This window comes from Castor canadensis, chromosome 7 (assembly GCF_047511655.1).
Source record: "Castor canadensis chromosome 7, mCasCan1.hap1v2, whole genome shotgun sequence".
In the NCBI taxonomy this organism is placed as follows: domain Eukaryota; kingdom Metazoa; phylum Chordata; class Mammalia; order Rodentia; family Castoridae; genus Castor; species Castor canadensis.
In genome coordinates, this window is record NC_133392.1 from 160,155,226 (window position 1) to 160,403,756 (window position 248,531).

At 50.7% G+C, this 248,531-nt stretch overlaps 1 protein-coding gene and 1 pseudogene across 1 annotated transcript; one reads left to right on the plus strand and one right to left on the minus strand.

Moving 5' to 3' along the window:
* Positions 1-1,407: 1,407 nt before the first annotated feature.
* On the minus strand, positions 1,408-124,265 carry Ajap1 (adherens junctions associated protein 1). The gene is made up of 6 exons (XM_074081521.1): positions 124,137-124,265; positions 70,949-71,757; positions 20,885-20,972; positions 18,500-18,742; positions 16,687-16,818; positions 1,408-9,953 (listed from the first exon to the last, which is right to left on the minus strand). Exons 1-5 carry the CDS (start codon positions 124,163-124,165, stop codon positions 16,746-16,748), a joined length of 1,242 nt encoding a protein of 413 aa, XP_073937622.1. The 5' UTR covers positions 124,166-124,265; the 3' UTR covers positions 1,408-9,953; positions 16,687-16,745.
* Positions 124,266-241,894: 117,629 nt separating this feature from the next.
* On the plus strand, positions 241,895-242,478 carry LOC109700312 (large ribosomal subunit protein uL1 pseudogene; annotated as a pseudogene).
* The last annotated feature ends 6,053 nt before the right edge of the window (positions 242,479-248,531 follow it).

Genomic DNA, 248,531 nt, shown 5'->3' on the forward strand with positions numbered 1-248,531 from the left:
TCCCACCTGGCTAATGAGACAGCTTGTGGCATGTCTGGCCTTGGTGGCCTGTTCATCAGCCACATTAAAAGGTGCTTAGCAATGCAGAATAACCTGGGATAGATGGTAGGGCGACCCAAAACTGGCTGCCCCTGTCAACTGTGCTGTCTGAAACAACCTTTAGCTCCTGCTGACCTTGGGGCAGAAAACCTCACAACTTTCATGAGGGCTTCCCTGTGAGTCCACATGGGGGCAGACCTTGGCCACTTATCAGCAGCAGAGTAAAGTCTGGCACCCTCCAGGGTCTTGGTAGGGCTCTACAGCCTTGGTGCCACCACCCTGTTGGACTGGATAACTCTTTGTTGGGGACTGGCCTGAGCCGTGAAGGTGTTTAGTAGTATCCTTATTTACTTGACAACCAGAAATGCCTCAGAGAGTACCAGAAGTTCCCAGGGATAGAGGGTGAGCAATGAGGAGGTCACCCCTACTGAGAGATGCTATCTGCTTGACCTGAGCCTACCTGGAGTTTTGTCCTATTAAATACATTTCCCTGACTCTGACAGTGCAGGCCTTTTGGAATTTTCTGCCCAGGCCCAGGTGTACATCTGCAATCCCAGGGAAGAGCATCCTCAGGTAGAATCTTTTTGGACATTAGCTGATCTCACACTGTCACAAGAACTCCCACTCCTGGGCCTGTGGACACTAGAGATTCCAAGTGCAATAGGCTGGAGCCTTTCCGTTTAACCCAGACTGCATTATAACCAACCCAGGGTCCAAACACCTAGACTTAGTAGTGCTTTCTTGAAGTGTTTAACTGGGCAAAGCACTGGTTTGGGAATAACAATGAAGGTCCAGGGAAGAAATGGTAGACTGAACATGGCATGAAAACGTGAACACCATATTCTTAGCTATCTCAGATAATCTCATTAAAAAAAATGAGTTAACAAATAACATCCTTTAAAAACTTGTGAGGTTGTGATCTGGACTCAAGGTGATTCTTTTTTCTTATTTTTTTTCCAGATTATGTTTTTTTAATAGAAATATCAGAATCCTAAATATATACAGGAATGTTTATATATGTGTGTGTGTGTGTGTGTGTGTGTGTTGCATATACAATGTTTTCCAAATACATATCTTGAAATACAGAAACAACTTTAAAAAGTCTGGAATAAAAGTTCACTTTTAAGGAATTTACACCCTGCACCCCACCCTATGCCCTACCCAAATATATTGTGTTGGTTCTGTTTATTTAACAGGTATAGATGATGACGATATGAATTTGAGTTAAAAACACAACATTAACCTGTAGTAACCTTTTCAAGAAAAGAACTTACAAATGTCCATGGAAACAGCGTGGAATAGTTATATGAAGAATAGGTAAAAAGAAGGGCTTTCATTTTTCTTTTGAAAAAGAACAAGTGCTCCATGTAAAAGTGTAAATAAACAGTCAACAGTTTATTGTATCAGAAAATAATTTAAGAAAATCAAAATAAACCCAGTTTTGCTATACATGAGTCATGGGGAGAAACATGGCTCTGAAACAGCCAACTTAAAACCTGTAAACACACAGGCCATGTGGCCCCGCTCCTTCTCTGCTCTCCTGTGTTTCAGGTTCATGGTCTGTGAGTCTCTAGTTCCATGGTGGGTGAACTTGGGGAGGTGGGAGGAACCATGGGCCCTGACTTTATTTTTATGTAATGAGTCCTGGTGAGTTCAAATGTTATTCAAACATACTGAGGGTCAAAGTGGAAATGGTCTTCTGTCCCTCAGATCTGTCCTTCTAGGATAGATGCCTCCTGTGAAAAATCCAGTCCATAATTTGGATGTTTACATATTCTGCTTATTCCACCCCAACCTCTAGATGTGCCTAATGCTCAACACCTGACAACCTGAAAGTCAAACATCAAACAGCCAGTTCCTTTCCTACTTAGTCATAGAGAAGCTGTCATGGCCCATGAGAAGTTTAGTCAGTGACCTTCAAGTGGCCAGGGTGTGCAGAGGAGCACCCTGCATCACAGATGCACTGGAACCAGATTCGATGGACACCGTCCACTGTGCCAACTGTGGAGGGACCTCTGCGTCCTGTTTCCCCATGCTCAACATCTAACCAGCATTTTCTTTTTTTGGCTTTTGTTTTTGAGACAGGACCCCACTATATAACTCAGGCTGGCCTGGACCTCACAATCTTCCTGCCTCAGCCTCCCGAGTCCTGGGATTACATCCATGCACAATCACACCTGGCAGTTATTAGCATTTTGTAAATATTTTGCAATAAGTGCATCTCACTTTTTAAAAATGTAAACAACTTAAAAACATTATCAATGCATGGCCTTAGTCATCCTCTGACATCCAGACTACCACTTCTTGAGACTAATATGTCAGGAGACTCCATTTAGTAGCACAGGTATAAGGGACTGGAGGCTGATTGTTAGGCCCATTCATCTCTCAGTGGTCCCTATTTCAATGATGCATTAAGTGAACTTAATAACAAGGTCATGAAAGTTCATGTAAGTTTTTGCAGTTGCTGGGCGGCTTCACATTTTAATACTTTTAACTGGAGAGTAGCCTGCCTTGGGCTCCAACACCTGCCATCTTGTTTATGTCTTCCAGAAGAAGACATAATCCTAATGGGGCTGCCAGAAGAAGAGGAAATTTAAAAACTAAAACACTCTCATCTTTTTTTTTTAAGAATACTATCAACTGATGCCCCTAAACTGTTGACGTTTCCCCAAGTTCTCACTGTTTCTTACCAAACTTCTCAAGTTTCTGCCTCTCCCACTCACCACCCAGATACAGATTCTGTGGACCACGTTCTGTATCTCCACACCAACCTACCTTTGCCAGGAGCTGTAGCACAAATGCAAGTGAGAAACTAAACATGCAACAAAAATATGCCTGTGGATCCTGGCAGTGAAATTCAAGCAGTGGCTAAACTCATGGTCTGTCATGTCTGCTCACTTTTCAAGACTAGTGGCCCCTCCTTGTCTTCCAGGCCCATGGGAGAATCCTTGTGCCTGTGTGCAGAAGTGATTTCAAGAGCACCATAGAGAATCCACCTCCCCAAAACTTGCCGAGCACTCAAGGAAAAGCACTTTGCAGACCTTAGGTTGACATTAGAAACCCATGCACATGTGAGAGAAAGCATACAGAGTGAAGTTCTCAACTAGCACAGAATTGGAGGCAGAGGGAGAGTGGTGGCTGCTGTGTTATGGAAAACCTTACCAAGTAATGCACTAGCTCCCTGCTTGAACTTGTGTCGCTTTCAGCATCCTGAGATGTCAATAAAAAGATTGGAAGTTGGGTTGGCGTGTCACAGAGGCTGAAAACCATCCCTGTTGATGTGGGATGATTAACGAGCAGAGGACGGGATGACTCAATTAGGAATGGGGTGGTGGCCCCATGCAGTTTCCTGTGTAATGATTTGAGCCAATTATACTAGGACTCCTCCATAGTGCCACCTACCCTTAATGGGACGTAATGTTCCCAAAAAGCAGAACTTAAGACATCACAGTTCTCACTTCTCCCATAGTCAAAGCTATCCCCAATTCTCTGAAAGCAGTAACTTGCCCAATTCAAAAAGGCCAGTGTTGACTGCTATTGGCCAACCTAGAAACTATAAGCATCATCACAAAAGAATGTTATTGACATGTGACGAGAGCTAACCAGGTGATCAACTGGGTTATGCCCCCTGAAAGAATGAAGCTCCCAGAGAGTTGTTATTCAGGGTTGTTAATATTTGAGTGTTGAATTCCACATAGAACTCTTTAGGAGATTGCATTTTAAGAGTAAGACTCCCTGAGACAAAGCTCATTAACTTATGAAGGAAAATTTCCTACAAGCCTGAGCTGTCTGTTCCCAGGCCTGACTCCATCACTCAGCAGATGTTGGACTGTGGGATTCAAGATCCTGACAGGAGCTACTTCAGCCCCACAGGGATGTCTCAACACTCCTCCTTTCTCCCACTAACATCAATGATTTGAACTCTCCCCACCCAAGCATTCCAGATGGACAAGGCTGGCCCCAATCACACCATCACTTTTAAGCCAAGGCTGTCCCATATATGACTTAGATTCATGGGTTCACTCAAAACGACTCTCTTGATTCTATGCACAGTAACCCCTCAAACGTTTAGGAAGGAATCCATCAAGAGGAAGTGGCCACGGAGCTTCTAGAAGGATTTATTTTACACTTTCAGTGCCAACGCAGAATGAGTCAAATCCTACTTGACCATTCTCTTTGTTTGCCATTCCAATTGGGTGTGGCGGTGTGTTGTTTAAAGAAGGTGTGGAGGGTGTGGACCTATGGCTGGCAGAAGACTCCCCTCCCCTCTCTCCTGCCTCGAGGAGCCCAGGACCAGAATCTTCCCCCTGGCTCATTCTGCATCCAGTCCATGGGGTAGCACAAACTTCTCAGTCAGCTGCAGCTTGATGTTTAGCCCCTGGCAACCCAAGTTGGACAGGATGGAAGGTGATATGCTGGTACCCCTGTGCGAGGCTGGCTGTTCTAGTGAGGCCGCCTCATGTTTCCAGAGAAGGGGTAATAAATAAGGTTACTCGTCTAACAACATGGAATAGTTACCGTTGGACGGTGGCATGAGAGTTGCGGTGCATAGAATTATGCTTCCAGGGTGGTGGCTGCCTGGCCACAGGGTGACTGATAGGACCACTGCAGAGTGGCTTCAGCATGCTTGCTAGCTGAGATATTTTAGAATGATTTGAGGGCAGAAGCAGACCACTCTTGTTCGTTTGATGGTTGGGGTGATTGAAAAGATAAAAACTCCCTGCTTAAGCCTCTCTCTGCCCACTCACTCCTCACATGGAACACAAGGCCCAAACCCAGAAATAACATAAAACTGAGCACGACTGTGCTTCATACTCCGAAAGGAAGGGCTGATAGCATATCCCACAATGGCAAACAATCCCTGGACCTCTCCCTGGAACCCCTGAAGACAATGCTGAGTGTAACTGACCCACAGACTTCAGCTCAGAGTGAAGAAGGAGCCTCCCGCATCTCACAGACAGAACATCAATGTGAGCTAAGTGGAAAGAGTAATCAAAGACTCCCAGATGACAAGACTTTGGCTCATTTATGTGGGCTGTGCTATTTACACTGGGTAACAAACAAACAATCAAAAAACAGTATGACAGAGCAAATTGACAAACTACTCCAAAGTAACTATTCCAAAATGACATGAATCATGGCATGTTTTGGAAGAACCACTACTGAAAAGCAGATGTTGTGTAAGAAGGATGGGCAGAGTGTGCTCTGGTCTGGGGGAGAATTTTGAAAAGGCAGCACCTTCTGGGACCAGGAGGGATGGTACCCAGGGACCCTATCTCTTCTGCGCTTAACCCTCTGTCCTTTAATCCTCTTGTCCTCCTTGAACCTGGTTGGCAGGAAGAGAGGGAGGAGGGCCAGGCTAGAGCTAGGAGATGGGGGCAAGCTAACCATCAGTCAGGGTGATCTTGGCCCTGGCAAGTCCTACTGTCCCTGGAATGATGGAGGGCACCTGGTGAGAGCTAGGTAGAGTTGTTGTAATGACTGGGGCACCGTATCCCCAGCATTGCACTGCATTGCTAGTCAAGAGGTGAGATAACGCTCTCTTGCTCTGTCCAAGCCCAGACCGTCCTTCAGTAAGCAAGTGATGACTTGCTAGGAGATGAAGGATGTCAGGAGGAAGGGGCACAGACAACACCCACCTCCTACCCCTCTGCTCCAGTGTTTCTACCACTTCTCTCTCTCTCTCTGGACATTATTTTTTTGTGTTGCTTTGCTAGTTATCTGTCTTCTCTCACAGTAGAATGCAAAACCCACAGGAGCAGAGCTACCACCCTCTTGCCTACAAATGCACAACCACCATTTGGATGTCCAACAAGACCTTGTTGAAAAAGAAGACAAATGAGTCATCAGCCAATCATGGTTAGACAGGGAGAGTCCCTTCTCTTCCATCTGCATATGTGAGTGGCATTTTCTGAAGGACTCACAAGCTAAAACAAGAATAGCTGAAGAAATCAGGAACTTTAGTGTCTTTTCCCATCATGATTTGAGGGACTTGTCTATGGAAGACAGCCCAGTGGAGCATTAAGGATGATGTATGCTAAGATTCCCCCAGTGAAAAGGGCTGATGATCAACAAAGAGACAAAAGGTATGACCTGGTACCATTTTGGAATGAACAACTGGGAAGACAAAGCCTGACTGGGGAAGGGTTGTAGGTCCTAGCCTCAGCCCTGGGTCCCTGGAATCCAAAGGACTAGTGTCAGTCCAGCTTCCCAAGCTTCAGAAGATCCTGGACCATCTGGGAGAAGAAGCAAAAGGATGGAGTCTTTCTCTATGGTCAAAAGAGTCAAAACAGAGATGCTGAAGATAATATGTTCATTTGATTCAGCCGATGGAGCAGACATCCAAACACAAAGTACCTGAAGGTGCAAACCTATTAGTAAGGCTCTGCCTGGTGCCCAGAAGTGGTTGTGAAAGTCGTGTGTTTTCAGAAGAAAGAAGAACTTGAGATGGCAAGATCACGAGAGTAATGAGTGGCTTCCTGGTGGCCAAATTTAGAGTTGGTGAAGTAAGTATAAAATGCTCCAGGAAGCTCTAAGGGAAACCCCTTAGGAGTTGAACACCATGAACACTGCCCAAGCTCAAGAGAGGGAAGGTTCAGAAACACCATGGAGGGGTCCGGGGGCCTCACCATTCTGTTCAAGGAGGTCACTAAGTGGGAACACTTATAGCCCCCACCTTCTGAGGACTGGCTGTGTATCCACACTATGTGTGAGAAGGCTACCACAGAACAGGAAAGTGGGTAGAACATGCCTGGCTCTGTCTTGGACGTGGCTAGAATCTGAGTCCAGTAGGACTGGGTCAGGAAACTTCCTTGGCTGTGCGGAACTCGTGCCTTTCACAATCAAAACGTGGACCAAGACCAGCTGCAATCCCTGTTCTAACCACGCAAAAGTGACATCAAGCATGTGAGGGTAAGAAGTGACTGAGCTAGAAGTGAACTTGAATGTACACCAAGATAGCTCCCAAAAGCCAAACTCAATTGCTTCAAAACCATAAGGACTCACAGATGAGCAATGGACATGGCCAGGCTGCCTTGGGAACCTGTGACTCTGGGAAAAACAAAGGGTACAGTAGAAGTAGACAGAAATTTGGGGACCTCACCACATCACCCTCCTTTGAGTACTTTTCAGAAAGAAAAAGAAGCCAAAGCAGGTACAAAGGACAGGTGAGCTGGGGGGATCTGCTACTGGACTGCAGATATTCCAGAGGTCAAGGTGAGAAAGGGGGTACACTCAGGACTCAGAACCCTGCCCCAGGCTGCTGAAGGGTTGTTTCCTCCCAACTCACCAGACACAAGGAACACTGGGAGTTGCATACCCAGCTGCAGGGGCTGTGTTTGCAGGGCTGCACTTCTTTGCGTCTGTCATCTCCTCTTCCTTAGGTACATTTCCAGTTGGGAGTGGGGGAGGCAAGATAACCATGTAAGAATGAGAAAAAATATCTGTCTATTCGACCCCACCATCATCAGGAAACAGCAGCCTTGATTGGTTTCAGTGGATGCCGGGGCATTTGCTTCTCTGGGACTTGTGCTGTGTGGACCCCAGCCCTGTATGGAGTGTTTGGCAAGGGGCTGCCAGGGGTTGATAAGGGGCTTCATCACTTTGACCTTCCCTCCAAAGCTCAGTGTCTCAGGGATTCGCAAAGAGTTCAGGACACCCAGAGGGCAGCCCATGGTCTGGAGACATGGCTGAGATGCAGCCAGAAATGACACAGCAGATCCCTGCTTGAGAGGGCCTCCTGCCATCACCTCCTTTCCAGATAAGCTTGCTCTGGAGCTCAGCATGTCCAAGGCCACTGCCTGCAGGACACTGACAGCCCTCAGCTTGCACTCACACTGAGCTGTGCCCCTCTGGAATCAGAGAAGCCCCAACCCCCACCTACAGCAAGAGGAGTTTGAGAATAATGGGATAGATGAGGCTGGAGGACACACAGAGAGAATGGTCCAGTCCCAGGAACCTGAAGAGGGTCAAATAACAAAAGAACAACTTTCTAATGTCCAAGCAATGCCATGAACACAGATCTCAACACAGTGACATTGCAAAAGCGACCCTATGTCACGTATTTCAGGAGGTACAAAAGCAAACTTTTCAAGCACATTTCAAGGTGTTTTAGAGGGAGACTGAGTCCCAGGGAAGAATCAGAACTTCAGCAGCCCAGTCGCTAAGTGGGATAAGCTGTGTGTCTTATAAGCAATGCTGGACTTTTCCTCCCACATCCTACTGTGATATTGAAGTCACATCCGGGCCATGGTAGGAAACACCTTCTTTGCAAGCTAATCACCCACCCTTGATCTGAGCTTCTGCCTCTAGTAAGGAAGAGTGCTGGGGCCGGGGTGGGGTGAGGGGGTGGTGAGATGGACCCCCAGATCCCTTACAGCATTCCCTACTGGCAGCAAGTCTGGATGAAGCTTGTGAGGAGCTTGCCCACTTTAGACATGGCAGCATCTCTAGCACAGTGGGCATGGTGTGTTTCTCTGTAACAGAGCTCCAGGCTGGGGCCCCTGCTCTCCCGGGAAGATTCACATTGGGCCCATTGACAGTGGGCCCTTGGGAACCAACAGAGCTGCATATTCCTACAGTTTCCACCCTCATTCACAGCCACCCTTGGCCCAAGAAAAAGCACAACATCTGCCCACCGGTACGAGGGAGGACAGGCAGCCATGTTAGAGCACAGTTGAGCCAGAGCCACGTGGTCAGGCTGTGGACAGACAGAAGGATGCTGCTCGTGTCCAAACAAATGGGAGCCCTTGTGCGTTTCTGAGTGCTGCCTTGACATACGCACACACGGTATATGGATATATTCCTTTAATTTTTGGAACTGGAAAATCTCTTTAATTCAGTCTATGCTTGTATAACACAGATGTTTGAGAATCTACCACCCACCCAACCTGGTGCTCAGGCCTGCTGGTCAGCATCCAGCTGCCTAAATGTGCACATGGCTGGTAGGTGGGGCCTCTCCAAACACTTAAATGCAGGTAACATTTATGCGTGTGTGTATACATATATATATATATGCATATATATATATAGAAAACCATGGCATTCTTAATTCTGGCCCAAGGTAACAAATCACACACGTAGTACCACTTAGCAAACGAAGGATGTCATTTAAGGGCCTCATCATCTGGGTCGAGGCTGTCCCCCAGGATGAACCGTGATGAAATACCAAGTCACCAGGAAGAGTAATGAAAATGCTCACCTGGGGAACTGAATTTCCAATATATGCGGATATATGCATGTGTGTTTGTGTGTGCAGGTGTGTGCAGCCTGTGTGTGGTGTGTGTGTGAGGCAAGTTGCCGAAGTAAAAAACACCAGTTTATTCTGTTCATACTAAGCATGTTAAATAAATCAGATTTTGTAACCTATAACACAATTCTTTTTTTTTTAAAAAGGAACATTGAAGATCTTCAAAAATTGCTACAGTACAAAAAAAGTGTGTGTGTGTGTTGGTATTTATATTACGTATATTAACCAGAAATAGTGACTATCGGAAGAGATTCCCACCCCTGTGTTCCGTGAGATTTCTACGCGTGGTTCGCTCAGCTCCGGGTCACTACATGGGCACATAATGGTATATTGGCACAGAGTCGTGGTACAGATCCCAGGCGTCAGGTACTTCCTCCTGTCCTTTAGTTTCTTTGTTTGTTTGTTTGGTCTCCTTCGTTTTTCTGTCACCAGTCTCTTTCTTGCATTTCTTCTGTCTGTTCTCCAAGGAAAACTCTGGGAGAAGGCGGTCACCCATAGGCATGAGTATTTTTTACAAAAATATATTTGGCCTAGAGTGCCCTGCTGAGCTCCCCAACGACAAACAGAAGTGGCAGGTGCGGGGACCCTCCCCCTCAGATAGTTTAAGTTTTAGGTTTTGTATTTTTTGTTTGTTTTTGTTTTGTTTTTACAGGTTCACCAACGAATCCTGTGTGGAAAGAAAACAGAGAAGAGATTAAATGGCAGGGGCCCGAGGCATGAGGAGGCCATGGAGGCCACCACCACACACAAAACCCAGTCGCTCTCCTTCTTGGCCAGCTGTCACCAGAATGGCCTCAGGGAGCCAGACAGCCACAGTGCTTCTGAGTGGGGTCAGGGTCAGGGTCAGGGTCAGGAGAACTGGAGTTCCACCACAGCACAGCCACAGGCAGTACCACAGGTGCATGTCAGTATGGGAGTGGAGTGCTGTTTGTACATCTGCGTTGTCACTTGGAAGTCCCATCAGCACTACCACAACTACAGCTACAGGCAAGTCAGACCCTCAAACAGAGAGGGAAGTGCCACCACACCCTAGTCTATGATGGTACAAGCCAGCAAAGGGGGGGCCAACGACCCCCAGATGGAGTTGGAGGAAGCCCCTGCTGGAGTGCTGGCGTTTGCACAGCGATTGACCAGGCTTGTTTCATCACAGGCATCTTGGGAAACACAGATTCCTGGGCCAGCTCTGGAGACCTGTGAGCAGGTCTTCTGGGTGACACATGAACATGGGTTTTAAGTAACTCCTGGGTAGGTATAATGACAAGTCAGGGGGCTGCTCCCCAGCTCTCCTCTTAGACTCAGATGTGGCATTCTTTCCCCCATCCCAGTGACTCTGGGGGTCTGAGGAATGAAGCTCCCAGGTGAGGAGCACCTGCAGGCTGCAGGTGTGGTGAGGGAGGCTGGCAAGTTCTCAAATAGCAGCTCTCACTCAGCCCGGGTTCCTTGTCTGTTACCAGAGTCTTGGCTTGTCAGTTTTGTCAACCCCAGGGGGTGGACAGGGGGTGACTTCCTTCCCTGGGACCCCAGCCTGGATAACACAGAGACCAGTTCATCCCTTCACCTTGTCTGCTACCTTCAGAGGTCTCCTGTCTGGGCAGGTGCCTAAATTGAAACATCCACCTGGCCTCTGTGGGAAAGCCTGCCCGCTGTGGGCACCCTGTCACCACCTTGCAGAAAAAATGGGACTTCCTGTCAAGTCAGGGCTGGGCCACTCTTGTCAGTCTTACTAGGTGTCTCTTCCAAGTTTCCAGGATGGAGGCATTTAAAAAACGAAGTTATTTAACACAGAGAAAAATATCCTTCTAGCATGCCTGGCTTCATTCAGGTGTTTTGAAAGTTAAAAAATGTAGGGACAAATGCCATATAATTTCACTCAGATGAGGGACCTGGAGCCATTGGAGTCACAGAGACAGAAAGTGGGTGGAGACAGGGCGGGGGAGGGGACTTTAGTGCTTAACATGTAGAGTACTGACGTGGGGGGTGGGGAGGGTGGTTCATCCTGGACAGGGACTGTGGTGATGGTGACACAGCAGTGTCACTGACCTGCACACTTAAAAATGGTGAAGATGGCTGGGCGCTGGTGCTCTCACCGATAATCCCAGCTATGCAGGAAGCAGAGATCAGGCAGATCAAGGTTAGAAACCAGCCCAGGGCAAATAGTTGGAGAGACCCTATCTTGATAAATCCATCACTAAAAAAGGACTGGTGAAGTGGCTCAAGGTATAGGCCCTGAATTCAAGCCCCAGTAGCACCAAAAAAATGATCAGGATGGTTAAACTTTTATGTATGTATATTTTTTACAATTAACAAATTTTTAAATCATTAAAAAAAAAATGAGGTCATTAAAGGCTGGGCATGGTGACCCAGTACTTGTTCCTGATGGCCAAGACAGGCTGCTGTCCTTGTTCTTATTTATTTTTTTATTTTATCATTTATTTACTTTGGATGGGGACTCACTGTGTAACCCAAGCTGGTCTCAAACTTGCAACCCTCCTGCCTCAGCCTCCCGAGTTGCTGGGATTACAGGCATGCACTGCAACACCTAGATTCTAGTTATGAACTATTACTAGAGCCCAGCTTCCACTCAGATGTGACCAGAGCGATATCCAGGTTTGGACCTGACGTCACAGGACTGCCCCACCTTCCTAAGAAAGGTGTCTTGTGGAATTGCTACCTGGGGCTGCCTCCCTGTCACTGACCCTGACTTTACAGAGACAAATCAAGGCCAGAGGAGCGGCTTGACCCCTTCCCTGCCAGCCTTCTGCTGCAGGCTTCCTGGGGGCTTTTACTAGGAACTGTCCCACTGAAAATCCTCTGTCCTTCTTAAACTGGCTCATCGGACACTTCCAGACTCAGTTACTGGTGGCTGCCTCCTCTCCACCTCATCCTTCCCTCTCTTTTTCCCTTTCTGTGTCCATGTGGCATACTGATCTCAAATTGCAAACCTCAGGTCCTCTGGGTTTCTTCAGAAGAGGTCCCTACCTCCCTGGGGAGCCTCCTCCCTATCGAACATACCTTTCATTTATGTCTGCCCAGCTATACTCTGTCCAGTCACTTCTCAGGTGTAAGACACTGCAGTGATTTCTTTAACCTTTGTGTGTATGCTGGGTCCTCAGGTAGCAAGACACTCTGAGCACAGGGTCTCCTGCCAGGGGTGCCTTTGGCTCACTCAGGCCCCAGCTCTGTAGCTGCCTGAGTGTGAACCACTATAGAAGGAGGCTGGGAGGCCAGGTGTGGCCCTGAGAGGGCCTTTGTCCTGGGTCCTGGAGACGGATCCTCCCCAGTCTGACACCTCCCTCAGGTGCTGCCTGCAGGTGGATGCTGACAGGAAGAGCCACATCTAGGGAGACCTGGGCTCCTCGGAGGAGATATCTCCAGCCATGTCAGGGAGAGAGTGCCTTCTAAGTCTACAGACATCTCTGCCTAGCATCTCAGGATGACTGAGAGAGAGAGAGAGAGAGAGAGAGAGAGAGAGAGGAGATGGCTCCAACCCTGTGTGTACCATGGCCATTTTCCCAGCCAGAAGGGAGCCGAGGCTACTCTGGCACTTCCAGATGTGCCCTAAGTTCCTGCCCAAGTCCCTGCTGCTCCCACTTGGGCTCACAGGACAGTGCTTGAACCTTTTGTTCCAAGGGTTCCATGCAAGAGCCTCAGCATGACACCAAGCCAAGGGAAAGACCTCCTCTGGTCAGGTGGAAAAAACACAGAAGGAAGCAAGCAGCTAAGGTAGGGAAGCTGCTTATGCTGCAAAGCCATCTTTGGGTGGGATCTGGGATAAATTCTGCCCTCTACTGCCTGGAAGGAGATTTGGGCTGCAGGCTTCTTGGGCTCACTGGGCTTAATGGTAAGGGTCTGCTTTTGTAAACCAAAAAGAACAAACACACAGCAGGGACTGGTCAGCCTCCCCACGACCTGAAAGGGCGACTTTGCCCCAAAGTCTACTTGGTGCTGAATGTGGCTTTTAAAGAAGTGTTCCTTTGAATTACAAAAGCTGATATGCTATTAATGTATTTTTTAAGAGCGAAGTGGGAAAGCTCAGGTGCATCTCTTATTACTCTGTGAGTTATGGCTTCAATGTGTTTTTGAAAATAATAACTCTGTGATTTTGTGATTTCATTCTCACTTTTGAGGATCTGTTCAGAATGAGGTGGCAAATGAGGATAGTTGAACTAACTCTAATGAGATTTTCTTAAGTTTACTTGTTCTATGAGAGATGGCAGGAAGAGTCAATGACAGGTGTCCCCTTCCTTGAAGCAGAGAAGCCTGCTGCATTCTATCTATGCCCAGAGCATCTGGCCCTACTGGGATATGATCTGAGTAAGAATTGGCTGCAGTCTATGGAGGTGGCAGAGCCCTGGGAAGCAGGTGTATGTCTGCCACGAGCCCCAGGCGTCACAGACAACCTGTCTGCAGGGAAGCAGACTGGGCCACAGTTGGGTCCCACATATGCATTACAGGTAGTGTGAGAAGAGGAGGAACTGAGTGATAACAAATGGCTACCTCATCATTAAAGATGCATTTGGAGCGTCTTAACGGCTGTGAGAGACAGAAATATCTCCACTGGCTCTTAAACCTTAATTAAATGTTGTAGTATTAATTGCTGTTTATTTAAGGGACAATAAGTAGCCTAGTAAATCCGAGAGATCTCTCTGACTACTCTGTTCAATGATCACGTCTAGGATTCATTACAAGAATCAGGGGATTCATGGAATCTGAAGGCTTTCACCCTAGTAAGTGATAAACAGCTTGTCCGGCACACAGCTATGGAATCTTTAAGCATTTATCAAGAACTAGCGAGGCTGCTTGTGTAGCCCTCCTGGTCCACGGCCACAGAAAGTCACCAGGAATGAACCACAGCTTTGTGTTAATAGATAAGTAAGCTGAGCTCAGTCTTCTAAGAGCTCTTGGCTCAGTTGCCCAGTGGCCCCTTCTGAGGTCCACAAGGAGGGGTCTAGCTGCCTGGAAGTAGAGACATCCCCTCGTGTAAGTGGGGATGGTCCTGAAATAGTTCCTGGGACAGTGTTGGGAAATGAGGTCCCATCTGGGGCACCCATATCTCACACCCTGTTTGTGGGGCCTTCAGTGCAGCTGGACAGGGAGAGCTAGGCTGATGAGACAGGGAGGATTCTGGAACAGAGAAACAAATAAAGCATTTTCCTCAATTTTGTATTTTTGTTAATCAGTGCTGTGGCTTCTTGATCCTGTGTGTACGAGGGCTCCCGGGCTCAGGATTGTGGACTCTCGGGAGCTGGCCCTGTGCCCTGCAGAGTTGGCTGCTTGTCCCCGAGGGCTGGTTTAGTTGCAGATGTTGCTCTCCCTCCCTTGTGCGATGGGCTGGGCAAAGCAGTGACAGAGACACACGCCACACAGGAGGGCCAGGACCCTGAAAGGCTTCACAGAGCAGGACCTGCTGAGAGTGTGCAGCCTGCAACTCGGAGCCAGGCAGCCTGGGGGTGAAATTGCCCCCATCACTGAGCCAAGTTGCTTACCTTCCCCTGGCCTCAGTTTCCCCCTTGTAAATGGAATCGATGTGGGGGGGGTTGCAGAATGAGCTCCTCTATGTAAAGAGTGGTTCAATGAAATGTGGTCACTTGAATGGCCACGTTGGGGATCTGTCCCCCGTGTTGGAGGCAACCGGGAGCCGAAAGGACGCCGTCTCCGTCTGCGGGCCCGGCTCTGGGAGGCAGTGGAGACTGTGATGTATAGGCCCAGCACCTCTGGGTCTCTGGATCGTGCTTTAACTCACTTTTCTTTTGGCAGTACTGGAGTTTGAACTCAAGGCCTTGCACTTGCCAGGAAGCTGCTTTACTACTTCTGCTCTTTTTGCTTTAGATTATATTTAAGATAGGATCCCATACTTTTGCCCAGGACCCTGCTTTGGACCATGATTCCCCTATGTCCGCCTCCCAGCTAGCAGGGATTACAAGCCTGCACCCAGCCTTTAACACACTCTTAAGGTCATAACCACCCTGCCCTGGGACCTACAGAGTTTTGCCAGGCTGCCGGGAAATCCACGGCTGCTGAACAAGCGCCCTGTGACTAGCGCAGCTGGAATGCTGACGGGCCATCCACGGCCTTAAAGAGGTGAGTCACCCTGGGCCAACCAAGGCCCTGCTCTGAGGATGCACCATGCTCACACCCCGCCATGTCACACGGCTGGGACAGGTGCCACTTCCCCGCTGGCCACACGGGCCCTGCAAAGGCCCTCGCAGGGCGGCTCATTTCCAGTCTAATCTAATTACATTTCCTTGCCTGTTGGCGGAACACGCTGGCTTCAGGACAGGCGGTGAGGGCTGGAGATTTGATTTGGAGCAAACGTGCGATTCATTAGTGCTGGGATTAAGAACTGACCGGTTCGTTCCTGTGCTGACTGCACACAACTCCCAGGCTGGCCAAGTGCTACGGGCTGAGTCCTGGAGACCTTCCCAGTCCTTCACCCCCTTTGCCCACGCATTTGCACCATCCCCCACGCAGAAGGTGAACAAGGAGGAAAAGAAAATACTTTCAAATATGGATGTTCTGTCCAAGAAACAAGGTTCCCTCATCATAGAAGGGATCAGAGTCCTCATTTAGGAGGAGCCGAGGACAGGCCTACTCTAGGAGTGAAATCTGAACAAAATGGGAGATCCTGCCCAGGCCTGGCATCACACAGGACATCACAAAACAACAAAAGCCCCTGGGCCACACCCACAGCCTGTGCACAGGGAGTGTGTGGACCGTGCAGCCCAGGGTGAGGTGTTGTCTGCTCTGCAGCTCGGTGTCCAGAGATTCGGCACAGAAGAAGCAATTTTATGTTAGCATCCACGCTAATATCACTTTTGAAAGCAAACCAAATGTTCCCAACCAGCAGAGCATGGAAAATTCATCCTGTTTTGGTGCCGGTCCCCGGCTTCAAATTAGTAGATGTCTCAACTCTTCACTTTCTTTCTTTATCTTGTTTGTTCTTATCTCTTATTTTTATATTTCAAAACTGTATTTTAATTCCCCTCCTTGCCCTCCCCCTGGCCACTGTGTGATGGGGGAGCCATCCCTGCCCATTTGGCTGCCACCCTGATCCCTTCCTGCTGAGGGAACAGAAGACGGGAACTGGAGCTGCTTCCAGAGATGATTCTTTACAGAATGGGCCCCCCACTTGTGGTGGTCACCTTGGGATGGCACAGAGTTGACAAACACAGACCTGATGCTCCACTGGGAGTGGACAAAGCCTACTACTCCTCCACTGGGATGGAGTTCCTAACAAACACACAGCAGAGGCCCATGGTCCAGCCCTCTGTATCTGTAAAGTGGTGCCCCTGGAAACCAGCCCCTTGGAGAATAGCCCCCAATTACCCTAAAGTAGAGGCAGGAGAGGGTGGATGTGAGGAAAAGGAGGAAACACTCAGTGTCCAAAGAGAGGTACCTACCATGAAACAGACACATGGCGTCTGCCCTGCCCCCAGGAGGTAAAAAAGCCTTCGGCCAGTCAGCAGGAAATCTCGAACCATTTCTCAGACACAAAGGCCACAGGGATAAGGTGCCGATCAGCAGAGGAGGATCTGCAGAAGGCAGAGAAATGGGCTGATTTGGGCCGGGTGGCACCCAGCAACCGTCCTGGTCAGTCTTTGATGGGAGACTGACATCCTCAGACAGAGCCCAGGATGACCCACTGGCATTGGCAGGAGGGACACCCCATACCCTGTGGCCTCACTGGATAACACTCAACGTCTACCCTGGGAGGCTGTAGGGTATGGGCCTGGGAACTCAGGTGCAGGAGAACTTAGGTCCCCACACTTGTGCTGTCTTCTGAAGTAGGTTTTAGAATTTGCAGTAGAAGTCCAGAGCCTGGACCCCTGATGGCAGAAGTTTGATGTGTGAACATGACAGAATGGACAGGACATGGATCCCTCATATTTCGTCAACTTGTCCCAAGGCCAGTGAGAGCCAACAAAGCATTATCTTGGGCCACACCTCAGGAACCGGTGCACCATGGCCAGCACGTGGTTGGGCCTACTTGCACTTGGACAGGGCCCTCCACACCATACGGGCACTGGCGGGGAGAAAACTAGAAATAAGGCCAGCCTTCAGTCCCTGCCTAAAGCACAGGCTCAAACCAACACCACACTTCCAGCAACGGTCTGAAGCCCTTTTGCCAGTCCTTTGTGAACTGTCTCCGGGAGGCTGGGCAGTCCCCAGTTAGCCCCAAATGTCTGAGGACAAAGACCAAAGGCTTAGGACATGGGCTTCTGTGCTTGGTGTGCTCTCCTGGAAGAAAGGGAGCATCTAGGATAGAATGCTGGAGAATCCCAGAGGGGAAGCAGGAAGCAGGAGATGCAGTAAGAAGGTACTTAAGGGACATCCACTCAGTGTAGCCAGCAGGACAATGACTCATTGACTACGGTACCAAGTGGACCTGGGAGCCCTGGGTTTCTGAGTCCCTGCCTTCCAGCAAATGAAACAGAAAAAGCAGCTCATCTTTTCTAAAAGTGACCCCAAGTTGGGGCTCCTTGGGCTTGGTCCTAGGGGACCCTTTCAGGAGCCCGTGGGCAGTGACCTCAGGGTCTTTCAAGGCAGGCAGCCTCCTAAACCTGCTAATGTCTTGCTAAGATTTTCAAGTTGTTGGGACTTTTTTTTTAATTTACAAAATGATACATGAGTGCATACTTACTTTAAAAAATAGCTTATTGATATTTTAATTTATTTCTGGACAAAGCTTCAGGAGCTGACTCAAGGGTTTTTCTTAAATATTCCCAGGGATGGCCATAGAAAAATGTCTCCCTTGAGAGATCACACATGAATAATAAAAGACAGCATTTAATAAGAGGCTGCTGGTCTTGGATTCTACTTGGGATTTGATATTTTTCTGCATTTGCTATTGACGTTTTATTGATGGGGTCTCAAAGACACTGACTCTGTGAAGGACCAATGGTGATTTGTTTCTATTTAATGAGGCCAGTAGCTACACAGGTGGGCTTTGAACCCAGGAGGTGAGGTGGTAACATGGCTGGAGAATACAAATCTCTGTCCCCTGCCACACTGCATTCCCTGGGGGCAGCAACACACCTGCTGATGTCTACCTTGTCTTTCTTGTCAAATGAGCTGTCTGTACATTCCAGGATACTCAAGGCCATTTAAAGGGTGACCACACAGACCAACATGCAGCTGGGTCACATGCAGCTGGGTCTGGCCCACAGGGAGCTCCGCAGTTTGATCAGGGTCTGGCTCATGCCCAGAGCTTACCGGTTTCCATTGAATGTGGATTTGTACTCCCCCGTCGGGTGCAGTGTCTCATCGGTGTAGACGGGCACAGACGCCCGGACGCACTCGTGTGAGCACTGGAGGGTCTCATTGTAGGCGGTGAAGATGTCCATACTGCTGGGCACCCGTGCCGGGGTGAAGTCAGTCAGGTTCTGGCAGCTCTCCTCCTGCTGGTTGATCTTCCGCTGGTGGCTGTTTCTCCGAGTGTTCCCGCTTTGGGCACAGCTAGGAGAGAGAGAGGTTGGGTGGGGGGCAGGCAGGTGCCAGAACCCACAAACAACTCCCGCACTTAAACCATAGAAGCTTGGCTTGCAGACATAGTTCTATATCACTTAATATTAGATGGAAAATTCCTAGCCTCTTCAAAAAGATCAACCACAATCCAGCAATCAGCTCTTTTAAAAAAATATATATGAAATTTGAATTTTAAATGTGGCCATCATTGCAGGGAGAGTTAGGAGGTAAGTGGTTGACCTGTAGGGACTTGTTTGGCTAAAGAATGCCAGCCAGATGGTGGGACTGACTTGGTTTCCCACTGATTCCTCGACACTATAAAAACAGCAAAGGTGCTTTCTGTGAGAGGGGCCCCGGTAGGGGGGAGCAGATTGGGTGGTTGGCTCCTTCACTGTAAAGTGAACTATGGAACCACTTCTGGGGAGGGTTGATAAGTAGGGGTGCTCTGTCCTCAACCCTGCTGGACCACATTCACAGGTAGATGAGCTGGCTCGTCCTCCATCCCTGGCAGGAGAGATGATGAGGCAGCACCCTGTGGGTACCATTATTTTCCCTTATACTCTGTATCTCAGGGGCTTCCAGAGGGCACTGAGGATGGCCACGGAGATCCTCCCATTGTGCGAAGGAGACCCCAGTGACCACCTGATGCCATGTCGGTGACAAGTTCAGAAGGAGGAAGAGTGGGTGGCTGGGGGGAACTTCCCTTTGGCTTGGGGAGCCAAGGATGCCCCCCAAGGATGCCATTTCACCTGCAGGAGGCAGAGCTGCACCAGGGCAGAGATGCTGTCTCCTGTGAGTCTCATTTCCTCCCTGCCTCTGTTTTCCCAAGAGCAGAATGGGTTCTTGCAGTGAAAGCCCCACTCTCCCGTGAAGGTGAGATGAACACAGGAGCTGTGGGCCCTGCTTGCCTGAAGACCCTCTGCAGAGGCGCCTAGGGTCATGGGCCTCAGTCCCCCACCCTACTGCTCCTACAGAAGGGCCCTTGGAAGGCTTGCTACAACCCCAGTGTGCTGGAAAACCAGAAAAAGGCGTGTCCACTATCACAGAAGTGGCCTCAGAGGCCTCTGCACCCTCCAGGGCCACCAGGGGCGGGCTGTGGAAACTGTCCTTCCATACCTGCACATGGCCCAGGGTCTTGAACTCCTTCCCCCACCAGCTTATGCCTGAGGAGCTCTGCAGTGAGCTGCAATGGTACTTGTCCCTGTCCCCAAGGAACAACCAGGGACCCAGTTGGCTGGCTGTCAGAAGGTAACCTGTGGGCTTAGCCAGTGGAAGGGGCTAAACATTGGTTGTACCACACCACCCTCCTGCTGTTGGGTCTCACCAGTGGGTGACTGCTTTCTCTCTCATTTCCCTGTCGCTAGATGCTCAGCCTCAGCCCTTCCTAGGCCTGTCTGGTTTCACGTCACTCTCTACAGCAGCACAGGAACTGTGGAGCACCTGCTCCATGGGGGAGTTTGGCGCTTTGATGTTCTAAGGAGATTTGGGCGCCACAGGAGTGGCTGCAGGCAGGTAGAGACCTCCGAAGTGTTGTGGGCAACAGGCCCCCCACTCCCTGGCTTTCTCAGGGGTGTACCAGGTGTGCACCCAGCAAGGCCAGCCTCAAAATAGGCCAGGAGGAAGGCAAGCCGCCCGCAGCAAAGCACTGACCTAGTTTGGGGACACAGAGTGACTGTGAGAGTAAGGAAGGAGACAGGCAAAGCTGGCCTCTAGACCCGGGAGTAGGGTGGGTGAGGGTCCTGCCTGGCTACTGCAGGGAGGGCACTGTCCCTGACTTTCCAGGGAAGGGACAGGGGAAAATAAAATGAGGATTGTGCTCTGGGTGGGCAACATTGAAAGATACACTGGATCCGGAGACAGAATTGGATCAGAGCAGCCCGGGAGACTGTGTCACCAAGGTGGGGCCAACCACTTCCTGCAGAGGAGCCATGGTGAGAGCCAAACCTGAGAAGCAGACTCAGCGTCTCAGCCACAGTGCCTAGTGCTAGGTCTGCATGGGTCTTCTACCCTAATGGGGAAAAAAAAAAAAAATCCACAACCCACAGAGATGTGACTTAGGCCTGAGTTTGCAAAGTTGGGGGTTTTCTGTGCAAACCTCCCTGGGGACCCAAGACCCCCATTTCCAAGCCTTACCAATTTTTTAAGACAAGAGTTGTGATGAGCGCAGCGATGACCATAATGAGGGAGACGGTGATGGTGATAATCTGATGCACAGCCAAACCTGGAGAGGAGGAGACAGAGGTCAGAGGCCAGGTGCCCCAGAGCCTGGGCGCGCAGGTCTCCCTTCCCCCACCAGCTGGCAGATGCTCTGGATGCCAAAGCCGCTCTCACCTAGGTCCAGGAAGGAAGGTTCCAGCTCCGGCCTCTCTTCATCCCATCCTCTCTTAGTCCCCAAACTGTGATCTGGCCCATGGGCAGCAGTGCTGAGCCCGTCACCTGCTGCCTTTACCTGGCTTACGGCTGAGGTATATCTGAGGCCTGTCACCCCCGTCTCCCTCTCCTCACACCCAGGGCAGGTTCTGCTCCTTGATTCTGGAACCATGAGCATGGGAAGAGGGGCAGCTGGTCTGAGAGTGGGGGCAGGGCTCAGCCTGACGCAGAAGGAACCGGAATGGCCCAGGGGAAGGTGGGTCTACTGCCTGGCAGACACTGGGGCACTCTGATCACTGGATGGCACCTTCCTCTCTCCAAAGTCCTCTTTGGGTTCATGGCCTGGTGAATTTTCAGGAACAAAAGGCTTCAGCCCAGGTAGAGGCTTTGCACCTGGCCTCACTGCTCTGTCCCTCTCCCTGAAGGGGGACGGAAGTAGGAGGGCCAGTGCAGTTGGCAAGACAGGGACAGCAGGGCAAGCCTTGTCAGCAGCAGGGCAGCCAGAGCTTGACCATGCCTCCCATCTGCTGACCATGCAGGAAGGTGACCGAGGGCTGGGATTCTCTCGCCTCCTCTCCCAGTGCCCCCAACCATGGACACGAGGTGGGGAGAGAGAAAGGTAGGCCACCAACAGCTACTGCCTGTGGTCCCCACCCCAGGCTGCATTCCTTCCTGACCACATCTGTCACATCCTTCCAGGGACGTGGAGACTAGGGGCATCCCTGACTGACTAGACTGGCAGCCATAGCCAGTTAGAAGGTCCTAGCTCAGTTCTGCTGTTGGCAAGAACCACACCTGAGGAGCAGAGGACCAAGGTCTGTGGGGATTTGTGATGCCTGCAGGTGAAAGTACCTGCCTTCAAGTGCTGAGCTTCTGTGTTCTTGAGACATGGGGGCACCTGTCATGTCCTCCATCCAGTGCCCCAATCTGAACCCCATGCTGCAGGGACCCACACGGGGACCACTGGGGTGAGAGCAGCACACATGTGTGATCCCTGCAGCAGACTGCAGAGTGTTTCTGGCGGTCTCCAAGAGACAGAGTCTCACAAACAGATGTTACCACTCTGCTGAATATGGTCCTCATGGGGGGAATTGTTAATAAATGATTCAAAGTTGGCACAACCAGAAAATAAGCCTTGTTTCCCCACACCCACCTCTTTTGGGGCTACTGCCATTTGTCATGAGGGATTCCCATCTCAACTGTGGGATGAGCGTCACTAGTAACAGTAGAGCTAATGCAAGAGTGTCATGGCTGCCCTTCATTCATTTTTTTATCCATTTGTTGTGCACCTTCTGTGTGCCACATGTGCCAGTGGTTACCAACTTAGACATGGCATCCACTTTCAGAGGATAGCTACTCTGGTGCCGGGCTTTCAAGTTCCAGCTCACTGTTAGCTCTAGCTAATGGCCTCTCAAACACCTGTGCCCAATTCGTGGCACCTGCTGTAAGCCACTAGCTGAGTTCCCCTTCTCCTAAAGTCTACCAAATCAGCTTGCCAATGGGGTTGAAGCTAAGTCACACTGCAGAGACAGGCTCTAATCCCAATTGTCCCTGTTCATCCACCAGGTTCACTGAAACCCAAGGAAAACCTCGGTGGGCAGATGAAGGGCTGAAAAGGGTGTATGTGCAGTTTGATGGACAACCATGGAGGGGTCATTGCCTGCTCAGTGTCATTTCACCTTCTACCCACACACCCACTCAGGCCCAGTGAAGAGACACGCACACTGTTCTGAAGAGTTTGTGCTTATCCTGTGCCTGTTCTTCCTGGGACAAGGTGAGGCTGCTGCTGGTGACAGTGATGATGACAACAATATGGAAGAAATGATCGTAGTGCTGATGAGGCTGGCAATATGCTAATGGGGTGATTATGATGAAGATGATGGTGGTAAGGGGTGGGGTGGTGATAGTGACTGTGCTGGTGCTGATGTTGATTATGGTGTGATATGACAGTGATGATGTGCCAAGAGTTTTCTGGTAGGTAACCTCCCAGAAACAGAGTCTTACAAACAGGTGTTACGTCTCTGCTGAGTATGCACAGGCATATGCTAGTCATGATGGGAATGATTTATGGTGGTGGTTGCGGTGATGGTGGTGATGGTGATGGGGAAGATGATTACAACTGTCATCACCATCACCTCATCGTTACCAACATCCTATCACCACTACCATCATCATGACTACCATTATTAAGGTCATGGTGAGGGTGATGAGAAGAAGACAGCGGTGATGGCAATCACAATGACAGTGATGATCACAGACGTGCTCAACAAGTGTTAGTAATGGTCAAGTGTTATTATCCTATTTATTCTTGGCAACAACTCTCAAAGGTAGAAACCATCATTGCCAATGAAAGGGAAAGCTGTCTGGGAGGATTGGTATAAATTCCTCAGATCACTAAGGATCTGCTGTCACTATTCACAATAGCCAAGTTATGGAAAGAGCCAAGATGCCCCACTACTGACGAATGGATCAAGAAAATGTGGTATCTATACACAATGGAATGTTATGCAGCCATGAAAAAGAACGAAATGTTATCATTCTCAGGTAAATGGATGGAACTGGAGAACATCATTCTGAGTGACGTTAGCCTGGCCCAAAAGACCAAAAATTGTATGTTCTCCCTCATATGCAGACATTAGATCAAGGGCAAACGCAACAAGGGGATTGGACTTTGATCACATGATGAAGCGAGAGCATACAAGGGAGGGGTGAGGATAGGTAAGACACCCAAAAAACCAGATAGCAATCATTGCTCTCAATGCAGAGAAACTAATGCACATACTTTAAAGCGACAGAGGCCAATAGGAGAAGGGAACCAGGAACTAGAGAAAATGTTAGTTCAAGAAGAATTAATTTAGAAGGTAACACACATGTACAGGAAAGCAATGCAAGTCAACTCCCTGTATAGCTATCCTTATCTCAACTAGCAAAAACCCTTGGTCCTTCCTATTATTGCTCATACTCTCTCTTCAACAAAATTAGAGATAAGGGCAAAATAGTTTCTGCCTGGTAGTGAGAGGGTAGCGGGGGAGAGAGAGGGGGCATGGGGGTAAGGGAGGAGGTGGGAGGAAGGGGGCAGAAATAACCCAAACATTGTATGCACATATGAATAATTAAAAAAAAAGGATCTGCTGGCTCCAAAGCCCACACTAAGAGCAGTTGTACCACAGAATTCTGAGCTCAGACTTGGTTAATGTTAAGTGTTGACTTGACCTGGTGTCTTCCTTCCTCCTTCCTTCCATGTCAGAAGGTGGCTCCTCTCCCCTCCATAGGCCCAAGAGAGATTCCATGCCCATTCCAGGGGCCTCCCAGCCAGTCATTTCATGGAATATCCTATTCTAATTCTCATGTCAAAAACTAGATCTTTGGTTTTTGACCAAAATGTGCCCCTTCTAGGTCAAGGCTGGAGAACTTGAAACCTAGAGATGAGTGACATAAAAGAGTAAAGAAGGCATGGGTGAGCCAGCAGTTAAGAGCAGACCTGGCTCCACCTGAGAGGCTAGGCCCTCTAGAGTCACTGAGAATCCCCTTACAGGAACTGAGTTTAAATGTTTGCAGGGACAAAGGAGACTCAGGGCTCAATCAGATTCTGATCTTCATCTTGGTTCTAAGGAGCTCTTCTGTTGGATTGAATATTGTAGATGCCAGAATTCTCAGAAGAGAAGAAATCCATGACCAGCTGTATCTTCAATATTTAAACTCTCCCTGCAGACAAGGATGGGGAAACATTGATTCTACTCTTCTGATGAATCAAAGGAACTGAGACCCAGAGAGGAAAACCATCAACTCAAGGGCTCATTCTCAGTGTTGGCTCTAAGAGCAGAATCACAGCCCCTTGCCTGAGGTCCATGTGAGTATCTTCAAAAAAACCCCCAAATCTCCATCATCTTTATACCTATCCCATCCCATGCACATACAGTGCCCAACACACAATCTTGGCACAGAAGTTGAATTCCACATTACTAAACATAACTGAGAAGTCAAAAAATAATAAGCCAGGGGAGCAGGAACAAAGGTGATGGTGAATTTCCAATGTCTGATCACTCTGGAGGCCCTTCTCCTACTTTCTTTATGATTTTTCTCCATTGGATTCCCTAGTTACAGTGCAGACAAGCAATGTGTGGTTAATAACCAACTAAGAGAACCTGGATGCCATACAACAATAATACAACTGCCATACTTTCTTGAGAGAGTTCCTCATGCTGGGCACCTTGGTAAGTTTTGACACATAAGATGAACTCACTCCTACCTCATCCTGCATTTTTATACATGTCTGACTGACCAGAAGCCTGATGCTTAAGTAAGTAAAATGACTTTCTCCTTGTCACTTGGCAGAGACAGGATAAAAGGCAATTTTCTGCTCTACCATCCCCAAGAAAACCAAACATCTAAATACAAATCTAACACGTCTGTAGCCACATTCTAGCTCTAAACTGGTTAGAGACAAATGTCTTTCTACCCCTCTTATACTTTGTTTGCAAAGAAAAGATCTTTGTGCTTCAAAGACTGGAACATGGGGTTCCTGCAAGAAGTCACACTATGAGAAGAACCTACAGATCCTACAGTCATGACAGGTGAGCAAAGATTGGGCCTTTTGGCCTGTGTTCAAATAATATTGGAAGGAAGCAGTATGGAATATGGAAAACCCACAAGGATGCCTCATTGTTTTTCCTCTTCAGAAGGCTGCTGTGAAGAAAGCAGAACAATATGTGAGAAGTTGCATAATGTTTAAAGCATCTCTCCTGTTATTTGGTCCTCTCCAAGTGCCAGGAGTTGGTTCCTCATCTACATAATTCCTTAAGTCTTGGTGCTGATCTAAACAATGTACGATGAAAGGCTACTCTGAATTGTCACAATGACTACCCCCCTGTACAATGAACATATTCTAATAAAAAAAAAAGTTCCTTAAGTCTTCACGTGGATTCCAGGTAAGCAAATATTATCTCACAGGATGAGATAATAAGTATTCTAGGCTTTTCAGAAAGTATGGGATCTGAATTAGTCACCTTTGCATTTCTACAACAAAATACCCAAGGCTGCCAACTTTATTAAAAGCTCTCAGTTTGGGAGCTCAAGGGCATGTACCTGCATCCGCTCAGCTCTGCTGAGGGCTGCTGGCATGACATGTGGGTAGCAATGGTGGCTAGAGAGTGGACAAGAAAAAGTAAGTGATTACAACTTGAGCAAGAGCAGAGACAGAGCTGTGGTCCCACAACTCTGTCTGAGGACACACCCCCAGTGAGCTAAGCACCTTCCGTTAGGCCTCACCTCTTGAAGGTTCCGTAGCACTTCCTAATACCATGATCTGGGGGCAGAGTCTACGATTTCTATGGACACTTTGGGTGCACTCAAACCACACCCAAACCATAGCAGCCTCTGTCATGACTATTCAGCTCTGCAATTGTAGGGCAAAAGCAGACACTATGCAAATAAAGTATGACTGTGTTTCAATAAAACTATTTACAAAAGCAGACAGCAGTCATATTTAGTTCATGGGCCACAGGTTGCAGATTCCTGAGTGCTCCACACAGAATGGGGTAGTCAACTGTGGCTTTCCTTGTAAATTCAAGAGGACATGTCTGTTCCAAATGACATAATCTCAGGTTAAGGCTGAGACTTAAACTGCAATCTAATGGCTTAAAAGACTAGAACCTTCCTATCTGCTGGGCCTTTCACTGGCTATTGCTAAGAAGATTTCAATGATAGCCACATCCTCTCGCTTACAGTTGGACCACAACACCCAGCAGTCCTGGGTTCAACTAAGTGAAGCAGCCTGAGAGCTGCTTACTTTGCATCAAGGTTCCCTGGAGAGCTCAGTTAGACAAGACTCTTTATTTCTGGAAGTTAAAACTCAAGGAAAATTGATCAATGGAATCCTCTCAATGGCACTCAACTATTTCAGCCAAGTGTCTCAATTTTCTCCATCCTTACTGAAAAGCAACAGCATCTTGAGAAAGACAAGAATGCTCGGATCATACAGTCATTGTATGAAGAGGGACCTCATCCCATTGGTCTCTGGAGAGGACTTCCCCTGACCGTGCAAAGAGGACTACCCTCAGGAGGACTCTCAATACTCACTTCTTCAGTACTGCTCCCTCTGGCTAAGTCTCTGGACTTAATGCAAGCAGAAACATCTGTCCTGTAAGCCCCACTGACCCTCGAGGCAATCCTTGAGCAGGCTCCATGCCAGCTGTCAACTGGACTATGATGGAGTTGACAATTATGTCACCTAAAGGGAGCATCCACTCCACAACTCAAAGAAAGGAGAAAACCTACAAACCTTCTTTTCTCCACTCCAAGGTCAATACCGAATCCCATCTTCAAACTCTTTGCAATTCAGACATGGTCCTGGAGCCCAGAAGCATGCCGTGTGGAGATTCTTGCTTCCTTTCCCTGACAGGTGTTATTGTTCCTGCTAATTTAGGGGCTCTTTCTGCTCCTGGTAATTGCCACTGTATACTAATATGCTAGGAATCAGCTGCCATCCAGATAATGAAAAATTATACCCAGAATAATGGATGGGGACAGATGGATTACCAGGCTCTGCATCAATCAATAGGGCTTTTATGGTTATATTTGTGGTGGTTTGTAATAAGATCAGGCCCCGAAGATTGATGTGGAAGTGGGTAATCCATCTCTGGGTTTGAACGAGGTCTTATTAAAAGAAGCCGAATCAAACACGGGCCATTGTCCATGGCAAAAACAAACCCATCACGGGCTTTCTTTTCTGGCATGTGAGGGGATTGTGCAACACATTTGGCCGTCAGGCTTGGATGAAGACAGGAGCAATGGCCTTGGAATGTGCCAAGGCAAATGGATGACATTTCTGTGCTTAGAGCTCATTTGACAGGGCAGGGGCCTCGCTTGCCTGCTTTATGGGAACAAAGACCCTCTGGCCACTAGGTGTAAGCAAGAATGTCTCACAGGGGTGAGTTTCATAGGTGAGAGGTGACATTGGTAACCTGAAAGCACCAATTCTGGAGTATTCACAGAAAAATGAGGCCACTGGCTTTTATGGCTAGGACACAAAGAAGTGTGCTATTTTCTGAGTGATCCTGCAGAGTCTTCCGAGGAGTGAGTGTGTTAGTCACTCCAAAGAACGTTAACAAATAGGATATAAGAGGTATACTGATGGGGGAGATTTACAAAAGGGCTTGGCTCATATGGTTGTGGGGCCAAGCTGAAGAACCAGGGCAGCCAGTGCTGCAGGTCAGTCCTAGTCCAGAGAGCTGATGGTGAAAGTACCAGTCTAAGGCCAAAGATCGGAGAATCAGAGAGGGGTGAACAACTGGTGTCATGACCAGAGTTCAAAGGTTCAAGAACCAAGAGTTCCCACATTGCAGGGTAGGAGGAGGTGGAGAGAGGTTGCCCTTCCTCTATCTTTCTGTTCCACCTGAGTTCTCAGCTGACTGGAGGATGTCCACCCACACTGGGGAGAATGGTGCTTTGCTCCAATTACTGAGTTGAATGCTGATGCCTTCCAGAAATACTGTTTTCCTAGCTATCTGGGCATCCTTTCACCTGGCCAACCTGACACACAAAATTAACATCACTGTGAGTGACAGCCTGGCTCAGAAAGGGCTTCAAGCTGAGACTGCAAAGATATTGTCTCTTGTTAGGAGCCCCTCTGGCTTAGGACAGGGTCAGCTTAGACTCAGGAGAAAGAGCCCCTCAGTGAGGAAATGTTGTGGGTCTTGGCTACCTCACAACAGCCCAGTGAAAGGGGATCCACAGAGAACCACCCCGAAGGACCACAGAGCCAAGTGGAGCAGTGACTATCAATTGGGGACATCTATCTGGCAATGTTTGGAGACTATTCTGATGGTCACAACTGGGACAGAGAGGGTGTTTCTACAGGCTTCTAGAGGGCAAAAGCCAAAAATGTTGATGAACACACTACCACACTGTAATAAGGGAAGGTCTGACCTCAAGTGACTGCAGTGCTGAAATAAAGAAGCCTTGGTTGGAGGGTCATAAAATCCCTTGATTACATCCTCTGTGGCCTCAAAGGGAGCTGTTCTGTGGTCCCCTCTCCTTTATGCTTCTCCCTCTAGCTCTTCCTTCTGAATAACAAGGCAGGACTGGAGAGGAGGCAAGAGAGTGATTTCCAACAGCTTTGTGGAGTCCATCCACATAGTGAAGTAACCCTAACTTTATGTCAGAGCACTGTCCTAACAGAATGGGTTTGTGCACAGCTCGCTACAACACCACAAAAGTTTTGCAAAACCACTTGCAAAAGACAGGGAAGCTAAGGGAATTTTCTCAAGGTGGCACAGTACAATTCAGACGTCCCCAAGACTTCCCTCAGGTTCAATAACTCACTAGAGGGACTTACAGAACCCTGAAAGGCTGTGGTACTCATAATTATAGTGATTCCAGAAGAAGAACAAGGGTCAGAGTCAGCAACAGGAAGAGGTACATGGGGCTGAGTTCAGGAGAGAGCAGGTGTGATCTTCCAGATGTCCCCTCCCAGTGGAGCAATGAAGGTGGCACTAACATCTCCCAACAACCATGTGTGACAACATGCGTGGGGTATTTCCAGGGAAGGACACTCTCCTGAGCCCCAGTGTGCATAACAAAACATGTCATCGGCCACCTGCATGACAGATCTTAGTCTTCAGCCCCTCCAGAGTTTAAACTAATACTATGTGGCTAAGCCAAATAAAAGACGACTATAACAGGTGGGCTTAGAGGTTGCCTCTCAGGAGCTGGAAACAAGGGCTTTCTTCGGGCAGGGCTAACCCTTACTGTACACCCAGCTGTCTTCTGCACAGCACCTTGGAGATTTATGGTCCTCTTTCCATATGGGGATGGGCACTGGTTAAAGCACCATGTCCTAGAGAGACTTGGGGATCACCATAGGCATTACAGTGACCTATAGTGCCTCTCCCACTGTAGCCATTGGCTCCTACAGAGACCTGGAGTTGGGATTATGGTCTCTGACACTAGGCTTGGCTAAACCTGCCACCTTTCCCTTCTTAGCACCATCATCCTAGCCAAATTTCAGCTTGTTCTGCTGCTCAGCCTGAGGGGCGAGCACTGTCTTTTCATGTCTGGGTTGCACTGGGAAGGCTGGGCTATTGCAGATAGGACAGCCTGGGGAACCCACTGACTGAGGTGAGGTTTGGTCACTGAGCCAGAAGGCCTTTGGAGGGAACCTTGGGAAATTAGTTATAATCTAGGAGGCCCAGAGACCTCATCCTGCTTTGAAAGTCATGATGCATCTGAGAGCTAATGCCACTAACACCACACACCTCTCCAACTACATTCTTCCCTGGCTCCCAAGTCAGCAGACGCTGGGAATCTGGGCGTCAAGCTCCTGCACAAGTGACTTAGTCTTGTTGTGGTAGGTTGAATAGAGTCAATTCCATTACCCATGCCACATACAACCTTCAGAATGCAACTTATTTGGAAATAGAGTCTTAGCAGACTTAATCACTGAGGTATCTCAAGATAAAATCATCCTGGATTTAGAGTGGGCCCCAAGTCCAATGGCTACTGACCGCATAAAAGACAAGATGAGAGGACACAGTGAGATGCAGAGATAAAAGGCTGTTAAAAGATGGAGGAAAAAGTCTGGAGCGGTGTGGCCACAAGCTAAGGAATTCTGCGAGCTACCAGCTGTGGGAAGAGGCTCCAACAGAGCCTCCAAAGGGACCTCTATCCTGCACAGTTGGGTGTAAGACTGAAGACTTCACAACTAGGAAGGGACAAGTCCCTGGTGTTTTCAGTCACTCAGTTAATGGTCACTTGTCATGGCAGTCCCAGGGAAGTCTTGCCTAGGTTTCCTTCCTTTTTGCTTTTTTTAGTTGTAGTGCTGGGTGGGGGTACATTGTGGCATTTACAAAAGTTCTTACAATATCAAATATATCATACTTGAATTCACCTCCTCCACCATTGGCTTCCTTTCTTGCAAACAGACCATTGGGGGTTTTATGTACAGATGGCATATGACTTTTCAGTCACACACCCAATGCACAGGAAGCCCTCAGTGAGCGCTGTCTTCCCCAGCAGGGCTCTGAAGCTGCTCCTAGTAGTCACAGGTCTGTGACCTCCACACACACAGATCCTCTGGGGAGGGGACAGAATGAAGGCTGACTGTTGCCCAACTCACCAGCCCCTCCCTGGCAATGTGGGAGCCATACTTCCAGGCTTAAATGGAAATCAGGAAACCATGGCACCCAGATCAAATTGGCCTACCGTCTGACTTTGTAAATAGAGTTTTATTGGGACAGGGCCATGCATGCTCATTTCCCTGGTGGATTCTGTGTGACAGAGGCACAGCTGAGTGGTTCCCACAGAGACTGTATGGCCCATAGCCTAAAATATTTACAGTATGCCCTCTAAGAAAACATTCATGACCCCTGTGCTAGAAGATCTCAGAATCGCACAGTGGCCCTGTGCATGGGATCAGAGGAGAAACAGTCAGCATGCCCAATGCCAGTGGTCACATGGTGGATGAGACACGAGAAAACGCTGGCTGAGTGGCCTCCTGAATTCAGTCCACGGTTGTGGAAATGGGTTACGCATGGGAGCCAGGCCCATCCATCTGCTCCCTCTGACTCCCACAGACCATGACCCAGCACACAGGAAGGACCAGGACACTGGGTGGGTGCTGAAGAGATGTGCTTCCCTGACTTGGTCCCTGGCTCCCCAAGACCTGGGGAATCAGGTCGGCTTCCCTGAGCAGAGAGCCCAGTCCTGGGGAAGACTCAGTGGCATCGCAGAAAGGCTTAAAGTCTGAACTTTCAAGCGCTTTCAAATCACAAGTGCACACAGGCTCCGTGCACTGCTCAGATCACTGAAGACAGAGGCGGCCAACTCGCGACTTTGAGCTCAGTGGCAGATATGGAAATGACCCACTTCCCTCCCTTAACTCCAGCAGCATGGGAGTATTCCCACAAAGGAAGCCACTTTGAAGGCTGGTGCAGGAAAGCCAGCCTCGATCTGTGCTAAGGAGAGGTCGGGGCCTGGAAGGGAGCATGGGGCAAGTCAGGAAGGGGGCGGGGGTGCATCAGACAGAAGCACCCCAGGCATGGGCCAGGCAGGAGGGATCTGGGAGCCACGTGCCAGTAAGGAAGTCAGCTCTGTTTACTCATCAGGAGCATCGGCACCCAGCAGGGCCAGCACCCCATCCCAGCGGCACAGACCCCATCCCAGGAGCACAGACATCCCATCCCAGCAGCAGTTGCATCTGGTCCATAAAGATGGAGTGGTTGAAAACTTGAAGTAAGACCAAGGCTCTCCCTGCCTCCAGAGCTGGCCATCCCTCCTCTGGGTTGACTCAAGGACTCACTACAGACCCCACGCTGGGCATGAGAAGTGGAAGGAGGGACCCAGATTGTTGGGACCCAGGTTGGGAGCCTGCAGATTCACAGGAGGGCTCAAATGACAGGGGCTTCAGATAGTGGTGCTGCAGTCCTTGTTCTGGTTATGATTTGACCCAGAGGTTCAGAAACCCAGGCTGGATACTCTTGGCTCAGTGGGCTGCCCAGAGCAAATATTCTGCATACTGGGCCGAGGTAACTGCTCAGGCATCAGAAACGCTCAGAGCACATCGTTTCCCACTTCCCGTCTGGTACCATTATGGTGTGACTATGAAGTGTCCCCTAAAAGGCTCATGTATTGAAGACTTGGTCCCCAGCTGACCGATCCAATCATGGAGAGGTGATTGGATCATAAGGGCTCTGACTGGTCAGTGGATTAATTCATTGCTGGATCATAATTTCATGGCGTTATCTGCAGATGGCAGGAGGGAGCAGGTCATTGAGGGCATGCCTGTGAAGTGTCTTTCTCCTGACCCTTCCTGTCAGTCCTTCCGTTTAGTGGCCATCAGGAAGTGAGAGGCTCTGCTCTGTTATGTGCTCCTGCTACTGTGATGCCTGTGCTTCAAGTCAGGTCCATAGCAGGGATCCAGCCAACCATATCTGAAACCTCTGAAACTGTGAGCCAAGGTAAACCTTTCCTCCTTGAACGTATTTCTCTCAAGTATGAGTCACAGTGATGGAAATCTGATTGACTCCAGTACCCAGACCCACAGGCCTGGGCCTGCAAGAAAAATGGTACTCCATCTCTCAGACACCTGTGCAAATGGCACAGATGGGGACTCGGACTGTGGAACATTTGCCTCCCTGTGGCTTAAATCACTGTTGCCATCTTGATTTTGGTGGTGTTATGATGTTGATCCTGCTCTGGGATGGACATAGGCAGCCCTGTCCTGGCTCCATCTGAGCACCACCACAAGGAGGAAGGGGCAGGGATTCTCGATTCTCAGATGCTAACCAAAGATAGGAGTCTTTGCAATTCCTGTGAGGAAAGCCCTTGTCTTCTGGTGGTCAGAGATAAAAGCAGTTATGGGACAGCAACTGCCCTTGTTTGATTGTGTTCTTTGAAGTTCACATTGGCCTTGGGAGTTGGGCCTTTGGGAGACAATAGGGGCAGATGAAGTAATGAGGTTGGGTCCCCATGACTGGTTTTATACAAAGAGAAAGCGGCCTCAAGTGACACACACAGGTTCTGTGTGATAAGCCTGCTAGGTTATGATGCAGCAGGAAGTGCCTCACCAGGTGCTGGCACTGTGAACTTCGATGTTCAGCTTCCAGGACTATGAGCCAACTCAGCCTCCATCCTTTATAAATTACTCAATCTTGAGCATTTGTTATAGTGACAGAAAATGGATTAAGATGGCAACCAATATAACCATGAGCTTGACCACCTTTGGGACTGGTTCAACTTGCAGTCCATGCTGAGCCTGTTAGACTGCTCACCTCAGGAATGCTCTGTAGTTTGCAGATAATATGCACGAAGCTCCCAGCACAGCATCCAGCCCAGAGCAGGCAAGCCATTTGCTAGTCCAGGGTCTTGGGTAGAAGAAAGAGCAGCAGTGCAGGAACTTGACCCTGACAGCATGACTTCAGATGGACACTGCCCCCAGTCTCTCCAGCCACACGTCACTCAGGAGAATGGTTCTTCTGCACCCAGGCTATCCTGGGGAGCCACAATGTCATCGAGCAGCCATGTGACAATGATATGTACAATGAACTCTTGGGAGGCAGGGTGAGGACATATCTCTGAGCTGTGCCCCCAGGAATTCAAGTGCTACCCACAGATTCTTCTCCCTCACCCTTGAACAGGGTCTAACAGTCCTCCAAGGAAATCAGATTTAAGAGTGACACCCTGGTCTCCAGAAGGTCCTGCCAGATGGAAAGGCAGGGACCATCTATCATTTAAAATCTCATTCGATTACTGTTTACCAAGAACCTACTATGTGCAGGACACGGCTAGACCCTGAGGCTATGGGAGGGGAGCAGGGGCAGGCTCTCCTCCAAGATGCTGTTAACATCTTCTGATGCCCTGAGAATGTATCAGGGCCAGCTACCTGGGGGATGAGGGGCTTGTGGAACTTACAGCCCCATCAGCCCAGGTCAGCTGACAGATGTAGCCCAGACACGTGAGCAAAGCTCAGCAACCACTCATAGGTCAGATGCCGGAAGTTTGATGGTGTTTGTTCGGTGGCACTGTAGAGCCTTGGCCTACTGGTGCACTGGGGATGAGGGAAAGATAGCACTGCAGATAAAGGGAAGGACCTGCATGGAGAAAGACCTGAGGTGGGACAGCCCGGAGGCAGTCAGAGAACCACTACTCCAAAGTGGTGGCTACCAGGGGCTGAGAAGACTGGCCACCTGCTGGGGCCACATCTGCCCCTCCAGCCTCACTCTGGCTCCATCACTTCTTCAACAAGAACTCATGGGGAGGGGAATGCAGGGACTGTGTCACATGCAAGAAAAGACAGGGACAAGGAGGGTGAGTTTGGCTTTGTTGATGAGAGAAGGGCACAGGGAGGGCTGTGGACAGCCTGGAGACTCCACACTGGAGGGATCATGGAGGCTCAGCCCTCAACTTCCCCAACACCCTTCTAGTTCCCCCAAATCCCAAAGCCAGGAGCTCTATGCATAGCTTATTCATCTTGTGAATGAGTGCTGTTCCATCTGGGGGATTCAGATGACAGTTCTGAAGGCAAACCCGCTTCAGAGTCTGTGCAATCTTGCACATCCCAGGCCATCTGACCCCTGTGCTCTTCTCCTGTGGTACTCATGTCTGAACCACAAAGTCAATCCCCAAGAACTTGGCAGGGCTCAGGAGAGGAGCAAGACTCCCTCTCTTGGCATCTGCCCAGTGGCCTTACATTCTTCCATACCAGGGGCTAGAGAGCAGGAACTCGGCTCAGTAAGCCATTCCACCATTGGCAACACATTCCTTGTTGCCAACCTCTAACCTGGAGGAGTACCTGCTTTGGAGTTGGGTCAGAAAAGGCTGACTATGATACGTGCAGGCCACCAAAATGCTGGGGTACCTCCCGAGCACTGGCCCCAGGCTCTGAGTGGTGGCCCTGCTGCATGGACAGTCATTCACAACTTCAGCCTCTTTGCTTTGAGCTAGGATCCCTATGACATACTAATTTGTGTTTCCAAGGAGTCCTTTCAAGGCCCAAGATTGAGACCTGGTCTGAGAAAACAAGAAGAAATTAAAAAAAAAAAAGTTCAGATTCACTCTGAGAAATCAGAAGCTGGGATTTCCCTGGGAATTTGAAATACAGAAACAGCTTTGTCCTCCATCTCAAATTACAGCTACTTGAATCCCAGGAGGTATCTATGGGCTAGGGAGACATATGAAAGGTTGAAACCTTTGAGGAAGATGGGCAATGGAGAAAGATGGAAGCCCAGAGTTCTAGTCTGGCCACTCAGATGCAGAAAAGTAGTCCCTCGCTATAGGATGGAGGGATGGGCAGAGGGCCTTAGAGAAGGAGCCAGCAACCTTTCCTGCAAAGGGCCAGTTTGAAGGATTGTGTTGTCTCTGTTGCAACCACCCCACTCTGTCTTTGTGGCTCAGGAGTAGCCATGGATAAATGCGAATGGGCATGGCTAAACATCAATGTTTTGTGGCTTATGGACACTGAAGTTCAAACTTCAAATAATTTTCATGTATCATAAAATATTACAAATATTGCAAAAATATTTTTATTTTTCTCAACCATTTAAATATATTAAAGCCATTCTTAGCTCTTAGGATGTACAAATGCAGGAAACTGGCAGAATTTGGCCTATGGGCTTTCATTTGCCAAACTCTGATTTAGAGCCTTGAATATTCTCTGAAGTTTTTCAGACACAGTTTCCAGCAAGATTACCAGGCACACCACAGGACAGAATCAAATGAATGAAAACCAAGGAGAAAAAAATAAATAACTAAAGAAATAATCTCATAGCGTAACTACACTTTGGAGCTATCAGACACCAATTTAAAAATAACAGTGATTAATGTGTTGAAGAAATCAGATTACAAGATAGAGAATTTTAAGAGAGGACCAGGACACATACAAATGCTAATACTATAAGTAATGTATATGAATAATTTGCATATATATATGAATAATACATGGGAATATTTTAGGAAATGCCTTAACCCCCTGTGTTATTGCTTCCTTTTTTTTTGGGTACTGGTTCTCCCTCCTCTCCTTGTATGGGGCCTATATCAGCAGCTCTCAAATTGCTGTCATGAGCCTTAAGGTTGTGACTTCCAGGGATGAGAAAGGACCCAGGAGGAGCCCCATGATTTCCACCTTCTCCATACAGTGTGGTTTCTCTTTAATCTATTTTCCATATGGATGATGCAGTATTTAGACATAGGAACTTGGGAACACACTGGATTGAAGAGCACACAAGGCCCTTCCAGCAGCAACAATAAAGAATTTGAAAAAGTAGAGGGTCTGGCTAGCATCATTAGAGGCAAGGCTGGGACTAATGAGGAGAGGGCCATAGAAGGGGACCTGTTGGATGGTTCAGATCAACAGCAATATGGACAGAGAGCCCCAGGCAGGGTTGGCAGAAGTCTAAAAAGAGCATGAGGAGATGTGAGCAGAACACAGTATTTTTGGGGAGCTCTACAGAGCCTTCCTTTCCTCAGAAGACCAAACTTTGCCTTCTGCCTTGAATACCACCATTTGGCTACTGGTGTTGCAGATGTCTTTTGGGAGGCAAACTTTCCCTGGAAGAATAAATTACTCAGGTGGTAGCATCATTGGGGGGAGGGGAGATTGCAGGCTTGGGAGATCAGAAGCATTTGTTGGTGGCAGTAAGGACTCAGAGAAGCAAGAAGTTCCTGGGTCCTGACACTAGTGTTAGCATCTAAAAGTGAGGAAAGGATGGAGGCCAACCCCTGTGAAACCTCCTGCCAGACACTGGGCTTGAACCTTCCTCCTTAGCTAGTGCAAATGCCACAATATATAATGCTATTTGCTTAGCACCTACTGTGTGCCAGGTGGACCAGTCAGTTCACCTTACAGTCCTCATTACTCTAGTAAGATGGCACCATGGAGCTTATGGAGGTTGCATGGACATTGTTCTGGGTCATCCAATCAGTTCACAACTCTACAGCTACCATCTCTACACCACCTATCCCTTCACCTCATGCACTACCTTGTCACTGCATTGCTGCCCTGGGCCACCTCCAAGCTCCTCCATCACCAGGGCAACCCTCTCACTCTATCTTAGTGAAAGCCATGGCATCTTCCCCCTCTTCTTCTTCCTCTCTCTCCTCCTCCCTTTCTCTTCTTCTGCCCCTCCTCCCTCATCTCCTCTTCTCCTCCTTCTCCTGTCCCTCTTCCTCTTTCTCATCATACTTGCTCTTCTCTTCCTCCTCCTCCTTGTTCTTCTCCCATGTTTCACTCCTTTCATGACACGCTGTGACTTTATGGCTTCTCTTTCTCATGTGTCTATGATAGAGATTTCCCCAACATCTGCCCTCCATTTCAGGGGCTGTGCTGGACTGAGCTGGCAATGTCATCTTAGATGGTGACAGAGAGTGGCCTGGATGAAAGGCACCTGCCAGGCAGGCCCACAGGAAGTCCCTGGCAGTAGAAGTCCCAGGGTGAGAAAGGTCGCTGGCCTTGGAGCCAGCTAGATGGTTTCAGTCATGGCCTCAATGCTGCCAGCTAGAGGACCAGCCCAAGGAGCCATCTGACCCTGAGTCAGATCTACACTGAAGGTTCTGCGGAAGTCGGTCTCTTCCCACTCACCAGGTCATGGGTGAGTGGGTCTTGTCTCTACTTCCTGGAAGCTCCATCAGGCATGTCCCCATTCTCTGGGACAATGAAGAGTGCTGTTAGAGAGAATGGCCACATGCTCCTCCCAAAGTCAAGGGTCAGATCCCTTCTCTAGTCCTGACAGACCATATTGGGGCCACCCGATCTTCCCAAGGTGGCAGAAGGATCCTCTCAGGGTGACAGAGGTGAGGGGTTTCCTGGGAGAGTTTTGAGGCTTGCTGTGCCCATCCCCCACCACAGCACACACCCACCTCCAGCTCTGCTTGTCCTGGCCATGACACAAGGGCATTAACCTTGCACATCATTCACCCCAGGCTAAAAAACTATATTCAAAACAGTCGTGAAGATGAGGAGATGCTAGGGCCCTGTGGCCACTTTTTATCTTATTCCTTGTTTATCACAAAGATCTCTAGGGCAGTGGGGTGACCAGGCTTCTTCTTCCATGGAATTATGTTCATATTTCCACTGCCTCCCCCCAGACGCACACCTGTGAGCACACTCTGAGAGACATGCACACACACATATGTAAACACACATGCATGCACACACAAACTCATGGACACAGACACACATGCACATAGTCACACATGGTGACACACAGGTACACACACACTCACACATACACAGGGACAACACATGCCCTTCCAGGACAAGCCTTAACACCAAGCCACTGGCACACAGGGCCACTGCAGCACAGGCACCTGGGTCACCTCAGCATCTGAGACGAAGTAGGGTGTCACATTCCCTGGTCCCCTCCTCAGCCCAGCTCGTGGCCTTGCATGCAGCATGCCCTCTGTGTGTGTGGCAGGTCCGTCTGCATTGCAGGTGTGCAGAGGGGAAGAGCAGATGGAGCACACACAACCTGCACTCAGAGGTTATAAGGTCTCGTCTTTACTCTTAACAGAGAACCGTGCTATGGCGGGTCACAGGTTATCTCAATTTTGCAGATGAGGAGGCTGAGGTTCCAGGGCTGCGGTAGTTTCAAAGGGGATGTGACCTGTGTGGAGGCTCCACACACAGGAGGCCCGTTGCCTGGGTGCTGTGCTGAGGGGGTGCTCATGAGTCCCAGGGGACCTGGGGTGACTCTTACCAGCTGTTTAAACTCCTGAAGGTGCTTTACAGTCCAGAGGTAAATAAAACATTAATGTTATTGAAACAAAGGTCCATTCAGAATTGGAATGCTGAGCAGGGCATGGATGCATTGCAGTTTGAACTGTATTAGTGGTGAAATCACGGCCACCATAGAAGACAGGGTAGAGTCCTGACGTGCTGCATTTGTGCTGATGTAACAAAGAACATTTGGCTGCGTGGCTTACGAACTCTAGAAAGTTAATGTCCACAGTTCTGGAGGCTGAAAGTCCAAGGTCAAGGTGCTGGCAGATTCAGCACCTGTTGAGGGCTTGCTCTCTCTCTGCTTCCAAGATGGTAGCTCACTGCTGGGTCCTCATATGTTGGAAGAGCAGCAGGAGAAGACAGGCTCCCCTACCCTCTTTTGCAAGAGCACTGATCTGTGGAGGAAGACCACCAAGCAGCGAACACTAGCCACAGTGGAGAAAGCCTATGCAGAGCCTCCTCTGTGCAGGTGCAGGGTGAAGTGACACACCAAGAATCCCAGGTGTAACCTCATATAATGACAAATAGATCCTGCAGGTCAGCCGGCTGTCAGGTATCTGAGATTTCACGTGTGACACACTACACACAGCAGGTGCAGCCACTGCGGACCAAGGCTGCAGAAAGGTCTTCTCAGTGAGCATTCACTGTGGGGCAGTGACCAACACAGATACTCAGGCCAGGTGACAAGGAGGAAAAAGTGGTCTAGGATTTCTGTTTATGGATGAAATCTGGTTCTGGGAAGGTAAGAGCGCACTGTGGGTTGGGTCTGGGGTACCACTTAAAGTCAGCAATTGTGGTCTTGGACTCAGCCCAGTCATGAGCTCTCTGCTCTGCCAGCATGCAGATGTGCAGGTGGCAGGAGGCCCCACTCACACACGGCGTGGCTTTATCAGTCAAGTAGAATAGAGGCAAAGAAGGCTGAGGAGGGGACAGTGTGTGGAGAGATGTGACTGGGTGCCATGACTGTGGGCAGGCACAGAAGACATGGTGGGGCCGTCTTGTGGGGAAACAGAAGTGTCAGAATCACAGAGTAAGGGTCAGGATGTGGATGAAGAGAGGCAGCACAGGGAAGGAGGGGGCAGGGAAAGTGGAGGATGAGGGATGCAGTGACATGGGGAACAGGGGGTGGGAGAAACCTTGATGGGGACAATGTGGTCCAGCAGCTGCCAGGCTGAGGGGCTGATGGGCCATGATGGAATGTGGAGGGTATCAGAGGTGGAGGTAGGAGCAAGAGAGAGAACCAGGAACCAAACTGCCAATGGCAGTGCTCAGAAAGTGGTAGGGGACAGTCAGGTACCCTCACCTTGGAGGAGGGGCTTTAAAAGGAAAGGGAAGCTCTGAGCACCCAATAGGATGAGATGCATGCCCCACCGATGCAGGTGAGAACAAAAGAAGCAAGAGCATGCAAGAGAGAGAGAGAGAGAGAGAGAGAGAGAGAGAGAGAAAATACTCCAGTGCCTTGGGGGACTTCAGGGGAAGGCAGTAGTGCCAGGCCGGGCAAGGGGGAGGAAGGTGCCCTTGGATGCATGAAGGCATGAGCTCAGGAAGACCCAGAGGAGGAGTCAGGTGAATCTGGGATGTGCACAGAGCCACCAAGGAGCAGCTTGAGGCTGCGTGAAATAGGAAAGCCTCAGAGACCCTGCGACTCTGCAGTAACAGCCTGCTACCTTAGAATGTCTTCTTCCCTTCTTCTCCCAATCCCCGTAGACCCCCCAAAACTTCCCATCTGTCCCCTTTTGGCCCAGGCTGACAAGAAAGGGTAAGAGAAGAGCCACTAATGGCTGACCCAATGTGAACAGTCTTGTCCTGACCAACTATGGAGTAAATCTCTCCCTTTTAGACAAACCCGGCTCCTTTGCCCTTGACTCCATATCCAGACCCACTGTCCCCACGGTGTGGTGGCCCAGGGACATGATGCCTTCTCCACATGGTGGGCAAGGGTCGCCCATAGAATGGTACACTTCCCATCTGGAACACCAAGGGTCACCAATTGCCTGCGAGCTGAAATCCTGCTTGTGGCAGATATCCCTGCTCAGGTGAGAGCATGTCCGTAAGTCAGTCTGTAAACCCAGAGGGTCAGGCAACACATGGATCCTGGTGATTGCTCCACACACCCAGCATCATCCACACTGCTGCCCATGGAACTGGAAAAGAATGTAATTCAACAGAAATTGCTTGCACTAAGTAAGACAGATGCTCGTTTTGAGCTATAGAGCCTCTGGTCAGTCAAGGGGTGGATGTGGAGTGAACAGTGGTGGGACAGTGTGGCCCTCATAGAGATCCTGATCACCCACTGCCACTGTGGGGTCCTGGCTGTGTGCCTTTCCCTACACTGGGCCTCTTACTCACATTCCTGCCTGTTCTTATGGTAATATGACAGGGTAGGTACAATGACTTGAATGGTGTCCCCTCCCTCAAAAAAATATATCCATATCCTAAATCCCAGGATAGTGGATGGGACCTGCTTTGGAGGCACAGTGTTTGCAGACAAGATTACTTAGGATCGGTCATTTGGGTTTGGGGTGGGCCCTGAATCGATGAAGGCACCCTTCTAAAAGAAAGTGGGCATGGCAGCCCCAGGAGCCTTAAATTATCCCCTTAACACTGAGCTGTCGTTGTCCTCGAGCTTCTGCCTCATTAATCTCTCCTGCTGAACTCGGTTTGCTCAACCTAACATCGTCTCACCAGGACACTAAGACATGGCACTGGCCACAACCCCAATCTGGTCGAAACCAAAATAAGCAGCACGCACAGTCTAGGAAAGAGCACTTTTCTTCCCAATCCATGATCCAAAACATCCAGCCCACCCTGACCAGAACGCTAAAATCTCCACCTGCAGAAGTAGGGACACACATGCTCTAGAAAATGTGTGAACATGGGATATGCTCTGCTTCAAGGGGTCCCACTCTTCTGTGTTGCCCAAGACCCCAGATAAGACAACAACCCTTTGTTCCCATGGAATTTGGGAATAAGGTCTGAGGTGTACCTCAGTAGAGCTCCTTTCTGTTGGTCTTGAACTCCTGCTGGGAGTTTCTGCTGGCACATGTCTGTCTGTGGCAAGGACCCCAAGGCAGTTGGGCACACAGAGACACAAGGGAGAAGGCCAGGTGAAGAGGAGAAAGGGATTAGAGTGGTGCAGCAGCAAACCATTGGACACCTGGAGTCACCAGAAGCTGGAAAGGGCAGGAAGGACCCTTCCCAGAGCCTCTGCCAACTCCTCCGATTTAGACTACTAGCCTCCAGAACTTGAAGAGAACAAGCCATTTATTTGTCCCCACCCCCCTGCCTGTGGTACCTTGTTATTACAGCGGCTGTGCAGTCTGCTTCACCAGAGTGAAGTGAATTTGAGAAGCAGAGGTGCTTGTCCAGATAAGAGGAAGAACCTGGTCCCCAAACAAAGCTGTCCCCTTGTGTCCTCAAGTCCCCAACACCAAAGCAGCCAATTTGCCCTGGTAAGGGAGGGACACGGATGAGAACACTGGGATCAGAGAGTGTTTTGCCCAGGACCTGGCAGCCTGCTGTGGTCGGACTCTAACTGCCATCCCACTTGACTTACTGCTCTGGCCTCAAAGCCAAAAGTTAGCTGCACCCCTTTAGGAGGAAGACTTTCATTACTGATCCTCAGCGCTCCCCTGGGCACCCTGGAAACGCCAAGCCATGAATAATTCATCCCTGAGCATCAGTCAGCGTGAGAGACGTGCTGCTGGATGACAGACGAGGGTGCTGCAGGCCTGGGAGAAGAAGAACTTGTGACCGGCTTAGTCACCCTGACCCCATTGTGCCTGCCATCCCAAGCTTTATGCTATCTACATCAAAGCCCCAAAGAGCTGGACCTGCTGTGGAGGCTGGAGGGCAGACAGCAGCACCTCCAAAGGTGCACGGAGTTGCTGAGACTCACAACAGGGGAAAGACCCAAGCCCTGGACACTGTGTCCTCCGTGGCAGAAAGGAGCTGGGGCAGAGGGGGTCACACTTGGCATCCCCGGGCTGTGGCTGTTGATCCTCAGTGCAAGCTGAGGTAGTGGCCCTGAAACAATTAATTTAGAAAATTGTCATCATGCATTCTTTGACAAACTCCAGGCCTTTAGGGTGTCTCCAAAGACTGTTTGTTGCTGTTGCTAAGCGCTATTTAACACAAGAACGTGTGATAATTTTCAGTATTTCTGTTCCAGCTGCAAAGACAACAGCAAAGCCTCCGTGGGCACACTCACTCTTTCCAGGAAGACACTGTCTACAGACCCTTTCTGGGCAGCAGTGTGAGTACTGGCCCTACTGAGAATGGGGTGCTGGAGGTGGGATCTGGACCCCTAGGTCCCTCAAACACTGCCTAGCTTGGTATCCAGGCCTGAAGCATATAACCCAACTGGGCTGTGTTCCTCTGTGTACTGGTCACACCTGCTAGTGGCACCATCCACGGGCAAGTCTTCAGGCTCGACCTGATCCTAGTAACCATGATTGTGTAAGTGTACACATCTGTGTGCACACCTGTGTGCATTCTGGTGCATGCCCGTATTTCATGCACGCACGTGGACATGTGCACTTATGCCTATGTGAACATGTATGCTGTGTACATGCAGCTGGGCATGAGGCTGTGCATCCATGTGCACAAGTATACACACATATGCCTGCCTCTGTGTCCAAGTCCTGCCTTCTCTTTCTCCCTCTCTCTGCGAAACCTGCCGGGCCTGTGACTTCCTCCGTGGGCCTCTCACAGTGGTCCACAGCAACATGCTCTGCTGATTGATTCATTGACCTTGGACAAATCACTTACATTGTCAGCCTACTCATCTGCCAGAGGAACAAACCCTTGAGAGTCCTTTCACAATCACACAACACAAACGGGAGGGCCGTGTGTGTGGCTCGGCTCAGGCCCAGTAAGCAAGGCTGCACTGGCTGAATGAGGAACTTCAGGTGTCAACACTCGGGAGCCATGGCTCCCTCTGAGGCACAACCCACACACAAGTGGCTGCAGCCGCTTGGTCTGGCCTCCTGCCCTTGATGCAGTGACTCAGTCCATCCAAGGCCAGCTTGGCCTCATACTCCATGTTCTTGGAGGCCGCGGTGGCATTGACGGGAAACCAGTGTGCCTCTGTGCCAGTGTCCTCTCTCCCGCTGTGGCCCCTTTAACCACTCCTCCACCCCCAGGGCCTGTCCCAGCTCTCCCCAAATAAAACACCTAATCACTTCCCTTCCCTTCCTGCCCTGCCGTGTCAGCTGAGGAGTGCTGGCTATGACCGTCCAGGGCATGCAGCCCCGCCTTCTTCTAATTATATCATCAAGAACAAATCAACAAGCCAGCATCACTGAAGTCAGGAGGCCAATCATCATCTAATCGACTTCTAGTAGGTAAGTCAGGAGATGCTTCCATCCAGACCCCCCGTGGACAGGGTGGGGCCAACCTGACCTTCCTTTGCAGTCCTGTCCCAGCTGCACAGAGCACTTGTGGTTCAGGTTAAAATGCAAAAAGCACACTGCTGATGGGTGGTGAGGGGGAAGATTAGAATGTTACCCTGGTCTGTCTGCTGGCACGCTCTGGGCAAAGGCTCAGCTACCACCTGTGAGCTACAAATGCACGTGTGCATGCATGTGCACATAAGAACACATGTACCAGTGTGGATGAGTGTGCAAAGAGGATGGGAATGCATGCGCACATAAATGCAGACATACATACATGTGGACCTGTGCTGATGAGTGTGCAGAGTCTGTGAATGCATGCATGCATGAATATGCCCATGCAGACGTTTGTACCTGTGTGGATGAGTGTGCGAAGAAGCTGTGAACACATGTGTGCCTGAATGTACACATGCAGACATGTGAACCTGTGTTGATGAGTGTGCAGAGGCTTCAAATGCATGTGTGCATGTTATGCACATATAGATGTGTGGATCTGTGCTGATGACTGTGCAGAGGCTGAAAATGTGTGCATGCATGAATACACACATATGGACATGTGTGCAAGCATGGATGAGTGGGCAGAGAGACTGTGAATGCGGAATGCACACATATGGATGTTTGGACCCATGTGAACAGTGTGCAGACTGCAGGCACAAGCCACACCCTCAGTTTCTGTGAAGTTTTCAGGGCTTCTCTGCCCACGCTGAGCCCTTCTCCCTTCAACTCTTTTTAGCCTCACGAGCTGTCTCCCAGCCCTTTTGCTCCCTTGTGTATCCCAGGCCTGCCCACCCCACCACTCACAGTTCTTATCTCTGCAGTATCCTGGGTATAGAGCCTTGCTTTTGCAGCCGCTGCTATTTGTCCTTCCTTGGGACCTGACAAATCCCTATAACCTGATGAAAGAACTAAAAGGACCCCTGGTTCCCCAGCAGAGAACATGGCACCGTTTCAGAAAAGCCTTTACAGGCAGTAGCTGGTGGGGTGTGGTCCTGGATCTCCTATCACACTCTGCAGCAGCTTCAGAACCCATACAGGGATGGTCGGGTGAGGATGTTTTCCAGAACATGCTAGCACAACTGCATCTTCCCCTTTAGGCAAATGGACACTGGACTCTGAGGCAGGGGGGCCATCATTGCTATCACGGCCATGCCATTCTTCCTACCTGGATGCACGGGGGAAAAAGAAAACGTCAGTTATGTTGGTAATGCTAACAGTCTCTGAGGACCAGGGCTTTGGGGGAAAAGCCAAAGCAAAGCATTGCCCTAAAAGAGCTCTTTCGGGGAGAGAGCAGGGTGGACTCCCTCATGAGGCCTCATGCTGCTCCCCAAAGGCAGTTGCACTTCCTCCTCCTGAGGACAGGTGCGCAGGGCAGAGAGTGACTTGAGAGAGGGAGAGAAGAGGCAACAGGCTTTTCTACTGAGTTACTAGACTTATTTTGTCTTCCACTTTGAAATAAGTTCAAATCCAGAGGAAAGGGGCAAAGAAACCCCTGGGTGTCTCCCCAGGGTCCCCACTGCAGCTTCTGCAGGGGCCCCAAGCCCACTTTCTGTGCCAGAAGGATTGGAGCCTGGGTCACACATAGCATTTACCTGGTCCCCTTCAACTCAGGACAACTTCCCCAACCTCTTTAGGCTTTCACACCCTTGACAATTGTGACAATTACAGAGCCGTCATTCCTCCCTGCCCCTGGCACGCTGAGGGAACTCAGGACCTTCGGCTTGCTAAGCAGGCACTCTGGAAGAACACCACCAGTTCTTTCTGAGTTGGTTATTTTTGAGGTAAGGGCTTTATGTCCAGGAAGGCCTGGTGGATGAGTCTTCTATTTGTACTTCTCATGGCTGGGATGACAAGCATGTGCCATTTGTTGAGATGGGACCTTGTGAACTATTTTTTTTGTGATGGGGACAGGACTGGCTTCAAGCTGTATTCCTCCCAATCTCTGCCCCCCCATGTAGCTAGAATTACAGGCATGAGCCACCATGCCCAGCCCAGCCCAGTCAACTCAACTTTGATTTGTCCAATTTCCTTAGGAGTAGACCTTGTTACAAATTGGGGGAAGGAAACCATGAAGCCATGCTGGGTGACCCCCATCTGGTGGGGCTAACTGAAAGGCTGGCGACTCTACATCTGTTACTGGACCCCCTCCAGTATTGACTCTGGGCTTTCTACTTTATGCAAAAGTTTGGACCAAGGCTTCTTGTTTTCTACCAGAAGCTCTCTCCAGTGGGACCAGTGGGAACCCCTTCCTGCTGGCCCTGGGCTCTTCTTGATGTGACTCCATCATTCCCTGAGTGCTGTTTTACTTTCCAGAGCAACAAGGTATTCCAGACTTAACTTGGCTTCCCCTGCTTGCCCCAGTCCTAAAATCACTCATATATCCAAAGAACCTGGGTTCCTTTTATGGAAAACGCTGGAAACCAAGGCTAGAGTACAAAGCATGCTGCTGGAGCCTCTCAACTGGACAGACAGCCAGGAGACGTAACACGAAGGCAGGTGAAGCCGTGAGTCGGCTCCAGCTCCTTTGCATTGGGTTGAAAAGTGTGCACTCAATTCATGTCCCCAGGAACCTCAGAATGAGACTTTCTTTGGAATAAATATGTAAAGGATTAGCCCCAAGTCCATCGGCTGGTGTCTTTATAAGAAGAGGAGGTCATACAGAGACACACAGGGAGGAGACATGTGGGCACAGAGGTGGAGACTGATTGGCACAGCCACGAGCCAAGGAATGCCCAGGGACTGGAGGAGACAATAACGACATTCCCCAGAGCCTCTGCAGAGAGCACAAAAGTGATTTGCACTTTTGGCCCCAAGAGCTGCAAAGACACACATTTATGCTGTTTAAAATCACCCAGTCTACTGCCTATCTTTGCATTTGACGGTGCCAGGTCCCTCATGTAAGTAGAATCCAACAGTGTGTGTCCTTTTGTATCTGGCCTATTTCACTAAGCACAATGACCTCTCAGTTCATCCATGTTGCATTGGAATCCCTTCCCTTTTCAAGGCAAAGTAATGCTCCCCTGCGTGGATGGTCCTGTTCTGTTTCCCCACTCCACTACTGGTGGACGTTTGGGCTGTTGCCACCTTTCGGCTGCTATGAGCACAGTTTCAGCACCTCTGGGAGCTGCTCCTTCCACTTCTTTGGAGCACAGACCCTGAAGGTCCCTACACCTGCCCAGGTGAGAGGACACTGGAGTGGGGTGGACCCCAAGGGGCACTGTACTGGAAGCCCACTTGGGAGACCATGGCTGAGAGCCTGAGTTGGGTGGCAGGACCCCCTCAGGATCTGATGTCAGAGACAGGGAAGAGACCTTGGACTCCACCAGGGAAGCAGAAAGTAACACCCAAATCAGCGTCAGACGTGAAGGACATGGGCCACACGGCAAGGAAAGGAAGTCACAAGTGCCGAGAAAATGGGGGTAAAACCAGAGCCTGCTGCTCCTCCCGCTCTTCAGACAGCTTTCTTTCTTAAAAAATCTGCTCCAAGGGTCATCCCTGAGCAGTGAAAGAACACAAAAAATACCAACAACTCCTGCGAAATACCAGCCAAGATGACTAAGGGGAGAAGATGAAATGCAAATTCATCTCTGTCTCTTGGGAACTGATTTAAGAATCTGTTCAAAATCAAATTAACTTTTTGACTTGTTTCCCCAGAAAGCTCCGGAGGCAGCAAGGAGTCCTGCGGTTAACACTCTCAACAGGAAACACGGCCGAGTCGGGGCACCGCCTCAGAACTCACTTCCAACACAGGCTTTGGGGCTGGTCTCTGGGCTATGGTGCACACAGTTGGCATCCGTCTATGCTGGACGGTCAGCTCTCTATGACCAGAGACCCCGAGACCTGAGGACGTGCAGGGTCTCTCGGCTGGACCAGCTCCTTGGCTAGTTTATTCCAGGAGCCTCATCCTGGTACCAGTGGCAAACTCGGTCTCCTGGAGAGAGGAGTGGGCCTGCCTCCATCTGGATCCTTACCTGAATATGCCAAACCCAGGTGTCTACATTCAGACCCCCTCTCCAATATCACTGACCTGTTGCTGGACCCTAGGCTTTCCAGCCACCCCGTCTTCCTCTGCTTCCCCCAGGCCCTCCCTTGTGTTGATTCAAGTCAGGACTCAGCCCACCTCCATGTCCTCTACCTGGGTCCCAGACACTTGTGTTTTTCCGGGACTGGGATCCCTCCAGGTCCCTGCTTCCCTCAGGGAGCTTTGGAAACAGCTTGGTTTTGCTGCCGCCAGCCAAAACCCTACAAGGTGTCTCCTTGTCTCCAAATGCCCCAAAGTGCTGCCTGTGGCCTGCCAGACTGTTGTGGCCTAGCTTCACAGCTGCCTTCCCTCTGCCCCAGCCTGCCTCTCCTGTAGCCCAGAGAGCCCTTCCTGCAGCTCGTCTCCTGTTCCCCTTCCTCGGGACTCCCACACATGCTAACACCTGGACAAAAATGTCACCCCCTTAGGAAGTCCCGGTGTGGACTTGGCTTGCTCACAAGGTTGACAATTACACATTTGAGTGAATTTCCACGTAGTCACTCTTGTTGGCATTTGGGGCCATGGGGAGGGGAAAGGCCAGCAGGGAGGGAGTGAAGGGGAGCCACATGGGGCCGTGGGCAAAGGTAACTGAAGCCTTTAACCCATGTGGGGAGCTTGGATTTGGTGGGGAAAGGCAATGGGGAGCTACTGATAATTCATGAGCAGGGGAGAGGCAGCATCAGAGCTGGCCTTTAGGAAAATCCATGCTGCAGCTGTGTGAAAACTATTTTTGTGAACTTACTCAGTGGACACCTTCCTAGCAAGCTGGGCACCAGCACTTTCCAAATCTTACTTCTTCCTGTCTTCCCAACCCCAGGAGGCAACACTTTAGTACCTCCATCGCACAGGTGGGGAAAGTGAGGCAGAGGTACCTTGCCACCACAACAGGTGAGTGACAGGGCTGGGTTCTATCTTAAGAACAGCTCGCCAGCCCTCTTCTTCACAGTCCTGCCCCTCCTCTGTGTGACGTGGTGGCCACAGCTGAAGACAGACCACTGGCCACCAGGAAGTCGACCTCAGAGTTGAGCCTGACCTGAGGGCTGGGGCTGCAGACTCACAGGACACCCAGCTCTGCTTCCGGGAGGAGGGGCCCAGAGAGGGCACCACATGGGAGGGTCCCGCTGAGTCCTGGGTGCAAGCTGTGAAGCGTAATGTAGGCCAGGATCAGGACTTTAGGGCAGACAGCAGGAGGGACTTCCACAGCACACACCAGCAGAGGCACAGCAGGCAGCAGGGAGATCACCCGTGTGCACCACCCTGTGTGAGCCTGAACATCCAGGGATCGCTACACTACTGAGCTGTAGCCTTGGGCAGAGCTAACCCTGGGCTCTTCAGCCTCAGGTTTGAGGGTGTGTTACTTGGGGCTTCTAGAGAAACGGACCCAACAGGTACACAGACAGGGATGCAGGTGCCCCCACCCCATGCACACAGCCAAGTTTAGCAGCACAGCGCTCTGTGGGCCTGGCTGTCTACCCCCATCCTGTGCGGCATCCTGAGAAAGGAGTTCACCCCATAACACCCGGAGACCCAAACCCAGCATTCGAAGTGTGATTTCTACAGAGTGTGCCTTGCTCTTCTGCACTGTGGAGTCAAGGAACTGTAAGTTGGGCCACAGTGAGTTGGGGCTGTGTTTGTAGAAATAGGAGAAGGAGTGGAGGCCACGGCCACCTGAGCTCTGTCATGCAGCTGACATGGCAGATGATGACCTGATCTGTGGGGAGGAAGAGCAGGCTAGGTGGTAGAAGGAAAGCAGAGTCCATGACCACAGGAAGGGGGCATACCACTCTCTGCAGCCATCTTAGAAGCAGAGGATGTTCCTGGCCTTTAAAACTGCCCGGACAGGGGTGAGAATACGGGTCCCACCACTCAATCCATCCTTCACAAACTCCCCAAAGACAGCTCACACATTGCATTTGACATCAACCACCCACAGGTGGTCACTCCACCAAGTCCATGTGCTCTGAGGTCCTACAGCCACAGGGCCTCCCTTCATTTGTGGACAGACTGCTTCATCTCACTTCCTGACTTGCGAAATGATTTTTTAAAAAATAGTATACCTCAAAGGGCTGTTAAGAGGCTGGAATAAAACAGGGCTAGACTAATGCCACAAGCACAAGAGTGTGCCTGGAGCCCAGGTTTCAATTCTGACTCTACCCTGCCAGGCTGTGTGACCACAGGCCAGTCACTGGACCTCTGTGCAGCTTTCCTACCATCACTGTGACTCAGGACCAGAGGAGTGTCACCTCCCAGATCTGTGTGTTACAGATTTCATTTAAGGCAAGCCCTTAGAGTTGGGCTCACAGGAAGGATGCAGCACATCTGCACTAATGGCTAATGTCAAGGCAGGAGTTACAAATAAAATCAGTCTGTCCTCCCCCGGGCTTGGCTGAGGGTCGCTCTCATTCAAGCAAGTGCGGTGTCTTTCTTTCCCCACTCAGAGCAAGTGCGGCGGTCGGTATTTGGGTTTTAATTGTCACAATTGAGGGAGTCTTTTGTAAATGTACTCGCTTCTCTTGGGCTGAGCCAAGTCAATACTCGGACGTGATCACTTATGAAAGCTGCTAATTGGAGCTCCGACAAGGGCTCGCTCGCGCTGCACACACCTCACGTGACCTGCTCTGCCCCCATCTCCTTTGATCCACATCTCATAAGGGCATCTTGCCCTAGAATCATGAGCACAGAAATCAGAGCAAGACTCTTCCTCGTTCTATTTCTGGTCTGACACAGACAACGGCGTATGGGTGGATTGCAACGACACTTTTCTCTGGTCTCTCGGAAATAGCACAAGTCACAGTGGCCTTCTCCTGCCCCTGCCACACAAGGGACAGGAGGAATGCTCATGCTGGCCCTGCCTCTCAGGACTTGGGGGGCTGGGGAGCAGCAGCCATTCTCCACACTCCATTTTTCCGGGACGGCAATAAAGAGCTTCTCGGAATGGGGTCCTGCTGGCCCCAATCCACGGCCACAGTACTGATCCACAGCCCTAACCACTGGGCACTTAGGGCCCAGCTCCCTAAGTGGGCACTGGGCTCTGGACAAGCAGGGTATGTTGATCAGTTGAAGAAATGAACAATTTAAGGAACAAGTTAGCTATGGGATTCTTGGGTAGCTTTGCCCTATGGTAGGACCTGCTTCTGTTGAGCCAGGCCTGGGATTTGGAAACAAAGATCGTCAGGGTGGTCAGGCCTTGGGCAAGCATGGGCCCATATCTCCCTCAAAGCGTCAGGAGCTACTGGAGGTCTGAAAGGAGCATTGGATTTCTAAAAATACAGAACGAAAAAGAAAGTGAAAACCCTGGGCAACACCAGCCAGGCTCTGCCCTCCCCTACTGACTCCAACTCAGTCACAGGGGTCGGGAGAAGATGGGTGAGGGCTGCCCATACAGGGGCCAAGGCAGGAAATCCCACAAAGATTTTTGAGGCGAAAACAAGTGTTTTAACAGCTTCTTAATTTTTCTCAATGCAAACAGATTTTGCAATACCCCTCTGGGTACAGTCCAGAAGTTCCATCTCGCTTTGTCTGCAGGGCATTTGGACTGGAAGAGGCCACAGCAGGAAGTTCAGGCTGTGATACCTGTTTGGAGAAGCAGGAGCCTCTGGGAACACTGGGCAAGTGGCAATGGCTCCAGCTCACCAAGAGTTCTGCCTCTGCTACACTGTGAGCTAGTGGGGTCTGGGGAGGAGGGTTGTTCCCCCTTCACAGATGCACCCCCGAGGCTCAGGCTCTGACTCACACCAGATCCTCCAGGAGGACAAGGGACCCCAGTACTGTCAGTCACTACTGACGCATTGGGGCTCCAATGTGTCACACTGTTGACTGGAACCTCCCAGCAGTCAGAGGCTGGCTGCTAACAGAGCACAATTCTGGGGTTATCCTCGAGAAGCCCAAGCTGAGGGGACATTTTCTGAGCCCCGGAACTCAGGGGACAGCTGATGGACAATGTGGGGTGAGGGCAGGCCTGGGCAGGAATGTAGGGAAGGTAAACTCAGGTGTAACCTCTCCAGCATCCACAGGCCCTGGAGGAGCCACCATGCCCAGGTTGTCCATGGGATCCCTGAGCAATGAATGCTCCTGGGAAGACGATGACATTAGAGTCTCCAAAACCTTCAGGGCCTGCTCAGCTCACACTTGAGATTCCTGCCACCAGCCCTCCTCAGTCTCTTCTGGGAACAGGAGGGGAGAAGCCACCATCCCTGACCTTTGTGCTGTAGTGTTCTCTGAGCAGAGGGCCTGGTCAAAGGACTTTCCCCGGACTTTCTGGGACCCAAAAAGTTGCACCCACCCCAGAGCACATACTGCTACAGGAGAAAGAAGAGGTCCAGCAGATGCAGGAAGCAGGGACACTCACCCCCAACTCTATCCTTAAGATGCCAGGAACAGGAAGCAGCATGGAGAGAGAGATGCTTATGGTCCTAGTCCTGCTGTAGGAATGTGAGTGGAGAGCCCAGGCTGCACAAGGCTGCTCAGAGCAGGGATGGGGTGGAAGGGCAGTGGCCATTCTTCCAGGGGCCCTGTGGCTTTGATTTATCTCCAGAAATTGGGGTTAGGGCAAAAGTGGCCCTGCAGTGTGCACTGGAGAATCATCTCAGGCAAGCTGGGGACCTGGCTCTGCTCAGGGCAGGAGCTGGGGCTGTTCAGGGCAGCAGCCAGCACTACCAGCCCTTCTAGAACCCTATGTGCAATGAGCACCTGGTTCAGAATGAGCCAGTCTCACCTGGGCTCCATATGTTACCACAGCCCTGAAGGCACATGCTTTCCCTCTTCTCAAGCCATCCCAGCTACTGAAGAGCCAGGATTCTCCCCCTGCAGGCTGATGATGCCCAAGGCCTCTTTTTCTGCTTACTTGTCAGGTGTGACATCCCATAACTTTCTCAACTTGTGGGGATACAGCACAAATGAATGCAAAGAACGGGGCTGAAGATCTGCCCCAAGCAGATGTCTTGAAGGGGTCTACATAAATGTTAGCTCCGTATTTACATTAAAAAGCAAAACAGAAAGATGGGAAATGTTCCCATAGCAAAAGTGATTTGAGATCTCCCGTTAAGTTTGGGTGCTGAGTCTATGAGTGGCTCAACCCAAGGAAATACTGAAAGGAGCAATGACTTTGGACTTAGGGAGAAAGAAATGCTGAAGGCAAAGTTTGATCCATCCAAGCCAGGATGGGAAGGCAGAATATGGGATGGAGGCTGAGCTGAGTGTTTCTCTGAGTGTCTGTTCATTCTGTGCCCCTCACCTGGCAGGTGTTCTAGTTACACAGCGAAGGACAAGAAGATGAAGTTGTCCCAGTCCACCAGGCTCAGGGCCAAGGACAGAATGGCTGGTGTTCCTCTCTTGGGGAATGTGCAGGCTCTGATCTCAAAGGCAGGCTCAGTGGACATGGCCTTTGCCAGGTGCAGGGGTGGCCTACCTGTGGTTCTCTTGTCTGGTCAACAGGCAGCATGGCATGCCTTCCGAGAGGCAATCAGCAGTACCAAGTGCATCAGAAGAAGCAGTGGCTCTGACTTCGCTTTGCTTGGGAATTTGTAGGAATGAGAGATCAAGATGAAGTGCCCCTCTGCTGCTCGCCTCATCTCAGTGCTGGCTGGGTAAGCAGTGTGTAAATCTGGGCTTCTGGACCAACAATACCAAGCCTCTCTGCCCACAGCTCCCTCTCCATGTCTGGTGAGTTATTTCCCCCCCCAGAAGGCAAAGTTCAAAATAAAATCAAATTTTATGAGACACCTCTGCCAAAAACACAGCAAGCCCAGTTGCTCCTTGTCCCTTCTTCTAAGGGACTACTTCCAGTCAAGACAAACTTCTGTTCTCATAGGTGATAACAGTGTAGGTGCATAGACTGCGCTGATCCCCCTCCGGCAAAACCCTCTTCCCTCTGTGACTTCTTACCAAGCACCCTGTTTCTTTAAACATCCCCCCCTGCTCAGGTCACAGGGTCATGGCTTTGAGAAGCTCATTGTGTTGCTTAGCAACAGGGTGCAGCTGGAAGCTGAACTTGGTCCCGCAAAGATGCTGAAGTCCTAACCTCAGTGCCTATGAGTGAGAGGTTACCTGGAAGAAGAGTCTCTGTAGGCATCATTAAATTGTGGACCTTGACATGAGATCACCTGGGTTATAGGACGGTCCTTAAATTCATGGCAAGTGCTACAGGGAAGAACTGCACCCACTTCAAGTTCATGTGCTTGGGTCCTACCCAGGACTTGTGAAGGTGGGCTTATTTGGATGAGGTCCTGAAGCTCAAATGAGGTCCATAGGGTGTCCCTAATGACTGGAGCCCCTCACCTGGGGCCTCAGGAAGCTAGAGACAGAGTGGATAAGAGTCTCCCTCTGCCTCAGAAGAAGCCATCCCTGCCTGCATCTTGATCTCAGAATGGAAGTCACCAGACTGTGATGGAATAAGTTCTGCTGTCTAAGACACCAGTCAGTGCTGGGGCACCCACAGCAGAGACCTTCTCCTCTCTGTCTTGCATTTGGCCTCCATGAGGTTCCTCCTCCCAATGTGCTTCGATGACTGACTGGAAGCTAGATGGACCCTGCACAGCTCCAGCAGGCCATCTTGCCAGGAGAGGCTGGACATCATAGCTTAACACGAGGATGGGAGCACAAGAGAGTGGGGAGGGCAGCCTTTCATCGTCTCTGCACCCACCAGTGCAGAGCAGGCAGTGTTGCCTCAGGATGCAGACCCTGTCCAGTGAGTCTTTTCCTCTGATCTGCACCTCACAGAGCCGGAGGACTCATCTGTGTCCTGGTCTGAGAAGCTGAGCCCGGTAATTCATGCAGCAAAGATGGTCCCCAGGGTATGACAAGTGGAGATGACTGAGTTTATCAATTGAGGATCTGTCTCCCGGTGTCGCTGTGAAATTCTCTTTCATGATTTGTCCCAGGACCTATCAGATCAATGAGCCCCGAGCTAGGCAAGGCTGGAGGGGACACAGGTGCACTGGGTAGCATCCTTGAGGTACAAGGAGAGTCCATAACTCCTATAACTAAGGCAATACTGGATGGCGTCCCTCATCTGGCCATATTTCATCCATTAGGAGCAGGCCCCGGTCCTGCCCATTGCTTAGGGCAGGACCCCACTGCGGTTGTGAACAGTGGCAGGTGGGCATGGGGGAGCACCTTCTAGTCTGCCCAGCACCCACTCCTGGGTCAGGTGCAGAGGACAGCACTGGAGGGCAACATAGCCTTTGTGCTGCTCAGGGTGAGGATGGGCTGTAAACACAGACATTTAGGTCGATGACAGCAGCGACCACGCACTGCAGAGGTCAGGGCAGGGTGACCAGAGGGCATCTGTACTGAGACTGGGCCATAAATATCACTTACAGGAGACTCAAGTTTCATCACCATCATCGAAAAGTGGGGGATGGAGACAAGGGCGAAGAGCTAGGAGCACTGAGATAGCGAGGGGATTTGGAGTCATCCGTTCCTGTGGCCCCTCTGGAGCCCAGAGACCACACTGTCCTGAGGTTTCAGGGACTCTTCCCTGGCCTTTCCTGTTGCAGCCAAAGGAGGTGCAGCTGCAGGGGTCGCTGAGTGCTCCACTTCTAGTATCTATCCACCAGAGCCTAGGAAAGGCCACCTGGCATGCTCAAAGTCCCAGCGCTGAGCCTGTGACTCACCCAGGAGCAGATGTAACCCACAAGGCACAGCATCCAGAGCAGCTGCCACAGGTAGTACTCTGCAGTGGGGGCAGGGCTCAACCGTCCTGCAGGAATTTGACATCTAGAAGCCACAAGGAAGAAGACAGAGACAGGCCAGCTGCATGGCTTTGATTTGGGCCATGCCTTTCCTTTTGGAAGCCCTTCCTTGTCTGTCTGTCTGTTCCTTTTCACAAAGCAGCATCAGTGCCAGAGATGGTAAGGGAGACTGAGCCTGGTTCAGTGCTCTGCCTGGGCACCTGCTGGGCAGTGCAGGCTCCTGTGGTTTGAGGCTGGTGTTTCTCACAGCCAGAGACCCTCATTTTGGAGACAGGGTTTCTGAATGCAACTTCCCATGCTGCTGTCTGAATCAGGATTTCAGGAGAGTGGAAACCAGACATGTGCCTTTTAAGGCACACCCCAGTGTCTCTCACCTCACCACAGTTGGTATGCTTGAGGCTGTAAACCCACCTCTGGCACAAGGACAGAGCTGAACATGTCCTCCTGCCCAGTCCTGCCCAAAATCTCCTCCTGGTTCCCAAACTTGGTGTCCTAGCCGCCCTGCAGAACTCTGGGAAGTGGTCCTGCCAACCCTACCTGGCTAAGAGTCAACTCTCCCCCTATGTGCCAGCAAGATGCTCCAGCCCCAGGAATGACATGAAGGAATATCAGAAGATATGACCCAACACGGCATTTTCACATAGCCCCACAGCATAACTCCGTATAAGCAAGACGTTCCTCACAATTCCCGCTGGCCCCTACAGCCGCCTTCTACTTCCACGTGTGGGGGAGAATGGAGCTCCATTTCCCTCATCCCCAAAGGCTCCAGGTCTCAGGAACCCTCTGCTTCACGTGTTGGGAAGCCACTCTCCCGAGTGTCCCAGGACCCTTTGCATGAGGAGGTGCTGAGGACTGAATGGTGCCTCCCTCCCCCCACATTGCTGTGAGGAAGCGCTAACCTGTAATGTGACCATACTTGGAGACCAAGCCTTTTAAGAGGTCATGGGTACAACTCTACTGCAATAGGACTGGAGTCCTCAGACGAGGGTGTGGGTAGGGTGTGCACAGAACCAGACAGAAGGTGGTGGAAAGTAGCAAGCCTAGGAGAAGACCTCAGCAACCCTGCATCCAACTTGACCTTGGACTTCAGCCCCCAGGACCAGGACAGACTAAATTTCTGTTGCTTAAGCCAACTGTCTGGGGCACTTGGTAAGAGAAGCAGTAGCAGAGGATGTAGCAGGCCTGGGTCCAGTGGGCTAAGTGAGCTCTGCAATCTGAGGAAGCAGTGGTGGTCTGGGCTGGGTCCCTCACCACCATGACTGAGGCCTCTAAGTCCAGTTTCTCCCTGGGATGTGGTGGCTGCAACAGACAGGAAGGGCTACTCTCTCCCTTACTAGGTCATCCTTTCCCTTCCTCAGCCCTCCTGGCCCCTTCCTGGGCTATCAGTACTACGCATGTCCCCCAAGACAGACGTGTCGATGGATTGGGCAATGCTGCGGATGACGCCTGACTGTGCCCTGGACCAGAAGCTCCATGAGACAGGCGAGTTCTCTGTTAAGCTCCAAACTATGATCTAAGAGCAACTTCTCTGGTGTGTGAACTCGGGCCTGGGTCTGGTTAGAACGGTCTCCGCTAACACTCTCAACGCTGTGATGCTGACACAAGCTTTTCCTCTTCATAGAGGAAGCTGTCAATGATCACACACACTGTAGCCCTTCTCTTTGCCAGCCCGCCTTCAGGGCCCCAGGCATCCAGCCATCTCCACCAGCCTTATGCCCACTTTCACTCTACCACCCTTCCTGAAGTGAGTACAGGCATCTGCATCAAGTCTAGCACCAACACCTTTCTACCTGGGATGTACTTCAGCCTGTGAGGCTGCTCCAGGGGACAGTGAGCAGAGCCAAAGAGCATTTTTGACTTTGCAGGTCCAGTTCTGCACTGAAGCCTGAAAACTATGAGAGGGACCATGTAAATAAATGGATGTGGCTATGTGTCAAAACTTTATTTACTAAAACAAGTGGAGGGTCTCATTTGACCCAGGGGCCATAATTTGCTAATGATTGTCAAACTGAGTCTCAGGAAGCCCTGATGCCCCATGGGGACTGGCTGACTCATAGAGAGTAAAGTCAACCCAAAGCCTGCCTCTGACCCCAGAGATGAGAAATGCGCTTCCCAAAAGGGATGCTTAGGAAGAGTCTATAGCCTCAGAAATCTGTGGTCAAGTGAGTTTGAGAAACATTCAACTTTTTGTCCTCAAGTTGGTGCACACAAACCACGGCATACCAGTGATTTTCAGTGACTGCTCCAAGAGTCCAGTATTAGGAAAATCTGTTCACTTTTATCTATCTGGTCATCCCCAAACATGTCTATTCTGGCACTGGAAGGTGTCTCTAGGGCCTGTTCATTGAGGGTTCTGCCCCAATATACCCAGGTCTGGTGACCTGGACTGAATCTAGGGTCAGCCAGTAACCTCAGAAAGTGCAGGTTTATTGAACTTCATGCTGGCTCAGATGGGATGTGAGTCCTCAACACAGAGCCTGGTCATTAAATGTGTCTTTCTTGAGTCTCTTTCATACACATCTGGCCTTGGGCTAGGTAGGGCAAGGGGACCTTGAACAGATAGGACCCAGACTATCCAGTGAGCTTAACAGGGCCAGTGTATCCTGACAGGCAAGAAAGGGGCAGTGGACTCCCCAGGAGACCTGAGAACCCCTTCCAACATCACCCCACTTGGGAGCAGCCTGAAGTCACACTCATGGCTGTCTATTGCTTCTTCCAGGAGAATCCATGTTGGCCCAGCTTTGCCCAGGCAGTGAGTGGTCCCCACCACCTCCCACTGGGCAGGACAGCCTGTCACCCAGGCCTCCCAGGGCCCATACACTGCTAACTTCTTCCAGCCTGGGTCTGAACCCCTAGCCACAGCCCACAGTCTGCACCCTGAGTCCTGGGACCAATGAGCCCTATCTAAGCTGCTGGCCCCAGCCTTCTCTGCTCGCCTGAGCCTGAGGGGTGACCAGTGGCATCACTACTCACTCTGGACACAGTGAGAACAGTCCAGAGCAAGGCAGTGGATGCTGGGTGGGCTAGCCCTGGGCTGATGTAAAAGGCAGCTGTGCCTTGCATCCCAAGAAGGTCAGGGGCCTTGTGGAAGACCAATGTTTATCCTCAGTCTGCACATGGCCACTTTCATAAGCATAGACATCATTACCTGTTCTTCCCTTTTTATCTCCTCCTTCTCTGTCAACTCAGGTCTAAAGATTGCATGGGATTCCAGCCCTGTGCAATTCCAGCTCCTGACAGGAGCCAGGGCTGAGGGGGTGCAAATCTAGGGGTAGAGGTTTGTGACTGCCTCTAAGCACTGGAAAACACCAAGCCCTCAGTCATACTGGGCATGAGGTAGGCCACACATCTGAGCAAGCGTGTGTGATGCCTGAAGATGTAGACCGAACACTGTATCCCAGAGGTGTGGGTGCAGAGGGGAAGGGTGGGGGTGAGGGAGGCACCAAGCACTCAGCCAAGGGACATCAGAGGACTCAGGGCAAATCACCGATGAGAGAACTGATGGCCAAGGGTGTGGTCAGGAGGATGAGGGACTTGAATCCTCAGGAGGTCTTGGGAATGAAAGACTGCCCAGCTCACTCCCTCCCCCAGCCTTGATTCAGCCCCACCCCACAGTAGCTCAGGGCAGAAGCAGGGGAGGTTCCAGAGAGTGAGCCCTGCCCCCTGGAGTAGCAGCCCCTGAGGCCAAGCCTGGATGGTTTTTCTTCTATTCTAGGCCAGGAGGCACTGAAGGCTCCACTGCCTGCTGGGCTGGCAAAGCAAGAGGGATGGTTTCTTGCCTCGTGTCTTATTCAGTGTGGCTCTAGAACAATGCCTCCCAAGTCTTTTGATCTCTCCTGATGCATCAGGCTCCATAGCCAGAAGGTCCCATGCGGCTGAGACCAGCCCACTGCATGGACACCAACTCTGACGGGTGTTCGGAGGCTTATATCTTCCCTGTTGGTACTAAGCCCTGGGTCTGGGGTCTGTAAGTGCTGAAAGTCCATCCATATCCAGCAGAATGTGCTTCCCAAGAAAGCATGGACCTCAGAATGATGTGAGAGAGACAGTCAACTTCACATCTCAGTAGGGCCCGAGTGGGACCCAGGGCAGGGCCAGTCCTGGATATGGGTCAGAGGAAGCTATTAAGGGGTGAATGGCCTAGTGAATGCCCGAGGCACTGGTGAAGGCTCTGACAGAAGAGAAAGCCCCTTTAGTGGGGCAGAAGTGGACACTTGCACAGTGTGGGGTGCACCTGACTCCAGGTACATTAGGTGACAATGGCTAGCATCTCCCCAATAACTGGTTTTGGTCAGAGCAAGTGCGTGTGGGGGGATGCAGAATCCAGGAAGAGGGGTGTAGGGTATGCCAGCATGCATTATAGGGATTCCCGTGACTCATGCCACAACCAGGCAGGGGCCACAGGTCAAGTGAGGGTGACACCAAGGCCAGGGGACAGAATCTTGCCTGTCTAGGGAAGCTTAGTCACCTGTCAATAGCTCCAGACTGAAAGCACCCCAACCTTGCTCCTGAGCTCACCCTCCACAGCTCCCCAATGCCACACAGCTGCAGCCCCAGCTTCTCTCTGATCCTCCTGCCTACAGCCTCCTTCCCACAGGAGGCTCCCCTTGCCTGCCCACCACTAAAGCTCAGGCCTCCATCCTCCCCAGCCATGCCTAGCTCACATGCCAAAGTCCAACTATGGACCTTCCTTGGTCACATTGTTCAATCTGCCTCTGCAGGTATCCAGGGCTGTCTAACGTGACCTCTGCAAGTGCCTGTGACTGTCTACCCCACCCAGAGTCCAACACTCAGCATGGGGTGGGGGCTCTGCCCACGCTTCCTCTGTGAAATGGAATTACTCCTCCATAAGAAACGTCTCTGGAAAGGGAGGAGAACTTTTCCTCGCAATGCAACACAGGATTTCCCAAACCAGCCTTTTCCTGAATATCTCTTGATCTCTCACCAACAAGCCCAGCTTGTCATGTCCAACTTGCCCAGTGTCAGCCTCTAATAGCGGAATCAGGGCCAATCTTACCTGGGCCAGCACTTGGCTTCTGTGACATCCCAGCTGCCCCCGTACTTCCAATCTCCTCTCTATGGTTCAGCACAAGAGTCTTCAGACTTGTTAGCCCCCAACTATGTCCACCTGCCTTCTGTTCCTGCCCACCCACCACAGCGGGCCCTCTTCCCAAGGTCTCCAATCACTTGCATATGACAAAAGGGACCTTCACCTCGGGTCTCGTCTTAAGAAGCCCAGCACAGGACCAGCCCCTCCTCTGTAGGACTCCATCTGGTCACCCTCCTGGTTCCCTCCTCCCCATCCGTGCCTCCTCACTGTTTCCCCTCAGCCCCTGTCCTTCTCTCAGTCTGTCCACACACTATTCAGGTGGTCTGGACCGTGACTATGACCTTCAAGCCATGCATATACCTGATAGCTCTTGAGTTCTAATCCAAGCTCACCAGTCCCCCTTCATAAATTGGTTGTCTCAGGTATTTGTGACAGTAACATGAAGCTGACTCACACAGACATCCAACATGGGGGCTTCCATTTAACTTGGGAAAGTCACTGTTGACCGTTCCTCCCAACCCACGGCCCTCCAGGCCTTCCTCAGCTTGCTAAGGGCACCACATTCACTTGACATGAACTGCTCAGATCAGAGACGTAGGAGACTGTCCTCTGTCCGTCACCTCCCACATCCAATTCCTCCACATGGCCTTCAAAAGAGCATCTGTGGTTCACATGTCCCCACATCTACCCACGTCCAGGATATCAGACCCTCCTGCCGGGATTCTGGCTACCGCCTGCATCCGGCCCCCTCGTGGCCTGTCTTCCTCCTATGACCATCCTGGAGAACAGCCAGCTACTTCCAAAGCCACTCTGAGATCATCCTGTGATGCCCATCATGCTCGGAATAAATTCCCAAGCCATAAGGGCAGCCTCTGAGCATCTGTAGGGTCTTCCTCCCACCCCTCCTGGCCTTCTATGCACCACATTTGTCCCCAACTTCCCTTTACCTCTCCTGTCCCACTGTTCTCTTCTCAGCCCCTTTGCCTCAACACTCCTTCCCTCACCCTTTTGCTGCCTCTTCCCCTGCCCCTATGTCTGGTCTCCATGGCTAGCTCCTAGGGAGAGCCCCCTGTCACACTTTCCCCTCCCGTGTGCCTTTAGCACCACTCGTCAGAAGCTGGAGTATTCTTACTTCTGTCTGCTGCACTGGGAAGAGCATGTGTTGTCCTCCACTGAGACCATAGTGTGCAGGACATAACAGGTGTTCAGTGAACCTTTCAAATGAGGGAAACTGTGAATGGATGATGACAGGTCCACAGGCGACAAGGCCAATGGGGAGCATGGAGCTCAGCCTAGTCTGCAGTGGGCACTAAAGCAAGCTCCACCTTCTCCAGGCCCAGGGTTACCTGTGTCCCTGGGAAGCTCTGGCCTGGGCCAATGCCCTTCTCAGGCCCATCTCCCTCTCCAGAAAAGCCCAGATTTGGGGCAGGATGAAGAATGGGGGCAGCTTCTGTAGGAGAAGCCCTGGCACTCATGATCAACTCTGGGGGATGAGAACTCCTCAGCCAGAGCTGATGGGAGCCCCTCCAATAGTAGGGCTGAGCACCAAAACCCCTGCCCAGAAGGATATGTCCATGTCCTAATCTCCAAACCTACAGATGTGACCTCACTCAAAGGATCTCTGCAGACATGATTCTGTTAAGGATCTCGAGATAAGAGCATTGCAGATTATCCAGAGAGGCCTAAACCCAAAAAGGTGCTTATTAGTCAGGCACAGAGATGAGGGAAGATGATTGTGTGAAAATGGAGGCAGAGATCAGAGTGACACAGTCATGCGCCAGCAACTGCCTGGGGCCAGCAAGAGCCAGGAAGGATCCTCCCCTGAGCCTTTAGAGGGAGCGCAGCCCTGCTGCACCTGGATCTCAGACTTCAACATCCAGAACTGTAAGAGAATAATTTGTGCTATGTCAAGTCAGGTCATTGGTGCTCTGTTAGTGTGGCCCCAGGACGCTCACACTGATGCAGGACGTGAATCAGGCATAGACTGAGGTGTGTCCTAGGTGAAAGGAAGCCTCTGGAATGCAGGACTGGGTCAGGTCTTCCCAGGAGGCTGGGCATGCCACATGACTGACATTCAGTGAGCAGGCTGGGGATGCCATGAGCCCTGCTGTCGTGGGACACAGGTGCAAACCACAGAACATCAACTCATGCAGGATGGCTTTCCAGGGTAAGTTAAACTGCTGCAGAAGACAGAAAGGCAGAATGGTCCCAGGCGGGCAACTGTCCACCCTGAGTGCCCTTGGGGAGGGTCATGAAGAAGGCAGATCCCACCTCCAGGACCAGGAATCCCCTGCCAGCAACCCAGGGAGGTGTGGCAGAGGCCTGAACGCTCTCTATAGCGTCAGCGTTCACACAGGTTGATGCAATCCTGTCTCAGACACCCAAGAGAGAGAGAAGTTATTCCCAATTGTGCAGGCAAAGAGGCTGTCGTTCATGGTCCTGCTAGGGACACACTCCAACAACCCATGGCAGCCAGAGCCCAAGCTCCGTCTCAGCCTGGCAGGTGCTCCCCGCTCAGGTACTGGCTTCATCGGCTTCATTGCCTCCACATCCTGCCCATCAGGCACCTCCATGGCGGACTCCCAGTCTGTTTCCATGGCAAATGTGTCTTCCCCACTGCTGGAAGAAACTTCTGGAAAGGAAACTTTCCTTCTCTGTTATTACAGCAGCCTGCAAGGTGGAGGTTTGTGAGTATTTGCTGACCCACATCAGAACAAAGACCCCACGTCTCGTCTTCCCATCTGACCATATGGTGCCTCTGTCTGTCACGTGTGCAGCTGCTGCAGTTTTGACTGAGTCTCTGGAACAAGCAGCTGCAAATGGCTGTGGGACCCTTGAATGGGTGAGCGAGCAAGCGAGCAAGCCAGCAACACCGGAAATTTGGCCGCTGCACAGGTGACGTCAATGCAGCTTCTGCTGGAGCATTCTGTTTACTCAAGAACCTTTTAAGCTGGACGTCCATGAGAAAGGATTCTCCTGGGCAGGGCTCACCAGGAGAAAGGTGATTGGTCATCACAGTCCATAGCTACCTGCCCCAAAACTGCCCCATGGATGGCTGAGTATGGATATGGGAAGGAGGGCGAAGCAAACATCTCCAGCATTCATTCTCAGTCTCTTAGGCCTTGTCCTGGCTCCCATCCCAGGACAGCTCACTGCTGAAGGAGCGGCCTCCAGGGTCACCCTTTCCAGGGTCTGCTCCAGTGGTGAGGAGACTGAGTCCTGGGCTGGCACCTGGCCCAGCTTCTTAAACAATTCAGGCTCACAGAGGCTCCACCCACTTTATCTACTCCCCCGCCTATCCCTCTGCAGCTCCTCCAGGGCTTCTCTGCCCATGCCCACCTTCTCTATCCTCAGGGACCCCACTCCGGCCCCTTTAACTTGCAGGGGTCCCCTACTCCTCCTCCAAGCCAGCACTGCCAGAGAATAAGATGACTGATGAAGTTGTGGCTTTGTGACATTTCCTCTATTGTCCTTACCTGTCATTTCCTTCTTGGGCAGGGAGGTGTGCTTATCTTTCTCACTTTCACAAACGGAAGCTTAAACCCTTTGGGAAGAGGGCAGGAGGACCACACTGCCCAGTTCCTCACCCTCCCCCATCCAAGGTTTGGCAGCTTAATATGGACTTAGGACAGAGTTGATGGCTCATTGCATAATTGATCAAGAAACCAGAAATTCTAAAACTGGTCCTCTTACACAGCTGAATGAAAATTCTAAAAATGATGCTGTAATGTTTAATCTCAGCGCTCAGGATTGTCCCCTATGTGTGGACAAAACCATGCATTCAGTGCTCTGTATATCAACTCCTCTGCTATCAATCTGGTGTTTAGTGACTTACGTGATGTAAGGAGACACATGTCCCACTTGCCCTTAGAGGACACTGGTTTCCATGCAGAAGGGGTGTTGGGGTGGCCCCTGGCTGTTGCACACTCCCCAACAGGACAACAGGCAGAGGGAAGGAAGAGGCTCAGGAGAGTTAAACTCAGCAGCATCCAGATAGACAGTGCTGAGGTAGGTACCTTGGCTCGGCAAGAATCAAAGAGCCTCCCCCATCCCTGATGAGCTCTTAGAAGGAGAATGAGGCCCTGGGGGAACAAAGAAGCTTAAGAGGCGCTAAATGCAGTAAGTTGGAGCAGAAGCCTGCAAACAGGAAATGAAAGGAAGCCTGCATGGCTACAGTCCCCTCCAGAAGAATACAGGGCGAGATTTAATGAGTCGTCACTCATTCATCCAGTTAGTGTGAACACAACTTTGCTCAGCAAAAGCAGAGGCAGAGCTTGCTCTCAGAGGCTGCACGGGTCCAGGGAGTTGTCAGCTGACACTCGCTCTCACCTGTGACTCTGAACAGCATGCCTCAGGTCACCATCCACAACCAAGCTCACAGGATGTGCCAGGCTGCATGGATTTAGAAAGTTCCAATTAAGACTCTGAAGACCAGCCTTGTGGTCTACAGCGTTTAGGATGCTTCGCCAAGCTCCCACCACTGGTTTGTTCTTTGATGCTCTTATCCCAATTAAGCCACTCAAAACTTTTGAAGTTCATAAGTCATTTGCCTCAAATATCTTTAAATTAAGAACAGATTCACTTCCCTTGTAGCAAACACCCAGTGACTTAATTAAAAGAGACTCTGCATTTAAACTGTCATGGCGGCTTTCAACAGAAGGGGAAAGAGTCTGCTTCTCCCGAATACATCTGCTTCTAACGTCCTTTCACTCTGATTCTGGTATTTAGAAAATATTCCACTGTCACCAGACCTGCTCCCAGGGCTGACTGGCTGCATTGTGCTGCTCAGGTCAGCTGGCCATCAGGCTGCAGAGAAAACACTGCCAGCCTGTCCCTGGTGCTTACAGAGGGACACACCTAAAGGACATTGATGGCCTCCTGGTGACAAGGACAAAGCAACTTGGAACTCATCCTTGGAAATGCATGAGTGAATTGCAATACAAAAATTACAAGGCAGGACTCTAGCACTATCTGAACCATAGCATCCTTGAGCTGCTGGATGTCACAAGTACATGACTGACCCAACAGAGAGAAACCTTCACTGATGATGGAGACCTACAGTACTAGCTGTCCCACCTGAGGGTTGCACTTCCTGAGAGACTCAGAGGTGGACAGCTGGGAAGGTGCCTGATCCCCTAGCAGGCCTGGGAGTCACAGGGCCAGGTGCCACCATGCAGGATCTAGGGACTCAGTGAACACTAACTGTATGCCAATCACCTACATACCAAGTATTTCACAGTGGACACCTTCAGTAGCCAAAATCAGTTGGCTGGAATTCACAAGCTCACTCTGTGGATTTCAAGATCAAAGCCCAGGAATCCATTTTCAGCTTTCCTTCAGACTATGTCATTCCAGATTCAGAGCATGACCAGCAAGAGGGCTGTCACAGGACGGAGCTACACTGTGGGAGCCTACCTCACTCAACCTCAGGCGATTCTGACCCACCTGACATCCATCCTCTGCCAGCACTCACGTGAACTGGAGTGATGTGCCTCTGCGACTCTGCACCAGGAGATTTTCCAGCCCAAGCAGTTCCCAGTTAGAGCCATCTACACCTCTGCTCAGAGCACCAAGGTCAGGGGCAAGGCCTTGGGTCCTTATTAAATGAGTCCCCCAAAATAAGAGCAGCAAAGTAGTATAATGATAGCAGTCAACTTCATCATCGTCTCCATAGCTGACTCATCCCCCATCATCATCGCCATCACCATCACCATTTTACCACCATCCCATCACCATAACCATCATCATTGCCATCACTATAACCATCATCACCATCATCACTGCCACCACCATTGTCACCATCATCACCACAACCACCACAACCACCACCATCACCATCATCACCATCATCACCACCATCACCAACATCACCACCATCACCACCGTCACCATCATCACCACCACTACCATTGTCACCAAGGTCACCATCATCACCACCACCATCACCACCATCACCACCATCGTCACCATCATCACCATCACCACAACTACCATCATCACCATTGTCACCATTGTCACCATCGTCACCATCACCACCATCACCACCATCACCACCACCATCACCATCATCACCATCGTCACCATCGTCACCACCATCACCACCATCACCACTACCACCACTACCATCATCATCACCATCATCACCATCGTCACCATCACCACCATCACCACTACCACCACCACCATCATCATCACCATCGTCACCACCATCACCACCATCACCACTACCACCACCACCATCATCATCACCGTCACCATCACCACCATCAGCACCATCACCATCACTCTCATCATCCTTACATCGCATACCGAACACCAAGCACATGACAGACACTGTCTTTAAGGTTTTCGACAACGTTAGGAAGTGGTCAGCACTCTTGTCCCTGTGGAGACACAGAGAAGACAAGGTGGTTGATTAAGTTCACACAGCTAATACAAGGGGAAGCCAGAAAGTTGAAGGTAGGACATGAGAGTCTTAACAATCACACTAAAATTCAGGAAGTGTTAACAACTATTTTACCTGCAGAGCGATTCCTGATAAAAGGGGTTCTCTGATGATCCCAGCAGCTACTCCATGTAGCCTTAGGTCCTGAGGTATTTCAGAATGCCCCAAATCATCACAATCCACCTTTTCTGGGCCTGTTCTTCAAACTGACAGGAGAGTGTAATGAGCCCCTTCTAAACAGCTCTCTACAGAAGCAAAATTAAAGCTCACCAATTCCAATTCCCAAAACTAATTCCAAAGATCCCTCTTCAGACAATGGAACTGACTTAACAAAAGCTTGCAGCACCTCCTAAAATGCTTATTCCAGCTTTCAAGGTACCCTCAGCAGTGAGTGGGCAAAGCTGGATGTGTCTGAGATGATAATGGCCTGTTCTGCCATTGACTCCAGCAACTCTGTCCTCATAGCCACTCTTGCTGGGTATAAAAACAACTCATGTGCAAGAGGAATTCTTGGGGGTCTGGTACCATGTTTTATGCTCAGCGTCAACCCACCAAATCCTCACAGCAACCATCAAGGAGAAAGATTTTCAAGCTCAAGTTTAGGGTGAAGAAAAAGGACATCAAGGAGAGAGAAGAGACCCTGCCCATGGGCACAGCCACATGAAGCAGAGCCCAGATTCACAACTGGACCCAGAACCTCCAGCATGGCTTCTATGCATGGCTTCCCAGACCAAGCTCTGAGTTTTCCAAGGCCACTCTTGCTGCCTCAGAGCCTGTCTAAGATGTGGAAGCAGTGGATCCCTCCACAAGATGCCAGAAGCCCACGTCTACATCCGGTGGAAGATGAGGGATCCCAGAGGTCAGGCCTCCTCCCTGAAAACCCTTCATCCGGGAATCTTACACAGATAAGGAGCTTACTCATTCTGCTCTCAGTAGCCCAAAAATCAGCTCACCATCTATATCACTAGCCAGTTCTTCCCAGAGTCAAACTTGAACTTCTCCTGCATGGGCCTATGCACTAAGGTAGTGCTACCTGGGCTGTGATGAGCCTGGTTAGGTGACTCTTCCAGCATACCCTCTCTTCCCTTCACCTGGACCTGGAAGTTGAATACCACTGTTCAGTTCCCAATGAGCCCCCAATGGGGTCACTGCAGACGGCTTTCTCTTTCTCCATATGGCAGCATCATTTTCCAGAATTAACACTTCTCTACTTTAGAAGCAAACACATATTTTTCCTCCTTTTTAGATTTGTTTTGCTAAACAAATTAATCTCGCACCAGATTATATTATGAAGACCTATAAATCTTTTCTGAGATAAGCATCTGTCATATTGGATTAGCAACCTCCAATGTACTGTGAATTAATTTTGCTAAGCCTTATGATGCTGCCCTGGGAGTTTAACTTTAGTAATAACAAACGTAATTTGGAATAAATGGGAACTTGTTTTCTCATCCATGTCTATATAGTAAGTGACATATTCAACGGAAGTGACAGTAAGTGAGAGTGGCTCCATCATCCATTATGATGATAGCTTGAGAGTTTATTGGGGTAAAAACGAATATGTTTTAAACTGCTTGCAGGCGTCTCACACCAAGATGTCGGACCATGACCCCCGAGTGTCTGTGGATCTCAGAAGGAGGCTGCATGCGAGGAAGCCTGAGCAGCCCCAGCCCCTCTCCGTGGGAGCTACCCAGCTCAGACCTCATCCCTAGCTGGCCTCTGGCCTTAGCACGGCAGAAAGATTCTGCTTTCACAAATAATCTGCTCTCTGGGAGTGAGGTGCTCAGAACAAAAATGGCAGATTCTCTTGTCCAGGCAAAAGAAGGAAGGACGTCATGGACTGAAGACAAACACTGTCCACCCACGAAAACCTGCCTAAGTACTGACTGTGCTTATCTGTTCAAGGTCAGAAGGCAATACAGCCAGGACAAAGTCTCCTGCAGACACTGGGTTCTCAACCACTGAACTAAGTGTCCTGCACTTGAGCTCTTAGGACCAGCTTGCCTTCCCTTGGTTCTGAAGAGGCCTGTGGTGGCCAGTAGTGCCCAGACTCCTGAGGGAGTAGATAAGCACACCATGGGGAGGTCGCTGGGAGTCTCTAGTCCTGTTGTGCAGTGCCCTGGAATTTGCATCCTATTTTACAAAAGTTAGCAAATGCTGCTGTTTGTCCAGCATGTGCTGCCCAGGTCCACCTGTGAACTTCTGAGTCACTATGAGCCACAGCTTGTCAAGAGAGGTAAAGCAAGCTGAGTGGGTGGGAAGAAGAGTGGCTCTAGATTATCCCTGGGCTGCTGGTTCAGGGCCAGCTCTGGCCTGGAAGACTGCCAAGGCTACTCCTGGTAAAGCCAGTGGAAGATAAAGTAGGGGAGGAAGAAGACACAGAAGGACATTATCTCAAATGCTAGAATGGCAACGCAGAGAACCAAAGCCCTGTGTTGTAGACACCATTCCCCCAGGCCGCTCTCAGGGAAGAGCTCTGTACTCGAGCCCTGTCTGCAAAGTTTAATTGCACTGAAAGATTCTCCTCTTTCCTGGCCTTGACCTTTCCTGCTATTTAAGGTCATTCCTAATCCTGGACCAAGTTCCATCTAGCAGTTATCCCACCCCATCAGACCCGTGCCCTTGAAGGTTTCTGGAGACCATACAGACCCTTAATGCCAGCGGGAGATGTGCCTGTACGTCTCTCCGGGGCTGACCTTAGAGATGAAATTCAATGATTCCAGGAGATAGGCTCTGTGCGCAGAGGGGTTACCAGAGGACATGGGGTCACAGCGTCCACTTCCAAGTGGGCACCATAGGGGGCAGGGCTCCTCCACCTGTCCACCTTCCTTCCAGAGTTTGCACGCTCACAACATGTGCCATCCCCACCTCTCCTCAAGGTCCTACACTCAACCATTAGCCTCCTGCCTTGTTTCAGTCCCGGCCTGGAGAAGCAACCCAGAGCACCTCAGCATCCCTCCAGAGCTAACTGCACCCCACTCTGCTCCCAACCAGCCAAAACCACAGCAGAGGCGCCTACCTGAGCTCTCCCCCAGAATTCTTGGGGGCTTCGTGTCTTTCCCATTGCTGCGGGGACTGGTGGAAGGCTCTGTTGTGCTAACCCCAACAGGGATCTTTTTCCAGGGTTCCAGGGGCTCTGTGACCCCCTTAGTTTGTAGTGTCATGGCCGTGGCTGTTGTGGCCGTGGTGGTGGTGGTGGTGGTGGTGGCCACAGTTGTCTTCCGTGTTTGTAAGGTGGAGACAGTAGTGGGGCCGTACATGCCCGGAAAGGTGTTGGGCTCTGCCGCTTCCTCATCCCCGGTGGGCCCCCAGGCAATGAACTCTGTCTCTGTCGTGGGCCTGCCACCTCTGAAGTCGAAGCCATTGAACAAGGTGTCCTGCACGTGCCTCCTGCCCCGCCGCAGGCTCTGCTGCTCAGCTGCCCCACCAGCTGCCACAGAGGATGAGGATGATGGGGAGTCCAGGGAAGGGCTCGATCTGGCAGCAGCAGGGGGCTTGGCAAGCCCCGCTTTGGGCACAAGGGCAGCCATCTGGTCCCTGGTTCTGTGGACCCGCCGAGCACGGGGCGTCTGCATCTGCATCTGCCCGTGAGTGCGCTCAGCACGGGCAGCCCGTGGACTCCACACTGGCGTGGGTAGTCGTGCTGGCTGCCCACTTCGCAGGTTCCACAGCCGAGGGGGCCGCTGGGGTGGTCTTGGCAGGAGCCGGAACTCGGGGCCAGGGCCCAGCGACTCACAGGATGGGAAGTCCACAGCGAGCTGTAGCATGGCTATGAGTATCCAAGCATGACTTCCAAGGGAACGGCCCGGCCAGCGGATGGTCATGGAACTGCACGGGAGAGAGAGAAGAGAGGTCAGTGGGCAGCTGGACACATCTGTCCCCACTAGGACAGGAAACTCTTTGCTGGAGGAAGTGCTCATCCTAACCTCAAAAGGGAAACCAAACCCCTTCCCTCCGAGGGTAGCTCAAATACTAAGTACCCCCCAGCATCCTCAAGTACAGGGACCATTGCACATCAGGGAGAGCTGCTTCAGCTCCTCTGCCTGAGGGCTCACAAAACACCCACCACCCAGTGACCAAAGACCCCTTTCATGGGAGGGACAACCAAGCCTCAGAAATGCCCCAGTGTCAGCCCTGGCAAGATTCCCTTGAAGACCTGTCCATAATGAAACTGAGGCACCAAGTGGTCATAAGGTGACAATATGAGGACCAGCCAGCCGCCAGGCCTGACTCTAGAGTCAGGTGTGCTTTCTCTACATCATGCAAATGCTTTCTCTCCAGTCCGGATGGACAGTGGGCTTTCTTGAGGGACTGAGCCTTCAAATTCCCTGGGCCATTTAACCTAGCCCACACCACATGAGGCACAGAGCCCAGCAGGCCTTCCCTGAGTATCCGGGCCTGCCGTGCACCTCACAAACACTGGCTTCCCCCTCCCGGCCTCTGAAGTGAGTATGCACCTTTCAGAGCAGGCTGCTGGGGTTCCACCTGGACTCGGGAAGGCCTCTGAGTGCTGGCCTCCTCTGGCTATGGCTGGGGAATGAGATCGGCTGGAATTTTATAGATGCTGAAGCGTTTGTTTTGTTGACATTCCACTCCCTGTTTACCTTCTGCAAGGTGCCCTTTGCAGCTCTCCCCCCACCACCGCTGCTCCAGGAGGACTGAAGAGAGGCAAAACCTGCACAGCCAGGCAGAGGCCTCCCCAAGGGCTACACTGGGGAAAACTGGAGCCGGAAATGGTGGCAACCTGGAGGGCCTGCCAATCAGGCCCCCCACCCAGAGTCCATTAACAGTTTTGTCACTGGGCCTGAGTTTTCTTTAGACTGCTGGACCCTGGAGTGTCACGTGAAAATCCAGAGCACAGCACAGACCCACGTGGCAGGGTTTGAAGGATACAGCCCACGCTCCCTCTTCCACCGGCACGGGTAATTGAGGACTGATTATAGGTGCCACTCAAAGTCAGCTCTTGTCACCAACCCTCCGTCTGAAAGTTAAAACGAATCCAAAACTTCCACGGCTGCTGCGGTGGGGGTGGGCAGGGTGTCAGTGAGCTAAACTGCCAGCCGGAGCAGCTGTGCCAGTCAGGCACGTGTCGGTTCATTCTGCTTCATAAGCTGTTACACGTCTTTAAGAAGGACCAAATCCAGGCATGTGTGCACAGGCGTGCATGCAACGTGCACCAGTGTAAGTGTGAGGGGTGTGAGCATGACCGTGTAGAGTGTCTCGGGTGTGTCGAGCGGAACGATGTGAGTGTGTGAGTCTGAGTGAGTCAACACAGGAGTGTGTGTGTCAGTGCGCGTGAGACAGTCACCACTTGTGGGTGTGACATATATCTGTGAGTGTGTGTCCCCAGGTGTGAGGCACCGTATGCAAGCAGACGCCCACGTGTCTGTGTGTTGTTGTGCGTGTGCACGCGTGCCTCAGTGCACGTGCTCACTAGTGTGTGTACATCTCCCTGGGTCAGTGAGCATGTGCACATACATCTCTGCATGTTACTGGGAGTGCCGAAGTGTAGCTGTATGTGCCCCTGAGTGTGCCAGTGTGTGCACCTGTCACTGTGTGTGTCCAAGTGTGCACGGGCTCCTCCTCAGCCACGCTGACACCGCATGCCTGGGCTGAATCTCATCCACACTGGAGACCATCAGGAGGGCGAGAGAAAGGAACTGAGTTAACAAGTGCTAATTACCATCAAAGACTAGTCCCCAAATAATACGGCCTGGCCCGGGCTTAATCAGAATGAAAGTGCTTCGCTGCAGAAATTAGGAACGGCACATTATGCTAATGCCTCCTGTTCTGGCCTTTGTGCAACTTCCCCGCACAAGCAGCCAAGCTCTGCACAGGGGCCAGACCATCGCCACTGCACACAGAAATCTAGGTCAGCGTGAAACTCCCCTGCACACATTGAGCGGCTTCTCTGCGGCCACAGGTGACCCAGGGAGCAGGGGAATGGCTGAGAACCCTGGGTTCACACCCTGCCTGTACATCTTGATGGAAATCTGGCCCAAGGGAATAAGGTGCTCTGGGAAGGTGAGAGGCCTCACCAGGCCTTCTAGGACCCACCAGGCCTCATCTCCCTATGCACCATCAGACCTATCAGGCCCTTATAGCACCTTCCCAGGTCCCCCAAGGCCTCACCAGGTCCCACCTGGCTCCTCTAGGCCTCCCAGGCTCCTCTACATCTCACCAGAAGCACAAGGTCCCCTTAGGCCTACCAGGCCTCCCCAGGCCCCATCAGGCCCCAATCACCAGGCAGAGGATGCACAATGGAAGCAAGTGTGGCTGCATCAGCGCTTGGAGAAACACTGCCCCAGGAAATTAAAACCACAGCACCTAAGCCTGGGCCTGCCTCCCCACATAACTTCACACACAGGATATTTCTGATTTTTCACCAATCATGGGCTGTAATTGGTTACCATAGAAACCCTCTCATTTCCAAGACACCCAGCTGTTATGCAGAAAACCCAGCCATTGCAGCGTGGCAGGCGAGGCGCTCTGCTTCTCCTCAGTCCAGTTCCTTCTTTTCTAAAGCAATGTGTTTGCTCAGAAGGAAATAGAGGGTGGTAGGTGACTGGGGACAGAGGTGCTGCCCTACCTGAAACCAGGAAGTACAGGAGGTACAGGACACCTGCTCTCTCTCACAGGTTGTGGTCAAGATTGACTGCAGCCTGTGGGGGACACCACAATGGCTAGAGCCCCTGGACTCTGCTCTGCTTGCATGCCTGGCCAGCCTCGGATAATCTCCGGACCTCGGTGATGTCCTGACTTGAGGCTACATCTCAGTCAAGGAGAATTTGGCTGCATCTTCAAGCACTCTGGCACACTTTCCTCATCCCTTGGACTGGCTCTAAAGCCAGGGTGCTTCCTTTTGACCTTGCTGAGCACACAGCTGAGAGTCTCTAGATCCATTCGGACTTCATGATGGAGCAGTTCTGTGGGGGAAGGGGAGGACTTCATGCCAGGGGGCACCTCAGTGCTGTCAGTCATCTATCAAAATGGCAGGGACTCCACTCATCTGCAGGAGGGAGGCCCCATGGCCCAGCGCCCACCATCAGGGTCAACATGCAACCTGCTCACCCAGAAGGCCAGGCAGAGGTGGCGTCAGCTCCCCCAAACTCTGGGACACCCACAGACCCCTTAAGAACATACCACCTACTGTACACCCACAAGGAGAGCTATGGGAAAAAAGACAGACCATGTGCTGGTGAAGATGCTGTAGAGGGGAAGCCTTGCATGTGATTGGTGGGAATGTGAACCAGCCCGGGTGCTGTTGAAGACAGTTTGGAAATTCCTTAGAAACTCAGATAGTGACCACTGACCTTGGAATCCCACTCTCAGATATGCCATCTGTCCACACAAAACCCACATCCATGTGTCTGTCCACTGCAGCCCAAAATTCAAGCCAGACAAATATGGCACTCACGTGAGCAGATTGGCACAGGTGACCCACCTACAATAGAGAAATACTTGCCCATAATAACAGCAAGAAGGACCCAATCATGCTCCCAACATGGGTGAAACTTGAATGTGCAACTCCAAGTGAGAAAAGCCAGGACAGGGCTATGCACCTGCGAGTCCATTTGTATAGAAGGTTCAGAACAGGGAGTCCGTAGAGACAGAGGAGGCTGCCAGAGGCAGGGGTGAGGGGGGAATGGGAGTGAGTGCTTACTGAGTATGGGAGGTTTTTTGGGGAGAGGAGGGCTGACAGAATGTTTTGGAATGGATTGTGGTGGTGCCTGCACACACTAGAAATACACCAAAACCACTGAACTGTACTTTTCAAAAAGATGAATTTAACGGCAGATAGATTATAGCTCAACAAAAATAAAAGGGAGCATGACAGAAAAGGGTGCGTGTGTAAGGGTGCTGTGGACCGGCCGACACTGGGGAGCTCTATGTCAGCAGGCAGGAAGAGAGCCAAAGCTGACCCTCTGAGCTGTGGGTGCATTTCAGGAAAGTACAATTGAGACACTCGGGTTCCTTCACACTGTCCTCAGTGGGACTCCCTAGGGACACCATTCCCTCCTTGTTTGAGTGCAGTGACCCATGTCCACCCTACATCAGAACAGACCCAGGATTCTACAGCTTGACAGTCTCCAAGGACATTTTCCAAAGGAAGAACAAAGTCACCGAGCCACCTGCACCCAGGTGCCTCCGAATGCGAAGTGTTGCTCCATCTCCCTTTATTTTCTCATCTGCAGCTTCTTGCTTCTCTTCCTTTTAAATTTTTATTGAAATTGCTTTTCCCCAAGAATGGTTTAATAAGATTCAGTGGATTGAGATTCAATTCACTCTCGTCTGTATATTTTCTTCACAGGAGAAAACCACTGCCAATTAAGGGAGACAAAGACATCTCTTCACCTAAAGTCGCACTTTTTCCAGACTGGGAGTTTGTGACATACACTTCTGGAAGCTGCTGGTCCCTCACTTGCTGGTGGGAATGAGGCAGAGGGAACTTGGGATTGTGTCCCAGGTCCATCCTGGAATCTTCAGGGAGGTACAGGACAGCAGAGCTGCCTGACAAATGACTAGTCCGCCCCAGTCCTGCTGCAGAACCCTGCCTCAGGGTCTGTCCACACCTGTCCAGTCACTCCTGGCTCTGAAACCCACTGAGGACAACACTGTTTGCTAGAGAAGTCAGCCCGAGTCTGAGCTGTTGCTTGTGCTCTGTGAGCCCATTTTTCCCATCACAGATATGAGGTAGCTGGAGTGCATGGGGTCTGAGGTTCCCTCCTAAGAAGACCCATTCTTCTGTGATCAACCACCCCCTGGGCACAGCTAAAATGACTCCAGACACATTTGCCCCAGGACACAGTTGCCCAGTTGGCATTCCAAGAGTCTGTCTTCTTTGGTAAAGTCCCCACACCTAACGAAGATGTCCCTTTACCTGAGGCTCACCTGAGCAGTCCTGCTGGGTTTGTACCTCAGCCCCAAGGCGCTGCACCCAGTCACTTCCTGGTTGCCCCCCCACCTCTGTGAGCTTGCTAAATAAACTTCACCTTAGAAAACTTTTAGATTTACACAGAAATTGCAAGAGTACAGAGAGTTCCAGGGGCTCTCCTCCCAGATTCCCCTGATGTGACATCTCACATCACTGGGGTACACTTGTCACAATCCAGGAACTGGCGCCAGTGCAGTTGGCTGTCAACCAAACTCCACCCTTCACTTGGAGCTCACTAACTTCTGCCTAGGATCCCAGCTAGGACACCACATCCCATTCCACCGAGACCTCAGTCTCCTCAGGGTCCTCTCAGTTGTGATGGTTTCTCAGACTTTTCTGGATTTTGATGACCTTGATGGTTTTGTACACCATTTGTCAGATATTCCATAGCTGCCACTAGATGACATTTGTCTGCAGTTTTTCTCATCATTAGACTGGGGTTACAGATTTTGAAGGAAGAACAGAGGGGTCGGTTCCTTCTTGTCACATCCCATTCAGGAACTGACTCTGCACAGGGTTTCTGGCTGCTGAAGCCATCTTCTTCAACTGGCAGAGGTCTGTCTTGTCTTCCAGGTGTCATACCTGCAGTTTCCTCCTCTTCCCGTGCTTCCTTGTTGGAAGCAGGTCACTAGCACTAGGCACTCTCTCAGGGTGACCCACTTTTGTTAATTCTTCATGACTCCCCCATCTGACAGAGTGGACAGCAGGGAGCACAGGCAGCCTAAGAAGGTGACTGTCTCAGTGGTGCATGGGGATGAGGCAGGATTTTTTCTGCTGCTTAAAAATACAATATACATACAAATAAAAGGCAAAACCATACTGAACAATGAAAAGACAATGAAAGACAGGAAGGCAAAACAGGTCATGTTAAGGGGAGAGTACTAGTGAAAGGGGAAGAACACATGAAAAGGGTAAAGGAGGGTGAATGATCAATTTTTAATTATATTATAGTTGCACTGGGGGTACATTGTGACAGTTACAAAAGTGCTTACAATGTATCATAGTTAATTCACCCCTCCATTGTTCTCCTTTCTCCCTGCTCCTGCATTTTCTATGCATGTATTCATGGGAACATTGAAACCTGTCGAAGCCATTAAGAAGGGGATGAGGAAGAGGAGAATAAAGAAGAGGATGAACCACAGTGGGGTACACTGTACACATATATGGAAGTATCACAGCTAACCCCCCATATAACTATTATATACTAACAAAAAGGTTTTTTTAAAAACCTCCCTCTAATGTTCCAGGTCCTGCTCCTTTGGAGGACATCCAGGATGTTAGCAAGGAGAAGCTGAGTTCTCCAGTCCCGAGAAGGGCCCACGGCACCTGCACTCCTCCCTGGGCTGTGGAACCCTGCCACCTGGATTTCTCTTAGGGAGCAGGAGGAGGCCTGGGAGGGAGGATGTGCTCTTGGCACGTGCAGATGCACCGACCCTTGAACTCTGCCGTGGATTCTGCTCTTTGCATAGACAAGAGTCCGAGGGGTGTGTCTTGGGGTCCAGTGGAACAGGTAGCAAGGACAGCCTTTTGTGACTAAGGGAACAGTGGCAGCCAGGCTCCACCCTGACCTTGGGGCAGAGTGAAACTTCAGGTGGGTAAGGCCTGACTTGCTGTGGCTTGGATCTTAAATGTCACCAAAGGCATGGTCCTCAGCGTGGTACTATTGGGAGGTGGTGGACACTGTAACAAGTTGGACCCAGTGGGAGATCTTGGAGGTCACTGTGAGGGGGTGTCCTTGAAGGGGACTGGGGGACTCCAGTCTCTTCCTCTCTCTCTCTTTCTCTTTAGCTTCCTGACCACCGAGTGAGCGGTTGTGCTCCACCATGATGTCCTGCCACAAGTCCAAAGCAACAGGGCCCATGGATCATGGACTGAAATCCCTCAAACAATGAGCCAAACTAAACCTTTTTTCTCTGTAAGTTGATTAGGCTGGGTATTTGTTTCAAAGACAGGAAGCTGGCTGGCACTCTCCTGACCTCCTCCTGATAAAATGTGCATCCCACCAGGAAGAGAAATTTGATGTTTGGTGGGAAGGGTGATGGCTGTGGGCTGTGTCTGGTGCGGAAGGAGGAAATGGCTCCATTATCCCTAACTTCCCGTCAGAGCAATGCTGCTCCGAGATTCCAGGAGCTTCTGCCCTTCAGAGCGAGGGCTGCTGTCTTGCAAAGCCAGTTACTCTTTTCATACAGGAAGCTTGGCTCCCAGGACAGAGCAAGACCACCTTGGTCCCCTGGGCTAACCACCCAGGAAGGCACAGGTGGCACAGCTGGGTCTCAGGCGAAGACTTCCTTCCCCTGCAAAGGGGCGCAGCTCTCCCAGCACACTCAGGAAGGGAACGCCCCCTCACCTCTTCTCGGAAGCAGTGACTGGTTCCATCTTCCTAATGAAGGAGCAGTAAGCTGTGAATCACAACAGTGGCATCCCATCCTGATGTCATTATAATGTCCTGTTACAGTCACACCTCACGCTGCCTCCTGATTCAATATGATTTAAAATACCCCCCCCCCTTTCAGGAAGGAAGCTCCAGGTTCCTTCAAAGGTTCTCATCTTAGCAGCCCTCTATGTCAGGCACACACCCATGCAATACCTGGCAGATGAAGAAGCAGCAGCACTGGGCAGAGTGACAAGAGGCTCTGCAAATCCCCTCCCAGAATGGGAGTCAGCCCTGGAGCCCTGCCCCATGGTTGCTCCCCAAACAAGGCCCAGGAAGTGCCTCCCAGCTCCGGGAGACAGCTCAGAGCCCAAGCAGTCAAGAGGGTCGCATGGAGCAGCCAGCCCCTCTCCTCTGCCAAGGAGCCTCCTCCCAGTCAGGACAGCAGAGCCCAGCTACCTCTGAAGTCAAAGGATGCCCCAGCTAGAAGGGACAGCAGCAGGAGTCTGATCCAGCCTTCTCCAAAAATGTGATCCCTACCTTGGTACTTGGGACCCTAAGAGGAGTTACACACCTCAGTCAGGGTCAAGCTGTCATGCAGCCACGGGCAGGAAGAGTCTTTTGTGCAATATTATATAACCTGTGCACCATAGCTTGTGGTCACAAATTAGTAAGCACAGATCTTTTCCCAACCCTTATATCCAGACAACACTGCCATAAGACCCCCAAATGAAACACCTACTGTGGATAGCTTGGCACTGGCTTCAGATGTAGACCCAGAGTCTAGGACCTGGGATCCTAAGATGTGTGGATCCTAAGATCCTAAGATCCCAAATTCTTATACCTGTGGGACCAGGGACCTATTGAGAAACTAGGGCAAAAATGAAAACTTCCAAGTCTGTGGCCTCAGAGACTCTGCTCCCTGGACAATCTGTATGGTGGTGTCGCACCAGGACAGGTGCCTGGGGTGGGAACTGGACCTTGGTAGGTCACACTCCACCTGTACAGCATTGCATGACACAACAGGTCTAGCGAATTGCTCCATACCCTTCTGCAGAAAGTCCTAATGCATGGCATCCTGTGGTTATGCTGATCATTTAGGTACATCACTGGTTGTCACCTGGGAATGATTCTGTCCCCCTGAGGACGTTTAGCAGTGTCTGGAGACACATTTGGTTGTCATCATTCAGGGGTACCACTGGCATATTTTGCTAGAAGCCACTGAAGCTGGAAAACTTCCTAGAAACCACACTGTCCCTGTTTTGAAGATTTATCCCACTCCAATGTCCAAGCCAAGGCCAGGGAGCCCTGATTCATGGACATCCCTTGTCCTCTCATACCTGGTCAGACAGGAGGGACCATCTCGACCCCAAGAAGAGAGAGGCTCCAGAAGGCACACAGTGTAGGGGCTTTAAGTCTTGGCACTGCAGCCTGCTAGCTGAATAAGAAACCTGCATAACTGCTCTGTGTCTCAGTTTCCCCACCTGTAAAACCAAGTGATTACAGGCACCCTCACTAGGGGCAGCAAGGTGAATACTCTAAACCTGACTCTATACGTGCTCGCGGGACACCATTACTCCTCCATCCCCTTCTCAGTGCCAAGCAAGCTAAGGGCCCCCTGCTCCCCAGGGGCTCCAGAGCAGGGAGTCTGCATGACGATGGGGCACAGAGGATGCAGCTCCACAGCCATTGCAGGTGCTTGAAGAAGACTGAAGCATAGCAATGTGCTTGCTTTCTGGTTGCCAGGGCAACGTGCCCGCAAGCATTCTGGAGGAGTGAGGTGGTGACAGGCTGTGGGTGGGCAATGTTCTCAGTCCCGGGAGCGGAGAGAGTCTGGCTTCTGTGTCTGAGGCTGAGCCCTGGCTCCCTGGGCTCCTGCAGCAGTCCCACAGTGGGACAGACAGAAGACAGCTTCAGGTTCCTTGACACAGCTGCTGTTCCCCCCATGCGCCACATGACTGTGATCTCTTCAGGAAGTGCCCAGGATATGAGCCGCAGCTGCCCTTGCTTGTCTGCTGACCACCTTGCCACATGCTTTAGACCACACCTGTGCCTCCCCTGCAAGTGGAAGAGATCAGTCCCCCTGCGTGATCTGGCCCATGCCAGGGTCAAACCCTGTCTGTCCCTTGTCCATCTCCCTGTAAGCACAGGACAGAGCTGGCTCTGATCAGTATTGGACCAGAGCCTGTGCTGTGCAACATCGCCCCCTGGAAACCAGCTCGGAGGCAGGAAGGTCAGAAGGCCTAGAGGGCAATGTTGATGCTGCAGATCCCAGCAGAGGTTATCAGCTTTGCTTTAGATAAGACTCGCCCAGGGTTGGGGAAGGAGAAGGGAGCTCATGAGATGCAAAGATTCAGGTCCCACAAAGAGCCTAGTCGTCATCTTCAGGGGTGCAGCCCAGCATCCATGTGTCCTGGGCACATGCGGGGGCAAGGGCTGAAGAGTGTCCACAGGGGTGGAGGGAGGGGGGCTCAGGCAAGGCCCTGTGATGAAGGGCAACTGCCCTCAGCAGAAGAGGTAGCAAAACAGGGGTGCTGGGAGAGACAAGGGCAAAACACAGAGCTGTCCTGGGTGTCGTGTGATGACATCACTTGCTTGCAGAGCTCGGGGTCCCTCAGCCAGGGCTGTCTGGCCAGGGAAGGTTCTAGGCCATTACGCAAAGACCACGCACAAGTGCAGATTTAACTAGGGAAAAACAAACCACAGAGGAATGAGCGTGGAGAGAAAAGACAGAAGGATCTGAAAATAACCCTGCACACGGACTGAGCAGTAGCTGTGTGCCAGGCACGGAGCTACACACCTTGCGGGATTCGTTCATGGTGTTCTCTCAGTAACCCGAGAAGAAGAGCTGCTGTTACTCTCAGCTTGCAGGAAAAAAAAAGAAAAAGACAAACACAAAAATAGTAGCTGGGCCTCTCATCAGGGATGTCTCTTAAAAATACAACTGAAAGAAGGTGGCACTCAGGGAGGCAGCTGTGAAGAGGACTGGTCCTCAGAAGGATGCAGGGTCTCTCTGAGGCCAGGGACCTGGACTGCTCTGTGACCTCTTGCATGGGGAAGATGCATTCCTCCTGGCCTGGCTTCCACGTCTTGCAGACGCAGCTGCTGGGGACAGCACTGTAGCTCATTATTGGCGGTCTTGTCCCCAAAAAGGGAACCAACTGAGAGGAACAAATGTCAGGTTTCTGCTGAGACTTCCAACGCGCCCATTGCAGTCCCTGGATCTTCACAGGAATTTTCTATTTTGGTTTTGTGGCAATTGTTATGCTGGTATTTACGAAACTCCACAGAGTGCCAGGCACTTGTTAAGCCAACCGAGGAGGAGGGGAGGAGCCGCGGAGGAGGAGCTGCCTTTTGGATAAACGCATGGCCAGCCGTGGGCTTCCAGAATTTGCAGAGACAAGAAAAGAACAGCACTGATGGGATAGGGAGGGCCTGGCAGGGGCCAAAAAGGCAAGATGATCCAGGACAATGCTTGGAGTCAGGTGACTTTGAGCAGACAGCCCATGCTGCAGGAAGTTCCCCAACCAAATGGCTGGGGTGAGTCCCTGGGCCTCTGCTGGCACTGGCCAGTGTGACCATGGCCAGATGCTGGCAGAGCTCCTGCAGAGGGCCTGGCTACACGTGTTCAGAATGGAAAGGAGGATCTGGACCCCAGCCACAGAAGACTATGGTCCCCAGAGCAGCTGGGAGTCCAGTGCTGGAATGGCAGACAGCCAAGGCAGCACTGCAAAGGGGCACTGGGGGCAGCCACAGCCAAGCACCCTGCAGCTCTCTCCTCTGCTCTCCAGGGCCAAACCCCTCTGTGACATCCACCGTGGTGGTCCTGGAACCACCCCTGAGGAGAAGCTGGGTGAAGGGCTTCCTCTCTGGGGTAATGGCTAAAGCGTAGTAGGATGGTGCACAGCAGAAGGCAAACTGGGAGGAAGACAGATACAAAGGTCAAGAGCACAGAGCTCCAGCCAGGAGAGGGAGAAGGAGCTGACATCGCACAGGGACGTGGAAAGGCTCAGAACCTTCAGGGAGGTGCCTGTGATTGACCTTCACGCACAGGAACTACTCATCAGGCTGGAGGTAAAGGGAGGCAGATAACCTTAAAGCTCCTAGAAGGACTGAGAGGTGACGGGGAAGATGGACAATTTTGAAGGTCCTTCTGTGTCTGTGATCCCTGGATTTCAGGGAGTGGGGAAGGGAAGGCAGGCCAAGCCTTGCATGCCAAATGTAGGCAGAGCCCATCTAAGGTGATCTGAGGTCCCCCAGACATCATCAAGCTGCTTTCCCCACACCTGGTAGAAACAAGTGACTGTCCTCAGTCCTTCACACCTGGGTGGGAATGAGGCCTTTGAGAAGACTGAGGCTCTGACACAAGATCCTCATCTGGCAGCCTCCACAGAGCTCAAAGCTCCTGAGAATAAATACAGCCCAGGGGAGGCTCTCAGGGGACTGCAAAGGCAACATGTCTCCAGCCTCAGGTTCCTTGGTGGTCCAGCAAACATCTGAACATCCACAGTAGGGAACAAGAACGCAGACTTGGAGGCAAGCAGTCATGACCGAGCCCTTCTATGTGATTTGTCTCATATGGGTTATAGCTCCGTCTTGTCCCAATTTCAAAAATGGAAAGAAACAGGTATGTGCTGCCTTCTGGAAGACACCATGCTGATCCCACTCCCCTGACAGCTGACACCCCACGCTGTTGTAGAGAATGGGAAACTGCATAGAATGCAGGTCCCAGTGGGCTTTGGCTCTTATTTGCGGCCACTGAAATGGTGTCCTGGAAATGTCAGGGCACTCGGGTCCACTCATGTCAACTCCAACAGTCTTGGGACAGGCGGATCCAGTCTATGTCTATTGGCAATGGTCCCCAGGCCAGGATGAGGCCAGCTCACATCTGGTGGCAAATGGACCCATGAAGAGTCATCCCAGACAGACATCTGCTCTACCAACTCCAGCTCTGGTTTCTCAGCCACTGTGTGAACCCTAAAGATGGCGGGAACCTCACAAGCTCCAAAGAACACCAAGGAACAGCAGATGGTGACTCGGTTACAAAATCATCCTGTGTGATGTCCTTGTCACTTCCTGGAGATTTCTGCCCCCCAACTCCAGAGCCCAGGACTTATCTAACCCCCGTGTTGCAGTCCTGTGTGAAGCTCACATGTACTCTGACACCCACACCCACACATGTGAGCACAGAACACAAGTATCACACACATGTAAACTAGCAGACACACACACACACAGACACGTGTACCTGGGACAAAGGCACACAAGTATGTGCACACGCAAACTAGTAGAGTCACACACATATACACATGATACACGCACAGAGAACACACAGAAATGTACTACTCGTGTGCAGGAAACATATGCAAACACAGACATACCCACATGCACACAGAGATATATGTGATGCACACAGAATGCACTTGTGCACACACAAGATACATGTGCACACAGAGAACACGTACATGAGCACACAAGAACACACATGTGTGTACACACAGAACACACACATGTGCATACAGAGAACACACGTGTGCACACACACACATGTAGTCACACTTTGCCACTTCGGCTAGCATGCCCTCTTCTGCCCTGATATGAAATCTTCTCTCCCAGCCACCACCATCCAGCATGCCATCTCCTAAGGTCTTCGAGTGGTGTCCAGAGTACAGCAGCAAACACAGCTTGGCATAAAGCTGGCATGACACTACCCGCTGGCATGGGGACAAGACGCTGGAGGTTGGGCAACTTCTCCCTAGGGGAACACAGGGGAGCCCGGCCAATGGGCGGCTCAGAAGTAGGAGCCAGGACCAGAATTTCCAAGGCTCCCTAGTGAGATGGTCTGAGGCTCTTGGGACAGAGGTGTCAGGACTCTTGCTGGGTGTCTGGAACACTTAGCGGCATGTCCAGGAAGTCCCCAGTTTCTGGGCTGAGACATAAAGAAGAAGAAATACTTTCTCATGGGAAACTGTCATTTCTGGCTAACCGGGGGCCAGTGTGGACAGGCCCAGGCGGACCCCATCCACAGCACCAAAACCGCTGAGCTTCCAATGCAGGCTGGTCCTGTGCGGAAGCCCCTCCCTGACATCTCTTGATGCTACCACAGTGGGATGGGTTCAGATTCTGAGCTCCCCTCTCCAGAGAGGGCTTAACACCACCACCTCAAGCATTCTCCTCTAGAACAAGTGCGTGTGACCTCACGTCTTACCTCTCTACCTTACAGGTGAGCTCCACCCTCCAGAGAGAATTCCAGCAGGCAGGAATGGATTGCGCAGATGGGTACATGGGGCTAAAAGGTGACAAAGGGCTATGTGCAGGGGACCCCTAGGGCAGAACCAGGATCTATTCCAGCCCACCTTCACCTGTCACCCATACCACCTACCACCAAGTCATCCTCCCAAGGAGGCAGGATGGCCTCTGGGTGCCAAAGTCCATGGCCTTTCATTAACACAGTAATCAGAAACTCTGAGACTCTGTCATATGACAAAGCCCATAGCTCCAAAGCTGGCCTTAGGCAGGAAGGAGGGACTGCGGTCACCTCCTGAAGACCCTGGCCAGGCTGACTATCCTGAGAGGAAGAGGAAGGCAGGGTGGTCATCCATGGACACTCTCTGTACCTTCTAGGACACAAGGCTGGGTGCTGAAGCCAGATCCGTCATGACAACGTCTCCCTGGTAAGAAGACAATATCCCAACAGTGGAGCCCAAAGAGGGTGTCAATTTTGGTGTGGGACACAGGACAAGTTCTTCTGTAAAGAGGTCGTTTATCCAAACTCCAGGCTGTGCTGTGCCTTGGCGCTGTCCCAGTCCACTGTGATCGACCTCTGACTCACTCTGTGAAGACCGCCTCATCTCTAAACCCAGCGGACAGGCCTCACCCTCACCGCATGCGATCTCGGCATTAAGAGTCACCACCCAGCGCCTTCTCCTAGGTGAGTTCGTCCCTCCAGGCTAGGCTCCCACCTTCTTGAGGCTCTGTGGTGGCTGATTGCATCTCCCTACATGAACGGACTGAATCCTAACCCAGAGGACCTCAGAATGTACCTACGTTTGAAGACAGGACCTTTTAAAGTGCGGTCAAGTGGCTCCAATCCAATCCAACAGGCATCCTTATAGGAAGGGAGGTCAAGACACAAGAAAGGGCCTGTGAATTCACGGGGCAGGGTGGGGGCAGGGGGAAGATGCCACCTATAAGCCAAGGGGAAGATCTCAGGAGGAACCAGACCTGCCACACCTCACTCAGACTTCCAACCCCCAAGACTGTGAGAAAATACATCAATGTATAAGGCACCAGTGTGTGGTGCTGTGCTAGCTACCCCAGTGTGCACAGGTGCTGTGCTAGCTACCCCAGTGTGCAGATAGAGGCTCCTCCCTTCCCCTCAGCCCCCATTTGTAGGCTCAGACCCTGCCTTTGGCACTAGGCTCATCCCTACACTTGCATGGGTCACTTACAAACACGACTCACTTCATGGGTTCGACCCAGCCTGGCCAGCTCAGGCCTAATAATCCTAAGGACCATGCCACAGCAGAAACTCAACATGGACCCATAAAACCCTTGCCCACGCCAACATGGCACAACCCTGGGTGCCCAAAAGGCACCACTGTTCCCCCAGGAAGGGCAACTAAAAGCAGCAGTCATGTTATCCCACACTTTCCTTTGCCCCAAGCACACACACTCAGCAGGCCCTGACCACCTTCCCTCTTACACAGGTTTCTTGGTCTCCATCCTGCCAGCATTTAGGGAAGATCATTCTTCCTGTGGGCACTACAGAGTGTTTAGCACTGTCCCTGCCTACCCTACCACAGATGCCAACAGCACTCCTCCCCCAGACTATGACAACCAGTCACTAGCTTGGTCCCCTGGGAAGCCAAGCTGGTCCTCCACTGAGAACCTCAGGACCGACCATCCACTGCTCTCCCTTCCATCTTGTCCAATCCAGGCCACTTCCTGGGCTTTCTCCCACTCCATCCTAGCTCCCCCACATCCACTGTCCACTTAGCCACCAAAGTGAAGTTGACATCTAAGATGACATGACCTGCCTACTGCTCAGTGTTCTTCCATGCTCACCGCTCCCTCAGCCCCATCACCTGCTTAGACCTCCCTTGCTCCTCCAGTCCATGCCCCCATGCTGTGTCCTTCAGGCACCTGCTCCTGTCAGCCACATGCCACAGATGTGCACATGGCCCCTGCAGTGATGCTGGGAGCCACTCTGCAACACACATCCTTCTTGTCCTTTGTCCTCCCCAAGGTCCTCTCCCCAGCCTTCCAAGCCCACCTGGAGGAGGATGAAGCCACCTGCTTATCTGCTGGGTATTTTTAAAGTGTAGCCCAGGGTGGTCTCGAACTCATGATCCTCCTCCCTCATCCTCTTTGCACCACTGACGACCAGCATGTGCCACCAAGACCTCTGCAGTAGAGTGTGGCAAGGTGGGGGCCTGATTCTTATTTATGGCTAATGTTAATTGGGTTTTCCTGCAGGGTGAGCCAAAGCAGCCACTTCTCAGCCTCTTGGAACAAGGGCAGAAGTTTCTGGAGGTGGACAGTGGGTGAGGTGGCCCAGCCCTCACTTCTATGCTCTCCAGGGGATGGGCAAGCTCATCTTTCTCAGAACATAGCAAACATATTCCTCAATGGCCAGGTGTGTGCTTAGGACCCACACTTGCCAGGAGCTGAGGGAGATTTCGGGTCACAACTTGGGGCATCTATGAAACCCCGACCCAGGTCTGGCAGCCTGGCAGAGGGACAGGTACACCTTTGCTTATTCAAAGGAAAGCAGGAGAACAAGTCTCCAGAACTGCTCTCTGCCAGGCACCCATCCTTTCCCAGCAGGTGTGCATCAAGGGCAGGATGGCGGCCTCTGCCTTCTCCACCTTTCCAAGGACCACAGAGTACAACCGTCTTTCACCTGTGCCAGGGCTTCTCAGCTTGGAAAGTGTGTGCGGGTTTGTGCCCCTGAGAGTGAAGTAAGCCCTGCAGCTCACATTTCAAGACTGAGGAAACAGGGGTTCAAATCCAGTGGCCAGTGCACCCCAGCTAAGGAGCTGAAGCCAAGCCCAGGTCTTCCAGGTCCCTGACCCCATCCTGCCTCTTGTCTCCTCTCTCCCTGTCATCACGTCCAGCGTCCAGCCTGTAGTGGAGGGGAAGGGTGCAGTGCCCCCAGGGCCATGGCACATTCTTCCCTGTGCAGACTCCTGCTCGCAGGGGTGCTTTGTGGTGCAGCCCTTTGCCCACTCATGGGTGGGCTGTGCAAGAGGCTCCACACTCCTTGGCATTAAATCAGAAAACAAGCAACAGTTGTTGCTTGAACAAATTGCTTGTTCAGTTGTTAATCAGGAAACCCTTTAGCAAGGGAAAAACAATTTAACCACCTTAATCAGTTGAATTCATAGTGGTCACATCATTCTGATTTATTGGTAATTGTCCTGAAGCCTCTTTTGGGGCAGGGATGTCGTTGAGTTTCTCTTTTCACTTTGTTGGAGACTGTTCTGGATGCCCTGTTCTTTCCACATGATCTCAAGGATGCTCTGTGGAGAATGAAGAGAGCCCCAGTCCAGACCCGATTCCTGCTCTCTGGAGGAAGGATCGGGCAGGGAAACACCTCAGATCCCCACTCCTGGCCAGAGCCCTTCTTCCCCTAGCGGGTACTAAGTGGACACCCACTCTGCCTGACGGGTGGGAACACGGATGACTCTGCCTGTTTCCTCACCTATAGTGGGGGAGAATGCCCTGCAGGGCCTCCCCATGAATTTTGTGACTTGAGATGATTTAAGTCTGTGGATAAATCCCATGGCCACAGAAACAGCAAGAAAAGTAGCAAACCAGGCCTTGCTCCCCAGAATTCTATTTTTTGTTTGTTTTTAAAGTAGGAAGCTACACCTTGAATGCTTTCCCTCTACATGCCTTGCAGGATGCTCACACTTCTAGGTGGTATTTCACCCGAAGATGTCAATCCCTTCCTCTCTCTTTCCCTCCCTCCCTCCTTCTCTCATTTCATTCCTCCTTCCTCCTCCTTCCTCTCCTTCTTCATTCCCTACCAGTCTTCCAGTTAGGTGACATGAATTAGTCAAGGCTGTTCCCTGTGGGGGGGGTCCTTACTCCAGACCCTAGGCTTAAGAGACACAAACCTGCCCCCAGGGTGAGATGGGCAAGACGATGATGCAAAGTACCCAGGAGACCCCAGGAAGATCAGGTGTCACTGCATGGTGAGGGGTGACGTTTACCTGACTATGGAAGTGGGAGCCAGCCTCAGCCAGGTGGCAACCCTGGTCCCACAAACACAGGAGCTCACCGTAAGCCCTGCCCCCACTCCCCTTGCCACACCAACACCTTCCTCACCATCCACCTCTTGTCTGTCTCCCCCAGTCGAAGAACACAAGGCACTCCCACGGCACCCTGCCTCCCTGGTCTCACCCAGCACAGGTGGCCCACCCTGTCCATGTCCACGTGTGCACCATCCCTTCCTCTGAAAACTTCCTATTGCCCTGAACAGATCAGGCCCAAGAAATGTCCTGCTCAGTGGCCACTCAGAGCCACAGCCCAATCCTCAGGTGCTCGATGTATTGGTGAGTTTGCTGTTGGTCCTCCTCCATGGCTGGGGGTCTTGGTTCACCTTTGTGGCCTCAGTACCCACACACGGAGGCCTGGGGGCGAATGAGGTCTGACAGATGGATGGATGAACAAATGAGTGGATTAGTGAATGCCTATGCTCTTCCTACTGAGATGTGCCCCAACTCTTGTGCACAGATGACCCAGCACAGAGGTCTCCGAATGACACTGTGTGGTCTCCATGATTCAGCTCAGTCTCCATTCCAGTTGTGCTCCCAAAAAACTAAATGTCCTCTGCAGTCCCTCAAAGTTCTTAGCTGGTTCTCTGCCTCTTCTGGTAGCTTTTGGTCCTCCCTCTCCCTATGGGAAGCTCCAGGGTTTCCTGTCCCAGCCAGGAGGCTGCCCCCCAGGCAGTCTCTCTCTTCTCCCCAATTCTGAGAGAGAATCACAGTGGAGTCAGTAACAGACTGACGAAGGGTGGGCAGGTGTTTCGACACTGTTTCACGCTTGGCTTAAGGGAAATGTGTCTCCAAACATCAGCTGAGACAACAGTTACAGGAGATTGCAAAAATGATCCTTGGCTTCCCAAAATAAACCCTGTCAGGATTCTGCTAAGCAAGGCACCCTCGGCGGGTTTCAAGGAGTTTTCGGGTCCTCAAACCTACATTTTAATCACGATGTTGTTTTTAAACATTTAATCATCTTCCATGTTTGTGGGATGGGTCCTGTGAGAAGCAGAAGAAAGGGACAGAGGAACAAGGGTCATTAAGGAGGATGAGGGACTGAAGGGAGGGGACCAGCTCCTGTCCTCATCTGATTTGTTAGGACAGAGCCATGCAGGGCTGGCTGTACTCAGGACTGATGGTACAGCTCCGGTCAGCTCAGAACAGCACTAGCCAAACTCAGGGATGTTGTCTGTCCTGAGCCCTCTGTGGTGGTGATGTCCCTTTGTGTGGAGGGTGACATCCAAAAGCAGGGCTGATCCAGGCTGGTGTGTTAGAGAACCAAGGTCTTCACCAAGAGACCAGAGTGCAAGTGACATCTGCAGTGGAAAAGGACAAACGGACAACAGGCTCACCTGCCCTGAAGTCCCCAGCATTCTGACCACAGCAAAAGAACAGGGAACAATCTAAGGACGGCACCATTTCACATCAAAGCACTGAGATCAGTTGCCAGCAGAGGGGGAACGAATTCCTAACAAACATCCTGCTGAGAAAGGTAGGGAAGGGGCTCGATAGGCCTTTCTGCTGGAAGATGGATAGGGGTTCACTGCTTCACTTGCTTACAGAAGCTGAATCACATTTGTGTGCACATGTGTATGCACACTTGTGTGTGTGTGGTACACCCTTGGTTGACAGGGTTATTCTGGAAGCAGAAGGAAATAAACGGTCTCAACTGTACTTTCAGGCAAGAAAGAGAATTTGAACTAGGTTCCTAAGCCCAGTCTAACTGGGGAGGAGGAAGATGCAAATCTTGGGTAGGAACCTGGACCTTGCAGCATAACAGCCCTGGAGTGGTATCCAGCTTGCCCACTAGCTGCCCTGCTACACCACCAGCCACTGGGACAGCTGCACACAGCTCTGTGACACTCTGTGTCATCATCATAGAGCACAAAGGACAGGAGCTGCCCATGGTGAGGGGAGGGTGGTTAGAGAGTAGATTGCCACTGTTTGAACTCTATGTGACAACACCATTGTAGCAGACTGAACAGTGGCTGCCAAAGAAAGATAAGTGTAATTCCTGGTCCTATGAATGGGAAAGAGGGTCTTTTCCTATGTAATTAGATTAAGGATCTTGAGATGAGGAAGTTATCCCACATTATCCAGGTGACCTTAAATTTCATAGCAAGTGTCCTCAGAAGAAAAAGAAAGGGAGGCTTGGGATACACAGGAGGTCATGTGGAGACAGAGGCAGAGATGGGAGTGATGCAGCCATTGCCCAGAGCTACCAGAAGCTGCAGGAGGAAGGAAGGACTCTCCCCTGAGCCTGCAGAGGGAATGGGGCCTGTTGATGTCTTACTTTGGACTTCTGACCTGTGGAATTGGGACAGAATATATTTCTACAGTCATAAGCACTTGATTTACGGCAGCTTGTGATGACAGCCCTAGCTAGCACTCTCCCTCAGTGTAATGACTCCATAAGGAGGTGCCAAGCGGAGGATCCCCTTTGGGCCTCATTGAAGGAGGAAGAGAGAGGTCGGTTCCCCTAGCTGGTCCAGCACCCATCAGCCATCAGCTTCCGGTGCCTGGCGTGTGCCGCGTCCCCGGGGGGCCCTGGAGAATGGAAGTGCAGACACCAAGATGCAGTTCAGGTGGGCCCAGAGAAAATAAGGGACGACCCCTGGAGGAAAGGCATACACACACATTGGTGTGTCCCAATGGCTGCCTGGGACCCTCACTCATTAGACACATCCTGCCATCCCAATCCTGCAAAGGGCAGTGACAGCCAATGCAACAGACCCCAGCTCTGCATCACAGGTTTACCAGATGGTCAGTCCAGGCCACCTGTGCCTGAGATGGCCTGGACACCCAGGCAGCACTGTGGACCATACCCCCACAGTTCCTCAGGGACCTGGCTGCCCCTGTCTGGGCAGGGGCAGCAGCCGGGATGGGGTCCTGGTCTCTGGTCCTGGACTCCTTACAACAGCAGCTTTAAAAAGTCTTGATGCAGCATGGGGTGATTGTCAGCCTTGCTAGTTAGGACCGTGGCTGTCACCAGGCTCCAACAAATTACAAAGTATAAATTGTTAGCAGCTTGCAGACCATTTACAAATAAACCATCGCAATGAGGCATTAAAAGACCCCCTAAATAAGCATCCCCAGGAAGGAAGTGACACGGAGCTTGTTTATATCCTTTCTGCTTGACACTTGTTCCGTCAAAAGAAGGCTGTGCTGGTCCCCGTGGAGAGACTGCACGGGCAGCATTTGAAATGCAAAGATCCGCTGATTTCTTCTACGAATTACACAAATGGAGCTGCTCTTCCATTTTATGACTGAATTAGGTAATGTATTGATGGTGCAGAAAGAACCAAGGTTGCGTCCTTGTTTTCCATGATTTATGGACTTGGAGAATTTCATAGCTGCTGGTACTAGACACGATCGTGCTAATGGCGTAGAACCACTGGTGCCCGGAAAGGGTGGCTATCATGCAGGTGCTGGATGCTGGGCAGGTCAAATTGCCCAGCCCTCAACTCTCAGCCCTGCTAGACAAAAAGCTGGCAGCCTAGGTTGGCTTTGTTTCATCTTTGTTCCACCTGCCATGGTGACATATGAGGACAAAGGCAGGAGACAATTGCTGGGAAGCAGATCTGCAACTCCATCCACCCAGGCCACCATTGCAGTCTGAGAGCACAGGGCTTCTGGCTCTTCCCTCATGCCTCTTGCAGGCCTTTTCACAGCTCTGGTGGAGAAGCCTAGGTGCAGCCCGAAGGCTGGAGCCTAGTGAGTCTAACAGACACTCTGATCTTGTCTTGGGCTGTCCAGTCTCTATATCTGCTCCACACTGATCAGCCCCCCTGTGACAGGCACCTCCAAGCCTTAGCGTTCCCCTCCATGAAGCAAAGAGAGGCCCAGTTTCCAGGACGGTTACAGCAACAGCTGCTTGAAGGCAGGCAAAGAGTGGCAGCTCTTTAAAAGCCTTCTCTTCCCAGGATTCTTCCAGGAAGGGTGATGACCAGGGAAGGTCTCAGAAGGAGAGAGAGAGAGGAGCTCCAGGAATCAGGACAGCGGGTGTGTGCGCCCAGTGTTCCTCCTGGCCCCAGACAGCGAGGATCTCCAGGCTGTCTCCCAGACAGCAGATGCTTCAGGCCCCGGGAGCAGGAGCCTCGGCCTGCCCCTGCCTACCTGCCCTGAACTCTTAACCCTGCAGATGTGCAGTGGGAGGAGACTGGCTTCCAGGAGAACCATCCACTCCTTAACAGCTGGCCCCCAAATGGCTGGGAACACATCTCAGATCTGCACATGCAGACAGCAGCAATGTCCTCAACGTAGGGCTTTGAAGGCAGGTAGTAACTCACTCTATCTATATCCCCAAGGCCAGCCCAGCTCACCCAGGGCCCTGCTCCTCCTCACCCATCCCTCCTTCCTCTCCTGTCTTCATTGCACCCTCACCCTCAGTGAGTGCCTCCAGCCCTGAGCAGCAAGCTATCACCACCTTCTCACACTCCTGTCTGAGTACCATTGGGTGTCTGAGTGGTGACCACAAATGTGCAAAATGAGTCCTGAGCCAAGATAGTCTATAGAAATTTGCCAAGCTGTGTGTCTAGAAGACTTGCAGCAGTGTCCCAGGGGAAACAGGCTGAGGTGCCCAGAGTGGGCAGCACCTTACTCTGAATTGCACCCCAACAGCCTGGCCTGCATTGCTTTGCTCCCGAGTGTGAGGCCACACCTGCCCTTCCTACACCTGATGTCTCTGTTGACCCTCAGTCATGAAGTCCTGACTCAGTGGTCAAGAGTGGAATCCTCAGCCCAGCGTCTCCAGCATCACCTGGGACCTGGTAAGAAAGGCGATTTGTTGTCCAGGGAAGTCAGAGTTCTAGGGGCCGAGTAAGAACATTTACCCATCTTAGCTGAGCACTGAGGGCAAGCAGTGTGCGAAGCACTTAGGTGCTAATCAGTTCCACCTTGCTGCACCCCTGAAAGATGGGTGCTAGCACTGACGCCAACCAACAGATGAGGGGGTGAGGCCCAGAGAAGGTGAGAGATGCATCCAGTATCGCACAGCAGGTAAGAATCCAAATTGAACCCTGGCCATTTGCTGCCTATCACTAAGGGAACTGGGTCTCTGGCAACTGGTATGAGGTATACATACCCCTGACTATGCGGGGCAGAGGGAACACTGGGGACCCGGGTCAACACAGGGAGTTGGGCAACGATGCACCTTACTCCTTAGGCCATCCTAATCACACCAATGTTGGAAACCCCATGGGGGCTCAGCCTGGCTCTGGTTCTGGGGTGGGCAGGTACAGGAGCTCATGTGAAGTTGCTGCTTGCGAACTGCACGAAGCCAGGCCGACTTGGCAGGTGCCATGGAGGTCAGATGAGGCCAGGAAAAGCCAGCACCAGTGGGATCAAAGTTGGGGTCAGAGAATAGGTGGAGGTGGGGCCTGGGTGGGGTTGGGAGGAAGGTGGAAGCTAGCAGAGGGCGGAGCTCAACTTGGAGTGGACACAGAGATTCTGAGGGTTGAGAGCAGGGACAGACAACAAAGTAGTAACCAGGACAACAGAGACACTGAAGTGCTCTATGGTATAGTGACCTTACCACCTCTGTTTCATGGGGTCCTGACGTGTATGCAGCTTGCAGTTGGAAAGCTGGGCGTGGGGCTGTCCACAGCTTCTCAGCATCATGGATGACAGCAGCACTGATGGCCTCTGAGTAATACTCTCCAAGTTGATCCGGACCCTGGTACTTCCTGGCTGGGTGCCCTTATCAAGTTCTTTACTCTCTCTTGTCTGTAAATGCTGATCGTCACAGAGTTGCTGTGAGGATTGACTAGAACTCAGAGAAGCTCCTGGAACAAGCAGTCCTGAGAGACACTGTCTCTGTGGCTGTGGTCACCTCCCTTGTTTTGTAGGAGTGGAAACTGAGGCATAAAATATGAGTAAATTACTACCCCTTGTTCTGCTCTGGGGTTTGTCTAACTCCTGGTGTTCAGGGTCCTGCACATGCCCTGCCTATCCTTTCAGGGCAAATGGGAACAAGTTGTGCAAACCACCACACACTATTTCTAGAGAGGCCATACACTGCGTTCCAGCCGTAAGTACAGAGTTTGGCCACAGTAAGACCTATTCCTCCCCAGGTGCAGCTTCTGTCTGAGCATGGTGTCTGCCCAGCTGGACTTGTCTATGTGAGGTGAGCAGAAATGCCAGGAATGCAGACAGGACCCAGCCCCCTGCAGACCAGATTCCCAGACCCAACTGAGGCAAGAAAACCAACCCACTGTGGCAGTTCCCAGTTCCATGGCTGTCTCCTGGATCTTCCCAGATGCCCGTCCTCTGGGTGGGTGTGTCCAGCACCCAACCTCTTTCCCCTGGCCTGGGGCTGGCAGCAGGAGCGCTGACAGTGTGGCCCCATTGGCTCTGGTCCCCGCCGCAGTCTGTGGCAATTTTGCACACTGTCCGTGCTGCTACAAACACGCGCTCCCAAGGGGCTTCACCAAACACTGCAGGCATTTAGTGGGCTGTGGGTTAACAGTGGGGCATTTTATCAAACTGTCTGAAATAACACTTGATGTTTGTCCAGTCTAGACAAAGGGATTTTGTATGAGTTTGGCTGTTTAATCTAAAAACTGCACCTGTCTCTTTGATTTATTTAACTCTTCCCCCAGGATTTTAAACCAATAACGGGTGCTGGAGAACACTCCATTTCAAACAGAACTCGCTCAGAAGTTTATCTTTGCTGTATTTCCAAATCCGCCCAAATTCTAATGCCAAAGGGCTATTATTTAGCTCATATATCGCACAGGTTATAAGACACTAAAGTGTAATCCTGCAGAGAAATGGGCCATTTCTCCTCCCTTCAGCCACAAGTCCATATAAAAACACTGCCAAAAAGATGCTTGTGATGGAATCAAGGATCCTAAGTAGCAACGCTACATTGAACTTCACCATTTTTACTGGAATGGAAAGAAATTTTATGTCTGTATAAAAACCCCAATGCACCTGAAGATATAGCCATTAATCCTCCTTACTGGGAAGCCATCTTGGCCCAGTCTCAGCACCAGGCTCCCAGGTGGCTTTGCGAGAGGCAGAAATGGACGTCAGTGGCCTGGATGGTGGCCTGAGTTGGGAGCAACAGCTCCATAACAGGCACTGGGCAGCCCCAGTGGGATGGAGCCCCAGGGACTCACCACCCACTTCCTCCCCAGACTTTGCCTCCCAAGAAGGGACCTTGGGTTGAACAGTACTCCCAAAACCCATGTCTATCTGGAACCTCAGACTGTGGCATTACTTGGAAATAGTGTCTTCCGAAATGTACTTAAGTAAAGACAAGTTCACGTTGGATTATGGGGACCTTAAATCCAATGACGGAGCAGAGGTTAACAGGGCAGGATTGCCGGTGCCTAGACATTCACTCCAACCTTACCCTGCGTGTTCTGTGAGGTGTCCCTGGGTAAAATGAGCATTGCGACTAACAGAGGAGTAAAGCAAAGCCCTCCCCAGTGTGTTTTGTGTGTGTGTGTGGTGGTGGTGGTGGGGTCTCACCCAATCAGATGAAGACCTGAGCAGAAAAGGGCATTTTTATTATCTGATCACTGAGATGGGATGCTGGGCTTTTCTGCCTTCAGACAGGAGCTGCACCACAGCTCTGCTCCATCTCCAGCTTGCTGATGGAGCGTCTTGGGAATTCTGACCCTCCATTGTTATGTCAGTACCAATCCTTCCCTTATTATAAGTCTCTCTCTCTCTCTAGATTCCCCCCCCATTCTCTTTCTATACACACACACACACACACACACACACTCATAACTTGATCAACTGTTATAAGTTGAAAGCAGTGAAGCCAAACCAGCCTTGGATATGTCTGCCTCCCCCACGGAGCATCCCTGCTCAGCAACACAGCTCACTATGGTGCCGGCCGCTCCCCCTCATGATTTCCAGAGGGAGTTCATTACACAGTGTGTCACTAGCCCAAAAAAAGATCCAGCTCCAAAACTCAAACTACAGCTTCTACTGCATGCCATACACGCACCCACACCACACACGCTCACGGCACACATAAGCTGTGGTTCCGTTTCTCTCGAGAGCCCTGGCTAATACAATGTGTGTGTCTATAAAAGGAGGAGTGGACACACACAGAGGAAGGAGGTCACGTGAAGACAGAGGCAGAGGTTGAGGGATGCAGTCACAGCTGAGAAACCCTAGGACAGCCAGGGTCCCTGGGATCAGGTAGAGGCAGGAAGGACTGACCCTTCAGAAGGTGCATAGCCCCTGCCTTCCACTGGTGTTTGAACTCGGCCTCCAGAGCTGTGAAGGAATGAACCTGCTGTTCTAAGCCACCCCATGTGCAGTGCTGTGTCACAGCAGCCCCGGGAACGTAGCTCAGCCTGAGGACACTGGTGCCACTGACCATCTGGGGCCTCTAAGAAAAGTGGGGGGTAAAAGGCTCGCTCATCCATCAGATCTTTAATGAGTCTTGTTTATGGGGAGTCTCAGCTCATCACCCTCAGTGCAGGTGAACACTGGAAGGCACGAATAGAAAGGCAAAGTTCACAGAGGGTCAGATATGGTGCGCATTTTGCAGAGATGACTGCCATCAGAATTAGAATTAAGAGGTGGGTGGCACTGCTGGTGGTTCTCTGGAGACCAGGAGGCTAAGAGACATCCAACTGTGTGGTTCAAATCTTCCTTAACCTCTCTGTGAGTCAATTTCCTGAGCTGCAAAACAAGGGGCAAGGCCAGCCTACTGGGTATCTATGGGCATTACCAGGAGCTTCAAGTTGGGCGCACCAACCTGGGCCCTGCAGGGTCAGCCAACATTAAAGATCTTGACCTCCCAAGAGAGGAACTGATAGCAGTGGTGAGCACACATGCATGTGCCTATGGCCATAGCCTCCTGGAGTTAACACCCTACTTAGTCCACTCCATGACAGTGGGAAGGACCCACGTCTCACCTGTCACCAACAGATTGCCACTTCTGTGATCACATGACCTAAGCTGCAAAGTCCGTCTTCTTGGGCCGCTCTTCCCCACTGGCATGGCAGTAGCAGATGCTATTGTGAGCTCCCATTTGGAGACCACAAGGTGCAAAGCTGAGAGTCAGTACAAAACAGAGGCCCCCAGTCAGGCAGCCTCCAAGGACCTGCCTACTGCCACCACTATGAGAGCTTGGCCACCTTTCCAGCCCCAGATGGCAGACCACAGCCCCAGCTGGCTCCTGGACTGTAGCCTTGCACTATGCACAGCTCAGGCTCACCCAGACTCCTGACCAGAAAAATGTGTGAGATGTTAAATGTGTGATTTTTCAAGTAAGCAGCAATTGTTGAGGCCACAGTGCACAATGCTGACTAGATGTAGTGAAGTTCATGATACAACTGTCCAGGTGCTCATGTCTACCAGATGTTCTAAAGACGTACTAACACTCTTTCCCGACTGCATCAAGGAATCCAGTGAAGTCAGGTCACAGGGAAGACTCGTAAAGGAGCTAGCAAGTCCACATGGCTCCTCCATCTGGAGAAAGGGGCACTGCTTCATTCTTGCTGAGGGGGGCTGTCTCTGCTGTGTGAGGGTCATGTGTCAATCTGCCTTATCAGGGCTACAAGCCCACACACTACCTAATCAAGTCACCAAAAAAATGTGTGTGTCTCATGCAAACCATGGACCCTTCCTCCACCCGATATTACATTTTTTATGCAAATTAATGACTGGCATCCCAGCTGAAAGCAATGGTTGGCTTCAGGACCACAGGGCAATGCAAAGGAATGTGCACTCTCTTCACTTACAGGACATACTCAGTAACAGCTCCTAGTGTCTGAAATCTCTGCATGCGTGCTTTCTCCTGTTTACTGCAGAAGTTGTCTTTCTTGGAGTATTGGCAGTAGCCTTTCACCCCATGGAATGTGCAAGTAACTTGGGGATTTCTTCTACTCACATGGCTTTGCACTCCCTGTATAGCAAGCTTTGGTTTCAGACATTGGGTTTTTTGTCTCTCCTTCCCTCTGTAATCTGTCCTCCCCTTGGCTTAACCAGAGAGGAGTAGAATTCCCTAAGGGAAGGGAGTGGAAAGCTGCCGGCCAGTTCCTGTGCAGGCAGGCGCTCTTCCATCTGAAGAATTCATTTACTACAAATAAAAGCCATTAATGTTAGCCACGTGTTCGCAGGGTGCAGCACACACAGGGCGGCCTCTCTATTAGTGGAAGCAGGGGTGTGAGGTCAGAATCTTCCACCTTCAGGAGCCCTGCAAAGCTGCAACTTGCAAGAAATGACAGCTCACCCTGACTGCCTGCTAGGTGTCCCCTCAGCAATAGTCCTGCCCAGGTCCCTTAACCCAGCCTTCAGGCAGGCTTCCTCCAGGAAGGAGCCTCCTCTCACTGTGGGCAGCTCATTTCCTCACTGGGCACCTCTTGCAACATTACTGTTTGCTCTGAACAGATTACAGTTTCTGTGTGTCCCTTACCTGTGCCTCCCTTTCTTTCCTGTGGTCTCACATGCTACCAGACAGCCCTCCTGCCCTGTGAAGTCAGCGCTCACGGCCTTGACTTCCCCCCTTCCCAACTCTCCCAAGCCATGTCTTCTCCTGATGAGCACACAGTTCCTGCATTCAGTCTCTCTGTCACCTATCCTCACCCACGGGGCCAACATACCCTGTCTGGACACCACAAAACAAGCCAGCCTGAGACCATGGAGGGGTCCTGACCAAGACCCCATTCTCCTGGAGCACTTGTCCTACTGGAAAGAGTCAGGGGCAAGCAAGTCATCTGTGGTGGTATAGGTGGTCCCAAGTACCCTATAGACAAAGAGGGAGAGACAGAGAACCAGGCAGGCTGTGTGCACAGACGGCTAGAGACACCATTGCAGTGGAGACCTGCAGAGGTGAGAACGGATAAGCCAAGAAAGGCACTGGGCCCTGTGCACTCCAGGGAGCTGTTCCTACTTCCAGAACATTCACTCTGAGTCTCTTTTAGGGAACAGGAAAGACTATGGTAGGCATGGGGCAGTGTCTCCATAGTCCTCTCTGACAACCCTTGGGTGTGGGTCAACAGTGCAACATGGCTACTCCCTGCGCTGGATGGAGCCACCTGTACTGGGGGACCAAGAGAATCAGGGAGGCAGGAGGGGCAGTGTCTGAAGGTCAGGGTGAAAGAGATGGAGGATTCAAGAATCTGAGGTTGAGTTAGTGCTGCCTTAGGAGAACTGTGCTTGCCACGGTCCCTACAACATGCAAAGTCAGCCGTAAGACAGCTCCGGGCAGGTCCCTGAAGCACAAGTCCTAACTTCTCCTCCTGGGAAAGTGACACAGCACACCAGTGGCTTTTTGTTCATGGCTTGTGTTTAGTTATTGTAGCTTCTGGAGTCAGCACTGTTGCATTTATTGTTGGCAAGTTCAGTAACACACTGCCTCTTTGGTTCCATCTCGCTGCTTCTCCCTTGGTCATCCCGAAGCCTTGGGAAGACAGATAAGCTGGGCACCTGACAGCCCTCTGCCCCCACTCCCACTCCTCACCACATCCTGGTGTTCTTGCCCACATTTCCAAGAAGAAGCTTTCTGCTCCTCTATCCTGGTGCAATCTGAAAGCTGACTTCGCAGAGCATCTCTGAGAAGAGAAGGTGCCACGTCGACGTCTGCTCCCAGGAGGCACAGGGCCAGGTCAGAGCCTCCCCAAGCCAGCTGGGCCGGAAACTTGACATGCAGTGACGCACCGAACGCATTTCAGCAGCCAGTGGCCGCTTCTGGATTTCTTTGCCAAAAGTTGGATTCTACTGATTTGTCGTAAATAAACTCAATTTTCACTCCCTTCACACAAATCATCTTTTTTTGGAACTGGCTTTAAAAAAAAAAAAAAAAACAGAACGAGCAAGTGCATAAGAGATGAGGAAATCGAAGGAGTGTGACTAACACAGCGGCACCAAAAACGAAATTAGGAGGCGTCACCGGGGCCCACGGTCTCTGCAGCAGCAAGAATGAACTGGGCAAACGAGTTGCTCCTGGGTGTTCAGGAGCCACGGAAGATGGAGAAGGGCGTGTGTGCAAAGTGAGCAGCGACTGACCTATGGGGTGGCTGTCTGTGCACAAGGACATGCCACCATGGTGGGGAGGGGAGTCAGCAGGGCTTTCTCTTGGATACAAGTGCCTGAGCCCCTGGGAAGTGGACTCCCTCAGCCCTCCCTCTGCAGCAGGCTGGCAATGTCCTGCCGATGGACAGGGCAGATGACCGGCCACTTCTCTCCTGCTCTTCTGCCCACTCGGCTCCTGTATGGCAGTTTAGCTGGTGGAGTAGTTCCATTATCAGCCGTGGGGCTACCCGAGGCACCTGTCTCAGGTGTAAGCACACACACTTTGTGGTGAAGGATTTAACTCTGCCCAGGAAAAACCTGGCCTTTGCGCTCAGCTCCCAGGAGGCATGTAGGTCCCAAGAGTGTACTGTCTAATGAGAATGGCTGCAGTTACCCTGGAGGCCTTGGTCACTGCACAGTCCAGCAATGTGTTTTAGGATGAGGGCTTTGGGCCACACAGTCTCCACTCACCCTACCAGGGGCAGTCAACCACATGTGTGACTGAATCCAGTAATCACTCTGCACACAGAAGCCCAAGAACTTCTCAGGCTTGTGTGCCCCTGTGTGTGGCCATCCACTGTTGTGGGAGAGCTGTGTCCTAAGTGCACGGTGGACACCTGGATGTGCTGGACCTCATGGCCTCTGTCTCATGCAGCTCTTTTGGCTGGCTTTGATCAGTGTCCTCTCCTGGAATAAACTGTGACCAGGGGTAGGACAACGTTCAGTGAGTTCTACAAGTCCTAGAGGTGAGGTACCGAGCCTGAGGGGGTTATCAGGACCCCGAATGGCTGCAATGTATCAGAAGTGGGAGTGGCCCTGGACACGGCCTCCTCCAGCTTGCCATGTGCTCATTCCCATCTGAGACCCAGGGTGGAGAGGAGTGAGGGGCATGGCTGCTCTGGTTATCTCCCTCCCTCCAGTCCCAATGACTGGCCCTGCCCCTAGGCAAAAAAACCCATGCCCTCCAGCCTGTGGGAAGATGCTGGAGCCTGAGCCCGGGACGAGCCCTCCATGGCCACAGGGCAACATGAGTCATGCTGGATGTGTGCAGAGTCTGTGTTTGAAAACACTGCATGTCAAAAAGGAAGAGCAGAAGCAGGCAGCGAGGCAGGAATAGATGTGTGCAGATGAAACGCGCCTTTCGTTTGCAAGGAACTTTCTGCCAGAAATCTCAAAGCACAGGTGGGGAGGAGAGGAGGGTTAAGCCTGTGCACTCCATCCCACCTTGTCACCCTGTCCCTGGTGCAATGGGAGAACCCAAGCTATGACAGCTTCTCACTGAACCATAGTCTGGGAGGGGGCCTGAAAGCCTGAGGCCCAGACCCGCCCCAAGATTTTAAGCATCAGAAAACACAGTGGGGGTCTGGCTCCACCTCAGACTTATGGTACCTAGGATGGGAGAGAATCTGCGTGAGACCCACAATTCTCCTACATCACTCGGGATGCACGGGCAATCCTGGCAGGCAGCAGGCACCTACAGATGCGGCCACACTCCCTGGAGACAGCTTTGGAGATGTGTGCATCCGCCCAGCAAATGCCTCTTCTCTGGACGCCTCCAAAGCTCACGTAGCAGGCAGCTCCTGAGATCCCGAGGCTGAGGTTTCCGGTCTAGCATGAAGCAAAATATAGGGTCTGGAGCAGAAATAGAAACTATCCCACCATCGTGGTGGCAGAGCTATACCAGAGCAAAATCATCCATCACCAGCACGTCCCACGCTGAGGCACCTGACCACATTGGGCTCACCATTGCCATGGTGACCTTCCAGGCTCTGGCCACATGGCTGTTTCACTTTCCTCAGCAATGCCTGGAGCTCCTTGTTGCAGCGACTTGGGGTCCAGTGACACCATGGATGTCTGGAGGCAATAAAGTCCAGCTGTGGAGGCCTGAGTGACCCCAACCAAGTCCTCCATCCACCTTGCACTACCACAATGGTTCCCTGATGACCCACAGAGTTTGTACTTCAGGGAGCTGTTGGCTGCCTGGTCTAGACACACAGAGGACTCATAAGCAGCCTGGCAAGTCTCAAGTTCATCTGTGTCCAGCCTACAGGGGACCTGGGGGTGGCACAGGGTCTGCAGGACACTGCCAGGGGGAGGAACACACTTCGACTGGTTAGATCACCACAATAAATGCTCTCTTCTCCTTTTGCAGGGATTTGGTTTTGCTCAACCTCTGGGTTTACAAAAGCACAGAAAATAATGGGCTAACCTGTTTTAAGTTAGAGCAGAGGAAAGGGTTTCTGTGTCTTCACACCAACATGTTTTGATGAATAAGGATGTGACAGGGGCTTGGGATTGGGAGGGGCATTCAGGAAGAGTTGCATGATCTGGGTGGAACTATTGACCCCACTTCCTGGTGGGGAGACCTGGGGAAAAACGGAGCCATCCACACCTGCGATCCCACACCTGCTAGAAAGGCCACAGTCCTGATGGCTGAGCTGGCATGGGGACTGAGGAAGAGGATGTGTAGCATCTCACAGCAATTGGCTGCCACTATTGTTTGCATGGAGATTGTCACCACAATATTGATATTACGATCACTCCTACACTTTGGACCCCAGTTTCTTCTGTAAGATGAGCAATACCACAGAGCCGGAGCTCCACTCGTCGTGAAGAACGAGGTGAAGAACGAACGCGTAAACCCGATGCAAATTCCAGCCGACCAGCACCAGCTCCTGAGAGCGCTGTCTCTGTGGAGAAATAGGGATGGGGCACTGGCTCCAGTGCTTTGCAGCCAGGACATCCTACAAAATTTAAATCCCAGAACCAACAACTGGCTTCAGAGAGCAAAACATTCTAGAACATTGTGGAAAATTCCAGGACATCCCGAAAACCTGCTCTAGTTTTTCTGGGTTTGCTCTTGCTTTCCGGTTTTGTTCCTAAACAAACTGTACAGCTGGGAGCTGAGACCCCCTGCCCTTCCTCACCCCTGCTTTGCAGGCTGACAACTGGGCCTCTTCCTGGGTTTTTGTAGATATGGACAACTGGGCTATTTGCAAGGAGCCCACAGCAGACTGGGTCATGCACTTCAGAGCCTGCAACAATGCTGCTCTAAATACAAAATGTGACAGGCTCCAGGACCAGGTTGTCACTAAGGAAGCACCACATTCATGAGATGAGGCTGGGTCACGGGTTCCTTGTCACTGTGGGTCCCGGCTGGCATCATGTTAAAAGGATAAACGTCAGCTTAGGTGTTTTTCAATAGACCACATGGCTCAGCTCTGAGGTCCGGGATGAGGGAAAAGTAAAAGTCACCAAGAATAAGATTCATCCCAGGGGCAATTGCACTAATCCACTCCCCAAATGGCTCACAATCCCTGCTTAGCACACAGCTTAGAGGAGGTGCTGCTTCCTCCTCACTGACCTCCTCCCAAGGCCAGACTAGGCGTGATGATGGACAGAGGCAGCTGCCTTACACCCAGCACACCCAGCACAAGTACCCAGGTGGTCAGGGCTGTCTGCTCTGTGATGGGGTGGCACAGAGGGCCTGGATTGGCTCCAACTGTCACCAAGCAACAGTATGCAGGAAGCAGCCCTCATCCTCTCAGCCCAGGGCAGGGTGAGTAATATCCTCGCCCTCCAGGTGGGAAAGCCAAGGCTCAGGGAGACCCTAGGAGTGGCCCAAGATCCCACAAGCACCAAGCAGCACAGGAAAGGCCACCTCCAAGACGTGTTGGTGCCCAGGTATGCACCCTGAAAGAACTGCAAACGAAGAGTGGAACAGATGCCTACGTATATCAATTGGAGGAAGAACAACTCACAACAGTGAAAGGCAGAAACCATGTCTAGTAAAAGGATGGACAGGCAAAACGTGGCATGGCCATATACTAGCATAATAGTATTCAGCCGGAAAAAGGAACGAGTCACTGGTTCATGCTACAGTGTGTTGAGTCTCAAAAGCCCCTGGTCAAGTGACAAAAGTCTGTCCCAAAAGGTCACCTACTATTAGATTCTATGCGTATGAAATGTCCAGAATGGTCAACCTACAGAGATGGAGAATGTAAGTGGTCACCAGGGAAATGGCAAGTGGCTGCTGCTGGGTATGGTGTTCCCTTTGGGGTGATAAAAAAGTATGTGGAGCTAGAGAGTGGTGATTGTTAGGAGTGCATTTAACGTCACTGAATGTACACTCTAAAATGGTTGATTTTATGGCAGGTGAATTTCATCTCAATTTTTAAAAAATCAAGCACCAAGTCCAAGTACCTCCAGTTGACTGAGTGTGAGTCCCTCCTGTTGGCTGAGTCTGTCTCCCTCCTATAAGCTGAGTCTGAGTCCCTCCTGTTGGCTGAGTCTAAATTCCTCCATTGACTGAGTCTGAGTCCATTCTGCAAAAGTCAACCGTGCCCTGTGCCCACTGCTATAAATCCTACCTGCTTGCAACTCAGTTCTGGAATTCCAACACAAGAAAAAGTCAGAATGAGGGAACAGCTGAGGGGATTATGGAAGATGTGGGCATGAAGCCCACCGTTCCATCACTTCAAAGACTTCACGGACTCAGCCTCCCACTAAAATAAGTGAGGGTGACAATGGCCACAGACTCCACTCCATGGACATCAGCCCAGATGCACAGCCCGCAGGACTGGAGGTGAATGAGCCCTCGTTCTCCCTGATTCCTGCTCCTAGGACTGAGGCTGGACAGTGGTTGGTGGCACCCTAGTGGGGGGCAGCTATTGTTAGGGTCCTCAGGCACCACTGCTGACTTTGCAGGACCTTAGAGCATTTGCTTAGCGTCCCCTGCCTCAGTTTACCCATCTGTGAAGCAAGGCTAATGGTATTTCCTGACCTTGAAGCACTGCTGAGAGGTTCTGTTAATTAAACTAACTGCCTGGTGGCTAGAGATGAGAGCAGAGGCATATGGACCGGCAACGTTCAAGTTCACCTGACGCCTCCAGCCTCACCCAGACGAGACATGCACGCACTGCACACAGCTGTCCACACACCCAGACACTTACAGCACTCACACAACTACACACTCACACCAGACACATACCTGTCTGCACATCTATACATGCACCCACAGCTATACACACTACACCGGACACACACACCCATGCACACACAGACACACGGCACGCATAAACCTACAAACACATCAGACACATCTAGACACACACACACACCTACACACACTCACATACCAGACATACCACACACACCTACACAGTCATACGAGACACACACCTACATACACACCTCTGCAGGCACACACGGATGCCCATGGCTTGCACACACCCAGGCACGAGTCACACACACAATACCCACACCCCTACACACACTCATACCAGACACACACTGAGACACACTCATGCACACACACAGACATACACAATATGCACAAACCTAGACACCAGACACACCCTCACACACATCTCTGCATCCCACAGAGATACCCACTGCGACACACCCAGGAACACACCTGCACACTTACATACACACCAAACACACTCAGACACACTGCCACACACTCATACCCTACAGCACGCACCTACACACACACAGATGCACACACACCCAGCACAACCACACACACCGCCACAAACATACAGGCACACACAACTACACAGACACCTACACACACACACACACACACACACACACATACTCACCACTCCTCACACACTCATACACACTGTTTAACAGGAGGACATCTAGCTTTCCTACTGTACAGTGTTGGCTCCACAAAGGACAAAGGAAGATGCCACTCTTAAGGACATTAGGGGAGGAACCCGATTCACCCAAATGTCTTCCTTTCCCGCTAGAAGCTTCTGTGCTGACTCAGCATGTTGGCTTACCACCCTGCACCTTGGGGACTTGTCCTCAGCATCAGCTGCACAGCTAGGGAGTGACCAACTGAGCAGAGGTGAGCCAGGAGGGGCAGGGGACAGGTGGAGCTGCAGCAGGGGTCCAGGTAAGGGAGAGGCCACTGAGCTGCTTCCCACGTTGTGCGACTGCTGTCTTCCTGGGAGAAAGTCTGAGTGAGACAACCAAGGATTGCAACACAGGCTGCAGGGTGTGCCAGGCCTTGGCCAGACTGTCCTCTTTACCAGGGCCTCCTCCGGACCTCCACCTAAGCCCTGCCCCTCAGGGCCACCTGGTCTACCCAGTGCTCACGAGCACTGGTTTTGGATGGTCTCCCACATGGCAGTACTGATCCCTAGAATCCAAGACTCTCCCCGACGTCTCCCCATGTCTGCCTGATCCAATCCCTGGTCCTTGCCCAGCCCTCCCTGGGTCTGCTTTTCCTTTCCATCTGAACTCCCAAGTGGAGAACAGTGCTTTCCCTGGGCCCTCGAAGGCACAGAAGCTTGAACCCTAGGTCTGCTGCCCCTTCGGGCTCCTCCCTGCAGCTGCCCAGTGCATCAGTGCTGGGGTTGGTCCAGGTGCGCCTGTTCCACCTCCACCCACCTGTGCTCTTCCTGAAGTCAGCTGACGAAACCCTGGGTCAGTGACAGCAGCTGCCCTGCCCCTCTGCCTGATGTCCCTTCCTTCTCCTTCTGGGCCACCTGGCTCTGGTACTCAGGTTCAGTGTTGCTTCCTCCAGGAGGACACACACACACACACACACACACACACACACACCCTCCAGCAGCTTCATTCTCTCAGCTCCAAGTCTCATCTGCAGCCCTGTGCTGTGGCCCTGGGACTTTCGGGAATACCAGGAAAGGGAAGGTTCCCTCTGTGCCCAGCACTGCACCCAACACATGGTGAGCACCCACTCATATCTGCAAGGTGACAAAATCAGGGTAGCAGGCCCACAGACAGTCCCAGGACAAACAGCTTCCATCCTGCCTGGCAGCCTTCCTGGTTCTCCTCTAGGGCCAGCAGACACTCGGGGGCTCTCCCTGGTGGCTGGTGCTACAAACCACAGTCCTGCCCTCCCCAGGGACACTAGGGAGAGACTGAGGAGCACGGAGGCATTGGGCTTCTGTGACGAGAACCAGCTTAGGCTGGACAGTGCAGACAGACTCCAGTCTGCCTCGAGAGAGCTCATGGCGACCCTCCAGGCTGGTGCAGGCAGCACATGAGCCCAGTGCCAGGGCTCTGTACGGAGCCCACAGAAGGGTCTGGAAGCCTGCTGTGCACCACCACAGCAAAGGGGGATCTAATGGGGCCATTTCATCAGCATTTTCTGGTATTTTGAAATGCAGCGTCGTAAAAATAAACATGCTTACTCTTGTCTCGTGTAATTGGCTCCCTAAAGAATGTGCACTCTGAAAGCCACCACAATCCTTGCATCCCTCGGCAGGAAGCAGGGCTTTCTCAGCTTCTGGGCACAGCCTTGAACCTTCTCCTTCCAAAGCAGGGTGTAGGGGCAGTGAGAGCGCTGGCCCCGAAGCGAGGGAGGGGTCTTCCTGTTCTGTTGACTCACTCCTCCCTACACGGGAGCATGTGGTCCCCCGCAGGTCCTGAGACCAAGGCTTGGGTCTGGAAGGCTGCTCCATGGTTTGGGGAGGTCTGTGGCTAAGACACAAAGAATAAGGACCCAGCTAGGAACTGACTCTGAAGAGAAACTGTTCAGAGACATTGTGGTCGCACGCCTAGGAAGTCTATCTGTCATCTACGGGCGATTTCTTTATTCTCTGACCCAAGACGGCTCTTGGGACGAAGTGGACCTCCAAGCGCATAGCTGACCTTAACAATCCTCATGGCGCAGTTGGTGTGGGGGGTGGTTATGGGATGCTGTGGTCTGGGGTGAGCTGAGTCATCCCGGTGCTGCAAGGGAAGCAAATAGGAGCCAAGCATGGAGACCTGGGGGTCAGGCCCAAGAACAGAAGCTGGACTGGATCTGCCCTGGCTCCCTGCCAAGCTGCCCAGACCCACACGCCCAGCCTCAGCTGGCTGTGGTGAAGAGCTGGTGTGATCTCCCTCTCTCCTGGCTGCCCACAAGAGCTGGCCAGCTGGCCCCAGGCCAGGTCTGACTTGGGGCTTTGGGTCCCAATCTTGTGGATTGGCTTGTGTTGTCACAAGAGTGTGCCACTGTCACCGGCATCTCTGTCCTACATGCCTTAGGACAACTCAGGTGTCCTTTCCACCTCTTTGTCCTGGACACCAGGAGTGCGTCACATGGAGGGAGCCAGGCAGTGAGGAAACTGACCTGGACGCTGGGCTCGAAGCCCACTCTTGGCTGCCTGCCCCAGTTTGGTGGACATTGTACTCCTTAAATGCATTCAGATCCACTGGGATGTCTTATAGCATAAGGACAGAATGTCACAGCTTGGGGGACGGACGCTGAGCCCACTGCCAAGGATTAAGTCCTGCTCTACTCTCTACTTGCTGTGTGACTTGGGGAAAGTCACTGGACCTCTCTGTGCTTCCCCTGGCAGGTGAGTGGAGCACCTCATGAAAGCAATGTGGTAAACTAAGTCAGGGACTTAGAATGCACTTGGCACATGGTCACCAGAGCACCCCTATACACACCTCCGTGCCGAGGCTCAGCCCTTCGCTGTCCTGGAGAGGGAAAGGCCAACTCTGGTCACCACGCCCCCATCGTCTATCCAGCCTGGATGTGACAGTTTACACACTTTTCCTTCTCTCAGAATCCTGTTCCACACAGTGCTAGAGGAGGTGGCTGCCCAGCAAAGCACATGAGTCACGGCTGGAGAGCTCCTGGCCTTCCCTTCCCCCGGACCTGGGGAGCCCGTTTGACCCAGCTGACAAGGCGACACCTGGCAGTAAACATCCTGTAGGGCCAGTCTGGGATCTGACCTGTGTTCCCACACTTGGGACCAGCCCTGGAAGGACTATGTTCTGAGCCAGGAAGTGATGGCTCATGCCTGTAATTCCAGCTACTCAGGAGGTGGAAACCGGAGGGATTGCAGCTTGAGGTGAGCCGAGGCAAAAACTTTGCAAGACATCACTCAACAAACAAGCCAGGAGTTATAGTCACATAGCTGTCATTCCAGCTATATGGGAGGCATAGGAAGGAGGATCACTGTGTAGTCCAGCTAGGAAAATGAAAGCCCCTATCCAAAAAATAACTAAAGCAAAAAAGGCTGGGGGAGTAGCACAAGCGGTACAGCATCTGGCTTGCAAGTGTGAGGTCCTAAATTCAAACCCAGGACTGCCAAAAAAGAGAAGTTCCCAGATCCCACCAGGACTGCCCTGTCTCTGGTCATGGCCAGTGTGGAAGAGCAGTGAACTTCCTGGAGCTGAGGCAATGCCGAAGCAGCAGAGGCCGGGGCTTCCCAGGCTCATGGAGAGCTCTGTCCTGTGCTTGGGACCCTGAGGCCTCTCTCTGCTGAGGTGATGCCCTACAGCCCTGCACTGAGATGCTCCATGCCAGGCGGCCCAAGAGGCCTTGCAGGAAAGCACAGGGTCTGAGACACTCCCTGGACACCGCAGTCCATGCCGCCCCTGTGCACCTTGGGTGCACACCTTGGGTCCCTGCAGACACCCCCTGCCACCTCCCCTGCAGCTCCAGGCACCAACTGGCAAGGCGCCCTTCCTTCCTCGGTGTCTCTCAACCGAGGAAGAATGGAAAATTTTGCCTTTGTCTCTTTGTCACCCAAACACTGTATGGTGGTGGGCCATGCATGACATCCAATAAATGCTAATGAATGACAACCAAACAAATAAACACAGTCTCTGGGTGATGAGTCTGCTCCTCAGAGCACAGGGAAGGAGCCGACCCCGACTAGAGGCAGAGGGAGGGAGAGCTGGCCCCTGCATCTCCATCAACCTCATCCAGCACAAGGAGCTTGCCAGGATGCCAAGGCCTCCCCATCTGTCTGTCTGTCCATGGTTATGAAGGGCAATGAGAGGCCAGGAAAGACAACAGCATGCACGGGCATGCGAGCAGGTGTTTTGATAACACTGTCTGATTAGCCCCAAGTGGAAACAACCCCAAAATCCATCAATAGGACAAACACTGTGGCCCCTTCAGAAACAGAGCACTCCCCAGAGACAAAAAATAGACTTCTAGCCCCTGAGGCTTTGCAGAGCAAAGGAGGGAAGACCACATATAGCAGGGTCCAGTCTGTGGGACTTGCTGGCACAGGTAAGTCCAGGAGACGAAGCCAGGTCAGAGGCTGCAGAAGCCAGCTGGATGGATGGAGATAACCTGAGCAGCAAGGGTTGGGGACTGGAGGTGCTCTGTATTGGGTGCAGCGACAGGTGCACCAAAGAGTAAACTTAGGAATTTGTTGAATTGTTTACTTAAGACGGCTAAATTTGGCCAGGCATAGTGGCTCACACCTGTAATCTCAGCTAAACCAGAGGCATAGGCAGGAGGATCACCATCTGAGCAAAAATAACAGACCCTACCTAAAAAATACCACAGCAAAAAAGGGCTTGGAGTGTGGCTCAAGTGGCAGAGCACATACCCAGCAAGTGCAAGGCCCTGGGTTCAAACCCTGTATGAGGGGAAAAAACAAAGAAAAAAAAGAGACAGCCAAATTTCACGATACTCTAACTGTACTTCAAAACACATAGAGAGAGAGAGAGAGAGAGAGAGAGATTTGCAGGGAGGAGGGCCGGCTATCCTGCCAGGGCTGCGTGGGCTGAGCTCTGTGCTCCCTGCGACCGTTCGCTCACTCCCACAGCTGGACTTCTTGAGTGTCTCAAGAGGAGCCTCCCTGGGTTTGGTGGCATGTCTACCTTAATAAGTCGACTGAACAGCAGTATCTGTGTCACAGGAGTGTTGCCACGCCTTCAAAAAATTTCATTAATTCATTGCTACAAAAGCATCTCTCATGTTGACCAGAAACCTTTCTCTAGAATCCAGCACCAGCTGAATCCACAGTGAAATCTGTGAGGCTCCGAGACGTCCCCACAGCAGCTGGGACCTCTTCTTCTATTTTTTTAAAATTTTGTTTAATTTTTCCCAACGGGGCAATGCATAACTCAAAAACCACAGGGGACACTGGGAAAAGAGTGGAGTTCTCAAAACTTAGGTTCAAAGCCAGCTTTCCCACTAGCTGGCTGGGTGACCTTGGGCAAATTATTTAACCTCTTAGTGACAGTTTCTTGAATGTAGGGTAGAATGAGGGTGGCAATTCCTGCCTTGCGTGAGGGTCATGAGGCCAAGTTGAGCTGATGTAGACTAAGCGGACAGGTCAGTGTGGTTGAAGCATGTGGCACAAAGCCAAGGCTACAGAGGGCCTGGAAGCAGTGTTAGTTTCAGTTCTTCCTGTCTGGATTTGGGAACAGATAGGATAGTTGCTGCCAGGTGTATCAGATGAGATCACAGAAGCTCACAGCCGACTCCCAGACTGAGCTTCCATGCGTCACCCAACTTCATTCAGCAAGAGCTGGCGGGGTGCCCCTCACACCCACACCCACACACACCCCAGTTCTTTTATCATCAGGACCAAAATGCAGGCCAGGAGCACAGCCACACCTAGCCTGAGCCTCAGCACACCTGCAGCTCCATCTCACTGAACCAGAAACGAGACACTGACTGTTTTTGTGTTTGACTTCAAATCCCCTGAGCCTGGTCTCCAAGTGCCCTGGAGCCAGCATAGAAAGTGGGGCTGACCCCAAAAAGGCTGCTCCATTTTCAGAGCTGACCTGGTTTACGTAAGGATCTGGACAGCTCTTCTGATCCGTAATTATGCACCAGGCCATTTATTACTGTCACTGACTGAGCATATCAAAATCAGCAGGACACAGGCTCGCACCCTGTGTCCTGCACACTGATCACCACGTTGGGGACAGACGCACATTGCCTGATGTTACTGCTAATATCCTGAAGCAAGTTTTGTAACAGAAGAAGCATCTTCCTCCTTCCCGACCGCCATCCAGCGTCGGTCTGTGTTCCCAAAGACGTTAAACACGTGTGCACACCAAACACAAGCAGTAGGTGCTAATCTTCCACAGATGGAGAGAGAGTTCCAGTTTGTTTGCCTCAATTAAGCGCCTTGTTTTAACTGTAGATGCGCAGGCATTGTCAGACGTAACACAGTGACATCCCGCGTGTCCCTCACCCAGCTTCCCCTCATGAGCACATCTTGCAAAACTGCAGTAAAGAATGAAGTCAGGGTAGTAACAGACATCTCCGTCGCCAGGATCTCCTTCCATTGTCTAAAATGTTCGCCTTCTTCCTCCCTTGCCCCTTCCTACTCCCCGTCCATCTCCTCTTTAGCAAGCCCATTCCCCATTCCTGTCGTTTTGTCATTTCATGCTAGGGAATCATCACACAGTATGTGACATTTGGGGAAGAGTGGCTTTTCCCCTACTTGGCATCACTCCCTTGGGAGTGTCAGTGAGTCTTGCATTTTCTGCCTGAGCACCTTTGGACGGTATGGGGAGGCCATTTGTTCAACCACTCACCACCGGAAAGACATCTGGGTGCTTCCAGCCTGCAGCTATTGCACACAAAGCTGCTGCACACAACGGTGTATACGTGTCTGTGGAACAGACGTTCGTTTCCCTCACGTACAGAACAAGAAGTGAACCACTCAGTTGGATGGCAGGGTAGGTAGGGAGCATTTTGTCTTCCCCTGGGCCAGGTGCCAGTGTCTGGTCTGTTTGTATCCCAGCCAGCATCAGGCGTTGTCAGGATTTCTTGCTTTAGCCATCCTGATGGGTGGGTCCTGAGGTCCACCTGGTTTCAACTCCATTTCTGTAATGCTGATGGTGCTGGATATCCTCTTGGGAGCTTGTGTCTGTCATCCACCTGTCCCTCTGTGAATGCTCCTCCACGCCTTCTGCCAATTCTAATGGGGTTGCTTGAGGCTCAAGAGACTTTTATGTATTCTAGATATCAATCCTTTGTCTAATGTGTGCTTGGAAAATATCGTCTCCCACTCTGTGGCCTGTCTTCTCAACCTAAGACAGTCTTACAGGACAAATGTGGAAGTTCTGGTGAGGCCGTCCATCCATTTCCCCCTGGACGAATCATGTTTTTGACATCAGGTCTAAAAAACTTTATGTGAAGATTTTCTCCTATTCTTATCTAAAAGTACGTAGCTTTCCATTTTACATGTCTGATACATTTTGAGTTAATTTTTGAGTAACTTGTAAGACTTAAGTTAGGTGTGTTACCTTTCTCTTTTTGGCTGTGGATGTCCGCTGGCTCCAGCCCCGTTTGTTGAAAAGGCTGTCTTCCGTAGACTGAATTAGCCCTTTTGTTAAAACTCAGCTGGGTGTGTCTGTGGGGTCAGCTCTGGATCCCCTTTCTGCTGCACTCATCCACGTGTCTGTCCCCTCACAGGTCATACAGTCTTGCTTGCTGTTGATGTATAGCACACCTAATGACAATTAGCGTAGGTCCTTTGCCTTTACCTATTAATTCTAGTATGACGGTGTGCTATTTGTGTACGATACTTGCCGGCATTTTGGTGAGCGATTAACTCTTTCAATTCAGGACAACTGACTTTTCCTTGTGCTGAGTTTTCTAGTCCTTGAACATGGTTTCCATCTGCTGGAATCTGCTTTGAATTCTTCTATCAACACTGTGTGGTTGTGAGCACGTAAACTGTCAGCATGGGGTTTTATTTTATTAGATTTACACCTAAATATTTCATGTGTGAGCTTTTGCTATAGTTTAGGTCTTGAATTTCCCTCAAAGGCCACCTGCTGAAGGCTTAGTTGCCAGGCTGTGGCACTGTTGAGAGGTGGGACCTAGTAAAAGGAAGTGAGGTCATTGGGGGGCATGCCCTTGAAGGGGCTCTTGGGATCCCAGGCCCTTCCTGTCAGTGTCTTTGCTTCCTGGCTGCCATAAGGTGAACAGACTCCTCTGCCACACACTCCTGTCACCACTGGCCCAAAGCCACAGAGTAAAGAGAGCATAAATGGAAATCTCTGAAACCACGAGCCAAAATAAACCTTTCCTCCTTTTCAGTTGATTATCTCAGGAATTTGTGACAGATGGAAAACTAACACAGTGCTGATTTTCAATTTCAGTGTCCATGTGTTGATTGTTAGTAGACAGAAATACAATGGATTTTGTATATTTACCTTATATCCTGTGGCCTTGCTGAATTCACTTAAAGTTCCAGGATTTCTTTTATTAGTTACGTGGTGTTTTTACAGAGGCAATTGTATCATTGCAAAAAAGGGCAACTGTTTTTCCGTTTTGTTTTGTTTTTTCTTTCTGTTTGCCTTTCCTTTCCTTTCCTTCCTGTATCTCAGTGGCCAGAACTTCTGCCATTGTGCGGATGAGGAGTGATGCAAGTGGACGCCCTTCACCTGCTCCTGGTCGCAGAGGACATGCATCCAGGTTCTCACTGTCACAGTGATGTGGGTTGCAGGTTCATATAGGCCTCCTGTCCAGGTCTACTCCTGTTCTATGCAGAGCTGTCCTGAGCAAGTGCTGAGTGAGCCTTCTGCCTCCATTGATACAGCTCTGAGTGATTTGTTTTCTTTAGCTTTTTCACAGGCTAGCTGCACTGGGTGGGTTTCAAATATTAAACCATCCTTACATTCACACAACAAATCTCCCTTGGCCATGGTGGATTCTTCTTTTCACATGCTGCTGAGTCCTATTTACTAATATTTTGTAAAGAATATTTTGTCTATTTTCAGGAATAATACTGGTCTGTTGTGTGAGTGCTTTGTTTAACTTTGATATCAAAGCAATACCAGATTCATAAAATGATTTGAAAACATTAATTTTCAATAGTGCTTTCCTGATACCAGCCTTTCTCCACTGGCATTTTCTCTTCCTCTAGCCTAAACCTTTCTCAAGACCAGGAATTCTAAGAAACAGCACGAATATGTCCTACAGAATCCTTGTGTAGGGCTCGTAGATCAATCTGAACCCATTTTTTCCCGTGAGACCCTGCTCCCAGGGTCATAGTGTCTGGCTGCCTTTCTTGCCTTCTTTTGCTAGAATCAGAGGCCGAGCTGAGAAGCCATATGTATTTAGATGAGGCTACAGCATTGGGGTTGGCCAGACAAAGCCACTTGATCTGCTATTCTGTCACTCTAGAGTTCCACCAGTTTGAATTTAAGAGTCTGAAACTGAATTTAAGGGAATCTGTGCCCTGCTTAACTAAGTCAAGTGCATTAAAAGTAATTTAAGCCAGATCACTTTGGGAACTATCTCAGAACACAGACTTTGCTGTTTAATTTAGATAGTGCTCCAAACTGTGCAATTGTTCCACAGCACAGTTCTCTAATACTTGAGGGAGGGTGGCCACAAATGACCACTGGGGACACAGCCAAGTCATCACATTCAGAAACACAGAGGCATTTCTTATTCTCCTGCTTCATTTCACATATCCAGTTCCATGCCTGGAAGCTGGGCCTGGGGTGAGCCTTGCACATCTTGGGGCTCCACTGTGCAAGAGCCCTGTCTCCAAGTCACCACCCATCTGAGCCACCCTACTGCCTGGTGCCAGAGAGCAGCCCCCATCAGTCTGCTTGGAGTGGGACCCAGAGCCCTCAGCTGCACCAGGCTCTACCCATTCTCACTCTCAGTCCTGAGGGACAGAGCAAGTTCCCTTTCTGGAGGGTGGAGAGGGTTAAAATTGGTTCTTTACCCAGTGATGGAGCTCCTATAATAAATGCTCTGAGCTGGGCTCCAGTGTTCACACCTTTAATCCTAGCTCCTTGGGAAGCTGAGATCAGGAGGGTGGTAGTTATGGTCACGCCCAGGAAAATACTTCATGAGATCCCCATCTCAACCAATGGCTGGACGTGGTGGGGTACACCTGTCACCCCAAACTATGCGGAAGACTGAGATCAGGAGGATTGTTGTTCCAGGCCAGCCTGGATGAAAAAATGTTTGTGAGACCCCATCTCAATGGATAAAGGCTGGGGATGGTGACACACAGCTGTCATCACAGTGACTTTGAGAAATGTAAATAGGAGAATCATGGTTCAAGCCGGCCCAGACAAAAAGTGAGGCCCCATCTTCAAAATAACCAGAGTAAAAACATTTAGAAGTGTGGCCCAAGTGGTAGAGCACCTGCCTACCAAGCACAAAGCCCTGAGTTCAAATCCCAGTAATTCCTCCTAAAATAAATAAATACCCCAATACACAAGGCCCCCAAACTCCTTTACACATACCTCACAACCCAAACATCATACACCACACCCCATATTTCCCACACACAATGTGCAACTACACAACACACACAAATGCACACAACCACACACACAAATTTGTGGTACAACTTTCTCAAGAGTTTTCACTCAGATATGCTTGGCCATTCCCCATCACTCCTCCTCCATGGGGCCCATGTAGCAGGAGCCTCTGAGCATCTGTGGTAGTTGCTGGGTGCAGGGCACAGGACCAGGTGGGTCCACTCAGCCTGTGGCTCGAGAAGGAGGGGGCAGCCCAGATATCCTGCAGGAGCTGCACTGTCCTGGCTGGTGCTGGCCTGGTCACTTGGTCTGGACATTATAGACAATTCCTACAGGAGGCCAGCTCTCCCACTGGCCTCTGTGCTGTCTTTTCGCTTGCTGGTCTGATCTCTAATCAACCGACCTTACCACCTTGACCTCAGGAGACCTGTGGCCACTGTGACAAGCCAGCAGACACCTCAGTCCCCAAAGCACTATGATCAATACAGAATAAACCAGTATGAGAGGCGCCCGGTGGATGTGAAGGCCCAGCAGCCCAGCTGTCTCTTTCTCTGAGAGTGGACCCTAAAGATAGCAGCGGTGTCTCCATAACCACGCTACTCTGGGTTGCCTTGGCCTAGCCACAGCTGGAGCTCAGCAGATGTCCCTGGAGGCTGAGGGGATGCAGCCCAGGCTGGCCTCCATGGAACCTATGTGGAAACAGCAGTGGGCTAGAGACAGGCTTGGAGGTGGGGTGACAGGCTCTGATGACATTTTTGTAGGAATTAATCCCACACCTGGCTTAGTGCAGAGTCCAAGGAAGGTCCGTGTCACTGCTACCATTTTATGTTGATTCATGTTGGGATGACAATATTTTGAATAGATTGGGTTAAATTATACATTATTAAAATTGCTTCTATCTCTGTTGTAAAGTGGTTACTGCAAATGTGGCCATGTTCCACGTGTACTGGGCAAAGTGCTAAGAATGGCAAAGGTTTATTCTTGTTCTCCTCCATTGTTGGTCTGTAAAGTCTGAGGGCAGAAACCTACTCCTTTGTGGGTCAGACCATGATCTGGCTTTACTGGCGCCCAAGGATTGAATGGGAGAGTGGAGGAGTGAGTGGCCACAGAGACTGGCATCTTCCCCATGTGGCAAAAGACAACAGCAGCGGTGTGATCCAAACTCACAACCCTTCTGTGGGGTGTCTCGGGTGCACGTTTACCCATTAGTCCACATCATTAGAATGACCTCTCAGCCTCGCCCCTGCCCAGGGACGCCCATCTGACCAGAAGCTTCTCTCCCCTGGTGGACTACCTTCTGTCCCTGGTGGCAATATCCCCACTGTACCCCACTGCTACCCTGTGTTCCCTTCCGTCTGCACCTGCTCTTTCTCCCAGACCATTAAAATCTGGTACTAAACTGCCAACGACCAAAAGGGCATGGTGGTACTATTTTTGCTGAGCATGGCTGTGTTCCAATGATGACAAAAGGCTCAAGCCAAAGGAGTGAATTTCTAATGGTGGAAGTGTGAGCTCCAGTAAGCCAGGTTGAAGAAGTAGTATCTGTCTAGGGCAGGAGAGCTCCTAAGCCTAAGGCTGGAAATTCTTTCCTGGATTTCAAAGCTGAGTTGGGGGGGAACAGGCACAAATGTTGGAGGGGCACTGTGCCATGCTGACACACTCACTCAGGCACAGACATTTCCTGAACATCTACTGTGTGCCAGGCCATCTTCTTAAGAAGAGAGGAGGAGTGAGACAATCCTTGTTCATCCTTGGGGACTCTCAGCCCACAGACCCTGGGTTCCTCCCCTATGTAAAACAGAAGCCCATACACAGGGATGACTGAGTATACCCGACAGACACCCAGCATTTCCATGGCTGTGCTGCCCCCTTCCAGCAGCACCCAAGGACACACACAGGCAGGGCTAAGGAGCAGTGGGGTAGGCCAGGGACAGCAGGAGCAAAGCACCAGGGGCCATGGCCTCAAGCAACTGCCCAAGAGGCCAGCGTACTAGGAAGGTCGGGTGGTGGAGGGGTGCGATCCACCAGCCTTCCTTGTCCAGACCCTGAAGCCAAGTGTGACCTCCAGAGGAGGTCCCAGTGCACACACAGTGGGTATAATCCGGGCAAGTGGGGAAGGCATAGGTGACAGATGAATGATTTGAGGTTCAGGGCAGTTAAACTGTGTCCCCAAAATTTTGGGGATGTAGCGGATGGCTAAAGAATGGGACAGTGCCTTAGATGCAAATGCACACAATAGTCTGACTCTCTCTTCCCCCTTCCCTGTGGGCCCCAGGGCCAGTGGCAGGAATTTCTGTTCCTTGCAGGCATGTGATTTCCAACCACTGGGCTCTCTGGTCACTCTAGAAAATCTCATCACTTCTTCAGATTCCTCGGACAAAGGTAGGAGGCATTCTGGCCTCCCCGGCCACAGGGCACACTTGGCAACGAGAGAGGCAAGGGAGCCAGCCCAGCTCTCCAGCCTCTCCCCTGCACCTGCTTGGCCCAATTAACTCAGGCCATCCGCTTGCAATTAGGCAGCCATGAACAGCCCCAGCAGGAGACAGGCCTCCCCTCTGTCCTCAGAGGCTTTGGGGTCTAGCACTGGAGGAGCCCCCTACGTTACAGATGGCGTCTACTGGGGTAGAGAGCGCTGCCCTGGTGAGAGACCAGAGCACCCAGTCCTCCCCTGGCAGACGACCTCTATGGGGACAGAATCAGGAGACCCAGGTACACCCCCATCGTCCCCCAAGCTCTGACATGGGCACACACTGGCCTGCCTTGCTACTCAAGGCAGATTAACTGAGTTAATCTGAGTTATGTAACCACCGCTCCCCACTCTCGAACACATGAGTCACCAGTCCCTTGGAATTCCTGGAAGGGGTCTCAGGGAAGGAGCAGTGCCCCGTCTGTCTGCTCTGGTCCCAGAAGCCCCCACTCCACCTCCCCCTCCAGTCTGACTAGCATGAGGCAGGAGAAACACTCTCAAACCAGACTTCAAACACAGAAATCTAGATCAAGGATATATTTGGCTTTCCAAGCTAATCTTTACATCAATTTGGTCTCTACTGACTTGTAACCCTTTGAAGAAAACCTGGCAGCTCCGAGTTTGAAGCAGATGACTCCCACGTAACCCTCAGAGAGGAGCCCCGGCTTTGGAGGCTCTGTGTTGCGGGTCGGGGCTCTGTGCACACCCTCTTCTTCAGGACCCTGGAAGCAGCTTCCATCCACACATCCACGTGTCTTGTGGTTTTCCTATGAAACACTCAGGGAAAAGCAGAACCCAGGAAGCACACAGAGCCACAGCTGCTAAGCACCTTGCCTGTGTCGGGATGGGAGGGGCTGATGAAGCTGGGGTGGGGCACAAGTCTCCCCCTGAGTAACCCCTGCTTCAAGGGTGCAGGTGCACAAGACGGGGAAACAAGCTGTCCCTTCTTCAGGGACCAGGAGACAGACACCTCAGGGAGGCGTGAGCTGTCTCAGTCTGTATACTGCGTGCCCTGCTTCCCTCTCCAAGGCACAGAAGAGAAGGAAGCAGGAGACCAAAGTGTACAGAGGAGTCAAGCCGGGGACCACCACCTACTCCTCCACTGGGCCCGGATGTCCAAGGCAGGGAGCTGAGCAGGAGGGAGGGGCCGTGCCAGTGTGCTGAACGCTTTGAGCTGCCTCCTGAATTTGCAGTTTATAGGAGCATTATCACCAAGCATGGGTATCACCGCCTCTGACACGAGATGAATTCCAGTTGCAGTCAATGTAGCAGCAGCTGGAAATCAGAGTGAGCCAGGATTCACCAGGAGCCCAGTGTGTGTGGACAGAGTGTTTGCCTTCATCCACTACAACGTGACTGTGCAGCCCCAGCTGCTGGGGGACTACAGAGGTGATGGTGACAGCCAACCTTGGATCCTTGCCGCGAGACCCAGACACGATACAGCACACACAGCAAGGGCTGAAGAAACTGTGAATTAAGCCATTACACATACCCAGGGTCTCTCAAAATAGGAGGGGCGCTGGAACCTCGGGTGGGAGAAAAGGAGTGAACGTGAGGAAAGGGGCCTGGGAAGGAGCCTGTGGCCACTTGCTAGGGATGGTGGTCTGGAGCACAGCCAGCAAAAACCTTGGGTGAGTGCTCAGAGCCCCTGATGAGGTCTGCAGCCTCCGAGGCAACTGGCTACCAGGCAGCTGAACTCAGAACTCCTGGCTGCCTGCTGAGTAAGCACACCTTCCAAGCTGCCCCTGACTCTGGCTCCTCCGCAAGCCCCGTCTCCTTCAAGGACTCCCTTTCTCTGTGCTGATGGGCGAAGCTTTAGAGCTTTGCTACAACTACCGCCACCCCCTCCCCAAAAAAAGAAAAAGACATACAGCAGATCGATAAGACTCCATCTGTTTCTCCCTCCTAAAAAGCCAAGGCACCGTGTACAGCTCAGTTCCAACAAAGAAGAAAATAACCAAGCCCAGGCTTCGTGTGGGAGCCAAGAAGCCCCCTCCTCCCCTCGGCTTGCATGGTGCCTCTCCCCCTGGAAGAGCCAGCACTAACTACTCTGTCACCTTGGCTGGAGGCTCAGTGTCTACCTGTACTAACCAGGCTCCAAGCTTGGCAGCCAGATGCCCAGTGCTCACCTGGGGAGCCATGGAGGGCCTTGCAAGCTAAGGGCTTCTTGAAAGAAAAGGGGTATCTCTGTGTACCCAGAGATAGGCAAAACCACCCAGCCCTCTGGATTCAGGCCTCGTACCCTGGCCAGGAGACAGAACTAACAGACAGGACAGAGCATGCCCATCGGGATCCCTAAAAATGACAGCTGTCTTTAGAGGCACATTTTCAGAAAATCTCTTATGCTAACAGAGAGAGAGAGAGAGAAAGAAAGAAGAAGAAAAAAAAAAAACAAAGGTCAAACTTCAAAATCACCAACAAAATCCTATGCTCTCACATGGGGATGCTTTAAGAGGGACGATGTTGAATTCTGAGCTGTAGAGAGGTTTCTTTCCTTGATATTTGCTCTTTTCTCCCCTTATCAAATGTACTAATCTTTCAATCTAGCAACTTAGCAATAAAAAGAAATGTCTGTTCAAATCAGTTGCCACCAGCAAACAAATGCTAGACAGCAGCTCAAGAAGCATCTAGGAGCTGAAGGTGGCTGCTGGACAGGGTGGGGACCCATTTGGTCATTCATAAGACCCGGGGGTCTGGCTGCACTGTGGGACAATCCAGAGCACAAGAGGGGACAGCAGGCAGACAGGGCACCTGGATCAGGGTCATTCCGGGAAAGCTGTCCTTGCTCCCTTTTGCCTGCACCCCAGAATTGCCCAGCCTAAACCTTATCTTGCCGGAGCACACTGATCATCAATTCTGGCCCAGCCAATATCCAACACAGAACAGGATGGTTTCGTGATTAACCTCTTAAAGCCCACAGCAGCAAACAAGCCCCACCACCAGGAGAAGGAATGCCAATAATAACATTTGACAACATTTGACAATTTCCACTCAGCGTATTAAACAGAATTCACCCCTAAGTGATAAACCTCATAAATTAAGGGTAGCTAGAAAACACTTGGCATGCCAGTAATTTTTCAAAATCAGCACGCGCTCTTGGTCCTCCCTCCCTTCCCCCCACTGCCCCCAGCTTTAAGCCCGGATGGGGGCGGCTGAGTCCTCCTCTAGCAACTACAGACCCCTAATGTCCCCAACGCGGGAGCGCAGTGCATCCCAGTGGACAAAGTTGAGAACCACAAGCAAGCTATCTCCGCCTCCACCTACCTCCTCCCCGCCTGGGTTCCAACCCCGACCCAAACGCACCAGCTCCGGGAGGAGGGACGGGGGAAGGGAGCCGGTGGAAGGCGAAGGCTAGGAAGCAGCCTGCTCAGCAGAAGGGGCAACTGTGTCCTGGTGGACCCTAGGTCACCCAAGGCAGGAGCTGGAGAAGCCAGACTGTCCCAGTGGGTGGGCAAAGTTTGCAGAAGGGTCTTTATGGATACCACCACTACCATGGGAGCTGGGCTCCAGTTCCAGCTGGCCCTGGAGTTCAGGACGTAGACAAGTCCCGGGGCGCGCCCACGCGTGTGTGCGAGTGGCGCTAGGGGGGTTGCAGCCGGCGCTCCCCCAGAGCCCAAGCTCTCCAGCCCCAGCTTCCTGCCTGGTGTGTTCACAGTCGGGCCGGGAGGTCACCAGAAAGCAGCTGGGTCGGCAGCTTGCAACCAAGAGGCTCCTATTTATTTAGTCCTGGAGCCCCAAGGAAGTGAAAGAAGGGCGGCTGAGCGGCGTGGCTTTGTGGTTCTGGTTTCCTCCAACTCCACCTGCACAGCTCGCTCCTGGAGCCGGGGGCTCGGTCCTCCCCCGGCAGCCCTGGCCCCCGCGCCCGCCGCGCCCAACGGCCCGCGACTCACCCTGGGCTCTCGGGAGGAGGCGCGCCGGGGCCGCCGGCCAGGACACTGCGCTGCTGGCGCCGCCGGGAGCTGCGGGTGCGCCCGGCCAGCCCCTCTGCCCAGGTTGCTGGGGCGAGCGCCCTGCCGCGACCCCAGACGCACGGAGCTCAGGAGAACAGCCGCTAACGCGGGGCCGCGGGGCTCCGATGCACCCCGCTGGCAGCTTTCGGGAAGCAAGGAGGGGGTCCCTTTATTTGCAACATTGGGGAAAGCGCCGCTTCAGCCCAGCCCAGCACCCACGCACCCGCACACTCCGCGTCGCCACCGGGTCGCTCACCTGAGTCCTAAAAGCTGTTGAATCCACATGGTCACGTTTCGGGGAGCGGAGCCTCAGATCTTGCTCGCCCCGGCCATCTGCGCGGCGCCCGCGCCCGCTCGCTTCCGTCCCGTGGCGCCGGTCTCCGGCTCTCGGTCCGCCGCCGCCCGCCGCCCGCCGGCCGCGGGGCGCACAGCGAGTCAGAGCGCGGCCGCGCGGGGCTCCATGCCGGCCGGCGCGCCGCCGCCGTTGGGGCGCATGGCTCAAGCGGGCCGGCCCTCGGGGGCGCACATCCCCTGGCCCGGGTGCGGGGCTCGAGGCCCCCTCCACGGGCGACACAGAGAAGGCGGCGACAGGCGGGTCGCGCTCCGGAACTATCGCTGCGCGACAAGGGTCTAGGACACGCGCCTTCGCCCTCCGGGGCGGCGGGCAGGGAGGCCGGCGCCGCCGCCGCGCACCGTGCGAGTCTCCCGGCGTGGGGCTCTTGCCTCCTACCGGAACCTCGCGCCGAGGATCGGCGTTGCCTGGGAATTTGGACGACTGCCCCTCGGGCGGACGCGGGTCTCCTCCACGCACTCCCGGATCAAGGGGCTCTGGTCCGGGCTCCGGCGCCGATGGGCGCTGCTCAAGTTGCCGGGAGCTCCGTCTGATCGCTCGTTGTGCAGACGGCCGCGGCTCGAAGGATGGCAGGAGGCGGGCAAAGGAGGCGCGCGGGGCGAGGGCGCCGTGGAGCGCGGGGCGTGGGGACGCGCGGCGGCGGCGCCGCGCGGAGGAGGCGCGCGGGGATCCCGGGGCCCCGCCGCCCGCGCCCACCGCGCCCTCCGCAGAGCCTCCCGCGCCGCTCCGCCGCCTCCCTCCGCGCGTCTGCCTCTCCGCGCGCTCGCCCCCGCCTCTCCGAGCGGGTCCCAACTCCGCCCGCCTGGCCCAGCTCACGTCACCCGCCTTCCCCGCCCCTCGAACGGGAGCCTGAGTCCCTGGCCGGGCCGGCTCCCACCCACCTCCCGCCTCGCAGTGGCCCGACACGCCGCAGGGTGCTGTGCCTGGCTTGGGCGACACAGTAGGTGAGGCCCTGTTCCGCCCCCTTCCTTATCCCTGGCCTCGTCCCGGTCGGTCTCCACCTTAGAAAAGGCTCTAGAGAGGCCTCAGGCTCGGGATTGGACCGCCGGGCGCCGCCGGATGGTGTTGCCACGGTAACCGGATGGCATGCGAAGCAGTTAGAGGTTCCGACCCGGGTACAAGTGCGCCCAGTGGACCCGGAGGGCTGATCTGGGGTTAGGGCGTTCCCGTGGGAGGATTCGCGGGGTGCAGGGAACCGGAGCTGCACAAAGTTTCCTCCCGCGGGAGCCACCGGGCGCGTGTTGCGCAGGGAGGCTGGAGAGGGTCCTCCTCCAGGAATTCCTTCTCCAGAAGCTTGGGGCCCAGCCTTGGGCCTTGGTGGATGAAATTGCTACGTTCCTGATAGGAACAGTGTCTCTGTTGCAGCGTTTCTGCCCCATTAGCTAGCAGTCCCTTTCTGAATGTCCTGTAGCCCTCCTAGCTCAGTGGCAGGTGCTGCTGGGCCAGGCCCTGGCTAGAGGGCCACTAGAGAGTTCCAGAGAACCTTAGTCTACCAAACTCCACCGGGTATCCTTTCCCTCCCCATCCCACGGTTTCTTCTGTCGCTACCTCCTTAGCTGTATTTGCAAAAGCAGGAATAAAGGAAAGGAAAGGCACTGAGAGAAGTGACCTGCGACATCAGAGCCACCGAGTCCCTGAGTAACTGTTAGGACAAAGCCCTGCTTCCAAGTCTATGTGCTGCTCAGGGGGCACAGAATCAAGCAGCCCTGAGCACTTAGCCTTCCTGCTTGGAGGCAGAGACCAGGGCCAAGAGGTAGAGAGAGGCCAGCTGGAACCTTCCAAGCACAGTGCTTTGTGCAGGGGCTGCCCCCAGGAGAAATCCTCACCCCCCACCACTGAGCAGGTGAGGACTTCCTGGGTGGAGCGGGCAGAACCAGTGGGAGTGCAGCTTGGAACTTGCCCTCTCCTGGGCAGGCCTTTCACCCTTGGGCCTCCAGCCCAATACAAGAGGAGGGGACCATTGCTAGGCCAAGATCCCAAGGGAAGTGGCAGGAGGCAGAGAAGCACGATAGCAAGAACCTAGGCATGAGTACACCAGGTGCCACTGTTTACTAACTTTGGGTCCTAGGCACATATGACCTCTCCAACCCTCGGTATCCTCATCTATAAAATGGATTTCCTGTTTTCTTTGATGTGGTTTTGTGAGGATTCAATGAGCTGGCCTCACACACAGTGTGACTATTATGAGCTGAGCACCAGTCCGTGGGCCAGAGAGACAGCAGAGTGAGTCAGCACCCTGCCTGCCTGGTCATTCCTGGGGTCATCTTCCCTAGGGCCCTGATTCTGAAGGACGTGAGGGAGCAGATCCTATGAAGCAGCCAGGAAGACGGGGAGGTCCTGGAAGAACAAACCAGACCCAGGGTCCCCAGCAGAAAGGGAGATGCCCTCACTGCTGCCACCTAGCGGAGTGAGGTGGGGGTGCTGCACCAGGAAGGTTCTTTCTGCAGACGGGAGTCCTGAGGGAGATGGCTGAACAGCTTGTGGGCCAGGTGGGCTGGCGACCAGTCCTGACCTGGTCTCCTCTAAGGACCCCCTCAGCAGCCTTGGCTTTGGCAAAAACTACTGGCTTCTCTCAGAATGTGTTAAGTGCAGTGACTAAAATGCCCAAGATTTATTGAAAAGCAACATCAAAAGATTGATGAAACAGAGCTGGGCTGTAGCCCAGTGGTAGAGCATGCGAGAGGCCCCGGGTTCTATTCTCAGCACCCGAAAAAAAGCTAGTTAATGAAATAAATTTGTGATATAGCAATGTATGTCCTTTTTATTGACGCATTAAATACGCTACTGGCAAATCCCAAAGTACAACACTTTTGATGAGATATGCAAATACAATTTTTTGAGATACCTACAGCCACCCCATGGTGGTGTCACAGGAAAATGCCAGTGGTGCCTGTGTTTAGCAGACACAGGACCACTGTGGACTACTACCTGTACTCACCGCACAGGACATGCTTGTAACTGAGTGTAACTGAGGAGCTTGTAACTGGTGTAACTGGTGTAACTGGTGTAACTGAGGAGCAATAGAAAGGTCTCATTGTTCCCCATCCAAGTTTATAAACCCCGTGAATTGCATCCATGTGCCCCAGTGAGGCCAGAGCCCAGCCGAGAGACCACAGTGACACACACGGGGCCACTGTGGCCTCTTCTATCTTTGGGGACAGTGGATGCTATCTATCCCCACCTGGACTAGAAATAACCATTAGGACCTGGGGTATGGTAGCTGAATTTTCCCAGGGATGGCTTCTATTCAAATTCTCCAAAGAAAGCACTGCTGTTATTTAGTTTGTTTTTATCCTTCTACCAAAACATTGCCTTTGTTTACATATTGTATTTTACAAGGTGACCAGTGGTGTCCTGGACTTGGTGGCTCTCACACATCTGGCTGCTTCATTTTTCTCCCTGTGGTAATTGAAAGGGTGGTCTCATTCCTCCAAATATACACACACAAGTGCACATGTGTGCATACAGACATGCATGCACACACACGTGCAACATGAGGCACACGTGCACATACATGCATGCATGCAAACGTGCAACATGAGGCACACATGTGCACACACACACCTACCAGCTCTGGCGTGCACAGACAGCTCGGGGTACCCCCTGTGCATAGTACGGCTCTTGGTGTGGGTTCTGGCCAATCCTCCGCTGACTGGGATACATCCCTGCCTGGACCCACCATGGGACCAGCCAGACTGCTCTCCTCACCTCTTGCTTCCCTATTTTCTCAACAAAGAAGCTGGCCAACTCTGCAGGAGGTCCTCCTTGAAGCTCTCCGAGGCCATTTACCTAATGGCCTTCACAGACTCGGACTATTTTTAAAACCCATCCAAAGCCAAATTGAGCTGCCATTGTTCATTTTTCTCCCGAGGAGGTAAATGTGTCTTAAGCATGACATTTGATTAAGTAGCTAAGTTTGGGGTTTTAAATGGAAGGAAAATGCTGATTAAAAACATTACAAAGCTCTCACGTTTGTGTCTGTCCCACCTGCCCTGCCATGCCAGCTCCCCCCCACCCAAAGTCACCTTGTCTTCTCTAGGAGGTTAAGTGCTGGGGGCATCACAGCTGTCCCCAGGTAAGGCTGCTCATGGCCAGGTGCAGGCAGGGGCCAGGCTACCTGGTCAGAAGTGAAAGTGGAGGAGCTGAGACCTCCACTGGCAAAAGGACTCTCCCAGGACACACAGGCCATAGCCAGAGGCTGACCAGGTCTCTACTGCCCTACAATACACTGTGCACAGAGAGGAAAGGTGGTCCCTTGCCTGCTCCCAGCAGGTGATGGGCTCAGGGAACTCTCCTGTGCTGAAAAGCAGGCTGCCTCAGAGTGCAGTCTAGCCCTCATTCCAAAGCTTTCAGGATTTTGTGTTGATAGACTTGCCTCTTCTATTTAGGTGGGAAGGGATGAAGAGAAGGGATTAATTTGCATTGTAAAATAAGGTGACATGATTTGAAAGCAGTTCCCTGCCACTGCCTGGTTAGGCAGGAAGTTATGCGGGGGGTGGGGGGGGGTGCTCCTTTGGATGGGCAGATGCAGGCTGGGAAACCAAGTCAGGGGCAAAGGAAGCCCCCAAGGGGAAGGGACCACAGTGCCCAGTAATTCTTCCACTTCCACTTCCTAGTAACTATGACAAGGACCCAGATCTGAGGCTGCCTCCCTGCAGGTCTACCCCCTCAAACAAAGGTCTGGGATTTAAGATGTCTGTGTTAAAGCAGTGTCAAGAGTTGTCTCCACTGGGGGATGGCCGGAGGATGAGGACAGACAAAAGAGGAGCCAAGAGGAGTTGGGACACAGTGGCTATCTCAGGAAGACACCAGAGGAAAATCCCTCATTCCTCATCTCTTGGAATGGGGAACCAGAGAGATGCTGCAATTCACATAGCTCTCAGGATGAGGTTGTAAGCAGTTATTTGGATATTAAGGGCTGGGTGTCTGGGGCAGGAAGGACTCAGACACTTGGCTTCACTTAGGAAGAGCATACGAGAGTTGCCTGTGGCCCTGAATTTCACCCTTGACGTTTCTGCCAGGGGACCGTGTGCTCTTGGGGTTGATGGAGCCTGGGGTTGGAAGGCTGTGGGGTGATACTCACTGGGGGTGTGCAAGGGCATAGAGCAGGGATGTGTGAGCAGCTCACAAGGGTCTAGAGACCCCAGGCCCTAGGCAAAAGAGGCAGCTGGACACCTGCTGAGTCTACACTATCAATATCTCTCCTGAATCGATTCATAAACCACACCAGTCATTTCAGACTGGATTATGCTGTATCAATAAGCAGCCCCCAGGGCTTGCTGGCTTAACTCAGCAGGCCAATTTCTTGTGCATGATCACAACCATCAATAGCCTGCATCAGCCCTGCTCCTTGTTCTCTTCATTCTGAGACCCAACCTGGAGTTGCTGTTCTTACCTGGGACATCCCCAGCCACACAGCAAAGAATGAGGCATCATGGCAGAACCACACCACGGCCTCTGCATAGCTGTTCCTGAAAAGGGACCTCACTCAATTTTGCTCACATTTCGTTGGCCAAAGCAAGTTATGGCCACATTGATGCTGGCGTGGTGAGGATGTAACCTTACAGGGGACAGGCAATGCATTGGACAGCTGTTCAGTCTTCCACACGCGTCAATGTCAGGGGTCCAAAATAATGGGGGTCTCGTTTTCTCTGAGCTCCTAAACTTGACAGTCAGATTTGTGAGAAGGAAGGCAGTATGCTTTCTGGTAACCACCATGAGTTCACATTCCTTCCTCTACCTCCCAACCTGAGCACAGATCCTTGAATCTCAAAGCAGAGCAAATTCTGAATCAGACCTCAGCACTTGCTCAAGGTGTGAGTGCCTGCTGGAGTACTGGGTGTGTAGGGGCAGATGCTAGTCTGGGGGTATGAGGGGCTCACCCTGACTGCAATCAGGTCAGACAAGGCATCTTTGATCATCGAGCTTCCGCTCAGAGGACAGAGCTGTGAGCAGTCAATGACAATCGTCACCATCAACAGCACCATCACCATCAATGTCATCATTGTCACCACCACCATCATCACCAGCACTATCAACACAGTCCTATCACCATCACCATCATCACGTCACCAGCATCCTCTCTCCATCGTTTTTAAAGGCTTCGGAGCTCAGGATAAGTGGAAAGCCATTCTTAATACACCAAAGTCCAGCTGAGCCTTCGGTGGTCCTCTTCCTGGTGTCCCTGTCTTTGCATACAGTGCCATCAGAGCTTGTCACTGCCAGTCTAGGAAGTAATTGAGTGGAAAAGCCACTTCCTCTAATGAGGCCTTGTTGGAATTGCTGACCTCGGATTGGAGACTTCCTGGGCACGCTGCTGAGGGAGACTTCTCACTATGAGCAGCCCAATGCACAACGGATCCTCTGCCTGTTTGCCCAGTGTGGCCTGAAATTCACCCAGCGTGTAAGCTCAGCCCTCGTGGGATGCTTCCTAACTCCATGAGCTCACTTAACCACCACTGTGCCCAGAAGCTTTGTGCTGCAGTAGTAGCTGGGCCTATTGTTTAAATATTTATCCCCCAGCTGGGCACCGGAGCAGAAGCTGGCCACTGGAGCAGAAGCTGGCCACAGCCACAGAGTCAAGTGGCCACTTGCTTATTCCTGGATTGAGAAGTGGTTCTGGCGGTCTGGGAGAGAAACTGAAGCAGTCAGGGGTAGTATTGGGGAGCACAGGGCTGGGGTGTGAGGGTGCAGGGCGGTACCCCACCTCTAGCATGGCTGAATGCCCAAGGGCAGACACACAGGACAGCAGTGTTAAGAGACTTTCAAGGGTCTCTGCAGGGAAGAGATGAAAGCCCTCTGAAGTGCGACCCATAGAGGGCTCTGTGGGGACCCCTCTACCCACTCCACTCCCTCCTCTGAGTGGGTTACAAAAGAAGGCCTGGTGGGCAGCACTTGTGCTTGCACGACCAAGACAGGGATTCCACACTGTGCTAACTGCTGTGGGGACCGCTGTTTCCTTACACTCTGCTCAGCTGCTCCCCGCAGAACCATTGGATTCTAAGTGTCACCATTGCCATCACAGTCCTGTGACGTGCTCACAGCTGTTACTTTCTGGGTGGTGACTGAGTAAGAAGGTGGGCATGCATCTTCTCCCTGTCTTTCTGGGTGGTGACTGAGTAAGAAGAAGCATGCATCTTCTCCCTGTCTAACAAAACTGGGGGCAGGGGGAGAGATGCAATAAATGTTAGTCTATTACATTTTCAAACCTCTCTTATACCTGGGATGCCAGTAGCTCAATTCTGGCCAATGAGATGTTTAGCAGAAGTAACTCGATGGGATTTCTGGCAAAGTTCTTAGGGAAGGTGGCTCACCCTTTAGCGCACAGCTTCCACCTTTTCTTCCTGATCTTAGTCCTGACTGGAATGCAAATCGATGCAGGAGACAGAGCAATTATATTGTCACCATGAAGACCTCAGCGTGTAAGCTATACGCTAAAACGCCAGAGCCAAAGGACAGCAACAGGCTGGGCTCCTGAAGCATTGTGGACATCCTATGAACCCCAAATTACCTACCTCTAGAATTCTTGTTGGCCAGAAAACTAGACATTTCATCAGTTCATGCTTCAGTTTCTCCTGGGCAAATTGTGATCTGAACTTGACAGGGAAGGTGAGTGCTTACTTGAAGCATTTAAAATCTGAACACAGACCTTGGGTTCCTCAAAGTTCTAAATTTTCCCTGCTCACAATGAAAGTTATAATCAAAGAGGAGGTCAGAGGGAAATGTGGACTCAAAAGGCCGCGCGGGGTGATCCTCCAGGCTCTGCCTTAAGTTTTCACACCACAGCTCCACACAGCTCCACCTTGCACTCGTGGCATCGGGATGGGGGTGAGGAAGCCAAAGGATCCCTCACCCATCTGTCCCCATGTTTATGTACATTTCTCTGCATGAGGCGGTAAATGCTGGGCCCTTGGGGACTGTGACATGGGCTCCACCTGCAGAGGCTCTGGAGAGGCCAGGGAGACCGAGCAGGTGCTCAAAGCTGACCCGGCTGGGGCCATATCTTCCCGAATGAGCTCATGGAATCTCTCTTTATTCCAAGCTGTATAAAGCACACCAGGCAAAAGGCACTGTCCTTGCTGTGTCCTGTCGGGCATGGAATCTCCCGTCGCCGTGCTGGTTGAGTATGTGAAGGGGAGAGGCAAATCTCCAGGATGGACTGATGTTGAACGACAATCGAACCATACCAGACCACCATGGTTCTGGAATCCCTTCAAACCCAAATCTGCAGATCCTGGAGCCCCTTCCTTGAAATGCTGTGGTGTTCACAGATAACATAGGCACAGCCCCTCCTGGACTTCAAACCATTTATTTCGGCGGTACTGGGGTTTGAACTCAGGTCCTTGCGCATGTCAGGCAGGTGCTCTGCCACGTGAACCACTCTCCCAGCAACCGTATGTACTTTGCTTCATCTCTGTAACACTCGCAAAACCTAACACAATGCAAATAGTCATCATACCCTGTCATTTAGGGAGTAGTGACAAAAGTCTGTGCATTTTCACTGCAGACACAAGTTTTTCAAACACTTCCATCCACAGCTGGTTGACTCTGAAGGTGTGGAACCCTCAGACACTGAAGGCCAAGTGTAAGTGAGCCATGTGAACCTTCCATCCTGTTGGACCCTTAGTAATCACCAGTGTTGGTAAGAGCCCCTGTGGCTGAAGCGGAGGCACGAAGAATGGTACTCACACTCGGTCCTTGTCCCAATCAGCCTGTAGTTCTCCATGGACTCCACACAGTACCCAGCTGCGTAAAGTTCAAACACACAATTGTCCCTCAAAACCTCAACTAAGGGTCAACGCTGACTGATGTCCATGGTGTCAGCCCAGCACCTTCCTTCTATGTTCTCCCCTCCCTGCCCACTGGAGTGAATGCTGCTATGGATTTTTGGGGAGTCAGCATCTGGGTCGCAAAAGAAAAGGAATAAGACAAAAGCATGGGAACCCCTGAGCGACATCCACGCGTGCTTACAGCGCAGGAACTCATTCAGCTAAGATGGATCGTGTGCAGAGTGGCTGCTGAGTGCTGTGGGATGTCGGAGGCCTACGCCTCCAAGAAACTTGCTGGAAAATACAATCCACACCTGGGTTAGCTCTGCACGAGTGCAGCAATCAGCAGCTTAGAGTTAGTCACTCTTCCATCCGTCTGATCATTTAGACAAGACTTACCCTGTGATGGCTCAATCTGAGAAATGAGGTCTCTCCTCTCAATGTGTTTCCTGTTTCGTTCTGATGACTTCCAGAGAACGTAGCCAAACAGACACACCTGGGATCTGAGGCCAATGAACTTGGATTTTCTCCATGCCAGATTCCCCCTGACCAAACTCCAAGCCGCAAAGGTGCAGGGAATATGATTGTGCTGTGAGTGGACCTCTCTGCTGGCTGCCTCACTGGAGATGGGGGATGAGCAGGTGGTCTCAGCTGCCTAGTGATGAAGGTGATCACCAACCAGGGAGTAAAGTCCCAGAGGGAAGCTCTCAGCAAGCTGATGTTTGTGCTGGAGTGATCACCCTCAGGGTCCTCTCTTGCTCTTGGAGTGTCCCAGTATGGACAGAAATTCCACAGTGACTGCTCTGGTCCAGATCTGACTTCCTGGGTCCCTGGAGGGCTCATGTATTGGAAGGCCAGTTACAGCGAGGTGATATAAATGGTGGTGGGGACTTAGAGGCAGAGCCTAGTGAGAGGTCACTAGGGATGCTGACCTTGGGAGGGATTAACTGGTACTGTGGGCCCTGGTTGGCTCTGAGAGTAAGTTATAAACAGTGAGCCAGGCTGAGTGAAGTAGCTTGTGCTTATAATCCCAGTTATTTGGGAAGGCAGAGGTAGAGGCCAACCTGGGTAAAAAAAGTTAGCAAGGCCCTGTCTCAAAGAACAAACCCAGTATTACAGTGCACTACTGTAGTCCCAGCTATGTGGGAGGCACAGGAAGGAGAATCAAGATCTGAGGCCAGCCTGAGCAAAAAGCAGAAGACCCTGTCTGAAAAATAACTAAAGCAAAAAGGGCTGGGGCATGGCTGAATGGTAGAGCACTTGCCTAGCAAGCTTGAGGCCCTGAGTTTACTCCCTAGTGTAAGAAAGAGAGGGAAGGAAGGAAGGAGGAATGGAGGGAGGGAGGAGGAAGGGAGGGAGGGGGAAGGGAAGGAGGAAGGAAGGAAGGAAGGAAGGAAGGAAGGAAGGAAGGAAGGAAGGAAGGAAGGAAGGAAGGAAGGAAGGAAGGAAGGAGGAAGGAAGGCAAGGAAGGAAGAAGGAAGGAAAGAAGAAAGGGAGAGAGGCCAGCCCCTCCTGGCTCTGGCTCCCTGTTCTACCATGTGATTCCCCCCACACATGTCCCTGTCATCCACCATGAAGTGATGAAGCCAAGGGGGTACATTAGTTGCTAGAGCCATTGTCACAAAATCCCACAGCGTGGGTCACTCAGACAACAGAAATCCATTTTCACAGGTGTGGGCAAGGCTGCTTCCTCCCAAGGTCTCTCTCCTTGGCCCACTCTCTTACTATCCCCATGTGATCTTTCCTTGGTGTCCCTTCCTCGGTGTCTCTTCCTCTGCTTATAAGGACACCAGCCCTATGATACTAGGACCCCAAACCCATGAATTTATTCAACATTATTTCCAAATACAGTCCACGGAAGGTCAGAGCTTGGACAAATGAGTTTTAGGAAGGCACAATATCTTCCAGAGACATCAGCATTAAGGAGAGTCCACCTGAGAGTGAAAACCAGCAGGGGTCTTCAGAGCGAGGCATGAGGGTCCACGGAGAAACGAGCACACACGCTCATGGCAGTGCTGGTCACATCATCGAAAGGTAGACCACATCTGGTCCCCACCTCTCTGCTGCTGGGGTCGCAGTAGCCCAGGGGTCTGGAGCACAGTCTGTGAGCCCAGCTGCTTGGGCACAGACTTGGGCCAATGATGTCCCCTCTCTCTTCCTGACCCAAGTTGGAATGACGGTGGCACTGGCCTTAGGGAGTTGTGAGAACATGGGGGGCTCTCTGGAGTCTCCCATGAATTCTAAGGGCCAGGGGAAGTACAGGGATGTAGGAGACCTGTCAGCATCCCTTAGGCCCACGTATCTGTCTCTGTCACAGAAAGCGGGGCTAGCCAGACCAGGAGCTGTGAGGATGGAGGCAGCAGAGTCCCTGTGGTGGACAGACACATGCCCGCAGCAGGGAGGGCCTGGAGAGAAGCTGAAGTGGAGAGAGAGAGAGAGAAAGGCTGAGTCTGCAAAGAACCAAGCCCAGGCCTGGGTTAAAGCGGGTGGACATCACTGGCAAGTGCCAGGCCACTGAGGTGCTGCTCACTTAGCCACTCATTCGTTCACTCATTCATCCATCCATTCCCTGAGTGATGTGCCAAGTGCCCACCACAAGCTAGAGGGAGAAGCAGCCACACAGTACAATGAGAGAAGCTTTGGAATATACCACTAAACACAAGGGAGTAGCCACCCTGGCCTCAGCCTTCCCTGGCAACCCCTTCCCTGAGCTCAGATGACAGCACTGGGGACACCCAGGCAGCCTGCAACTGCTACAATCCAGTCTCTGTCCCGAACGACAGGACTGAAGGAGGAGAGGGAGGGCAGGCCGTGTTGGAACGGCCAAGCAGCCTGCCCCTGGGTCTGCCAGGTGGGCTTCCCACAGCCTACTCTCTGGGAAGATGAAGGCCCATCTGTGTGGCTCTGGGTGTGTGTCTCCTTGGGAAGAAGCTGTACCAGGTGCCTCTGTCCTTGCACAATTTCTGTCCCATGCGCAGAACAGGAGGTAGCCGGTATGGATTTCACTACCTCCCATGCTTTGACTTCATGGGGACTTCTTTCATGGGACCAGTGAAAGTTAAAACCAGCAGCAGATAGGAACAGTTTGCAGAAGCAATTGTAATCCACGTGGGGCATGTTGACTCTGACTGGTCATCCAGAGCCCTGTGCAGCTGCTGGAAGGGAGACCCTGAGAGACTTCGGGCTCTGCCACTGCTGTGAGCCTGGCTGCTACTTGGGGATGCTGTGACTCACAGGACCCTGATTAACCAGGCCCACGAACAGTCAGTTTATACACACTGACTTCTGCTGAAGGGTGAAGACAGTCAGAAGACCTCGGAGTCTGCAGTTGTACATTTTCTGTTGCTGGGTACTTATAAAAAAAAAAAGAGTTCTCCTTAGCTCACAGCTCAGACAGATGGCCTCATGGTGGGAGTACCTGCGAGAGGAGAGACCCCATTCAAAACAGGAAACCAGAGATGGGAAGGAGGCAGACTCACTACCTCCTACCAGGCCCCACCTCCTGAAGGTCTCACCACCTCTCATTATGGCCAATTGGGTACCAAGCTTACCTGAACCCTGGGATGAGGGTCAAACCACATCCAAACCATAGCAGGGCCCAGGGCAGTGAGGCAGCGTGGGAAGAAGAAGGTGTCCAGTAATTGGAGCTGGAAAAATTGAGATCCAAAAAGAAAACGCAGTCAGATCCTGCCTCATGCAGTATGAGAAATCATCTCAGGCTGAACAGAACAGAGACGTCAAAACCAAAAGCAGGCTGTGCAGTGCTGAAAACCTCCACTCCTTTCCGGGGGTGCAGCAGGATTTCCTAAACAAAACACACGCAGCACTTATAGGTGCCAAGACTGATGTATTAATGATCAAAAATCCCTTCTAGAATGTGAAGACAATCTACAAACTGAGAGAAGACATTCCCAACATATATAATTAAAAGCAGCACTGGTGTCAGTTATATACACAGATAGCTGCACACACACCACTAATGCAGGGATAAACTTCCCAGTCGAAATCTGGACAGATTATAGATGCAGACATTTCACAGAAGAGAAAATCCACGTGGCCGATAAATATTTGAAGAAAAGCCCAACTCCAACCCCATTACTAATTAGGTTGAGTGAAAACAAAACAAAGCCAAACAAAAAGTGGAGTATTGACAGACTGCAGACAGCATGATCTCCCTTATAAAAACAAAGCAACAGGGGGAGAAAGGGTGAATAACGAAGTCTTAGCTCTTTTTGAAGAAGGAGAGATGAGCACAGGTCCTGAGGACGTGGAGATGAGATAAGTTGTCCTTTCGTTCCTCTTGTTGAGTTGGAGGGTGGGTTCTCGCGCATGCCTCAAATCATCAAAAGCAAAGAGAGCAGCACAAAAGCAGTAGTAACAGAAGAAGCCCGTGTGTGGATGCTCCATCTAGAGTCCAGACGTCGGTTAATCAAATTTTCTGTGCCTGCCATGTGCAAAGGAAACCCAGAACAAGTGGCAAGGTATTGGGGCATCCTGGGTCCTCATGTCCCCTGATCCCCACACATTAGCAGAGCTGATGTCAAAGCCCCAGCTTCAGGCCATGTCCTGGTCCTCTTCTCTGCCCTGAGGTAGTAGATGGGGACCAGGAGACAGGTGCTTTTTTTTTTTTTTTTTTTAGTGGTACTGGGGTTTGAATTCAGTACCTCACGCTTGCTAGGCAGGTGCTCTACCACTTGAGCCACTCCACCAGACATGTTTTGTGTTGGGTATTTTCTCGATAGGGTCTTGCAAACTGTTTGCCCAGGCTGGCTTTGAACCACTATCCTCCTGATATCTGCCTCCTGAGTAGCTAGGATTTCAGGTGTGAGCAACCTGTGCCCAGCTGAGACAGGGAACAGGTACTTTTTGAAGGGTTTTCCCCAAGTTCAGGAATCAACAACTTGCCACCTCCGGTGTTAACCAGGAAACCCTCCAAGGCAGACCCTCCAGCAGCCTCTGGTCACCTGCTGGGCCAGGGGTACGCTTGCCTGCTCAGAGTGCAAGGTGGGGTCTATTGGCTGTTTTGCCCCAACTGGGTCAAGAAAGGCATCGAGCCCCTTCCCCAGACAGCCTGACAGAGCCTGTACCGGAGGGCAGGACTTTCTTGAGGGGCCTGTCTGTTTCCTTGTATCTCACCTCAGACCCGGAGCATGTGGGGAACCACAAAGACGATTTGCTTTACAGCCCTGGACTTTCCCCATGCTGGCCCTGTACAGGGCAGGAGGGGAACCCTGGCGAACATGGGTCTGAAAGACATTGGGGAAGCCAGGGCTAGTTTGGAAGGTGATTCCCACCAGCAGCTGCTGGGGAGCATGCCAGTTCTGGTTCCGCAGGCCCAGTTTCCACCACCTTTGTTTTTCTGCAACAATGCAAGGACATTCCATTGACGTGAGCATCTTGTGTATCCTCCCCAGCCCAGAGCCTGAGCTCCCAGCAAGAAGGAGCAATGACCTTCACTGGGAAGAGGGAGAGCAGCTGCCCTGCAAAGGACACAGCCAGCCAGTGATTGGCCTGATTGCAGGCAGGGCAGAGATCTGTCCCCTCCCTTCCTCCACTACAACCCTGTAGTCCATGAGTCTGCAGACACCACAGTCAGAGGCTCTTACTGACCTGCTCCAAGGGAAGGAAGTCTCTAGATTTGTGACAGAACAGAGGTTACTTCCTCCCAAGGCCCACAGTGCAGAGTGGACACCTGCCCAGCCTCCGATACTCTGTTAGGTCTGTCCTGATGTCCTGGGGGTCAAGTGCATCACTCACACCAGAGGATCTGTGCCAGATCTTCCTCCAAGTTGCCAGGGGCGTAGAGAGAGAGAGGTTGAGGAGGAGCCCTGCTTTACGTAGGTAAAAATCCCTACAGGACATCAGTTCCACTACAGAAACGGCAGGGCTGGGGTCACAGAGCACTAATTAACCCTCCCCCAACTTCAAAATAAAACCAGCATGCATTACAATAGCCACAGCCATGGCTGTCATCAATGTCATTAGGGCCACCATTGTGCACCAGCTCTTTCATCTTGGGCCTTCAAAGCAGAAAGCTCAGAGAGATAAGGACTTGGGCCACTCACTTGAACCAGAGCAGCCTATGAAAGCGGAGCTCTCAAACCCAGGATGGAGAAGACAGATTTTGGCCCAGCAGGATTAATGACACAAGAACAGCCTTAACAGGGCTGTGTCTGTTAAGCGGGGTCTACTGAGGTCAGAGCCCCAAACACGGCAGGGAGCAGGACCTGGGCTGTTCACACTTCTGAGAGTCATGCTTCAGCCAGCTCTGCCCTTCTCACGTCCATCCTCTGCTCAGGCCTGTGGGATCCCTTGAAAGTCACAGCAAATCCCATCCAGCTGAGGCCCAGGCTCAGCCAGGTGGCTCGGGTATAAACCCTGCCTTGCACCCATAGTGCCAGCTGTGTGTCTGGGGCAAGTTACTAACCTTTTCTGAGCTTTGATTTCCCTTTCCATCAAATGGGATTAACTATCACTTCTAGCTCTTGGGGTTCTATTATATCACCGGCCAATCCTGGGAACCGTGTCTGTCACACAGTTCAGTTTTGACAAGTTGTGGTGATCATGCCAAGGACAGCTGATGTCACTCTCTGAGGCTCTGATGTGACACGATCCTGGCATAGCATCCTTGGCTCTCTAAGGCTGGGTCTTCCTCTCCCCTCTTCACTGGCTTCTTGACACTCACCCCACGCCACCACCCTCCACTGCACACACAGCTCTGCCATTGCCCTGCACGCTTGCCATGGGTCTTCCTGCCACCTGGCTCTGCCCCCATTCACCCCGACTTGCAGGAGTGTTTCTCTCCTTGCTCTCCTTTACCTTGTCCAACTTGTCTGGGTCCTTCAGGACTCACACCAGTGTCACCTGCTCTGGGAAATCCCCACCCTCCTTGCTTGGATGAGATGTGTCCCTGCCATTGCCATGACCAACGGCAGAGTCTCCTTGGTCCCCTCATTCTCGCAGCTCCTCATCCCCCATCTCTCACACGTTCCCTGTGACCCCTTCCTCTTCCTCTTCTGTTTCTCCCTCTGGATCATCACTACCTCCGGGGCCATCTGGTGACCAGGATTTGCTGATGCTCAGATGCCACCAGCCAGAGGCCAGAGAGGAGTGCTCTGGATTCCAGATGCAGGTGGCGATGGGGACGAGAGTGCTAGCCAAGCTCTTAGGAAGCTCCTTGCTTTTCATTGGGTGTCTTAGGGCCTGGGAGAAAGGACCAGTGAGAAGATGATAGACAGACAGCTGCAGTTATTCCAGTGAGGCCGAGCCCTGTGTCTTCTGGCAGGTGAGGCGCCTTGTCACCTGGTGCACTCAACGTCATAAAGCCCTCTGGCTGCTGAATAGGAAACCCCGAAGAGTGTACAGCGCCTTTCAGGGCTGGTGAAGATGGCAAGGGGCAAGTTCATGCCTGAAACATTTCTACGCCAGTGGTTTCAGAACCCCAGACCTCTGGCGCTGCCTTGGATGGACCGCTGAGAAGCTGGTTGGCCTGGGGGAGATGACAGGTAAGGGCCATGTGCTGGTGTCGATGCAAAGATCAAAGAGCAGCATGGTGTCCTCATTCTTCTCATCACCAGTCTGTTAGCTGACACAGTAATTAACCTATTTAATAAAAATTATTGGGCCTCAGCCCTGCCGGTGCTCTCCCAATTCTATGACAACACAAACTCAGTAAGAGAGAAGCAAGTTCATCGCAAAGCTATAAAGATTCACGGTTTAGGGGTTGATGTGTTCGCTAGGAACCCATTAATTCTGCCTGCTGTCTTCAGGTTAAGTGAATGTTAGGCTGAGGCACCAAAGGCACAGAGAAGTGGAGACACTCGCCTGGGGTCGCACAGCATCTGAGTGTGCTGCACTCTGGTCCTGCATATTCACATCCAAGTCTTTTCCCCAGTGAACAGATCCAAGTCTCTCATCAGGCTAGGAGGATGGTCGGCACGAAACCAAGCACTGGGTCCTTGACTCTCCTGGTAGTCAGTCTGTGCAAGTCACCAGATACCCTGGGAAAATGCTGTCTGGCTCCAGCAAGTGCTCCAGCCCCAACACGCTGTTTGGTGTCTGTGAACAAGAGGACATGGCCTGTGTTCTGGGGCAGGGCTTCGAGGTCAGTCCTGCAAAGTCAGATAAACTCCAGATTGTCATTACCTGCCCAAGGAAGAGTGAGTTATCTGGGGCTCTGGAGACTTTGAAAACCAAATTAAAACACAGCACAGTGGCTCCAGATGTCCCAGGGCTCTGTCTCTCTGAGCACAACATGGCCACCTCCCAGGCAGGGGGCACTGAGATTGCAGGGACAAGGATCCCAGGAGGAAAATGGGCCACGGGCTCAGCTACACAGAAGGGAGTGTGCAACAGGTGTCTGTCTTGACCTGGGACCTTGTCCACCTGTGTCCACCATCATCTTGGCTAGGGTCACAGGGGTGGAAGGGAGGCAACGAGCAGTGAGGCAGTTCCCCCTCCAGGCTTGGTGGGGCTGCTGGGACTGGAAAGGTGTTTCCCCGATCTCTGACATTGACTGAGTGCTAGAGAACCTTAGGTACCGCTCTGCCTCTCCTACTGTGCAGCCCCGACTTGGGTCTGGGTACCCCCTAAAGCCTGAGCCCCTTCAAGGGCTCCCAGGTGCCCGTGGTTTTTGTGTTGTTGTTTTTGGGGGGTGGGGGGGGGGAATTCCACATGCCTGGTGGAATAGCAGGGGAAAGGTGAAGAGAAGTCACAGCTCTGCAGAGACAAAGCTGGGAGAAGCCGCTTCCATGGCTGTTGGGGCCCCTCCAGCCCCCCAGCAGGATTTCCACGTGGCATAGGTTCTTTGCTTAACCGAGCTCCAGTCACACTCCTGGGCATTCTTTCCAGTGAGGCCTCTCCATTTACTTCCTCAAAGAATTGTATTTTAGTAAGAACCTTGATGAGACAGGTCACCCGAGTCCCAGCCTTTGTCCCCTCCATTTGCCCCAGCAAGGTCTGGTGGGCACAAACTCTGCAGGCAAGCGGGTGTAGCCAGCACCCTTCACCCCAAGGTTTCCTCCCAGTCATTGAATGATCTGACCTCACCCTGCTCCCGGATGCCTTCATTCTCCTGTCACCTGCCATTTTGATGGCCATCCATGCTGCTGCTTTTCTCCCACATACAGGACCACTTTGCTCACCTTGCTTGAAGGAGGGCCACACGTCCAGCTCTGGGAGGTGATGTGTGGCCCCTGCAGGGCTACTGGGCATAAGTTTCTCAGCCTCCCATTGTCCTGATAAGGGTCTGCGTTCCACCTCCTACTGTTGCCAGCTCCTTCCCAGGTTCCAGGTACTTCAGTGTCTGAGCCCTGCTCATCAGACACCGGCCAACACCCTGCCAGCTCCCACTACTGAATGAATTTCTTGCATCTAGACTGAACCACTCCCATGTGCCAGACTCCTACCTGGAACTCAGGGCACATTGGTGAACCAGCCCTGCCTTCTGGAGCCATTTGAGCCAGACTGGGGAGGGGCAGGTAAACACCTGGCGAGGGAAAGTGACACACAGACACAGCACAAGCACAGTGTTATGTGGACAAGGTGCAGATTGTCTTCCTCTGCAGTGGGATGAAGAAATTTTCACCAAAGATGTCCACATTCTAATCCCAGAACATGCCAGCAAGTGAACTCACTCGGCCATGGGGAGAGGTTGGTTGCAGGTGGGAGTAAGTGAAGGACCTTGAGATGGTAGATTGTCATGGATTCAGAGAAAGAGATGTGATGATGGAGAAGAGACAAGGGGCTGGAAGATGCTGCACTTCTGGTTTTCAGTGGCAGAAGGGGCCATGAGCCAAGGAATGCTAGCGGCCTCTAGGAGCTGGAAAAGGCCCGGAAATAGTCTCTCTGGAGCCTTCTGGAGGAACCTTCCCTGTCCACACCCTGGTGCTAGAACTTCTGGCCTCTAGAATAAGCCTCTATAATAAACTCGTGTCATTTTAGGTCTCTAAGCTTGTGGAATTTTCTTACAGCAGCCATGGCAAATTTATACTTACCCCGCAAAGAGTCTATGAATAAAATAAATCAGGGTGTGAGTTCCAAGACAATAAGGAAGAAGGTGAGCATGGCCACTCTTAAAGCCTCCCTAGAGAGATGGCCTCAGGCAGGAGACAGGATGGTGAGGAGGGGCCAGCACTGTGGAGGACGGAGGACACAGCTCCCCCTGAGGAAACAGGAAGAGCTGGAGTGGTAGATGACAACACAGCCTGAGGTCACAGCTAAGGTGACCATCTTCACCCTTACTCAGATTCAGACATGTTGTCCCTCCCATCATCCAGCACCTGACAATCCCCTGACCTCCCTTCCCCCCCACCTGACCTCTCCTTGTGTCAGGGTCCTCCCAGCAGGGAGAGAGAGCCCTAGGCATCTTCTCTAGCCTTGGGGATGGGATGGTTTGGGTATACTTGTGTCAGAGGATATACTCGTGTCTCCAGCCTGTGGGGCTACTGGAAGGTGGTGGAACCTTAACTAGGCGGGGCGAGCATTTCGAGGGGACTGTAGAACTTTCTCTCTTCTGTTTCCCTGTGGCAAGGTTTTTTGCTCTTCCACATGCTTGCGTGATGTGCAGCCTCAACACAAGCCCAAGGCAGCAGGCCCAGCCAACTGTACCCTGAAACCGCCAAAGCCGTGAGCCAAAATAACCCTTTTCTTGTTGTAAGCCACATATCATGGTTCTTCTTATAATGACAGAAAGCTGGCCTACACGGGGTCCAGTGGAGTCCCCTGTGTGAAGAAGACCTGGGCCTTGCCCAAAGACAGGCTGACCCTTGCCCTCAGCTTCCGGGAGGGCATCTCTGTTGCCCTGAGAGAGGGTCTTTTTTGGGGTGAGGCTGTTGCACTGTATCTTAGGGTGGGCTGGGCATGCCAGAAAGGCCAAGACCCTAAGGGGTGGGGGCTTGGGCCCGCTCATGACTGAGGTCAGCCTGGCAGTCTATCCATGGACCCGAGTGGAACTGTCATCAAGCTCAGAGTGCTGAGCTTGCCTGGCTGGCAGTGCTCTATGTGCACGGTCACACCTGGAAGGTGCCCTGACCCTCAGGGAAGTGACGATGGAAACTTAGTGTGGAGCCTCCTGTCTGCCACACACGTCCCTCCCTTTTGCTGACTCTGCTCTGTGTCCCTTCCCTACAATTAACAGCACCTGTGAGTATCAGGGTTCACTGGGCTCTGGGGTCTTTCTAGTGAATTATCAAACCTGACAGAGTTTAGGGACCCCACAGTTGGTGGCAGAAGTGAGGGTAATGTTGCGTGAAAACTGGGGTTCCCTAACCTTTGCAGTGTAACTAGCTCTGGGAGCCATCCCCAAGTGCATAAAAGTGCACTACCCACCCCCATGCATACAAGAGAGATGTCCCCTGGGTCATGGTCCCAGCATTCACTCCAGGCCCAACGCCAGCGTGTGGACCCCTCAGCTATCAGTCCCAAGGAGGCCCAGAGCTGGCACTGGCTGAACCACTGTTCCTGGCACTCTGCTGCTGCTCACCATGGCTCCTGGTTTTGAGGGTTTTTTTTTTCTTGAAGAAACATAAATTCAGAGATCAGCCCCAGTGGCTGACCACTTTGGAAATGCAAAATGGTGTTGTTTCCAGCAGTGTGTGCAGTACCGAGCATTAAAAGTGCAAATTTGTCCAGCTCCTTGGGAAGCTCCACCTTGGACTTAGCAGCCTTGTGATCTTGGCTTTGTCAGAAAGTTCTCTGGCTTTCAGTTTGCACAGTTCCAAACCACAGAGAAGTGATCAGGGGATGCTACCTGCCCTTTGGGCCTGGTGTTTGCATGGCACTCTTCCCTGAGGAACCACACCTCCCCCTCTGGGGGTCAGTTAGCTGCTCCATGGTATGCTTGCAACTACAGGACAGTCCTTCAGTGGCCATGGACCCACCCAGCTTCCCCTTTCTCATGTGCTGCACTTGCTCATGGAACATCCAGGGAAGCACATTTTTCAGGATGAAGAAATAGACACAGGATGTCCGTCCTTCAGTGCTTCTGCCCAGCATGTCCCCTGCCTGGAAGCGGAGGACACAGGGTGGCTGCTGTTCCTGCCACCCAACCCCAGCCACACTTGGTGGACATGCCATCACCCATTCCAAACCTGAAAGATACCAAGACCACCAGATTCCAGAGATGGGACAGTGGACTTACAGGCTGAACATATGTGAAATTCAATGAAGAAGTGGAGCTGAACTGTCCAGCACAGAGATAGGGAGCAGCCTGTGTGCTCTTGCTACAAATGACCCTTTATGTTGGGGTGAATATGCAACAAGTGATTTTATTGTTTACTAATGATTTTTAAATTTTGTAATGAACCTTTTGGTAGCAATGAACTATAATACTGGAAGTAGGAGTCACATTTGGTGGAAAACCAGGCGGTGAGTGACCATTGGTCATTAGGACTGACAAGGCTGTGGTTGGGATATGGTTTAAGTGGACACTTGGTCCCCAGGGTAGTATATTGGGAGGGGGTGGAATTGTAAGGGGGACCCTAATAGGAGGTCCCTAGGTCACTGGGGATGTGTTCTCAGATGGGGCTCTCAGGTCACCCCCTGAGTTCTCAGGAGAGTTATTAGAGAAGGAGCAAACCTGGAGCCAGCTTTCTCTGCTCCAGGTTGAAGGCTTGCTCCTTCCTCTCATGCTATTTGTACTTTGAACCTCCATAACTGTGAGCTAAATAACCCTTTTTCTTCAAGCAGCCAGTTTCAGGGATTTTGTTACAGTAACAAAACACAGACTAATACCCTGACATGGTCATCTCAGTCCCCACAGGCTGCAGTGCAGACCTCAAGAAAGCCCGAGGACCTCCATTGACTTACCAAAGCTGCTGCATCAATGTCCACCTGAAGGCATTGCCAAAGATGGAAGTTTGGTCCCAGTGGTGGCAGAAAGCCTGAGCAGGCGTTTTTGTTCAGACTCGATGCAGTTCTTCTAAACTCAGCCTGCCATTGCTGACTGCTGTCCTTGCACAAGGATGAAGAGTACAGCAGTCTTCCTATGCCAGCTCCAGCAGTAGGACACAGCAAATTGGTCCAGGAAAGCAGTTCCCAAGGACAACATGGACCCTTCACATGGGAAGATCTTCAGTGGCACTCATGTAAAAATACAGCTTGTAGAGTTTCATTCTGTCCACAGCGAAGCCACCGAGCCTCCTGTGAAGGCTGAGGCACAGTCACAGGCTCCACATCAAAGACAGAACTGATTCACTGTGACAGTGATATGTGTACATGTTTGAAAAACCTTCCACGGCGAAGTGTGTCACATTAGATAAAGAAACTCAGGGACAAATGTGAAGTAGGAAAGTTGTATAGCCCAGGCCATTCACAATGGCGTCCACATTGGGACAATCTGGCAGTCAAATAATATAAGTGGTAGCTGTCACCGTGTACAAGTATTTGTGCATATGACGTATTGCAATGAAATCACCACACGCAGCGACCAGGCTGATGTCGAATCTCTAGAAAGCCTTCAATATGGCGCACACACTCTTTCTCAGCTGGCTGTGAATAAGATCCTAGAAACACTGAAGAGTCCTACAATGGCACTGAACCCTCTTGTAAACAAATTGTCTCAATTTTGGTGGCATCAAATAATTCAATGAATTCAGTGAATAGAGCAACAACAAAAACCTTCAGCTTTTAAAGCTTCTAGAAAATTGTAATTATTGGAGACAAAGCTTGCAAACAGTCAGACACTAAATCCATCCTCACACAATCCAGGCGGGGTGTGGAGCAAGCTACACAATGAGAGCCTCAGCAGCGCAAAAGATTTCATTTCAAAATTACATAATTGTGCTTCAGAACAACTCAACATGCAGGAAATGTCTTCTAATGAAGACATTTTTAATTAAACAGATTTATATACTGTACCAGAATGAGGTAAGATTAAAAGGTCCACAAGTCTGCTGGATCTAAACTCTGGGAAGCATTCAAGAGAAACACATGGAGAAAAGGCTTCAAAACAGACAACTGAGTTAAGGCCCTATCTCCTCGTAAAGGCCTTTAAATGCCTGAGCACCCTTGAAAAGGTGTCTGAGCAGAGGCAAGAAGCCGGTGTCTGCAAATGCGTTTGGGTGAAATAGCTGCGCCTTTCAACATGCACAGAATAGCAGCGTGTAGTATTTACTTTGAGTTTACGGGGAACCTCTGCACCTGCAGAGAAAATTGTCTCAATTAAAAATGTCATGGTCTGGCAGACACGAGTCACTCCACGGTGTCAACAATTCCAAGTTTACTTTTTGATTTAAATTTTTTAACAATTTCAAATTTATCAACCCCCAAAAGAGTGCAACTTTCAAGAATGGTGCAGCAATTTTATAAAACATATTTAAAACACTAAGACTTTATTGGGGAGAGAGAAGAACTTCAGAAAAATTCCAGTTCACCGATGTATTGAAACCAAAATCAGTCAAAAACTAAAATTAAATAATCATATATTTGCATATTTTAAATATTTAATTCAAATATATAAGCTATTAGACATTTGTATTTTGTATGCATTAATATATTAAAATGTATCCTCTGTACATTTGTTTATCTTCAGTGCCCGTCCTTATTTGGATGAGATCTGATGCTTAGCTTGCATGACCTCACTTTGTCTGGAGCAAAGACTTTCAACGTCAGGGTTTCCAGAGTGGTTTATTTCCTCCTAGGGCAGACAGCAGCCAAGGTGCAATTGAGAACACAGTGGAGCGCAAAGATCTTAGGTGCACAATTCAGTAAGCTTTGACACATGGGCTCCCAGGTGACCGACACCAGTCAGGATAAGAAGCGTGTCCGTCACTCAGGAGAGTGCACAGCTCCTTTGCCATTGGCCCTGCTGCATAGCTGGCCACGCTTCGGCTCCTTATCACTGGCTTCTCCTTCCTGATGAGACCTTGCTTGAGCAGCTTGCTTCTCTGCGGGACCCAGGGGTGAGAAAGCAGTGCTGTACTGGATTGCTTTTATGCTGTCTTACTCACTGCAAGGAACTCCAGTGCCCAGGGGCCAGACCATTGGATAGGGTCCCTGGAGACCTGGACAGTGCAGCAGAAAGTCCATGACATCAGAGGAAGGCCTGCAGACAGGATGGCTACTGAGGGGACCCCCCACATGCACAACCTCCCTGGCCTGCCCTTCAGTACTTCCTCACTCAGATTTGCTGTCCTTGGGGATCCTCCACCCCGACTTCCTTCTGTGAGTGTCTTCCCCTGTTGGGATCATCTCCTGGTGGCTTCTGGCCCTGAAGATTCTGGGAGACTCGCTCTGCCTCTAATATGTGACTTCTAACATGGGCACTCTGCCAGATCTTCTGGGATGAGGAAGCAGTCAGCTGGAGTCCCAGACATTTGAGGGTCTCCTCCAAAGACAGGGAGTCCGGGTTCTCAGAGCTCTGAGGGTCCCACCTCCGTCTGGATGTCTCCATCCTGGCTCAGGGAGGACCAGCAGCCCCTGTGTGAGCCTGAAGGCTCAGTCCCTCCTGCATGGAAGCTGAGGTCCCCATGAGGACAACGGCCTTTGAGGTTCAGTGTGACTGAAGCTGAGAGACAACTTCAAGATCATTACACATGAGTTGTGAAGTGAGTGCAAGGAAAGAAATGAGCATCCAAGGAAAACACTCCCAACTCAGCTGATGGAGGTCAGTCTGAGTGTCCAAGGGGGGGTGCCAAGCATGATGAAGACCCCAGCTGGGCAAACCTCTTCTCTGGGTAAGTGGTCAGTCAGGAGTATTGGAAGCTACCTGGTGCTGGGCCTGGTGGGGACAGCAGGGTGGAAAGTGCAGTTTCTTCACTCGGGAGGACCTGTGTGAGCCTGTCTTGTCATGGACCAGCTGTGAGCCACTAAGTGCTCAGAGTTCCCAAATATCAGGTGAGCCCTGGATTGGTGAGAGATGCTAAAAATTGGTTAGGGGCCTGACACCAGCTTAGACATACCGTTGACACTCAGTAAACAACAGTGTTGCTGGAAAGGTAGGGAACAAATGCAGGAGAACAAGCTTCCTCTGGTGTGCGACACCAACCCACGGAGGGTCTGAGATGACTGTACACTCTGCCCAGGTACCCTCTCCACCCTACCTGGGAAGGCAAAAGTGAGGCCTCTGCACCTCTCAGCTAGAGACTGGCCTTGCCCCCTAGTGCTGCCTGCCTCGTCTGTTGTAGGAAAGGTGGGTTCCCACATGCTACCAGGTCTCACTAATGACTGGACTTCAAAACCACCTGAGTCCAGTCCCCCAGGCCCCACTCAGCAGGCCTGGCTGTGAGGGGTTACTTGTGAGAAGTTTCCAGGAGACTCTAACGGAGGGGTTTGGGTGACCAGGCTGAGGGACCCATGTCCTGACAGGTCTGGATACATCCAGGTCTCCCAGTTATCATGTAGCAGAAAGGGAACTGGGGCTCACAGTCCCTGGCCAAAGAACAGGAGGCTTTCTGAGCCCCTCTCTGCTGGACCAACCCCTTGGGGACCATGATGCTCCTTCTTCTCCTTCTCCCCATGAGAGATGAGGAGATGAGCAAGCCTCCCTGAAATCAGCCTCACGTCTGTGCTCCCTAGGTAAATGCTGTGGGACTATTTTTACCTGCAAGTGCTTGTTGAACGTGTCTGATAATGTATTTATAACGGCCTGAGTAACTCAGCTAGTAGCAAGGGCCCTGAGTGACAAGGAAAATTGTTAGAAATTGTTCCCCGTAAAAATAATGAGCCCCGTTGAAATGAGCCAATCAAAACAGCCTGATAATGGCTTCCTGCACAGCCAGGTGTGGTGGAGGTGGTGGAGGTGGGGGTGGGAGGTAGGGTTCGCTCTGGGGGAATGGGGTGCCTGGCCCTCTCTCTTGGCTTGTTTCTGTGGGTGACCAGAGACTTACGGATTGCTCTACTTCTTGAGGCACACAGTTCAGTCTCAGCCCTTCTGCCACAGTTCTGTCTCCTTGTCACCACCCAGGGGGATACTGAAGCTGACAGAGTGGTTCAGTGGACAGTTCAGAAGCTCCCACCATTGACTGCAGAATAACCCAAGGCCACGTCTATAAGAGCTCCCTCAGCCCCTGAGACATGAGGCCAGACCACCGGTGGATCCCGCTCCCACACCCCAGAGTACTCAGTCTCCCTGTCTGGCCCTCATCCACCACTCAGGATGCTCCTCACCCCATCCGTCTGCCAGGAGCATCCCCAAACTTCCAGGCTGTCCCCATTGCCTCTTTCTCCAAACATATCTCAGGCAGTGTCTCCTTTGGGCAGGGACCCTGGCTGCCAGGCCCACTTCTGAACCTCCACAGAGCTAAGCCAGCAGAAGCCAGAGGCATTGTGAGGTCTGAATGTCTGTTTCCTCTGCTGAAGTGGGGACACTTGGAGGCCCAGGGCCCACGTCTTCGCTTCCCAGTACCTGACCTGTGCGAGGTTGACATGTGACGTGTGATGCTGGAGGATGTGCTCCTTGTGGGCGGGATACATTGTTGCAGATTGGATGGTAGAGTGGCTAAAGTTTGTCTCCTTTAGCTCATCCCTTCTCTTGCTTACTGTGAATCAACTTGCTCCATTGTGATACAGAACCTAAAAATGTCAACTCAAAGGAGGAAAGATTTATCATGGCTCTCAGGTTCTGAGGTTTCAGCCCTAGTCACTTGGCTCTGTTGTCTCTGGGATGTGGTGAGGAGCTGTGGTAAAGCACAGCTGCTCACCTCATGTTGGTCAGGAAGGGAAGACAGAGAGTGAAGGGGACAGGAGCAACATATGCCCCTGAAGGACACACTCCCAGTGACCTACTTCCTCCCACTAGTTCCTACCTCCTAGAGTTTCCACCACCTCTTCAAAGGTCCATCAGCTGGGCCACGCCTTGGGACACGTGAACTTTTGGGGGCACTCCAGATCCAAACCATACCTGCCTGGCTTTAGTGCTCATCAGTTCTTGTCTGCCCTCCTGCACTGCTTTCTCTCTGGTCCTCCATGGCTCCCCAGTGCCAGGCTCCTCCGCAGCAGGCAGAGCCTCCTTGCTATGCATCACACTTCTTTTTATGTGGAGCCATCACTCATGTTGTCCTTTTGTCCCAAATGCCTGCCCTCCAGGTCTGGACCTTGTGTGGTCATCCTTGGACAGAGCTCTGGAGCCGTCTCCACCACGGCTCCCTTTCTCCCCTCTCACCTGAGCTCCTTGGTGGCTCCAAGTCAGGCAGATGCCCTGCAAGGGCTCAGGCACCTGCTGATAATGGTCCTTGGTGGCATGTGTTCTTGGAAAGTGTGTTATGGTCTTTGTGCCCGTGAACTGCTCCCCGGCTCTGTCCTGTGGGGTTGCCTGCCCACAGGTTGCATGGTTCACAGGGAAAAGCTGGGAACCAGGTGTTGTCAGCCACCTGCACATCACACCTTAGGAGTCATTCATCCTGCGGGCCAGGGCTGAGCAAGCACAGGATGCACAAATAACAACCAACAAAGTAGAAATCAAATTGATGATTACATGATTGCAGGATCCACCTGCCCTTGTGCACACCTGGCTCACCTAGCTCAGGACAGCTCTGAAGGCTGGTAACTGTCATTCTCCTTCACAGATGAGTCCTGTGATGATTGCGGTGTTGAACTAAGATAGGACCAGGTCACATTGCTCCAGGCCCCACCCCTGCCACTGCTGTACCTGGGAGAAGCACCAGAGCAGGGGGTGAAGACTGATAGGGTCCAGAGACCAAGTGGCTCATGAAGCCTGGGAGGACTTTGTGTTTCAGAGCCTGCTAATAGGATTCCAGGTCTGGGGCTTTTCTTTGGGGTCCAGATAACTTGGTGTCTCCATCAGGGTTCCTTTAGAGTAAAGCAAGCCTGGGGCAAGAGAAGGAAAATCTCCTTATCCCAGGGGACAGGAGCTACCAGACTCAATCTAAGGATGGAGCCTCTGCATAAAAAGGTCTTCTGAGGCTGCAGATCTGCTCAGAAGACGATCTGACTGCTCAGTGCCAAGGGCCATGCCTGAGTCTGAGTCCTGGCCAACTGTGGACTCAAGCACTCTTTCTGTTTAAGCGAATCCTGAGCTCAACCGGATAAAAACCATTTCTCTGCCAGTGCCAAATGGTGATGGCGAGCATGACGGAGTCAGTGTCAGCTCTCAGCTCAAACTGAGATGTGGATGAGGCAAATTGGATCATTATCCATTTTTATTGGTGACTTATTTTTACAGCAATTTAACAATTATATGGTAAAGTGCAAAGCATAAACCCAATTTACTGCAAAACTGTTAATTTATAGCCTTTGCTTGGGCACCTGACAACGTGTGTGTTTCCATTTAGCCTTTTCCCCCTCCAGTGCCGGGATTTAACATTGTCTTCCTGTTCCTCTGGGGAGGACTGAGCCACAGAAAGGTGGGAAGGAGAGGCACTCACTCCTGCATCCTGTGGACCATGCCCAGGCTGTGTGGGTGCCACACTGTCCCAGCTATCAGCCTGAGGTCCTGGGGTCAGGGGGGAGTGACAGCGGGGAGAAGCTGGAGGCCAGCATCAGCTCCCATGACTGCAGGGTCCCCTGAATCTGATATCACATCTCGGGGATGTGTGGACACCTGAATCCTTAGAAACTGGATCAGGAGCCCTCCTATGTGCAGAGGCAATCAGAAGCTGATTGTCCCTATGTGCCTCACACCCACCTGGCAGCCCAGGAGAGCCAAGACGCCCAGCTGTGATGAGGGAAGATTTCGACCTTGGTTGTCAAGGCAGCTGTCATGGTGGCCGATCCCACAGACAGATTAGAACAAAGGAGAGACAGAGAGGAGGCGCAGGCCAGGCGGGAAAAGAAGGAGGCAGGAGAGGCTCCAAGAAGTAACATGATACCAGTGTACAGTGCATGGCGGAACCTCAGATCCTGGCACTGGAGCCCCTGAACCCTGTGTCTATCTCACTATTGTCCCTAGCAAGTCCATGCTCCAGTTACCCTGGGACCTCTCTGATGTCTCATGCACTCCATCCTCACTGAGAGCAATTGTGGCTGACCCCACGGAGCTGGAGACTCACTGACATGGGGGCCACCTGTCCTGGTTCTGTCAGAGAGGTCACCCCCTTCCCGCCAACATTCTCATTCCTTCTCCTTGAAGGCTGGTGAAATGACAGTTCATTGCCTCATGTTTTACTTACTTGAAAAAGAAGGAAAGCACTGTGAATTGTGGAGGGGAGCAGAGCAGAGGTGGTAACAAGTAAGCCACCTGTAATCTTGACGGGCAAAGCCAGGACTGTGAGTAGCCTTCGTGGCCAGCATTGAATAGGGGCTAGGGCAGTAACTGGAGTCTGAGTTTATTATTTAAGCAGGCAGAGCTCCTCAAAATTGCCACTTAAATTATTCAGAGAGTTTAAGCACTGTTTGATTTGGGGTCTTGTCAGGCTGGAGTGATTTAGCTGAGGTTGGGCCCACTCTTTGTCCTGGTGGCCAGGAGAGGTACATCAACCACTGCTATCATTGTGGTTTCTAACTGTCTGGATTTGACACTGTCCACCTCTGTCCTTTAGAGACCCACATCTCCTTTGGGGACTCTAATCCCATCCCCTCTCAGGGTCTCCTGGCTTTAGCCATCAGCAATTCTTATGGCCCTGACTACAGGGATCTGTCCACAGGTGGGTGTGTGACCTGGGCTCCTGGGTGACCTTCTGCCATCTTCTGAGGTGGGTGGGGCAGATCAGACCAGGTCTGTCCTACATGATGGGCCAGGGAAGGGCCAATCCCGACAGCAGGTGGACTAAAGCAATTTAGCAACGATGAAGGAGAAACAACCTCAGACTGAGACTCACGCACAGTGGGAAGGGACCCAGCTTGGAGGGTTCATGCATTAAGTCACATCCCCAAACCCATGTCATCTGGAACCCAAGTTGTAACTGGTTAAGATGAGGTCTGTCCGGGGAGAGCAAGCCTGAATCCAATCTGACAGTGACCTTATGAGAAGAGGAGAGGACACAGAGACACACAAAGGAGACAGCTATGCAGAGACAGAGGAGAGATCAAAATGACTGAATTATAAGCCAAGATACCCAAGATGCCAAGAGCTGTGAGAAGCTGGAGGGAGACAGAAAGTGTTCTCCCTTAGTGTCCTCAGAGGGAGCATGGACCCCCAAACCTTGATCTCAGACTTTTGGCCTCCAGACTGTGCAACAGTGGAATGTTTGTTGTTTTAGGCCACCCGGCCTGACTTGCTTGGTCACAGCACAGGAGGAGCTCATCTGGGTTGTTGAAAATTGGGTTTCTCCCTCCATGGACCAGGGGTGAGACAGGTTTCTGAATGCCTGGCCTTGCGTCAGCCAGTTCAAAGTGGGGTCTTGACGACTGGTGACCAGCAGAGTCCTACCTAATAGTCTTCAAAATAAGTGAGGACATGTCTGACTGGGCAGGAACAGGGATGGGGTGTTTGTGCAGAGAAATACGTGCTTCAGCCACTCGGTGGGCACAGCCCAGGTTCCTTCCCAGACTCCTTGTAGCCCAAATGTCAAATGAGGTCCTACCTCTTTGAAGTCTCACCACACTGCAGAAACAGAGAAAAACTCAAAAGCCATATAACAAAGTACAGTTTTCTACAGAAAAGTCACTGTAGGAATTCACGGATGGCTTGACCATTACTGGCTGGTCAGATCACCAGAGGATGTATTTAGAGGGTAACATTTTATTCCATTTTGTTTCATTTGATTCTGTTATTTATTGGTGGTACTAGAGTTTGAACTCAGGACCTCACACTTGCTAGGGAAGGGCTCTACCAGTTGAGACCTTCCCCTGGCCCTTTTTGCTTTAGTCTTCTTTTGATAGGGTCTTGGTTTTTGCTCATGACTTCCTGAGTAGCTAAAGGGTAAGGTTCAAGTAAGATTTTCAATGCTTCATCACACAAATTGGGGAGAATACACTATTTCTAAGAAACATTTTAATGTACTAACAGCCCTTCAATTTAAATTTCTAACATTTATAAAAGCTGAGATTCTACTGACGGAGAAGGCAGTACTTAGCTCCTACCACTTAGCACAGCACCCTCCTCCAAGGGTAGGCTGTGATGATTCTTGGTTTCACGCAGGAAGAGAGGAGAGAACGCTATTTTTGAGTGCTGATGTGCCGGATTTGGCTCTGTGTTTTCTGATTCAGTTTCACAACAACCCAGTAAGGAACATATGATCTGCTGTTTCAGCTCTGCACTAGACTTTAAGTAACATTCCCCAAATCACATGACTGGGTACTGCTTTAGCACAAAACTCAGGTTTTGTGTTTTTCCTACAGACCACCCTTCCTCTCTGCAGGCTTTTAGAGGAAAAGCCATGTGGTCCCAGCCTGGCTGAGGCCGCGGGAGAAGCTAGGGCAGAAGTGAAAATGAACTTGAGGTGGTGCCTGCAACCCCAGCTCGCCCTCCATGCATCCTGCTCTCCCTGAGTGTTGGAAGTTTTCTGAGAAAGCCATGCCCTGAAGAGCTGTGCTCACACAGCTCAACCGGGTTTTGTTCATGCAAGAAAAATGAGGCATACTTCACTTTGTCCCTCCCTTGGAGGAGCAAACTCTGGGACATAGGTGAGTAGAATGGGTTGGGGTGTAAGGGTCTGGTTCCCCTTGCTCCTAGTGGGCACACAGGCTTCTGTTTTTAATGTCTGTAATTTGGGCTTTTGTGCTGTGTACAGCAGAGCTGGACCTACAGGAGACCAGGAAGAGGGAAGAAGGAGGCATCTGGGTGCTGAAAAATGGACACCTGAGCCACACAATGGCGACTCCTGACAGGGGAGGCTAGAGGGCAGCCAGGGAGCTGGCAGAGGGTGGCACATGGTAGAACAAGGCTGTCCTTGGAAACAGAATCTTTAAAGAGGCGACTGAGGTAGATTGAGTTCATTGGGTGGGTTCCAATCCAATAACTGCTGTCCTTATAAGAAGGGAAGATTAGGGCGCCAACACAGAGAGGCATACCATGTGAACACACAGGGAGAAGTCCCCATCTACAAGTCAAGGAGAGGCCTCAGGAGGATCAGCTCTGCCTACCTTGATCTAGGATTTCCAGCCTTTAGGACTGTGAGACACCCTGTCTAGGGTGTCACCACCCAGAAGAAAGAATACACAGGCACGGGAAGCATGAGCTGCTGAAGGGATGAGCAGAAACTTTCCCCAAGAGCCAGTTTGTTGACATGGTTCTGCTAAGGAGGGGGCAGAGCCTTCCATCAGGGAAGGAAGGTAAAGACACCCACCATGGAGCCCAAATCCCCGAGGCTGGGGCCAGTGTGTGAGGGGAGAGACAGAAGCAGGGGGTCTGAATTTTATCCCAAGACTCAGGAAATCCTTGCAAGGTTGTGAGCAGGAAAGAGATGGACCTGGTTTACATGAAAACAAATGAACCCATGATCACTTCCCTGGCTGCTTCTGAAGAGGACAATCTGAGCCTGAGGACAGTGGGGACTGGTCAGGGCTACTGCAAGAACAGGTATTGGCCAGGTGAGTGGAGAGTCAGGTGCAAGAAGTCCTGAGCCCTGAGATAACCAAAAGAGAGGAGCAATTGGGTGCTAGTTTAAATGAGGAGGAGGGGAAGGAAGAATCCCAAGTGACTCTGGGGTCAGATTCACTGAGCTATGACAAGCTGTCAAGGGCAAACCTGGGGTCAGGCAGGAAAAGGGTCTTCTGCATTTTCAAGTCAAGCAAGCAGGTGAGACTAGAGCCTTGGGGAAGAGGTCGGCATCATGAATCACTAGCCTGTGGGGTGTGAAAGCTAGGGGCCAGAAAGAAAACACAGGCTGGAGAAAGAGGCAGAAGGTCAGAGTGGAGACTGGGGATGCTCCAACCTCTGCAGCCTGTGCCAAGCAGAAGGCAGCAAAGAAACTGGGAAGCAGTGGGGAGTGAAGTAGGAAGCATGGGAGGGTAGAAGCCACAGGGGAGGGAGGAGCTCCAAGAAGCATAGGGAAATCCTCCAAACAAATGGGGCTCAGTGAAGCCAATGTGTCCCTCAGATTCTGCCACATGGACTGAATCCTTGGTGACTTGGGGAAGGTTAGTGTTTCAAGATGAGGGTGAACTTGACCATGAGCCAGACAGGTTGCCTCTGCTGAGAATCAGAAACAATTCCTGGAATCCATTTAACCCAGGGCTTGGCACAGCATCCGCCATGCTGGCCCCTTCCTAAGAGCGAGGTGTTATTAGGTCACACTTGAATTCTGCCAGCCTCCAGGTCTGCTCTAAGTACCAGAATGTGCGACTTCCTCCAAGTGCATGCGTGCCCACTTGTAAATTCTCTGGGTAACAATAATTAACACCTCATTTTCTCCTTCCCAGTGGCCTGGTCAGCCTCTGGGCACTAGCCTCTTTAAGGACTCGTAACCAGAGGGGTCCATACCAGTCATGGAGATTCATTATGGCATGAGGATACCTCTCACATGTCAGGCTGGCTGCACTTGTCCCGCCTGCTCTTAGCTGCTCTTCTGCAGCCTTGAGACTATGCCTGTCTGGAAACAGGAGACAGAACCCAAAGTTCTCACAAGATCTTCCTGAGTGTCATTAGATAAAGGTTTAGCGGTAGACCAGCTGGCTCAAGGCTCTTCTGCCCCCTCCATCAATACAATTATTAAATATCATCTATATTCTGTTTCTATAACTGCACACATATTAAATCTGAGATTCAAATGATGTCCATGTGTAGTAATTAACTTCAAAGTCAAAGGTGCCTCATGTTCTGTGATACCTCTGATACCTTTCCCAACACATACCCAGGGAACTTGGATGAGATATTTACTTCTCTGTTTATAGCAGAAGGTTAAACTCTTGAAAGCATGAAGGCAGAAAAGCCCCCGGGAGGCAGTACTAATGTAGTTCTGAAGAGGAGCTTGGGATGTGACAAGCTGTCCCCTCTCTACAGACACCTGTAGTCCCCAGGTCTTGCGGATGGATCTGACTCCAGTGAGACTGGGAACCTCTCCCCAGACCAGAGCCCTCATTGCACCCAGACCTGAAGTCTGCATGTTTGACTTCTGATCCCAGAGATGGGTTTCTGTGATCCTTCTCAGAGGGCATGAGCACCCTGCTGTCCCCTGCAGTCCCTAGATCAGAGAGACACCTGAAGACTGAGAGTTGCTGTGGCCCAGCACAATGCCCCATGGCCTTTTCCTGCCCAGCATTGTGGTGTACACTGAGGCAGGGGGCTGCAAGGGGGTCCCTGTTGGCGTGCCGTCTGACACAAGTTAGACCTCTGTGCAAGTGCTGCTGACTCTGCCTTGCAATGCTGCTCCAGGGTGAAGGGTGACAGCATTTCCTGCTGTACTCCTGGAGCTCTGACTGGAAGCTCTTAGGCAAGAGGCCCCTGACAAAACACCCTTGCATGACTTAAATTATTAAAACTAAACTTTGCTAAGTAACCTGATCTGCCCTGCTCAGCACTCAGCTGCTTGCCAGTACACAGGTGCCCTGAAAAGCCAAGGGTTTTTCTCCAAGGGTCTCCATGGGCTAGTGTTTCCTTTCCCAAGGATGAGTGCCTGTTTATCCCCCAAAGGCTTCAAGAAGGGCAGCCCAGCCAGACTTCATTCTCCCACACACCCTCCCTACCCCAAAGCCTTTGGCAATGCACAGAACTCCCTCTTGCTGTCTGTGCCTGTGTCTCTGTTGGTCACAGTCCTGCCACGAGCCACCCAGAGCACTGTCATTCCCAGGTTTTAGGGCTAATGATACCACCAGGTTCTGTCCCTTTACCTTCAAACAGAAGTTGACTAAAGTCAGTGGGAAACCTAGGACACTGCAAGTATGAAAGAAACTAAGCAGAGACAATGCCACAGAGGGCTGAGGTGACCACCTATGGGGGAGAGAGGGACCACAGCCTTGTGTCCACTCGATCATAGAGCTGCACAGCCTTTACAGAGACCTGGAACTGCCAGATGTGATGGAGGGTTGAAGCGCCTCTCATGAATACTCCTGCCACCCCCTTTCCTGCAACTGGCCATATCCAAGAGCTGACACCAGTTCTCTGGCTTCCAGGGTGTTGCGTGTGTCAACAGCAACATCCCATGGTGTCTCTCCATCATGACAAGGTGAACAGATGGAACAGGAAACAGATGAGGCTCCCTCAGTGCTAGGGAACTGGGTGAATCAGTGTGCAGCAGGGTGTGATTTTTTGTGTACATTTGTTTAAAGACAAAAAGGCAAAGCAGGGAGGAGTGAGCAGACCTTACAGGGCAGCTGAGGTCACAGAAGACTGCGGCTCCAGGTGTGATTTGTTTCCTTTAGGGGTTGGGGTGGAAGGAAGGCAGCAGGGCACCTTCCACTACCAGGAGTGGAAAACCTGCCCAGGCTCCAGTCGGAGCCCTGTGGGAACCTGACCTCTCTGTGCATTCATCCCTTTCCCTTGTTTCAAGTGTGGCTTGGGAATCCATGATTGTCATGTTAGTGTGAAAAAATAATTTGGGGCACCTGCAAGAGAGTGGGGTATTCTTTGTTTCTCCCATCCAGTCCTTTCTGATGAGCCCAGCTAAGGACCAAATGTTGCCTTGGTCTCTTCCAGCTCACGACTCCACCTGCTGTCCCTGCGGCCAGCTCCACACTGCCCTGCAGCCAGGCCACAAACCTCCCTTCCAGGACACACCCTACCCCCTTTGAAAGGCCTGCCCATCTGCTGAGGTGTGACTGCAGCTGTCTTTAGTCCATGGAACCCCAACCCCATGAGACCCTCCTCTGTCTCTCCATTGCTCTCATAACATCCCATGATAGAGACAGGGAAGGAAATGTCCGTAGGTGACTGAAGGTTCCAGCCATCCCTGGGGTCTCATTCAGGCTGGGATTTGAACTGTGGAGAAGGAGGCAGGCATGGGTGGAAAAGGGAGACAGTCAGCTGGGAAGGGAGCTCAGTGGCTGCCCAGCACTCTGGGAAGGGGGGGGTACTTTTACCTTCTGGCATGTCACTTACAGGGAAATGTGTAATTTGCTAGGGAACAGGTAGGCAAATTCCCACTCAACACTATTTAAGTATTGGGTATTTGGATGTCTGCTATTGAAATGCTATGTATCTAAATATAATACCTTGTATTTCAATATTAGGTATTTGAATACCTACTGTTTAATTTGTAAGTTTAAATTAAATACCTAGCATTTAATTAGTGTGTTTAAATATGATGTATACACCACATTTAAATAGTAGGTGTCAAATGCATAGTGCTGGATAAATAAGCAAATGCCTTATAATTTACCAAGCGTGATCTAAAGTTGACTTCTTTGGAAAAACGACTCTGCAAGAAGCAGGTTGCTGCGTTGCATGAAAGGTGCACACAGGGAGACCTGTGCCTCACAAGTATCCACCCCCTGGCTGTGTGCTGCAGTGGACGTGTCCTCACTCTCCTACTGGTCAGTGAAGCTTCTGAAGACAGTGGATTTGGTGATCCATGTCCCTGAGCTGACCCAGAGCTGCAACAGTAAAGTCTTTCCTGACTTGTGGAACCCCTGCCCCCCAAAAGTTCCTTCCAATAGAGCACCCCTGGTCAGCCAAGTCTGGCTCTACAGACATTTTGATGATATGAAGACCTTGTTCCCTATATAGTGAGGCTCCCAGTCTGTTTCATGGCTCTTTCTCAAGAGGTGTGAGTTGTACCAGGTTTGGCCCATTTCTCATATGTGCCATTCGATGCCCTCCTGACTTGTAAGGAAAAGGATACTGGGATTGGTCACCCTGGGTTTATGCATTTACAGGGTCACAAACTCATCTACACAAGAACACGCACACGCACACACACGCACACACATGCACACGCACACACGCGCACACACGCACACACGTGCTCACAGACATTGGTAAGCCACGGCTGAGCAGCTGTCTGGGATCTGATGCAGAGAGGCTTAGCCCTCCACTGCCCTAGGAAGACTCACCATCTTCCCCTCCTGCTGGCCAGTCTGTAGCACAGCTGGCCTATTCAGGGTAGAATCATACCCAGGCATTGACATTGGGCTCTGATCAGCCCCTAGAGAAAAGGGATCCTCAGAGCCCCCACTGCCTCCTGTCTTGGGACAACTCCACATTCAATCCAGGACCAGCCAGGGGCACCACCCAGGGGACCGCTTGTTCACCCCTGGACCAAGGGCTGATTCTGGCAGCTAGGACCCTGAGACGTGCAAGGACCAATGACAAATCCTTAGAGCAGATTGAACCCCGGGATGCTCCCTCAGCTCCTTATTCTTTGAGAGTCATTTCTGTGCAGCGCCAGTGACAGCATTCGGTGCTGCAGGCCCACTAAGACCCACTCCCCCTGTGCCTGGGGACAAGAGCTGCTTTCTGCAAATCCCTGGTAGTCAGGAGTCGAGCGTTTTCTTCCTCATATAAATTTGGGCTGATTCGAGGTTTCTCTGTGATGGTGTCTCACTTTAGCCATATCTTCTGAGATTGGATGGGATGGCTGGTCTGGCATGGCTCAGTCTATAAAGGGTGATGATGCCATAAACAGTTGTGGGTGACATGCTGGCAACACTGATCCCATTTGACAAGAGGAGAGGAAGTCTTCCAGGCAATGGGGACCCTAAGCTTAGCAGCAGCAGCTGCAGGTCCTGATTTCAGCAAAGTCTGAGAAAACAAAGGCCATGCACCCTAAAGATTTGGGGACTAGCATGTCCAACCAGAGCATTTTCCTCTGGAACCTGCCTGGCCAGCTGTGCCTGGCTCCTCTCTGCAGTCACCATGGCTGACACTCGCCAGCTCTGGCCCCCCCAGGGAACCAGCACAATTGCTGGTGCTGTATCCCAGCCCTGTTCCCTCTGTACCACAAACTGGGATTCTGTTTAGTAGCCTCCAGAATTTCTCAGCAAGCTGGTAGCTCTTTTTGCAAACACAAGCAGGTTTGTGAGAGTAAGCACCATTGCAGAAGGGAACTGTGAGGCGCAGAAAAGATCTGGCTGGAAGATGTGGCAGGGCCTCTTCTGAAATTCAGACTCCAGGGTGTCCATAAACCTTGGCCATGTAGGATGCAGTAACTTCTGCGGAGAGCACGCAGTGTAACCCCACAGATACTTGCAGGGCCCATCACGGACATGTCCTAAGTTGGAGTTTGGTGGGGCAATGAGCAGCACACAGTGACTCACTCATGTCCTTTTGGGCTGCCCTTCCTGTGAACCAAGATTCAGGGTTACATTGGATGATGTGGAACATGGTTCTTGAAATTTGATTTGAAAATGTCAGCTGCTGTTTTCCAAATTTCAAAGTGTGTGGTGGCCTTAGATGCACCAGCTTGTTGAGTTTCTCTTTTATTTTTATTATTTTCTTAAGATGAAATGTCTTGCCACTCAATGATACTGTATCCTTGGGGGTCCCCAGGCCACCCACAGAGTCTGATCCAAGGGACAGCATGGAACCTAGGCCACACTATTTCTGGGTCTGTACAGGACATTGCTCCCTGCAAGGAGGTGGCCTCGCAGGCTGGGTGATTGGTACCCACTCATGAGTTCTGAGCTGTGGAGGGGACAGGAAGTCCTCTCTCCCCCAGAGATGCCAGGGCAGGGTCTTTTCTAGGGATGGAAAATAGCCATGCCCCTCTCCTCCCCGTCCAAGCCTGGGCATGCGACAGAGCCCAGGCACAGTTTCTGCTGAGGGAACAGGCGTGTGGATGGCCCAGAGGGACAAATGGCCTCAGAGTCCAACAGTGCCAGCATCCACTAGAGAGCTCAGCTTTCAGACAGGCTTCCTGGCTCCAGCAGGAGGGCCAGGTCACCTAGCCAGCAAAGCTCTTCTGAGCCAGGATCCTGGAAAAGGAGCTGCCTCGGTTCCCTGAGCCTGTTTCCACAAGGACAGGACCACCACAGGTGCTCTCCTCTCCCTCTTGTGCTTCAAAGCCTTCATCCTAGGGCTCCTTTTAAGCCATTTTGTTCTTTGTCCTTTGCTTCAGATACCCGAGATGGCCCACACCCCATCCTGAGCTGTCTGGAGCTCTCTGCCTGAGTTTCCTGGGTGGTGGGGGCAGAGAAAGATCATGGGGTAATTCACATGTAGCTGGTTCTTAGAAGTAGGTGTCCTTCCACTTCCTGGAGGTACTGGGCTCCCGAGAAGAGAGGGAACTCCTGGTGCTGAAGGGTTGCCTATGGCCTCAAACATAGTGAGCCTCTCTGGCCTGTAGTGACTCTTCTAGGACAACCGAGTGGGCAGAGGAGTGGCTGGGCTTTGCGCAATTCCCGGTGGAGTTTCTTGGGGGCAGTAGCACAGGTCGGCTTCTGAGCAGGAGACCTGCCCTACCTGTACGTGGAGCTAGGTTCTGACACTGGGAACCTGCAAGAAGCATGGAGGCTGCAGAAACCTGTGCCTTCCGTGAGCAGATGTCAATTAAGTCACAGTGTGCACAGGCTCTGCTCTGGGAAAAAGGACCAGGAAACCCACCCTTAGGAAGCTCACCTTCCAGCGGGGAAGGCAGGCCAGAGACTAGAGCTAAAACCCAAGTCAATACAGAGTGTGCTGGATGGAAATACCAAGTGCTAACTGGGAAGAGAAATGATGGGCAAGAGATGTAAAGAATGTGGATAGTGGGGTACTGCCGTGGGATGTGGCCCTTTTATTTAGGGGCATAAGGAGGCTCGGGGAAGCCACTGAGGGTGTGGGTCTTTGGGTGAAAGTGCTCAAGGCAAGGAAATAGCCAGTGCAGAGTTCCTGAAGTCAGATTTCTCCATCCTGGAGGCTGGAGAAAAGGGAAGGGAAAACGACTTTTGATAATGCAGAGCTGGGGTTGAAGAGATGCCCACAGCAGGGTGAGACTGCAGACAGAAGACACAAGTTTTCATTACGACCAGCTTCTCTGGCCCATTAGCAGAAGGGAGGGGCAGGGCAGCTCTCTGGGAACAGCCTCCGGTCAGCCAGGATGGCCAGTGCTCAGGACCGAACAGCCAGAGGAGGAGCCAGAGGTATGACTGTACCACTGATGAGTCAGATGGTGTAAACACAAACCCGAGTCTAAGAAAGTCATCCAAGAGTTCAGAGCACTGCCATGACCACCCCTGTGCCCATGGCTTCCTTGGCTAAGGGGATTTACCAAGAGCTGTTTGGTTCCATTTCCATGGTGGCCAAGCCACCAACCTTGGCCAGCCAAGACAGATCAAATGTCCAAGTGCCAAAAGTCCAAGGTCATTTATGCTGAGCTGGGATGGTGGTCAGGCCCAGCTATGCAGACCCCTGGGCTGCATGGGTCACCTGGGTTCCTCAAGACCCCCTCCTCCTGCAATGCAGGAGAGGTGGCATGGGGACCAGCATTTGTCACAGATGTGTCACCATTCTGTCACAAATGAAACCTCAAATTTTTTTGCTGGGGTGGTGCAGCCCAAGCTCCTGACTTAGTGGGAAATGCATTTGTCCTTATCCCTAAAACACTTTGGGCTCTCTTGGCTCCATTAACACACAAGATCAGGTCTGGGGTCTGACTAGTGCTAATCCTCTGGGCTCAGCTAAGTGCCACGGTGGGTGTGTGGAGGGGACCCAGCCGCAACCCCACCATTGGGAAGCTCCATAAGACTGAATTGAAATTGCCTGAAGTCACACCATTTCCCCTCAGCCTGTCGGTTGCCAGTGAGGATAAAGTGGGGGAACGGACAGGGTAGACTGTTGCCCAGCATCAAACTGTGCCATCAGGCACTGCCTTCTCATATAGTACCATGCCGGTGGGCATGACTGAAGCCATTAGCAAGGGTTTGGGGTCTGAGTTGGTGACACACACACCTGTTCATGCTTCACAGCGTCGACTGTGTGGACAATTCTCACTTCATGCACACACCCAAAATTGGCCTAAAAACAGAGTGGTTGCGAGTCAAGATTGCCCTGGAAAACTGAAACACACATAGCCAAATCTATGTGGTTTGGTGTCATTACAAAGTGGCAGACATTCAGGATTCCTGACATAAGAAGCAGAGAAGCAGTGGGCATGAACCAGAATCCCTCTCAATGTGTAGGACAAAGCCAAGGGTCCACAGATGGTCCTGCCCCAATGGTGCTTGCAATCTTCATGGGGAGATGGGAAGGACCTTCCTGCCACTGAGGTTGCAACTCTCTCTCTTGGAGTAAACCTGCATTCCTGGGACTCTGTTCTCACGACCTCCCTGTCTTCACTGAGTATATGCAGGGGATTCTGCTAGGGTAAATGGAGATCCAGTTGTCTCCCCTGTGTTAGTGATGGGTTGATGAATAATTGAGTGAATAACCTAGGTGCCTGTACCTTCCAGGGTTGCTCTATCTGCCAAGGCTGACTCCTGCTCTGTTCTCTTCCTCTCTGGACACAAGGTCAGACCCGTCACATTGAGGTGGGCCTCCATCTTTACTCCAGTGCTGAAATGTCTCCATGTGCCACTCAGAGTTTTTGCCTTCTGCCTCCAAGTCCTTTTTGTGCCTCCATCTCTTGGTCCTTTCATCTCCTTAGTCAAAGGCAGCAGCCTATGCCCTCTGATCCTCACCAGTGAGTCTCTCCATCCTCTCCTGCTCCTCACTCATCCTAATTTCACCCAGTGCAGTCTCCCCAGCCCCTCCAGCCAGCAGGGTCACTGCCCCTGCTCTCCCCAACACCCGCTCCTTTCCCTTTAACTACCAAGGACTGTACAGCATAGTCCTACTGTCTTTACAAAACTGAGCTCTCCTTGACAATGGGACGTTATTTTATCCTCTCATGGCCTGGGTCCTATTATTGGGGCTGCCCCACAAGGCAGTGGGCACAGAGGTAGTACTGAGGTATACCTCCAGGGGCAGGAGACCAGGCTCTTTGTGTAGACCCAAATTTGGATCTGGGTACACTGTTCCTTCAGCAGTCTCCTGCCTCTTGAAGCCTGTGGGGCAGAACCTTTGTGCATGAGCACTTCAGACTCCAACATGGAGGTGGCAGACCCTCTCCATGGCTGTTTCCGGCCCTCCTAGCCAACCCCGGTCACCTGTAATCCCAAAACTCACGAGGTGGAGGTAGGAAGATCTCAAGTTCAAGGCCAGCCTGGGCTACAGAGGGAGACAATGTCTTCCAAAAAACTGTGACAGAGCTCCCTCTTCTCCCTAGAAGGAGTAGCTGTTTCTCCAGCTTCCAAGTCTTCAAAGTTAGTAAATTCTGTTTCCAATCCTCTTCCATCCCCCAATATTCACTCTGCTGTCTGAAGATGTGTTGGAAAGGACGAGGGAGGGTGAACAGGGTCCAGCTGAGGCACTAGTTTCAGCCCAGACTGGAGGATTGGGAAAAGTGAAATATTTATGTTCTCTATTTCCAGCTTGTTTTCCTTCAAAACAAGAGGTCAGCGCCCTCCTAAGTGAGCAGATTGTTGACTTTTATGTCAGAAAACACCCAAAATATCTCCCATTAAGGTCCCTGCTCCCTTCCTTTTGTTCTGTCTGGGCGAACAAAGCTGCCTGTGCAGAAATTAAATTAGATTATCTGAAGGGTACCAGCAGCTGTCGATTCAGAATAAATGAAAGCCATGAGCAGAAAAGACCTCCAGAAAACATCTGGCCCAGTCTCCATGCAAGCTGAAAGGTGCCCGGGCTAGACCAGACAAGACAGATGGCCTGCAACTTCTTACTGAAGGTGCCTGGTGGCAAGACAACCTCTCTCCCCAGGCCACACATCACCGGCTGGCATTTGCCTGCGTCTGCTCACAGGAAGTTACAGGGGCGCTGCTTAGAGCTCTGGCTTGGTTACTGGAAATGGCTTGTGAGCCACACCTGAGTATTAGCACAGGGGCCCAGGAGTGAATCCGGAACAGGCTGGCACCACTCGGAGGCATCTGCTCCTAGGACTTCTGGTGTGGTGTGGATTAGGCTATGTCCACTTAGCTGGGTTGCAGCGATGGTATGGTGTCACACATCCTTCTGAGGGTTTCTGTGAGGTGTTCGGCTACCAATATTTAAGGGTGAACTTCAGTAAGCCCTAAATAGAACAAAGGCTCATGTTGTCCCCTGAGAAAGAGGGGGCCCTGAAAGCAGAGAGACTTGGACTTGAACAGCAGTGTTAATTCTTCCTGGTCACAGGCAGATGGCTTTGGGATATGGACACAGCTCCTCCCGGGCCTCCACCGTGTCACTCCCCATCTGAGCTCAGACTTACCAAACCTCCACAGAAGCATGAGGCAATTCTTTCAAACATTTTCCTGTATATGTACACATCTTATTGGTTCTGTTTATCTGAAAAATCCCAGCCAAAACAGACCAAATTAAGTACAAGATGAGAGATGGCTCAACAAATACCCAAACTAGAGCATTTTATTACATCCCAGAAACAACACCTGGCTATGAAAGATGACTTATTTTTGTATTTTTCTGCTCTTCCATGCCTACCTCATAATCCACTCAATCCTACCCTCAAGACAGCCTGTCCCTGTCCTCACAAGGCCACCCCAGCATGAGCTCTGCCACCTGTGTCAGAACAGCTTTTGAGCCAGTCCTTTCAGATGTTACACCACATCTTTCTCCACATGGCAGCCAGAGGATTCTTTCCTTCTTAAAATGTAAATCTAACCATGCCTGAGCCAGGACAGCCCATCAGTGTCACATGAGGATGGAGACATGCTCCCTTGGGTGCTGTGGAGGTCAGTTTTGCTCTGCCACTCTGAAACCACCATCTGACCATGTGAAGACCGTGTATGCCACTTGTCACTCCCTGGCTTTGCCTCTGGGACTGAGAAACCCACCTTCTGCTCAAAGTGTGTCTCCATTCTCTTTGCTTGCTAGGTTCTCAGTACTCACATCTAGATTTTTCCTGAGCTTACTCTGCTTCTTCCCACCTTAGATATTGGGCCACTCTGCAATCCATCAGCCTCCTCTTTCCAGCCCTCTCCTAGAAGCCCCTTTAGGAGCCTAAGCATCATTTCCTCAGAGGGGAGGAAGGGATGAGGTGAGACCACAAGCTCAGCGAGTCTGACAACACCACATGTTTTTTCTTCATTGACCATGAGGCATTTTCAATCCCATGGTTCTTTGTGTTATTTATGTGTTATATCTTCCCTCACTAGAGAGCCCATGGTTAATTACTGCTCTGTCCTCAGGCCCAGCAGGAAGGCTGCCATGTGACCACTGCTCAATTAAGAAAGCTTCGCATGAAAGAAAGACCATCCTACCTGTGACTCTCTTATAGCCTTGTTGCCATCATACTCAAATAAGTCAGAGTCTTCCCACCAATTTTGATTTTCATCTTTTAAAAATTATAACTTGAAAATTAATTTTCACCATTAGGGAAGGAAGGGCAAGTGTCAATTACGGCAGGGAGCACACATCATGTGTGGGTCTTTTGGCTTTATCTCAATGGAAGCTCTTCCCACACCTGGGGAATTCTTCATCTTTATGAGTCTTGAGCAGAAACAGAGTGACTTCCCACTAGAAAAAAATGACAACACCAGAATTCATGTCACCCAGGCTCCACCAATCTGGTGTCCCCTACCCCCAACTTAGAATGAAAGCTAGTTATGTATCAAAAGGAGGCAGAGGTGGTTGCAGTAAACCTGAGTTCTGGGGCCAGTTCTGGTAACACTATTGGGGACATCCAGTCCCAGTTGCTCTTATGCAAACCACAGAACCCAGCACTGAGTAGTGTATCCTCCCTGGGGCTGGAGTGGAGGCGTGGAGGAATTTACAGCAGCCGCACCTCCCTCTGGTAGAGTGATTCCCACCTTGCTTGAAGTTGATCTGATGCCCTCATCCGAGGACCACCATGAGAGAAATCCAATCATACCTGTACCTCCCCTTTCTCCACTCTTTTTCCTAGAATTAGAAAAAAGAACATCCACCAGAAATCAATTGTAAACTAAAACACCATCACAAGATTTTCTTCATGTGTATCAGAAGAAATATGTCACAACTCTAATCTTGACAATAAAACTAGAGTCCCAAAAAAGACATAATGCACCAAGCCAATTATATATCAGGTTGCCAGTACGCAAATACCTGATACAGTTATCCCTCAGTATCCTTGGAGACCCCAGAGGATACCAAAATCTCAGGGCACTCGAGTCCCTTGTATAGGATGGCATGGAATTTTTGTAGAACTGACACGCACCCTCCCTGTCACATCCATCATCTCTGGATCACTCATAATACTAGGTACAGTGTAGACGCTGTCAACAGGTACTGCTGCATTGCTTAGAAAATAATGACCAGGGAAGGAATCTGGACCTGTTCAGTGGAGATTTGACTATTTCAGCTATTTCGCTCTATGATTGGTTAGAACACAACATGGAATAGGCTGTGTGTTTTCCAGTATGTATGCATGGGCCAGAGATTTTGATTGCCATGTGCCAGGTCAAATATTCAAGAACCATTCTGATTGTTTGCTGAGTTGGTTGAACTTCACCAGAGGCTCCACTCATGATGCTGGGGTGCAACTGCCCCTGATTACTATGGAGAAACTGGGACTAGGGAGTCTGACCACAGACCCAACCCCTCAACCACACAGAGCCCTTGCTTCACCAAGGTGTCTGGGAATGCTTTGCTGAGGGAAGGGCTGAGTGTTAGCATGCAGGCAGTGGCAGCTATGTCTGGGCCAGAGATGCAGAAGATACTACAGTTGAATTGGAGCCCCTGGTTTAAACAGGAATTCCAGAACCTTGGGAAGCAGAGGACATCACCACCCTGTACAATCTAGGCAAGGTAGACAAAGTCACATCCTAAGCACCAAAAATGCCATCCACACAAATCACTGGGGCAGGTGGTCGATGTGGGAAACCGGGAGTAATCAAGGCATCCAGCACTCAGACTATTACATTTGTGCAGAATGATGAGTGGAGCCCGAGCTGAGCCATAGAGATGCATCCCCATAGCCACTCACCACATCCCAGACCCCAACGTTCACAGACAGGTCTCAAGTGAAGAGTTGGCCACACACCTCTCAAGTGGTACAAGAAGAACCTTTTAGCAAGTCAACAATACATTGGTACACAGAAATGCTCAGCCCTTCAGGCATGGCGGGAAGTGGACTAAGATCAGAGTAATTCTAGGTTCATGTTAGAGGAAGATAATGGGATCAGGTGACATGTGGCGCTTTATTCTATCTCCCTTTCTGGTGTGCCCAGGGGAGTCCTGATCCAAGCTAGTTTCTGAGTGCATTTTGATTAGGAAGAAATGCATGAAATACGTCCATAAGAGGCAAATTCCCATGTTGTCCTGCTGGCCTGTGAAGTGACAGTCATAGGAAGAGCCAAGTGGAAGCAAAGCAGCATTCATGAGGACAGTCTGTGCTGCTCAAGCCACTGAAACAAAGGACTGTGGTGCTGACTCAAGGAGTGCATGTTGGCCATCAAGGGGAAATGACCATAAATAGTTAAAGGGTGGAGGAGTGAGTAGTCCAGGTTCCCTAGATGCATCCTAGTAGCAATAAGCTCGGCAGTAGTAGTTATAGAAACGAGTTCTGTTGCTACAGGAAACCCCACCAAGGTCTCAGACGCCTTCAGAATGCAGGATTGAATTATGGTATCAAGTTAAAAAACCAGGCCCACCGAAGGTTGGCTGAATTCAGGCAGAAGGAACCAGAGTAGAAGAGAAGACCCATCCTCCTCTGCCTGCTCTTCTTGAAGTCATCAATGGCTTCCACGTTGCTAAAAATAATGGTGGCTTCATACCTGTAATCTTCACTACTCAGATAGAGGCAGATATTGGGAGGATCATGGTTCAAGGTCAGACCAAGCAAAAAGTTGGCAAGACCTCCATGTCAATTGCTAAAGCAAATATATTGGTTCATGCCTGTCGTTCCAGCTTTGCCGTAGGTAGGAGGATTGTGATCTAGGTTGGCCCTGAGCAAAAATGTGAGGATGGGGGTGTTATTCAAGTGGTAGAGCACCTGCCTGGCACATGAGACCTTAGTTCAAACCCCAGTACCACCAAAAAAACAAAACAAAATGCCAAGAAAACAACGGTTGTTTCTGTACGTCAGCCATATTTGAGCTTCAGTCAAATTTGACTCCTTTGACACCACCTCCTTCTTGAAAGACACCTACACTCACCTTGGTTTTCTTCTGTCCCAGTGGAAATTCTATCACAGGCTCACCCTTTGGCCGACAGATGTTGGAGGGGCCCAGGAATTAGCTGTACCCTCTCCTTATTTGATGCCACCTCTTGAAAGCTTGGTTCCTCCTTCACAGTGAATTTCTCCTCTAGGCTTCCACCAAAACACATGCTCTGGTTTCTCTCCTGGTCCAGGCTTGCTCCTTCTCATTCTCTCATGGCTGTCTCTAACTCTATAGGTTCTTAAAGTTGGGGACCCAAGGAGGGTTTCAGATAAACTGCATGCCAGCGCCTCCATGCTTACATGTCCAGGCCAGACTTTCGAGCGTAGATTCCTGTAGTCAAGTATCTGCTTAACATCTGCACACCCAAAAACTCAGCTGGGATTGTTCAGCCAAGCTCAGATCCGTCTACCCAGCACTTCATGCCACTTCTGCATGAGTGTCCCCAAATGTCCCTCTTTATCTCTCCCAGAGGATGGTATGCCCAGGATCCAGCTTTCTCAGAGTCACCCTTGACTTCTGTCCATCTCTCTTGAGCCATTCTGCTGGCATTCCCTTCAGTAAATATCCAACTTTACACACCTTGTTTTAGATGACCTCTTTTGTACAGGACAACTTTTAATGGAAAAAATTTTATAGAAAATGTTTTTGGTTTAGAAAATTCAGGAAAAAGTGTCTCTAAGAAAACCTTGTTTGATAAGCCAGGTGTGGTGGTGCATGACTGTACCCAGGAGGCTGAGGCAGGAGAATCGAGAGCTTGAGGCCAGCCTGGGCTACATAGCAAGACCCTGCCTCAAAAAAAAATAAATAAATAAAGAAACACCCTATTTGAAGTTGTTTGAGAACAATCAAGGTAGCAGGGGAATATGGAGCGACTGTCCTAGAAAAAAGTCCAGCTCGAGAATTTGACCTGACTTTTCTACTGGAAGAATTTGCTGATTTGAGAAAAGGCAGCTGTGCGGTCAGAGCTGAGCAGACCGTTTTGCAAGCTCTTTGGGTGCAGTGGGGGAGAGGGGCTCCAGGCTGCCAGGGAGAACGTACAACAAACAAGATGTTGGATGGCCACCCTGGACCCAAAAGGGGCTGTGCCCGAGGAAAAGGGCGGCCTGGAAATGGACTACCCAGACCCCCAAAAGGGGGAAAGGAGGAGAGGCAACAGCAAAACCACAAACCCATGAACTTCAACTTCAAGCAGCATGGTCAGAGGCTGGTTTAGGTCGTCTGCCCTCACCTCAGCCCAGAGGAGAGGCCAAGTGGGGACTTCCTTTCCTGTGATGACTGTGACTGCTTCATTAGCAGAAGTCTAGAGACCAAAAAACCAAATGAAAGTAGGGCTGAGGCAGCTGAGAATCCACCCCTAGCTTCTGGTAATTTTATAGTGTTGGAAGATAAAATTCAAGTTCAGGACCCTCTGACCATGGGAGGCACTGCTAAACAAAGCTGGCTTTCAATGTTTCATTGCATTTTTTTAAATGGAAGAATGACGTGAAAACCAAGAGAAAAACAGACAATAATAGAAAGAAGCCCACAGTGATTCACAGACTTTGAGATTTCAGACCCAGACTTTAAAATAACTATGATTAATATGTTCAGGAAATTTAAGAACAAGATATGGAATATTGGCAGAGAACTGGAAACCATAAAAATAAATCAAAAAGAAATTCTAGAACTTGAAAGTAAACATCCACAAATTAAGCACTTAAAAAGACAGACAAAGGCATTGAAAAATGAGCGAAAGGTTTAAGCAGCCACTTCACAAACAAGGGCGTCCAAATTGGCCCATTAAGCATGAAAAGATACTCAACCTCATTAATCATCAAGGGAACGAAAATTAAAATCATGAAAGGATGCCACTACAAACTGACCGGAATAGGTAAAATTAAAACATCTCAGTCGCAAGCAGGGAGATGCAGACACCGTCTTACCTCCTAGCAGAAGTGTCCACAGCACAGTGACTTTAGAATAGTGCTTGAGAACTGCTACTGACATTGGACAGGTGCACACCTGCCACCCAGACATTTCCCTCCTGCCTGTATTCAAAACATAATTGCAGGTGTAGAATGCGCTTCATGGTAACCAAAACAGGAATGGGTGCACCATCCATCAGCTGCAGAAAGCCCAAATGCAGCACAGTGTGTTTAGACAATGTCCTGTACAGCAACAGAATCCAGTGAGGTCTTGCTACGGTCAACAACTAGCTGGACCCTTCTCAGTGCTGAGCACGGGAAGCTGTGCAGGGAAGAATACACCGTACAAGAGTCTGTTGTGTAAATGCGAATCCAGGCACGCCTCCTCTGTGGCTTCAGGACTCAGGAAATGTCAACCTTGGAAAGAGGATGGTGGGTTTAGGCTGAGGGGCTGGAGTCCCAGGGGAGGGTAGTTGACGTGTTGTTTTGTGTAATTCATTAGGCTATGACCTTGTGGCTTACGTGTGAATAGAATTAAATAGAAAGTGTTTCATTCTAAACAGCAGTACATGCATCAAGAATACACCCATTTCTCACACTTCCTCTGTGTCACTCCGTCCCAACTCCCTGTCGCCTCCCACCTGACTTCTGCAGTAGCCGCCTGATAGTCACCACTTCCACCTTGCCCTCCTGCTGTGTCATCCACAGAAGGAAGGATTATAAAACCCTACAGAGCTGAGTCCTTGCTGACCCCTGACCCTGTTCTCTGCAATGCTGCCCTTCAGACTTTCTGTCCCTTGAAGGCATCACATGCATCCTTGCCATAAGGCTTTTGCACCAGCTGTCCCCACTGCCTGGAACATTCTTGTCTTGGTTGTGCCTTGGTGGTACCTCTGTCACTAAGACCTCAGCTTAGTCTTGGAGGCCTGTCTGGACATCCCAGTTGAAGTAGCCACCTCTTCTCTCTCAGCCATGTCATTCTCTGCCAGTGTGCAGTGCTTCCTTCTCCCCTACTCCCCTCTCCCTCCTCTTTTTCCCTCCTTCCTTTCTCCCTCCATCTTGGCTCAGCGGGCGAACCTGCAGGAAAGCGGACCTTGTCTGCTTTATTATGCATTATTCTGGGCACCTCAAACAGTGTTTTGCATAGATATGAACATAATAATTATCTGAAAATGAATAAAACAAGTTTGGAAAATGCCCAACACTTATCTCTCTTGGAGAGCCCTAATTTACATTAGCATATTAATGATGCTGAGCAGAGCACAGTGAGAAAAGAAAACTGCGGGACCTAGGTCTGTGCTTTCCAGCGTTGGTTGAACCCAAGACACTGCTTTCTCATTGCACCTATGCCCCCAGGGTCTGGCAATCGTGGTGGAGAGTTTCCTGGTGGCAGGCACGGGCCGAGTGACACACCCACATTAGGTCCTTCTCTGTGACAATCTGCCAGGCCAGGCATCGTCCTCCCAATTTTGAATATGAAGAAGCTGAGATGCAGCAGGTTGAGGCTGTAGGACGTCATGCGGCCGGGAATGGCCCGTTTCTGCCTCACTCCAAACTCACGCTCCTGACCGCTCCGTTGGGAAAGCCCAGGGAAAAGCCCGATGCCATGCTGAGCGCCTTCCCATGTCCTCTCTGCCTGCCCGGGGAGGAGGCCATGCACCCCGTGGACACAGGCTGGTGGCCCAGCCTCCTGCCTCCTTCTGTAAGTCTGAGTCCTGGTGACGTCCTCCAAGCCACAGCTGTGGGACGCAGTTCCAACCACAATCTCTTAACCACAAAAGTTGCATCCTGTGAAACTTTTGGCCAAGAAGACACACAAAAAAATGGCAAACTATAACAAACTCTAGACTACGGGAGGGGACAAATTATGAAGCCAATAAACGTGCCATGGGCATCCGCTTCAAGCCATTAATTGGCAGTCATTCTAGAACCTTCTCTATCACTCGGGCTTTAATCCTCACCTCACACCAGGTTCTGTCATCTCGTGCTCCATCCAGTGTTTGTCCAGAGCAGAGGGAGGGCTCTGAGACCCCTCCTGTTGGTTCTTAGGAATCATTTTCCTCCCATGACACAAACGAGACATCTCAGCGGTCACAGGACTCCAGTCACAGTAGGGGCTGTGCCTCCCTCCCCACAGGCTGTTCCTCTATAAAACAGCCATGCTGAATCAGTTTCCCTCTGGTCCTACTGTCTTGTAGGACCCCTTGAATCTGCGATGATGGACAGAAATGTTCCAGTGCTACAGGGCCATGGTGGAAGGAAGGCACAGGAACTCTAAGGCAGAGGTTCAGGCCACCCAGTCTCCATCCAGGAGGTCCCAGCCAGGGCTTCCCGACCTCAGGATCAGGGATATTTGAGGCCAGACAACTCTTTGCTGTGGGGGACTGTCCTGGATAGGGAGGACTGTGTATCAGTGGCAAATCTTTGGCATCCTTGCCATCCCTCCCCCACAAGACACCATGCCCCCTGCCACTTAGGAGGAGCAGAAACAGCTCCAGATTCCGCCAACTGTCTTCAGGGGCCAGAGTTGCTCCTACCGAGAACCATGGGTGGATGTCAGTGCAAAGTCTGAAACAGCATGGTTATAAGTGAGATGGATTAGTCGAGTAGCCCACATGAAATGCCTGGGAGCTTATTTTAACTAAAAAATATTCATTTCTTCAACCAGCAAATAACTTTGAGTAGTAACACGGGCTGTAACTTCTCAGCCTGGGAAGGTCCTGCCTTCCAGTCTGGCGGGAAAACCGATGGACCAAGTGGCGATTGGTGAATTGATTCTGATGGGTCCTGCAGTCCTGGGAAGCAGGCTGCCCCCTGGAGTTGGTGCCAGCCCCATGGTCTGCATTAGGAGTCTATTGAGCCAAACCTCCCATTCCCTGCAGCCCTTTCCTCTCCGAATTGTGGCTTTCAGATTTGTGGTGCATGTGTAGTGAGTCTACTGGTTTTCTGGCGGAGCCACTCGTGGCAGTGGTGGTGGGGGGTTCATCTAGCACCCACTGTGGCTCTCCTGAGGGTCCTTGTCTGGGGGACTCATGGAGGGAAATGAGGACAGAGTTTAAAATTTAGATGGTTGAGGGAGCTGGCATTTCAAGCCAACCTCAGCATCTCTGTTGGCTCTGTGGTTTATTAACAAGGCAGATGTCTCACCTTTTAAAAATAATTTCAAAAGAAATTCAATAGCATGTATATGGTTAAGAGAATGGAGGTCATTGTATTTTACCAAGCAAACTTGTTCTGGGGAGAAAATGTTTATTTAGTTGTGCATGTTAAAAATAAAAGAGAGAGGGGAGAGGAGAGAAACAAACCCAATGCACTGAAAAGCAGTTTCAAATACCAGCTCCAAACGGACCTGGGTTGTCTAACAAAAGGAGGTCCTTGCTCACCCTGCATCTGTAGCATTTGGGTTTAGCACCTGAGCCTGGATGAGTGGGTGGCTGACGCCTCTCTGTGACATGTCGCTATCCTGGCTGACTTGCATTCAGAAGAGGGCCCTCCTCCTGGTCCCCACAAGGAATGTCCTCTAGCACTAACCAGGTCAGTTCTAAAAGCATGAAATTGAGGCACAGGCAAAACTCAGTGCTGCTGGTCAAACCGTGGGAAGCGTCAGAGTGTCCAAAGGCAAGTGCATTTGTGCACATGTTTCCTTTTCACACCTTGCCATGTCTCCTGAGATGTTCTTGGCGTGCCCTTCACTGAAGGGAATTGGATCCAAGTTTAGAGGATTAGGAAAGGTGGAAGCAGACTGCATTCTGGAGCTCTTGCATGCCTGCCGTTTTTAGGGGGTCCCTCCTGTGATCTCAGCCCCAGCTAGCATGGAGGCCAAGCTCCCGGGACAAAACAAGTTTGTACCACGATCTCATGGAACATAGGGAAAGGGGACAAAGAAGGGCCCTCATTCCTGTGACTTTTCCCCTGCAGTTATCAGGCAGAGGCGGGTGAAGCATATCAAAGTCTCCAAGGGACAATATGGGGCAAGGAGGAATGAGCTAATATAGTCCTCCTAAGTTCTGCCAGGTCTACCCAGAGGTCCATCTTCTCCACCTGCCCAACAAGCACCTGTTACTGAATGATTCTCAGTAGCCACAGTGACATGTTCTGGAAGCCAGAGAGGTGGGAGCAAGGCTGAGGCTAATGCCAGATTCTTGGCTCTAAATTGTCCATTGGGTGCCTGCCAGTCCACCTGCAGCTGACAGGGCCACTCGTCTCTCCCCAGTGCCATGGCTTCCTTCTTTTCCACTTATTCTCTCAAGGAGCGCTCTTTTCCAACCTTAACTGGATGCCTAGAGTATAGGACAATTGCTTTCCTGTGCCCACAGTATCTTCAGAGTAGCACACAACGAGAAGCACTCATGTTGGTGGCCTGTGACTTGCCGGGCCCTGTGTAAGCATCCTACACCTTCTAAACGAAGTTTGTACTGATCAACATGTCCCAACCATGCCAGAGTGACCTGTTGATGGAGCAAAGCCAAGTTTACTACCCAGCACAGAAGGGAGAGTGCCATGGTCACAGAATTCCAGAGGAGGCAAAAGGCGTGCTTATAGGGTTTGGAACTGGGTTGAGTAGTTTAAGGTGAGTTTTCTAGTGCATCTTTGCAATATAATGGTTTAGATAGCCACACCAGGCAGAAGAATTAGGCCAAACTGATTAAGTAAACAGATGTGGGATATACAGATGGGCTTGCTGAGTAGAGTTTGAGGATTTGGCTGAAGAGAATAATTCAGTGGTAATTCATTTACTGCCCAGTCTTCCCAAGCAAGAATTTCTTCAGACAAATAGTAAAGTTACATCAGGGTAACAGCATCCATTTTAGTACTAACTGTTAAGTCAGGGAGCTGCTGATATTTCAGTCTTCAGTCATGTCAGGAATCTCCCATGGTCAGGGTTACTATTATCCCCATTTCATTGCTGAAGAAACCAAGACACAGAGAGGTTAAGAAACCTGCCCAAAGACACGCAGCTGGGAAGCAGCAGAGCCGGGACTGAACCTGAGATGTGTGACTCCAGACTTCATGCTCTGAATCCTATACCACACTGACATCTGCAAAAACAAGTCCAAAAAGTGTACAAGAAGAACAGAAGCCAAAGAAATATGTGCAGAAAGTCCACTGAAGCCACAATTTAATTAGAAATGACAGGAATATCCTCTGGTGAGTCAGGTGATGGGGGGACCTGTCCTTTTACACTGTGTAAGGCTCTCTCTGTCCCAAAGATCACACAAGACAAAGGGCACTAATTATCTCGGAGCACTTGTTTAAGGTAAGTGAGTGGAGCCTTTTTATACCAAGGCAAAAAGGCTGCAGACTAAAACTTTTGAGGCACTCAGATAAATAAATGATACCTTTATTTCACAACCACGATTGGCACAGTAGAAAACAATCTTGTGTCCTGAGATGGTCCCTATCTGGCCCAAGCAAAACCTTCCTGACCACTCTGTCCTGGGAGAGCCAGTTGCTGGCTTCCTGGCCTTCTGCAGCATCAGAGCCAAGTCTTGCTTAGAGGGATCTGTGGGGAACAAATACCAGGTAGGATTGTTTCCTGTGCTCCAAGTCCCCTGGGTCAGGCTGCAAGAATGGAGGGAATGCAGACATAGGTAGCTGGAAAGAGCCTGGTGGAGGTGAGACACTGAGTTCCTGAGGGTGTGTGGGTGGTGAGGAGCCGGGTGTTGCAATCAGGAGAGGAAACCAGGGTCCGTGGACAGCGGTTGACTTTTGGACTGGATCCAAGAAGCAATAGGGAGCCACTGACAATTCTTGAGCAAAGGAGGTGCCTGGCAAGGCAGGCTGAGACTCAGAGCATCAAAAGAGCCATGAAGGAAATGAGGTTTAAAGCTGCCGACGGATCTGATTTATACGACATACAAAACTGTGTTTCACTGAGAGGCAGGAGATCCTTAGTAAGTGATTAGGGAGATAAAATTTTAACTCAGACCCACCGGGGTGGCAGCAAAGCATTGTGCCTGCTCTGTGCTCACCTCCAGATGAGAGCAAGTTCATCGCCACCTCCCTGGGAGGAGGAATCGCTGAGCCAGGAGCGTTGTCATCAAACGTTACCTCATGCTGGCCTGGGCCAGGGAGGCTCCCTTTCCACAGATAAAATCAATAGTGCTCTGTATTCCAAAGCCTTTAAACATGAGAGAAGCAATCTGTCTTCGTTTATGGCTGCGGGAGATGGAAGGGAAGCTGTCTTGTTAAATAACCTGGAGGTGAGGCAGGAAAGGTCGTTTTCCTAAGGTGTGTCACCTTCCTGCCCCGAGTCAGCAGCCACAGACATCTGCAGCCAGGTCAGAGAGGATCCACCACAGGCTCAGTCCCTGAGTCCCCTCCCAGGGCCACGGAAGTGACAGAGCAGACAGGATGGGGTGGGTGGCCTAGGTGTTGTGACATGCTGGATTGCAGGCCTCACACACTGAAGTCCTAACCACCAGGATCCCAGAATGTGACTATACTGTGTTTGGAGATATGGCTGTCCTATAGTAATTAAGGTAAAATGAGGTTTTTAGGATGGGCACTACTCCAATACAACTGCTGTCCTTGTAAGAAGAGATGAGGACACAGACACACACAGGGGGACGGCCACAGTGGACACAGGGCAAAGACAGTGTCTAGAAGACTAGGAGGTGGAACCAGCCCTGCGGCACCTCCATCTCAGACCCCCCAGTCTCCAGGAGGGATGTATGTCTGTGGTTTGAGCCTCTCCAAAAGGAATACATCATGGCAGCCCGAGCACACAGAAGTGGACAGTTTACACCAGAATCCACACTTCGGGTCCACACTTGGTTATGAATTAGCCAGCATGGCGAGAACTGTCAAAGTTAATAGAAACTAGTTTGAGTGAATCAAAGTCCTTTATAAAGACTGATGGTGGCTTTCGAAAAATGTTTGAAAGCCATCTGCCCTCCCCACCGGTTCCCCTGGGCACTGGGGATGTGACCCTGGTGCCAGCCTCCTGCACCTGGCTTATTCATGGGGAGAATGAGTGCCGGCAAGAGCAGGGGAGGGGAGAGCTGGGGTGTGTGGCTGTCCTCTGCTCTGCTGTGCTTTTTCTTATAAATCAGTTGCTCCCTCACTTTGGAGCTGATGGTCGAGGCATTAGTGGAAAATCAAGTGCTTATGTTTAGGTAAATGACCTCTCCGACCGGAAAAGTGGGAGAGTGCGTGGTGAGTGTTCGGTCACTACGCTTCTACGGCCAGAAACCCATAAGTTAACCACGGCACTCCCCTCTCCCTCCCCCTTCTTGCTCCTAAAATCACCTTGTTTCCTGCCACTCATCCATCCATCTTTGCTGTGAGCTCTGTTGCGGTGTGCTCGCCCTCTCCGATGGCTGTGGTGGCAGGAAAAGGATATTTATTGTGGGTGGAGGAAGCTGAGGAAGTAGGAGACACTGCGCTGGCCAGGTAGAGAAAGAGTTAATGGTCTGGCTGCTTGGAAGGGGTCTCTTCACCCTGGAGGCACAAGCTGCAAGACCAGAAGCTTCCCAGTAGGTCAGAGAGAGAGCAGCTGCCCCTGTAACCCCAATTGCAGGGGACACTGTGGCTGGGCAGGGCTCAGGTAGAGGCCGTGCTGCCCCCACTTTCCTCTTGTAAGCCAGGTTTTTACATCTGTGTCTGCCACGGGCCTTGCAGGCACCAAATGTGGTGTGTTCTCTGTGGTAGGGGTTTCTGCAATGTTTTTGTTTTATGAATGTGGGTGTTAAAGTCTCCAGAGAAGAAAAGTTCATTCTGCGAAACCTAGAGGAGACAGGGAGGCAGGCCATACCATCTTGGCAGGGCTGTGTCCACAACCACCAGCTGCTGCCCTTGGGAGCCACAGAGCCAGGAGGCAACAGCTCCTCAGCTGTCGTAATCGGGGGCCTCATTGGGATTTGGTCTGTGGGTAACTCACATTCTCTCTTTCTAGGGTCCTCATCACTGTTCCCCACCAAGGTCTTAGCCCAGTGGCACTTTTGGGCATGAATATGGCTTCTGGAGTCCTGAGAGCTTAGCCTCCCATGGCTGGCACTAAAGTAGACATGGGGGAGCCCTGTATCAAACGCTAAGTTAGAAACTCCGGAGCGAGGACGAGAACTGGCTGGTGTCGTTCACAAGTTTCCTGTGCGTGTCTAGCACAGCCAGGGGTAGGATGAGCTCACTTAACCTCAAGCCTGAGGGTCAGGTCCCAGTGTGGAGGAAGGGCAGGTGCTTCTGATGCAGTACCTGCTTCAGTGGTGAGGAAGGATGGGGCAGAAGGAGGACTGGGTGGTCCCTGGCCTGGAGTCTGGGCCTCAGCAGGAAACTTAACCTAATTCCCCTCAATGAGGGCCTCCAACCAGTCTTTCCTAATGTGGATTAGGGCCACAGAGGGCCTCCGAAGTTCTTTGCCACTCCTCCCATGGGGAGGTGGAGTCCTGGCCCCTCCACTCCAATCTGGGTAAGTTTTGTGGCTGTCTGTCCAGGAAGCCATGACAGAAGCCTCCAGACACCAGCAGCTTACATTTGCTTTGCTTTCCAGTGCTTGGTCTCTGGAAAGACCTTTGCCGAGTAAGAATTAGCCACTCTGAGGCAGCCATGCCTGAAAAAGCCCAAACTGGATCCAAGGAAAAGCCCCAGGGGAACTGGCTCCCCAGCTAGTCCGGCCTCCTGGCCAACCCAGAGTGGGTGTCCAAGGCATAGGTGAAGATGCCTGGTTTCCCTCTGGCCCAGCCAAGCCTTGGGACAATGACAGATGAAGCACAATTCAAATACCCTCCCCTGAGCCCAGTCAGTCAAGAGAGAGTATTAAGTTGTGTTTTGAGGTGGCCTGCTTCACAAAAAAAGACAGAGAAAACGTTCATTTGTCCTGGCCAGAGTAGTGGAGAAAGAGAGGCTCCAAAGTTAAACTTCCCTGAGGCTCCGGATGATTCAAAGGTTGAGATTGGAGCTAGAATTTGCCTGACTTCAAACCGTAATCCCATCCCCTACAGTAGTCAGGTTAGCCAGAATTTACTGCTCAATCTACATTGGACAGCTCCCTCCCCTGGGGCCATTGCCAAGGTCTAATGCCCACCAGGCCACCAAATGCCTCTGCCCCTCTCTATGCACCTGTACACCCAGAACCTGCCCCTCTTCCTCTCCCCTCCCCAGAGACAGCACCACCCATTGCAGAGCTCAAACCACCCACAGAGCATCTCTGAGGGTTCTCCATCAGGCGGAACTGGTTTAGATCAAGCTGCCACCATGGCACTGCTTCTGCAACTGCCTGTGTGAGCGCCTGCTCTCAGCAATGCCATTACCCCTAACGGGCACTCCACAGCGCCGACTGCAGCCTGCCCAGCTGCTGCAAGGGCCTTTATGGCTTCACTGCAAAGATAAAAAAACACCCAGAAAATACCTGAAACCGATAAAGCTTTACTAAGAAGCAAGCTGGAGTTCTGTATCAGCTGATTCATCTCTGAAGGTCATTTTCCCAAGAAGAGCAAGCAGTGAGGTTGGGTGACCGTGGAATTCAGCTCCTTCCTTCTGACCTAGGGTTGACAGGGGATACTGACCACAGTCGGGGCTTTGGGCATCCCCATAGATGCACATGGTTTTGCCTGCAGAGCCCAATCAGGGCCTTCACTAATGCCCTGACTCCATTCTCTGCTGTCGGGGTCACAGATCCCTGGCACAGGAAATGGCTATGGGTAGGAAATGGCAAGAGAAGGACAAAACCAGCCCTCCGTGATGGCATCAGCACCACACACAGGTCAGAATGGCGATGGTGGGCCATGATGTTTTGGAGACTCAGTAGGTCAAACACACCGTAGACCTAGGCCACCTCTCTGGTCCTCATGATGACAATGGTGGTGACCATGACCATGACAAAAGCAATCTGCAGAAGCCATGTTGGCTTACTTAAATTGCCCGCACTAGCCTAACATGGCCTTAGAAGGTTGGTAGTAGGGCCTAACCAGAGCAAGTGACTTCTGGAAAGCCTCCCTGCCAGCAGCAGGAACACTGGTCCTGGGATGGCAGCACCAGCCTTCTTGTCCCATGTGGAAGCCCCCAAGTCTCTACTGAGTGGTTCACTGAAGTTCACCTTTCAGGGTGTGCAAGAATTAAGAGGGACCCAGGTGAGACTCTGGCTTGGTAAAAAGTGACCACCTTTTCTGAGGCTCGGATGCATGGTTTTGGCTTTCTCTAGGCTGATAAGACTTGTATTCACATTTGAGGTGTCGTTATGTATCATGGAACAACCACCCAGCAACAGCATCCAGCCCTTCCCGGTCCGGGTATTGCTGATGACACAATTCCTAAATTTCATTTCACCCATTTTCATTAAGTAACTTCTGTGTGGGCCAGACCACCATGCCATCTGTGGATATGAGAATTCAGGGCATCCAATGTCATCCAACGGTTACAATTTTTAAAAGAATTCCCACAGACGTGGCATGGTACATTATTTACATATAGTTAAATACACTTGTGTGATTGTAGAAAAATGATTCCTAACTACATGTAAATTTATTTTATTATTATGTGCATATATCAGAAGATTAAGTAGTCAAATAACCAAATGCAGCGACAATAACTTGCTAGGTTTTTTTCACATAATTTTGCTTATGATATGTTGATTAAACTCAAGTTCATTATTCAGACAATATTGACCTATTTCGCTCCATTTAATATCACCCAGACAGCACTTCCATATATCTTCATAACCATCAAAACTGTCCTGTCTTTGATGTAGGGGCCTCTTGTGTGACGGCAGCTCTCCGGCCAGCAGCTGGTGTAGCAGGGAGTTGGAAAGCCAACGTGCCCGGCTGGAAAGTTAGGTCTCTGTTCTGGCCAGGGCCTGCCACTGTACAGGGTCTTTGAGGAAGTCAGCAGGAGGAAGCGGTTTTATTCTGGGCTTATTAGTCAGGAAAAGTATGAGAGGTTGGAGACCCTCCTCGCCATTCTTCATTGTATCATATTATTTCAGTGACTAAACAGATGCCAACAGAGGTGGCCATCTGCCAACTTGGACCAGAAGCCCAACACTCCAGCCAAACAGTGTCCTTGAACTTGGTGAGATGTCATTTGCCTCTTGGCCCTACACAAGCCGTTGCCTCCCCACAAACCATCCACCCTCTGTCTCAGTCTATGCAGTGCACTCATCCTCTGTGGGTTTGTCACTCCATCACAGCACACCTGCCACAAAATTGCTATTGCTTGTTCAGGTTTCCCAACAAGATCTTGAACTTGGGGACCTCACCTGTTCCTAGGTCTAGCCCTGGGTCTGGCCCTCTGGAGATGCCCACTAAATACTGTTGAATGGAATGGATTCAGGTAATGAAATCCTGGAATTGATGTCGGGACAGAGTCTTCAGCTAATTGCAATATCTGTACCTTTAACCAGAGAACATCTCAAACCAAGGCCAGTCTATTTGGTACTGTAAGTTTTCACAAAAATTAATGAGATTGTGGGCATGTTGTTTGCCATGAAGGCAAAACATATTTCAGATGGACCAGGAGTTATTCCTATGACCATGAAGAGGTCACACACTTTTATGAGGCTTCCTTGTCTTGCCCAAACAAACAGCTCTGAACACATCACCAAGTGATTTATTCGTTCATTTGTTCATTCATTCAATACGCATGCATGAAGGATCAGTGGTGTGCTAAGAGGCTAAGAGGTTCATGCCAGATGTTGGAGAACGAAGATTAGGACACAGGTCGAGGAAGCCCAGACTGATAGGGAGACATGGGACCTAGCAGGTAACCTGGATGCAGATCAGTGTGCTAGGATGGGGTTGACCAGGCGGCAGGCACTTCAGGAACAACACCCAATCCTCCTTCCACGTGGCATGCAACAGTGGGGTGGCAGGAAAATGCCCTTGCAGACTGGGAACCTCTCTGTCACCCCTTGTGTTTACAGGTCATGCTTTAAATAGCAGTGAGTGGGACCCTGGTATTGATGCTTGATTCCTGGGGTCCTGACTACCCCCAGGAAAATAAGAGGGTCGTACAAGCCAAACTCCTAGGTTCCTTCCAGCTCTGACCTGCTGCACCAGGATGCTTTGAAGTGGCAATGCCCAGGAGGTCTAGCCCGCCATAGCCAGGCTATACTGGTTATCTTGAGCTCAAAATCTCATAGCCAATATAGCTGCACCATTCCTCAAAGCACCCAGGAGTAGAGGAGTGGCTGCTTACTTAAGGGGTCATCACATGGCCTTGGGACTTTTCCAAGGTCAAACCATGATCCCTCCCAACTTTGTAACCATGGCAGCCTTGGCTACAAAGGTACCGGTCTTCCCCAGAGCCTCCCCGGTTGATGCCTTGATTCTCTCTGGCCCAAGAGAGCACAGAAATATTGAGTCCTGACTTTTTGCTTTCCAGATGAAAGGAAGAAAGAGCAAAGAGTAAATGTCCCAAGAGAGTGTTCTCATTCCATGCTGGGATTTTCCAGTGTGCACTGTATCTTCATAAGAGCTCACCAACAAAAGCTGGATGTGTGGTGAGACTTTCCTGTGTGCCTGTGAAGTTCAGAAGTAGAGCAAGGTACCCACTGCACTTCCCGAAACCCTGGATCCCAAGTTCGCTTTGGTTGTACAATTGCTAAACCAGTCCCTGAGGATGCTGAATACAGATGAAAGCCCCAGGGGCCACTGGCTTCATCTACTTGACAGAGGGTCTACACCAGCAGTTTTCCACGGCTTTGGTGTGTGGACCACTTTCTGTTGTTTAAAAATGCAGAGAACATTGTTATTTATCCTCATTTGTTCTCTTGCATCATTTATATTTTATAAAAAGTTATTAGTAAGGTTGAAATGAAAGGACATACGCTCCACCCCCAGTATCTATGTAATGGACTTTTAAATCAGTCCCAAGTTATGCAAAAATAGAGCACTTTAAAACCCCTGCATAATCTGCACAGCATCAATTAGACTCAGTGATAAGAGATTAAGAGCACATTGAGAGCCAGGAGAGGTAGCTCACCCCTGTAATCCCAGCTACTCAGGAGGTAGAGATCAGGAGATTCCAGGCCAGCCCAAGCAAAAATTGACAACCCCATCCTAATCATTAGCTGGGTATAGTGGTGCACATCTGTCATCCCAGCTATGCAGGAAGCACAAATAAGAGGATTGAGGTCTAGGCTGGCCCAGGCAAAACACAAGATGGTATTTGAAAAATAACTAAAGCAAAAAGGGATGGTGGTATAGCTCGGGTGGAAAAGCACATGCCTAGCAAGCTCGAGGCCCTGAGTTCAAACCCCAGTATGGCCAGAGAGAGAGAGAGAGAGAGAATTGAATTTTAGGATTTTTATAACCATTTGAGGTGTAAAAATTAATGTCAGTCAATTGCTCCAGCTGGCACTATAAGAAAATTGAAAGTTTCATTCATTGAAGTGTGGGGTCACTCTGTTCACGTAAAGCCCCATGCATGGCTCTCCGAGGGCATAGCTGAGCAGGAAATCTTCCTGGGTCTGGCTCAGCAGCCCCCTGGAGCATGACTAACCTAGTAAATTCTAGAAGCCGTGGCCTCAAAACTCAAGTCCAGGCTCTGCCACCCAGAGCTGGCTACTCATGCTTTACAGGCCTCCTTTCTAGGACATGTCATTGCCTGCCTTCCCCCAGGTCTGGGGACCTCTGCCTTGGTTTATGTTGCAGACAGTTCTGAACTCACTTCTGACTCACTTCTGACTCAGTGGTGGAGGTATTTGAATTTCTCAAGCAAGGCCACCTGCCCCCTAGATTGCAGTTCTGCCCAGCTCTTTCCTCCCTGGCCTGAGCATCTCCCCAGGGCCACTCCATCAGTGCTCAGAAGTTGTGTTCACTCACGCAGGCTCCTACGATGTCAGCAGGGTCCCCGAAGCACGGGACAGGGAAGAACACGCTCATTAGTGACTGTAACCAGAACCTTTGCCAGGGCTTACATAATTAGGATCCACTTAATGAAATGGAACCAATTAACCTTCCAGCTTATGATCAAGAAATCATTTTGCCATGTGGGGAGACTGTTTTAGGAGGAGACTAACATTCCTTGGATTCTGGGAACAGGGAAGGTTACCCTCTCAGTGTGTGAGTGTGTTTCTTCTTGAGTACCCTGCACCTTTCCTCTTCAGTCTAGGGAGGCCTGACAACCCCAGTCCTTCAAAAGCACCCATAATTACGTGCTGTTGGGATGGGGCCCTTCCCCAGGTTCACCTTGCAGGAGTGGAGCTGTCGGACGTGCCCATGTATGAGGGAAGCTGGGTGTGTCCTCTTGGACACTGTGGACCACAGATTCCTGAGGACCTGAGAGCAGGGACAACTCCCACCACGGACCACGATGCGGTGTTTGTGGCTGTAGGACCTTCATGTCCCCAAATCACCTACCTAAGGACTCCTTCCCAAGAGGCTTGCGCTTACCTGGTCAGTTGCAGCCACAGTAAGGTACATTTGTACTGTGTTAGGGCTCTTTTAGATCCCACATGATTCCTACTGGCCTTAAACCTAGTGGTCTCCAGGACCATCCCTGAGAGTGGAATCTTATGGTGTTATGATTCGGGCCTCAAACCACAGCCATTACACCCTTCCAATCCTATTTGTACAGTTGCTCACAGCAGCAAGAGGCAATGTGGCCTTTGGGCAATTGTCCCAGAAATGCCACCTCCCTGCCATTCCCTCCTCAGAACAGCCAACACCTGGTCAGGTCCTCTCCTGTAAGGTGTCTCCAGATTCTGGCCTCAGTCAAGGTAAGGGCTTGGGTCCAAGTGGACCTTGTCGGGCTCATCGGAGAACCTTCCCTAGGGTGGCATTTGTTTCCCACAGTATCATCAACAGTATATTGACATTGAAAGATGCTGACCTGGAGGTTGAAGTCTGCTTCCAGGGATGAAAATGTGCCTTTCCCTCTCAAGAGATTGCTCCTGGCCATGGCTCCATGCTGAGAACCAACATGGAGGAGGACAGTTGGGAGTCCAGCCCACATGGAGCAGAGCTGACACCATGGGGACTTAGGTGTCCACAGAGCTCCTCTCAGCCTGGGATGGTGTCTGCCACTTCGATCTCCCACTTTGTCTCCTTTCTATCCTAGATTGCATTTCCTATGAAAAACGCAAACCCCCACAGGAAATGTTCATGCTCTTTATCCAGTGCTTACGTTGTAATGTGAATAGTTCAAGATCAGAGAGAGGCCCAAGACGACACTGGGTTTCTTGTGGGAGGAAGAAAGAGGCACAGGTAAGAAAGAGGGGAGGACATGAAGGCTAGAGTGTAGACACATAAATCTGCACTTGCAAGTTCTGCCTGGGGATTTTGGCAGAAAAATCTTTTTAGAGAGTTTGCAGTTGTTAGATACACAGAATTTTAATTGTTTGGTGTCTAACCTCCAAGCTTGGACTCAAAGGTCCCCACGCTAAATGCCACAGAAGAGGCTGCCCGACTTAGTTCAGGATCCTGTTTGGATTTTTTCTGAGCCCTAAACAATAATTGAATCCCCAGACACTTAGTGGAATCTGACCACACACAGTGAAATTATTTCTTAGTCATAAACTGAAAAGTTAATTGGCTTCATTTCTTTAAATAGATTCAATTATTTAGGCAACAATGAATCTTCCAGAGGTACTTACAAGTCAGGGGTGCCTAGAGGAGATGGAGGTTGAAAACTTGCTACCCAGCGGCCTTTGCAAACTGCCTCCCAGGGGCTTGCCGATTGGGAAGGGATTTATTTGTGCTTATAAAATATAAAAACTGCCCTCAGCGGCATGATTAGATTGGATGCAACCAGCTTATTAAAAATTAACGCAGCCAAGAAATGGAGCTGTGTCTTTGGTGAAGCCCAGTGTTATGAAGAACAGTGGGGGTTCTGAGCGAGGGATTCCTAGGAGCCCACCATGCCCTGAGTCTCTCAGAGAGGAAGCAAACCACAGACCTGGGCTGTCCTTTCCTCGACGTGCTACGGCATTCTTCTCCCTCAGCAAGGCTCTGTCTGGGGCTCGACGTGCAAAGGTTAATTCCCAGCATAAGACTTTGTCCTACACAATAGACATCGGAGGGCACAGTTCAAACGCCTCTCCCTACTCCCCCACAGCTTTGGCCGCCACTCTGGATGTTAATCAATCCCAGATTAGTGTCTGTAATTAGCAGAAGCTCTCACCTAACCTCTAGCCCCTCTTCCTGGTGCCTTAGTAGGGGTCATTTCACAGTGCTGACCCCTCAGCAGGCTGTGTTATGCCTCACGCTGTCCTCGTGTCCTCTGAAAGAACATGTGTGGGAGCAGAGCTGAGTCATTAACCTAAATCTGGAATTTTGCTAAAGCAAAGAAATTTGAAACTGTAAGGTGAGGTGGGTTAATTAGGAGCCAATATTCATCTTTTCTTAAAACAAATGAAGACAAGAGATGAGATCAAGTTGCTGACAGTGGCTGTGTGGGGAAAGGCGGTCCAGTTCTCAGGTTGGCTTTCTCTCTAATGAACCAGGAGAAGAAAGATAGGAGCCCCACCTCTGGGATCTACAGAGACTCACTCAGGGTAAGAGAGATGGTGGATACTTTGGGGGCAGGGTGTACTGTGCTGCCCTGGAGCTGTCCACAGGGCCCGGTGCTGAAAGCACTTAGGTGAAATGACACCAGGTGCTATTGAAATACCAAGCACACTGCGCTCGTTCTTTCTCCAGGGTCCAGAGGGGGCCACACTGATGAGTAGATAGTTTGGGACCATGCACTGCCTGTCTTTCTGAGAAAAGGACAAAAGGTCCACTTTGATTTCTTACCCTGAATCCTGTGGATCATTGTTTGGACACCAGCTCCAGCCACTAATGTACAGGATATGGGCACATGGAAAAGGCACCAAGATGTGCCTTATGGGATGACACATTTACCAATTTTTAAATGAACTAAGATAGCAGGAAAACCATGAATACTTTCCATGGGAGGATCCTGGTCCAGCCAAGTGGACACACATTGGCAGAGCTGTATGCAGGAGCTCCACCTTCCTCCAGCTGTACCCCCTCTCATTCAGCATCCCTTCCCAAACAACAGGACATTACTGGCACTTTACCATTTATGGAACACCTCTATAAACTCCTTGACTTTTCAAAAAATTATTTGAAGCTAAAAGCGCAAAAGCTAGTGCAAATATGGAGTTAATTAAACCTATCTCTGCCTAAGTCTTTTCAGAATTAACTTATGAGATGTTTGCCAGTTAAATTATTAACATGTAACTCTGAAGATAATGAGTCACTTCAACGTTATTTAATTACTGGCAGAATTACAGTATTTACACTGGAATCTCTCTCGCAGTTCTGTTCTGCGAGTTGTTGAAGGGTTTTCACGGCTAGCTCCTTCTGACGTGTCATGTGTGTGACTATTTCCACCTGAAATGATGAAATTTGTTTAACAGATGGGGTGATTGGCTTTTGACTGGCTGGGCATCTTTGGAACCCAGTTTTTCTTGATGGAAATATCACTAACATCCCTGTGTGCTACAAACCTGAGAAAGACAGGAATTGAGACTCAAAACACAGCCCAGCTCCCCCTCCCATGAAGAACAACTTTGGGTGGGATTCAACAACCCCAGCGTCCAAGTCTATCTGAATCCAGTAAGGGCTCCATTAGGAGCCTGGGCCTTTGCAGAAGACAGCTCTGCCATCCCCTGCTGAATGACCATCCAACAGTCTTTGTGGTATTCTTACTCACTCATGCATCACTGATGTGGACTGAGATAGCTGGTTGGTGTATTGAGACAGCCGTCCATCTTGTGGATCAATGCTGAGCAGTGAATTCTTCTCCAACCTTGTACCAAATAAGTTTTACTTTCTGCAGGAAATCCAGCCAGGGGTGGAGCCATGAGCCTGGATCACAGCCCTTCAGTTGTGATCTAGCGAAGAGATTGCTTACATCAAAGACGGCAGCCCAGTCCACTGGCCCCTTTGACAATGCCACTTCTCCAACCACTTGTCAAAAGCTGACTTTTATCAAGTGATAGAGTAAGACAGAAAACCAATCTCGGCAGTAGTGACAACACCCAGGACAGTCAGCAAGGCTCTAAGGTGCACTTTGGCAGGGAGCTGGGATGCCCTCTTCCTGAGTGGGACAGCTGTGGGAGAGGCAAACACCACAGGTTCAAAGGTGTCTTAATGTGGCGAGTCCCGCTGGAGAATATAATAAAGAAGTCAAAGCTAGGAGATGCATGCTTAGAACTTCAGGAGTCAGAGGAAGCCATCCTCATCTGCCATATGTTATGGTGGTACAGAGAGAGCTCTTGGGGCTCAGAGGGAAAGAACCTGTGCAGGTAGAGACACAGGCGAAGGAAGCCTGCGAGCTGGAGAGAAAGCTCTATCAGGAGTTCAGTGTCAGGGTCCATCAGTAGCAAATCGAGTACAGACCCCTCCAGATACAGTCACTCACAGACCACAGGGCTAGGGCAGCTGGGTGTGCTCACCCCTAGGTGTTTCTGGATGTGGCCACTGGGTAAGTGAGGCTGAGAATGCAGTCCTCTTGATTCTGACCTCTCAGGGTCCTCTCAGAAGACTCCAGCAGTCCTGCTCCTCTCAGGTAGCCAGTGTGCCACTGGACAGGGACTGTTCCCCTCAAAGCAAGTGTTTAGCCTGACAGCAGAGCAGCGTGTTGGAAGAGAAGCCCTCAGGGTCATGCAGCCGATTCCTGGTTGCCATGGCAGTGAGGTGGCTTTGTGACTCCTCTGGGACCCTGCGAGCAAACATAGGAGTGAACAATACCAGAGCTGCAGAATGCTCAAAGGAACTCAAAAAAGTGTGACAAGTTCCTTTCTACTTTCAAATTTCTTCTCTGTCTTGGCTACCCCAACCACTGGGTCTCACAGAGACCCCTGGCCCTCCAGAAGCTCCTCCTCCATAGCAGAGGCTTGAGTCTGGAGAACATCCCAGCCATGGACCCCACTCAGTCTCTGCCTTGGGCACCCATCACCTTTGTGTCCATTTCCAACAGGTTCCAGGGATGCTCCAAGCTCTCCAAGACAAAGCTGCTGTGAAACAGGAAGACTGTAAACTTAACAAAGGAAAAAGACATCCTCAGCCCCATGGCCCCAAGAGACAGGCAGCAGGGTTCTCACATCTAACTCACAACGCTGAGATTAAAACAGCTGATTTTTCCCAGGAAGGTCTATGGTTCTTCACACTCAGAAACAAGGGAGCTAATTTCATGCTTCAGGGACTCTGTAGGACTCCTTCTGTTGGATGGACATGGCGACGCTGCAGGGGCTGGGCAACAGAACATGCAAACTTGGAGTCTTCAGAGACCCACAGTGTGGACAGAAGTAGATGCTGGCATCAGAGGGACAGAAGAGAAGAAAAGCCATGACTGAAACAAATCCAGAGATGCACGGGGAAGGGGGATGAATGGCTTTAATACCACGCCCCCCCATTTTTAATAAAAATGTTGCTGTTGCAATATTAGTCTGTTAATTCTCACCCTCATCTGGGTCCCCTTTGTCTTCACTCGCTAGTGCCTGTAATTTTCAATTTAATTAGTGCGGTTCTGTTCTGTGGCAACAGGTCCTGGTTTATCTTCCCAGCTAATTGTTTACTGAGCCTTCGGTAATATCTCATTAACTTTATAGGCTATCGTTTCCACATCATCTACGGAATTAATTTTCTGCAAATCTAGAGATGTTGGTGCTTGTGAACATTTTCCTTCAGAAACAAAACCAAACCAAAAAGATTAAAAAAAAAAAAAACACCTGGCAAAGTTGGAGGTGCAGTTGTCATTTTCTGCTGCGGTGTCCCTCAAGGAAAGAACATCAGAAAATGATCTTTCCTTTAATTTAAAAAAAATCCACCTAAGCAATGCATCATTTTTATAACAGCCATTATCCATAAGGCATTTATGGACGTACAGATAAAAGACGGGGCATGCGTGCAAAATGTTTGAAGGCAACACAACACAGGCTGGCTATTATTTGCTTTAATATAATGAAATGTCACCCGGATGACTTATATGGCATCCATCAGATTCTCATAAGGCTTAATAACTGCTCCCCTGTCCCAAGAGAACAGGACATTTGGAAGACAGCAGAGCAAGTTCGGGTATAACCCGCCATCTCCCCATCTAAGAGTCTGCACCCAATCCTGCTCCTCCCCACCCCCAGTCCACCTCTGAACAAAGGTATAAAATGCCTTTCACACACTTTCCTCCCCCACTCAGAACTGGCCTCTCCATGCCCCACATGGTCCCTATATTTAAGACAAAACATGACACATTATCTCCTCCCCATTCTTCTGTGGCCCTCTGGTCCCACAGATTGCCCCTTTCCTAAGTGGCAGACAGCAAGAAGTCACCTCCATTCTTTGTTCCAAGTAGAAGAGTTTGTTAATGGACGTCCCTACAGATGGAGGGCCCATGGTCACAGCAGCCGGGACTTCCTCTGCCACCGGCCTGCCCTGGCCTCTGGTGTTAATGACACAGTGACTGATGATCTATGTCTCCAGGGCCAGCTGTTCAGCCCCATCTGTTTGTGGGGATGTGTGGATCTCCTCTGAAGCTAGGAATGTGCTTTTGGATAGCCCTGTTGTCATTCTTACAAAACCAGGAGCTGCTGCTCATTATCACATGCTGGTGTCTGCCCTGCTGGAAGTCCAGGAACTTCCAGAGGAAATCAGTGAGCACTGCTCAGCAACCCACACTCACTGCTTTCTCCTTCTACACTCCTCTCCCCAGACCCTGCGTACCCCAACATCAAATGCCCCCTCCTTTGTTTTGTACTCAGCTTCGTCTCAGACTCCATCAGCAGCATAAGGAAAGGCATGGACAGGAAGTACTTCCAGTTCTCGCACACATCCAAGTTGCTTAGTCTGAGAGATTTGTGGGATCAGCAGTTAACGCAGCACCTCTTCTCTAATGGGAAGTCCAAAAAGGTCAGGGATCAGCAGAAGTCCCCAAGATGCTTTGGAGACAATGATAAGACAAGACACTCGTGGTGTAGCATCTGGTGATCCATGGTGCCAAGAAAATAGTTTACAAATTGTGTTCTGGTCCCTCATTTTTAATCTCTTTGGAAATAGCAAAGGCAATTCAATTCTACAGATATTTTCAAGCATTGACTATGGTCCAGATAAAAAGCTACATACTGAGTGCTTTTAGATAAACGTAGCAGAAACCCAACTTAAAATAGTTTAAGGTACCAGTCGGATCCTCAGGCTCCTGTGGCCAAGAAACCCAAGGATGGAGCCTGCCTCAGAGATCCTCTCAGTGGAGCCAGGTGCCCAGGTGTTCTTCTAGATTGCTCTCAGCATATCTGTGAGGTCTACCTGTCTTAAAAATTGTAACTCCAGTTCATTTACACTTATAGACATGGTCTCCTGGTTGTGGCTGGGTATTGTAACTATCTCTCTAATTTTTTTCTACTGCAAGCAACACCACTAGGAAGTATTTTATATGTTTCTTTTCAGCAAATAAGGGAGTTCCTTGAGCCTGCATAGCTAGGAGTAGAGTTTGCTGGGTGTAGGACGGGCAACTCCAACTTTACTGGGTATCAGCCCATTGTTCCTGGGGACAAAGAGCTGTATCCTAGCCAGCAGTGTGTGAGGGCTCCTCATGTTTTATATCATGTTGAGGATCTGTTTGCATCTTCTTTTTCTGAATTGCCCATTTATGTATTTTGCTCATTTTCTTCTTTCGTTGATGTGTCACACAGGTACCTGCTATACACTGGATGTGGTTTGAGTGTACTGCCAAAGGTTCAAGTGTTGGAAGCTTGGTCCCCCCATGTGGAGGGTTGGGAGGTGGGATTGTTAAGAGGTGGGGCCTCGTGAGAGGTCACAAGAATGGCCCCTCTCTGCTTTTGGCTTCTTGCCTGGTGATGTGAGCTCTGGCTCTCACTTAGACTCTTGTCACTGTGGTGTCATCCACCCTGAGGTCAACACCAGAGCCGTGCTGGTGCTGGCACTGTGCCTTTGAACTTGCATAACTGTAAGCTAAATAAAGCTACCCAAGTTCAGGTGCTTTTCATTATAGTGACAGAAAACAGACTGACACAGCACCCTAAGCACTACTTCTCCGTCTTTTCCTAGTCTGTGGTGTCACATACCAGAAAACCCATCCTTTTAAAAAGATGCACAGTTCGGTGGCACTTAGCCTATCTACAGGGCTGTATAACCATCACCACTGTGAAATTCCAGAACATTTTCATCACTCCCATTAGAAGCCAATCTGTTCCCCTCCCCTCCAGTCCCTAGAAACCCCCAATCCGCCCTCTGTCTCGGGGGATTTGTGACTCTGAACAGTTCATATGAATGGAAACGTGCATAATGTGATCTTTCCTCACTTGCTTCTTTCACCAAAATCATGTTTAAAAGACCCATCTTTGCCATAGTGTACACCAACACTTTGTTCCTTTTTGTGGCCAGGTAATATTCCATTGTATGGCTATAGGCTGTTTTGCTTGTCCATGTCTGAGTTTATGAATATTCCGGACGTCCCCTTTTAGCTACTAGGAACAACGCTGCCATGTGCATTCAGACACATTTTTGTGTAAACAGAATGTCCTCAGGTCTCTTGGGTGTATTCCTAGGAATTCATTTGGCGAGAGTATTAGTTTCTTACAGCTGCTGTAACAAACTGCCACAAATTTTGTGGCACAAGCAGTAAAAACATATCACCCAACAACTCTGGAGATCAGAAGTCCAAAATCAGCCTCCCTCGACTACAGCGAAGTTATCCACAGGGCTGTGTCGCTCCGGGAGGCTGTGGGGAAATCCGGTCCCCCTTTTGCACTGCTAGAGGCACCTGCATTCCTTGGTGTGTGGCTGCTTCCTCCACCACCAAGGCCAGCAGTGTGGCAAGACTCTTCTTTCCTCCCTGTCCCCGACTTCCCTTCTCACTTCCTCCTCTTCCCTTCTCACTTCCTCCTCATGTCCCCCTCTTGTAGGGACCTTTGTAATGCTACAGGGCCAGGAAATTGAGAACAAATTCTCCATCTCAAGATCTTTAAATTAACCGAATATAATCACATCGGCCAAGTCACCTTTGCCGTGCGAGGTACCACACTCGTGTTTTGGCTCAAGGGTTTAGAATGTGGGCATCTTGTGCAGGGTGACATTATTCAGCTTGTAATGCAGGGTCGTATGATCACTCTGTCTAAACTTTTGAGGAACTTACAGGCAATTTTACCACCTTACATTCTTGCCAACAAGTTATGAAGGTTACATACCAGACTTATCGACATCTGGTATATCTGCCTGTTTAATTTGATTATGGCCGTCCTGGCGGTATCTCAGCGTGGTCTTGATTTTCAGTCCCCTAAAGACTAAGGGCGTTTGAGCATCATTTCACGTGTTTACTGGCCCTTTGTGTATCTTCTTTGAAGAAAAGGTGATTTAATTGTTTTATCCCTTTTACATTGGGTCATTCGTCTTTTTATTGTTGAGCTGTAAGATTTCGTTATACATACTGGTTCCTAGAACCTTATCGTATCTACAGTTTACATCTTATTTCATAATCTGTAAGGTATATGTTTACATTATTATGTCCTTTGAAGCACAAAAGTTTTTAATTTTGATAAACTCCAATTCATTTCTTTTTAGTTTAGGAAGCCATTGCCTCGTCCAAGGCTTGCACATGTATTTTCCTCCTAGCTTTATCGTTTTGGTTCTTGCTTTAGCTCTCTGAGCCACTTGGGGGATACTTTTGGCAGATGGTGCAAGGTAGGCATCCACCTTTACCCTTTTGTATGTGGACAAGCAGTGGTACCTGCATTATTTGTTAAAAAGATTATGCCCCCAGTTGAATCTCTTGGCACTTCTGTTGAAATCAGCTATCATAACTGTACAGAATTAGCTGTGTCCTCAGCACTATTCTGTTGATCTGTCTGTCCTGATGCCAGCTCCTCATGGTCTTATCACTGGAGCTTTACAGTAAGTTTTGAAACTTCTCTATATTGCTTTGCTATTCTGGGTTTCTTGCATTTCCATATGGTTTTTTTTTGCAGCACTGGGGCTTGAACTCAGGGCCTTCACCTTGAGGCACTCCACCAGCCCAAATTTTTGTGATGGGTTTTTTCAACATAGGGTCTTGTGAACTATTTGCCTAGGCAGGCTTCGAAACTTGATCCTCCTGATCTCTGCCTCCTGTGTAGCTAGGATGACTGGTGTGGGACACCGGCGCCCGGCTACCATATGCATTTTTTTTTCATTTTTCTTTTATTATTCATATGTGCATACAAGGCTTGGTTCATTTCTCCCCCCTGCCCCCACCCCCTCCCTTACCACCCACTCCACCCCCTCCCGCTCCCCCCTCTCAATACCCAGCAGAAACTATTTTGCCCTTATCTCTAATTTTGTTGTAGAGAGAGTATAAGCAATAATAGGAAGGAACAAGGGGTTTTGCTGGTTGAGATAAGGATAGCTATGCATTTTAATATTACCTAGTCTATCTGTGGGGAGGGGAAGCCACCTAGCATTTTGACCTGCAGGTCAATTTAGGGAGTTTTCCATCTTAGTAAGTCTTCCAGTCCATGGACATGGGATATCTTTCTATTTATTTAGGTCTTTATTTTCTTTTGGTCAAGTTTCTAGTTTTCAATGTGCAAGATTTACACTTCTCTTGTTAAAATTATTCCTGTCATTTTTCTTTTCCCATGCTGTTTATTATAAATGGAATTGTTTTATTAGTGTCATTCCTGGAGTATTCATTGATAATGTGTATAAATATAATGACTTTGTGTATTACTTTATATCCTGCAACATTACCGAACTCATATATTAACTCTAATTTTTTTTGGTGAATTCCATGGACTAGTCTTTGTGCAAGGTCACGACATCTGTGAACAGATAGTTTACTTCTTTTCCAAAATAGATGCCTTGTTTTTCTTTCCCAACCTATTGCTATCTTTGCATGTCCTAATGATAGGTTCTCATAATGGATTCTAGCTAAATTTACCGATAATTTCCTGCATGCATGGCTTTGCCTGCTCAATCTCCTTTTCAGAAATACATCCCTATCCTGAAGCTTTCGAAATAACGCCATAATCTTCTGAAGTTAAATTCTTCTGCTTTTCTCTCGTATGCTTTCCTACCACTAGAACTCAATGTGGCTTGAGATAATGAGATAGGGACCTAATTTATTTCCCGTATGGGTGATCAGTTGTTCCAGCTCCATTTATTGGTGAGTTTTGTCATCTTGCCACTGGTCTACAATAATGTCTTTCTCACATTCTAATTTCCCTCCCGGGCACGGACCCATTTCTGAGCACTGTGCACTGCTCTATTGCCTCTTCCTAACCCCACAGCTCACCTACCATCACTTTGTAATGAGCTCCGTATCCGATGGGGCAGCCTCCCCACATACCCTTCCTTTAACCACCTTGTCCTTTCCCACCTCAGTTACAGGCCGCTCATCTGCTTTCTGTTTAGGAAAGACTGGAATTTCAATCGGAGTTGTGTGACATTACAGATTCATTTGAAGATAATTCTGATTTTAAAAAATATGACACGTGTTCCCTACTGTGTTTTAAAATAAACCTCCATTAAACCCCTATGTATCTTTCATTAGCTATATTCCTGTTTTTTCAATCTTTTTTTAAGATTTCCATTTACGAAAGCAACAAAGGTATAAATTTCATTTTATTTTCATTGTGAATATGTGAAATTGAAATTTTTGTTCTCTGGTGTTCTTATATCTGTTTGTTTTTCCAAGAAATATGTGCTGAGCTCTCCCCGTATGCCAGGCAGCGTTCCAGAGATGGGGATGACACAGCTATCCCAAACAGACTCGGTCCTGGCCCTCCAGGAGCTGGCGTTCTTCTGGTGAGAGTGGACAGCAAATAATGAATAGAAAATGTGTGAATAAATGTGGTGCATACTATGGAGAAGAGAAAAGGCATGGGAAGTGAGACGTGTGCTCCAAAGAATGTCACAGCTCTGAAGATGGTGCCCTATCTGAGCTGTGAGAGGGGAGGGAGCATTTCCCCAGGTTCATGGAGGAAAGCTGCAGGTTCAGAGACCTGGGCCCCAGTGCATGTTATGCTCAAGGACCTCCCCAGGTGGCTAGTGTGGCTAGAAGAGTGTGGAAAGAGAGAGGCCTGAGCTACTCAGGACCTGACCACACAGGACCTCCCTGGGTTCTTTGCAGGGTTGGCCTGGTCTTGGGTTTGCCGTCAGTTCAAGCATCCCTCCCTCATGGGGCCTTCTAGGACCATGGCCATCTTGGTTACTGTGCTCCCTGGCTTTATCTTGGCCCTGCCTTGTGTGCTGTGTCTGTCCTGCCCACTAGACATGAGTTCCAAGAAACAGATGCTGGCCAGCCTCTGGGACTCTATCATCAGCCAGACCAGTGAGTGAATTTGCCCAGCACAAAGCTCTCTCTTCTCATCCCCTCAAACTCACCACACCATGGTGCTCACATGCCACCACGGGCGGGGCACCTTCCTGTCCTCCTGATCTATTCCCTGTCCTCTTCTCTTGGCTCTAGGCTTTTAGGTACAGAACCCACACCCACATGGGAGCCAAGGGACAACATAAGTGAGAGGTCCTACATGCTTGCCTCAGAAGCTGACAGTTCAGAAGTGTAGAACAAGCTTCCGGCTTCACATGGGATTTGAATGACTCTAACTTTAATCAGTTAGATAAAACAGTAAATGATGTATTTTAAGTCCCTAAAATCCTTTTACCACAGGAGACTTCAGGCACATACAAAACCAGAAGGAAGAGTGTGCTGAGTTCCATATTCTTATCCTCCAGCCACTGTGGCTCCTGCTTCCGCCACTTCACCCTGAAGCAATTCAGCCATCAAAGATCTCTCCTGGAAACATTTTGGCTTGAATCACCAAAAAAGAGGACTCATGTATACCTACAAAGAGCCACAATGTCATTATAAAATCCATAACATCATTAGGATTCCATAATAACATCAAATATCTAGTTATTGTTCAATTTATCAAATTGACTCCCTTTTTCTTATTTTATTTTATTATTTATTTATTTTGGAGGTATTGGGCTTTGAACTTAGGGTCTTGCACTTGTCAGGCAGGTGCTCTACCACTTGAGTCACACCCCAACCCTACTTTTTTCTTTTTTAAAAGCTTTGTTTGGACCAGAATTCCAGAAAGAAACATATATTTCAATTGGTTGATGTGTTTTCTAGTTATTGGTTGCAATCTTTTCTCTCTCTCTCTCTCTCTCTCTCTCTCTCTCTCTCTCTCTCCCTCTCTCTGTCTCTGTCTCTCTCTCTGAGTTGTTCTGTAGAGTTTCCTACACTTTGGATTGATGGTGCTAACATGTTATTCTGGCCTCAGTGTAACTTGTCAAATGTTAATTAAATCTAGGAAGTCGATCCGTTCAGGTTTGACTCTGTTGGTATCACTACTGGGTATCTTGCTATTTCCTGTCCTTTTGGTGAACAGGATAATCACGGGTATTTAAAAACATCTCTAATGAGACATACACTCTTTGTCTACTCTTCGTGCATTTCTTCATCCATAGTGTGCGTTTCTGCAGAGTAATATCTGTTCATCTCATCTCTTCCCTCGTGTCGTTAGAGATCTCTGGTGATCATGATGCCAATCCATTATTCTCACGAGAGGGTTGACAAGTGTTGAGATTCTGTACTTGTCCTTCCTTCTTCATCTACCAGCTGAAGTATTTTCATAAAAAGAAACTTGTCTTCATCAAAGTGACAGAGGAATATCTGACACTTTCCCCTCTTTAAGAATTCCCAAATAGCAGGACTGGAGGCATGGATCAAATAGTGGTGTCTGCCTTGCAAGTACAAAAAGGCCTGAATTCAAAACCCAGTGCCCCCAGAAGAATTTCCAAGTAGCATTTGGGAGGCAGAGGCAGGATGACCCTGAGTTCAAGGCCAGCTTGAGCTACAGAGCAAGACCCCATCTTAAAAAAATAATAAAAGAATTTCCAAGAAATAATTTGGTTCATTGAGTTTTTCCTAGGGTGACAATGAGTTTTAGGTTGTTCGCGTCACTATTTTAATGGCTTAGGTTAATTTCTGTGTGTACTTTGTGTTGCTGTGGACTCACGCACTTAACTATCTTTTGGGAGTTTCAATTGATCACCGCTGTCATTCTTAATAATGATTCATTGCTACATCTTTGGCCAGTGGAAAGCTCTTCCGATTGGCTTTTGGCCACCATTTGTTGTTACTACTATCGTTGTTAGGCTCTAGTGGTCTTTGGTAGTTTCCATGCCCCCTTTCACTCATGACGAGGAAATATACCACACGCCGGTCATTCCCACCTACGTGTGAGATCAGCTGTTGACCTCACAGTCCTGGCCCCCGTAGTAATAGAGGCCCCAGTCTGCGTGCAGGAAGTGTAAGTCACACTCTTTAGGTCCTGATTTCTTAGTGGATGGAATTGAATTGGGGATATGTATGACACACTTTTAATGAAAATACATTACAAGCACCACTCACGTTGCCAGACAGCTTGCTCCTCCCACTGTGGAAATCCTGTTGGCAATGATACCAACACGTGGCTTAGCAAACATGCAATTCTCATACTAGGAAATATTTGCCGTCTCTGTTTCCACTCGCGCCCCTGCTGTTTCTACTCAACTCTGCACCCCGGAAACTGCTTCAGAGCTGAACCTAGAAATAGAGCCCTCCTTCCCTTCCACAGCTGCAGGTACCACAGATGTTCAGCTGGTCCTCAGTGATGGGCGATTGGATGGTGACTTGTCAGTGCCATATCATTGGGAGCACTGTGGTCCTCTCTTTCATGTCTGCCCAGTGTATCAGAGGGGAATTCATACAAAATTTTGCAAGATTTGGTCAAATTCTCCTTCATTGAGATGGTATTATGTTTCAGTCTGAATAAGTCCCCTAAATCCAGCTTTTGGGAACTTAAACCTCAATGCCACCATGCTGGGAGACAGGGCCTGTGGCGGGTGTTTAGTTCACAAGGGGGTTAGAGCACTATAAAAGGGCTTGCAGGATGGGTTCCTTCTCCTCTGGCCTTCTGCCCCATGAGGACATGCAATCTCTGTCTTGTTCTGCCTTCTGGCAAGTGAGAAGGCATCACGAAAGCCCTTCCCAGCCAGCCCAACCTGCTGCTGTCCTGACCTCCAGAACCATAAGCAATAAACTTATCTAGTCTGTGGCATTCTGTTACAGTCACACAAAGGACCAAAACAGACTACTTTGCATTTCTACCCGCCATGATTCCCCAGAGTGAGCCCACAGTGTGTGGCCAATGTTTTCTGTCTGCCAGTCTGCTGGGCGAGGCTGTAGTCATGCAAAGTGAGAAAGAGGGGAGACAGGGAAGCAGGGAGCCTCCATGTTCTAGTTCATGATAGGGGCCTTCGACCCTCCCCTGCCATAACCAATCCCTACATAAACCGCAGGACAGCTCAGAGCAGGGCTCCAGCCGCCAGATTCAACAATTAGGGCAATCATATGCTTGGGTGCTACATTCTTCCCGTGGGGTCCCTACCCAATCCTAACAACCAGGTCATGAGGTAAATGACCATCATCCAGTTTGTACAGAAGGGGAAACTGAGGCTCAGAGAGATTGTGTGGGCTCTGCTCCAACAGCAGTGTCTGGACACACCAGGATTTGATCTGGGCCTTTTTAACTTTCAGGAACACTGCTCTTTTGCTAGTAGACACAACAGCATCAGAATCCCTTAACTCATGGGTGATGTTGTCTTTGGCACCCCAAATCTGCTTAAATGTTCTTTGAACCAGCTCGCTCTTGCTCCGGCTGGGCTGGTCCTGGTTTAGGGACCGGCTCTTGCTCACCTACACATCCACAGCTGGGCACTGCACTGCACAGCCCTGACTCCACACCAGCCCTCATTCTGTGGTTTTCCCATCTTTGCAGGTCAGTTGAGCGCAAAAGAAGAGGTGCCGGACTCCACCGTCTGTCTTGCTGTTTCTGTCCAAGACGAGGAGTTAAAGATAGCACGAACACACGTTGTATCTCCCTGCTCCTCGCTCTGCTAACGAGTTTATCTTCACAGATGAGACTTTTCTGGCTAAAGAAGGAACAAGTACAATTTGTGACAACTCTCATGGGTTTCTTTTTCCCAGCCCTCGCAAATGATTGCCACGACACTGGCGTGTTGGAGCTGAAAGCTGTGGGTTGCATTTGCAGTTACAAATGAGAGCTGATGGTTTTCTCCAAGCTTCTCCGTGTCCTCTGTCTCGTCCATCTTCCTTTCCCAGTTTGGTTTCTACGACTGGGTGGAGACTGAGAAGCCCATGGAAGAGGATACTTTAAAGAGAAGAGGTCTCTCCAGTACTGGGATCCTGTTCCCGAGAGGAAGAGCTGGAGGTCTTCCCCACTGGGGACAAACACCAGCCCTTCTGGCATTCTTCAGCCACACCACCAGTCAGACAGTATCTCACAGAGAAGTCTCACTTTAAGGGTACATTGGGGGTACCCTAAATAAGTAGACCCTCTAGGACATGTGTGCAGGTAGATGCAACAGGATTTATCAGGGAATTGGCTCTGTCATCATGGCAGCTGGAGGTCTACGAGGTCTACGGGCTGGGGAGACCCTACAATGCCAGTCGCCAGACTCAGAGCCAGTCTGAAGGTCTTGGATCCAGGGAAGCTGAGGGTGCAGCTCTCGGGCAGAAGTCAGAAGCCTGAGAATCCAGGCAGGGAGGAGAGTCCTGGAGGCCAAAGGCTAGAGAGAACCTGGAGTCTTGTGGCAGGAGGCCAGCATTTCTTAGCTCTGTGGGGGGAGACCAGACTCCTCTGTGGTTGTCCTCTCTGGTCCCTCTGGACTAGTTGTCCCCACACACATGGAGAGCAGGTCTCCCCCACCTGGTCCACTCAGACTCATACACCAGCCTCCTGTGGAAATGGCTTACCCACACACCCAAATTAACGATTGTGCAGGGCTCCTGGAGTTGTGTAATTCAGTCAAGGGGACCTCACATTAGCCATCACCAGGAGCCTTTTTGTATTTCAACAAGAAAATTCTGAAATGATTCACTGTGACCATGCCATCAGGCATCAGGAGATGACTTAACAGCACATCGGAGAACAACAATGTCATGACCGTCATCGAGATAGCCCTGTGACACAGCCTCATCGCCTCCATCCTAAAGATGGAGAAACGGAGCCGAGGATGCAGGTGACTTTGTCCAAGGACATTCAGCCAGTGAGTCTGGCTGCTGCCCTACCCATGGGATGGGGTCTTAGACCTCACCAGCCAGAGGCACCAGCAGAGGTGTCTGACACCTCTTCAGCTCAGGGAAGAGGCCCAAATCCTGACTTGCAAGTGGAGGAGGACCTGAGGGTGTGGCTCGAGTGCTTGAGAACACTTGACTCAGGGAAGCTCAAACCCCAGCACCACTGACGAAAAGTCACAATATGATCAAGTAAGGGAAAGGTGTCCACTTGTACGCGATTTGCAGGAAAGACACCTTATGAAGGCCGTAAAAGTGGCTTTTACAGCTCAAAGCCTTACAAACATTAGGGACTACCGAGGGTCCTTCAGAGGGGCGTTTGTGTGTGTGAGCGTGTGTATTTGTACACGCACAGGCACATATGCACATGTGTGTGTCAGGGAGGTTTCTGTTTTAAAGAAATCGACTTACATAGTTACATCATCATGGAAGCAGTAAATCCAGTCTACAGGACAGGCCATAGGCTGGAGGCGGAGGGCAGTGCTGATATGGCACCTTGAGGATGAAGGCTGACTAGGTGCAGAATTCTTTCCTCCTATGGGGTTCCCAGCCTTTCTCTTAAGACCTTCAACTGATTGGTTAGGCCTACCCTCATTATGGTGGGTCATTTCGAAGCCTACCAACTCAAAGATGAAACCTATCTCAAAACTACCTTTGCAAAAGCATCTAGAATAGCCTTTGGCCAGCTATCTGTGTTGTGAGGCTTAGCCAAGTCAACAGATAAAATTAACCACCATGGGAGGCTTTCTCCACCACACGGTTATCCTCTGCCTTTGGAGCCACACAATCCCCAGCACAGAAAGAAGGCCTGCACAGCAACAGAGCCTGCCTGTGTGGACCACCAGAGCCCCCCCCCCCGCACCCCCCCTTCGCTCCCGCCCCCCCGCACAGCCAATGATTGCTCACGGAGGGACCCAGCCCAGGTCAGTAGCATGGCATCTGTTTGGAATTCCCTGCTATACTACCAGGGCTCACATCAGATCATCCATAAAATATTTGAACTGAGGCCTGCAGCCAGCTCTGTTTCTCAACATTTGTCTTCTGCCAGGATGGGCAGAGTCCCCAGGAATGACAATAGCTACACTTCTCCACCCTCCCCCTTCCCTAGGGGATCAGTGGAGTGTGTGGAAGTCATCAGGTGGCCTCAGGCCAGTAAGATTGCTCTAAGACTCTCTAAATGCTGCCCTGTTTCCTTGGCAGTTTGGTTTTCTGTGACCAGATCTGTAATGAGGGGCACAAGACTCAGTAAGTATAAACTTACACCTGGACTTAGCCATTGAAAATGAGAAAACTGACACCGTCAGGAGGGAATTTTACAAACTTCGCACTCAATATTGGTTGTATCATAACTTTTGGACCCAAGATTGTGAACTTGAAGGTGATTTTTTAAAATAGCTTCCAGATATGCAATGTGCTAACAAAAGCATTAGAATGTCTGGTGCAGTTGGGTAATTTACATTCCGTGTCACCCTGCAGCCCCTCCATCTGGAAAAGCTTTACAGATGCCCGTTTGCAACTGCTGGTTTCAAATTTCACAGCTGCTTTAGTTTTCTCCATGGGATTCAAAGCCAAAACTGCCCTTGTAGGGAGGGACCTATGGCAGGAGCAATTGCAGGCTGATTTCTGTGCCACCAGGGCTGACACTGGCATGGGTTCAACACTGCCACACACCTCACAATATTTCCAAGCCTCTTTAAAACCAGTATTTGCTCACTACTGAGGCGTTATTTGTGTCTTCCTTAAAAACCTAGCAAGACTGAACAAGAGCCAGAAGTTTAGCAGACATCCTTTCAATTCTGTCCTCTGAGCTCCCAACTGTGACCTTGAGGGCAGCTCAGGAGCACAGAGCCTCACAGTCGGAGTTGCGGGGCTTTCTGCAGAAATGTGACAGGTGGGCTGTCCTGGTGAGGGCAGAGGAGGGCCCTGTGGCCTTTGTTTGCTTACAATGCAAATCACACAGCACTAGGTTTTCAGGGATCTCATAAACATTGAGACTTGGCGCCCCTTTGGTGACCTTTCATATGTCATCACTATCTCTAAATAAAGAGTGAATTCAAGAAGTCACTAAGCCTGGGAAGGCATCAGACAAGGTGTCTGACCAGTTCCCGAGGCAGTCCTGTCTCTGGGGTCTACACCGCTGCCTCTGGTCTTCCTAGCCTTGTGTCTTCCAGAATTCCTTTCCCTGGGCTCTCTCCCCTTCTGGCTTCTCCAGCCAGCAGAGCCCCAGTTCTTCATCCAGGAGAGGTCTCTGAGACTCAGGGTTCTGCCCGTGAGAATAAAGCCTGTGAGGGGACAAAGACTGCCAGGTACCATGGGCTCAGACCATTCTGCTGCCTTAGCAGGAGAAATGAGACTGGAGCTGTGCCTCTCACTGTGACCTCTGGTGCCCACTGTGTTCCCTCACCATGGAGAAGCTTATGAGGGTTTTGGACCCTCCTGAGAAGGCCCCGTGCCTCCTTGAGAAAACTGACTCCTTTCTGTCCCTCTGGTGTTGTCCTCTTGTCTCTAAGATCCGTCATCCATCACCTCATAGCTATAGCTCCCTGAACTCGGCCCAGAGGAGACAGCGGCTTTATTGCTTGCCTGAAGGCTGGCCTTGGTGGGGCTGACGGGCCAAGGTGACTTTGGTTGGCAACAATTTAATCTTATTTCCAAGCTTCCAGTGTCCTTGTTCTGTCTGAGGGAAGGGAGAGAGGGGGCCTGCCTGTACTCTGGATCCTCCTACCCGCCCCTGCACCTTGTTCCCACTCGCCCAGCCCCAAAGCACTTAAATGATTCCCTCATTCTGAAACAACTTCACAGCGAGAAACAGAACAGCAGGCATGGTCAGCACCTCTCTGCCTTTGGGTCATCTCTGCTCAATACACAAAGCAAGGCAGCCGCAGTTGCTCAGAGAGAGGGGGTGAGGTTTTCCTCACTCACAGACGGCAGGCTGGCAGGCACAGGGGTCTGCATTAATTTTCTATACTTCTGGTTTTTGTTGTCAGCCTGTTTCAGAGTACAGGTGCTCCTCTTCACAGGATGGCATTGCACCCCAATGAACCCACAGTAAGTTGAAAATATCCTAAGTTGAAAATGAATTCAGGACACCTCACCTACCCATAGTGCATGGTGGTCTTGTTTGCTTCCCTCACAATCCGTGGCCAACTGGGAGCTGCAGCCAAGAGAAAACTGGACCACACTTTGGTAGCTGGTTTCTACCATGTGCATTTCACTGTCACGAAGTTGACAAGTCATAAACCGAGCCATCGTAAGGCAGGGCTGACATATAAGCCTGGTAGCTCCCTGCTCTAGCCTGTGGGCAGGTCCAAAACCCCCCTTTTGCACCCATCCAGAGTGAAATGTAAGCAGGACATCTTGGATGTGACAGGCAAACCTGGCCTATGATGACTCGGGGAGAGAAAACACCAACTCATGTCCTCAGGTTCACGACCCCAGTGAACAGACTGTGCCCCTCCAAATCTACTCTCAAAGTGGGGTGGGACAGGTGGGGAGGGGAAGCCTACCCAAGACCCAATGAGGACCCTAAGCTGAGGACCCTAGGCTGAGGACCATTTGCATCTGGGCATCACATTATTCACTTATTTTCTTCCATCTTCCCTTCTAGAAGACAGGAGAGGAAGCTTGGCACAGACGCTCCTTTTATTGTTGTTTCTTTCCCACTAAGCAGTGGATCTGGAAATCTCTCCATGGTGTTTGCCCAGCAGCTTCCTGGTCCTCCACTACCGCTCCAGCTCCATCCTACTGACACAGAACTATTTATCCAAATGTCCTGTATGTAAGCATTTAGGAGTTCCCGATGACTGGCAATCACAACGATCCTGCAACAAAGCATTCTGTGCATATTCAGTTTTCATTGCCACAGGGCATCTTCGGGGTGAATTTCTAGAAGTGGGAGTTCTGGTCCGAGGCACTAGACTTGTTACAAATTGCTGAATCCCCACTCGGAGGGCGGCAGCCACTTTATTTTGCTCCTGGAGCTGGTCCCCAGTGGTAGATTTGGAGCTAGAATCTGTGTAGAATTTAACAACTGAATTACATGAGCCAAAATCTCACAACCGGGTCCTGCCGTGTAGGGCTTTGGCGATCTTCCCGGCCCTCCGAGGGACTGCACGCTAACCACGGGCTGATGGACAGCAACCTTTACTTTGCAGTCACTGTTTCCAAAAATTCTGTCACTAGCAGTAAGCCAGAGCTGTCAGCAACGCTGTGTCAGCCCCATCGTAGAGGACGAGAAGTCCAGACGTTGTCTCCAAAGACACAGGGCAGACGTGGGGAAGCAGAGACCTGTGCTTGCCACTTGGTTTCCTAAAATTAATTTATTTTTAATTGACAACTGATAATTTCACGTCTATGTGGAGTACAGTGTGTTAGCTCAGGAATGTATACCATGAGTATTCTTTAACTTGATGCTCGGGTTTTCTAATCGTCTCACCTGCTTTTAATTTCTTTGGTATGAGGACATTTGAAATCGGCTCTTGTAGCTACTTTGGCTTCTATAATACAGCGTCCACAGCTACAGCTCTAGCTGAGTCTTTGTCCTGTCAGCCCATCTCTCTTCATCCCCAGTGCCCCTGGCCTCCCCTGGCTCTGGCAGACTCTACTCTCCTGCCTCCTTCTCCGTGCTCAGGGGCTCAGATTCTGCTTCTGAAAGACATCACAAAATGTTCGCCTGGAACACTGCAAGTTCCAGGTACATCTGTGTTGCCGTATGGGTTTCATTTCTTTTTATTGTTGACTAGTATTCCATTGGGTGTAACAAAGCCAGTACGTCAAAATTACATCTGCATTCCATGCTTACTGTGGCACAATTCACAGTAGCCAAGAATTGGGATCAGCCCAGATATCTACCAAAGGATGATGGAATAAGAAAATGTGGTACATAAACCCCCTTGGCTTTGACCTTTAAAAGTGATTCTGTCTTGATGCCTGTGATTAAAAATAAGAACAACGCTAAACCATGGCACCAGTGCACAGAGTTTGGACTTTATCTTTTGGTACTGGAAAACATACACAATCAACCCTCATTGTTCAAGTATTCCATATTTATAGACTTGCCTTCTCACTAAAACTTATCTGTGACCCCCCAAAGTAAATGCCTGAAGCTATCTGTGGTTATTCAGGGGTGGTATACAATCTGTCACCCAATGTCACTCCTTTCTGCCTCTTGCTCATCTCTCACACTGTAAACAGGAGTCCTTTTTGCAGTCTGTTTGCTACTGTGTTTTGAGTTTTGTGCTTTCTGTTGGTGCTTTTGCTATTGAAAATTATTCCAGTGCTGCTGTGAAGTGCTGGTTATTGTGGTTAAGCACAAGGAGGAAGTAGTGGACCCTGTGGAGAAAATGCACGCACTGCATGAGCTTTGTTCCAGCATGGGTTGTATGCAGTGGTGCTGGCATGAGCTCAGTGTTAGCAAATCAACAATACACATTGTATCCCGTGTCTTTAAACAGAAACACATAAAACCAGATGAAAATGTTGCAACCAGGGTCCCTGGGAGTCTGACCCTGTATTTTAGGAACAAGGGGCCGTGCTTGCATCTCAGGGTCTGTAATGAGCTAACAGAGCATCCCTACTGGGAAACAAGAATCAATAGTGAAGTCACCATCTTCCTCAACCTAGGCTTCCTTGCCAAGTCTCAGGGGACATGTGTGGGGTGCCTGGCACACAATCTATCACTAGGATCTGAGTAAAGTGATTGGCCCCTATAGACGCGATCCCCATTCACCCAGTCCTGGTGATCACCCTGGCTGCCTTTGAAGTGACAGTCTCCCTCAGATCTCAACATCAGTTGAGGTGGAGAAGTGGCCTTGTGTTCTGGAGCCATGCACCAGGCCAGTCTTTGCAGAGCCCTTCTATAGCCTCTGGTCACTGCCATGGAGAGAACAGCTTCTCCTGGGGCCATGGGGCACCCACAGGGTCTCCAGGTTTCCAACCAGCAGCACTCAGTCCTGTACTGAGGACACACCCATGGAGCCCAGTGGGTGAGACGATGGATGAACCAAGAATCTCTACCACAGAGTGCACAGGATCACCCAAGACAGAGGGATGCCTGTTTTGTAAAGGGACAGCTGACCTCTGCTGCATTCCTCAACCCTGTGGCTGCCATGTGAAAGTGTTCTGACATGAGGTAAATGGATTTGGGTATCTGTGTTCCAACAAAATTTTATTTACAAAAGCAGACAGGTGGCCTGTGCATCATGGTTTCCGGAGCCTCATCATAAGTCAGGGTCCAGATCCACTTGTGAGCCACTGGAGCCATGAGTTTTGGGGAGATTTCCTGAAGGAGGGAGTCTGAGCCAGCTCCGAGAGGATGCATGCTATTTTCTCCGTCAGTTGCCAGGGAGAATGTGGTGCTCTAGGGAGGCAATAGACCAAGAAGCTGTGCGCATTCAGAAGCTGCAGGTAGTTGGAGCGTGGGCCCTTGGTGGGCAGCGAGGCTGAGGGGCAGGCAGACATTGGCTGACCATGCAGTACTCAGGGCTGCAGCCTCCCTCCAAAGTGCCCCCCCACCCCCAGTCCTCTTCATTCACCTCACAGCTCTTGTCAGAGCCTGAAGTTGGTCACTGGTGGCCTGCTGGCTAGATTCCTGTCCCCTCCACCTCAAGGATGTGCAGGCTCCATAACACTTCAGGACCCTGGCTGGTCTCAGTTTGGATAGTGTTGGACAATGAGCCAGCACTTGACCAAACCGGTCAGTTACTCCAATACTCTGACCCAACTGACCAGCTGAGGCCAAGTCTGCCCCTGGCTCTAGTCAGAGCTTCTCAGCCCTCTGTGTCCCCGGGAACCACGAGGGTCTTGGTGAAATATGACTGTGACTTGGGAGTGGCCCAGGAGGCCACATCTCCAAGGAGCTTCCAGGCAAAGCTGATGTGGCAGGTCTATGAATGCACTGAGGGAAAAGGACTAACTCGATGTGACCCACACAGGCCTCAGTGACCCTGTACCTTTCTGTAGGACTTTCCCTGTCTGCTCTGTTGCCATCCACCCCAGCTCACGGCACACCCAGCCCTAGGAGATTTACACAGCACTCTCCTGTCTGAAGGGAATCCTCTGCATTTCTCACCATAGTCTCTGTCTGTAGCAGAAGGGAACAGATAGGAGGTGGGGAGGGAGCACAGAAGATTGTCCCCACTTTGGGGATAAAATACTGTGTTCTGGAAAGTTGATACAGCATAGCCATGGCTATGAGCCTACATTTCACAGCGAGCCTTGCCTTCCCCATGCCTGAGCAGAGCTCCCCAGAGAGACCTGGGTGGCACCTTAAATGACACACACCTGGAGCCAGCTGCTGCTGGAGAGGCCCACGGGGAAGGCTTATGACACAGAGGGGTCCTAGTACAGCCTCAGCCAACAGACATATCCCCCTTCCTTTCTCAGCCTGGCTGTCACCCCTCGTGTGACCAAGAGCCAGATAAAGGCAGAGGCTCAGTTTGAGATTCACCATTTTGTCTGTAAGAACATTTGGCAAGCCTCTGCCCTTGTGGGCAGGGCCAATCAGAATAAACATCTCAACCTGGTCCTGAGAGCCTGTGCTGCCTGTACCAATCTACTTTAATTTCTGTCATCATCGTTGTCATCATCATCAACTTAAATTTCAATCCACAATGGGCAGCATTTGGTGCTCCAATTCCCCACCCCTGTTCCCTTGCCATAGTGGAAAGCCCTCCATCCCTCCCTCCCTGGGCCTGAGACTCACCAGAGCCCTCGGCAGCTCCTCTAGGTGAGGAGTGCACTTTCCAGAATAGTGACAAAGGTTGGACAGTGGCCAGTGGCGGGGGGAGGGTTGGGGGGTGGGCGGGGAGACCAGGAAGTGGCTGGGAAGGATAAATGGATGAATATGATGCTCACTCATCAATTTCATGTTTCCACCTTAATGAAAGACTGGGGCAAAGGAAATCGTGGAACACAGCACACCATGGAAGAGTGAGAAAGGAGTCAGAATAGCAGATTAGAAAGCTCTCTCACCTGAGCAGATAGAGTACTTACAGAGGCTCAGTTAGAGAGTGTCACCTGAGTCACCAACTATCACTGCCTAGTCTGGATGTGTTCTTCAGGGACCAACTTTGAAGAATGGGATCCTCAGAGTGGGGTGTCAGGCCAGCAGACTCAGGGCCAGGCATCATGGAGCATGCCTGTAACTCCAGATCCACGCGAGGCAGATCAGGAGGATCTTGGTTTGAAGTCATCTGGGGCAAAAACTTAGTAAGACTAACTTTAGCAGTGGTATGCACCTGTAATCTCAGCTACATGGGAGACTGCAGGGAGGAGGGTCATAGTCTGAGGCCAGCCTCAAGCAAAAATGCAAGCCCCTATCCCAAAAAATAACTAAAGCAAAAAAGGAGGTGGTTGCAGGCATGCCTCAAGTGGTAGAGCACCTGCTTGCTTAGCAAGTGCAAGGCCCTTAGCTCAAATCCATACCACCAAAAAAGAGAAAAATGCAGAGGGTCAGGCCCCATTTTGACCTGCTGACCCTAGGGGACACTCTGAAGGGGAGGAGGGCCACCTGCTCCAGCAGGCTTCAGGTGACTGGGATGCCTGCTCCAGTTGGAGGGGAGGAGCCCTGCTCCTGCCAAGCCCTGAGCCTGGTGACATCTCTGTCATCACAATGTTGTGAGCTCCTTCCCTGTGCAGCTGAAACTCACCTTTTCATTATCTGTGAACAAAAGGCTCAGAAGGAAATAGATAAAGTGAATGAAATTACAAGGAAGTTATTCAAAGAGAAAAATTGTTCTGGATACCTTATTACATTAATTGTCTATATGCAAATCATGTCTTCTAATTATAAACGAGTCTCTGGATTAGAACAGATACATTGAAACACACGTAGAATTTTCAAGTCAGCTCACTGCTCAACCTGAACGTCGTCCAACAAAACTACCTGTAATTTGGAATTCACTAAAAGTCAGGCATTTGTTCCCACACAAGCACGTGATCCAGAGCCAGACCCTGAAAGGAGGCTTTTATACTTTTTGAAGGTGGGGGTCAGCCCTGGAGTTTGAACTCAGGACCTCACACTTGCTAGGCAGGTGCTCTACCACTTGAGCCACTCCACTTTTATAGATAAACTGCTAAGAAATTCCCCATGCCTGATGCCCCTTCCCTCTTTGGATGAGTAGTGGCAATGGTACCTGAGGAATGATAAATGGAAGGAGACTGGCAAGAAAGTGTGTCCCAGGTGGTCTTCCCATCCCTGAGACAGAGAACCTCAGGAGAGAGGAGCATGCAAACAGGAACCTGTCTCCCTAACCTCGTTTTGACTTTGACTTCTAAAATCAATTTTCTTTATTAGCTGATGAATCTCTACAAAAGGCTGGCTGCGTGGAACCTGGATAAATTATTTATGCAGTAAATTGTTTCCATTCTAACTGGTAATAGCTGGGAGATTTAGTAGGACATAGTGCAGGCAAAGGGCTTGGAGCAAGGTCACCCTGAAAGGGAAAATGAGATCTTTATGAACCCACAAAGGTAGAGCTTTGAGCTCAGAACCCAGCAGGATGTCCAGGGAAGAGCTGATGTTGCAGCTCAAGCATGATGCTTGCTTAGGATCAGAATTCTTTCCTCTTTGAAGGACCTTAGTATTTCTCTTAGGGTTTTCAACTGATTGGAGGAGGCCCACCCTCATCATAGAAGGTCATCTAACTTACTCCAAGTCTACTGATTTAAATGTTCATCTAAAATAACTTCATGGCAACATCTAGACTATTGTTGGGCCAAACAACTGGGAACCACAGTCTTACCGAGTTGACACATAGAATTAAGTCTTATCTGCCAATATCCATTCCTCCTGTTGGGGACCCAATCTATGCCACCCTTGGGGAGCCTGCTTTGCCTCCCCGACTCTGTGCTTGGAACCATGTATTTGGGTGTACAGAATCTTGGGTTTCAAGTGTAGCCAGTTGAGGCCTGACTGTCATCTTACTCCTTTGGCTCCCCTGCAAGCCCTGGCACTGGTTTCCAGGTGGAATATGACTCAAGTTGGCCAATCAGGGCATTTTGACCTCTCACCTCCACTCCTGGACCCAAGATTGTGTATAACCCAATTAGTCCTCCCTGACACACTACACCTGTGATTTCCTGTGGACCACTGGGTGAAAAGTACTCATGAGACCACTGTAGGAGAGAAAAAAGCTTCAGCGTCCTCCCAGACCATGTGACCCTTCACACTGTGTGTCTGGATGCTTCTCTTATGAGACTGTAAGCTCCCATGTGAGCTCCAGGAGGAAAGGACTTGGCTTTGTTCTCATTTCCATATCCTATGTCAGGAATATAATAGAAACTCAAGGATTATATGTTAAAGGAATGAACTGATGAAGCCATTATGCTCCACTCCTGGTTAAGACAGTTGGGTGACTGTCACTTGCAGACAAACAAGTGACCCCTAGACACCTGAGACAATGGACCGGCATCCACTGAGACATGTGGCCTCTTCAGAGCAACTGTGGCTTTACTGTTCCATCCAGGTCACAGCTTAGGTCACATCAGCATGAAGGGACTGGCAGAAACAAGGCTGGAGATTTTTCCTCCTCCACAAGTGACACTGATAGACTCCTAAAACTTGTCCTTCCAAAAACCTGCCAATGTTTCAATGCAAATCAGTCACTAACAAAAGACAGACCTGACTGAATACTGATGCTCTCAGATAAGGTCCCCTTTACTGCCACTTCCAGGAGCAATCAATTCAAAGCCAGCTGATGTTTGAGTTTGATCAAAGGATTCACAAATGAGTTTAAAGTTTTCTCTACAAATGGGTTTCAAAATTCTTTTGTGTTGTGTTTGCACAAAGAACGAGTTTCCTTATTTCAGATAAAGAATTCATCAGCAGAACTTGACAGATGACTACACAGTTGAGTCACCAAACTCAGAGCGAGAAGGAAGCGAGGGCCGTGGGTGGTGGAAACAGAAGGTCAGTGTGTGGTGGAGACAGAGGGCCATGTGTGGTGGAGATGGAAGGTCAGTGTGAGGTGGAGACAGAGGGTAATGCCTGGTGGTTGATGGAGGTCCATGTGTGATGTGAAGTGAGGCCACGCATGGTGGAAATGGGGGTTCTGTGTGTAATGGAGATGGATGGGCTATACATGAACTCACATGTGTGGTAGAGATGGAGGGCCATGGGTGGTGGTGATGTGGGGTCCATTTGTGTGGAGATGTGGGGTTACTTTCCTGGAGGAACAAGCCTCCCCTTTGTGCTTAGGTCTTAAAGTTATTAACCACTAAATCTGGGATGGCCCAGGGTATCCTGGATTGCCACCGAGGTGGGATCACACCCCTCCTCCTCTCTCCCCGCCTTCTGTGCAGCTCCCCTGATGCAGCATGGGACATAATCATTAGGTCAGCTGATGAAAGCTGTATTAATAGGAACTGGGACCTTTCTAAAGATGGCCTGCCTTGGTCATCTCACTGAGATCATCTCACAGGAAATGATGGAGTTGGGAAGTAGGGGCAGGCTGGGGGCCGAAGTGCCAGATTTAAACTTGAGACTTGTTGGTGATTTCATTTTTCATCATGACTCAAAGAAAGCTGATCTGACTGGGCTGTTCACTGCCCTGGGCCCCCACATCCTCACCCACAGCGGGTGGAGGTGTTCAGTGTAGTGTAGTCCTCACAAGCTCACTTAAGGGTCAAGAGCTACAGAAAGTCAAAGTCAAAGCTGTGTAGCCATTTGAAGCCCCAGGAAAGTTATTCAGGGCAAACATAATTGCCCATCCAGATTTCCTGGTGGTCTTGGTTCAGACACACTACACAAGGCAATAAGACCTCAGTGCCCATTTGTTCTCACTGGTCCCAGGAGCAGACTTGGCGGCTACCAGGGAAGCTGCATCTTCACTTCACAATTGGTTTCCTCCTCTGAGCACCTCTTCTCTGGAGATCCTATTTTTCCCTCAGTCCTATCTTCTTCCAGCTGTCTGAATTCTCCCTGGGCATTATCGCTTTCCAGGACAGAGCTAGTTCTATGGGATTGGCGTCTCACCATCTTGGGAATTCAATCTACACAAGTGTCTTATGGCTGCCACAACAAATCACCCCTATCTGGTGGCTTGAGCCACGAGAAACGCACTTTCTCTAGTTCTGGAGGACACAAGCCTGAGGTCCAGCTGTCCACAGGGCCACAGACTCTCTGACCACTGCTCTGGGGAAGATCCATTCTTGGCTCTTCCCATCCTTGGTGTCCCTTGGCTTATGGATAAGACATATCACTGTAGTCTCTTGGTCACCACCTCCAGGGTCTCTACCTCTCCTTCTTGTCTGCCTATGTCCAAAGTTCTCCATTTAGAAAGGACACCAGTCATACTGGCAGAAAGCCCACCCTAAAGACCCCACTTTTCATTTGTCACCTCTATAAAGACCTTATTTCCAAACAGGCACACATGCTGAGGCGCTGGGGTGGGACAACACATCTTTGTGGGAAACACAAGTGAACTTGTAACTCCTTCCATCACATAAAGCTGTGCTCTGCTCAGTAATGTTCAGATGGTAAGAAATAGCAAGTACATCCTTCAGACACGTGGTGCCCCACTGTGTCCCTGCACAGGGACTTCCAGGGTGATGAAGACCCTGACTGGCCATCTGGGCACGTCCACATCACCCATACCTGTCCCCTTTCCAGGAATCCAGGACTGGGAGGCCTTGCCAGGCCACCAAAGAAATGCTTGTCTCCCCACCTAACTCCAACTGGAGAATAATGACCACAGTCCAGGCCATCCCAGCAGCTCTGAACTGCCTGGTCTGAGGTCCTCTTGCAGAACAGCATGGCCTCTGAGTCCCATGACCAGAGCAAAGAAGATTCGAGTAAGAAACCAGGCCAGCCAAGCCTATAACAACCATGACAGAGGATGCCTCACTTTTGGGTCCCAAATTTAAAACTTAGGTTGGGTCCACAAATTAATGTCATGTTCTTCCTTCTAACCTTTCTTCTCTCCTAACAGGAAAGGTTGACTTTTCTCCTGGACCATCTGCTTCTGTATTTCCTAGTGATTTCCCCTTTCTCAACTCAAACTGGACTATTCAGATCACGAAATAACAATCCAGGAGAAAAACCGTTCATCCCTCCCTCTGGCAACAGAATTCTAATAAGAAGTTGTGTCTCTGCTCCTCTGGCTTAGAGTCTGCTGCAGGGAAACACATCCTGCCCCATTTCCAAAGCTGAGCACCACTGGCGACATCCACAAGGCCAACTGTGCCTTTCATGGTGAGTTATATAGCCCTCTTGGAAGACCAGCATGTAGAATGGATCCAAACAAAATCCTGTGGGTGACACCAGCATCCCACTAGGGACAGTGTGCAGGTGAGAACTGAGAAGAGGCAGGACAGGAGGGTGGAGGTCACTTATGCAGCTCTCAGAGAGCTGTCCTAGGAGAGACAAAATTCGTCAGACAAGCTTTGGGAGCCCAGGCGAGTGAGTCCAGCCAGAGCAGGTGACTGGATGAGAGAGCAGAAGTCCAGGGCCAAGACCACTGCTCTTTGCAGTTGCTATCTGTGGAATTTTGTCATGAGTGGTCCCTTCTCTTCTTGACACTATTCCAGGAGGATTCTGTGAGGCTTCCAACTCTGGGCAGTGACAATGGCCTCAGAAGCAGGGTCAGCCCATTAGAGCCATCTAGTATGAGGAAGCCACTAGATACGTCTCTCGAGGATGGTTCATCCTGGCGTCCTGCCTACTCCTATGTCAGGGAGCAGCTTTGCTCCCTTGGATGTCTCCTGGGACTCTCAGTTTGAGTAGATGCAGAGGCTCTTCAGCCTTGGCAATGGGAATCCTGGCTCCTCCTAGGTGGCAGGTCTGCTGGCAGTGACAGGCCACCTGTTTCCCAGCCCTGGGCTCTGCAGCCAACACAGTTAAGGCCACAGGGTCAGGTCTGTGTTAAGCACCAGGTGGAGGATGATTTAAGGGCCACAAGTGGGCAGCCTGCAGGAATTAAGTCATATTTTCGGGTGCTTGAAACTCTTCGTTTTGTGTGCAAGACAATAGGGCTGCCAGGGGCACTGCATATTCGTTCTTGGTGGGGGTCCAGGTTTGAGTCATTAACACATTAAATGCGATGTTCTTGGTGTTTTTTCTCAGGATGAGAGATCAGTGTCTTATCGGTTTAAGTGTTTAGAATTTGGGCTCTACCCTTCTGCTCTTAGACCCACCCTGTCCCGTTAGATGGTCTTTATGGGCACTGCCCTTCCTTGCATACAAAGCTTATCATTCCTAATCTGTGTCCTTTACAGCACTGACTGGGGACACGCAGAGTGGCACCTGTTGGGAAGATGTGCAGTGTCTTGTGTTCCACGATGCAGCTCATTCGCTTGTATAAGGAACTATGGCAGTGGCTGCACCTGCTTCAGGTGATCACCTGCCTTGTTGGAGCAAGCTGCCTATTGGGACAACTACTCCCAGTCCCTGGATACTCATGACACTTGGCCAGTCCTCCACACTCCAATGATAAACCCTTACCCATGGCTTGCTTCCTGTCCTCTGCTCTCGCCTGGATCAGGCAGGAGCAGGCTTACTGACTCCCCAACACCTGGCAGGCCCCTGCCTTTCCTGTCTCTCACATGTGTGCCCTGGAGCTGACAGATGCACAGGCAGATGGAGCTGGAGCCCTGGAGCAGCCGGCTGCACCCACCTCCCAGCATCTGGCAATGGAGCCAGGGCAAGTACCTACGTCCCCTGGGGACATACTTTCCATCTAAAAGCAGCAAGCCTTTTGACTATGGACAGAGGAAAGAGCGCTCATCCAGTCTTCCTCTCCCCGCAAGCTACTTCAAATCTGTCTCAAGCTGTCTCTTAGTAAGCTCTTCATCATTAAAAATGTTCCATAGTTAAAGTCTAGGTGTGCGAGGCACTGAGGTGTGGTGAAGGGGTAAAACCCACTCACCAGAAATGGCCGGGCTATTTGGGGAAGGGCAGCTGGCTGTAGCCATCTGGTGTGTGGCCCTTGTGGAGCCCAAGGTGGGGTGACATCTGAGCTCTGAGCTCTGCCCTCAGCAAGCAGATGCCCAACACCACGTCATCTGCCTCCTCCACACTCCATTCCTGCGATACTTCTCGCTCAGAGGTCACACCATGGCTGCAGCTAAGACCAGCCCAAGGCTTCTGTTGGAATGACTAAGAGTGGCTTTAGATTTTCAAATGGTCACCAAAGATTTTAAAGAGGAAGAATATTCTGTGATATGTGAATATTATATGAATCATATTCCAACATTTGCAGGTTTCATTGGACCCAGCTGCTGTACACACACACACAGAGCTCGTGTTTATTTCTCACTACAGGGGCCAAGGCCAGCAGCTGCAACCCATACCACACAGAACAAAGTCCCAAATGCCCACTGTCCATCATTCCAGACATGATGCTAACCTCTGCTTTATGATAAAACTGTCACAGGTGGAGAGAAGGAGGAGGTCACTTATCTAGACTTTAGTTGAAGTATAGGTTTGAGGATAAAGTTTACCCACTCACAGTTCTGGAGCCCAGAAGTCCGATATCAAGGGTATCCTCTGAAGAGGATCCTCCAGAGGAAGGTCCTTCCTGCTGTCCGTGAATGGCCCTAGGGTTTCCTTGGCTTGTGGCTGCATCACTTTATCTCTGTCTCCATGGTCACATGGCTGTGGCCTCTGCAGCTCAATGTTATAAGGGTAAAGTCTCTGTGGGGCATTGGTTCCAGGAACTCTGTGGATACCCAAACTCTTACGTCAAATCGGGTAGCAGTTGCACAGAACCTACTCAAATCATCTCTACTTTAAATCATCTCTAGCGAATCTAGAATACCTAATATCGTGTAAATGTTATGCAAATCCCTTGATACTGCAAGTTTTTCCCAAACATATTCAATCTGCAGTTGGTTGAATCCATAGAGGCTGAGCTGCATCTGTCCTCATCACTAAGACCCCACATGTGTGTGTGCTTGTTGTTGGATTTAGGACCAACACTCTATCCAGAGTGACCCTATTTCAAGATTCTTTACTTAATTTCAACTTTTATTTCCCACTAAAGTGGTCTTTTCAGTTCTGAGCGTGGGACCTGGAAGTCTCGTGTTAGGACCACGTAGTTGTGGCTGTAGCCCAGGAGAGTCCCTGGGAGACTCTGTCCATCCGTTCAATGGTGCAGTCATGTTCTCTTCCCACAGTCCTGCAGTTGGGACAGTCAGTAGCTGCAAACTTGTTTCTATTTCTGAAGGTCATTCTCCTTCCAAGTACCAGCTTACTACACGGTTGGCAGTCCCAGGCAGGGTCTCAATCAGCACTTTCTCTAAATTCTTGAGCAACAAAGTGCATGAGCACTTCCACCTTCTCATGGCAACCCATCACGGATCTTCCCTCACAGCCTGAGCTGGGATACAGTGGAGACACACAGGGGACAATGATTCCAAAACCAGTCTGGCCATCCACAGAACAGTGGCTCTGCTGGAGCTGCCAGGCTGTCAAATGGGAGGCATAAGGATCAGGGAGGTGTCCTGGATAGGGTTAGGAGTACTCCAGAGCCCTCAGCTGCCTTCAGTCCCCAGCACTGTGCAGATCCACAGGTGCACACACACGTGCACACATGTCTACACACATGGGCACACCATGTGTGTGAGAGAGATCTTGGGACCTCCCTCAACCCCTCCTCTAGAGAGTAGAATTCTAAACTTGGCCATCCTAAGGTCCTCCAGGCAATAGCCACCAGGATGACCCCTGTGCACTGCCACTGTGTACACCCATAGAGGAGACAGAGGCAGAAAGAACATAGCTATCCCTGCTCAGGGTGAATGGGGAGGGAGGAGCCCTGTCTTATCTCCTCTCCAGAAGGAGCTGCCTTGTCTGCCCAAGAGGCCACTCCCAAGCTGGGTAGAGCGCCACACAGAGCTCCTGCCTGCAGACTCGCTGCAGCCCAGCCAGCTTCCTCCCCATGTGGGCCATTGGTTCCTTCCAGAAAGCCATTTTGCTGGGAAAGCAACTCATTATTGCCTGGGTAACAGAAAGTCTGCCTGCTTCGCCGCCCGTAACTTTCTATGCAAATTGCATTTAGATCATTAAACTTCCTCCCTCTGAACTGAATAGAAACCAACTCAATAAATGCACCAAATGAAGCAGGGTGCAGGGGAACAGGGGCATCTTTCAGATTTCTGGGTTCCTATCCCTGGATCCCAGGAAAGGGGTCACTTTTGCTTCTCATGCAGTCTGAGCAGATGAGGGGAGAGCCACTAGGGAGAAGGGCAGGCAGTGCTTTGGGGACCCCTTCCAAAGACAAGTCACCATGCCATACTGGGGAGCAGGTCCTGGGTTGTCCCAACCTGGGCTGTCTGTTGATCTAGTCACTGTCCTACCCAAGAAGGGAAGACTAGGGCCAGGGTGTGACACTTCAGGTTCCCCCTATCTGGGTCTATTAGTTCATCTGTTCACTGTGGCCTAGAACATCTTCCTCTAGAATAGGAGTGGGTGAGTTTGCAGGAGATAAATGAAGAAGTGTGGGGTGGTGTTCTCAGGGTGGTGCTGGGGTCTTCTCTTTCCCCCTCCCCCACTGCCATCTTCACTCTTCTCCCCCTCCCTCTGCAGGGCTGGAAGGAAAGGAGGAGGCTCCCGCACCCTCCCCATCTCTCTAACTCAATTCTTTCTTAGGAAACACCACCCAGCCTTCAGGACATGAGAAAGATGGAGGCCAGCAGAAAGGACTGTCAGATGGCCAGTGAGAGTAGGGCAGGACCCTACATGGGTGGACAGTGCTTTCCACCCATGGGGCCAGCAGCACCAGCCTTCACTGTCTTCCACCCAAGGAAACATACCCAAATAGTCAGGAGCCAGGGTAGGAACCTCCTCTCCAGCAATGGAACTACACAACAGCTTCCCATCCTGTCCTCCTCGGCTGCAGTCCCCTCCCCCAAATCCTGAACCCTAACTCATTTTATGTAGCAGAGCCTGGGTTCATGAAGCAGCCTAAGTTGGGGCAGGAGTAGGAAGAGGGGGCACATTAGCATGGGATGGAGTGGGGGAGGAGTAAGGCTTATTATGGTGACAGAGCAGTCCTGGCTACAGTGGCCTGAGAGCAACAGGGGGTCCTGCAGAACAGAGTCCTTGCGGTTTCAGGAAAGGGCTTACAGTGCTCCTCTAACTCCCTCTCTCTTCACTCCCTCTCCATCCCCACTTCTTCATCTGGCCCAGGTGAGCTGAGCAGGTGTCAGGTGCTGGGAGACTGGGCCCTTGTCCACTCTGCCTTGAAAGCCAGGTCAGTCAACCACAGCTGGATGGCTGTGGAGAGAGGACTATGAGAAGCAAGGTGAGATGCACCTCAACTGCTTTTTCCCAAAATGTTTATCTGTAGGCTGAGATTGGCACAGTCCTGGTGACAGAAGGGGAAGATGCAGAACAGCTGCTTTTCCTAAGCTGTTTACTCAGAGAAGCAAGAACACAGGTTTCTCCTGTTACAATGTCACGCCCCTCCCAGAGAACTGCTGCTCCACCCTGTCTACCACTGGGTGTAAAAGACTCACTGAAGGAGGATGCCAGGCTTTGCCTTTGCTTTGAAACTTTTGCTTTTGGCTTTCTGATGGGAAAGGCTTTGGGGCTTTTGGCTATTTGGTGTGGGAGACTTTTGGAAGATAAAAGAATTGCTGAAGGGAAAAGATTGTCAAAGGGAAAAAAATTGCTAAAGGAGAATTGCTAGCAAGCCTGAGGGCTGAAACTTTAAGAAAGCTAAAGAGAGAACAGGGGACAGTGCAAGTCTGCACCAAGAACTTTATACATAGGCTTTAGAAAAGCCAAGCTAAAGAAAAGTTAAGAGAATATGGGGCAATACAAGTCTGAGCACCGAGCCTTTAAGAAAACTAAAGAGACAATGCATGTCTGGGGGCAAAGACTTTGAGAGATTATGCTAAGGAAGAGCTAAGAGAAAACATGGGACAGAGCAAGTCTAAGGAAAGAGGTTTTAACCAAGGTTTTAAAGAACTTCAAGGAGTAAGCCTTAAAGAATAAAGACAGAGAATCGATGAATGGATTAAGAAAATGTGGTATTTATACACAATGGAATACTACTCAGCCATGAAAAAGAACGAAATGTTATCATTCACAGGTAAATGGATGGAATTGGAGAACATCATTCTGAGTGAGGTTAGCCTGGCCCAAAAGACCAAAAATCGTATGTTCTCCCTCATATGCGGACTTTAGATCAAGGGCAAACACAACAAGGGGATTGGACTTTGAGCACATGATAAAAGCAAGAGCACACAAGGGAGGGGTGAGGATAGGCAAGACACCCAAAATAAACAAGATAGCATTTGATGTCCTCAATGCAAAGGAACTAATGCAGAAACATTAAAGCAACTGAGGCCAATAGGAAAAGGGGACCAGGAACTACAGAAAAGGTTAGATCAAGAAGAAGTAACCTAGAAGGTAACACCCACGCACAGGAAATCAATGTGAGTCAATGCCCTGTATAGCTATCCTTATCTCAACCAGCAAAACCCCTTGTTCCTTCCTATTATTGCTTATACTCTCTCTACAACAAAATTAGAGATAAGGGCAAAATAGTTTCTGCTGGGTAGTGAGGGGGTGAGGGGAGAGGGAGGGGCAGGGGAAGGGGGTAGAAATGACCCAAACACTGCATGCACATATGAATAAAAGAAATTTAAAAAAAAGAATAAAGACAGAGAAAAGAAGCAATGGGGCAACTCCACCCAAGCATCCAACACACCTAATCCCACTTTCTGTCTGTCTGTCTATCCTGTGTCTTTTCTGAATCTCCAGTTGCCCCCAGTTAGCCCCAGTTAGGTTCAGTAACAACCAGGAGAGAGAGAAAGCTTGCTCTAACAAAGAGCGAGAAAAACAGCTCCTCCAGATGGCAATTGACACGATGCTATCCGGGAAGGGCTGGGAAGGTGCAGAGCACCAGGAAGCGGTGTGGGAATGCCCTATCTCTGTTCTCAGCTCTAACCCAACATCTTCCCCATCAGGTCACCACCCCTTCCCAGACGGCTGCTGTCCCCACACCCTGCCAGGATAGCAAAAGTACAATCCCCAGTGCAGAGAGAATAGCCCAGCCTGGCTTCTGAGGTTCATCAGTCAGTTCAATGGAACTCGTTCAGGCTTCCTCCTCGTGTCCCCCACCCTCCTCACCCCCAGCCCTCCATTCTACCCCAGCTGTCTGCCCTGAAGGTACAGTCAGACTGATCTGTAGAGGGTTGGGTAGGAAGTGCTCAGGCTGTGTGTCACCAGGCTGTGTTGTGACCTCTCAGCTCTGCCCTACAGTACAAGAGCCATTGACAGTGACAACAGGATGGGCAGCCTCGCTGTGCTCCAGCAAAACTCCATTGTGGTCGCCAAGGTTGGAATTGCACAGAATTTTCGTGTGCCAGCAAAGTGTTTTCTTTTAATTTTTTTCAACCATCTAAATATATGGAACCCACGCTCAGCTTACAGGCTCTACAAAAAGAAGTAGCACTGTATTTAACCATACCTTGGTGACCCCCACCATAAACAGTGCCCCATATGTGTCCCCACCTCTCTACCATCCTCACCCAGATTCCTGCCACCTTCCCTTCCGCTCACTGCCATGTTCCTTCCACTTGCCCAGGATGGCTGCTTCCTGCAGGTGGGCACAGAGCACACCTTCTGGGGACCCACAGGACATATGCCCCACAGTTTCATCTCCCACATCTACAGAACTGCAGTACTTGTCTCCTGTGCTGCAGCCCCTAGCCCACCCTACCCCCCACCAGGGAACAGAGCACAGAGTGGAGGCTGCTAACCCCATCTGCCTCTCATCTGCCTATGGTCCTAGGGGTGGTCGTGTGGCCTATGGGATCCAGGCCTCTTGAATATGTGGAGTATTGAGCTTGTTTGAAGAATAAAAGATGGTGAGAAGATGGCTGGAAATCTGAGAGGCTGCCCTTCTTGACCAGAAAGATACTCTCAGACTCAGGAAGCCCTGGTTCCCAGGAATGGGGCTGGGGCCACTCTAGACCCTAAGCTCCTTTTCTCTGATCTGGATAGATCCTCAGAAGGTTACCTGAGTCAATAGATCTCATTCATTCTCCTCCAAAACATTTCAGGGAACTTTGGATTGGCTGAGGACACACGTCCACATATTTAAAGTGTCCCTACCATTATGCCGAAATTAGGGAAGGTTCTAAACTGTGTAAGCCACACCTTTGGACTAGACAGATAGTTGCCTGTCTTCCTCTAGGGTCTGTGGTGAGAGCGACTTGTAAGGTTCACATCTGTGGTTCTCCATAAGGGATGGTTCTGCCCCCCAGCCAGGGGATCTCCATCAGCATCTGCAGATGACTTCAGTCATCACACCTGGGCTGGGCCCGGGGATGCTGCTGAGGCCCCAGAGTCAGTTGCCCCAGATGTCACGGTGTCAGGGTTATAGCCCTGGTCACACACCCCCGTGGGCTGGAAGTAACTTGGAATAGGTCTCCCTTTCCACATGGAGGCCTTGGAGCCACATCTGCGGTCAGGGCCCCTGCACCCCTTCCGCCCCTTTCCAGAAAGGGTGAGTGTGCAGGATGTTAAGCCAGCTCACCAGAGCCAGCTCCTGCCTTCCCCAGTTCTCTGCAGGTCCTCCAACAGCAGGATGTGTGCAAATCCTTGAGAAAGACCCACAAAGTCTGCCCTCCTGAGACACAGGGAAGCTGCTCAAGTGGGGCCAGCCAGAGTGTGAAAGTTCTGGTACTTTGTGACACAGGTTTTGTCACACCTCTCTTGGCTCAGGGCCACAATATCAACACCACATTCTTCCCGAGCGTCACATTGAGGGGTAAACTGAGACTTTAAGGCACTGAAGTTCAGATACGCACCACCCCTCCCCCAAACCCTAGTGTCCCTTTGATTGTCTTAGAGTCTCACAGCCCCAGAAGTCACCTGAGTTCTTCTCTAGGTGCCTCTGTCTCCAGCCAGCTTCATCTCTTGGACACAATCAGCTGCAGACCTTGGCTCTCTGAGATGGAGAAGCTGGTGGGAGCCAGCCTGGGGCTCTTCTCTGTGTCCAGCCTCTGTCCTGAATCACAGATTCTCCCCAGAAAGATGCTGTGGGGAGGAGGACAGGACTGTAGTGCCTCTGGTCTGACAGGATCAGGAGGCATGGGATTGCAGAGGCAAGCTGGGCTGTACCCATCTCCCAAAGACACCCACTCTCTCAAACCTCCTCCCTACCTCAGCAGAGGTAGTTATATGGTGTGATAGGCTCATTCTGCCCTCTCTAGGTTCAGGCACCCAAAGGACATCTCCTGACCCCACCATTTCTGCTCCTGTCTGGGCAGCAGCCAGGCGGGTTCCTCTGCGGAGCTGGACTGAGGCCACAGAGCAGAGTGGCAGTGATAGCCTCAGGGAGCTGGAAGCAAAGCCCAGAGTTGATTTTGCTGTCCATGAACTGTCGTCTGGACAGAACAGAGAGACTGGAGGGGAGAAGCAGAGGTGAGACGGGGCTCTGAGGACTCATATGAGCCTCAAGCAAGCAAATGAGGATGTTTGTGATTGCTCCCTATCCCAGGGTCCCCACACCAGCTCAGGCCTCTCACTCCAGGATTCGATCTCTGAGCCCTGCTGCAAGCTCTGTGTCTGAGCCTGCTTGAGGCAGGTTCTTTTCCTTGCAACTAAAAGAGCCTTGAAGTGCAGTGTCCTGTCTGAGACTCTGGACACCAGGCACAGGCTGGTGGGCAACTGCTCAGACTTTCCTCTTAGAAATTAAAGGTACCTTGTTTTGGGCAGCACAGCCAGCATGACTGGAAAGCATAGAGCTGGGCAGACCTGGCTTCCTGGGCCAGCGCTGCATGCAGGAGCTGTGTGGCCCTGGAGTAGTCCCTTCACCTCTCTGAACCTCTGATGGCCGCCTCAGGGGCTCCTGTGGGAAGCAAGTAAGCCAAGATGCCAAACACAGTGCCTGGCACTCAAGACTCCCTCTGTCTGCAGCCAAGGAGCCCAGAAAGAGCGAAGTGATTCATACAAATCCTGGGACATGGGCCAGAAGCACGAGACTCCTGTGGGGGAGAAGAGAGCCCAGCATGGAAGGAAAGAGGAGGGTCTCTCGGGTCCAGCCCCCGACTCTTACACCTGTGTCTTTGGGTTTCTGAGTTGGCCTCATGAGAACAGCCTCCTAATAGCCTCCCTCCTGGCCTGAGCAGCACTGAGCTGGGGCTCAGCATCTCATAGCATGACTTAGGAGGACACTGATGCATTGATGCATTCTAATGTCAAAGTCTTAAGCTTTGACCCCAGCCAGGCAGGTCACCCGGCAGCTTTGAGAGTTACAAGAGCCAGGTCTTGGTCCCATGAGTGACCTCAGGCAAGGAATGCAGGTGTCAGGTGGCTGCCTTGTGAAATGGGGTGATGATCCTAAGTCTAACTGCCTCCGGTGTGGTGTCAGGAGCCCTGAGGTGACAGTGCCGAAATCATTTGGAGCTGATAAAAGTTGCTGAAACAAAAGAGTTCTCCATCCAGTCCATGTCACCGCTGACACTTGTCTCTAATCCATTCGCCACCCTGCTGGTTGTGTCAGCCTCAGCGTCAGAGCCGGAAGCAGAAAGTCTGCTGAATGCTAGTTTTCTCCCCTTTTTGTTTAGCTGCAGGAAAATGTCCTGACACCACGGTTTACAGGGTCTGAGGCTCATTTTAGCCACGCCAGAGAAGAAGCTGATGTGCTGGCGTCACCACACTCTGCTCTCCATGTCAACACCTCTCCTCCCTCCAGGAGCAATGACGCCCACCATCCCATCTCCTTCACGGGTGCCAAAGAAATAATACCATTTAAAGGAGCTTGTGCTGAACCCTACAGCTGACCCTAAAGCTGATGTGTGCCACAGCCAGGAACTATGCCTGGGTCTTCTTGGAGACTGCAAGACTTCCACACATGTAGCAAGACTTTCCTCCTTTTCAGGGATGAATAATGTTCCATTTTAGAGAGAGATCACATTTCTAGAAATTCATTCATTTGCCAAGTGTGACAAATTTTGTCTGCTGTGAGAAGATGTATCTAAACTGCTCAAACTCATACAAGCAAAGAATTGAATGGTGGTGAGGGTCAGGGTCGGGGGAGTGATGAGCTGCTGCTCGGTGCACGCAGGGGTCCAGGTATGCAGGAGGTCCTGCTGCCCAGCACTGGGCCACAGATGACAGCACCGCGTGCGTGCTTAAGGATGTTGAGAGGGTAGGTCTTATGCCAAGTGTTCCTAGAGGAAGAGGGAGAGGAAGAGAGGGAAGGAGGGGCCGAAGGGAGGGGAAGAAGAGGATAAAGAAGACCCCACCACCCCATATATCAGCAAGAGAGAAGGGTTTCCTAGTTCTGGCAGGAAAGCCCTGGGCCCTGACAGCATTCCCTAGGTGTGGGTCCAGTGCCTGGAGTCTACATGTTAACTTCTAACAGATCCTAAAAGCCCCAGGCCCCAAGGTTACCCCCTCCTTAACCCCAAGTCTGAGTCATTCTGCTCGAGTCCTTTGACGTGCTGTCAAAGACACTCACTTCTAGCAGGAGCAAATCTATTAAGAAGGAAACACGCCCTGGGGGAGGGGCTCCACGTCCACCTAGTCAGTATCTGAGTCCTGATGTGGACTCGCTTATGAACACGTTCCTTTACTGAGAAAGCTGGATGTCCCTGCATCCAGGACCATGGTAAAAGGACGCATCTGGGCCCCCTGGTACCGATCAGGAAATGCGATGCCATGTGCAGGGCTCAGATGGCACTCGGCAGTGTGTCTGGGTGCAGTCCATGGTTCTTTGGGTTTAGGGAACTGCTCTGGCTGAGAGAGGGAGGAGAGACATCTGAATATTCATGAAATGCAAATGGCCAAAGGGAACCTGCTTGTGATTTCCCTGCTCTCTCCTCCCAGCGTCTCTGACCTCTGTAAGGATGTGCTTTCCCAGGGCGGAGGTGTGGACAGCACTCTGGACTGACACCAGCAGAGCTGGCTTCCAGGCTTCCAGATTTCCCATGGGCAAGATGGTGGCTGATAGAGCTAGTGGTCCGGGGGCAAAGGTTAACTAGAGAGTTCTAGTGTGAGATTTCAAGGGTCCCCAAGTAGCAGCTGTTGGGGGATGGGTGGCTTTTCTCGATCTCTTGCCATTTGTCACTTTGTTCTCTTAATCACACATTAAGCCTTCAAAGTCAGGGAGCCACTGGAGTGAGTGACATGAGTCCTGCTGCTCTGCTCTTGGCGCTTTACGTCATGGACGTCATGGACGGGTGGAGGATGGAGAGAGCCTCAGCAGAGCAGGGAGGACTAAGGTGGAGCTGGCCCATGAGCCTCAGGGCCAGCTTCATGCCGGTGACCTCTGCAGTCCTTTCCTGGAATGGATCTTGTGATAGAAGGGCTAAACCTGCCTTTGACCGAATGCTTGGCAAATGCCATCTCAAAGTTCTTTAAAATCCCTGCACATTCTTTTGCACTCTTGAGATAACAAGAATCATAACCTAGTTGTCTTAAACACAGCAGAAATTTTTCACTCGCAGTTCTGGAGGCTCAAATTCAAGGTCAAGGTGCCGGTGGATCTGGTGTCTGGTGAGGGCCTGTTCCTCATAGCTGGCTCCTTCTAACTGTCCTCGCATGGTGGAAGGGGCCAACAAACTCCTTGCTTCTCTTCTAGAAGGCCACTAATCCCATTCCTGATGCCCCACCCTTGTGAACAAATCACCTCCCAAAGGCCCCACTTTCTAACATCTTCACACTGGAGGTTGGAACTCAGCTTAAGAGTTTGGGAAGGATAAATAGTCAGTCCAGAGGCCTGGACTTCATCAATAAATGTAAAGGGCACCTACTCTGCTTGTAGAGGACATAGAGAGCCACTCCTGCAGGGGCCGGGGAGGGCTGGTGTACATCTGTAGGACTGGCCTTCAATATGGGAAGACCCAAAGGTAAACTGCAGAACCCTGGGCAGGAGATACAAGGCCATCATCGAGAAAGCTGACACTCTGCCCTGGCCTGGGCGCTTTGTGACTTGTGTTCCCAAGAAGCTTGTGGGAAATCAGCAGTGGCATCTCTCACCCCTGTCATCCACCGCAGATGGCTAGAGACTAAAATAAGCAGTAAGGTCATCGACACATATGCAAATGCCACCCTCTCAGAGTGTGAGTGCTCAGACTCTGCATGGAACAATCCGGGTCCACCGAGAAGCGCACAGGTTTTGTCATGCTCGCTGTTTGCAACCCCAATGTGTCTGACTGTTGCCTTGGGATCAGGTTCCAGTGAAGACCTGTCCAGATCCCGAATTCTTCTCAGTGCACACGAAGTCAGTTTACCTCATTGTTGGTCAGGACGGTGACTATCCCTACCCCCACCCCAACCCCCCTCCCACAATCTCTCCATCAAAAGCACCTCTTCTGTGAATGACTATGGTCCCTGGAAGGGAAGGCGACATGATTTAAGTATGCCATATGAGCCAGGAAGGGCTGCCTAACAAGTGCTACACATGGATGCCCCAAACAACAGAAATGTGTTCTCCCAGCCCCAGGGGCTAAGTCTAAGATAAAGGTGTCCTCTGAGGCCTCTGTCTGTGACATGAAGACGACATCTCCTTACATCTTTACCTCATCATCCTCCGTGTGTGTCTGTGTCCTGATGTCCTCTGTTTTTAAGGACACCGGTGAGTTTGGTTTAGGGCCCAACTCTGTACCCTCATTTTGCCATATTATATCTTAAATGGCCCTATCTTCTAACACAGCTCCATTCTGAAGGACGGGGGACCAGGGCCTCCACATATGCACTTGGGGGGCACAATCCAGCCCGCAACCACCAGCAATTTCTGCTCAGAGGTTTCAGCATCAGCAGACGGCCATTGCTTGCATCAGTAATACCACAGTGGTTGTGACAGGCGTCACGCTCTGACACCTTCACTCCTGTAACACCTGCTAGCAGGCTTTTTTCTGTAGAGAACATTCATGCATACCTGCCCACAAATTTTTCTAAACACCACTGTGGGCAAACAGACTTTTCAATCTCAATGTCATCACCCATCGCCCTCACGACTCCTCCTGACACTCACTTAGGTCATTCCACACTGGTCAGTGGGATCTCTGAGGCTCGTGCCTGTGTCCTTCCGACCTGTCACCATTTTCTTGCCCCCTGGCAAAGCAGGATGGTCCAGGCTCCCTCCTTGCTATCTCTATCCTGGATCTGGAATTGGCCCTTTCTCTCAGGATGCCTGGTGTCTGTTCGCAGGAAACAATGTCAGAAACCAACACCTGGGCTCTGAGATTTTTTTGTTTTGTTTTTGTTTCTGTTTGCTTTTAGGGCCTTTCAGGGCCACACATGTTTAAGAGAATCCATGGAGGGAATTTAGACTTTCAGAGTTCTTTTAACAAGGTTTTATAAGGCTGTTACAAAGGAATTAAAATGTCCTTGAGGCAACATTTGTTATACACAGGGAATGACATTAAAAGCAGAAGAAAAACAGAGTCTCTGTATGGAGACTCACCAATGACAGGGCCTCCCAGGAACCATTGCTGTGACTAAACACATCTGAAATTTTTACAAATGTTCCAAAAGAGATACTGCGTGATGATTCCTTCCTGTTTAGAAATGACTGTACATGTTTGTCTCGAGGTGAGAGTTACAAGTCTGTGGGATGGAGTGAAAGGTTTTACAAGGTGACATGACAGGGCAGAGAAAGGGTTGTGAGTTTAAGCATAGACAAGCACAGAGCAATACATGAGGGGAAAAACAACCCTAATTACCTTATCAAGTGATGGAGTTTGAGTCAAGAATGATGACCCCAAATGAAATGTCACTGTTGAAAAAGATGTCGGAGTCATCCTTCCATGTTCTTCCCCAACGCTCCCAAGGCAGGGTTTCACCCCAGCCCCTCTGGGTCCCTTGGAACTTGATAAGTAGCAACATGGTCACTGTGACCACATTGAGGCTGCCATTGAACTGTGAGCTTTCCTGTATACTGGGTATCTATTCTGTGCCTGGCCTGGGGACACAATGAAGGACTATACAGAACAAACAAACAAGCCAACACAAGCCTCAAAGTCCATGGAGGCGGCAGACAATGGATTGGTGATACCAATTTAAAAGTCATGCTGTCATGGAGGCAGGTGCTGCAGAGAGAGAGGCTTCATCTGGTGGCAGGAGCTGACGGTCACTGAGGCCAAAGCTGGTTCTGGAGGATGAACAGCGTTAAGGGGAGAAGGACAGGGAATGTCCCAGGCAGAATGACTAACACATGGTGAGGCCTCAAGTGGGTGGAGCAGGGTAAGCATAAGGAATGCAAGAGACAAGAAAGGCCACGTGAGGACCAGAGTCTGGACAGGGATGTTGGTAGGAAGGAGGCAGGGGTTGGCAGAGCTGGATGGATATTTATTCCCCACTTGCAATATCCAGTGCCACGTGGGTGGAGTAGCCTCCACTTAACAAAACACACTGGCTTCCTGCTGTGGGCCTCCAAATCCATATGTTGACGCCCTTAACCCCTATGTGATGGTACCTGAAGGCGGGGACTTTAAAGTCAGGTAGGTGTGGTTGTGAGGGAACTGCTGGCTTTTACAAGAAAAGAGACCAGGGCTGTCTGTCCCTCCACAGTGAGAAAGTGGCTATCCATACGCCATGGAGAAGGCCCTCAGCAGCAGCTCAGTCTGCTGGTACCTTGACGTTGGACTTCTAGCCTCCAAACTGAGAAATCAATGCCTGTTGTTAAAGTTTCTCATCTGTGGTACTTCATGACATCAGCCGATAGACAAAATACCTCGTAACCCCCTCCCTTACTCTCCCAAGATCTGCTTCTCCTGGCCTTGAGTTTGGTTGGGGACTTCAGATGCTCAAGCCACCTGGGCCCAGGTGACTGAGCTGTCTGTGCTGCTGGGCACCTGCCATCAGAGTGTTGTCCTTCCCCTACACCATGGTCCCTATCGTGTGCATGTGTGACAAAGTTGGCGTTCTGCTCTCCACTCACTTGCTCATCTCTGATAGATTTCTGAGTCTGAATGGGGACAGTTATACTGTGCCCTCTGACGTTCCAACATGGAGCATATGACTACTGGGCTATTTTGTAGCAGACAGAGGGAGAGGCTTGGACAAGAGTTAAGAAGGCCACCAAGAGAGATCTGCAGGCTCCAGGTCACTCTGGAGGGTGGGGTTGCGTGGTGGTGGTGGAGGGAGAGCCACACGTGGTGAGCACAGGTATGTTTGGGAGGCCAGTGCTTAGGATGCATGGGGGGCAAAGAGAAATTGGTGTCTAGAAATCCTAGAAATGTAGGTAGGAGCAGTCTTTGGAGAAAGCACTCAGGGTGAACACAAGTTGGGGGCCACTGCTCCTTCCCACATTGTGTCCCCTGCCCTTCCACCTGGTGCCTGGGGTGGCTCCAGAAGCAGGGAATGAATGCATTGATGAACAAATCTAAGCACCAACATTTTGGGGAAGGGAACAGCAAGTGATATGTTTGGGGTCCTGGTCACTGTTTCATAGGTTGGCAGAGATACAGAGACTGGACCTACACATGTTGAGTGCAAAGTACATCTGAGACATCAGAAGGAGAGGCTAGGAGGCGCCTCACAACCCATGGATGGTGGTAGTCAGTCAGTTTACATTGCGAAAGTGGGTTGAGTTCAGGGCGTGTGGATGTTGTTTTGAGTTAGCAAATCTTGAGGGAAAACATTTCCTGAATATGAGAACATGCTTTGAGAAGAGACAACCTTGATGTGTCCTGGGCACTGGGCTGTCTTGTTCAGCTGGGATCGGGCTAGCTAGGACAGCCCAGCATCATGAAAGAAATCCACCCCCTTGGGTTCATCCCAGACACTGTGGTTGGAGGGGGCTCAGACCCCACACTCTGCCGCAGACCACAGAGGTTTTGTTCTGTGTGTGCAGTTTCTCTGTAAGACACTGCAGGTGAAGATGGAGGAACAGAGGTGGGAGCTGTGTTCTCCACTCTCCTCCAGCAAAGAACTGCACTAACCCACAGTGAGTGCTGAGTAGGGTCCAAGCATTCTACACGTATTAACTTGTAAAATCAGCATACACGAAGTATAGGAGCTGAGCACAGCTATTACTGATTTCCAGGTGAGAAAACTGAGGTCCGAGGAGAAGTGCCTTGCCCACCATGGTGCTCCCAGGCAGTAAAAGTACTTGAATTTGAACCGGGGTTCGTCTGGTATGTGCAGAGACTGTGTCTTTGCCCTGTTTTTGCTTCTCCCAATGCCAAGCCACTGACAAAGCTACTGGAAGCCAGTGTCCCCAAGCACACTGCTCTGCAGGTGCCCAACATGAAGCACACTGACTCACCGTCTGACATGGTCACTTCCCTTGACTCTGCCTCTCCCTGACTGGTGGAGCTCAAGGCCATCCAAATGAACAGCCTTGCAAATTCAACTGGTGATTTCCTCCCCAGGCTGGTTATAATGTGAGAAATGACACAAGTCTAGGCACCTGTCTCTGGGAACTCTTTTTTTGGCATGCGTCCATCTCGAGTTGCAATTACAGAGGAGAATCTTCCGTGGGTTTGTTTCATTGTCCCAATGGGTATTGCCTTGGTTTTCCTTGTAGAGGTGTAGATACATCTTCTTGACCTCCGCTAGGGTAGCATGCATTTCAACATGTTGGCAAGGAATCTCAGTGACTCACGTGGGTAGGGAACATGCTTTACGGGAAAGCCCAGATTTGAGATTTCTTCTTGGGCGTCACAGAAAGTTTACTTCCTGCCTGGAAGTTGACAGCAGGCTCCTTCGCACAGCATTGGCTGACAACCATTTCCACGTTTAATGCAGAAGACAACTTAGTAGACAAAACAACAGACCCGAGCTCTTGGGCGGCCTCTGCTGTCATCTGGGAGTGATGACACAGCAGTGCATAGAAAAGGGTCACAGGCAATGAGCGGTGATGAGGGCTTCGAGGCAGACTAGGGTACAGAGGGCCCTGCTGGGCACAGTGCAGGGTAGTGTGCAGTGGGATCTTCTGAGAGGAGAGCTTCAGGCGTGGCACTGGAGCAGAGAACTCAGATGTAAAGGTGAACACATGGAAATCTCAAGGGACCTGGGGACTCTTCCAGGGGCAACAAGGGACCCACTTAAACAATGTTTGACAGCTCTTTAATTGTCGACCAGGTTCCTCTGTGTATTGTGGATACGCCTTATTTCCTGGAGTCCGTGGCTTTTCCTGAAATCATTTTCTGTTGTAGTTCTTGTTCACGCTCTTGGAGAAGAGCATCTTTATTTGGGAAGGTTCAGAGGGCGTGGCCAATAAATGGCGAGGGCTTCCACGGGAGAATAGAAGTGTCTAGGAGGAAGTGGAATGTTTACATGTGTGCAATATGCTCTTCCAAGGCGCCTCCGCCATGATTGTGAAACCATGGGCTTGCTTAAATATTCCTTTATAGAAGATCTTGCAGGAATTCAACAAACCTTAAGAGTTTATCTAAGTCCCACTCAACCTCAGACCATTAACCAGCAGAAGTGGTATAGCACTAAAAACAAATGGCCCAGGGGGAGTTTGGGGGATGAATGGGCCCTGGAGTCCTCCCGGTGGTTAAAGGGAGTTTCGAGACTTCCCTACCACTTGGGGTTGACTTGGTGAGAGCCACCAGGCCTGGCCATGTTTCCTCCCGATGTTGGAAGAGACAGCGGGCTGAATGCCACATTGGTCCCACTCAGTTTGGTGGGGTTTATGTTGCAATGCTGCTTTCAAATGCTATCTGTGCTTTGAGTAATAGTGTTCTGTAGTCATTTTCCTAACAAGGCGTTACAGTATAAAGAATTTGATTGGCCTTTGTCCCTGGCCTGGAGGGAGACTCTAAATTCTTGGACTTTCCCCAGTAATTGGAGCATTTTTCTTATTCATGAGCCCCTTGGAGGCACTTGAGTTTTTGCTAACATATCAGGTGACTCAGGAGCAGGCTGGTCACCAGAAGGATCCTGGCTTAAGGCTTTGAGTCTGGCCCCAGAGAGGGGGAGGGCTGGAAATGGAGTTTACTCAGTGACCAATCATCACCTACTGTGCCCCCATAATGAAGCCCACTGTACATCTTGGACATTGAGGCTAGATGACATATTGGCATACCAGAAGGGTGACCCACTCTGACTCCATAAGGACAGGCCATGGAATCTCTGTGCTTCCCAGACCTTGCCCTGGTGTGACCTTATGTGCCCATTGCTGAGTTTTCAGACTTCATAATAAAATAAGTGTACCACTTTTTGAGTTGGTGAGTCATTCTAGTAAATTGCCACTTTAGTAAATTGTACTAGAATGGCTGCATTTGTGTCCAGAAGCACAGGCATCCAGGGACTCCCCCAAAGTGCACCTGTTGTCTGAAGTAAAGGTGCTTTTGGTCTGCACAGCTGGATGGACAGCGACCATGCAGATGACAGCACCCAGGGGCTTAGGGCCGTTGGGTAGACACAGAATCAGGGTGACCTGAAGGTTCTATCTATGTCCCTTCTGGCTGCAGTTTCTGCTCTCCCAGTTGTAACTTATTCCTTGTGCCAATGTCGCCCCAGTGGCTGGATGTACTCCAGAACTCGTGATGGAGAGGTGACATGAAGCTGGGTACACACATTAGAGCGATTGCCACCAAATTAGAACCAATTCAGCTGTCATCAAAGGCTGAGGTTGAAAAGGGCTCATGGCCTCCAGGGTAAACATGGGATGTGGGGTCCAACCACTCACTGGCCGTGGGAAGGAGGTAAGTCTGAGTTGGGAGGATGGGCCCCAAACACACATGGGCTTCGGAGAGCTCCACAGAGGGTACACTCACACTTCCCGGCATTAGCATGGCTGTCTGGCTCTGAACTGGGAAGTCACTTAGCTGAGGAGGTGACTGCCTCTGTGTTTGCTAAGCATGTCCTGGGAGAATCTTGAACACTGTACAAGAACCAGTGGAAGTGTGTGTGTGTGTGTGTATTGATGTATATGTGAGTGAATATGAAGCGTGTGTGTGTGTGTGTGTGTGTGTGACTACGGCAGTGAGTGTAGGTGTGATTGTGATTGGGTGGGTCTATTTAGGTGTGAGTGTATCTGCACACGGATGTGCAATCCGTGTGTGAGGGTGTAAGCACGAGTGTATTGTGTAGTTTGTATATGTGTGTATTTGTGAGTGTGAATGAGTTTGTGAGCGGGCGTGGGTTTTGTGAATGTCTGCGTGTGTGTGAGTGTGCACCTATGTTTGTGTGCGTATGTGTTCAGGAGGATATGAGTTTGTGGATGCATGTCTGTGTGTACACGTGGATGTATTTTTGTGCCTGTGTGTGTGGGCACATGGCTGTGTCTCACACCATGACTGTCCCCTCTCTCCTGCAGGTGCTTCATACACCACTGTCCACCCGGCCTGCACAAGGGACATCTATCTGTTCCCTGTGCCTTTGGCACCTCACTTCCAGAAGCCCGATGGGAATGGATCCTGTGTGCCAAGTGCCAACTCGGCCATGTGACAGAAAGAGCACATCCATACTGAGGACCGCTACTCCGTCCCCTGTGGGGATGGAGGGATGCTCACTCAGGGAGAACTCCACCTGCTCACGAGTCAGCACAGGTTTTCATGTTTTCTGACTCCAGCACAGACTTGGTGAGTGACAAGCCCCAGCAATTCATCATGAGCTCTGTGACCTTGGGAGCCATCCATCAGAGGCAGAAGAAGCGAACAGAGGGCGGCAGTTTGCTGTTTACCCACAGTGCGTCTTTTATCAGCTTCCAGCATCTGGCCCCAAAACCAATATCCACTTTGGTTCATTCGTCTCGTTCAGAAGGTGTTTGTTAGGCCCCAAGCTCCCGAGTGTGATGGTTCTGTGCACTTGTGATGATGGGTAGCACCCCTCTGTCTGTCCTCTGCCTCTCACCAGGCACTCCGTCCATTCGTATGTGATGCTGTGTTTGCATGTGATAGGGTGTGTGAGGATTTCCGTATTTTTATCTATACTGTACATCGATGTGTGTGCATGGATAGGTACTGTTTTGTCTCCGTATCTGTGGGGGATTCGGTCCAGGAACCCTCAGATGCCAAAACCTGTGGGTGCTCAAGTCCCTTGTGTAAGTGGTGTTGGATCACATGTCACTATGCATGTCCTCCTACAGACTTCACATCACAGTGTAAACGCTACAAAAGTGGTCCTTATACTGTATTGTTGAGGGAGTAATGGCAAGAAAAAAGTCTGTACATGTTCAGTACAGACGTGTTTTTTCTCTGAGTATTTGCAACCTGTGTTTGGTAAAATCCAAAGATGGAGAGTCTATAGACACAGAGCATAGAGACCCAGCTGTGAATGTGATCTATGTGTGCGTGACAGTGATCTGCACATGTGAGCATGTGTGTATGATCTCTGTGTGATGTGTATTTGTGTATGTGTGTTATGTGTGTGTGCATGGGTATTTGTGTATTATGTGTATTTGTGTGTGTTATGTGTGTGCATGTGTATTTGTGTGTGAGCATGTGTGTGCATGTGTATTTGTGTGTTATGCGTGTGTATTTGTGTGTTATGTGTGTGCATGTGTATTTGTGTGTGTGCATGTGTATTTGTGTGTGCGCATGTGTGTATGTGTATTTGTGTGTGCACATGTGTGTGTGATGCACAATGCATGATCTCATTGCCCTGTGCATTCCTATCAATCTTCCATTGTGTGTATATGCGTGTGCGTGCATGTGTGATTTATGTGAGTACATGTGTGTGTGTGTGTGTGTCCTCCCAGCCCTGGCTCAGACAGTCCTGTGTGTTCCTTTCAATCCTGCATTGCCTCTCCTGTTTCTCCATCTCCACCCATCCCAGCGCGCCCACCCTGCCTGAGGTAGACCAAAGCAAAGTGCCTAAGACCATGCCCAGCTCCCGTGAAGGAACCCCAGTGTTAGGAGGGACACCTTGGACATCTGTTGGGTTTTAAATAAAGACAGTGTTCATTCTCAAAAGTCTTTGGGAATACAGAGAAAGGAGTGACCCACTCTTGCTAGCAAGACTGGAAAGGGGCAAAGGGGCAAAATGGGGCTGACTAGAGCTGGAAGACCAGAGTTGGAAGACCAGAAGAAAATTCTAGATGGACATAAGTGCTGACCTTGCCACCTGGCTCCTGCTCACCCCTAGTTGTCCCCAGCCTTGGAACTGAAATCACCTCCTGGGCTGGAGGAAATGAAGAGAGAAAAAAAAATGGAGTCATTCATCTTGGTGTCACATCAAGCCCTGAACGCTGAAGGGAGGAAGGGTGGGGAGGGGTGAAGACAAGACATCCAGAGGGTTCTGCAGCTACCTGGTGCTGGGTGCTCCCTGCTTCTGAGCTCTTCACCAGCTCCTGGTTTGACCACCCCAGAAGTCCAGGCAACAACACACTTCCCTCTTTGGACAAGAAGGCAAGTTTTGGGGGCCTGAGAGGGATTTCAGACCAGGATCTCCGGCCTCTGAATCCAGAGAGGAGGGAGAGGCTGTTGCCACTGGATCCCAGGGCTGCAGGAGGCCCTCCACTGGAGTGGGACCTAAGCTTTTCCCTGCCCCCACCCCAGTTGGACTTGGGGTGTCCCAGCATGTGACCACAGCTGTACCCCACACTCTCTGCAACTCATATTACAAATGTGGGTTGTGGATGGTGCCCTGGGACTGCAGGCACTCACTGGGGCTACCTGTGCAGGAGCATCCCAGGGCGTCTTCTGCAATAGGACAAGAGGCCATGGTCCAGAGAGCACAGGGCACAGCAAATGTCACCAGTGGGTATCTAAACAAGTCTGTGCAGTGCAAGACGTATGTCCCTGACCTTCTGAAGGAGTCAGCGGCCAGCTTGGTTCCCCACCAGGGGGGCACTGAGGGCTGAGGTTCCCGGATGATTGGACAAAAGCCCGACAGCTCAGCAACTCCAGACTCTAGCAGATCCTTCCCTCTGAGACCTTGCTCTGAGCATCCTGGGATAGCCTGTCATTTTCCATCTACTTCTGACCCTTGTGTAGTCTCCGCCTACAATCTGCCTACTGGATTGTCAGACAAAAACAAGTCTGGATTTATGTGCAAAGAAACTGTAATTCAACACAATTTCCATAGGAATCTGAGCACATGACACAACTGAACCAGCAGAGTGTCCTGCTGCAGGGTGAGGAGGGCCAGGAGAGACACTGGCACTTTGAAGGGTGCTGGGACATCAAGCCAAGGTGACTGCAATGTGCCCAGCTCTGGTCAGCCATCCCCAGGAGAAGCTGGTGGGGACCAGGTCTCACTTTTTGTGGTTCTTGCTCAGGCTTGCAGGGGGATGAGGGAAGGAGGTAAGACTGAAGAATGTAGGGCAAATCACTGTATGTGAGGTGGGGCATGGGGGCAGGTTTCACACCCCCAGGGTCCCCTTTGCTCATGCACTCCACTTCTATCCTTATGTTAGCAAGCACCTACAAGTGTCTTCGGTGGGGCTGCTTTTCCCTGGGTCCACCAGGAAAAAAGGTGACATGGTCACTGTTCAGGGGAATGACTGACATCTGTGAGGCTCTTACCCAGTTCCAGACACCCTTGGGGTCTTGTTATATTAGTCAATTGCAAGTGAACAGGCCAGACAGAGTTATGTGCTATTGGTCATTAAAAGCAGACTCACTGGATCCCGTGGACTTGCCAAGACACAAGTCTGGGGCCCTGAGCACTTTGAGTGGAGGGCATCACTTTCAGCCTCCCACACACAGGACCCAGCCTAATGGAGTGGGAACTTGACAGAAATGTGCAAGGTGGAGACCAGGAAGACCCACCACCATGGGGCCAGAGAAGGACCCCCAGAGGAGGGCACATTGAGGCCAAGGTTGGAGAACTAAGAGGAGGCAGCTTCACAATCACAGAGAGACTGGCATGGGGTCCAAGGCACAGTGCATCCTGCATCACTTCTCCTTTCATCTCCACTCTCCACCTGCTAGAAACAAAGTCAGTGGTGATCCATTTTCAAGGCAAGGCATTTAACTCTGGCCACTTGTTTGCGTATCAGCTTGCATATCAGTTGGGTCAACTGATAAGGGAACTTAAACTGGGAGGGGCGAATCACGACAGGATGAGGAAATGGGTAAAAACTGTGCACGTATCAGAAAGCACAAATCACAGGGAGACCTTCCCACCACAAAAGGAGGTAGATACCACTTCGAGCCTGCTTCTCAAATTTGATCAATCCCAAGAGAGGCCTACTTTTAAATAACTCAATAAGAAATTTAGGCAATGTGGGGGGAGATGGAGAATTTATACCCCATACCGCTCAGCCAATGAAGAACCGGGGAGAGACTTGCACACTAGACAATATTATACTTCTTGTAACTGCTTTGGGCATGTCTGCTCACCAGGCACCCAATCTTGCAAGATTGCTATTAAAGTCTTGCTTTCACTGTACTCCACCTGTCTCTGAGTCCATTCTTTGAGTTTGGACAGGTGAGTGTATTTCGCACACCATCCATGCCAGTTCACCCCACCCTGCGGAGGGCAGAGGTTGTGAAAGTGCCTAAGAACTCGTCCTGCCTACCCCTCAAGTACACAAAGGCTGAATTGAAAGGCAGTGGAGTGGGTTGGATTGTGTCCCCAAAAAACTACATCCACCTACAACTTCAGACTGAAACCCTGTTTGGAAATAAGGTCTTTGCAGATGTGATTAGCCAACAGGGTGGGCCTAACTCCTTTGACTGGTGTCTTTATGAGAAGAGGAGCAGCACACACAGAAGAGATGGCTGAATGAAGATGGAGGTAGACATTGGAGCCATGTGGCCACAAGCCAAGGAATGCCAGGCACCACTAGGAGCTTAACAGGCAGGAAGGCTCTTCCTCTTTGAAATTCCAGGGGGAAAAAATGGCTCTTCTGACACCTTGATTTTGAACTTCAGCCTTCAGAACGAGAGAATAAACTCTTGTTTCAAGCCACCTAGTTTGTAGTGATTCATTATAGAGGCTCCAGGGAAGCAGTGTAAATGAAAAGGAGGCACTTCAACAGGGTTATCCAAGGCAAAGAGGCCCTGAGGTTAAGGTCACTGGGCAGGAAGGACACGGGTTTTATTTTCAAGAGCAATGGAAAGTCAATTAAGATCAGCCTATGACTGCCATGCTTGGAAAATGTTTAATTTCTCCCAAACTCAAGTGAAGTTTACTTCCATTAGGAGATGTTAAGAGTTTGGACCAAGTAAGACCCATAAGAAGTAACTGGGCTTCTCTTTTCCGGTTGCTACAGCACGAGGAGCCAGGAGCAGCAAAGTCTCTCGCAACACCTTGTACGAGGCGGTGCGGGAGGTCCTGCGCGGGAACCAGCGCAAGCGCCGGAAGTTCCTGGAGACTGTGGAGCTGCAGATCAGCCTGAAGAACTATGACCCCCAGAAGGACAAGCGCTTCTCGGGCACCGTCAGGCTTAAGTCCACCCCCCGCCCCAAGTTCTCCGTGGGCGTCCTGGGGGACCAGCAGCACTGCGACGAGGCCAAGGCCGTGGACATCCCCCACATGGACATCGAGGCGCTGAAAAAGCTCAACAAGAATAAGAAGCTGGTCAAGAAACTGGCCAAGAAGTATGATGCCTTTTTGGCTTCAGAGTCTCTAATCAAGCAGATCCCACGAATCCTGGGCCCAGGCCTGAATAAGGCTGGCAAATTCCCTTCTCTGTTGACACACAACGAAAACATGGTGGCCAAAGTTGACGAGGTGAAGTCCACAATCAAGTTCCAGATGAAGAAGGTGCTGTGTCTGGCTGTTGCTGTTGGTCACGTGAAAATGACAGATGACGAGCTTGTGTACAACATCCACCTGGCAGTTAACTTCCTGGTGTCCTTGCTCAAGAAGAACTGGCAGAATGTCCGGGCTTTATACATAAAGAGCACCATGGGCAAGCCCCAGCGCCTGTATTAAGGCTCATGCTAATAAATCCTCGTGCCACCAAAAAAAAAAAAAAAAAAAAAGAAGTAACTGGGGCTCTGTCTTCACGAGTGGATTTATCCATAAAGATGATTAATGCATTCATGGGTTATCCTGAAGGTGGATCTGCTATAAAAGCTAGTTTGACTAGGTATCTCACCCACTCCCATATCTTCCCATCTGATGCCTTGACACTGGCAGCAAAAAGGCCATCACCACATACAGTTGGCTCAGCCTTGGACCTCCAGAACCAGGAGTTAAAATAAGCATCTTTTCTTTATACCTCACCCAGTCTGTGGTATTGTGTTATCAACAGAAAACAGGGTAAAGAGGCAATGACCAGTACAGACCGAAGAGAGAACCACTGCTCAGACTTCGCAGGACAGGAAAATACAGGCGGACCTGAGGAATGTTTCGGAGGTTGGTTGTGAGGGCTCCCATGATTTTCTAGAAGAGATCGGCCGACTGTTGGCTTGGGCCAGGAGGTAACACATATTTCCTTGACCAGAGTGACCCTTGGGGAAGGGGGTGCGGAAATGGAAGGTGTTAGGATAGGAGATGTGGAGGTGGGGACAACCCGTGAGGATGATTTTGCAGAGAAGTCTGACTGTAATTGGACGCAGAAAGAAGGGATGGACCTGGAAGGGAGTGTGGGGCCAAGGGAACATGGCGGCCCCAAAACAGAACTGAGTGGTGTGTGGCTGAGGTGGTGGAGAAAGACACTGCTGCAGAGAATGTTCAGGTGGGAGAAGGGTTAAGGTCCCAGGGGACGTGCTCCAAGTCTGGGACTGTCAGATTTAGCAAACGGCCACACAAGAAGCCCAGTTAGATTTTCATTTTCAATAAATAACAAAATGCTTCTTAGCATAAGTATATTCCGTGCAATGCTTGGGAGATACTCCTGCTAAAATATTAGTCACTGCTTATCTAAAATCTGAATGGAAATGGGTGTTTTGTGTTAGGTTTAATAACCTCACCACCATCAGCGTTAACCTGTGCAGGTGTGGTCATCACCCATCAGACATCCAGGCAAACATGTACTGTGCACACACTGTGTGCCAGACAGTAGTCTGGGGTAAAGCCATCAAGAAAACCGGTAAAGCCCTTGCCCACCTGGTATCCACTTTCTAACAAGGCAGACAGATAATAACATAGGAACAAAATCAGGTGGATCAAGCTGAAGTAAGCAGTGCACGGGTGCAAGAACGGAAGAGGTAGATCCTGGAGGCTTTGTGGACTCAGGAGGACATAAACTGAGCCATGATGTGGAGTCAGCTTTGCTGTGTGGTGCCTGACTCCAGGGAAAGTTGCATGTCCCTCTGATAATTCTACTTGACACAGATGCCTTTGGCCATCCTAGACTCAAGCCCTGTTCTGACTCTTTCCAGAGTCCTATTGGTCCTGGGCCAGAACTCAGCTTCCCACATCAACAAGAAAAGCACTGATCAGTTGGCCTCCTCCTCCGCCCAGCGCCCTCTACCCTCAGATCACCACTCTCCTGTCTTCTTCTCTGCTCCTGGCTCAGTTTTGCTGCTGAGCAACCTGACCACCTGCTCTGGCACCCAGCTGTCCCAGGCTCCTGCTGACGGGTGGCCAGGAACACAACCCCAACTGCTTCTCCAGAAGCCCCAGCAGGCAGCACCCCAAAAGCTAGACATAGGGCAAGGACATGAGGTCAAGGTCCCAAACACACAGCCACTGGCCCCACCGTGCCGATCTCCTCTGAGGACACACAGAGCCTGCTGTGTCTCATGCACCTCAGAGTCCACATGGAGCCTGTGCCTCACACCATGCCCAGCAGCCTCCCTCCTGTCTCGTCCTCAGATGAAGTCTGGCCTCCTGGGAAAACCTTCATTATGTTGCCGGCGCCAGAGAAGGGACGAGGACAGGAGCTCATTTGCAGCCTGCCACCCTCTAGTTATTGGATTTTTCTAGCTTGCTGCAGCATATCTTGATCGATGAGCGTGAAAGGATCTTTCCGGGCAGATAAAGGGAAAAGGTCTTGGGGTGGTGTGGACTTGCATATGGAAGGCAGCAGAGGTCCTGTTGTGATTGTGGTGCCCTCTGCAGGAGCACTCTGGGATCTGGTCCTGGACACACTGAACACCAGCGAGGGAGGAGCCCATGGGGGCAGCAGTGCCCCAATAGTCACCAAAGATCCAAATCAGTGGGTATCATTGCCTGGGTTGGGCTGCTAACCTTCCTAGCTCCCTTTCAAGTCCCTAGGGAGCCTGGGAAACTGGAGATGGCCTTGAATGAAACCCACTAACCAGGATGTATCTGAAAGGACTGGGGTTTGCCCAAAGGCCACATCCAAAAGTCCCAGAAACTTCAGTCCAGAGGAAGGGGATATGGGCTCTACCAGCTTCCTCACACCCAACACCAAGTGGCCCAAGGCTGAGCCCTTCACCAGGTCTAGGCCTCTCCCAAGGACCTCACCAGCTGCCTCAACCAGAGGCCCTGCTCCTCAGATCCATCCATCTCCCTATGTCCACTGGAGTCCCACAGGTGTCCTCTTCAAGGCTCTCGGACCTGCCATGTCCCATCTGCTCTTTGCGCAGGGTTGGTGCCCTCTCCCTGCTCTCCTGGTGTGGCCTCAGCAACATCCATTCTGGGCTTATCCTGCTCCCCAAATGGCTGCCATCCACATCCTGCTCCCCACATCCTGCTTCCCAAATGGCTGTCAGCGTGACCTTCACAAAGATGGTCAGCTAATGGATAATCTCCCTGCCCCCACCTCCCCCAGTCACATCCCTCTGCCTCATACCCTCAGTGACCAAGTAGCCACTGCTGTCCTCTCTTCCCTCTAGCAACCAGATACTCCAATTTTTAGCTGAGCACTTGGCCATAGCCCCTGCTTCTTCTGCAGTGGGGGGAGCCCATCTCTGGGCCGCAGGAGTGGGTGTCATTCCCCCAAAGGAAGCTGCTTCCTTTCCCCCTCTGCTTCTCATTCCCTCTCTGGCCAGCAGAAACATGGGCAGGTGGAGTGGTCAACTTCAGTTGAGCCCACCACAACAGCACAGGATGTCAAGGCAGCGAGCAACAAGGTGGAAGGAATCTGGGCCTCCAGGTGGCCCTTGGACCCCTGTCCCATACATGCAGCACCTCCCCAGAGAACTTCCACATGAAAGATAAACAGTCCTTCTCACAGGTTCGGTCCACTATTACTGGGTCTCTATGAAGGCAGCTGAGCCAATGATACACATGGCTTCTTATTCTTTTTAAGAAAGTACTCTGCTTGGCCAACCCAGCTCGTCTGCAGTCTCACCAGCCTCTGTCAACCCCTTCTTTGAGCTTTGATGAGCTGCATTGGCTCTACTTCCTGCCATAGAGCCTTTGCACAGGCTCTTCTCTCTGCCAGGGAAGCTCAACTTGCTCTGCCCACCCTCCTTCACATGATCACACGTCTTTCTGGTCACAGCTCAAATGTCCCAGACAAACAACTGGTCTTCCAACGGACTTAGATTCATTTTACTTCCCTAAAGTTCTTTGCTTTGACTACTGTTACTATTATTATTTGACTAAGGCCTATCTTTTGGGTTGAAATGTGTCCCCCAAAATATATTCATGACCCCAGAACTTGAGTGTGTGGCTTTATTTGGAAATAAATAAATAAATAAATTATGTAGACATAATCAGGTTAAGATGAGGTCTCTACTTTTGGCCCTAATCCAGTGACTTGTGTCCTTATAAGAAGAGGAAATCTGGAATGGAGACACAAATGCAGAGGAAATCTGGAATGGAAATGAAGAGGAAATCTGGAATGGAGACACAAATGCAGAGGCAAGGGAAGGAGGCCACAGGAAGATGGAGGCAAAGACCAGGGCGATGCAGCCATGAGCCGCAAAACTCCAGGATGACCCTGACACATCCAAACTTGGAGAGGCAGAAAGGAGACTCCAGAGGGAAAGTGGCCCCAATGGAACTTTGATTTGGACTGAGGGCCTCCAGTACTGTGAGGATAAGTATCTGTTGCTTCAGGTTTCCCAGGTTGTGTCCATTTACTACGGGGGACTTTACAGCCTGTCTTCGTCAGCCAGCCAGTGCCACAAGGGCAGGGCAATGTCCATCTTGCTCACTGTCTCCAGAGCTCAGGACAGCAGGGAAGGCCCTCCCTGGACAGCTGTCCTGAGGTCTCTGTACTAGATGACTGCTTAGGGCAGCAGGAGAACAGGTGAGAACAATGAGTATTGGAGAAGCTGAGCCACTCATCTCCCGGAAGTCTGCAGAAGGACAACAAGGCCAGTGATCAGCCATGCTCCACCATGACCGCCTCTTGTCCTGCATTTGCTTCTTCCTACGCCCCCCATCTTTCCTTCCTCTTCCTTTCCTTGTTGGTCATTTTTCACCCCTTCCTCTGCTCCTTTGGAACCCATCATGCACCTTCAGATCCTGTCTCCCTGATCATCCAGGGGTCAACAGAGCACGTGTGTCCACTTGAGGGCCAGGCCAACTCTGTCTCCTGTACCTTTCCCCTGGGCCAGAGCCAAGGGCAGATGGGAAACAATATGTGACACAGCCAAGGACATTGGGCTGTGGGGACAAGCCACCCTTCCTTGTTGCAGTCACAGGAACTACCCAAGTTCAACCAGCCTGCTTAGGGTTGGGAGGCCATGCACCCATGGTGTCTGGTGGCTTCCTCAGTGTTATGCAGAAGGTGCACTGAGCAAATTCTGCAGCAGAACTACCTGGGTCAAGGGCCACCTGCTCCTCAGATATGAGCCCCACATGTGGTGCCAGGGTGGAGTGGCTCTGACACCAGATGGTGGGGAGGCACCAGGGTTGATGAGTCCCTCTGTTAATGCCTTTAGCCATGGGAGTCCAGCACTCTGGAGTGAGCATTAAGGTCTGATGCTGGTGGCCTTGGGGAAGGTGACAAGATATGGGGCCTGGGGAGGGAGAGGGCTCCCACAGGTGAAACAGCCAGAAGAGCGAGGCCTGGTGGCCTCTAGCATTGATGGGGGGCACCTAGCTGCAAGGGCTCTGTATTTTAATGGTCAGTTTAAGGTAAAATCACATTTCACGGGATGAACCAGACAAATCAGTGGTGTTTAGTTCATTCACAGTCCTGAGCAGCTGTACCTCTGCTGAGTTCCCAAGCTCTTTTGTCACCCCAAGGAAACCCTGTGCACGTTAGGCACACGATGGTGCTACTCTTGACTTCATGACTTAGTGTTCTCCTTCCTCTGCCAGCAAGGGAGGCCCAGCCTCTCCTCTCCCTCTGCTTCAAGGGTTGGGCAGATAGGTTCAGGGACAGGGACCCAGGTGGGGAACAGAGCCCTGTCTAAATGTCAAGTGCCCTGCCTCCTGCGTCCCCTGCTGCTCACGCTGGGGATCTGGATGACTTTCCACTCCTCAGCCCAGGGCCCCACAGGGAGGCCGGAGGATGGCAGGATGGCTGGAGGCTTGTTTGTGTAAGTCTTAGGGCCAAGACCCCCCTAGCAGCCTACAAGGTGCTGCTATAAATACTGGCCACCTCCTCTCCGCCCATCAGACACTCCAGTCAAAGGCACATGTGCAGAGCCTGTCTGGCTCCGGCTCTTTCTGAAGTTACCCTCTGTCTCTCCCCCACCTCCCTCGTTCTGCCGGGGCTGAGCCTCTGCAGAGACTCAGAGCAATTTGTTGCCATAACAACACCTCTCCCACTCCACAACTCCAGAACATTCATGGACCAGTCTTCCTCAGCTGGTTCTTCTCAAGGGACTCTGCTAAGTGGCTCCTTGAGGGAAAAGGGGAAGCAAAACCTCGTGCTCTGTCTTTGGGACACAGAGCAGCTGATTCATCCCCAGAGAGGGACAGGTCTGCCTGCCTGCCCTGGTGTGGGGACAGCTCTCAGGTTGCTGGGCTCCTTTCACCTGGAGCTGAACATTCATTTGTGAGTCCAGATTCGGATTAGTGTGGTTCCATCACAGACAATAGGGAAGGGCAGGAGTCAGCCAGGGTTATTTCCCACTAGGAAAACCAAGACCACAAGGGAGAGGGAAGCATTTCAAGTCACACAAGGGCCATCGCCCAATCCAGGTGTGGATCTGGGTGCCATGAGTGGTGCAGTCCTTCCTTCTCAGGTGAAAGTCATTGCTGTGGATTGGAT

What these genes read in the sequence shown, in the direction of transcription:
- Ajap1 (XM_074081521.1), bottom strand. Translation starts at nt 124,165, where the DNA reads ATGTGGATTCAACAGCTTTTAGGACTCAG. An exon ending in CAACAGCTTTTAGGACTCAG is followed by an intron (nt 71,758 to 124,136) that starts GTGAGCGACCCG and finishes TCTCCCGTGCAG; the next exon opens with TTCCATGACCATCCGCTGGC. An exon ending in TCCACATTCAATGGAAACCG is followed by an intron (nt 16,819 to 18,499) that starts GTAAGCTCTGGG and finishes TGCCTTCTGCAG; the next exon opens with ATCCTCCTCTGCTGATCGGC.